The sequence below is a fragment of the Hibiscus syriacus genome, unplaced genomic scaffold, assembly GCF_006381635.1.
Source record: "Hibiscus syriacus cultivar Baekdansim isolate YM2019G1 unplaced genomic scaffold, ASM638163v2 tig00110220_pilon, whole genome shotgun sequence".
Classification (NCBI taxonomy): Eukaryota; Viridiplantae; Streptophyta; class Magnoliopsida; order Malvales; family Malvaceae; genus Hibiscus; species Hibiscus syriacus.
In genome coordinates this window covers 628,864-915,441 of record NW_024062634.1, presented here as the reverse complement: position 1 = coordinate 915,441, position 286,578 = coordinate 628,864, and the positions used below count along the sequence as shown (strand labels likewise).

The 286,578-nt window shown below is 34.9% G+C and overlaps 29 protein-coding genes, 1 long non-coding RNA gene and 13 pseudogenes across 36 annotated transcripts; 21 read left to right on the top strand and 22 right to left on the bottom strand.

The window, feature by feature from the left end:
* Window positions 1–1,713: 1,713 nt before the first annotated feature.
* LOC120114097 lies at window positions 1,714–3,600 on the bottom strand (annotated as a pseudogene).
* A 1,197-nt stretch (window positions 3,601–4,797) lies between these two features.
* On the bottom strand, window positions 4,798–7,031 carry LOC120114096 (annotated as a pseudogene).
* A 10,065-nt stretch (window positions 7,032–17,096) lies between these two features.
* Window positions 17,097–22,007, top strand: LOC120114095 (COP1-interacting protein 7-like). Its single transcript, XM_039135104.1, is given in 10 exon segments — window positions 17,097–17,487; window positions 17,564–17,740; window positions 17,917–18,044; window positions 18,130–18,161; window positions 18,256–18,308; window positions 18,394–18,425; window positions 18,428–18,545; window positions 18,625–18,899; window positions 19,005–20,602; window positions 20,722–22,007. Coding segments are annotated over 10 exon segments (3,492 nt in total). The 5' UTR covers window positions 17,097–17,428; the 3' UTR covers window positions 21,742–22,007.
* A 20,328-nt stretch (window positions 22,008–42,335) lies between these two features.
* LOC120114177 (WD repeat-containing protein 44-like) lies at window positions 42,336–47,610 on the top strand. Of its 2 annotated transcripts, none has more exons than XR_005515365.1 (7): window positions 42,336–44,369; window positions 45,580–45,670; window positions 45,978–46,135; window positions 46,214–46,265; window positions 46,360–46,442; window positions 46,575–46,827; window positions 47,008–47,149. XR_005515365.1 is itself a non-coding variant. In XM_039135169.1 (7 exons), exons 1-7 carry the CDS (start codon window positions 42,684–42,686, stop codon window positions 47,604–47,606), a joined length of 2,763 nt encoding a protein of 920 aa, XP_038991100.1. In that variant the 5' UTR covers window positions 42,456–42,683; the 3' UTR covers window positions 47,607–47,610. The 2 variants fall into 2 exon arrangements, 1 of the variants encoding a protein (XP_038991100.1); XM_039135169.1 differs by having other exon boundaries at window positions 42,456–44,369; window positions 46,575–46,668; window positions 47,008–47,610.
* Window positions 47,611–48,376: 766 nt separating this feature from the next.
* LOC120114094 lies at window positions 48,377–50,217 on the top strand (annotated as a pseudogene).
* Window positions 50,218–52,949: 2,732 nt separating this feature from the next.
* LOC120114093 lies at window positions 52,950–53,782 on the top strand (annotated as a pseudogene).
* A 9,403-nt stretch (window positions 53,783–63,185) lies between these two features.
* LOC120114092 (putative nuclear RNA export factor SDE5) lies at window positions 63,186–67,149 on the top strand. Its single transcript, XM_039135103.1, has 10 exons — window positions 63,186–63,318; window positions 63,476–64,030; window positions 64,595–64,620; window positions 64,976–65,053; window positions 65,297–65,367; window positions 65,490–65,749; window positions 65,905–66,032; window positions 66,338–66,452; window positions 66,602–66,672; window positions 67,006–67,149. The coding sequence occupies exons 1-10, from the start codon at window positions 63,186–63,188 to the stop codon at window positions 67,147–67,149; spliced, it is 1,581 nt and encodes a 526-aa protein (XP_038991034.1).
* A 250-nt stretch (window positions 67,150–67,399) lies between these two features.
* On the bottom strand, window positions 67,400–69,795 carry LOC120114107 (annotated as a pseudogene).
* A 1,727-nt stretch (window positions 69,796–71,522) lies between these two features.
* On the bottom strand, window positions 71,523–72,888 carry LOC120114105 (E3 ubiquitin-protein ligase RMA3-like). Its single transcript, XM_039135108.1, has 2 exons — window positions 72,734–72,888; window positions 71,523–72,315 (listed from the first exon to the last, which is right to left on the bottom strand). Exon 2 carries the CDS (start codon window positions 72,312–72,314, stop codon window positions 71,601–71,603), a length of 714 nt encoding a protein of 237 aa, XP_038991039.1. The 5' UTR covers window position 72,315; window positions 72,734–72,888; the 3' UTR covers window positions 71,523–71,600.
* Window positions 72,889–77,690: 4,802 nt separating this feature from the next.
* On the bottom strand, window positions 77,691–83,231 carry LOC120114176. Its single transcript, XR_005515364.1, has 8 exons — window positions 83,086–83,231; window positions 82,359–82,594; window positions 82,077–82,127; window positions 81,848–81,945; window positions 81,500–81,744; window positions 80,544–81,301; window positions 80,091–80,419; window positions 77,691–79,929 (listed from the first exon to the last, which is right to left on the bottom strand). It is a non-coding gene; the product is annotated as an uncharacterized LOC120114176 (long non-coding RNA).
* On the top strand, window positions 79,697–103,462 carry LOC120114153 (probable serine/threonine-protein kinase At1g54610). Its single transcript, XM_039135146.1, has 10 exons — window positions 79,697–79,707; window positions 82,149–82,152; window positions 98,556–99,271; window positions 99,640–99,924; window positions 100,172–100,489; window positions 100,666–100,893; window positions 101,647–101,747; window positions 102,013–102,127; window positions 102,296–102,751; window positions 102,918–103,462. The coding sequence occupies exons 3-10, from the start codon at window positions 98,861–98,863 to the stop codon at window positions 103,122–103,124; spliced, it is 2,121 nt and encodes a 706-aa protein (XP_038991077.1). The 5' UTR covers window positions 79,697–79,707; window positions 82,149–82,152; window positions 98,556–98,860; the 3' UTR covers window positions 103,125–103,462.
* LOC120114169 (putative RING-H2 finger protein ATL19) lies at window positions 84,511–85,023 on the top strand. Its single transcript, XM_039135162.1, has one exon. It carries the CDS (start codon window positions 84,511–84,513, stop codon window positions 85,021–85,023), a length of 513 nt encoding a protein of 170 aa, XP_038991093.1.
* Window positions 85,269–88,052, bottom strand: LOC120114090. Its single transcript, XM_039135102.1, has one exon. The coding sequence runs from the start codon at window positions 88,050–88,052 to the stop codon at window positions 85,269–85,271; it is 2,784 nt and encodes a 927-aa protein (XP_038991033.1).
* On the bottom strand, window positions 89,040–93,181 carry LOC120114154 (annotated as a pseudogene).
* Window positions 103,463–103,761: 299 nt separating the features above from the next.
* Window positions 103,762–105,732, bottom strand: LOC120114159 (beta-glucuronosyltransferase GlcAT14B-like). Its single transcript, XM_039135153.1, has 4 exons — window positions 105,136–105,732; window positions 104,979–105,054; window positions 104,780–104,895; window positions 103,762–104,371 (listed from the first exon to the last, which is right to left on the bottom strand). Exons 1-4 carry the CDS (start codon window positions 105,698–105,700, stop codon window positions 103,872–103,874), a joined length of 1,257 nt encoding a protein of 418 aa, XP_038991084.1. The 5' UTR covers window positions 105,701–105,732; the 3' UTR covers window positions 103,762–103,871.
* Window positions 105,733–119,057: 13,325 nt separating this feature from the next.
* Window positions 119,058–120,111, top strand: LOC120114165 (VQ motif-containing protein 19-like). The gene has a single exon (XM_039135158.1). It carries the CDS (start codon window positions 119,193–119,195, stop codon window positions 119,964–119,966), a length of 774 nt encoding a protein of 257 aa, XP_038991089.1. The 5' UTR covers window positions 119,058–119,192; the 3' UTR covers window positions 119,967–120,111.
* A 3,109-nt stretch (window positions 120,112–123,220) lies between these two features.
* Window positions 123,221–128,367, bottom strand: LOC120114156 (probable bifunctional methylthioribulose-1-phosphate dehydratase/enolase-phosphatase E1). The gene is made up of 12 exons (XM_039135149.1): window positions 128,087–128,367; window positions 127,160–127,296; window positions 126,477–126,572; window positions 126,224–126,343; window positions 125,905–125,994; window positions 125,506–125,679; window positions 125,130–125,285; window positions 124,761–124,910; window positions 124,582–124,683; window positions 124,125–124,234; window positions 123,916–124,034; window positions 123,221–123,456 (listed from the first exon to the last, which is right to left on the bottom strand). The coding sequence occupies exons 1-12, from the start codon at window positions 128,298–128,300 to the stop codon at window positions 123,365–123,367; spliced, it is 1,560 nt and encodes a 519-aa protein (XP_038991080.1). The 5' UTR covers window positions 128,301–128,367; the 3' UTR covers window positions 123,221–123,364.
* Window positions 128,368–128,838: 471 nt separating this feature from the next.
* Window positions 128,839–138,977, bottom strand: LOC120114089 (annotated as a pseudogene).
* On the top strand, window positions 135,105–137,438 carry LOC120114155 (indole-3-acetic acid-amido synthetase GH3.17-like). Its single transcript, XM_039135147.1, has 4 exons — window positions 135,105–135,544; window positions 135,638–135,739; window positions 135,878–136,671; window positions 136,789–137,438. Exons 1-4 carry the CDS (start codon window positions 135,264–135,266, stop codon window positions 137,352–137,354), a joined length of 1,743 nt encoding a protein of 580 aa, XP_038991078.1. The 5' UTR covers window positions 135,105–135,263; the 3' UTR covers window positions 137,355–137,438.
* A 180-nt stretch (window positions 138,978–139,157) lies between the features above and the next one.
* Window positions 139,158–144,715, bottom strand: LOC120114088 (protein DETOXIFICATION 18-like). The gene is made up of 7 exons (XM_039135101.1): window positions 144,434–144,715; window positions 141,411–141,955; window positions 141,183–141,269; window positions 140,843–140,899; window positions 140,529–140,767; window positions 140,330–140,448; window positions 139,158–139,296 (listed from the first exon to the last, which is right to left on the bottom strand). The coding sequence occupies exons 1-7, from the start codon at window positions 144,713–144,715 to the stop codon at window positions 139,165–139,167; spliced, it is 1,461 nt and encodes a 486-aa protein (XP_038991032.1). The 3' UTR covers window positions 139,158–139,164.
* A 6,210-nt stretch (window positions 144,716–150,925) lies between these two features.
* LOC120114087 lies at window positions 150,926–152,957 on the bottom strand (annotated as a pseudogene).
* A 4,701-nt stretch (window positions 152,958–157,658) lies between these two features.
* On the top strand, window positions 157,659–159,491 carry LOC120114172. 3 transcript variants are annotated; one of them, XM_039135165.1, is made up of 7 exons: window positions 157,659–157,758; window positions 157,871–158,038; window positions 158,269–158,393; window positions 158,511–158,640; window positions 158,843–158,967; window positions 159,060–159,242; window positions 159,316–159,491. In XM_039135165.1, exons 4-7 carry the CDS (start codon window positions 158,614–158,616, stop codon window positions 159,353–159,355), a joined length of 375 nt encoding a protein of 124 aa, XP_038991096.1. In that variant the 5' UTR covers window positions 157,659–157,758; window positions 157,871–158,038; window positions 158,269–158,393; window positions 158,511–158,613; the 3' UTR covers window positions 159,356–159,491. The 3 variants fall into 3 exon arrangements, with proteins under 3 accessions (XP_038991096.1, XP_038991097.1, XP_038991098.1); XM_039135166.1 differs by having other exon boundaries at window positions 157,667–157,758; window positions 157,836–158,038; XM_039135167.1 differs by having other exon boundaries at window positions 157,681–157,758; window positions 157,852–158,038.
* A 204-nt stretch (window positions 159,492–159,695) lies between these two features.
* On the bottom strand, window positions 159,696–162,095 carry LOC120114164 (transcriptional regulator ATRX homolog). The gene is made up of 2 exons (XM_039135157.1): window positions 161,927–162,095; window positions 159,696–161,596 (listed from the first exon to the last, which is right to left on the bottom strand). Exons 1-2 carry the CDS (start codon window positions 161,975–161,977, stop codon window positions 160,817–160,819), a joined length of 831 nt encoding a protein of 276 aa, XP_038991088.1. The 5' UTR covers window positions 161,978–162,095; the 3' UTR covers window positions 159,696–160,816.
* Window positions 162,096–162,603: 508 nt separating this feature from the next.
* Window positions 162,604–164,795, bottom strand: LOC120114171 (protein yippee-like At5g53940). The gene is made up of 5 exons (XM_039135164.1): window positions 164,591–164,795; window positions 163,403–163,446; window positions 163,077–163,185; window positions 162,893–162,948; window positions 162,604–162,802 (listed from the first exon to the last, which is right to left on the bottom strand). Exons 1-5 carry the CDS (start codon window positions 164,684–164,686, stop codon window positions 162,721–162,723), a joined length of 387 nt encoding a protein of 128 aa, XP_038991095.1. The 5' UTR covers window positions 164,687–164,795; the 3' UTR covers window positions 162,604–162,720.
* A 3,244-nt stretch (window positions 164,796–168,039) lies between these two features.
* Window positions 168,040–168,611, bottom strand: LOC120114170 (ethylene-responsive transcription factor 8-like). Its single transcript, XM_039135163.1, has one exon. It carries the CDS (start codon window positions 168,562–168,564, stop codon window positions 168,055–168,057), a length of 510 nt encoding a protein of 169 aa, XP_038991094.1. The 5' UTR covers window positions 168,565–168,611; the 3' UTR covers window positions 168,040–168,054.
* A 3,514-nt stretch (window positions 168,612–172,125) lies between these two features.
* Window positions 172,126–175,825, bottom strand: LOC120114086 (uncharacterized mitochondrial protein AtMg00810-like). The gene is made up of 6 exons (XM_039135100.1): window positions 175,438–175,825; window positions 175,107–175,389; window positions 173,189–173,381; window positions 172,440–172,507; window positions 172,282–172,294; window positions 172,126–172,224 (listed from the first exon to the last, which is right to left on the bottom strand). Exons 1-6 carry the CDS (start codon window positions 175,823–175,825, stop codon window positions 172,126–172,128), a joined length of 1,044 nt encoding a protein of 347 aa, XP_038991031.1.
* Window positions 175,826–175,853: 28 nt separating this feature from the next.
* Window positions 175,854–179,232, top strand: LOC120114085 (probable disease resistance protein RF9). The gene is made up of 5 exons (XM_039135099.1): window positions 175,854–175,865; window positions 176,138–177,116; window positions 177,315–177,919; window positions 178,048–178,296; window positions 178,498–179,232. Exons 1-5 carry the CDS (start codon window positions 175,854–175,856, stop codon window positions 179,230–179,232), a joined length of 2,580 nt encoding a protein of 859 aa, XP_038991030.1.
* Window positions 179,233–187,326: 8,094 nt separating this feature from the next.
* LOC120114168 lies at window positions 187,327–188,208 on the top strand (annotated as a pseudogene).
* A 2,960-nt stretch (window positions 188,209–191,168) lies between these two features.
* LOC120114084 lies at window positions 191,169–193,397 on the top strand (annotated as a pseudogene).
* A 298-nt stretch (window positions 193,398–193,695) lies between these two features.
* Window positions 193,696–195,177, top strand: LOC120114166. Its single transcript, XM_039135160.1, has 2 exons — window positions 193,696–194,482; window positions 194,576–195,177. The coding sequence occupies exons 1-2, from the start codon at window positions 193,946–193,948 to the stop codon at window positions 194,789–194,791; spliced, it is 753 nt and encodes a 250-aa protein (XP_038991091.1). The 5' UTR covers window positions 193,696–193,945; the 3' UTR covers window positions 194,792–195,177.
* Window positions 195,178–195,296: 119 nt separating this feature from the next.
* On the top strand, window positions 195,297–196,916 carry LOC120114163. The gene is made up of 4 exons (XM_039135156.1): window positions 195,297–195,736; window positions 195,936–196,157; window positions 196,272–196,297; window positions 196,383–196,916. The coding sequence occupies exons 1-4, from the start codon at window positions 195,362–195,364 to the stop codon at window positions 196,621–196,623; spliced, it is 864 nt and encodes a 287-aa protein (XP_038991087.1). The 5' UTR covers window positions 195,297–195,361; the 3' UTR covers window positions 196,624–196,916.
* A 2,486-nt stretch (window positions 196,917–199,402) lies between these two features.
* LOC120114174 lies at window positions 199,403–203,684 on the top strand (annotated as a pseudogene).
* Window positions 203,685–203,951: 267 nt separating this feature from the next.
* Window positions 203,952–208,576, bottom strand: LOC120114160 (reticulon-4-interacting protein 1, mitochondrial-like). The gene is made up of 8 exons (XM_039135154.1): window positions 208,169–208,576; window positions 207,444–207,671; window positions 207,118–207,191; window positions 206,474–206,633; window positions 206,235–206,354; window positions 205,869–205,977; window positions 205,255–205,437; window positions 203,952–204,357 (listed from the first exon to the last, which is right to left on the bottom strand). Exons 1-7 carry the CDS (start codon window positions 208,394–208,396, stop codon window positions 205,256–205,258), a joined length of 1,101 nt encoding a protein of 366 aa, XP_038991085.1. The 5' UTR covers window positions 208,397–208,576; the 3' UTR covers window positions 203,952–204,357; window position 205,255.
* A 386-nt stretch (window positions 208,577–208,962) lies between these two features.
* On the bottom strand, window positions 208,963–212,760 carry LOC120114161 (protein SAWADEE HOMEODOMAIN HOMOLOG 2-like). The gene is made up of 9 exons (XM_039135155.1): window positions 212,626–212,760; window positions 211,796–211,881; window positions 211,652–211,697; window positions 211,389–211,578; window positions 210,255–210,327; window positions 210,079–210,130; window positions 209,676–209,819; window positions 209,439–209,558; window positions 208,963–209,338 (listed from the first exon to the last, which is right to left on the bottom strand). Exons 1-9 carry the CDS (start codon window positions 212,674–212,676, stop codon window positions 209,090–209,092), a joined length of 1,011 nt encoding a protein of 336 aa, XP_038991086.1. The 5' UTR covers window positions 212,677–212,760; the 3' UTR covers window positions 208,963–209,089.
* Window positions 212,761–216,211: 3,451 nt separating this feature from the next.
* On the top strand, window positions 216,212–219,968 carry LOC120114157 (probable E3 ubiquitin-protein ligase ZFP1). Of its 2 annotated transcripts, XM_039135150.1 has the most exons (7): window positions 216,212–216,299; window positions 216,466–216,524; window positions 217,630–218,458; window positions 218,589–218,950; window positions 219,104–219,205; window positions 219,296–219,463; window positions 219,614–219,968. In XM_039135150.1, exons 3-7 carry the CDS (start codon window positions 217,666–217,668, stop codon window positions 219,743–219,745), a joined length of 1,557 nt encoding a protein of 518 aa, XP_038991081.1. In that variant the 5' UTR covers window positions 216,212–216,299; window positions 216,466–216,524; window positions 217,630–217,665; the 3' UTR covers window positions 219,746–219,968. The 2 variants fall into 2 exon arrangements, with proteins under 2 accessions (XP_038991081.1, XP_038991082.1); XM_039135151.1 differs by lacking the exon at window positions 216,212–216,299 and having other exon boundaries at window positions 216,453–216,524.
* A 57-nt stretch (window positions 219,969–220,025) lies between these two features.
* On the bottom strand, window positions 220,026–220,901 carry LOC120114175 (annotated as a pseudogene).
* Window positions 220,902–223,032: 2,131 nt separating this feature from the next.
* LOC120114167 (ras-related protein Rab11B) lies at window positions 223,033–224,855 on the bottom strand. The gene is made up of 2 exons (XM_039135161.1): window positions 224,538–224,855; window positions 223,033–223,554 (listed from the first exon to the last, which is right to left on the bottom strand). Exons 1-2 carry the CDS (start codon window positions 224,756–224,758, stop codon window positions 223,125–223,127), a joined length of 651 nt encoding a protein of 216 aa, XP_038991092.1. The 5' UTR covers window positions 224,759–224,855; the 3' UTR covers window positions 223,033–223,124.
* Window positions 224,856–226,688: 1,833 nt separating this feature from the next.
* Window positions 226,689–229,015, bottom strand: LOC120114158 (transcription factor TCP4-like). Its single transcript, XM_039135152.1, has one exon. It carries the CDS (start codon window positions 228,433–228,435, stop codon window positions 227,164–227,166), a length of 1,272 nt encoding a protein of 423 aa, XP_038991083.1. The 5' UTR covers window positions 228,436–229,015; the 3' UTR covers window positions 226,689–227,163.
* Window positions 229,016–248,444: 19,429 nt separating this feature from the next.
* On the top strand, window positions 248,445–251,790 carry LOC120114151 (UBP1-associated protein 2C-like). 2 transcript variants are annotated; one of them, XM_039135145.1, is made up of 3 exons: window positions 248,445–249,568; window positions 249,617–249,883; window positions 251,547–251,790. In XM_039135145.1, the coding sequence occupies exons 1-2, from the start codon at window positions 248,530–248,532 to the stop codon at window positions 249,880–249,882; spliced, it is 1,305 nt and encodes a 434-aa protein (XP_038991076.1). In that variant the 5' UTR covers window positions 248,445–248,529; the 3' UTR covers window position 249,883; window positions 251,547–251,790. The 2 variants fall into 2 exon arrangements, with proteins under 2 accessions (XP_038991076.1, XP_038991075.1); XM_039135144.1 differs by having other exon boundaries at window positions 248,445–249,883.
* Window positions 251,791–255,259: 3,469 nt separating this feature from the next.
* On the top strand, window positions 255,260–257,821 carry LOC120114150 (malate dehydrogenase, mitochondrial-like). Its single transcript, XM_039135143.1, has 7 exons — window positions 255,260–255,534; window positions 256,014–256,170; window positions 256,509–256,677; window positions 256,903–256,964; window positions 257,097–257,218; window positions 257,336–257,453; window positions 257,653–257,821. Exons 1-7 carry the CDS (start codon window positions 255,299–255,301, stop codon window positions 257,791–257,793), a joined length of 1,005 nt encoding a protein of 334 aa, XP_038991074.1. The 5' UTR covers window positions 255,260–255,298; the 3' UTR covers window positions 257,794–257,821.
* Window positions 257,822–258,715: 894 nt separating this feature from the next.
* LOC120114187 lies at window positions 258,716–261,377 on the top strand. Of its 2 annotated transcripts, none has more exons than XM_039135174.1 (5): window positions 258,716–258,835; window positions 259,225–259,598; window positions 259,741–259,980; window positions 260,103–260,150; window positions 260,244–261,376. In XM_039135174.1, exons 2-5 carry the CDS (start codon window positions 259,287–259,289, stop codon window positions 260,943–260,945), a joined length of 1,302 nt encoding a protein of 433 aa, XP_038991105.1. In that variant the 5' UTR covers window positions 258,716–258,835; window positions 259,225–259,286; the 3' UTR covers window positions 260,946–261,376. The 2 variants fall into 2 exon arrangements, with proteins under 2 accessions (XP_038991105.1, XP_038991106.1); XM_039135175.1 differs by lacking the exon at window positions 258,716–258,835 and adding an exon at window positions 258,930–259,086 and having other exon boundaries at window positions 260,244–261,377.
* A 2,776-nt stretch (window positions 261,378–264,153) lies between these two features.
* LOC120114149 (multiple organellar RNA editing factor 8, chloroplastic/mitochondrial-like) lies at window positions 264,154–266,588 on the bottom strand. The gene is made up of 4 exons (XM_039135142.1): window positions 266,060–266,588; window positions 265,199–265,296; window positions 265,035–265,100; window positions 264,154–264,946 (listed from the first exon to the last, which is right to left on the bottom strand). The coding sequence occupies exons 1-4, from the start codon at window positions 266,485–266,487 to the stop codon at window positions 264,315–264,317; spliced, it is 1,224 nt and encodes a 407-aa protein (XP_038991073.1). The 5' UTR covers window positions 266,488–266,588; the 3' UTR covers window positions 264,154–264,314.
* A 2,595-nt stretch (window positions 266,589–269,183) lies between these two features.
* LOC120114114 lies at window positions 269,184–271,012 on the top strand (annotated as a pseudogene).
* Window positions 271,013–286,578: the final 15,566 nt, after the last annotated feature.

Sequence of the window (286,578 nt, the reverse complement as noted above, 5' to 3'; positions counted from 1 at the left end):
AAAGACTAGTAGCTCCCTGAGATGCTTCTATCTTTTTCGAGCATGGCCGAGTGTCACTGGAATACATAACCATCCGACCTAGCGAACCAAGATCCTTAAACCGGGTTTTACAGCAACTTTGGATGCAATATGAGGGATGGAAGTGTTGCAAAATCCAATCTCGTATTTACTGAGAATGTAATATGATAAATCATATGGAATTGAATTTCATTGGTTTGAATAGAACAATGATACGCCGTTCTTCTGTACATGAACCACAACACATTACACAGTTGAAGAAAACAATGGAGGAGCGAAACTTGGTGTAAATCTAAATCCTTGACAGTTTTCATTGAACATAGTGGAAAATTCAGGGTAGAGATTGACTTGTATGATGAAAAGCCATGACGATCATGCCGGAACACAGAAGGATGAACTGAGATCAGGAGGCAAGATGCAAACGAGGTAAGGTCAGGCAGGACTGCAGCTTATATTCGCCTAGTCGATATCCCGTAGCTCGAGGTGAGGGGGGTGGACATAACCGGCAATGAGTGGCATGCATAGTACGGAAATAAATATCCTTGAACCTGTAATTGGAAATTAAATGGCAGTTACATACAGAGACGGATATGGTGATACGAGTGCTTTTTCGACTCGGCTACGAAGCCACCAGGAATTATCATTTAGAAGCGAAAAGGGAAACAGTTTGTAAACCTTGCTTTTTGGAGATAGAAACATGCCCCCTTTACCTGGAAGTAGCACAAACCAGAACAAGCTACATAAAATGTATTAAGAGTAGTGGGAAATTTGTAACACAGAGTAAGTTTATTTTCACAGTATACCATGAATGGTAAGATCAAAACCTCTTACGTATGATATATGCATCTATTTCAGTACATACAGTAAATTCTTAATCCAACAAGCAGTCAGTATATCATATGAAGTAAGAATTTCACATTTTCAGATGCCATACAACAAGATCTGCAGTGTTGTAAGGCATGCGCCTGGGCATGCCAGTGCCTGAAGCTTTAGGGCTAGACATATAAAACCGAGAGACAAGGTGATAGAGTCGTTTGATCATACACGATGATCACTTCAAATTTATTGTGAGCTTAAAATCGTGAATGTGGTTGAAAAACTAAGGACATGATACCTACAAGATCAGCAACACGTATGCTCACATGGAAAGGATCAGTGAAATGCAAAGCTATGGTCCTGCAAACCACGGTAGACTGTTCCGTAAAAAATTCAGATAGAGAGAGTGTGTGAATTCAAATCTAAAAAAATCAAAAATAAAAATACGAGAAATAGTACTTGTCATAGATTTGATTGTTTGATACTCCAAACTCAAGTTTCAGAGCTATTGTCCGCACGCCTTCCACAATATTTGTTACTGCAGGGCCCCTGCCATAGAGCACAACATAACATAAACGATCTAGCAGACAGATGCAGCAAACAATGGAGAGATGTGTTTTTTTGCATACAACAAACATTTATCCAAAATTAAAACCATCACAAATTCTCTAGTCTTTTTCCCGGACATGAAGATGACCCTCTTGCAAGCTTATCATCAATGTCACAAATAGGAATCCAGAGAATGGAGGTCACATCACTGGCCCAATCTGGAAACTCTATTTTACCATCGAGGAGACTTAGCTGCTCAAAGTCTTTATTATAATAATTCCTAGCATCACCGGAGTTTGATGTATCAGTGGAACTCTGAGCAGCACTTTTTTATGTTTCCATCCCAATGGAAGGTGACTCTTCAATCTTCAGATCTGGACCAGTATCAATATGCATGACAGCACCTTTCAAGGAGTAGTCTATAGGTTGCGCTATTATTCCAATCCACTTAGCTTCATTAATTAGCAAGGCAGATGATATAGCCGTTGATAGATCAACTAGAGGTCTTGGTTTGGAAACCTAAGTAAAGAGAAGGTTCTATCAGAAAACTGAAGAAGAAAAAGAAAAAAAGCATAACCAGGCTTTGTGATCATACAGTTGGGAATCTCACCATGCTATACTTTTTAACATTTAGAAAAAGTTAGCTTTATCGATATTACGAGAGACAGTACTTGAAATCTGAGAAAGAAAGATTACCTTCAAGATGGGGCGGGTCGTTTTCATAGAGAAAAAAATCATCACTATCTGCGGGACCTGCCTTGGAGAAACTATTGAGATCTAAAAGCCAATGTCCAATGTTTCCAGTAATAACCCCCAAGACTTGAGAACCAGGTTTCTGTGGTGGTAAAGGATAGGTGATTGTGTTCCTAACAGGCTTTAGTACAGTGGCACTAGAGCTTCTTAACTGAAATATGCATCAAATAACCGAGTCAATATCATGCTATGACAAAGCTTAAAACATACTATCATCATCTTGTCTTAGAAACCATACCTTACCACCTTCATCAGCATTAAATGTAGCCATCAAAGTGAGACTAAGAGAATCAAGAGTTATATGGTCAGGAAAGCCACTCCAAACGGTTACAGATAAGGTACCAGGATCCCATCACATAATTCCAAAGGAGGCCCAGAATTTCCAGAAAATGTAATTAAAGATGATACATCAAGCGGGACAGGGTGCTTCATTTCACTATGTGCAAGACTAACAACTTCTGCCTGAAAAGCTTGGCGTTCCCTAATTGAGAATATGCCTTTGTCTAGTGAAAGCAACCGCACAGAAGATGACAGGTAGCCAGCTTGGTCATTAAGTATTCTTTGACATTCAGCTAAATTAGGCAGGACTTCAGCCAATAAATCTTGCCATCCTTCACCAACATAAAGAGCACAAACGTTCTCATATGACTTTGCAGCTAGGTCAAAGTTACCACGCTTAAAGCATACTGCTGCAATTTCACCATCAAGGACAACCCCATGTCTCTTTTCCACCAAGAACAATGATAATTGTCAGCAGCACCCTTAGTAAGATCCATATATTATTGCTGCCACCCAAATAGGGATTAATGAGACAAAAGTGTAGATTAAATATTGAATATAAGTGCAACAAATCTTCTAACTAAATCCAGGAATATAAAATATATAAAGGTCTATGGTCTAAACTAGATACTTCTAACTGATAACCAAAGGAGAGTATTTTTTGTAAAAAAAATTTCTACTTTTTTAAGGACAATAATCTTCCTCCACAACCCCCCCACCCGCGCCCCCCCCCCCCCCAAAAAAAAAGGTGTAAACATGATCAGTTCACATGTGTGTAGCCTCAATTTGATACCTCAATGTCCTGTATAGATGACAAAGCTTTCTGCAGATCAGGATTTGAAATTGTTTGCTTCAAAGCATGTTCAGCAGCAATAAAATTTCAGCAAACTTCATGGGTCGATTGATCGAGCCCTCAAAATTTCCAGCAGACAAGTAAATACGAGATGTCGAAATTGCTTGTGCTCTCCTTGATGGGTGTCTTTGATGACACATCTATCACTGATCTGTCAGCACACATACATTTACTTGACATAAAAACCTTCCATTACAAACAATAGGAAAAACAATTCATAACATGAAAACTTTCAATCAGATAATATCGTGTTCAAAAATTGCTAAAGCAACATTGCGTTGTTCCTTGAGATTTCCTTACCCATCAGCAAAGCTTTGTTTGCTGTCAAACATCTAAGATTTCCAACAAAGTAAACAATGTAATAAAAATAAAATGATTAAGTTAATTCGAAAAGATTTCGCTGTTTGAAAAATTGCCATTAATTAGGACTTTCTTTGTAGATATTTATCAAGATAATATATTGGAAATAGCGTGACTATTTATCATTAATTGAAATGATGATTTAAATATAACAGTTCTTCAAATGATAAAAAATTTAATGATAAATTATATGTAATACTTAAATTATTATTTTTATTATGTTTGGTACTCAATTTTATTTTTTTGAAAATCATCCCTAATATTTAGTTTATGTTTTAATTTGGTATACATCATATAAATTAAGGGTAAATTACAAGATTGATTACTTTCTCTTTAGTTTTATACTCTCTCCATCATTACTTACTTTTGAAAAGTCAAAACTTTAACTGTTGTATATCACAAATTTTTTAACTTTGGACTATGATTATTTTAAAATTTTGAACAAATAAATTTTATAAAATATATTTGAAAATAATTTGATTTAAGTTTTTAAAATATCTTTTTCATATTTTTATCAATAATAATAAGTCAAAGTTAAACAATTTGACTAAAAAATCAACAATGACAGTTTAGTGGGACAGAGAGAGTAATTTTCCTCACTAAATTCAAAAAACATAATATTTGTCATTTTTATTTTATTTAATTAAGATGTAATCACTTTTATTTAATTTCCTCACTAACGATAGTCAAAATTTAAGCAACTAAACATTTAAAAATTGATAAGGTGACTGACGCTTCTTAATTAAATAAAAAACGAACATGACCACGTCTTAATTAAATAAAAATGAAAGTGACCAAATGTAATTTTTTTTAAATTCAGTGAGAAAAAGTGAATAAACTTAAACAAGGTGACAAATCATGTAGTTTACCCAAAAATTATCGAACTATTGACTTGACATTTTATTATTATTTTTAATTGTGACACCGTTAATTTTTAACGGTAGGAGGATACCAAAACAAAACCTAAATTAACGTTTCGTATAGTTTTGAAGCAAAAAACATAAAATTGGCACTAAAACAACAAAAATATAGTTTAGGTACAAAATATGTAATTTACCCTAAATTTAATGTTGGTTAGAATTTAACGTTTATGCATTAATCAATTTCTTCTATACTATGGTACACTCTTATTGTGGTTGAATTTAGGGTACACATTCTCTAATCCTTGTAATACAGAAGGCCACTTAATGAAAAAAAAAAAGAATAAAAAATTAATACAATCCTTGGTTGTATGAATAAAGGAAGATTAAGCTACTTCTCCAATTTTGGGGTCACCCCAATTCTCATGAGGGCCAAATAGCAATGAGCCTGTAGATTCCAAGCATTAAAACCAGGACAACAGCCGAGACGACTTGACCGTCGAGCCCAACACTGCTTATAGCCGGAAAATCTCCGACCAAGCAAACCTTTGCAGGCTCACCACAGGGTAAGTGTCACCCGCCTGGTATGAGACCCAACAAGAGCTTATAGGTGTAATGGCTAAGCGAAATGTATTTGATCCACGATATGAAACCCGGAATATGTTGAATGTAGTAGCCGCGGGAGTAAGAACATAAGCATGATGACTGAACCGAGAACGGCCGCGTCTTTTGGTTCATCACCAAGGCACCAATGGCGAGCCCCATGCCTTGTGAGGCAAGGACATAAAAGAGTACGGATAAGGTGTAGAGGAAATTGCCTGCTGTAGGTTTAAGCCCTGCCATCCAATATGATATGTGATGAAAACTGTGGGAAGAATAAGCTCCATGGGGAGATCGGATGCGATTCTCGACATGAAGTACGAAGATAGCCGATACATTCCCGAGGACCGTTCTTTCTCGAGCATTAAACGTTCTTGAGGGAAGGTGAAAATCGCTTGGTACAGAGGGAACATACCCCAGAATCCTGATAAAGAAAGAGAGGAACCCAATCTGGTCTTGCAAGTGAGCAATACCGGATTGCCACCATAAAGTCCTAATAGGACAGCTACGGCAAGGGCCTCGGCAGTGTTGAATATCGAAAATGATCATGTTTCCTTTCCTTAAGTCCCCTTTGAAGTAATACGGTGAACTGTTGCCACCAAGTCGTCGGCCACCGTTCGAACTTCTTGTGCTCGGTTCGATTGTGATGGCGATCACAGTTCTCGTTAAGCTCTTCCCTTAATTTCTCAGCAATGTTGCTCTTGTATGCCGAAACCAGTGTTCTTCACCAAGTTTTGCTCCTTTAGTGACTCATTCGATGATATAACACCTATAAGCATTACAAGATTGAATAATGCAAAATTTACCCCATACAAGATCAATATGCACAATTGAGATTAAAGCTTACCATTTGAAAGGTCCAATAGAAAATCCGAAGGGTTCATGGCGACCGACGGGGCATATCAATGCTCGAAAATAATCCATAGCAGCTGATCCTCGTCCAAAATACAGAGGCTTACCTTCTGATAGCAGCAAAACCTTATGGAACATGAAAACAGCCTACTCGATGGCTGGTGTATCGTTAACACAATCGTTCTACCACCTGAGCTTGCTTCGACAATGTCGACACGATCCGTTGCGCGGTAGTCGAATCCAGACCCGACGTAGGCTCATCCAAGAGCAACAAGCTCGGGTTTATAAGCATTTCTTGACCAATACTAACCCTTTTTCGTTCCCACCCGAAACTCCTCTCTGAAAACGAGTTACCAATGATGCAATCCTTGCAGTTATCTAGTCCAAGTTGATTGATAACAGCTTCAGGCATGATCTTCTCTTGTCTAGTAAAACTATTTGGCAATCGAAGAAGCGCGGTGAAAACGAGCGTTTCGGTCACGGTCAAGTGAGGATATAGAACATCGTCCTGTGTGACGAATCGGTGTTTCGCTTCATCGAATCTGAGAAAGGCTTGCCGTTGTAAGTTATGGCGCCGGTGAGGTGACCGCCTAGGCGACCACCTAGCGCTGTCAATAGCGTTGTTTGCCACTGCCGGATGGACCGAGCATGGCTAACATTTCTCCCGGTTGAACCATCCCACCGATCCTATTTAAGATCACTTTCTCGCCGGAACTCGATTTGTTCCGAAAACAATTTCCCCCTTTGCCGAATTTGACTGAATAAACAACATCAACAAACTGCAGAACGATAAAGCCATGAAAATTCAATCATTTAAAGCTTAAATTTCCAGCTGATTCAATGAAAGAAAACAATATTTCAAACAGTGTTCGTACCTTTAAAAGAACTGATTGATTTGTACTCTTGAAGATGGAGGTTGCTTTCGAGTTATCTTCACCTTTGTCGCACCTTCAATGTCTAAATCTTCCGCCATTGTTGCTGACCGATTTAACACAAGCAAAACCTGCAACTCTATTTAAAAGTAAACAAAAATGATTGAGAAAACGAAAGAATCTTATGTACTTTCCTCTCTTTTTCGGTTCCCAATTCATTGTATGAAGATTTTGCAATCTTGACTCAAATGTAGACCGACTTAAATATTTAGGTCAAATTCTGATATTGGTCCTTCTATTGTGTTTAAATTTGAGGTAATTTAATTCAACAATACGATTCTTTAGTCCTTTATATTAATATTCTTTCAAAGGTCAAATTGATAAAAAAAAATATAAATATAAAATCAAAAATTTTTTTGTTAAGTCTTCAATTAGCAGACAATGAAACATATATTAATAGAAGATCAAAATTTATTAAATAAAAATTACGAATTAAATTTTAGCTCGACAATGATGTTGACAATTTATTTGAGTGGCTGGAAACACTGGCAAACATCAAACAAAATTCGGACGAAGCCGCCATTCAAAAGTAGTCGTGGCGCTGCCATGATGGACCTACCATATTCATTTCACATCATACTATATTATATTATATAATGTTTTTATCAATGAATGGTAATCAAACTTTGGTAATTTTTTATTTTATTTTTTAAATTAACCATCGGTAATTTAAGTTGTTAGAATGAGATTATAATATATTAATATATTTGTTGAGGGGATAAATGGATTGTTAGGACTATATGCAGTTGATCTCTTATAGTTTAAACGAATAGTCATAGTGGATGATAAATCGATCGTTGGTCGGTGTTAAAATATTCAATCTTTATGAGATGGTAGAGAGATAAATGAGGTAAGGTGATATGAATTCCATCGTTTCTCTTTATATTGATCTAGAGATTTTATAATATTCTTAGGGTTTATGTTAGGTATAGAGTTACTATGACTAATTTTAGGCTGATTGGCCTGGTAGATCTTGTAAATTGACTATAAATTTGGTAAGGATTGGGCACGGGGCAGAACGGGCTGGTTTTTCGGCTGCCCCTACCCGAAAAATATATACTTAAAATCTAATCCCACCTCATCCCGATGAATTTTATGTTTTTTCGTCCCGATTTTTAAACTAAAACCATGACTCGATCCGAATCGACCGATATGAATATATTAATATTTTAAATAATTAAAATAATATGTTTTATAATAATATATTTATAATTATTTATTATGTTTTAAACGGCTAAATTAATATATTTTATAATAATTTTATATTTTTAATAATTAAAGAATATATTTTAATAATATAAAAATAAAAAAATCTTAAAATCTTAAATATTATACATATATAATTAATTAATATATTTTAATAATTTTATTAACATGTTTCGGTTAAATATTGCCTTTGGGCCTTAAATCCCTCCTCAAATTCGTGTTGGCCCATATTCTTTGGGCACTAAAAGAAACATTTATAGAATGTTAAAGTTTGCTTAACTTCTATGGTCTAAAGATAAGTGAAATGAATCCAACGGATGCCCGAATATATAATTTAGTTAAGAATTAATTAATTTAGGAGAGTCATTTAAGTGAGGATTATCTTTAATTTTCTATTTAAATAAATTATTGAATATACCAAATAACCATGTAATAAAGATATTCATAATTATATTAAAAAATTAATAGAGGACAATTTAATTTGTATCCCACAAATTAAGAAGGAAAACAAGTTTTATCAAGTGATTCAGATATAATGACCATTTAGGTTTTTACCCAAAAAACCATCTGGGTAAGTTGAGGATAATAAGCCAAATTAGTTTATGTATTTTATTAGGAAGGAAACCAGGTCCTATCAAGTAATGTTGGTGGTGGTTGCACTTAGGGATAGCAACTCAACCCGAACCCGACGGGTTTCGACCCGATCGGGTCGGATTTTTTTAAAAAAATCAGGTTCGGGTCGGGTCGGGTCGGATTTTTTAATGCACTGTTCGGGTCGGGTTTATGGTGGAAAAAATCCGACCCGACCCGAAAAATATATATAATTTTACCTATATATTTAGGGATAATTACAATAATACCCCTTTATATATAATTTTTTTCAATTAAGTCACTATTTTTATTGAATAAAAATATTTTTTATTATTATTTCGGGTCGGGTCGGGTCAGATTTCTAAGTCATATATTCGGATCGGGTCGGGTGAAACCTTAATTTAGTAGGGTCGGGTCGATTTACGGGTGGAGGACCCTTTCTTCTCGGGTCGGGTCGGGTGGCCCAAAAACCCGACCCAACCCATTGTCATCCCTAGTTGCACTTTCAACTCAAAATAAATTAAGGGTTAATACAAAATAAGTGCCTAAATTATATCTAAAATTGACTTTTGGTATCTATTTTTTTGTTAAAAAGTAGACGCCTAATGTTTTCTTTGTTATATTTTATGTGTCTGCCGTTAAAAATCCATTTAGTAACACGTGTCACGTTTATATATTTTTTTTTAAATTAAACATGACACGTGTCACTTAACAAGTTTTTTAAATGGTAGGCAATTAAAAGTGTAATGGAGAAAACATTAGGTACATATTTTTAACGAAAAAATTTTTAGACACCAAAAATTAATTTCAAATAAAGTTTAGGCGCTTATTTTTATATTAATACATAAATTGAAAAGTGGGGAAGTTAGGGTCAAAATAGGCAAAACAGAGTTACTATTAGTATAGGTACTTGGTCCTCATCATGGCCAAAAGTGTCCTTATAAATCCAGCTAAGGAAAGATCAAATTGTTGTTTCATGATTAGCTTCCTCATCAACCCCAAATGACACAAACCAACCCTATCATTTTTATTAATGTATTCTTCTTTTGTTAATTCACATATTGTTATGATGATTTGATTACATGATGATTTATTTGGGTACCAAGAATAAAAGCACAAAAACCCAAAATTCAAAATACAATATAAATGTAATTATTAATTAACAAATGTTTCAATGATGCAAAGTTAGAAAAAAAGTACTTTTCAAATTAGTAGGGACCCTTTTGAAATTTTTGTAAACAATGGTCCACAAATGATGGAACTTTAGTAAATAGTTGATTTCGTCCTCTTTTAAATTTTTGGGATGCACCAAAACTAATTACAAAGTACAAAATTGTAGATGAATGTCAAATTTGTCGATGGTTGCAGCTTTATAAAATAGGTTTTTGTTAGTGTGTTGTGACATGTGGTCTTGATTTTATTCAAAAAATTTACAATAATATTTCATTTATAAAAAAATAAAATTATGAGAAAAATAAGGATAAATGATATACTACAGTTTCGAGCTCCTAAAATGATAAAATTAGTTTACGTTGAGTCAAATTTTAGATCAGATAAAATTTTATAGACATAAATCAAATCAGATTTTAATAAAAAAATAATATATTTCCTGACTCGAGTTGAATTGACCAAGAACTCGACCCGGCCTATGATCATCTCTGATCACCATCCTCAAATACAAAACTATAAAACAGATATAAAAAGCAAAAAAGACAAAACTAACCATTGTTTATAAACCTGCTAATGAATTAAAGTTAGGTGGAGCTAGCATATATTCTATTAAACGAAAGCCATGTTTAAACTAACAAACAATCGTGGGGTCCTTCTTAATTGGGAATAATTATGATGGCTGTTCTTCTTTCTAAGCTCTAACTACATGGCAATGGCATAGGCTACCATTCTGTGGGGTCCTGCTTAATTGGGGAATAATTCTGTTTGTTATGATTTTTTCTTTAAAATATAAATTAACAGGTGGTAAATAATATTAAAACGAATTTATCAATATCTTGAATAATTATAAAAGATGTCACAAATAAAGGTGATTTTTTCAAAAAAATCACCGGTGATTGATATATATACCGATCTAATACCGGTCAGATTATATTTTTCAATCTAACACTCGTAACAGTAAAGCGCGCCCCCTGAATCGCGCTATATGTTGATTTGGCGTCACGTGGAGTATAGCTCTCCCCTGTATCGCGTTATACGCTGACTGGGTTACACGTGGGGTATAACGCACCCCCTGCTCCACGCTATACGCTGATTGGGTTACACGTGGGGTATAGCGCGCCCCCTGCTCCGCGCTATACGCCACGTAGGGGTATAGCGCGGATCAGTAGCCGCGCTATACGCCATACCAAAATTATATTTAACGCGGTCCTTGATCCGCGCTATATAATAATTACATATAACGCGATGCAGGTACCACACCTTATATGTTTATAAATACCTCCTGTTCTCGCATCTCTCCTCACATCTCCTCGCATCTCTCATCTCTTATAAATTAATACAACAATTCCGTCAACGAGTAATAATTCTGGCATTCTTTTTATATTTGATTTAGAAGTTCGTGTGATTTTTCATTATAAGGTAATTTTGTTATAATTTTTTAATTATACTTATTTTTTATTATCATTATTTGAAAAAATATTATACTAATTATTTTTAATTAATTTTTATGTTTGTAAAATTGAAAAGCAGGAGCATACGTCGAAATAGTTTTGCGGTGCAGGTAATAATATAAAATTATATTATTTAAATTATTTACGTTGATGTGTAAAAAAAATTTGTGTTATATTTTCATTCATATATAATTTATTTAATCAGGTTTGTTTAAGTTATTTTTTTTTTGCAGATATAATATTTCCGCACTTTTAAATTCAAAGAATGGCGCGACTTTCAGCTATTGTTTATTTTGGTGGTGAAATTCGAGAAGATGAAACCGGCGTTGTTTTCGTATCAAATGAGCATGTTAAAATATCATTAAAGAGAAACATAACTCTTGAGGAGCTGATAACGAAGATTTCGAGGAAGATTCATGTTGGATGTAACAGAAGAATGTCATCGTTGCAGTACATATTTTCAACATCATTGTTGCCATTAACTTATACAACGTTCGAACTTTTGAACAATGATGATGTTCAAATGATGGTTGAAGCTCAAAGTAATTATTCAGACGCCGCTATTGAGATGTATGCATATTTTGTTCAAGTGCGTGTTGTTCGGGGTCAATCTTTAAGCTCACACTATGGGCTGGCTGAACAAGTTGATCAAGTTGACAGACCGACTACAGTAATGTGTAATGATTTTAATGCCATAATGGGGAGACATTCATCCGCAACTCCTTACGATATGTACCGAGGTGGGTCCACGAACAATCCGTATGGCAACACCGCATCCAGTTCAAGGGGAAGGCATTCATCTGCAAATTTCTTTGACCATATGGAGATGTCATCGATGCAACCATCTGTGCAGTTTCAGGGGGAGGCATTCGACTGCGAGCTTTTTCGATCTCAATGTCGATATGTCTTCCAGTTCAAGGGGAAGACGTGCAAGTAGTAGTAGGTTCTTCGACCTAAATGTGGAGAGCATGGGGGAACCATCATCTCCACCAGAAGAACCGCTTCGTGAGCCTGGTGCGGATGGTGCTAAGACTGGACTATTCATTCACCCAGAATCACCGCAATTCAACTCCGATGATGATGAAGTTCCAGGAAATGTGGCACAAACTGACCCTCCTGCACACATGTATGAAACTGATTATGGTGCAATGTACGGGCCAGAATTTGTGGATATGCCTCATCTCGGTGACTATGGATATTACTCATCAATAAATAATGGTGAGTTATCTTTATGCATGGAGTTTTCAAGCAAAGAAGAAGCGATGATGGCTATCAAAAATTACAATATCCGTAATTCTGTTCAGTCCAGAGTCAACCGATCGACGACCAAAAAATATGTATGTTACTGTGCCCAACGCGAAAAAGGATGCAATTGGATGGTTCGCGTATCAAAAATGAAGAGGAAAAACAACATATGAGAACTAACAGTATACAACGGTCATCACACATGTTGTGCTGGAGGGGTCAACCAAGATCATCCCAACTTGGACTCTGAAGTGATATGCCAAGCCATCATGCCCATGGTAAAAGCAAGCTCTCATATAGCTGTTGCAGTGTTGATTTTAGCTATACAATCGTAGTATGGGTACACCGTCTCCTATAAAAAAGCTTGGTTGGCAAAACCAAATGCCATTGTCAAACTTAATGGCGAATGGGATGCATCTTACAACGAACTTCCAGGTTAGTTTAGGCTGGTGCGGACGTTGAATCCTGGGACAATTGTGGACTTCGAAACCTCCTATGCATACCATAATGATCGAGTTCTTCGCGATCGATGCCAAATTTACCGGGTTTTTTGGAGTTACCCACAGTGCGTTATTGCTGCCAAATACTGCAAGTCTGTGGTCCAAATCGACATGACTTTCTTGTATGGAAAATACAAGCAAGTTTTATTATTGGCAGTTGTCCAAGATGGCAATCGCAATATTCTTCCAGTTGCTTTTGCTCTTGTCGAAGGAGAAGATACAAATTCTTGGGCTTTTTTCCTCCGAAATTTACGTGCACATGTTATCACGAGGGAAAAAATCTGTGTCATTTCATATCGCGGAGCTGGGATCAAAGCAGCAATGGAGTCTTTGGGTCCAATGTGGCAACCACCTTTGTTCGTGCATACATCTTAACCTCATCCTCAGAGGCATCTGCGCTCAACTCCCGAAAATTGGCATCTAACCAATTTAACGGTATCCTACCTCCGATAAAATTTTCCGGGACACGTCCTGGACTATCCCGACACAAAGTAGTCCAAGAACCGGAAGCTATCCCCGATATCACATCTCCATCCACCGGAAGCCCCAGTTGCATAGAAACATTCTCAAGCGTGATCGTGCACTCTCCGCACGGAAGATGGAATGTGTGGGTCTCCGGCCTCCACCGCTCTACTAAGGCAGAAATCAAGTCTGGCTCTATCTTACAGTGACCCTGATATCTACCTATGTAACTGAATCCAGCCTCTACTAAATACGGCAAGACACGGCTGTGTATCACTAACTTAAGATTCCTAATAAAAGGATCTAATACACGGTCCTTCTCCTAAAAATAAATAATTACAAAAATTAATTCTTACTCTAATGATCATGCATTAAATAAATCAACTAATTATTACTAATAATTTAAATTAAATTAAAACGTTAAAATGTTATCGTATCAGCAAAGTATCAAGATATTTATTTTTTAATCTAATAATCATGCATTAAATAAATCAACTAATTATTACTAATAATTTAAATTAAATTAAAACGTTAAAATGTTACCGTATCAGCAAAGTGTCGAGATATTTAATTCTTAATCTAATAATCATGCATTAAATAAATCAACTAAATATTACTAATAATTTAAATTAAATTAAACCGTTAAAATGTTACCGTATCAACAAAGTGTAGAGATATATGATTTCCATCCGAGCGAAGTAGATTGTCTTCCACTATATAACTGCAAAAGAATTATATTAGTAAAATATTAAATAAAGTAAATACATAATAATAAAAATATTATAAAATATACCTTAAAAAGATAGAGTATTTGAGAGAAATTTAGAGAATTTGAGAGAATTTGATGTGATAGAAGTGATTGAGGATGGGGGTATTTATAAGGAGGATGTGGACGTGAAGAGATGGATATTTAGGGGTATAGCGCGCCCCCTACACCGCGCTATACCCCACGTGTCAGATACCCATGTATAACGCGGATCAGGGGGCGCGCTATACCCACGTTGCGCCAGATCACCGTATATCACGGGACAGGGGATGCGCTATACCAACGTGGCGCCAAATCAGCGTATAGAGCGGTTCAGGGGGCTCGCTTTACTGCTACGAGTGTTAGATCGGGAAATATAATCTGACCGGTATTAGATCGGTAAATATATCGATCACCGGTGATTTATTGGGAAAATTGCCACGAATAAAACAGTAAAATTTTATTTTTAGAGAAAGAAGATAAAATAAAAAAATAACATATAAATTTTATGTTAAAGAAATAGTCACGTAATTTTCATATCATTATTCTATTTATGATTTAACATTTGGTTGATCAAAATACGAGTAAATAAAAATTTAATAAATTCATTAAAAAATTAAAATTTAATGGCTAAAATAAAAGTGAGAGAAAAGTGAGTGGTAAAATTTACAATTTACTCATAAATAAAAAGAGGGTAGCTTTGAAGATTATTAATATTATGGGAGTGAAAGAAATATTTGCTTGGCGGAGTGAAAGCTGCAAATCTTTGCGGCTGGCAATGAGCAAACATGAACCAAACAACAGATCTCTCTCATTATTCTTTGCCAACTATCTCACTCCTCCTATTTACAGCAAGGCAACATTAAAAATAATAAATAAAACAAATCACCATTTAATTGTTTGATGATAGAATAAATTCGACTTATTAACTTAATTAATTTGATGTATATAAATTATTAAACTATTAGATTTAAATTAAATAATCTAATAAAAAAAGTTTAGAAATGTTGCTCATATATGATGACTAAATTGTAAATATCTTAAAAATAAATATATAATGACTAAACTAACCCCTAACATTGATAAAATGATCATTTTAACTTCTATTTTTTTGGCCCCAATATTTCATTAACTTCCTGGTTGGATGAAAATTGTTAGTCCGCTAATAGTTTCCATGATAAATATTTTTACTTTGAAAGGCAAAAAGACATAAGAGGTTCTTGTACTTTAAAAAGAATCAATGGGGTCCTCATATTATTTTCTCTGAATATGGTCTCCAACTCAAAAAATAAGCCCAATGTGTCCCTTTGACCAACGCTTTGTCGTTGATCGTTACAGTGTTGGCATGATAGTTCACGGTGTTGATGTGGCGATTCACGATGTTGATATGGTAGTCAACGGTGGTTGGTAACATGGCAGATACATGTTAGATGGGCTAAATTGGTAAATCAAACATGGTAGATGGACAGTCACATCAATATCGTGGACCGTCATGTTAGTATCGTGAACTGTCATATCAGCACCGTAACAGTTAAACAACAAAAAATGTTGGTCAAATGTCATATTAGATTTGTTTTCTAAGTTAGAGTGCTACATTGAGAGAAAAAAATAATACGATGGTTACATTGATATTTTTTTTCAAGAAGACAAGGACCTCTAGTGCCTTTTTGTATAAAATTAAATATTGAGAGTGAATCAACTTTTTTAAAAAGGGTAAATTATAAATTTGATAATTGAAATTTCATACGATTCTTATTTTACTCACCATACTTTCAAAAATTTTAATTTGCTCACTCAATTTTATAGATTGCTTTTTGGTCACTCTACCGTTAAATTTATCGCGTCGTTATGACGTGGCTTAGACAAATTAATAACTGAACTTTCATATGATTCTATTTTACTCACTCAACTTTATAGATTGATTTTTTTGGTTACTCTGCTGTTAAACTTCTCATCGCCAACGATCATCCACTACTACCCTCCATCGCTGAACCCATCTCTGATTAATGATAGCTCACACCAGTTGGATGGTGACTGTCACCACTAGTATCGATGTGAGCGCCAGGCCACCGCGACCAAAACCTTGGTGGCTGATCGTCAAGGCTCCCTGTCCTTTATCGTATAGAAACTGTCGAAGGTTCGTCGGGAAACCAAAGCTTCCCATCGATTTTCGGCCACCCCGGTCGTCCATTCGTCTCACCGCCGCCACTGCTGAACTCCTCTCCTCTTTCCGACCAAAACCCAATTGGTTTACCCTCTTATTGTCGCTGCCTAAGTCCGACGCTATTTTTCGACCACCCCACGTACGTTCATCTCCCTACGGCCAAAAACTCAATCTATAAAGTTGATTGAGCAAAATTGAAAATTTTGAAAGTACGGTGAGTAAAATAGAAATCATATGGAAATTCAGTTATCAAATTTGTAATTTACCCTTATTATTATTATTATTATGTGGAAATCTGATGTGGCATGTTTAATATTAAAATATTCTATATCAACGAGCTATTAGTGAAATAACGGTAGAGTGACCAAAAAAGTTCAATCCATAAAATTGAATGAGCAAATTGAAAATTTTGGAAGTATGGCGTGTAAAATAGGAATCATATGAAAATTCAGTTATCACATTTGTAATTTACCCCGGTTTACATTCAATAAAAGAATTTTACCCAAAGTAGAATATGAGGACCAAATTACTACAAAAGATGAGTTAAAATAATAATTTTATCAACTTTAGGTATTAATTTTATTATTAGCTCAACTAACTTTATATTACAAAAATACAAACTGAAATAATTAAATAATTTGCCAAAGAGAAATTGATGGGCACAACTGTCGGTAACTGGACCAAACGATGCAAAATAAATAAATAAATAAAAATCTTGTCTTCCACTTCTCCCTGTTATCCTCAGAACTTTCCCATGTGCTAAAGCTTCAGTTTTCATCAATTCTTCACGAGAAACTTGCACTTTTATTTTAAACTTCCATAATGTGTTTCATTCTTCCAAGCTAAACAAAAAGTACAAAAGCTCCTGCAGAAAGGAACAGCACAAGATCCAATAAAAAGCACATGTTCCTGTAAGAACACCAACAATGGATGAACTTAACTTGTTGAAGATAGAGTGTTTGCTTCTTTGTCTGTCTCAGGAATTGCTGGTGTTGGTACCTTTGTAAAGGGTTTTAAAAAAAATGGACTTCAGGACACGTTTAGATTATGCTTTGTTCCAAATTTCACCAACTAGAACCAGGTAAAGCTAAAGTTCGGTTCTTTGATTTTGCATTGAGTTCTAAAAATGGTATCTATATTGGTTTTTGGTTTTGAAGGTGTGATCTGGTTATTTTTGCTGGGAAAAATAATGAGAAATTGGCATCAGGGTTGCTTGAGCCTTTCATTTCACACCTAAGCTCTGCTAAAGATCAAATTTCAAAAGGAGGCTACTCTATTACTCTTCGTCCGGTGGGCTCAACGCCTTCCTGGTTCACAAAGGGCACTCTCCAAAGGTAAAAATTCCAACCTCGTTTTGAAAATTTGCGGAAACATTTTGCTGTTATCTGGTTTGTTTTTGGATTTACAGTGATGGGTTTAGGGACATTTTGCTATATGAGGAAACAATATTTTGTTTTTTAAGTCTTTGTCATTGACCTTTGTTAATGGTTTCTAATGTGTTTTTTAACAGGTTTGTGAGGTTTGTCAATACACCAGAACTTCTTGAAAGATTTGTGACAGTGGAGAGGGAAATTGAGCAGATCGAGGATTCGATTCAATCGTACGAAGCGAACGCTTCCGGGACGACAGACGCAGACGGTATGTTTATGTTTGGTCCAGTTGTCTGAAAATTGTCTGATTTGATCCGATTTGGAATTAACATGAACCGGTTGGATTGTTTCAGGAAATTTCCAAAAGTCATATGGTTCATCTAAGGTATGCTTTTCGCCTTCTCTATTTTGTTTGTTTCCTTTAATAGCTCACATTTTAATCTCAGAATTGTATTATGTTGCTGCATGCCTGCGTATAGTCCAAAGGTGAATCCGATGGAAACGGCGACGCTGTTCAGGAAGAAACTTCCAAGTAAATTACTTGTTCCTGCAGTTAGCTACATTAGCTTGATGTCTTTTAAAATGCATTCGTTGTTCACCCTGGTGTCGGTATGCAGGGTTCGTCTTCAACGAGTTCTAGAGACTAGGAAATGGTACTTTGTAAAGAGCAGGCAATGGCTTATGCTCGTGCTTTGGTTGCCGGATACGAACCTGATAATATAGATGATCTCGTCTCTTTCGCTGACGCTTTTGGTGCCTCTCGATTAAGGTATAGATCACCATTGTCATGATCAAAATGATGTTCGTTAGGATATGGTTGCCGATTACTAGTTTCTTTTTTCTGTCAGGGAAGCTTGCATAAATTTCATGGACTTATGTAAGAGAAAGAATGAAGATAGGCTTTGGATGGCTGAATTAGCAGCAATGCAAGCATCTAGACCAGACTTGTCTTACCTTGGAACATCCGGGATCGTACTTGCTGGGGAAGAAAATGACCCTACTCAAAATCTTACTGTAAATATCTCGACCTCGAAGAAAACCGTTCGGCGGATGTCTCTGAGATTGGGAGTGGAGATATCAACCCTGGTAAGGATTGATACCAAATTTTTCTTCTCCTTCAGATGTAGATATATATCAATGATATTTGATTTCTTGTAATTGTTTGTTTCGCCTTGTTTTTTCCGAAACTACTACTTGATGTTCCGAAATCTGTTAACATGTTCTACAGATGCTAGCTTGGCATCCATGGATGGGAAATCTCAAGTACAAATGCCATGGCCACCCCATTTTCCTCAGTACATGCAAGGATTTCCAGGTTCCGGATTTCAACAAATGCCTCCATATCAAGGGTACATTTTCCCTGGTATGCCTGGTGCCTCCCCGTATTTTCCGGGGAATATGCATTGGCCTCCGAATGTAGAGGATTCGAGTGTTGCTCGTGGTTGGGAACCAGATGATCATAGAACTCATAAATCATCTTCTAGGAGCAAGAAAAAATCTTCAAAAGGTAAGAGAGATGAATCCACTGAGTCTAGCAATTCCAACACTGAAAGTGAACCAGACAAAGAAATGCATAAGAAAAAGCACAAAAAGAAGTCATCGTCGAGAAAAGTCGTCATCCGCAACATTAATTACATTTCTTCGAAGAGAAATGGGGATAAGGGAAGTGATACAGAAGAGAGTTCCAATGAGGAAGAGTTCATTGATGGAGATTCTCTCAAACACCAAGTGGAGGAGGCTGTTGGATCTTTGGGGAAACAACATAAGTCTACATCACTTCATAATAAGAAACGTGATGGAAGCAAGCATCAAAATGTTCCATACGATGAAGATGATATGGGAACTAAAAATTCGGAGGGAGAAAAACGAAGCAATCCCTGGGATGCTTTCCAGAACCTTCTCTTGCAGGAGAAGGATTTGGATTCCGAAGTAGATAAACAGACTGCAAGGTTGCAAGAGGAATATTTTGCAAGCAAGGGAGCCGAGGGAGTAACAAAGCAGAAAACAATCTCGAGTGATCCCTTTCTGGCCTCACAGATTGATAGGGATCACGAAGGTCAAACTCGAGGCAGGAATTTTGGAAGTAATGAACTCGGTGGCTCAGTTGTTAAGAGAAGAGAGAGCACAAACGAGGAGTTTCTTGTGTTGCAAGGCAATGATTCCGTTATCAGTTCCCGAGCTAATATCTCCGATTATGCTGCGGAAGCTACATTGGCCAAAAGTCGCGGAGAAGGCGAATGGTTTATCAACAAACAAATGGATAAATCGACTAATCAGGATGAAATGATGGGCCTCAAAATGTTTAATGGAGAAAACGGTTCATCATTAGCTGGTGAAAGCAAGAAAGATGTTTTTGTCGATGACTCATTCATTATCCAAGGTCCATCAGTGGGAGACTATCAATCTGATGATCGGTTAAGGATCGGTGTAGGCATGGTTCCTGAAATTGAAGCTACTCAGCATGAACATGGCAATTCGGATACTGTATCGAAGGCTGCTTCAGTTTCGTATGAACCGGATGACCTTTACATGATGATCAGACGTGGTTCAGCTGAAGAGAATGCCATGACATCTTGGACTCCAGAGATTGACTATGAAATGAATGCACTATCTGCTGAAGTGACCGAAAGGCACGCTGATACTGAAATAACTGGTGTCGATGACAAGGGTCCTAATCCTAAAAAACCGGGGAAACTTTCGAATAAAGAAGTTCGTTCTAGAGTTTCAAATGGACCTCTCGTCAAAAGTAAATCTGACTTAACATCAAAGACCAGGAAACCACCAGCTGGAAGCAACACCGCCATACGGAAAACTAAGTCCGATCAGGTATTTACAACCCTTTGGCCTTTAGGTTTGAGTCCGTTCCTTGACCGAATGAGATAAAAGCAGACTGCAATGCTCATCTGTTTCTGATTTGTTTTACTTGCCTTTCTAATTCGATATAGGAAGAGGAAAAACGAAAGAAAATGGAGGAGTTACGGATCCAGCGTCAGAAGAGGATAGCTGAGAGGAGTGCTGGTGGCGGTCTTAATCCTGTTATTTTCCGGAGGAGCTCAACAGAAAATAAAACTTTGACAGCTTCGACAAAGAAGATCCAATTCTCGACTCAGGAGACTAAGGAATCACCAAAACCAGTCCTTAGAAGTTCAACCATAGAACGCCTTGCAACTGCAAGGAATACTTCAAAGGTCGCACCAGCTGAATCGAAATCGAGCCATCCAAAAAAGTCGACATCGAAGGAAAACAGTTCTTTAACCGCTCGGAAGACAGCTCAAGCTAAGGATAAGAAATCAAGCACAAAAAAAGTCGAAGCTTCATATATAAAACGTGGCACAAATAAAGTAGCTCCAAATGGCTCTAATGCACAAGGAAAAAAGGACTCCAAAGAGGTCACAGAAGCATTGCCAATGGAACCAGCGGCACCCGAACCAGCAGCACCCCAGACAGACATTGTCGACGATTTCAAGGACATCCAAGAGTTGCAGACTAATCCAATAGATAAAACCGAAAGAAACTCGATTTCAAAACAAAACCCATTGGAGGACCAAAACTCAAATGGAAACATGGTTACCGTAGATAAACCATTGCAAATAGATCATGTAAAAGGCGATGAAGAATTCAGTAAGGAGGCATGTAAAGTTGTTTCTGGAGATAACATTGCACCGGAAGAATTCGGTAAAGATATTCCCGAGACAACAGTTCTTCCTGTGCCACCAGTGCCTGTCAAGTCGGTTCGGTTTTCGACTGTAAATATTGAAGGGATCGATACCATGAATGAGAAATTCCAGCCCTGTAGGGTTTCTGAAATAGAGATCTCAACCCCACCTCCCAAGGATACAATGGACAAGGAACTGATGCATAGCAGGAAGAAATGGAACAATGATGAAAGCCCTCCTAAAGTGGCCAAAGGGTTTAGAAAGCTTCTTTTCTTTGGAAGAAAAAGCAAAAACTATTATACTGCTTAGTGTGTGCTCTTGCCATTCAACAATACTTCTGGTTTGGGTTTTCAATTTTTTTTCGAGTGCTTCGAGAGTTCGGGTGGAACGTAACAATAAGGCTTTTGATGTTGCTGCCATTCAAGGATTCATGAAACTGAAAATGAAAAAAAAGGAGATTCATAATGTAATTTATCTTTGACATTATCATGTTGTATGGATCAAAACACATTCTTTTTGTGTGATTGTATGCCTTTGTAATTTGTGTTTGTATACACATTTTGAGTCTTTGTATACACAAGCTATAGATTTGTTTTTTTTTTCTTCAGCTCATTGCTTTTGGTTTAGCTGTTGCAGCTGAGCAAAGCACCACCACCGTAAGTAAAACACCCTTGCTTTATTGATGTGTTTCGTTCGTACAATTTCTGGGTTTGAAGGAAAACGAAAGAAGTTCAAATCTTTTGTTTGAAAAACACCAGTAAATGTTGATTTAGCTTTCTGGGTTTTTAGTTTTCCATATGAAAGTTGCTGCTTTTGAAGGAAAGGAAGTGTGTCTTTGATGTTGGTCTTGATTCTTAGGCTGTAAGGGTAGTTTAAAAACATGTTATTTTATTAGTTACTATTTTCAATTGTCTATAAACTTACCATTCTAAGCTGAATTACCGTGAAAATGGATCGGTCTCTGTATTCGTTTTCTTAAATTGCTGTTTATACCTTACCGCTCTAGATGTGGCTGCAAGGACTCCAAAGTCTGGTATTTTGAGCTGCATTTCATGTGCTAAGGGTTCGACATAGGCTATAAGATCGGTGTTGGTGTTCCGATTCGATATTCGATATCTGTTATTTATTGCTTGAGCAGCTTACATTATCTTCAATGAAGTTGCAGTCTGAAAACTCGGTTCTCTGCTTTGTAGGAAGCCTTGCAAGAAGAAACCTCCTAGCACTAACGTAGTGTCTGATCGTATCCCGAATTCTATCTGCACGATACTTTGACAGAAGTTAACCTAACAATGTCAAATTTTACGACAAATCCGACTTACACCGGTAAACTCGTGATGGCCGAGTGAGTAACAACCCATTTGCCGATACCGCTGAAACATGTTCCATCTGTTTAAGCCATTACCAAACCTACCAGGAAAGCTTCAACCAGACATCCTTGGTTTCAATTCAAAGAGAAAACCCAGCATTGACATAACAATTGGTTGTCCAAAACTAGAGAAGCACACAATCGGTTGTTTTAGTTTTGTCAAAAATTCGGGCAATCCCTCAAATTGACATAACAGCAAAATGCAAACTAGAAAAGCTCATGGGGTCACAATGCAAATATATATTACTGTAGGAAAGAAAATGAAGAAGAAGAAAAAAAATCAAGCTGGGCTAGTTAATAATTATTTCTTGCATGTTTTACACGAGAATTCATCGCGTCGTCACATTCAACGTTGTTGATCATTGTTCGTATCTCGACTCATCGACTGTCGCTTAGGATTCTTCAGCTTAAACAATAAAAATGAAGAAAAAAAATTTGGAACATCCTTTGGTTGCATTGTGGGGTACTCTTTGGCAGACAAAAGGACATAAAAGGCTTCTGATTAGCAATAAAATCGATTACCTTCCAAAAGTGTGAAAACCCCTAAATCTCTTTACCATGTTTTGGTCCATCCTTTCTTTTCTTTTCTTTTCTTTTCTTTTTCCTTTGGCAATTAACTGTACATTTATACAGTGGCACATGCTGCCCTTAAATCAAGGACGGAAATTTTCTCTGAAAATTTGTCCCACAATCTCCTAGCTAGCTTTCAACTGCCCCTAATGAACTCCCTTTATTGCTGAAAGCTACCTACACTTCAAGGACTTTCAACTCTGGGTGCATTGTATCACGACTAGATAAATTGGACTCTTGAAAAAAAATAATTTAAATTTAAACTTTGAAGACGACATTATTGAAAGAAATAATTACGAATTCGAATATGAAAATTTCGAAATAAATTTCCTGATAAGAAAATAATAATGGAAGGCAGCAATTAGGGGTCGGAATAGGCCAGACCAGACCAGGCTTTAATAGGCCTGGGCCTGGCCTACAATGATTTTTGTAGGCATGAGCCTGGCATGTGGCCTGTCAAAGGCTTTTATTTAGGCCTGACCTGTGGCCTGTCAAAGGCTTTTATTTAGGCCTGACCTGTTTAAAAGTTTGACCTGTTTAAAAGCCTGTTTAACAATAAACATTTAATATTTTGAGTTTAGTCAATAATTTTAGAGTAAAATCTCTATTAAGTCACTCTAACTTAGTCCATTTTACAAAGTAATCACTCTAAATAGGCCGGCCTATCAGGTTTTTTAATAGGCCTAAGCCTGACCTGTTTAATTAAATAGACTTTTAAAAATGCATGATCTGGCCTTTTTATTAAATAAAAAGGCCAGGCCAGGCTTTATACAAGCCAGGCCGTAGGCCCCTGTAGCCCGGTTTGGCCTATTCCGACCCCTAGCGGCAATAAGTGAAGAGTAAACAGTATTAGGCCCAATTTTACAAAATAAGATAAAGAAAACGTATAATCATTGTACAAAATATATTATATAAATACCATATTCCAATTTTACAAAATATTATTATTAAAAAACAACGATAAATACAAAAATATATCATGTCAAAAATGTAAGAACCAAAACCTAATTTAAGGTTGAAAACGGCGAGGTAAACACAATAAAAATGTGATAAAAACATAATATTTAAGGTTGAACCGAAAATGTTAGAAGTATAACGTTTTAGGTTATGCATCGTGTCAAAAATGGAGTAGTCAAATCAATTTTTTTTAAATTTAGTGTCCAAAATATGAACCATGTCAAAATTAAGTAATCAAAATAGTGATAATATTAAAATTGTGTGATTAAATTTATATTTTATCTCTTGAAATGATATTAATTTTTACAATATTTTTTTTGGATGATGAGCTCAACTACAGCTATAGTTGAATTATTTAATAGCGTATTAAGATCATGATTTTATCATTATTAAACTAACTTAACTATGATAAAAGTCAAATTATTCAGCGTATTATTAGGAATTCAATTATGATTATAATCAATTTTATGCATTAATGACTCAATTATATATATATATAATACATAAAATGAGTCAAGTTTAATTATAAATTAGTTAAAATTTAAAAGTAAATTATTTAAAATAAAAAGTAAATTATGTCAATGACCTCCTAACTATTGATTTTTTATATTTTGACTATCATTTTTGAAATTTTGTCAATCAGATCACTCAACTATTTAAATGCATTCAATTAAGCCACTTGTCGTTAATATTTAATGAAAAACAGATGTGACAGTTAAAATATTTGATATTATTACACATTTGGTCCATGTTACTTATATAATCTATCAATTTGGTTCTAATTTTAATAAATCAAGATAAACTTAACCCTCAAATCAAATGGTGCCAAAACAACATTTATTAACTTATTTTTTTTCAATTTGTAGGAAAACAAACAAGAAAGAAAAGAAAAGATAACTTACAAAAACTTGATTTCATTTTTGAGAAATTAAAAAAAATATTTCAAACGCTTTGATTTCAAAAATACATATATAATAAGTAAAATCAAAATTTAAACTCTTAAAAATTAATCCAAAACAATTCGATTTTATTATAATGCGACGGATTAGGTAAAAGTAAAGTTAAAATACTTGAATAGTTGAGTAATAATAAATAAACATTTTTTAACAAACGGTCTAAAAGTAATTACAAAATAAAAATAAAACATCTAATTTAAACTCCTAAAATCATTGAAAGATATAGTTTAAATACATGAATTGCCACACTAATTGTCTTGCGTGTATCAATGTAAAATATAGTAATTTTAAGATACAAAAACGAAGAACATGGATAAATGCTTGCATGTTTATTTCACTTTATTATCAGAAATAATAAAAGCCGATAAAGAGAAAAGAAAATTTGCACTAGCTGACATTAAATTGGATTCATCTCCAATTAACTACTTTGGCATATTTGAGGGTTAAATTTATTTTAATTTATTAAAATTAGGGCCAAATTGATAGAACATATACGTAACAGAGATTATGTGTGTCATTATACCAATTATTTTAAATGCTACAACACCTTTTCCGTTAAATATTATCGGCAAGTGGTTTTATTGAATGCATTTAAATATTACTTGAGTGACATGATTCACAAAATTTAAAAAATGATGGTTAAAATAAAATTGTGTCATAGTTAGGTGATTATTGGTACAATTTACAGTTTACCTTTTATTTTAAATAATTTACCTTTAAATTTTTAATTAATTTATAATTATACGTTGAGTCCTTTATAATTTTTAACGTTTTATAAATTAATTTATCGATGCTCATCATTAGTGGTGCTCATCGTCGCTCGTCGAACATGAAAGAATCATATATATATATATATATATATATATATATGATTCAATTTTAATCCTATGACAAGAAATTCTAATGTCCTTTATCATATTCATTGTGTGGGCTAGAAATTCTATTTTTTCTAATCATCATCATCAACTATATTCTCACTCTTATTTTTGTCATTAAAGTTTATTTTTAATGACTTAACTTTTAAATTATTCTTAATTTAATCACTCTAAGTTTAATTTTTTTTAATTATATATTAATAAAATAATAATAAAAATGTCATGACACAAAATTTATTAATAAAATAAAATAGAGTGATTAAAATAGGAGCAATTTGAAAGTTGAGTAGTAAATTAAAAAATTTAAATTTTAGTAACAAAATAGGAGTGAGAAGATAGTTGAGTGATGAATGATGTAATTTACCCATAAAAATAAAGCGCTATTAAGTTTTTAATAGAGGTGTACTAAAATGAAACAAAAACTAAACGTTAGTTATAGTTTTAAAAAAATTGAAAGTTTAAATACTAAAACGGACTAGAACTGATAGTTTAGGTACTACACTCATAATTTGCCCTTAGTTTTTTGTATTATAATATTATAAAAATGTTAATTGCTTGGATTCTGGATAATCATTTTTAGGGTTTTTACTTTTCATAATTTTGTTGGGGTGAATTTTGTTTATTTTAACAATGTAAAAAATTTAAAAAGTTATTAATAAATATAAGATGTAATAATAAGTTATATTATATATATCGAGCAAATTTAAGTATAAATATTAAGAAGTGATCTTAATGATAAAAGAGAATATTATTATCTTTATAGTTCATGAGTTCGAGTTATTGTGTATGCAGGATGTGTGCGTTATTAATTGCTAATAAATATTCTGAACAAATATCACCTCGTAATCATCTTAAATTATTTATAAAAAAAACATAAATATTGAAAACAACCTTTTAGCAATGACAATCAAGAACTTTAAAAAATGAACTATATTAATCCTCGAACTTTACAACTTTTTATATTAGTCATTTGAATGATGTGATATTTTAAGATTATGACCTATAGCACAAAATTAGAATATCACGTCACCAAAATGAACAAAAGTCCAAATTTATGAACTAAGGTGGGCTAGAAATAATGTTCATAGACCAAATTGAGAAAAAAAATAGCAAGTTCAGGGACTGAAAAAAGTTTTATCCCCTAAAAGAGTATATACTTTGACAATAACAACTCTAATCTGGTTTGTTGGTTGTTGCCATAGGAGTGAAGGTGTTATGGTTGTCTGACAATCTCGTTATATATATATATATATATATATATATATATATATATATAAATACATTAATATAATGAAAGTCAATGATATGACTTTGGGTTTAACTTGGGCGGTGTTGTTTATTTCCTTAGCTGCAATCTCTGTCACCTTCCACCTGCCTTTGTGTTTTCCCAATATTTTATCTTTTGATTACTATTATGATATACGATTTTCATCGTCTGATTAGGATGAAATCAAGACATATAACTTGTTTTTCCTTCTCTAACTTCTTACCGTTTGGATTTGAAAGAAAATGTTTCATCGTCGATAAATCAACGGAAATGTGAAATCAAATGTTTTTTCAAAAAATAAAAAAAGAACATATTCCATGACATTTTATGACTTTTAAAAGAAAAAGTATCCAATTATAACATAGTTAGTTATTTTACGGTAGAGTAATCACGATAAGAACAAATCAAAATTCAGTCAATAAATTAAAAAAATTAAACTTTAATGACCAAAATAAAAGTAAAAATATGAAAAATTTACTTATATATTTATATATTTATTTATTGATCTCTACAATCATAAATTCACCTGTCATACTTGACTACTCTTTTGTTGTTTTGCATACGCAATTACATCATTCTTTACTAAAAAAACAGTACCAAAAACAACCAGCTTCCCATGTATGGTTTTCCTGGGATTAATTCCCAGACATTATTTTAATCATTAATTAATACATAGTTTGGTTTCAAAACATGAGGTGGATTTACCCTAAACCCATCGACTATTTTCTTTACTTTTTAGGGTTCTTCCTTCTGGCTAAATTATATTATAAAATTCTTAAACATGTGTAGACACCAATTTTCGTCCATTTTTTTTTATATATAATTCGAAATCATTTTGAAAATTATATAATATATGGTTTTTTTAAATATTTCGAAAATATATAATATATAATTTTTGAAAACATTTTTGAAAATACATATTATATTGTTTTGAAAACTTTTTTTTTAAGTATATATAATATATAGCTTTTAAAAACATTTTGAAAAACGTATATATAATTTTGAAAATTAGTTTCTAAATATATATTATATAATTTTGAAAATTAGTTTTTAAAATATATATATTATATAGTTTTGAAAATTAGTTTTTAAAAATATATTATATAGTTTTGAAAATTAGTTTTTAAAAATATATTATATAGTTTTGAAAATTATTTTTTTTAAAAGTATATATTGTATAGTTTTAAAAATGTTTTTAATTAATTTATTAATTTATCCATTTATTTATTTATTTATTTTTCTTTTTTTTTCATTTATTTATTTATTATTTGTTTCAGGTCCAGGATAGGGCCCAAGCAATCAAAGAACCGGGTTTGAACTAGCCCAATAGCATATTAGGGTTTCTTGCTTAGGGGAATTGCATAGTCAGCGCCACATAGAGCAATGGACGGTCACACATGCCGAAACGGCCGGCCGGCGTCCCGGGACTGACCCATCCCGGGATGACCGGTCATACATGCACGAAGATCTCGGAACAGTCCACCACGTCCCGTTATTCTCGGGATTACAACGGCCGATGAAGGCTTATAAATGCTTTGCAAAGCCACGGTTACGGGGAGGAGGGAGAACCATTGAAGACAGTACACCAAACATCAACAGTTCCCAATCGAGACCAAACAGGGGCCATCATCACCGAAAATAGAGAACAGTACACAGAGAGGCATCAATGAAATCGATCAATCACAAAACCACAACAGTCAAAACACGACCAAAGAACCAACATCAACATTCATGAACCACAAATAGAGCCACTCAAAAACACAACACAACCCACAAAAAAACCCACACAAGCTGAAACTAAACAAAAAAACAAGATACAAAGCAAACCATTCGCACAAGAGGAAAGGCTCCGGTCGTGGTGCTCGTCGGAAGAGGAGGAGTCACCGGAAATCCGAACGGTTTTAAGGGTAAAAACCGAAATTTCTTTTTTAGATTTGCACCGAATAAGACGTTTTTAGGGGGTTTTGGGTTCGGATTTCACCTTGCGAGGTTGAGAGGAACCGGGGACGCGTGTTTGATTTTTCCGGCGGCCGCGAATGGCGGCCGGCGGGGGCTATAGATGGTGGCCGACCTCCCATCGGTGGGAAGGCTAGAGAGAGATGAGAGAATAAAGGTCTCTCTGTGGTAGAGAGAGGAACGAAAGTGTAAAATGAGAGAGATTTGATTTTTTTCATCTCATGTGGAACTTATATAACCCCATGAAACGACGTAGTTTCGATGGGGGGTGCCTCGTAATTTTGCTCAGGGGTTTATCGCATCATGGGTCCTTCGTCCCTTGTAATGTTGCTTTCTGGCCATAGATTAAACTTTTGATTTATTTTATTTTGAACATTAAATTTCCAGTATTTATATTTTAGCCCTGATTTTTTCTGTATTGCATATTTTTGTGTTAATATTCGAATTTGACTCTTATATTCGCATATCTTCGATTCTGGTCACTAATTTGGCATGTATGTTTAGGGTTAACTATTTTTTTAGTCCTTCATGTTCTTACACATTTTATTTTACCATATTTTCCTTGCCTTTTTTTTATTTATCTTTTTAAACACATTTCATTTTTTATTATTATTTTTCTTTTATTTTTTATTATTATTATTGTTATTTTCTCCTTTTGATTTGTTTTTTTTTCCTTTTATTTCTGATTTATTTAAGTAGTTTTTTTTTATTTAACATTTTCGACCTATTTTTTAGAAATTCCAGCCAATCAAAGGTAAGCAATTCGAATCGAGTTTTATTTAAAATTTCAATTTAAATTTTTAATTTTCGCATATAAAGACAATCAATAAATTAATTGGTACCGAAAGGGCGGTTCAAGGGTGCTAATCCTTCCTTGACCGTAATCGACTCCCGAGCCCAACATATGTCTGGTGAAACGCAGATCAGGTAAGATGGTGTCCGGCCCACCTAAATTCGTTTTAAAGTGGTCGGTGGCGACTCCAATCCCTATTTTTCAAGTCGAAGCCCAATTCCGGGGCCCAACCCGAAAGACGGTTCCGACAGCTTGGCGACTCCGCTGGGGACAGATAAGTGAGTCAGGCCAGAATTAATTTTCCGTTGTCTTTTTATGCGAAAATTGTAAATTTAAATTTAAATTTATCTATTCGATTCCAATTATTTACCTTTGATTATTTTGTTTCAAATAAATAGTTGTACTGATGTTTTTTAATGATTTCAGATTTTTTTCAAAATTGTCATCTCTAAGCTCTAAACCCGAGCTCCGAACCCTTTTAAGTGGGGGTGAAAGCGACGCATTCGTGTGAATTTATTCACCGCATATGCCTAGCAAGTAGCCTTCGGGATTCATATACCTTATGTCTTCGTGTGAATTTATTCACCGTATGGGCATAAGGGAATGTGTCCTCTCGAGTTTAACTTAGTCCACACAAGCTTGTAATGAGCTTAGGACTAAGGGTCTGGCAAGCCCAAGGGGGCACCGGCAAGGAGAACTCGAGTACCTTTTTAGAACCTAAACCGGGAGACTATGGAGAATTAGAGCCCACCTCAAAACCTCACTTCAAACCCTAGGCTGTTTTATTTCATGCTTTACTTTCTGTTCAAAGCATGCGAACTAGACAAATATACGGTTAGGATTTGTTTGAAATTAGCATACGGGATAGAGATCATGTCCGGGTAGGAATTAAAGCATGTGGGATAGATATCATGTGGGGTAGGATTTTTTCATTTTTTTTTTTGATTTACCTCACTAACTCTTTTTATTTTTGTTTTCTTTTATTTTATTTTCATCATTCGCATCATTTAAAACGGGGTGTTGATCCACCAAAAATGTGTTTGTTAAACATGAATAATCAATATTAATGGACAAAGGGGTTACAATACAAAGAGATAAAAAGCTCAGAAGTCCAGCCGTGGTCAGAGAATACTCAAAGGCAAAGTTGCAGGGGCAATACGAGGAAAAGGTCACTGACCCGGTCGCTCCTTTTAAAAAACTACAAGAACAAGATGGTGAAACCCTAACTGAGCGGGATGCCATTGCTGATGAGTTCAAGAAGCAAGCTTTGGATAGTTTCTCTCGCTCCAATGGCATTTTTAGAAACAAGCTCGGCAGATAGTGAGAGCCGGAGATGCAGTCCTTCGAGACCTTTTGGGGGCAAGCATCTCATTATTTGCACATTTTAGCCAAAGGAGCCGGGATGGTTCGGCAGGATATTCAACTAGTGAAAAAGACGAATCAACCTGTCAGAAGCTGTACAGGATTCGTACCATCAAAAAGAGTTTTTTGTCTCTTCAGACGTAACACTTTTGTCACCAATAGGGGTTATTCAGAATAACAGGCACATTTTTTGGATCAATGCCTCAGACATTTCATGCATCACATATTTAGACATTTTGCATTTCTTTTTTTTTGTGCATTTTGTTTGCATTCACATTAACTAATATATACATGTCTCATCAAAAGGAGTAAATACTGGATACACCGCCTCAAGTACTGGACACACCCCATCCACATAACACTCGTTTGAAGAAGAAGAGGATGGAAGCCAGAATTACACAAATCGAGGAGAATATGTTAAAACTACAAAAGGAACTAGAAGACAAAATAAACCAGAACAGTCGAAATACTCTGGAAACAATCACAAAGAACCAAGAGTCCTTGGTTGATCAGATCGTTGCCAAGTTAGTTGGCTTACAACAGACCAGTGCGCCTGGGGCAGGTTCATCGGAAGGGGTAACTATACAACCTACCCCACAGGTGGTTATCTCACCTGAAATCTTACCAGAACTTCGAGGGGACTCATCTGCTGCAAAAGCAAAGCCCTCGTCCTCTGTATTCAACCCTAAGAACAATCCGGGTTATTACCATGTACCGGATTTGGACGAAGAGGAAAAAGCGAGGAAGATGGAGGAAAAAATCAAACAATTGGAGGACCAAATGAATTTAGTCAAAGGAGACCGTGACTACCATGAAATCGATGCAGCGGAACTTAGTCTAGTCCCGGACTTGGTTCTTCCCCCGAAATTTAAGTCCCCGGAGTTCGAGAAGTTTGACGGGAATAGTTGCCCATCCACTCACATCACCATGTTCTGCCGAAAGATGACAGGATATGGAGGAAACGACCAACTTCTGATCCACTGCTTTCAGGATAATCTGTCGGGCTCAGCCATTCGGTGGTACAACCAGCTAAGCCGATCAAATATCAAGACCTGGAAGGACCTGGCCAAGTCATTTCTGGAACAATACAAGCATAACAATGACATAAGGCCAGATCGAGTTATGCTACAAAACATGGAAAAGAAGCATAACGAGAGTTTCAGGCAGTACGCACAAAAATGGAGGGACTTGGCTGTGCAAGTTCATCCACCGTTAGATGAAAAGGAAACTCGGAAACTTTTCGTGCAGACTCTGAAGGCTCCATACTTCGGGCATCTGGTGGCGATCACATCAGGAAGCTTTTCAGACTTGGTTATGGCCGGAGAAATGATTGAGTCGGCCATAAAGCAAGGCAAGATTAAGGATGGGGAAGCCAGTAAGAAGCCTCCTATGAGGGAGAGGGATGGAGAGGTTAATAACATCAAACACTCCAGCAAAGGTGTTACAATCTCCAGCCCAAAATCAACTGCAGTTGTACCGTTAGGTACTTCTAAACAAGATTCCAGGAGGGAAAGGGAACATTTCGACCCAATTCCCATGACCTACAAAGAGCTTTACCAGCAACTTCTTGACACCCATGTGGTGTCACCATATCCAGTAGAACCCATGAAGCCCCCATACCCCAAGTGGTATGATGAGAATGCGTATTGTGAATATCACGGCGGAGTCCCAGGGCACACAATTGAGAACTGTTACGCATTCAAGAGGGTTGTACAAAAGATGCGCAACCAGAACTGGATCGACTTCAACAACTTGGGGGCATCCAAGTGAGGGATATCATTTCATCATTTGAGGCATTCTGTTTGACTTTGTTTTTCTTCCATTTTTTTCTCAAGTTTTTGTAAAGACATTTTAATCAAATTTATGTTACTTTAAAAGTTGTAAGCAATGAATCACATTTGCAAACTCACAATTCTTTGAATATCATCTGAATTAAGAAACTCTGTAAACGGTTCAAAGTTACGAATCTTTGACGAAGTAACATGATTTAAAACAAGGACTTTGACCTTATCCAGTTCTTAGAATTAACCAATTTCCCTTTCATAAGGTACGGACAACATGGGGCATCATTTGCATATGACAATTACTATGTTTGTTATTTAAGACGTTCAATGACGATGATGATCTTTACAAATGAAAGAGTCGAGTAGGTGAATCCAGTTTAGGTCATTTGCTTGAAAATTGAACTCTAAAGATGAGATTCCTTGACTTTCAAAAACACCTAGGCTATAACAGGTTCTTCTTGACAATCTTAGGAAATTAAATCCGTAAAAACTGAGCTATTCCGCTAAGGCAATTGGTTATAGAGGAAACTTGAAAGCCCTGGCCTTATGAGTAGATTACGTTCAAACCATGACATTGCTCGGACACTTGGCAATTCGGTGTTTGCTCCACTGCTCTTGTCAGGCTGAAGACTCTGTGATGAGATGAACCCTTCAGTTAACTTGATAACTGTGATTATAATATTAAGCTGTCCCTCTAAAGCAATTGGTTAAACACCCCGGCTTTATGGATTCAGCTAGTCAGGTAACGCCAAATTAAATCAAATTTATCTAAGAAATTTTCGGTAAAATGGACTAAGGGAGTTAAGGAACACATGTTATAGTCAACTACACACGAGCACTCAAGAATTTCATTTTTAGACCGATGTTTTTTGCACTGCCTTTGTTAGAGGAGCCTACAAAGCTTGAACAAATGGGAGATTTCAGAGGACCGAGATAAAAGGTCTAGTAATTGATCATGCTAGTTGCGTCATTTTGTCCGCACCCAATTAAAGTGCCAAAGCATGTTGCGATATTTCAAAAAAAAATGACATTAGAAAGGAGGCCAACCTAAAACCGACTCGTCCCTTTGAACATTTGTCAAAGATTTGTAACTCTGAAAGCATTAAAAGAGCTCTTGATTCCTTTGATATTTTTTGAACTCACATTTACAATTTGATTCAATTGCGAACAATATTTTCCAACATTTTTATCATTTCTCTCTCCGAAAACAAGAAAAATGAAAAAACGTTTTCAAACAGAACAATCTCAGATATGAAATGTCTGTAAAACCCAAGCTCAAGAAGCAAATGGGGCACGATCGATTCCAAGGACCAGATTGGCAGACAAAGCACGAGACTCCATCCAAAAAATAAATCATAATTCATTCATGATTGCATGCATCTTAGACATACCTAGGTGCATCACATCCATCATTTTAGCATGCATAATTTTGCAGCTTTCAGAGTCAAGCTTCGACTTCAGGATGAAGGCAACTCGACTTGCAGGAACCTTTAAAGAACAATGGTGTAACTCAGCAGCAAGAAGCTACACCTCAATCGACTTTACATATATACAGATCTCAGAACCAATTTCAGATGGGTTCGAGAGCCAATTCAGATCAAATTCAGTTCAGCTCAACTCAACAATGAGCAACATGTTTTCAGTTAACTCTTTCAAGCCAGATTTCAATTCCACGACGGAAGATATCCGGCTGTCAGAATTTATCAGTAGGTTTTCCCAGACCAGCTTAGGGGAGCCACCTGAAGAATCATGATCGTTTTCGACCCGTAAAGGGAAGCCATTTTTTAAACAAATCATTTACAGCATAACTCAAGGCTAGAAGGGTTATTTGTCACCAAAGACCTTTGAGTTCGACTACGCTCAAAGGCATATCATTTGCAGAATAGCTTAAGTCGAGAAGGGCTATCTGCCAAAGACCCTCGAGTTCGACTACGTTCAGCTTCGAAGGCACATCATTTGCAGTATAACTTAAGTCAAGAAGGGTTATCTGCCAACTAAAGACCCTTAATTCGATTACACTCAGCTTCAAGGGCATATCATTTACAGCATAACTCAAGGCTAGAAGGGTTATCTGTCACCAAAGACCTTTGAGTTCGACTACGCTCAGCTCCAAGGCACATCATTTGCAGAATAGCTTAAGTCAAGAAGGGCTATCTGCCAAAGACCCTCGAGTTCGACTACGTTCAGCTTCGAAGGCACATCATTTGCAGTATAACTCAAGTTAAGAAGGGTTATCTGCCAACTAAAGACCCTTAAGTTCGATTACACTCAGCTTCAAGGGCATATTATTTACAGCATAGCTCAAGGCCAGAAGGGCTATCTGCCCACCAAGACCTTCGAGTTCGACTACACTCAGCTCCAAGGCACATCATTTGCAGTATAGCTTAAGTCGAGAAGAGCTATCTGCCAAAGACCCCCAAGTTCGATTACACTCAGCTTCGAGGGCACATCATTTGCAGCATAGCTTAAGTCGAGAAGGGCTATCTGCTAAAGACCTTCGAGTTCGATTATATTCAACTTAGAGGCAAATCAAGCTTACAGAATAGCCCAAGGCAAGAAGGGCTATTTGTCAATAAAACTGTCGAGTTCGATTCCAATCAGCTCGATGACACCTCAATCACACTACTGTCCGGCTGTAATCGAGGTTTTCGAGTCCAGAAGAAGACCTGGGTTAACCGTGCCTCTGTGATAAAAGAATCGTTTTTCAGCAACATAGCTTAAGTCGAGAAAAGCTATTTGTCAACGAAGACATTTCTGAGTTCGATTCCGTTCAACTCAAGGACCTATCAACCATATGGTAGAGTCAATGAACTACTTTACAGTCGAATTTTTTAACCAAGGTCTTTAAACCGAGAAGAAGACCGAGGCTGACTACAATTGGGCAACGAGAAGCCACGTTCCAATTCAAATTCCAGACTACGGTTTCAATTCCAAATCATTTCACGATGGACTCGACTTCGCGACGGAGGAGCCATCCGCAGCTCAAATTCGGCAGGGAGTTATTCCTAATTCAAATCAATTCTCAAATCTATCGAATGAAAATTTGTGTCCCTTTTGTCTTTGCCCTATTTTTCGTTCCACGAAAAAGGACAAAGAGGGGCAGCTGTAGACACCAATTTTCGTCCATTTTTTTTTTATATATAATTCGAAATCATTTTAAAAATTATATAATATATGGTTTTTTTAAATATTTCGAAAATATATAATATATAATTTTTGAAAACATTTTTGAAAATACATATTATATTGTTTTGAAAACTTTTTTTTAAGTATATATAATATATAGCTTTTAAAAACATTTTGAAAAACGTATATATAATTTTGAAAATTAGTTTCTAAATATATATTATATAATTTTGAAAATTAGTTTTTAAAATATATATATATAGTTTTGAAAATTAGTTTTTAAAAATATATTATATAGTTTTGAAAATTAGTTTTTAAAAATATATTATAGTTTTGAAAATTATTTTTTTAAAAGTATATATTGTATAGTTTTAAAATGTTTTTAATTAATTTATTAATTTATCCATTTATTTATTTATTTATTTTTCTTTTTTTTTCATTTATTTATTTATTATTTGTTTCAGGTCCAGGATAGGGCCCAAGCAATCAAAGAACCGGGTTTGAACTAGCCCAATAGCATATTAGGGTTTCTTGCTTAGGGGAATTGCATAGTCAGCGCCACATAGAGCAATGGACGGTCACACATGCCGAAACGGCCGGCCGGCGTCCCGGGACTGACCCATCCCGGGATGACCGGTCATACATGCACGAAGATCTCGGAACAGTCCACCACGTCCCGTTATTCTCGGGATTACAACGGCCGATGAAGGCTTATAAATGCTTTGCAAAGCCACGGTTACGGGGAGGAGGGAGAACCATTGAAGACAGTACACCAAACATCAACAGTTCCCAATCGAGACCAAACAGGGGCCATCATCACCGAAAATAGAGAACAGTACACAGAGAGGCATCAATGAAATCGATCAATCACAAAACCACAACAGTCAAAACACGACCAAAGAACCAACATCAACATTCATGAACCACAAATAGAGCCACTCAAAAACACAACACAACCCACAAAAAAACCCACACAAGCTGAAACTAAACAAAAAAACAAGATACAAAGCAAACCATTCGCACAAGAGGAAAGGCTCCGGTCGTGGTGCTCGTCGGAAGAGGAGGAGTCACCGGAAATCCGAACGGTTTTAAGGGTAAAAACCGAAATTTCTTTTTTAGATTTGCACCGAATAAGACGTTTTTAGGGGGTTTTGGGTTCGGATTTCACCTTGCGAGGTTGAGAGGAACCGGGGACGCGTGTTTGATTTTTCCGGCGGCCGCGAATGGCGGCCGGCGGGGCTATAGATGGTGGCCGACCTCCCATCGGTGGGAAGGCTAGAGAGAGATGAGAGAATAAAGGTCTCTCTGTGGTAGAGAGAGGAACGAAAGTGTAAAATGAGAGATTTGATTTTTTTCATCTCATGTGGAACTATATAACCCCATGAAACGACGTAGTTTCGATGGGGGGTGCCTCGTAATTTTGCTCAGGGGTTTATCGCATCATGGGTCCTTCGTCCCTTGTAATGTTGCTTTCTGGCCATAGATTAAACTTTTGATTTATTTTATTTTGAACATTAAATTTCCAGTATTTATATTTTAGCCCTGATTTTTTCTGTATTGCATATTTTTGTGTTAATATTCGAATTTGACTCTTATATTCGCATATCTTCGATTCTGGTCACTAATTTGGCATGTATGTTTAGGGTTAACTATTTTTTTAGTCCTTCATGTTCTTACACATTTTATTTTACCATATTTTCCTTGCCTTTTTTTTATTTATCTTTTTAAACACATTTCATTTTTTATTATTATTTTTCTTTTATTTTTTATTATTATTATTGTTATTTTCTCCTTTTGATTTGTTTTTTTTTCCTTTTATTTCTGATTTATTTAAGTAGTTTTTTTTTATTTAACATTTTCGACCTATTTTTTAGAAATTCCAGCCAATCAAAGGTAAGCAATTCGAATCGAGTTTTATTTAAAATTTCAATTTAAATTTTTAATTTTCGCATATAAAGACAATCAATAAATTAATTGGTACCGAAAGGGCGGTTCAAGGGTGCTAATCCTTCCTTGACCGTAATCGACTCCCGAGCCCAACATATGTCTGGTGAAACGCAGATCAGGTAAGATGGTGTCCGGCCCACCTAAATTCGTTTTAAAGTGGTCGGTGGCGACTCCAATCCCTATTTTTCAAGTCGAAGCCCAATTCCGGGGCCCAACCCGAAAGACGGTTCCGACAACATGATGGTAGTAATTCACCTGTTCTGATCAGACAGGATGAAAAACGAACATCTCAGATAGCGTCTTTGTAAAAGTTAAGGATTATTTTCAAAAGATTAAAAATGTATTTGAATAGTGTTATAGGATCTCCACAGCTAAGGATGAAACATTTTTTAAGGTTAGATAATGGGATTTTGATAGCTACGTGGGCTAAATTATAATAATTCCTAAGCATGTTTGTATGGGTGTGTGGTTCATTTTTCAAGGTCGTATGATTCACATATAGATGCGTAGCCCTCTATTATTATTATTATTATTGTGTAAATCAATCATATATATAAATTAGCTGACCCTATTCCCATATATAGTAGGATAAGGGGAGGTAGGATAGTAGGTTGCCTCCGACGCCAGGTTGAGAGTATCTTCCGTCGGAGAACTCCGACAGTCAGAATTATGAATTGCCCACCATGGGACTCGATCTCACGGCTACAAGGTTAAGAGCCTTGCGCTCTACTACGGTGGACAATTCATAATTGCCGGAGGTCTTCCACGTAAGTTGCTCTCAACCTAGCGTTAGAAGCAACATACTACCCTACCTCCCCTTACCCCCATTACATGGACTAGGGTTAGCTAATAATCATATCTGGTTTTTCTTTTGCAAGTTGCTTATTAGGTTTCAAAAGTCACCCCATTTTTCATGGGACAGAGAAGAAAAAGATTGAAAGAAATATATATATTTTAGTGTGTATGTGCGAGGTAGGGCATGAATATGCATTTAATATATATATATATTCCCTTTTTATCTATATTTTATAATTTATATTCAAGATTTTTTTATTAATATGGGGTAAATACATTGAGTGCTAACATCCCTAATATTTTTAGTGCTCGAATTCAGAAATCTAAGGAATAAAAATAATTCCTCTACCACTAGGTCGCCCGGTTCATGCAATTTATATTGAAGATAAATGATTGTTTCTATGATAATATTGTATTTATTGTTGCATGAACTCAGCTACATCATTAGTTAAAGAAATGATTGTTATTTCTAGAACAACATTTGATTCCATTATCGTCCACCTTCTATAATGTACCTGACCACTATACTAGAGATGTAATTAAGGATGAACGTAAAAGTGTGGATAAAGGTAATTACCCTGTTAAAATTTTTAAATTTTCATATATTTTTTGTTTAATACAAAAATAAGTGTTTAAAGAATACTTCGAAAAACGTTGTGGTGCCAAAAGAATTTTTCGTTAAAAATAGGCTCCTAAAGTTTTCTCAATTACATATTTAGGTGCCCACCGTTAAAAAAACCGTTAAGTGACACGTTTCCTGTTTATATTTTTAAAAAAAATATGGACGTAACACGTGTCACTTAATGGTTTTTTAACGGTAGACACTTAAAATGTGTAACGGAGAAAACTTTAGATACTTATTTTTATATTAAGACTATATTTTTTTATTAATAATTAAAAATTTTATAAATTCATTCCTTAATATAACTACGTTGATGATGGAAAAGGTCTTCCCCTCCCCTGCTTTGGTGGCCCAATTTACTCTTTTGAATCATTAATAATTTATGAAAAATACTGTGAATTTATGAATTTGCCAATAACTCAAAGGTAAGAAGCGTGACTATAAATTTTAAAATTGACCTTATGAAATTAAACGGATAAATTAATTAAACGAAAACCGAAATTAATGTTGGATTAAGTCTACCATTGTAGGCATGGGTGACCTTGGAATGGAGACCAAAGCCAAAGGCATTTACAAGTAGTATGTGATTAAAGGCATTATATGAATGATTAAAAATCAAACACCCTAAGGGGTGTTTGGTTCAAGGATTGTGAGATTTCCATGGGATCCCACATTCCCATGTTTGATTGGTCGGGAATCTTATTTCCGGTAATGTTTTATTACCAATAGTAGATTTTTTAGGGTATATTACCGGGAATGTCATTACCTCCCTTCCCTTAGGTATTGTAACATTACCGGCATTTTGGACTAAAATACCCTTAAATTTTTTTTTCCAAAAATATCCTTCTTCTGTCATTGAATAATAAAAATTCTACGAAGGTTAAATTACAAATTTATCCTTAAATTATTTTAGATTTACAAAAAAATCTATAATTAAAATTTTATATGAAGTTCAGGGGTTAAATTTTTTTTTACCCTTTCATTAAATCTTTTTTATATTTTTTATTTTGTAAAAAAAATTATATAAATATTATGAATTTAATTTTTTAAAGAATATATATAAATATTTTACAATTTGTAATATTATACAAATATATAATAAAGACAATTTGATCAAATATACATTCCAATAATCTTTTATTCCTTTAACCAAACACGGTAATCTTAAATTCATGCTAAACCAACCAAACACAAAATACAACATTCCTAGTAATCCTATTCCCTGATAATCTTTTATTTCCACTGATAATCTTACATTCTGTGAACCAAACGCACCCTAAGACTTAGGTCTCTAAGACCAGTCCACCACCCCCTTTGGAGACCTTAAACTTTATGTACCTATCAAAACTAACATGCCCAAACTATAACAAACCTATTTCTCTTCAGCATTGCCATTCTCCTATTGGAAATTTATAGGGTAAAAAAAATAAGTACACAAGATGTCACTGAACGGGGTTATAGTAATTATATAAGTCTGATAAATTTAACGAACGTTTAAGCATAACTCGGTGACTCTAGTGTACTTTACCCTAAAATTTATTGTGAACTATGATACTGTAGAATTGTATTACGAATTTATCGCACTACAAAATGATCACTACGTTATTATAATGATCGTAAAAGTTTGATAAATTTAGAATACGTGTTGTAACCGTTCAAAAAATTCTATGATAAAGAAAGATCCACCTACATATTGAAAAAAGGAAACATCATCATCATCGTAATCTTCTTTTGCCATAAAAGTAAAAAGGGGGATTTTCGGAACCCTAAAAATGAATGAAAAAGGAAGGAAGAGGGAGGCAAAAACAATACAAAATGGTCCCCAAAAGTGGTTGAAATATTAAGCCATGGGAGGTGTCATCTTCACTTAATAGTAATGGGCTGGACACCCTGTGTGAGGATTGAAGACAAAACAGTCGGCTGTTGCTTAGGTTTAGTTGTAATCTTTCCAACAATCTTCACCGAATAGCAAATTGTTGGGTTCTCAATGGTCTTATCTTTAGGCCCAATAGATAACTCTCAGCCATTTAATATCATAAAATATACTTACACTCTTGACATTTCTGATGTTGGAATTCGGAATTTCAAAGAACAATAATAATTCTTTTACCATCAAAGTCATTTGGAACGTGCAAACATTTATGAACAAAGAATGTATAAAATGTATATGCAAAATAATGAAATTATATTTTCATTAAAGAGTGTATATATTTACAATAATAAAAAATAAACTAAAAATATTTTATTGAATAAGTTAAGGTGGCTATAAAGTAGTATATATTTTAAATATTTTTAATCTTTTGACATTGAATGCTCAATCACTATGTTGTAGTCACTGATACTCGAATCCGTAAATTTTAAAAACAACAACGAGGTAAGTTAGTTCATGCAATAAACTAAAAATATGAAAAGTATATAAAAAATTTTAGTTAAATGTGCAACGTTAGAAAAATAATTAAATCAAAGTTAATGTTTAATTTTAATAATTATCCCTGAAATTAAATACTTTCTTTAATTGTTTCCTTTTGTTTGGTTAGTGAGAATATTTTATTAGCGAGGAGAAATCATCCACCTTTCACAGTTCACATTTCAATAACCAATGCCCAAAACCCAAAACCCAAAACCAACCAAATCATATCAATTTTCCCTTCACTTCTCCCACACAAACACATCAAACCAGACCCCCTCTTTCCTCCTTCCTCACAGCCTTTTTTTTTATTTCATTCGGATCTTGTTTTCTCTCCCTTTATTTCCCTCCCTCCAAACACCCATTTTCCCTTTCCTTACTTTGATCCAATCTCGACCCAGACTTTGTTCGGTTTTTTTATGGTTCATGTGTTGGAATTGAAATGGGAATGATGCCCATAGAGGAAGCATGAGCAAAAACCCCATTGATAGCAATAACAACCAGAAAGACCAGGAATTGACCCAAGAAGAAGAGTCTAAAGAAGTAAACGAAGGTCAAGGGGAAGAAGTGGTTGAAGTAAACGAAGAAGAAGAGGAAGAGGAAGAGTATTTCTACGAATCCCTTGATCGCATTGCTTCTTCTAATTCTTGTTCATGTTCTAACTCAACTTCACCTTCTTCTGACTCGGATTCCGACCCAATTACCCGTTCCAGCAATGCCCGCCACCCATTCCCCGTCCCGAAATTCCCCATGGCCGTTTCCAAGTTTGACATCTGGATCCCCGAACCCGCCTCCGTTTCCGAAAGAAGAAGCCGGCTGCTCCGTGAAATGGGACTCAGCCGACCGGGTCTTTCCCCGATAAGACCCGACTCGGAAACGGAAGTGGGTCCGGTACAAGAATTGGGTGCTGGCGATGCTAGAGGGACAGGACCCGAGTTTGAGAGAAGATCAATTTCGTCGGATCGGTTGGTAAAAAAAGAGTTAGAGTGGCAAGATTGTAGTTCTTCTGGAATTGTACGATCGAAATCAAATGGTGATTGTAATGAGCTTTCTGTTTCTTCTTCGATTCTTTCCGTTGATTTGTCTTTTGTAAATAATAATAGTACTGAATGCGATCGTATTAATGTTGCGGCTCCTAACTTAAGAACCTGTGAAAGCAATGGATCTATATGTAATAAGCCGCCCACTGGGCAGAGTAGTAAGAGTATGAATGGGGAACTTGAGTCTAAATCATTTGATGGCGGAGATTCAACGGTGGATAATCCAAGTGAACAAGTGTGTACCATTAAGAACCTTGATAATGGGAAAAAGTTTGTGGTGAAAGAGATTAGAGAAGATGGGATGTGGAACAAGTTGAAGGAAGTTGGGACTGGGAGGCAGTTGACCATGGAGGAGTTCGAGATGTGCGTCGGGCATTCGCCCATCGTTCATGAACTGATGAGGCGGCAGAATGTGGAAGAGGGTAATGATAAGGATAGTACAGATTTGGATGCCAATGGTGGTGATGTTGCCGATGCTTCCAAGTTTAAGAAGAAAGGGGGTTGGTTTAAGAGCATAAAGAGTGTAGCTAGTAGTGTGACCGTGATGGGTCATAAGGAAAGGCGTAGTAGCGACGAGAGGGATACATCGTCGGAGAAGGGCGGCAGGAGATCAAGTTCGGCCACGGATGATAGCCAGGATGTTTCGTTTCATGGGCCGGAGCGTGTGAGGGTGAAGCAGTATGGGAAATCATGTAAAGAACTCACTGCTCTTTACAAGAGTCGAGAGATTCATGCCCACACTGGGTCTATTTGGAGCATTAAGTTTAGTTTGGATGGAAAATACCTTGCTAGCGCCGGTGAGGATCGTGAAATTCATGTGTGGAAGGTAGTTGAATCAGAGAGGAACGGGGAGTTGTCGATAGAGAAGGCGGATGATGGGAATTTGAACTTTCTGCTTGTGGCTAATGGATCTCCGGAAACAACTCTATTGTCCCCAATTTCAGATGATCATCCTGAGAAGAAGAGAAGAGGAAGGTCGTCTATAAACCGAAAGTCATTGAGCTTGGACCAGATTGTGGTGCCAGAGACTGTTTTTGGGCTTTCAGATAAACCTTTTTGTTCTTTTCGAGGACATTCTGATGATGTGCTCGACCTCTCATGGTCTAAATCTCAGGTTAGTCGTCATTCTTCAATGCTCTCGTGTATGTTGAGAAATATGTACCAATGTAGAGTGAATAGTTTGATCATTATTGAGCTTTCCTTTTAACAAGGATTTGTGTTATTGTTTCCAGCTAGCCTGAAGTAGACAAAGGAATGCATTTTTGTTTTCTTTTCTAAACTGTGCTTTGTGAGACGGTTTCTTGATCAAATTTTGGTGGCAAACTGAAATTCAGTCAGACCGTCTGTGTGCAATGCATTCAATGAAATGTTATATGTGAAAAGCCATAACTTATTTGTGTAAGTGTGACTTTCATCAAAATGTAAGAACCACTGCCATTCCTTGTGTGCTTTTCACTCCATGAGGAATAAGTGGTCAATATGTTACATGTCTCCATGCTTTTCTTGACAAAACTGTAATTTGTCATCTTGAGCCGCAAAAGATCCACAAAATACAAAAATGTAGTAGAATTTCTTCTAAATTGGTTAGCAAACAAGAAGTAGAAATTTGTGGACATGGTGAAGTTTTAAAAATGTCTAGGTCTCAAGTTCCCGAAACCAAAAACCATATTTCTTGCTGGTTATTTTTGTAGGCTGTATTTTGGCTCATGAAGGAAATGATATAACAAGTTCGCTAGGCATTTTTTTTGGCCATGTGCAACAGGAGCATTATTGGAAAGTGTACTTTCACATTGTTGATGAGAGGCTTGATCTTTCTATTGGATGTGTCTTTATCCGTTTTCTATGGTCTTGGTTATGGTCTTTGATGCGTTCTTCATTTGCCAAGGATTTTGGCCAAGGTCAAATGATGCCCTTAATGTACCTTGTATAATGCGCTCATGAATGTTACTGTTTCTAATTATATACTCATTCAGATCATCATAGGACTTTCGAGATCATTAATATTGAGTTAAAATATTAGAAATATTTAATTTTCTACCACCACAATTTTTGGTAAAACGCTTACAAATGGTAATGGCTTGTATCCATAATTGAATGCCTTAAAAGTCCTTCAAATTTTGAAGGATGCTGAAGTCATGTACTCAGTCGTTCTAGAATCTATGTTTTCCTTTTGTATTTGCAGGAAGCTTCCCGAGAGTCAAGAGGTTATTGTTAAAACTTTGTTGTGAATGTTTATTTCCAGCTTCACTGATGCTTTTAGAATCATGAACCCATAAATTGCGGGAGAATATTCTGGTAAACATGTTTCTATTTGTTCTTTTCAGCAATTGCTCTCATCTTCAATGGACAAAACAGTGAGGCTTTGGGACTTGATTAGCAAGACTTGTTTGAGAATATTTTCACACAGTGATTATGGTAAGTGAATTGTATATTTCATGTCTTTATCTTTATCCTCTCTCTTTATTTTAATAAACAGTTACCCTTCCCTCAGGAAGTGGTAAATGTTTTGAAACTTACATCCGTTTTCATGGTTGTAATAAGCTATGTATTGGTTAGAAAAATGTAAAAGACTCTTTTTAAGTTTTCTTAGTATAATCAGCAACCAATAGATTCACCATAAAAGTAATATGTTATTAATAATTAATTGTTTTCCGCCTCTTGAAATAGGTTTATGTATTGCTAATCATGCATCATTTTTTTGTGTGGATCTGCCTTGACACAGTAACTTGCATCCAGTTTAATCCAGTTGATGATAGATACTTCATTAGTGGATCACTAGATGCTAAAGTACGCATATGGAGCATTCCTGATCATCAAGTCGTCGATTGGAATGATTTGCATGAAATGGTTACTGCTGCTTGTTATACACCTGATGGCCAGGTTGGGCAATGATAAATGTCGAGTTTATTCTATGTAACATACAGTCTTTTGCTCATGGAACATCTAATTGTTTTGAAGGGTGCACTGGTTGGCTCATACAAAGGAAGCTGCTGCTTATACGATACTTCAGGTATAAGTTCACGAGTTCTATCAACTCTGTGGTCTGCGTATAGTTCATTTTCCACAGAAGTTTTCTTAAACAATTGCCTGTATGCATTTTCCAGAGAACAAGTTACAACCAAGAAGTGAAATCAATTTGCAGAATAAAAAGAAGAAATCTCATCAAAAGAAAATTACAGGTTTCCAGGTAATCCACATGGAAGGAAAGCATAAATCCTTTTCTAGTTGGATTAGATATTCTTTACTTGAATCTATTGCATATTGCTTGCTGCAATGTGTTAACTTTATTCTTCCTCAATTGGTTACTTTCTTGAAACAGTTTGCACCCGGAGGTTCATCGGAAGTACTCATCACTTCAGCAGATTCTCGAATTCGTGTTGTTGATGGGTCTGATTTAATTCACAAGTTTAAAGGTATTTCTTTATATTTGTACAATATAAATATTAAATACAAGGATGGTTGGATTTGAAAAGGATTGACCATAGATGATAGTGATTCTCGCTGAGAGCTAGGAAGTAGGGAAGACTGAAGATGACTCTTCATATTCGTACGTACTTCAACTAATAGAGATGGTATGTGCTGGTGTATCATGGTCTGCATATCAATTCTTTAGAGTTGGTTTTTCGGTTTTAGATTTGGATACAAACTTTGTTCTTTGCCCTTGAAAAAGTTTCATTGTTGTCTAGTATGTATTGATATAAAATTCTGGAATTGTGCTGATTCAGCTGAAGTTGCTGTTGATTTTGTGACAGGATTTCGGAACACAAACAGCCAAATCTCAGCTTCTGTTACGGCAAACGGAAAGTATGTTGTCTCTGCTAGCGAGGACTCTTATGTTTACTTGTGGAAACAAGAAGCAGAATCACGGCCTAGCAGAAACAAAGGAGTCACCGTAACATATTCTTATGAACATTTTCACTGTAAAGATGTATCGGTGGCCATCCCTTGGCCAGGCATGGGTGACACATGGGGACTAGGAGATTCTCAATTGAATGATCAAAATTCTTTTGACGACCATATCGATGAAGTTTCAACAGCCAATCATCCTCCTACACCCGTCGAGGAGTACAGCGGAAATGAGGGTTTGTTATCAGTAACTGGGTGCACCAATAGCCCTCTCCACGGTACCATTTCTAGCGCAACCAATAGCTACTTCTTCGACAGAATCTCGGCTACATGGCCAGAGGAGAAACTTCTTTTGGCAACTCGGGCCAGGAGCCCCAAGATCAGTGTGGACTTCTCCCCTGGTGTAAACCCAAACATCTCAGCCTGGGGTATGGTGATTGTGACTGCCGGCCTAAAAGGTGAGATCAGAACTTTCCAAAATTTTGGATTGCCGGTTCGAATCTAAAGAGCTGAAGAAAGAAAAGGGTAGGGAACATCAAGGGCCATTTGGTGAACTTGTGTACAGAGACTGAGTTATCGGTTGAGATTTGTAATATTAGCTGAGTTTCATTCCTTTCTTTGTGCCTCTGCTCAGTCGATGTGGGAGTAATGGAAAAACCACTCCATTTGAGCAATGAGGAAAGTACAGATTTGTTCAGAGAAAAAAAAAAAGGAACTACACCATGAATTTAGTTACAGATGTATTTTCTGACATCAGAAATTGTAGAGTTAAGATGATAGGGCGAAAAGCCTATTGAATTGAAAATGAAATTCTTTTACTATTCATTTTCTTCACTCAATTCTTTCTGTCTTGAACATTTAACAGTGAAAGGCCACAAACATGGAAGTCTTCTCATACAAGTAACACAGGAAAAATATGTTGAAAACAACTTGGATTTCATAAGGGAATCTTGCTTGAGATGGTTCGACCATGTCGAAAAGTAGATGAGGCATTCCTCCAAGAGTGAATACGAACAATCTCCTACATACATCTTTCCTTCTGTTATAAGTTTCTCTGGTCTACCGGACAAGAAGGAAGCAAATGCTTTGGCCCTATATAAGTATTCCGCATTGCTGGTCAATTCACTGTATCACAGGCATTCCCGGTTATACCATGATAGGTTCATACCCGCTTAAACAAACGACGCTTACACTACCTCTCCGGCATCCAATGCCGTTTGTAGAAAGTCCTTGTTTCGATTACAAAACAAAGTAACAGGGTTTCGTTGTATGTTTATGGAGCTCGCTCTGTTTTCTATTAAGCTGACAATCATGGCAACTGCAGTTGCAGCTCAAGCAAAACCTGGCTGCCAAACCCACTGCGGCAATATCACCATCCCTTACCCTTTCGGAACAGGCAGTGCCGAATGTTACATCAATGAGAGCTTTTCCATTCGTTGTAACACAAGTTTCGACCCTCCGAGAGCCTTCTTAACCACCACCGATATCAAAGTCCTCCACATCTCTGTCGATGGGTACTTGCGAATCTGATATCCTCTAGGCTAAGACTGTTATAATTCATCGGGAAGTAGCAGTTATTTCAATGCGGGGTTCACCTCGAAAAATTCTACATATCTCACATGAGAAACAAGTTCACGGCCATCGGTTGCGACACCTACGCTTACGTCGAGGTCTTCGTTGGGCGTACGTATTTGACCGGATGCATGTCGTTTTGTTACGAAGCGGCTGAAATTGTAAACGGATCTTGCTCCGGCATCGGTTGCTGCCAGATTGATATCCCTAAAGGAGTGACGGATTATAGATTAAGTTTCATAGCTATTGGAGCCATTCCAAGGTCTTGAGCTTCAATCCCTGAAGCTATGGAATTGCCGTGGAAGATGGAGTCTATGACTTCTCTCTATCACATTTTGTCGACCATAACTTCCGAAAAAAGAAGTTTCCGGTTGTTCTTGACTGGACAATTGGGAACAAAAGTTGCAGAGAAGGTTGAATGGATCCTCAAAACTATGCTTGCAAGGAAAACAGTGCTTGTATAGTTCCAGAAAATGGCGGTGGGTATCTGTGCAGGTGTCTTCATGGTTTTCAGGGTAACCCTTACCTCTCCCATGGTTGCCAAGGTAAATATACCACCTTCGACCTTTTTTCTGTGTTGATTTCGTAAAATGATTTGTTCTAAACATAGAGTTGATACTCAGAATTGATCTTAAAATTGTAGATATTAATGAATGCGAGACACTAAAGCCTTGCAGCAGAATATGTCATAATGTTGTTGGAAGCTATAATTTTGTTCATGCCCCGAGGGTTTCGACGGCGATGGCCAGAGAACGGGAACGGGCTGCACTCCTAAAGCCAAGCAGCGTTTTCCCATTGTTGCCGGTACGCTAGGTGTATGCATAAGCCTCTTAGTTTCACTCCTATGCTGCTCATGGGTGTATTTGGGGGTCACGCAGAGAAAGCTCAGCAAACTAAAACAGCACAACTTCCAACAAAATGGTGGGATTTTGCTGCAAGAACATCTTTCGGAATGTCAAGAGTATGGCGAGACGAACAACTACCGCCAAAGCCGAATCCTCGGACGAGGGGGGTCAGGGTACCGTTTACAAAGGAATATTGCCCGATGGTCGTAGCGTCGCCATAAAAAAGTCGATCATTGGAGATCAAAGCCAAGTTAAAAAATTCATTAATGAAGTCATTGTGTTATCCCAAATCAACCATAGAAATGTGGTGAAACTAATGGGATGTTGTTTGGAGACACAAGTCCCTTTGTTAGTCTACGAGTATGTAAGAAATGGAAACCTCTTTGATCGCTTGCACTGCACGGATCTTGCATCGGTTATATTATGGGGAGCTCTTTTGAAAATCACCACGGAAGCGGCGGAAGCCCTTTCCTATTTGCACTCCGCGGCGTCTCCGCCGATCATTCACCGCGACGTCAAGTTGACCAACAGACTTTTAGACGAGAACTACAATGCTAAAGTGTCCGATTTCGGCTGTTCAAGATTGGTCCTTTGAATAAAGAACATATAACAACACTTGTGCAGGGAACACTAGGCTACTTGGATCCCGAATACTTTTATACGAGTCAATTGACGGAGAAGAGTGATGTCTATATCTAATGATCTATTTATACACTATTATAATGTGGAATAAACTTTAATAATAAATATTAACCTAATGTAATTATTTAAATATATTAACATATAAAAAATATATAAGTAATTATTTAAATATATTAACATATTAATGTAATATAATTTAACAATAGTATATAAGTAGATTCATTAGATATAAAGGAAAAATATGAAGGAATACACATTTTAACTTTTATCCCACATTGTTAAGAAACATAACCTAAACGCTCCAATATGCGTATATAAGCTAATTCCATTAAGATCTTCAACTCATGAAACTAATATGTATTAAATTATGATATTACTTATATAGTTTTATTTTTTAATTTTTTTAAAGCATATTTTTTAAATGTTTTGAGGGATGATGTGAACCTTGGAAGGCATGCCCTTTGAAACGCGTCTTCTCACGTGGCGTCATGTCAACATTTCCCATGGAAAGCGCGTTTCATGATCCGTGCCTTCCGTATATGTCAGAAGTTCAGCGAAAGCGTAGATGACGATTTGCACCTTCTCTTAAGTGGCATCAACTCAGATAGAATCCCTTGAAGGCGCGGATGGTGATCTGCGCTTTATCAGAAATGGTGCTAGACCAGTAATATTATAAGAAAGGCTATCTGACAGGTATTTAATTGGTATGAAAGTGATATTTTGATAAAAACACCAATATTTTATGTTGTTTTGTATTTGATAATTATATTAGATTTCTATTAAAGTTTATATCAAATTAAGTTGGACCTTGAACTAAGATAAATTCTTGTTAATTTTTTTTTAGATTTAAAAATAATAACTTCTTTAAAAACATAGTATGTTGGATATTTTTGTTTGAATAAAATTATGAATTTGAAATTAAACTCAAAATAGTATCCTGAATGTAAACTTTGTAAAGGATATTTTTATATCACAAATAATTTAAAAGACATAATCTAGTAAATTAAAAGATTATATTGCGAACTATTCAAGTAATCTCAATGATAAAAAGAAATCTTATTCGTCTTAAAAGTTTTGGGTTCGGGCAGCTGCATTTGTAGGGTGCGTGTTACCTTGTAACCACCACTATCTATTAAAGAAAATCATATTATTAATTATATTAAAATAAAAAATATTTGTTTAATGGACAAAATGAGAAAAATGGGGTCAAATTAAGAATTAAACCTAAAAATATCACTAAGTCGAAAGTTTAAAAAAAAATTGGCTAAAAATTATTAAAATCTTTATATACATACTCAACCTATGCAGTGGGTTTTGCACGGCTTGTAACTTATTTTCTTGTGTTAATCAATGAACATATAGTACAAATTATTAAAATCTTAAACTTGGTTGTTTTAGGAATATTTAATTAAATAAAGTTATTATCAATAATTTGTTGCTAAATATAAATGAATAATTCATTTGTTTGATTAAAAATTAATAATTCATTATCCAGAGAAGTTTTAGGAATATTTAATTAAATAGAGTTGCTATCAATAATTTGTTACTAAATGCAAATGAATAATTCATTTGTCTGATTAAAAATCCCCGAAACATATACTGGGATTCCCAAAATCGTACCCATAAGTGATGGAAACGGAATGAGTAATGTAAAACTGTCCTCGACCCGTCCCGTTACCACCCCTGATCTAGTCTCATCAGTCCAACTGATAGTGTTTTCTTCTTTTATTTGGAAGAAAAAATATTATACATTTCTTAATCTACAGAAAGTGAGATAATATGAGTATCTTTAATCACACAAAGTCGAATATATATTTATTTTTAATCTTTTTACTAAAATGTCATTATATAATTTAAAAATATATATATCAATTAACTTTATGATATCATCAATTAATTTCAAATTGAATTTAAATTGTTTAAAAACGACCTTAAAAAAATTAGATAAATGAAGTTGCGAGGGAGGAAATGGTCCTACAAATTTTGCAAAAATAAAGCTTAAAATCGTCATTTCCACCCCTTCTTGAAATTGTTCTTTCTAAAAGATTTACTAAAAATAATTTTTATATAAAAATTTCACATTTGGCATTTCCATGTTTGTTTCTTAAAAATAAATAAATAAATTTCAAGCTCATTGAAATCTGTTATTTTTTCTGCTAGAAATGAGATCTGACGTAACTGTGAATGTGAGTTCTTCAAGATTCAGTTGCTTTGTCTTTTCCTTCCATTAATCATCTCTTTCTCCTCTTTCGTTATGGTAATATTAGAATTTAGAACTGCAAAAAATGGACATTTAATACAGAAGAAGAGCTCAGACTCCACACAGAGAAGAAGCTTTGTTGAATATTCGAGAGGCCAAAAACTATTCAAAAGTGTTAAACTCTTCTCTTCAAAGTTTTTGGTTTCCATGGTGGTTTAATTCTTCAGTGTGATCAGGGTTTATCATTGCATGAACGAAAAAGCTGAGGAAACCCCACCCAGATAATATTGCATGCAATTTCCCTTTTCATGCTAAAACTTGGGTTCTCTCCAAAAGGTTGAAAAGAAGGGAAAAATATCATGAATAACAAGTTTCTGGGTTCAAAGTGTTGAATATTCGAAGGATAAGAAGTTTGATGATTTGAAGATCAACTTTGTGGATATTTATGAATATTGCTAAAGTTTTTGGTTTTTTTAAGATTTAGAGGGATATGGCTTCCAAAAGTGTGTATTATTCTTGAAGTGTAATATCATGGATTGTTTAAGAGAGATGCAGCTTAAGTATTAGAGGATTTTTTGAGTGTTTGAAAATGGTGGAAAGTGTGGAAGAGGATGATAAAGAAATGAGATCAGTGGCATCAACGCCAACATGGTCTACTGCTACTGTCTTGACATTCTTTGTTACAGTTTCTTTGATCGTGGAGAGCTCGATTCACTACCTAACTAGCGTGAGTATCATGTGTTGATCGTCAAGTTTTTAACTTAATTAGATAACATCTTCTGTATTATATATATATTTGTTTCAGTGGTTAAAGAGAACCGAGAGAAAACCTCTTCTTAAAGCTTTGTACAAGATGAAAGAAGGTATATTTACTTATATTTTCAAGTCCCATACTTGTATTTACCATCACTTCATCGTGAATTTACTGCAAAATGAGACGTTAACACTGGTGGTACAAATGAAACATTAATTGAACAGTCTTTTGGACTTGTTTCTTCAGAGCTAATGCTGCTCGGATTCATGTCGCTCCTTCTAGTAGCAACATCGACAGAAATATCTAATATCTGCATTCAGTCAAGATCCTATCATGGTACCTTGGCACCATGCTCAAGATTTGAGACCGATGAAGGAGATGAAAATGATTCCTCCAAGGAGCGTCGCCTTTCGACCGCTCCCGATTTTCGCTCATTGAGGAGAATGTTTGAGAGACTTGAACACCATTAACTGCAAAGAGGCATGTAGCTGATCCGTATTCTCTCATTTCTACACGATCTTCCATTGAATTATTGTGTTCTGCAGGGTCATGAGCCATTTGTTTCACATGAAGGTCTCGACCAGCTGCATCGCTTCATCTTCGTAATGGCGATCACACATATCGCTTACAGTTGCTTAAAAAATAGTATGTTGGATATTTTTGTTTGAATAAAATTATGAATTTGAAATTAAACTCAAAATAGTATCCTGAATGTAGACTTTGTAAAGGATATTTTTATATCACAAATAATTTAAAAGACAAAATCTAGTAAATTAAAAGATTATATTGCGAACTATTCAAGTAATCTCAATGATAAAAAGTAATTTTATTCGTCTTAAAAGTTTTGAGTTCGGGCAGCTGCATTTGTAGGGTGCGTGTTACCTTGTAACCACCACTATCTATTAAAGAAAATCATATTATTAATTATATTAAAATAAAAAATATTTGTTTAATGGACAAAATGAGAAAAATGGGGTCAAATTAAGAATTAAACCTAAAAATATCACTAAGTCGAAAGTTTAAAAAAAATTGGCTAAACATTATTAAAATCTTTATATACATACTCAACCTATGCACTGTTTTTGCACGGCTTGTATCTTATTTTCTTGTGTTAATCAATGAACATATAGTACAAATTATTAAAATCTTAAACTTGGTTGTTTTAGGAATATTTAATTAAATAGAGTTATTATCAATAATCTGTTACTAAATATAAATGAATAATTCGTTTGTTTGATTAAAAAATGAATAATTCATTATCCAGAAAAGTTCTAGGAATATTTAATTAAATAGAGTTATTATCAATAATTTGTAATTAAATACAAATGAATAATTCATTTGTTTGATTAAAAATACCCGAAACATATAATGGGATTCCCCAAAATCATACCCGTAAGTGATGAGGACGGAATGAGTAATGCCAAACCGCCCTCACCCTATCCCGTTACCACCCCTAATCTAGTCTCATCAGTCCAACTGATAGTGTTTTCTTCTTTTATTTGGACGAACAAAATATTATACATTTCTTAATCTACGTAAAGTGAGATAATATGAGTATCTTTAATCACACAAGGTCGAATGTGTTGGAAATAAAAAACTCATACAAACAACTTTTATTGAAACTCAAACAAATATTACAAGAGCACTCTCACTCAAAAACAAGAACTACAACTCACTCTTATAAGACTTTGCTTCTTCACTCACTTAGAAGCTATTAATTTTTCTTGATCTTAAACTACAATGGGGAGGGGTATTTATACTACTTAAGAACAATCCTACACCACACAAATAAACTAATTTAAATCATTTCAAATTCAACAAATACTTAACTCTCACCTAACTAAATTGATGTAAGCAATGACATCATTACTTAAATGATGCAAGCAATGACATTTTTACTTAAATGATATAAGCAATGATATCAATTTAGTTTGGGTTTGGGTTTAGGCTCCCATAATGGATCAAGTTTATGATCCAACACTCCCCTTAAACTTGATCTTGTGACCCCTAGTAAGTTCCTTAATCTTATGAAGTCTTCACTTTTCAGTTGCTTGGTAAAAATATTCTGCAACTTGATCTTGTGACTTCACGTATTCAACTTCCACATCGTTTCTTGCAACACACTCCCTTATAAAGTGGTAGCGAATGTCGATGTGCTTGCTTCGATCATGGAATACTGGATTCTTTGCTAAGGCAATGGCTGACTTGTTGTCCACACAAACCTTGGTAGGCTCTTCTTATATCAAACCTATCTCCTTCAATAGATTTCTAAGCCAAATTACATGAAAAATGCATGAGGTAGCAGCAACATATTCCGCTTCACAAGTGGATAATGTGACAATCGGTTGTTTCTTTAACATCCATGTGAAAGTAGTATCTCCCATGAAAAATACGAATCCAGTAGTGCTCCTTCGATTATCTATGTGTCCACCCAATCACTGTCGTTATATCCAATAAGCTTGTAATCATTAGAAACTGAATAGAACAAGCCGAAGTCAATTGTACCTTTCAGATAGCGAAGAATTCTTTTTACCGCTTTAAAATGGGTGGTTGTTGGAGATTCCATGTAGCGACTAACCAATCCAACTGCTTGAAGAATATTGGGCCTCGTGCAAGTTAGATAGTGTAGACTTCCCACCAAACTTTTGAAGAATATTGGATCTACACTTTCGCCTTCTTCATGTTTGTACATCTTGATCTCGTATTCTGTCGGTGTACTTATTTGCTTACAGTTCTCCATCTTGAACTTCTTCAGTATCTCCTTTGCATAGCTTTCCTGTGAAATAAAAATTTCATCCTTTTGTTGCTTAACTTCAATGCCAAGGTAGTACGCCATGAGTCTCATGTCTGTCATCTCGAATTCCTTCATCATCACATCCTTGAATTCTTTAAACATGTTTGGGTTGCTTCCGGTGAAGATCAAATCATCCACGTAGAGGCACACGATCAAAATATCTCCATCTTTGATCTTGATATATAGAGCGTGCTCGTAGGGACATTTATTGAAGCCATTCTCTTGGAAGTACTTGTCGATTCGACTATTCCATGCTCTTGGTGCTTGTTTTAGCCCGTAAAGAGCCTTCTTCAACTTCAACACCTTGTCTTCGTGCCCTTTGACTTCGTAGCCTGATGGTTGCTGAATGTAAACTTCCTCTTCAAGAACTCTATTTAAGAAGGCAAACTTTACATCCATCTGTTGTATCTTCCACTTGTTTTGAGCTGCCAAAGAAATGATTAGTCTGATAGTCTCCAATCGAGCAACAGGAGCAAATACCTCATCATAGTCAATTCCAGCCTTTTGACTATAGGCTTTAGCAACTAGCCTCGCCTTGTGCCTTTCAATCTCTCATTTGGTGTTTTGCTTTATTTTGTACACCCATTTGACACCTATCGCCTTATGTCCCTTGGGAAGTGAGGTAAGTTCTCATGTGTCATTCTTCTCGATGGCCTTGATAATTTACCTTCTGTTGATATCTTTGCAGTGTCAGTTTGGCTACAATTCATGTTTCCTCAGTAACCATACGCTTGTTTACATGCGCATTATTTTGGGGTACGTATAAAGTTTTTCTAGTCTCGATTTAATCGTAAAATTTTCGTCGACATCAGTCCTAGAGTTACCGTTCGTACCTCGTAGGTTTGCCGGGCAGTTTATGTGTAGCTACATCACTCTGCCACTCTATGCTCTGGTCACTCAGGTACCATAATTGTTCATGGACAAAAACATTAACAGTTGATTATGTGCACTTAATCTCACTCACAACTCTGGTTTCAGATGGGGACGAACTTTAAGGCGACGCTAATTCCGCAAGGCGTAAGGGAGGCGATCCACGGATGGGGTAAGGAGGCTAGCAAAAGAAGCAGAAAAAGAAGGCGAATGCACGCGTGTTTCGCCGATGATTCGGCCATCCAAACATAAATCATCCAAACATCAGTCGACGAAAATCTTCATCGACTGATCGATGTTCACGCATCCCGTGTTAGTACATTGAGTGAGATCGAGATGCAACCGGCGGCTAGGGTCACACCCAGATGGACCTTCGGAAGTTTCTAGTGGAGCTCCTAGTAGGGTTGCTCAAAATTTTCATTTCATTGTGCTGTGTCCAAGATTCACAGACTTCTTCTGGCACGAAGAAGAACAGATTCAAAGGTTCACAGATTGTAACATATACATTGTAGCAGGAATTTGTAAAACAAAGAAAGCATTTCATGTAGTTTTCTATTTTCAAGTAGAAAATCCATCACCAATCTTAGATATTCATCCACTAAAACTCAACAAGAATCAAGAAACAAGTTGTTACCGTTTACTACGGGTAGGGATGGAATGGATCTTGGACCCGTCCCGAATCCATAGATCCAGATCCGTTTTATAAGATATGGATCTTAAAATTTTAGACCCGACGGATCCATACCGGATATGAATCCTCTGATTAAAGTACGGATCCTAGTCCGGATTTAACACTTAGATATCATATCTCGATCTGTTTATAGAAAAACTCACATTTAGTTTAAAATTTTATATAAATGAGATAATATGTTTTAAAATATATATAAATATTTTTATAGGGTTGAATTTTTATAGGTTTTAAATTCGGTATGCGACAATAGAATGTTCATTGATATACATTTTTTAATGTTTGTATTATTCAAAAGACATTTTGTAAATGTATTGGAGTTTTTTTTAGATTTTAGTTTATCATTTTTTATTCTATTACTAGTTGTATTGAAATTAATATTTCGAGATATGATGTGAAATTAGTCAATTACAGTTTTATTAGTTTAAAAAAATGATTTTTTAATGAATCCATTTTGGACCCGGATCCATGAGATCCGTTGGATCTAGATCTGAGTCTCAATTTTTTAGACCCACGGATCCGGGTGAGTCTGGATCCAAGAAGTGAATATGGGTCTGGATCTGGGTCTAGCAGGATCAGATCCAGATCCGGCCCGTTGACATCCCTAACTAGGGGTGTTCATAATTAGGTTAAAACCGAATTAATCGACCGAATTAAAATTTCAATCTGTTAATTTTGGGTTCGATCTGTCAATGATTAATTTCGTTGAAAGAAAAAAGCTTGGTGGCCGTCTACCCCCGGGGCGTTAGAAGGAAGCATCTCAAAGACCACCTGCTTGACCTCATCGTCCAAAGACTGGAGCTTCCAACAATCTTGCGTCATTCTCATTTAAACCCGAAAAATTCCTGTGGATTTCATAATTGCTATAGTCAGATCATCCACTAGTAGATTCTGCAGGGTAACGACATCCAAGCATCAAACACCATTATCGAGACGCAAGGCAGTAATTGAATTTGACCTCCTCCGACCAAGCATGGAAGAATCTTGTGTTTCTATCCCCACTTTGAAACCATTCACACCTCGATTCTTCCTCAAGACCATTTTCAAAAATGAAGTCGTTGAAACCCCTACTCACACCATCTCTGCTCCGAGCACTCCCAGTTCTCTCCTCGGAACTCAATGGTGCATTAAAATCCCCACCAATAAGCCACGGCACCAACCCGCCAGGATTAAGATTATACAACTGAGGCCACAAAGTATTACGAATAATAGCCTGGGGACTAGCATAAACAATAGTAAGGAACACCGGAACCACAAGCCTCGGGGACTTCACTAAAACATGGATAAATATTTCCAAAGGAGCCAAAGACCGCCACTGAACCCATGAACTTCAATGCGGAACGAGTTTGAAAACCTCAATCGATGAATTACCTCATCTGCTCTTCTACCACTCACTCTTGTTTCAAAGAGGCCCACCACCGAAGGACTGAATTCTTTAGCAAAACATCTTAAATACCAACGGAAAGAAGGGCTTGCAGTCCTCAGACAATTCCAAAACATGCAACTAATCATAATACCGAAACCAAGAGGAAAAGAGTTAAGCAATCTCACCCGAGGAAAGATGTGAACTCTCCCCATCGGTAGTCCTAGATTCATCTGCCTCCCTCGACAATGCCTCATCCATACCAACATTCATTCCATGAACAGACGTGACTTCCTCAAGCAACTTCGAAGCCGAGGTAACCGATTCACTCAACAAAGGATGCCCATGAGCTTTATGGGTAAGTTGTTTCTTCACCTTTAAACTTTTCTTATTCAAAATCTTTGCAATCGACAAAAAACCCTGCTTTGGCGAAGCCCCCTTCCCCCTTTTATCTGAGCGAGTATTAAGTAATCCATCTTCAATGGATACCGCTAAATGATTTCCTCCCGTAGCTTTCCGCGACTGAATTTTAATTGTATGATTCTCGCTAGCAGACAATGGAGCGAATTGCACCATGCTGTTCCCCCACTTAAGTTCGGCAATGCTATAGTTGGATTCAATACGGTAGGCTCACATCTCTCACACAGAGGTTTTCTTGCTGCAGCTTCTTTAATGACCACCTCTACTCCGTTCAATGAGCGTCCCGTTCCACCATTTTTTTGTCCGACGACAAAGCCACCACTTTCCCTTTATTCTGATTGCTTTCAACCGACCTCATCTCAGTGTTCGCCTGCACTCCACGATTCGCAGTTTTCAGATCCGCATTGTCAACATTTGGTACTGGCTCGTCTTGGGCAAGGATCCTAAACCTAGAAGAAGTTTTGACCCTCGAAGTGTCAGTTTCTCCGTCAACTTTCTCCTTGGCTTGTCGCGGCCTCCGTTTACGATTTGTAGCCACCATTCAATGACCAAAAAGGTCCTGACTTCGTTTTGTTAACTCAGGCGGCTGTGCCGTGGCTTCATGGACAGTGTCTGCAATGTTAGAAACACCCTTCTGTCGCTTGTCACACATCTCCTTCGAGTGCCCATACCTTCCACAGTGAAAACAGATCTGCGGTAGCGCCTTATATTCCAATCTTTGAACGAACCCATTTTCCCCAACATTCGTGTTGTAGTCTATTTTGATGACCTTCCCAATTTTCGAAGCGATCATACAAAATAATGACTTAGAATAGTATCTATATGAGAGGCCAGGAAGGCGAACCCATACAATAACTTGGGATAGATAATCATCAGTGTTGAAATTTCGACTCCACGACTGCATGGTCAAATAACTCCCGATGATCATTCACGACCCTTCTATCAACGCTTTCTTGTAATCATATTCCTTCTCAAACCGAACGAGATAATAATCATTCTCAAGGTCTACTAATTGAACCCTACCCTGCGGTTCAAAAGTGACATGATCTTATTCCAAAGGACTATATAGCCAATCTTCCTCCCCAAAAGCCGAACTATTAACGTTTTCTTCATATTCCAATCGATGGCATCATTTACTCGATCAGAAAAGTTGGGCAACTTTGTTCCTTATCAGCCACTCCAGCATCAGTATCTCTAATATCCACCATCATTACTTCCTTCGCCGTCCACAGATTGTCTCCCACACCCAATCGTGCATTCGCGAAACATCCCCAGCATATTCGACTTCCCCTTCGTTTCGGATATTCTTATTAGGCCTAGGGCTCTCCATCGGAATCGGGGATCCCGACCTCTCAAGGACCACCGGAGATAGGCCGACGACACGTCAAAATTCATGCAGAAACCCTAGGCGATAATGAAACCCTAGTTCCTAGAAAATCAGAATTCCCACTTCACAAAAGTATTAGTATTATTTTAATAATCATTTTAAAAAAAATTAGGGATTATTTAGAAAAAGAAAAGTTTTGATGAATAATTAGCACTCCTTATTTTTCTCTAAAAATATTTTACAGATTATATCGAGTATCTCTCTAAGCTTCTCAAACTTCAATTTACTCAAAATTTTCGTAGATATATCTACAACTTACTCATCAATTTTTCTTGACACAATTTTGATCTCTCATTTAAGAATCTTCTCAAGAATATAACGATAATGCATTTCTATATTTGTTGTCCTTTTAAGAAAGATCAGATTCTCCGCTAGATGTTGATAAATTATCACATAGGTGTACGAGTAAGTAAAACTCGATTCAATTCGAAAAATTATCGAGTTGATTTTTAAGTTCGAGTCGAATTAGAATTTGAAAATTTTGGTTCACTTTTAAAAAGCTGAAAATTTTGATAGTTTTGCAATTTAGTCTCTAATTTTTTTTATTCTTCAATTCCCCCTTCATTTAATTTTTTTATACAAAATTTGAACTACATGCTCTTAAATCATTTCGAAATATCTATGTATCTTCAATTCTTCTTTTTGATAATAATTTTTCTATTTTTCTTAATTTAATCCCTCAACTTTGTATGATTTCATTATTCTTTCAATTTCTCGTTTATTTTAAGTTTATTTTTATCAAATTTAAACCACATGCTCCTAAACCATTTTTACCTATTTCAATTTCTATTTTTGATAGAATAAGTTTTAATCTTTCAATTTAATCCCTAACAGTTTTAATTTTTCAATTTAATCCCTCAAATTTGCATGATTTCTTTATTTCTTCAATTATTTGTTCATTTTAAATCTATTTTTTTATTAAATTTGAATCAAATGCTACTAAACCATTTTAAAATAATTATGTACGTACCTTCATTTTTTATTATAATATTTTTATTTTTAAATTTAATCCTTTAACTTTACATGATTTTCTCTTTTCTTCATTTAATCCTTCATTTTAAGTTCATTTTTAATCAAATTTGAAGCACATGCTCTTATACCATTATACAATACCTATTAACTTTACTCTTTTTTTTTTTTCAGTTTAATCTATTAACTTTGTGTTTTTGTTTAATTTGGTCTTTTGACTCTTCTTTTAGGACATCCTCTTCAAAAGATAATATTATAAATATATTTTATAATTTTAGATTGTATTTGACTTATTAAATAATATTACAACGTGAAAATAATATGAAAACACACATATATATATATATATATATATATGTGTGTATATCTTATATGATTAGAGAAAGTCGATAAATCGAAATAAGTTCATACCCTAATATTATAAATAATTGCAAATAAATTTTTATATAATTCGAACAACTCAATTCGGCTCGAAAAAATTTCAAAAGTTTAAGTTATAAAATCAGACTGATCAACGAGAGTAATGTAAATCTTTTCGACTCAACTCGATCAAATATTCACTCCTCATAATCTAGTGAGAATAATTCATGATATAATTTCTATTGAGAGCATTATCAGGCTATTTAACAATTAGCCCTTTGATTTTTACCCTTTTCGTCTGATTTTAACTCCTTGAAGACGCTGAGCTTAACCTAAGAAGTGAAAACAAAGAATGCGAAATTTACTTCAGGTAACCTCATTCATGCATTTATTTAATCTTTACTATTAATCCTCTTTGTAAAATTGGGACTCTGGCCTTGTCACTTCTTCATGCAAATTATATTTTCTGATGTCATTTTTATGTTTATGTTTGAGTTTCATGATGTCAATTCTTCCAGAAATACAATGCGACTCATCACTACGTTCAACATGTATAGCTGATAGAAAAACGAAAATCTTTTGATGGTTTTTTTTTTTTTTTTTACATTTTCATTTCTGCAGAAGTGGATTTGTTGATCATTTCTACTGCATTATACTTGGATTTGTTGGACATTCATCTGTTTGGTTATTGAGGAATGAAAAAAAACACAGATAGAGAGAAAAAGATAAGTAATCCGATTGCTTTCTTTTGTGTGTTGTCCAGTTTTTTTTATCAGAATTCTGTAAAATAAGTGTTTCTTTATTAACTAAAGTACATTTCTTTTTTCTTTTCTTATTCGAATTACTGCATTTTTGGATTTTACATGTTTAAAACATGTTTAGTTGATAAAACAGAAAAAAAGGGTAAAAGAAACTGTAGAACAATTTGGCACTGCATTGGGAAAACGGTTCTGCATTGCTTCTAGGTTTTGAATTCTGCATTTACTAGTACAATCACATCTGCCACCAGAAAGAATGATCCTAAATCATACTTGTTTTTTTCTTGATTACTTGATTGTTATTTGAATGTTTTCATTTGAATATCTCTAAGTAGGGCCATCAAGAAATTAGTCTTTTGAATGTTGATATAATTTATAATTCAATTACCTTATTTGCTAGATTGCCTTTCAAACTGCGTCGTGGATCATGTGACCACAGTAGTGTTTCTCATGTGATCCTGAATGCGGACTGAGATGAACTGCCGTTTCGACCTCGTAAGTCGTAAGGTACGAGTTGTCCGTTACATTGTTGTTAATGATTTCAATACAACAAAACAGATTAGGTGGTATCGAGATAGAATTGCAAATCTGGCAAGTCTATCATCACTTTTATAAAGTTTAGCTGGCCTGCTAAATTAGTCGTTCTCTGCTCGGTTTTTTAGTATTTCTTTCCCAACCATATTTGTTTTCTTCCAATATCATATCTGTTTATCAAAATTTTGATATCTTTTCCTTTTCCTCTCTTTGTGAAGGATATATCAGAATGAAAGGAATTGCCCGTGCTTCAGTTTATGAAGATGAAGCTCTCAAAGAGCTGCTTGATGCTTTTGGTGAGACGTTTTCTCTTGAGGACATTGCTTCTGCTTATTACGAAGCAAAAGGGAATGTCAATGTTACTGGCGACATTCTCTATGCAAGAAACCATGGAAGTACTACAAGAGAAACAACCAATGCGCATGAAAATAAGTCTGTTGGTGCCAGTACAACATCTTCAGAAAATACATCTATCAATCTCAATATCGGAGCATATAAGTCAAAACGATGTTCTGTATCAACAGGAAGTGTTGCTGGTGTGATAGGAAAAAACTACGTTAAACCAAGGTCATCAAGAACAGACTGTTCTGATACTACCAAACCGGTGGAAATAGATTCAAAGAAATTGCCCGAATCTGTGATATGGAGTGAAGAAGATCCATCAAATAGGACAACTAGAAATGGAACCACAAATGGTGATCTTGAGAAATTTTTGTTTCAGATGCTAGGAGATGGATTTCAACTTGACAAATCCGTAATTCAAGAAGTACTTGGTAAATCCATTACCTCATTTAGTCTTCGAGTTGTTTACTGTTCTCATCATGCAAATTGCTATCTTTAAATGGAGGCATAGGTTCATTTCTGACCGTATTGGATCTTATAAGACTTTGCTTTCTTATAACTGCATTGACATTATAAATGGATTGAATGTAGGCAGAGGACAGTATCTGATTTTGTTTTAAACTTCCTTTTGCTCCAAGCTTTTTTCCCTTCTAGTCTGATCATCATTTTTGTGATCCTTGACTTGGAATTTTGTGATTCCAAGATTTTGTTATACATGAGTTTCTTCTTCATTCTTTATATGCTTATATATCAGTAATTTGTTCATTTTATTACATCTTTGATTGTGTGAGTTTATCCTAGGCCTTTTCTACCTCCTTTGGTTTCTTTATGTTTTCCATCTTGGAAGTGATAGTTTTTAGCCTAAAAAACAATGCTGTCAGTTTAAGATTCTCTCTCTTTAGTAGGATACAAGATTGTAACTAATATATATTATGTCTATTGTTGCTACTATTTGAGTTCATAATATGCTTAATCGCCATTCGTTTGTTTTGCAGATTGTTGCGGGTTTGATGTGGACAAGGTGAAGTGCTTATGCCCTTTGAGCTTGAATTTTGAACGCGTTTAATGAATTTTTTGTTCAGTTTCAGTTCTATCAGATAACATATATTTTTTTTAACTTACAAGCATTTAGATTATCTGTTCATAGCATGTACTTTTTCTTTTCTTTTCTTTCTTTTTTCCTGAGAGATCAGATTTTGTGATGATCATAACTTAAACTCTCGATGTTGGTTGGTCATTTGAAGAGAAAGAACATTAAACGTTTTCCTATTACAGCCTCTATGTTGCATTCATTTTAACATCTTCCTGTTGATCTATAATCAATTTATCATCCCAACCTCAGTTGATAACTTTAATTTGTTTTATTGCTCATATAGAGCATGGACAAACTGCACGATATGTCAGCTTCAACTCTAGAGAAATCTGATGATGTTATTGGTATCACTGCCGAAAAGGTGAGGCCGAGTTTAGTCCATCTCTGTACATAATAATTTTATGGTTTCTAGCAGAAACCACTATCAACTTCTCAAAATTTAGATGATAGTACTGGATCTTTTTACAATTGAATTGCACAAGTGTTAATATTTCCAGTTATGTGTGTCATATATCATTTTAATCCCTTCAGTTTATAATATTTATTACCTGTCTGAAAGTTACATGTTTCTTTACTCATCTTTTCACCACAATTCTTTATACAGTTCACGGGGAGATGTTTGGAGAACCAATCCTTTTTAATCCAAGGCAAACCGCAATCCAAAGATTTTTCTCAAAGGTATATTTCCAATTTGATTTTGTTGTTGTTGTTGGACTTCTAAATTCTTTGAAACAACGATGTTTTCGAGGAAGGCTGCCATAGATTGTTTCTTATCTTCAATTGTGCTACTGTTATTCTTTGCACCTTACTGCATCTATGATAAGAAATCCTAAAAGATCTCCAAGAGGAAACAAAGACAAAGCCACTCAAGAGAAAGAAATCTTAGAAGCCTTGTTCACTGTTACTGAAAGATCCGAGGAAGCGACGAAAAGAAATCGTGTAGTTAGTGAGGTGAGGAGATCAAAGGCACTAGGTGAATTGGTGACTGAACCTCTCGAGGACAAAGATACAAGCCTTACAAAAAATGTTGTAGAAATGCTGAAAGTTTCAAAAGATGGTAAAGATTTTTATATATGCTTTTCATATTGTGATAGTGTTGTTACTCTCGTGGCTGCATGATAGACATTCACACACTTCAATCCACTGAACATTGCAGACTAATTTTATGATTTTCTTTCATTTCTGCTATTCCTATAACGACTTTTCTGATCATCATAACCTTCTTGTTTTTGGTTTCTTCTACAGTGGAAGATCGACACAACGACAATGAGAATAGCTACGATGACTTACGTCAAGCTGTGAAGGAGTATTGGGTGACTATGAAAGAATACTATAAAGCTGTAAGTTGTTTAATCTGAAAAAAGTTGTAAGATATAATCGATAAATATTTTTCTACAAACTTTTCATTGAACTAGTTTTAGAAATGCAAGTCTAAAGTTGGTAAATAATGATCATTAGGTTGCTTTAGTTTTAAAGATATATGGTGAGGCCATCTAATAAGTTTCACGATTCCTTTTCTTTTGAAACATCTCAAGAACTTGCTCTGCATTCAGCCTATTTTGTAGAATTACACTGTCAATGCTTCTATTGAGTGATTTTTAAAATGAAACGTGTGATTAGTGATTTTGAAAATGGTGTCACAAAGTTTGAATTCAGTTGCGCAGATGATGAAATTATGTCTCTTGATTTGCATAACTTCAAACCCAAGGAAGCTCGTAATCTTCTCCAAATCCATTTAGCTTCTGTTTCCGGCATCCCTAGTAAGCTACCACTCTCTTCTATCCTTAAATCTTTGCATTTTACTAGTAAACTACAATAACTTTTATTTACTCATCTTGAGGTCATGACACAGTACTTTGTATTTCACTAGTAAACTACCATAACTCCTTATTTACTCATCTTGACACAGCTATTCAGTATTTAAGGATTATAGTGGGAACCATGGAAGAAGATACTAAAACGGAAGCTCGAAGACGATTGGTACGACTGCTTGTTTCAAACTATTATTTATTGAAGTTAGAATATATTTTTGAACTCCAAAACAAGTGTCCCAGTCTTTCTATTAGTTTCTCAAAAGAAGGCTTAACTTGTATGATTGTGTTAAGCATCTCAACTGAACTCTTGACATGGTTAAGCAATTTCTGAAATCTTATGCATTGCAAGCTAACTTGAGTTTAATAATCATATAGATAATGCAAATGATTTATTTGTTTTATAAGTTAAACGCTTAAAAATGTTCTTTCATAGATTATGAAAGCAATTTTCTATATATATTTTTTATGAGTTAATGCTTGAAAAATGTTATTTTTGCAGATTATGAAACAGCTAGAGAAGGAATCGATTAAATGGAACGAAGAAGAGAATGACAGAATAATATCGATTCGAGTTGATGTAATCGACCCAAAAAAACTGAGTTTCGCAAAGGAAAATAAGAAAATGGGGGATCCTTCCAACTAAAAAGGTTAAATAATTTAGAGCACTACAGCCATAACCTAGTGCAGATGCTGGTTTTGCACATAATATGGTTATATATATTGCTCACACCAAAACCTTGTGGTAATGGCTATCAAATTTATACAACGTTTTAAAAGATTTATCCATGGAGAAACCAGATGTTGAAATGATAATGAGAACCATATGTAATAATTTATTAATCATTGACTTTATAATTTAATTTAAAACATGTAAAAGAGTAGGAATTTTACCTAGCAAGATGGAGGGAAGGAATAATCAGTCATCCATGAGCACAAATCGGGCTACACGATCTCTGTACATGACTCATTTCCATGCTATGCTAGAGATTATATTCCATGAGAGTTCGCTCTAACAGATCATCCGGCTCTATTCCGTCTATGACCATTTGTTCGCATAACAACTTGGCCTCAACTAATCTACCCACTTTGCAATAACCACGGATCAGAATCGAATATGCAACAACGTCAGGCAGTAAATGTCTATCTAGAGCACATCGGAATGCGAATGATGCTTCCAACATTAATCCTTGCTTGCAAAGGCCATCAATGAGTATGCTATAACTAACATTATTCAGAGAGATTTTGTTTTCGAGCATCTCTTCGTGAAGCTCAGAGGCAGTCCTCATGTCCTGTGATTTGAAGTTGCCGTCAATTAGACAACCGTATGTTACCACATTGGGTTCAGGACCCTTCTCCGACATTTTGGAAAACATCAGCATAGCTTCATCCATTCTACCCTCCTTGCAGAAAGCAATCAATCAATATAGTAAAAGTAATTGAATTGGGTCTTAGTGAGGGAGAGGTCAGCTGTTTAAAAAGGCTAACAGCGGTATCCAATCTTCGCAATGAGAAGTAACCACATATCATCGTGTTGTATGTTATAATATCGGGTTTTGGCCCTTTCTTAAAAGTTGCTAGAACAGCGGTGACGCCTCTGCCAAATAACATTCCTTGAGAAGCATATTGAGGAGAACATTATATACAGCAATATCAGCTGCTACTCCATTCCTTTGCATCACTATAAATATCTGCAATCCAGTAGTTGGAATTTTATATTTGCAGAATCCATCCATGAGGTTACAGTACATTGTAGCGTCTCCAAGAAAACCCCTCTTCAGCATTTGGAAAAAAATTAACCGACCATCATCCAATTTTCCTTGCTTAGTAGCACCTCTAACAAGCAAAGTGTAGGTCACTATATCTGGTTGTATGCTATACATTCCCATTAACATGTATACCTTCAGGGAATTCCTTAACTGTTTCAACCTACAAGAACCATCCATCAAGGAATTAAAAATGAAGATATTCAGTTTTAGACCCCTGCTTACATGGTTAAAGAAGAACATGAGAGCAGTTCTAATCATCCCTTCTTTGCAGAGGCCATCTAACAACACATTATAAACGACATCCGGTTGATGGACCTTCTCCACCATATCATCAAATAGATGAAAACCATCCTTCAAATTTCCCATCTTGCAAAAGCCATCGATGAGGCTTGTATAGGTTATGAGAGATGGCTCAAAGCCCCTCTTGATAATTTGACCGAAAATGCCACAAGCTTTGAGAATCCTACCATTTCCACACAATCCACTTATGAGGATGCTGTAACTCACCATGTTAGGTGATAAACCTTCCTCCAACATTCTCTTATAAAGCTGAACCACTCTTTCCAAGTTCCCTACCTCCCCAAACGCGTCCATAACCAAGCTGAAAACAACTACATCCAAATTGACACCTCGATCTAAAGCGTCGGAGAGAAGCTTCTCCCCCTCATCCAATCTCCCTTCCTTGAAATAACCATCAATAAGGAAGAATACAGAATTAAATCTGGTACTACATTCCTCTGTATCATAACTTTGTAAAGCTCAAATGCTGTATCATATCAAACAACTTGGTATCAGTTCCTATTTCCTTATTTGCAGCTAGACCCTTCAAAATCTTGTTACAAGCAACAATGTCAATCTCTAAACCACTCGAAACCGTCCTCAAATGAAAAGTCTAGGCCTTCCCAACCCCCTTCAAAAACCCTTCCATCACAATCCCATAAGCACAATAACCTCGTCTTCTAAGAAATCTACAAAACTCGCCATTGTTCTTAACAATTACATCGACACAATTCGCATTAAGCAAAGACTCCTACACCCTATGAACCAAATTGTTCGAGATGCAAAGACCCTCTTTAGCCATTTTCATGAACACGTGAAAAGCCATATCCACCACCACCATCTCTTTCTCACCGTAGTTTTCAAACAAAAATCGAAAAACGACATCTGGGTTCGAGCCAAAATCGCTAAAACCTTCACTAAAAACTTCAAGAACATCGATATTTGCACCAGAATGATTTACCATTTCATCGAACACCTGGGCCGCGACACCAAACACTCCATGGCGGGGCAGGAGGTGAATGAGGGCAGAGGAGGAGGGTAAGGCATGGGGAGAGTTCGAGAAACTTTGGGTCCATTTGACAAAGTTGAAAGCAGAAGTGGGTTTTAATTTGAGGATCAAAAGCACGGGTTTGATCAAAATCTTTGAAGACAACATTTGATTGGAACTTCCATCTGAGTTTTTTTTTTTTTTTTTTTTGAAAAATTATAGTTTTTGTTGCAATTATCACTTAAAGTTTGGTAGTTCAGTTGGTTGCTCTGTTTTCGCTTTAAGCTTCACGGCGTTTTGAAGGTACACTCGTCATTCCATGATTAGGTTAATCCCATAACTAAAAGGGTAAACCACCAGTTTACCCACTTAACTTTTACTGTGTTTCTTTTTCGTTCATCCAATTATAAAAAATATTATTCGGTCATTAAACTTTTAAATTATGTACATTTAAATCACTCAAACAATGAATGCATCACCAAAATGTCACGTTCTGAAATCTTTCAATCGATCTAATAATTTAATTTTTTTCATTTTCATTGGTGCACAATCCTTTTCATCATCCATCAATCATCTTTGGTTGTCATTTTTAACCTAAATGACACTGTTTTGCTTTTCAAATTAGCAAAATTCAAACTAAAGCCTTAATGTTATATATTAGTGCTCAACTTTCAACTTAAAATGCGTAGATGTTTGGTGAAAGCATCACTTCATGGGTTAAAAGGGAAGAAATTTGGGGTCAACAGATCAACTTGACAAATGACATTATCACCGGCTAAAATATTTTCACAATAGGAATCAAATCTGTAGGCTTCATGTTCATAGTCATGTTTTCACACTGATTTCAATTATATAGGGTACGTGCAAATCTTCTATTTTGACATTTGGGTAACTTTATTATAATATATTTCTCCAACTTAATATAACGATGTTTTTTAGTAGCATTTTTTTATACTCCAAAGGTCTTTTTCACGGAAATTATTCTTAATCTGGAGTTGGGGATAACTTACTATCTTACCTCCCCTTACCTCATTATATATAAGAATAAGATTTTGTTGTTGTTGTTGTTTTTATACTCCCAAAGGTGTTCCCGCGTATTTTGCTTGTGCTTAATGATTCTCGATTTTACTTAAAAACATATAAGAAATGGTTCTAAGCAGATTTATTTATGTGTTTCATCACGCCATGTGTCAGAATTTCTTGTTCTTTTTTATTATGCGCCAGTAATTTTTTATATTATTAGTGAACATAACACACATAGATATGGTAAGTCTTACTTGGGATACTCCTAATTAGGGATGGATATGGGTTGGGTCGAATTTTTTGTCTACCCGACTCGATCCGAGAATAAAAAATCCTCCACTCGAGATCCGACCCGACCAAAACAATATTCCACCCGACCCGATATGTAATTTAAAAACCCAACCCGACCCGACTCGAAATAATAAAAATATTATTTTTATTCAATAAAAACAGTGACTTAATTGAAAAAAAAATATATATAAAGGGGTATTATTGTCATTATTCCTAAAATATATAATGTAAAATTATATATTTTTTCGGGTCGGATATTTTTCACCCTAAACCCGACCCGAACCCGATTTTTTTATAAAAAAAACGACTCTACGGGTTGGGTCGGAACCCGTCGGTTCGAGTCTCATGCCCATCCCTACTCCTAATTAGGTTGAGGAATCAAACCGTTTTCTAGAAAATAAAGTCCCGAATGACACTCATCTTGCATCTTAAGCAATCCCTCTCCCTAATAAAAGATTAAACAAAAATTAAATCGAGGTAGGTCATTGCTGGTGTGTATGTAAAGGGAAACATTATTAGTAATAAATATTGTATGTCAAGTGAAATAAAGACTTTGTTTCGTGCTGAAGGGGTCAGCTCAACTGTAGGAAATGGTCTTAAATTGGATAACTCTTTTTCCACCATGGAAAATGCTATTATGCATGAAAAGATAGAACAATGGCAAGTGAATTCCTCATAAATTTTCCAATAATTTCTTCTTCTTCTTTTCATCTTTTTGCGACTATACAAGCTAAAGTTCAATCCTTCTCAAAACAATAGAAGACAAAGAATGATGCAACAAAGAAGAAACATGGATACTCTACTAAGAGATTTTTCAACCTTGACCTCTTGCCTTCTCATCCTATGACTATTGTTCCTTGGAAAATGGTAAGGAGCCTGGTTTGGATAAGCAAGCATGCTTGTGTTTGAGCTCCCGAACATTCTAGCACACACCATTTCTCCCAACATTCCGATCGTCGGATGGAACGGATTCGTCGTAGGTATACCGCCGAGGTCGGACGATGCCGAGGTCTCGTATCCTCCGTGAGGTTGAGGTAAGTATTGCTGGTGATTTAGATGCAAAGAAGTGGTCGTGATGTTCGATGTAGGAGGAGGTGGTCTTTGGGGAATGACCATATCTGGATGGGGATCCTTGGAATGCGACTGCGAAGATGTGCCGTGACTGTAGAGGGGAACCAGTGAACCGGAAGAGATGGTCGCCTTGCACACGGGACAGCTCTTCTGTTGCGGACCTGAATCGAGGGAAGAAGCTCGGACGTTAAGCCACTTGTAAATGCATGGCCAGCAGTACAAGTGACCACAGAGGGTGACTACAGGGTCTTTTGCAGACTCGAAGCAAATGCTGCAATCGAAGCAGCCCGAATCTTTTTCGAGGTCTTCTGTTGGTTCTGGTATAGAATTCCATTTGTGCTTGAGTGAAACATCTCCATAAGACTCAAAGAAGTTTGGTTCCATAGCCATTCTGGAAGATGCAAACAGATTAGAACCCATATCAAATAATAAAGACAGGATCATTTCAAATGTTTTCGAAAATTCATCGTAACACAAAATCATACTAGATACTGCATGATTTCTTATTTTAAATTCCAGAAATCAAATAGATAGCATAAAACATTCTAAGCTATAATAAACCAAATCGCTTTCCTCTCTATTCCCATTCCTTCCCTCTTCTTCTTCTTCTTCTTCCAAGAATAAATTTATCTCCAAAATATTCAATAAATTCAAGAATCAGGAACCCAAACTGGAAAGGAAGAATCCATCCTCTACCATTATGCACACAGATGAAAAATCACCCCAAACCACCAAAACAAGGTCAAACAAATCCACCCCAAAAGGGGAAAAAGGATAGAACTTGAGACATAGATAGAGATAGAACTTACCGGTAAAGAGGAAGCCGAAACAGACCGAGAAGAAAACAGGGTTTCAACTCTTTGATAAAAAAACTGAATTTCCAAGCTTGCTTTCTTGTTTCCTTCGTGTAAATTTAGGATCTTGATGAGATGATTTTAATGGGGAATTGAAGAGAAGGAAGAAAGATTAATATTTATAGAGGAGGAGAAGGAAGTACACGTGGCCTTTTCTTAACTTTTTTCAGTGGGTGAAAACTAAGAAACAGCTGCGGCCTGCGGAGTACACCATTGTTTTCTGTTGGACCTACAGAAGCAGTCATCTGTTTTCCTCTTCCTTCATTATTTATTTTATTTTTAAAAGAAAAATCAGTTAAATTAGATAATGGGTTTTATGGTAAGTGAAGATAAGGTCAGGAGTTTGAGTTGGAATTTAAGAAAAATTTTAAATTATAATAAAAGATATCAGTACAGAATTTATAATAAACAAAATTCTAAGATTTTATGTAGTAGAATAAAATATTGTTGTAACGAACATCTAGAAGAATGTGACAACCTATAAAAATAAAGAATTCGATAAAACGTTATCTAAAATATTATTTTTTCTACCGAAAATATTAATATTGAATACTTTACCAGAAATGATAAAAACGTTAATGTTTTTGGTAAAAATAATAATGTTGTAGGTAATTTTTTTACCAAAAATATTAAAAAAATAATAACATTTCTGGTAGCGTCTTTCCTTAGCCGTATATTAAGGATGTCGTATGACAGAATTACTCGAGCCCGGGGGAGTCTCACGTGCGGCAACCTAATATATGGCTAAGGAAATGTGCTACCAAATTATTTTTTTAACATTTCCTGTAAAAAATTATCTAAAACATTATTATTTTTACCGAAAATATTATTATTGGACATTTTACCAGAAATGTTTAACATATACGGTAAAACATTACCTAAAATATTATTTTTTCTACCGGAAATATTAATATTGGACACTTTACCAGAAATGTTAAAAAACATTAATGTTTTAGGTAAAAATAATAGTGTTTTAGATAATTTTTTACCCAAAATATTAAAAAAATATTAACATTTCTGATAGCACATTTTATTAGTCGTATATTAAGGTTGTCGTACGATAGAATTACCCTAATAAATTCCTTTTCTTAACCGTATATTAAGACTATCGTACGACATAATTACTAGACTTTTTTTAGCATTACATATTTATATCGGTAAATTTTATTATTTCCATAAAGCAATCTCGAGTTACAGTAAAACACATGTTTATAAATACAGAAGTAACTGAAAGCATTTCTTATTAATATAAAATAATATATATTTATATTTTTTAATTATTGATAACGTATGTCTTACGACGTAATTTAAATTTTAAAAATCAATTCGTTTTGGTTTTTGATAAGTTGAAGCAGACAAAAAACGAAGTAGATAGTTCTGCCGAACAACAACTTAATATACAGTTAAAAAAATGTGTTACCAAAAATATTATTGTTTTTTAATATTTTCGGTAAAATATTATCTAAAATATTATTTTTTTTACCGAAAATATTAATTTCGTTATCTAATTTCTGATAGAAAAACTTGTAAAAAATAATATTTTAAGTAGCGTCCAATATTAATATTTCCGGTAGAAAAAATAATGTTTTAGTTAGCACGTCACTAGAAATATTAAAAAATCAATAATATTTTCGATAACATCTTTCCTTAGCAGTATATTAGACTGTCGTACGGAATATATCCCCGAAGTTTGCCTAAGCTGTTGTGTTTCCTTCTTGCTCAGCACCTGCCTAATTAAGCCGTTGAATCTCTAGAAATTCTCAGCACCATCATTTTCAATTCTGAGGAATCTTTGAAGTTCTAGATATTTTGAAACTTCATGTTTAATTCTTGTTTTTCTTTAGGGTAAATTGCACCTTTAAACATCAGATTTCATAGCGGTTTGATGTTCAACTTTAAAACGTTTCAAGGTATGATTTTGATTTCAGGTTTAATTAAAATATTAAACAGTTGAATCGTTAACGACATAACAAAATGATCATTCATTTTATATTTTTGGACGTAAAATCATTCATTCCTTTAATTGTTGTTATCGATCAATAATCACCTATCTACGTCGTCATTCCTAATAAGATTACCAGTGGGAATGTAAGATTACCAGGGAATATGATTAATGGGAATGTTGTATTTTGTGTTTGGTTGATTTAGCAGGAATGTAAGATTACCGTATTTGGTTAAAGGAATAAAAGATTATTAGAATATTTTTTTTTAAAATGATACTTTGTATTAATGAAATTACAAAATAAATACTTCAAGGGTCTCATTAAAAAACCTCCCTAAACCTAATCGAAAGAAAAAAAAAATGCACCCTATAAGGGAATGAATACAAATAGCAGGCCGGAAAATAACACAATTAATGAATATCATGACAGTAAACACACCCCATATATCCAGCACAGACCAAGCTTAAAATGAAGATGTACTTTAGCAAAATATACTCTCTAATCAATAGCACTACTACGATACTGAGCCAAACAAAGCAGAATTACATAGCTGCCAACAAGACCCTACGCCTAGTTATAAGCAAATTATTGAAATGTATATTTAATCAAATTGTTCTTATTATAAATTTATTTTTTAACAAATTAAAAAATATTTATATATATTTTTTAAAAAATTTAAATTCATAAATTATATATATATATATATACAAAATTGAAAATATAAAAAATATTTAATTAAATGGTAAAATTTATTTTAACCCCTGAACTTTATATAAAATTTTAATTATAGATTTTTTTTTAAATTTAAAATAGTTTAAGGATAAATTTATAATTTAATCTTCGTAGAATTTTTATTATTCAATGACATAAGAATGATATTTTTTAAAGAATGATATTTTTTAAAGAAAAAAATTTAAGGACATTTTAGTCCAAAATACCGATAATCCAATAATACCTAAGGAAATGAATGTAATATACCCAAAAAAAGCTACTATTGATAATAAAATATTATCGGAAATGAGGTTCCCGACCAACCAAACATGAAAATGTGAATTTCATTCCCATAAAAATCTCACATTTCTTGATCCTAACGCCCTTAAGGGTGCGTTTGGTTCACGGAATGTAAGATTACCAGTGGGAATAAAAGATTACCAGGGAATAGGATTACTGGGAATGTTGTATTTTGTGTTTGGTTGGTTTAGCAGGAATGTAAGATTACCGTGTTTGGTCAAAGGAATAAAAGATTATTGGAATGTATATTTGACCAAATTGTCCTTATTATATATTTGTATAATATTACAAATTGTAAAATATTTATATATTTTCTTTAAAAAATTAAATTCATAATATTTATATAATTTTTTTACAAAATTAAAAATATAAAAAATGTTTAATGAAAGGGTAAAAAAAATTTAACCCCTAAACTTCATATAAAATTTTAATTATAGACTTTTTTTGTAAATCTAAAATAATTTAAGGATAAATTTGTAATTTGACCTTCGTAGAATTTTTATTATTCAATGACAGAAGAAGGATATTTTTGAAAAAAAATAAAAATTTAAGGGCATTTTAGTCCAAAACGCCGGTAATGTTACAATACCTAAGGGAAGGGAGGTAATGACATTCCCGGTAATATACCCCAAAAAATCTACTATTGGTAATAAAACATTACCGGGAATGAGATTCCCAGCCAACCAAACATGGGAATGTGGGATTCCCATCCCATGGGAATCTCACATTCCTTGAACCAAACACCCCCTAAGGGTAAGGATAAGAATCCCAGAACAAAAATGCAAAAAAAATATTTGTATAAAGTAGTATGCCGTGTCACATTGTCACCCACAAATATATGATATTACTTTGACAATTCTCTGATCTTCGAGGTGGATTGATTCTATTCTTTTAAAATATATTTAAAATTTGATTTTAATTTCTCTCCTATTAGGGAGGAGCATAGGTTAAGTTTGGGTCAAGTTTTGGTTAATTTGATCTGATCTAAAAATTTTACATCCTTCACCCGACTCGTTTCGAGTTTTTAAGATAAAATTCGAATTCGATCTGACTCGATTCGAAATAATAAAAAATATTATTTTTATTCAATAAAAACATTGATTTAATTAAAAAATAATATATATAATGGTATTATTGTAATTATTCTTAAATATATAAGGTAAAATTATATTTTTTCGGGTCAGGTTGGGTCGGGTATTTTTCACCCTAAAGCCGAATCCGACCGACCCAAACATCACCTTTAAAAAACTCGACCCGATCCGATTGGATTAGGTCGGGTTGGAACCCTTCGGGTTCGGGTCCCATGCTCATCCCTAGCTCCTACTATGTTTGAAGGAACCTACATGCATACATACATATCATTCACGAATCCATAAATTTAAGAATAGGAGTCCAAAATTTTAATTTTCTTCTTTTAAAAATAATGAGTAAGCAAATTATTTATTTATTTTTATTTTTTTCTTAGCACATTAAGTTAAAATTTTAATCATTTTCTCAAAGTAACGGAGATACACTTAACATCTACTAAGGTTTGTGCATCCGCCCCTTATACATATACACGGTGAGATAATCTGGGGGAATTTACATGCATGCATGCATACGGTGAAATGATAGGGAATTGTCCTGTCCAATGAGGGATGAATCGACGGATAGAACGGTTTTTATCTAAAAATTTAAAATTTCATGTATCTTTTATTAAAAAGTTATTTTTAACGTCTAAAATTTTATAAATTTGTCCCTTCCTCAAACTTTAAATTAAAGTTCATTACCTTAACGTGAAATTATACGTCATTCCCGAGTCCAATAATAAATTAAGATGCATGAGAAGTTTGAGCCATGGAGTACATATTGTTATTAGTTTGAGATTCAATATGTAATGTAGAAAATTCAACACTACAGCGTGATGATAACAATAATAAATATAAGAGATGAGAAAAGAGTTGCAGGATATGAAGCGGCTTCAACATAATGAACACAGACTTCATGTTCAACGCACGTGCCTTGATGTTCTGGAAGATTAAACATTCTCTGAATCTTCTCCACACGAACTTTCTTTCAAAGATAAAGACTCGAGAGAACTCTCTGGATGTAATGACCTCGACATCCCCGAAAAATTATGATCTCTTAACATAATCTCTAACAGATCCATATGACTTACTAAAACTGAATCTATTAAATCTGTTAATTTATAAGTAAACTTTCGTCGGATGTCAATGCTAAGAGTCACTATAAGTTGGTTCACTCTGCTCGTTTATGTTACGCTTCATCTCTTCCGATTTTTTATCATACAATATTCGGACCCCACATTTCTTCACCATAACTCCTTGGGAGCTGCAGATGAAAATAACATGACATATAAAAGAGTAGCAACCCTAATATGTCTTTTCGGCATTGTCACTGCTTTGTTACCCTCAGCCAACTTGAAACAGTTAACAGCACAGATAGATCCATCAACCCTTGAATCGCAATCTGTTGTTGAATCTGCAACTACATACAATGAAGCACAGCCATAACTATCCATAGTTTTATGCCTGCTGGAAGCACAGGCAATGATGTTAAGCTTTTCGCAGTTAGTACTGAACAAGTAAGCTCGGAAAGCCGACTAAGGGCTGTAGGCAAGGTGATGAAATTATTATCCGAAAGTCTAGACATTTTAATGAGGACAAGCTGCAAATGTCATTAGGAATAGACCCATAATTAAGGTTGCAGTCATTTAAATTCAGTTCTTTTAAAGTACTCAAACCCGATAAGCTTAGCAGGTAGCCTCAGAGTCATAGAGTTCGGGCTAACTCTTTCTGTTGCCCTTGATATAAAAGGCCAATATGACCGCCCTCTAGATGGTGGTCCCTTGCATCCTCGAAAAGACAACCACCCCACCACCCTTCATTTTTCATATGAAAGATTTATGGCAGTTTTACTCGAGCCAAGCCTCTCCAAAGATTTTATTAGCTGCAAATTCTCTGGCAAGTTTTGAAGTTTAGAGCAGCCACAGAGATTAAGATCTTTGAGGAATTCACACCCTCCTATGCTGCTTGGGAGACTCCTAAGACTTTTACAGTTCCTTAAATTCAGAACTTTAAGCCTCCTTAGACACTTGATTGTCGGATGAAACTTCGATATTCCAGTATCTTCCAAATCAAACTTTCAAGGTTCGGGGCCATACTAAAGTCCGGTGTATTCAATATGTTTTCAGGGCCTTCGAGGTCGACCAGTTTTAACTTATGCAGAGGCTGTTGAAGAAAACAATATAAAAACGGAGAGTTGAAATGTAATCTTGGTCCTATTTTGTTCTCTGATAACCAAGGGCAAAAGATGAATGAGTTTCACAATATTCAGAGTAATCAACTACACATACAGATATAGATCATAGATGCATGAATTTGTACCCCATATGATCCAATGCAATACCTTGAACAGCTTCAGTAGCCTGAATATCAGAGTAATCAACAAGTAATAAGAAACAAATTTTATGCGTGGATAAGGGTTACGGTTCTATCTATTTACACAGACTTGCAGTGTTTTCAGATAGAACGTAGTAAGTCTGCCATGAAGAAGCATGCAATATCTAAAAATATATCATTCTCTATTTCTTCTAACCCATCAAAACTTATCTGACGTCTGCCATGAATTTCTTGTTTGGATTCCTTTTCAAGTCTTTCTATAGCGCTTCTCCATTGAGCTACATTCGATCTGTTAATGGAAGGCCATTGGCATACTCCAAACCAAGCACGCTTTCCAATCAAACCTTGTAAGTGCTGTTTGTTATCCGCGTCATCAATAACAGCAAGAACCTTCTTATGAGATAAGGTTCGACTTATGATGTCATTCCCTTCATGAACATTAAAAAAATTGAATATTTCCTCTGGAAAAATCTGGGAAAGAAGTTGTTTCTGCTAACAAACAAGTCCTTGTTTCTCCACAACTTCACGAACATCAGCCAAAAAGATTTTGTCTTCAAGATGACTTGAAATTTGGGTATAAAAATATATTGCAATAGTTGTTTTACCTAACCCATCCATGCCAGAAACCCCTATATATAATGCGAACACAATCATCTTCATTCCTTGTGTCTATTTTGGAGTGCAACTTTTCCGAACGTGATTGAACTTCAATTATGTCATTGGGAGCACTTGCGAATGTTCGACATAATTTTGTTGATACCCTTTAACGATTTCTCGAATAAACTCTGATTCGTGTCTTCAAATTCAAAACAAAAAGAAGAAGAAAAAGGAGATGAAAGAAATAACTTAATGGAAACCAGTAAAAGTTTAATAGCACAATCCTTATTAGCCAATGGCCTAATAGGTCTACCAAATAAAAGATTTCATATTAGTCAAGTGAAAGAAGAAGATGGTTACCTGTTATTCAAGTGCCATCCCTTGATGTTAGCTACTTGAGTTAAAGCAGATCACCTTAGTAAAGGCATCTCGAACTTCTCTGGTCTGTTTTCTTAAATCAGATGGATCCACACCATAGAAAATTGGGAAGACTTATGTCCATTGTCGTTTTTCTGTTGAACAATCTCGGAAAGTTCTTTCAGGCACCAACTCGAAAAAGCAAATCCGTCCGACAAAACGATTACAGAGCACCATGACTCTCGAATTGCTTTTAAGAGCGCAGGTGCTGTGGCTTCGCCTGCAGCTAAGAGAGATTCCAGAGAAGCTCTATTCCCCTTCATTATCATCATCTTGATGGTACATTGCAAAAAATAAACAATTAAGGTTTAATAATGTGACATTAATCCTTTTTAAAAATTAATGACTTGATGGTACATTTGACAATATGAAAGTGTTAAAGATTGTTCCCCTAACCTTGGTAATTCTTGACTACTACAATAAAGTGGCCTCAGCAACATGCTAAGAACAATGGGACTACTGTAATGAAAATAAACCCATCCATGTCCCAGAAGAAATGGTAGTCAATAGTAGCTTATCTCAGAACCTTGTATGATAGAACTAAGAAATTGACCTGAACATTGGCACAAATAGACCACCGTTTAAAGCCACGGTTGATTCTCGAATGATTGAAGCAGAAAACCAAAGGCACGGGGGCATTAGAATACGTTTATTCTAGCGACTCCAGAACGAACCACTGGGATGACGACCAAAACCATTGGAATCATTATGTTTATCCTTATGTCTAAAACTTTTCTTCCTAGAATCTTCTCTTTCTTTGTGATTGTTTCTTCATCCCATAACTTTCTTAGATCACCATTTTCTTTTACTTTCTTCTTTCGGTGTCTTTCTTTGGAAGAGGACTTTCTTTTCCTCCCAGAGGATTGAGCACTAACATCTCCAGTGTTTCCATCGCCTCGAGGCAGTGGTTCTTCATCGTCTAATTGCCAATTGCATAAAATTTCCTGCTGCTCTCCGTGAATTGTTTTTAAAGGCTCTCCGGCACCAGGAAGCAAGCTATTAAAAGTGACATCCCCACTAGGTCCTCCTTTGCGCTCAAGTAAAACTGGATCCGGTCTAATTATGGTACCAAGAATGCTTCTATTCGGGCCCAGAGACAAAATGGTCTTCGGATTAGTAAGGGTAGAAGGGGCCATACCGAAAGCCGACTTAATCTGCAAGACAATACACAACATTCTCACTACGAGTATGCCAGTAGGAGCCAAAACTTCAACTCATCTTCGATAGAAGGTAAAATGAAGCCGTCTAAGTTATACCACCAGACAAATACTTGTTTATCACGTAAAAACGGAATATTAATTATGCATTTGGATAAAAGGGGAAGAGGACAGACATGGCTGTAAGGTTTCAACCTTAAAACACAGTGAACTAGAAAGATAAAAATTGTTAAACTGGATATAGTTGAATGAGTTCTTCCCGATGTCATCGTCTGGTGTCTGTTTGTCATAAGGAATAAATTAATAAAAAAAATTAAACAAAAACACACAAACAAGCATAGCTTGGCAGTCAAAGGAAGCATGAATAAAAAGTAGCCAAAATCAAGCCCCCCTGTGGGTCTTCAATGGAGATGAGAAATGGTCGTCCTTCTTTTGAAAACCTAAAGGAGAGTAAAACCAAAAAGCAGGATACACCATTTTAGTCGCCAGTACTTGAGGATGGAAAGTAATAAATTCAGTATGAAGGAAGATTTTTCATTTTACCCTCTTCTATTCTTTAAAAAGAAAGTGCCTCTATCTTTGCAAGACAGACCAACATCCACAGTGTTCAATTTTTGACCATAAAAATCAAAGAAATGTACCTGATTTCGAAAAGAAAAACATTTATAAGAGTTTCCCGTCAACTTGTCTTTTTTGTTCTCTTTTATCACAAAAGGCTCAGAATAAAAGGAGGAGAATAAAGGTTTAGTTTCTCTGCACACATTACACATACCAAGAGCATCCCCAAGTTATGTTCCAGATAAGCTTGAGTTTCACGCAGATTCTGAAGCACAAAAAGGCATAGATAGGTTAGACAACACAAATAAAACAGGAGCAAAAAAGGGTGCTGGAATCCAAGGCCTTATCAAAATCTGAAAATTTTCGCTGCATGTATTTTGTTATTCTAGTAAAATTCTTAAAGCACATGGAATGATTTCATGGGTTCCAGGCAGAAGCAAATGTACATCTTCTAGTTGGTCATACTGAAAAATTTTAACACGCGAATTTTGCTTACCTGCAACATGGCTATGATCATTGCAAGGAGGGCATATGAACCTATTCCGCCAGAATACACCTGCATAGTTTCAAAAACATTGAAAATCAAGCAGAGGAATGACTATTTTTTCCCGAAGAAAAATAACAGTGCTTTAAATAAAGACAAACTCAAACCTCATTCAGGCCTCTCTGCTGTAAAAATACTTTCAAGATCAAACACAAAGGTCGTGATTGAGGCCATTTTTGTATTGCTCCCTAAGAGAAAACACATAAGCAGAACTCTAAATTTAGAAAAATACAAAGGGAAAAAATATAGGAAAAGTCTTAAGTTATGTAACATACCAAAATTATCTAAGGCAGAGCTTTAATTAATCACAGGAAAAAAAATAAAAGTCCAAATTTAGTGGAACATGTGGTAGTCACTAGTCGGACCAAAATGATTTACATAAACTTTAATCAAAGAATCCAGAAGTAGACACAGTAAACAAAAGAAAAGTAAGCAATAATTCCCTTCAGTGAACATAAATCTAGCAGACAATCAAACCCAATACAACCTTTGAGTAAAGTTTCAGCCAAAAATGAAGCTCGACTGAAAAGAAATCCTAAAATGAAAAAGTTGATGGTCCAACATAACTGACCTCATCTGAGAAGAAAAGGGATTAAAATAACTATATCTAAAGCACCACTATAAAAAACTAACACAAATGAAACACCAGAACACAGGAAGGTCGGTAATTGCAACAAACCTTGATAAACTCAGCAGCTTTTGGTCCATTATCCACATCAAAGCTGCAATATTTAACACCCAATTAAATATTAAACTGTGAGACAACTGCCAAATAAAGCATGAAACATAGTCTTTCAATTGCCACTTCAAACCAAGATGGTGATAAAGAACGTTCTTTGGTGAACTTATCACTTATGCTAAATGTCTAGGAACCTAAACATGTCTCCACCCTCATCAAATTCCAAGTGTCCCACCGAATATTGTCAATCAAGAAAATAAGAATCCAAATCAAGTGAATTTTTTGCATGCTTACATAAAAAATGATGACAGATTTCTAGTTCTTGGTTTCTCGACAACCTCATCTTCTTCAAATAAAATAAAATAACTGTTATAGTTCCAGTAGAAAAGAGAGTTATCGAGAGAAAGGTTTCAGAGAAGAGTAAGGAATTCAGGGAATAGAGAATTCATTCATTCATTTCATAAGGAAAATGCCTCAACATACAAGTTTTATTTAGTTACAATCGTAATAAGAATCTAAGGATGCCAGGTGGTTGTCCTTTGCTAACTAACTCTATCTTTCTTCTGTAGTTATTGGGCTTCAGGATCTGGGCTGATCCAACTCTATCGGTTCAGCTGATAAGAATCACCTGCCTTTCTGATAAAATTCCCAATTCAGCTCCTTCAATCCTTAACCCTTGCCCTTCAACTCCCAATTCTTCTTCGTTTCCTCGTCTCCCTTCTTCTCCTACTGTGACAATAACGTTCGGTGAACTATTTTTCCTCAGTGATTACTAATATTCAAATACAAAGTTTTCTATGGACTCTCCAAATACACGGACCTCCCAATTTCATGGATCTCAAAAGAAAACTGTCACCGTATTAAATTGTAATCGAGGTTATGACAACGGTATTATATTTGTGGATGTTGCGGACGTTACGATATGATTTATTTTTAAAAGATAATTACGTTTTTATGCTGTAGATGCAGTTTGCGATCTCACCGTAGCCTTGAAAAATATTATGATATTGTGAAAACAAATTTGGCCTATGATATCATATGATGATTAAAGATGATAGATGATCAAGGATGGTAGATAAAAAATAATAAATAAAGAAAAGGACAATGGGAGAAAGAGAGAAACGTATCTTGTTGGGGCTGCATGCAAGGCATAGTTGAACAAGAAAGGTTAACCTTGTGGTTCATATTTATAGATAGTTCTTATCAAACACCTGTTCTGACTTTTCTCAGTTAAAAAACGTAGCAATTTCCATAATCAAATTCCTAAAATTGGAATCTCGTACAAACAATTTAACTAATGTTCTTCTGTTTTCCTTTCACTACATTCATAACTCTGCTTTTTTATTACAGCAATCTTTGTTACTGGTTTTTTTAAAAAGCAATTCTCAAGGGGGGAAAAAGGATTTATGAAGATGATTACTTGAAATGCATTCATTAAATTTACCTCTTATAATATCTTCTCTTGCGGCCCTTGGCATTGCCGTTGTTTTATTATCCTGCGTTGTTGGAGCCTGCATCATTGCTACATCGATCGTCTTCTTGTTCGATTACATCGTCTGCGAATGTCTCAGTTGGCCGATCTTCGGGAAGTTGTTTTTCGGTATGATAAGAAGAGGGATACATAGAGTCCGGACCGTGACTTACCGTGCGATAATCGTTCACTATTTGCAACCGTTGGATACGGTGGAAGGTTCACCTGAGAGAATTCATTGCAGGCAAGTGTTGAGGAAGCGGGCCTTGGAGAAGCTATTGCCTCCGACAGTTTATGGGGTCGATAAATATCCGACGGAATCCAAAGACTGCCCGATTTGCTTGGATGAATATATGGTTGGTGAACCGTGCAGGGTTTTTCCTGGCTGTAACCACATGTTTCATTCGAGGTGCATTGATCATTGGCTCAGGAATCATGTAACATGCTCTGTGTGTAGATGTATTTAATATGCATAAACATTGCATGTATTGGTCATTAATTGTTCAGAGAAATGGGAGTTTAAAACCATTTTTCTTTTTGAAATTTTTTCATATATTCGAATACATGCATCGATACGAATACCAGTTTCGGTATACATTACTGTTTATATTACATTAGGATCAGAAACTAAACAACAGACCAGTTTACGGAATTATTTCGGAAACAGAAAGCGAAACATCTCCATGGCAAGTAGTAGTAACAAATGCTGTCTCTAGGTACTATGTTTCAATGGAGCTTGCTCCTCTGAATCCACTGGAAGTTCATCATATGTGACCGATCCCCGGAACCGCTTCGGAAGGAAACAACGACAGCCGAGGCGCTGTTGTAAGTATATGATTGCAGCAAAGAACAGGCCCAACATAGGAATAATGTAGTCCCAAGCAGTTGAGTAGTAATCTGCAGTAGGATTTGCATAAATGTATGAGTCGGCCATATCAATATAGTTGTTTGCCCTGTAGAGATCATATCCATGGGGAACCAGGCGGACGAGTGTGAATCCGATATAGAAGAATCGAGAAAGAGCCGGTTCTTTCGAGTTCAGGAACATGTTGAAGACGATTTGCGGGAAAAGAAAGGCATCAAGGATCAAACCAGCATATGCTCTAGATCCTCCCAAAATGGCCTGCTCTATGTAGGACGACGAATGCTGCTGCCTTGTGGCACCGATGATTAAACCTCCAGCTATGTATACCGGAAAGCATAAGTAGAGCCCCCTTTTTTCAGCAATCCACAAGGCCTTGTTCTTTTCTTCGGAACATCTAGCGGTCCATGAGAGCATCAGAAGACGGATATGCAGCAGAAAAGCCACCATTGTCACGGCTCTAATGATCACCTCGTTCACCTCTAGCCATATTCCGCTTCTCATCCAGACTGATCGTTCGCTGTCTTGATCGAACATCGCTTCAAGATTTAGAACCAAAGGGATTAAGTATCCGAGGGCTAGAATAACAAGCATGAGAAGTGAAACCGAAGGACAAACTCCAGGGTGCCTCCTCATATGAATGATTTGAAGTACTACGAAGACAATAGCAAGAGTGTTGGATATGACAGACATGACCATCTCGAAATCCATTCTCCAAATCGATTCTGCTGCCCAACTGCTATAATAAGCTCTTCCTGAAAACTCCAAAGGTTCGAAGTGCAGATGATCGGTTTTCTCACGAGTGCTCTTGATGATTCCCTTGATTTTGCTTCCTTTCCGGTCTGAGTTCAATGGAGGAAAATGGACATCTACGACGATACCACAGTCCGTTGATTTGTTGTGTAACCCCAAATGTCTGCAGCCAACCATGCACAGATTACCTGTATCAAGATCATAAAATCCTTCAGCAGAAATACGGATCTCCAAATATCCATTTGAAGATTGGTTAAACGGATCTAGGCCGGGAAACAATTCCGAACGAGATAGGTCGATTCTCATCGCATAGCTGATATTAAGCAAGCTGACACCAGCATCAGAACTTTTAGGCCTTGAGCTTGAAGATGGTATTAGAAAGGGAAACATCTGATGAGGCTGATCCCCGACCGCAAGAGGACTCGACGAACCCCATCCAATTCTTCCTTTAGGACCTTTGATTGTCATACTAAAAGCCATGTCTGCAGAATAACCATCCGGGTACTGTCTACTGCTGTTCCCATTGATACTCTTCTTTGGACATGACTTCTTCACTTGGTCAGTTTCCATGTATTCATACTTCAAACCTTGAAGCTGAATTCTCCCCCTGTTATTTTTGGTGTCACGGAACACGATACGATCGAAGAAACCGGATTCATTCCTAGCCTTCTCACTCCAAATTTCACCTACAAGAGTACTTGTGTTTCTGATAGACAAGATTGCAGGGAATCTTAAGCTCAACCTTGTGCTGCAGTCTCCAACATGAGACTTCTCCAATGAGCTGCTCGACGCATCCTCGATTCGACAAGCAACGATACAAAGACGATTCCGCTTTGAATCCCAAGATCCTTCTCCAATCAATGAAGTACTGAAATTGGAAGATCCAGAATACCTCATATAGGTATTATCATCAGGAAATTCTATCAGAAACCTCAAGCTTAGCACATCATCCGAGCACTGAATCATGCTCAAATACATCAACCGGGGCGAATATCCAAGGTCGTCACCAAGGGGACTGCAACTCTTTGATGAACCACAACCGCTCGAATACTCAAGTTCGAAAGCATTATCTTGAACGGAGAACATATCACAGACATGTCTAGTCCTTGATAAGCTGAGAGATGACTTCCCTGGGACATCAGTTCCACCAGGACAACCTTGATTAAAGTTTTTCGAAACCTTGGTGTATCTGTAGCTTCCTTGAGGAAACATCAACATCGATATTGGATCGAAATAATTTGGATTATCAGCAGGATACAAGCTATCCATGGTTCCAGTGATTAATGTATTGATATCACTTGTATTTTTAACGTTGTTCAACTTGAGAACAGCTCTAAGATGAAGCACTTCACCTTCCTTGGAGTAAATATAACCCAATCCCACCATGCAAAGCTTCCCGGTCGTTCTAGACCAGAAGCCATGGAAATCGAAGTCCAGAGTTCCACGAGCACTCGAATCACTCGAATACGAATAGGGGTATCTCCCATGATTGGAGAAACTCTGTTCGTAGTAGTACGAGCTTTGGAAGATCAGGTTTCCTTCCACCTTGAAGACATCCTTGACACGAGTCGTATAAACATGGTGAGTCTCGAAAACGAGTACTTTCGACACCGGTGGATAATAATACCGATCAGAGCTACGATTCAGGACATTATCGCCGCCGCTGTAGTAACCGTTTTGGCGTCCAGGAAACGGTAAGGTATGAAACTCCTCATCAATTGCTTCCGAGTCAGGAACAACCGAACCACAGTGACTGCCATAACCGAACTCAGTCGCAGTGCCATGGACTATATTAAGACACATGAAAAACATGATGATAGACAGCAAGGAAGCGCGGAAAAACAAAAGCTTTGTTGAAGTAGAGAATATGGAACAATCCATAATAACAAACAAGGCTTGATTTTTTCTTTTTCAGACAAGAAGATTGTGATGAAGAAGTTACCGCAAATTGCGAAATGGGATGAAATATATATAATTCTAAGCTCCCACTTGATGTGCTGAAGGTGGTGGTCCATGCAATTGCATGAGAAACTTCCAATTACATCCTTTTCTTTGGCACCAAAAAGACTTTTGGGATCTTACATGAATCATATCCGTTAAGTGCTTACTGTGCCTAGTCTTTAGATGGATGAAACCATTGAAACATGTTGAGGTCATTAAAAATCATTGAAAAAATGATGCATTTTTGTGGACTTTGTAATGATTCTTGGTCTTTGGTAAACTAGAAAGACAAAACATAAATGGGACCTGTCCTGCCCTATCACGCGGTGAGGCAAGTTTACCCAGTCTTCCCTCTTGCCATATCTCAAACATACAATTAAATTTTAGCCCCGTCTTGGGTTTGATTTGAAGACTTATGCTGAAGTTGACTTGATTTTGGGAGGGCAGAAAATTTCGACCATGCTTTCAGTCTGTAAAAGAAACCATTATTTACTCTATATGACATCATCGTTCTACAAAAATCAACATCGATTGCTTTTGTCCCTCATTCCCGAACATATGAAGTAAAAGGAAAATGTTTACACCATCATATAAGCCATTTTAGAAAAGCAAATTCCTAAGATTCAAACCCCAAACTCACTTCAATTAATTCCATCCAAAATAGCTTTAAAGATGTAGTTTTTAAATTTAAACTTCAATTTTTATAATTTAATATCATTTTCATATAAATTATAGAACTTTAATTTTAATTAAGTTCACCTTATATGCTTTCTTCAACTGGCATGCATTGAACATCCCGGCTTAAATAAACTCGGTTCAACCGCCTAGAACGTATATATAATTCTTATATTATCAAAAATTAATATGCTAAGCTCAAACTGTAACAGATTGAAAATACTGAAAAGAACCGATACCCCCATCTATATATGCATCAATTTACAACGTCAGAGACCATGTGAGCATCCTATGAAGAAAAGTATAGGGACACTGCTCAATTCAATTCTAAATTACTTGCTAATAACTCTATTTAAACAGGCTATGCATATTTATAAATGAAACCCTTCCTAATCCAGTTTCAAAATTTTAGTTTTAAGAAGTAGCTCACAATACCGAAACCTTGTGAACTAGACTATGTGGACTTTTGGGGACAGTAAGGAATTTCTCACAATCCTTTACTCCGATTGTCGTAAATTCTTTCACGAGCATATTTACACATCCTGCAACAGACGCCTTAAACTTACTTGAGCAGCTCTTGTCACCTTCATCGACATCTTGAACACCGCCTTTTGCCAGGCAACCTACCTGAGCACCATCCATATATGCTTTACATGCTACAAGAATATCCTGTGCACGACGGTGGAAATGACCCACAACGAAATCCTCAAAATGCTGCAGCCAATCATGGATTTATTATTATCTTAAGCAAAAAGAAAATAAATAGGTAATTTATATTATACATTCCAAAACGTCCCTAAAATCTCGTGGACATTAATGCCTTTATGCAAGTTTACACTACTGAAAACATTAAAAAAATTCCTTCAGCTAACCTTTGGCGGCCTCCTCATTGAATAGACCATTGTTTTCAGAGACAAAATGAATGTATCCTCATTGTATTGTCGGGACAATTGTGCACCTTGTTTTGTGCCTTTATGGCGAGCCCAACCAGGCTCGTTAAAGTATGGATCCTGATTCAAGATTAGAGCCTGAATAGATACCAGAACTTGGAGCATGGTAGACATACCAGGTATCCACTTCTCATTCTTATTACCGGACCAAGTGTTAAGAAGACTAAGGCATACTTTTCCACAAGCATACAAATTTGGATTGAGTCGAAGTCCACCAGAGTGGTAGTAAACATGCTGCAAAGCAATTCCTTCTAATCAGACCAAAAATATGATCATATATGATACAATCAAATTTATAAACAACAATTACATACTGGTGGGACTTTAGGATAGCTAGCAGGGAATAAAACATCAAAGAAGAAGAGACCATCATGGTAAGGAGTTCCCTCTGCTCCTATAATCACAGCCCTTAAGAGATCCATCCTTTGATTCATACACCCTAACAAAAATAGTATCTGTTGAAACAGTAATTAAGCAACAATATTATTTATACATTCCATCAGTAAAAGGGTAATTGTCACACGTAAAGTGGAAGATCTCAGCTGTTATCAACTTAATGCGCACTTTGAGTCATAATTCAATCTTGCAGTATTCCACTAAACGATGGTATTTATTTAGAAGGGGCGACAAAAGAAAGAACAAGTTATGTAAATAAAAACTCCCTCAGAGAAGAATAAAACACTTAAAACTCACCTGGTAAATCCTTCTCAAGAATTCTCCACTCCTCCTGAATCTTCTTTGCCCAGTTCTTTGGTGGCTGCCACAAAGAGAAGTGACAAAAACAAAGTTTACTGGTTGAAAACATAAGAACATAACTATAAAATAGGGAAGACCATGATAAATCTTTGAAAGCTACTCACCTGCTTTGTTGAAGATCCACTGGAAGCATAGTGATGGTCCACAAAATCTTCAACAGTATCAAACTGTTTAAAAAGTTGGAACTTACTGAAGATTTCTTCTTCATTTACATTTCTCTGGTTTTTTATACGTTCCACTTCTTGAGGGGTAATGTAAGCACCATCTACAGGGTCATGAAAACTTGAATAGATATTATGCTTACTGGGATTATATTTTGGTTTCATTTGGGGCAGCCACCAAGACTTGGATGGTTCCGCAATCATATTGTGATTTAATGCCTCTATAGGTGGAGGAACATTTGGAAACATCAAACTACTCGTACTAATTTGATTCTTTATAGACGAACTAAAGTGATCCCAGTAAGTTTGGATTTACTGCATGAGGGAGCATCAATGGATCAGTGTGGCTCCCATTACTACCGCTAGTTGAACTACTGACCTGGTAAGACTGGAATGAATTCCAAACTGGAAGATTTTGATTACTCAATTTCTGTTGTGAAGTAGCTGACTTCTTACTTTGTGAACCTTGCGAAGCTGAAAAGGTTGAAGGAACACCTGCTCCAGGAGAATGACTTGAAGGATCCGGTAGGGTCAGGAAACTTGAACTACCAACTGAAGCTGGCTTCTTGTTCATATGAGCGGACTCTGACAACCAAGATGAATGAGATTGGTCATTCCCGGTAAGACTTGATTGAGTGTTTGCATGAGAAATATTATTTTTACTCTGTGAAAAGTCTGGAAACCAAGGGACGGATGCCTCTACTCCAGCAGGAATATCAAAATTATCAAAATGTGCTTGCAACATGGCATACTCGTCAACATCCATATGATCACCAAGGTAATAGTTCTCAAAGTAATCATCATCATAGGCCAAATCACAATCTAGGTTATATACATTGTGTGATCCTTGGGTAGAATTCTTAGAAGGTTCAACATTGTTTATTGAACAAGGAGGTTTGGCCACAAAATCCTGTAGAGAAATAGGGAAACAGTAAACAACAAAATAATAGGTACAAACCCATGTTATAATTGATGTTATGCATAGTCAACAGTAACTATGGCAATAAAATCCAATCTCTCATATACCTCAGCTTGAATAGCACTATAGACACCAGGGCTACCTTTTACTGCCTTCCCTTTGTTCCTTACATCAACCATGTCATCAAGGATCACTATATCACTTGAATCTTCATCCTTATCGACATCAATTATTTCATGAATAACAACCTAGCAAGACATGAAACAGAAATTTTCTAGTAAACCATAATGAAGATTTTTCTAAAAAGTAGCAAGATTGATTGAGCAACCAGTTAAAACACATAACTTGATGAAGAATGAAAGGCTTCACTAAACATGCACTTGTCTCTATTTCTATAAAGGAAGCTAGTATGATATACAAGATGTTTCTCGGTAGAGTTCTTTTCCAGCATTCTATCCAATCTATGGCAATGATCAAATAAAAAATGACTGCCTGGTGTGCTCACTTCCACACTTCAATAGAACACAGATCATGTCATGTCATTAAACTGTTACCAAGCTATTAACAAACATTTTCAGTTTTAGAAATGAGCAATTACAGATTTTAGCACCTATTTAATTGCTTTAGTACTATCTTCTACTAAACATGAAATGAAGCCATTTTTATACCCCACCAACAAACAGCAATTCTCTATTAATTGCATAACATGGCTATAAAACACCACAATCCACACCAAAAGGAAGACGAATATTCAATGCCCCCATTTGACACTATTAGTAGTTAATCTACCAAAGGGTCTGATAAACGGTACCCAAAAAAGGGTTGGAGTGCATGGATAAACAAGAGTTCAACTGAGAACATATGCTCGTTAATCATCATCTACTTTACCGAGAACTATTACAAGGTCAAAGTCTGCTTATTTAAAATCCCTGACAGACTGATAGCGTAAAAGAAAGAACCCATCGTCCTCCCAAACTGTCCATTCCGGCCCCATGCCAGCAATGGCGCCATAAAAAATAAGGCGAGGACATCTAACAGCCACAACAATTGCCACAACTCCTATTATTATCCCCAAGACCACAGCTTCAGCACTAACAAAATTTGGTAACTTTAAACTGTTATGATGGGGAAAACGCAGTCCCAAGCCCCAGTAAGTGAAACCATACGCTTTCGTTGTAGAAATTCAAAGTTCACTCCTTTAAACCCTAAAAAGAATCAATACTAAATAATCCCGAAAATCCACAATAAACCGATCATTCAAAATTACATTAACAAAAGTGACAACCAAACGTTCACTGTATTTAATCTAATTCATAACACCCAAAAAAATAATTTTTTCAGGAAAACGATCAAAACAAGCGACAAGAACCATTTTTAAAAGAAGAAAGAAGAAAATTTCGACCTGTTTTTTCTTGTTAGACCTAAAAGAGCTAGGAACCGGAGGGGGGATCTCGATCACTTCGGGGTCCATTAAGAAAATGGAATTCGGAGTCGTAGAAGCCAATCGTTTCCTATTTGGGCAGTGAGAAAGTGGGGAGAGAGAGAGAGAGAGAGAGAGAGCAAGAAAAGTCATCAAAGAAAACCGCAAAAGACACTCAAATTCTATTTCCTTTTAATCTTAAAAACTACAATAAAAATTAATATTTTAAAAGTACTTGGGATTTCGCGTGCTAAAAGAGTCTCGCCGAGTCGAAGACGACTGTGGCAGCGGCTCCATAGACGACTTTAGTGGAGAGAACAAAAGAGATCGGTTCGTCTGGCTCTATGGCTTAGCGCCGAGACTTGTGAGTAAATTACATATATAATCAACTCCTTTTTATTAGAATTACTATTTTGCCATATTTGGTTTAAAAGGGTTTTTCGCTTACGTGGCAGGAATTGTAACGACAGTAGGAAGTTTCAGTGTGTAATTGGATATAGAAGATCAAAGGCCAGAGCTACCCAGTGTAAGACAGTGTAAGAGTTTGACTGAAACCTTGACTATATATTTGATTTTCAATCGTTCGATAAGGTTTGCCCTGACTCATGTGCGGATAAGATTCCGACAAGTGTACTTAATTTTGGAGGTACACGTGGAGATGAATAATGGAGATTAATATAATAATATCTTTTCGGCCGAATAAGAATAACTCTTTCGATCCGGGCCGGGTTTTATGCAACTCATTCTATCCTTTAATGGTTTATTTATAATTAGGGGTGTTCAAATAATCGAACTACTTCGGTTAACTAATCGAACCGAATTAGTTCGGTTAATTTGGTTCGGTTATCGAATTAGTTCGGTCGATTAACGGTTAAGAAAATTTTTAGAATTCGATTAACGGTTAATTCGGTTCAAAATCGGTTAATTAATCGAAATTAAATTTTAAATATTAAATATAATATATATAACATATGGGCTTAGTCCAAACCATTTAAAACTCAATTAATAATTTAAGATCCAATAACTTTTAAACCTAAATCAATATTAATTAATTAAAATTTTATATAAAATTTTTATTTTATAATTATATATTATTTAAATTAATTGTAAACTGTTTTTTTAATTAAAAAATATTAAATATATTATATATATAACATATAGGCTCAGCCCAAACCATTTAAAACCTAATTAATAATTTAAGATCAATAACTTTTAAACCTAAATCAATATTAATTAATTAAAAAATTTATCTGAAATTTTTATTTTATAATTATATATTATTTAAATTAATTATAAATTTTCTTTTAATTAAAAACATTTAATTTTTATATAAATTAAAAAAATTTAAAAAATTTCGGTTAATTCGAAAAGTAATCGAATTAACCGAAATTTATTCGGTCCGGTTAATATTTTCGAAAAAAAAAAAGTTCGGTTCAATTAACGGTTAAAGAAAAAAACCCGGTTATGGTTAATTCGGTTTGGTTCGGTTTTAAACGAATGAACAACCCTATTTATAATTAAAATTGTACATTAAATTTAATTTTATCTTAAATCATTTTTTAAAAATAATTTACTATTTATTTGTATTATCTTTAATAATGTTATCCAATGTTGGAATAAAATTCATAATTATGGGTATATATTTATAATGCATATTATTATCATAATACATGACATAAATTAAGTGATCAATTGTGTTATAAAGTCATAAGGTATCAGAAGTGTCATGGAAATAAAAGTGTAAATACTATTAAAATTGGTTATAAGTACAAACAATTAATGATTCTTAAATCAGCCATATAAAGGGTTATGATCCCCAATAAATAAATTATCTCGTATTTTATCCTACCCATCAGAGAGTTTATACCGAAGATGATTATCTTCTTGGAAGATCACAATCGAAGAAAGATTTTAGGGTTTCAACCTATCAATTAATTTAGATACACTTATTCAATTAATTCATGTACGCTTTCGCATATAATATTTATTTTTATGATTTAACATGATTAAATCCTAAATAATTTTTCATTTTTATTATGGTTTGGTTCTAATATGTGATAAACAGATAATGTTCTCAAAATTAACTTTGGATTTGTAGTTATATACCGTCTAATTCCATATTTATATATATAATTTTTTACAGAGAATTTAAATAAAATTATCATGTTGAACTATACATGTTTTACTTTTAATAATTTTAGAAAACATATATATATATCATTATAATTTACTTTTTTTAATAGATATAGTTAGAATTTTAAATATAAATACAAAATGATTTAATATATTTTAATAATTTTAAAATTTTAGGATAATTTCACATTAAAAAATAAAATAAAAATCGAGAGAAAGATTAATACTATAAGCAAGCATATGAATAATCTACCTTTTGGAAAAAAAAAGGAGAAATGATATGGGCACGAGCGGACGATAGCAGGCAAACCCGAAAGCCCGTCCACCTTTATCAAACGATTCCTTCCCACTCCGGCCCCGATTTTTCTCGAGAGGCGTGTTCTTCTTTGGAACACGCACTCTTCGATGTATAAATTCGTTCTCTAACATAAAGTCGTATAAAATCGTAAGTCGATCCGTATTCAGGTCTACATAAACCAATCACAGCACCATTGCCCTTTGCTCTCCTCGTCTATAAATGCAATCCATGCTCATGCTGCAGAAGCATAACAATCTAGCCAACACCTTTAGTCTCTAAAAAACCATCAACCAAACACTCTCAAATCAACCATGTCGGACAAGTGCGGCAACTGCGACCGCGCTGACAAGAGCCAGTGCGTGTAAGTAATCGAACAATCATCGATCCGATCCATAAACTTGCCATCATTTATCATTGAAATTAAAGGGGTTTTTTATGGCTTTTTTGTGCGTACAGGAAGCAAGGAAGGTTCATACTGGGTTAGCTTCGTGTGGGGGTGTGATCCGAGACCATGAGGGAGGGAGTGTGGAGAATGGGATTTAAGAAATTTCTTGGGATCTGCTCGATTCTAGAAGCAGAACAGTGGGGAGTCTATGTGGGTCTCTATTGCGCTTGGAATAGCGAAAGGTGCAGGACCGAACAATGTTGAAACTCAATTGTGTCGTTATCCTCCTGCTGACATTCTTTGAATGTTGCACGAGGACATGGGTTAAATGGTTTGCTGTTTTGGTTATGGCTAGCCGGTTTTGCTCGGCTTTGGGGACTTGTGTCTTTGTGTTTTGTTGTTGCCTCGTATTATTACCTCGTGTACTCTTTTTCTCGAATTAGGTTTAGGAAATTTTTTAACGAGGTCATGATAATTAAACCCCTTTTATTATAAAAAAAATGGAGACATGGTAATACAGATGCCAAGACAGTGGACCAATCTCAAGCAGTCCTTTGAGTTCCAAAATGGGCCCCAAGTGTTTGCTCATTTGTCTCAAATCTCAATGGAAGAACACATGGTCTTAAATTTTCCATATGCATGGCCATATAAATAATATATTTAGATTATGTTTAGTTTGTACTTGAATTGAATTTAATTTAGGGTAAATTACTTGTTTAGTATTTAAACTATTAGTTTTAATATTTAAGTTTTTTAATTTTTTAAAATCATATCTATCGTTTAGTTTTTGTTTCATTTTAGTACAATGTCGTTAAAAACTTAACGGACGGATTCATCAACTGTCGCAACTACAATCGTAGGCAGTCGCATCTATCGGCCGATGAAGCCCAAACTTTTCAGCCTACACATTTTCAACCCCTAAACGTGATTACAGCCTCCATTTCACCCAAAAATATCTTAATCTCCCAAGATCGACGATAAACTTTTCGACTTCTTCATCCTTTGATCTCTGTCATTAATCATCTGATGGGCTTGAAACTGAACTATGTTAGTCGACTCGTCATTCTCTCGTGGTCCACCATTCGAATTTATCGTCCGTCTACTGGAGCTATGCCCTATCAACCCATCCGTTAAGTTTTTAACGAGTGATACTAAAATAAAAAAATTAAATGTTAAGTATGATTTTAAAAAATTGAAAGTTTATGTATTAAAATATACAAAAACTGATAGTTGAGATACTAAATGCGTAATTTTTTAAAATAAATCACTGTATGAGCACATGACTTTGCATTGGATCCAACCTGAGTGATCCTATCAACGAATTTTTTTATATGATATTTTTGTTAATTTCTTCACCATCGATTGATTAATTGAATAACTTAAATTAAATTCCATAAAATATATATTATAATCATAAATTTTTTAATCAATTTTTTTATTTAATCTATATTATTTATTTACAAGACTTGTTATCTTATTAGATCAATTGATAATTTAGTATATATGAATAAATATTTTCATTCGAATTATTATTAGTTTTTTTTTTTGGTAAATTGAACTCCAAAAGTCCACCTAAAATTAGGTTAAGATGAGGGAAACGATACACAAATGTCAATTTCAAGTGTGATTATGTGATTAAAAAAGTAATTATTGACAAAATAATGATATAATTAGAAATTGATTAGGAAAAGTGGGACCCAAAAAATTGAGATTTGTAAGGGTACAAGTCAAATTAGATGGTAATGTGTCTCACCTAAGACCAAACAGTAGTTATTTATGAAGTAAGCTGATAAAACTAACGAAAAGCCAAAGCCACCTTTCTTGTCTCAACTGTTATTTGTTGCTGTCTTAGTCTGAAGTAGTTTCAACGTTTCCCCACTCCCACTTAGGGCGAGTGAAACGTACCCTTAGCCTTTTGTCTTGTTTAGCGTTTTAAATTATTAGTGCAGACAAGTTATACTTCTTGAGGTGGCAATAAAAAAGGTTGAGTCAATGTGTATGAGATTGTTTTGAAAAAGTAATTATGTTCCTGTAGAGAGAATCCGTGTTAGTTGATAGCAGGTGTGCTCAATAGAGGTCGAGGGAGGCCAGGAGTCGAGAACTTGCTATGCAGGAACGGGACTTGCAGTTGTCTTCTTATCAAAAACATACTGACGGTGACGGAAGAGGGATCTCTTTGAAGCGCGTGGAGTCGTAAAACACATCAAGAGTTGTCTTTTTACACTGGGTTCACAAACCCTAATCCATTAAAAATGAAAGTGAAAGAAAATAAATACTAAAATAGATGTAGTTAAATTATTGTTATTCTCGATAAATTATTGATCTCCAGTTCCAGCTCAAATATCATTGATTTCTCCTTCCGTACAATCGACCAAAAAGAAGAAGAAGAAGAAAAAAAAAACATTTCTATCTCATAATATGTAAAAAAAAAAGCTTTACTTTTCTTGCTACCTTTAGATCCATTTCTCTCTCTCTCCATTTTTTTCTTGCAAACCCTGGATCACTTAACTCTCTCTAGGGTTTTCTCAGTTTCAAACTCTTTTGGTTGCAAAGGTGATTTTTATCTTCTTCTTAAAGGTACTTGGAAAAGGTGAGAACTTAGCTTTTAGGTAGTTTAAAATTGTGGGTTTTGAAAATTTCATTGGATAAGGAGAGTTAGAAGAAAATTTGACTGTATTAAGAGGTGTCATTTTCTAGGGTGGTATTTGGGTTTGCATTAGTTAGAAGAAAATTTGAGTGTATTAAGTATGTATATAATATTTGGTTTTTAGTGAAGCCTAGCTTTATTGGTTTCTATTTCTAGAAGCACAGATTCTTGATTATTTCCCTTTGGTAGAATGCTGGTGCAGAAATGGAATTTTTTTAAAAAACATTTGAATTTGGATGGAATATTGGGATTTCTGTTTTTAGTTGAGTTTCTAAGCTTTTTGAATGTGATGGGAATGGATGAGGGGGATAATGCTTCGAAAATGATAAGATTTTTGAAGAACTGAAGGATATTTAGTGACTGTAAGAACTGAAGAAGGTTTCGTTGAAGGGTGGATTTGGTGTATGATGGGTTGCATATGTTGCAAACCTTCTGCAATTGAAGATAGCAAGGAGAGTCCTAGAGAGAGGCCTTCGAGTAAAGCCTCCTCAGAAGTTAGGGCACCAAGGGCCACTTCTTCTAGGAGGGAGGGAGCTTATAGAGCAAAGGATCGGTCTGATAACAATGAAGTGCGGACAATGTTAATTGATAAACAAGTGAATGGTTCGGTACAGTTGCATGGTGAGAATTTGGACCGGAAGAGGGAGAAGAAGGAGTATGTTGTTACTCAACACCCCGGGATGGGTAGTCTCCCGAAAGCTACAGAAGGTGAGCAGCTGGCAGCAGGGTGGCCTGCTTGGTTGGCTTCTGTGGCAGGAGAAGCAATCAGAGGATGGGTGCCACGACGTGCTGACTCATTTGAGAAGCTGGATAAAGTAATTATGCTCTTACTTAAACTTATCTCTTTGTTTGGGGTGCTGTTCATTATGTATGCTTGGTCCATATGCAGCAAATATGATTGATAATTTCCTTGTTTAACCAATCAGTTAAAGTAGTTCCTTTTTAATCTTCACGTTGCTTGCCAATATTCACCTTTGTACTATTATAGCTCCCTTTAAGTCCTGTGATATACCTTTATTCAACATGAAGGCATCTTAATATTTCATTCATCTCCACTGACATACCCTTTCTATCGGTGACTTCTGGATGTGTTGTTTTGATGATGAAACTTTAGGTAGGATTTTGTAATTCATTCTGTTTTCTTGATTCGCATCTGTTACGCGGACTTATATTTTCTATGCAGATTGGCCAGGGGACTTATAGTAATGTTTATAGGGCTCGGGATTTAGATCAGAAAAAACTTGTTGCTCTGAAGAAAGTAAGATTCGATAACCTTGAACCGGAGAGTGTTCGGTTTATGGCAAGGGAAATTCACATGCTACGTAGACTTGACCATCCAAATGTTATAAAGCTGGAAGGTCTGGTTACCTCAAGGATATCTTGCAGCTTGTACCTTGTTTTTGAATATATGGAACATGATTTGGCTGGTCTTGCTTCACATCCGGGTCTGAAGTTTTCAGAGCCACAGGTGTGTCAGATTGTTTTTCCCTTTGTATTTTTCTCACCTGCAATTTGATATCTTCCAAAATTTACTTGTTTGTAAGTAATAACTGTGGTCTAGACTAATGATGTTTCCTATAAGAGATCTTCCATACATTGTGGTCCGGTGATTTTCCCCCTTTAAATTGCATTCTTAAGAAGTTGAGAATTTTCTGCAAACTAGAAATTTATACTTGGCATCTATGGGGTATTCTTATGTTCTATTTATTGAACAGGTTAAGTGCTACATGCACCAACTTTTGCGTGGTCTTGAACATTGTCACAGCCATGGTGTCCTACACCGTGACATAAAAGGTTCGAATCTTCTAATTGACAACAATGGCACCTTGAAGATTGCAGATTTTGGTCTGGCAAGTTTTTATGATCCCCATCAAAGTCAGCCCCTGACAAGCCGTGTTGTAACTCTTTGGTATAGACCACCAGAGCTTCTACTTGGTGCCACTTACTATGGTACTGCCGTGGATTTATGGAGTACAGGTTGCATACTTGCTGAGTTATACGCTGGCAAGCCTATTATGCCTGGAAGAACTGAGGTGTGCTGTTGTTATTCAATGAGAGTTTTCCTGATAAGTACTAAGTGTTTTAAGAAGAAAGTTTAGTGTAATGGTAGATGCATAACAATTGTTTTAGTGATAGGATGTGTCGTATGTTGTCTTTAGAGCTTCAGAATTAAATGAATGAGTGAGGTCCATGTCTTTCTGCTTTATAGGTGGAACAGTTGCATAAAATTTTCAAACTTTGTGGCTCACCTTCTGAAGACTATTGGAGAAAATCAAAGTTGCCTCATGCTACAATTTTTAAGCCTCAACAGCCTTATAGACGCTGTGTTGCTGAATCATTTAAGGAATTTCCTGCACCGGCATTAGCGCTCATGGAAACCTTACTTTCCATTGATCCTGCTGATCGCGAATCTGCAGCTTCTGCTCTCAAGAGTGAGGTATGTTTTTGAGAAAATATGTTCTATTATATTTCAGGCAACTATAATCCATGCATGTCTGCAAGCGTCTTCCTCTCCTTTCAAGGGGATGGTACCACAGAGTGAATATTAATAATGAAGGATTTTTTTTTCCATATGACTTGTTAGCAAGATGACATGATATCAACACTTATATTTAGCTCCTTTTCCTTTTCCTTTTCGATTCTCTATTTTCTATTAAGAAAATTTTCACTGCTGCTAAAAGTAGGAAACACGATTTTTGGAGGCTAGGCCGCTAGGCTACATTCTAATACCTAAAGACAAGTTGCTCATATTATTAGTTTGACAATTGGACCAAAACATTTTTCTAATCCATTTCATTCCTTTAGGATAAATTATAGTGATGCTTATGGGCATACTTGCAATATGCCAAGCATTTTGTCATGGTCATTAAAGAATTTATGCCCGAGTTTAGATATGGACCTTGAATGCTAAAACTATTGGTTCATGTCATCATCTGGCTCATGTTCAAGCCCCTGCTGTCTTAAGAGCAAGAACAGCGCTTTATTACTATTTCATTTTCGTCACTATGACTCCAGAAAGTTTAATCTGGAAAGCATTCTTTAGAATGGTAGTCTTGTGCACGCAAATTTGTGAAGTTAGTACATGCTTCTTTTTGTCCTCAATCATTTTGTTTTACTTGTCATAATTTTTAAAAATTTATATATATACAGCATCCAATTTCCTCGACTTGTTTTTACTTGTGGTTTTCAGTTCTTTACCACGAATCCACTTCCCTGTGATCCTTCAAGCTTGCCCAAGTATCCTCCTAGCAAGGAGTTAGATGCAAAAATGAGGGATGAGGAAGCAAGAAGGTGAATATTCTATAAGTACAATAAGAACTTGACCTTATTTATTTTAGAAATTTCCGAGATGCTTGTGCAATATGGAAAATCCCATGCTTCCGAAGGAAAAAACTTGTGATTGCATTTTATTCCAGCAAGCAAAAACTTGATATCTGTTTTTACAGGATGAGCTGCTCGTATCTTCTTGTTCTGCCACTGCTGTCTTAATGGCCTGAAATCTTTAGTGCTTGGAATAGGTGCTAAACTGATAATAAAATACTTTTTCTATTGTCAGACAAGGAGCAGCAGGAACCCAAGGTCAGAGACCCGACCATTACAGTAGAGCAACAAGAGAGTCTCGAGCCATGCCAGCACCTGATGCCAATGCTGAACTAGTCTTGTCAATGCAGGTAACTTAAGATTTGGTTAATAGTTGCCATTTCATCTCTTTTTGCTCTAACATGTTTGGTGATGGCTTAGGTAGGGTACGCATCAAAGATTTCTACTTATAATTTAATATATAGCGGAAAACATGTTTGCGATTTCATCTCTTTAGAAATATTACTTTGACATTCCAGAAAAGGCAAGGTCAACCCAATTCTAAGAGTCGGAGTGAGAAGTTTAATCCTCATCCCGAAGAAGTTGCCTCAGGTTTTCCTATAGATCCACCTCGACCATCACAAGCAGTAGAATCAAATGCAGATGTACAGGGGAATCGTCACAAGAGAGCCTCCCATTCGGGGCCACTGGCTCACCGAGCTTCATGGGAAAAGTATGGAAAAAACCTCGATGATGCTCAAAAATCTTCTACAGGGGCTGACTTGTCAATGATGCCAGGCTTAGTGGCTGCAAGAAGTAATCTTATATCTGAAGACCCCAGAGAGAGAACCAGTTCTTCGCAACCAGAAGCTCCAAAAGTATTTGCAAGATTTCCTGGTTCCTTTAAGGAGGCATCAGAAGCCTTCCAACAGGATCCTAAACATAATATGCAACAGAAAGAAGATGGAAGAAATAACATCAAAGATCCAGTTCTGGTAAGCAGTGAACCTGTTTTTTGCTGACGATTGTTTCTTACTGTCAAAACTGTGTAAAAACTAGCCTTGTTGATTTTTTGGGGGTCAAGTATGGTTTTCTGTTGGTTGGTATAACTCATTCATTTCAAGTATCTAATGCATTCTTCTCAATGATGTTTGTTTCCAGATTGGTTATGGCTCAAAAGGTCACAAAATTCACTATTCTGGTCCATTATTAGTTCCATCAGGTAACATGGATCAGATGCTCAAGGACCATGATCGTCAAATTCAAGAAGCTGTTCGACGAGCACGCCTGGATAAGGCAAAGATGAAAAAGGTTCCGTTAGAAGGCAATCAAATATCAACCAATTCATTATTCGTTTCTGGTCTTTGAGCTAAACTTCATGAACATCAAATCAGGATGAACATTGTCAAGATGATGGCAGGAAATAATTTGGCTGCCGATTTGCTTCTGAAATATGAACCAAAGTCTTCTTTTCTTTCTTGTATAGCTCAATCCTTATAGGAAGATTGCTAGTGAGGCATATGTAGTTAAGCTTATAGCTGACTTAGAGATCTTTTTCTGTGATTAAACATGCGCATTTCTTTACCACTCTACAACTGTAATCTGCTAAGATATAACCCATTCCTGTAGATCTGCCAAAGGTTAAATGCAGTGATCTTTAGATTATTTAATGTAATGAAACAAGCATAATCTAGCTTGTTTATCAAGTTACCTTGCTCCTTCCCTGCAACTCTTATACATTACGCACACACATTTATATGCATGCATTCATGTATATATGTATATATGTATATGAATAAGTATTTTTATTTTGGTACACTTCGATTTACATGATGTGAACATCTATCCAGTAGGAAATGTAAATCAGAAGAAACTTGAACATCAAGGGTTTTCCATGTCTGAGAACAACAATATATCAAGCTAATTATATTATTGCTCAATGGAAGAAGATACAATGAGAAGAACAGTTATGAGATATGAAAGTATAATTCCTTTTTGGGGGCTTGCGGGTTCAAATTGAGTACCATTTTTCACAGCTATGGAGCAATGCCGTTATTCAAATTCTCCATTTTTCACAGCTTGGTCTTGCCTCATTGAACATCCCCATCATGTTAGCTATCTACATTGATCTTGACCAAGATAAGCTTTCATAGCTAATCTATCTAAGAGACGGCGAAGCCTTCGAGCTCCGGGAGTTGGCTTAAGCTTGTCAATGTCCCCAACTTCTGAACACTGCAGTTTCCCGGAGCACCAACCACCGGGAGTGAAGCTCACGTTAACGCGGCCAAGCAAATCAACATCGATCTTATCCAATACACGATCATTTTGTTCGAACTTGCGAGCGAATGCAGCGTTGCTCCGGATCATCCTGCCTAAATCGTTAAGGGAAAGTACATGCGGGTGCTGTTTAGGAGGATTGTCCCATTTAATATAATGCATATCATGATTGACGACAGTCTTGGCAAATTCCGGATTATTGCACACGGCTGTCTGAAAGTAGCCTTCAGGGGAAGAGATGAAGTTTGTGTAGTACATGAGAAGAATTCTGGGTAGATTTTCCCATCCCATAATAATGTACTCGATGAACGGACGCGACATAATCGTCCATGCTGAACCTGCAACCATTGACAAGATGTTGTAAAAGAAAAACAAATTTACCACCTCCATGGAAGTGGAAACTAGACTTCCAAGTTTCAGTTCCTAACATATTAGAAGAACTGCAATATGCCAATATGAAGTATTTATCTGCAGGAAATGTAAAATGCAGTTATCCATATCTGCATCACATTTTTTTAAACAAATGCATATACATATATGTATAGATATTATCATAAACTTTGACACACCCCATAGCTTAAAAAGATTCACTTTTCGATCGAAAAACAGACGGTAACATATGAGAAGGGCTGCAATATGCTAATCTGAACTATTTCTTTGCAGGCAGGTAATATGCAGTCCATCCATATCTGCATCAAATCATTAAACAAATGCACATATCTTTATGTGTATGACAGAACGCTAACCTGTATATAATTTAAATGCTGTAGGCAGTTTTCTTCTCTGTGTAGCCCAATATACTTCAGACTTGGTTGACATATAGAGTCCCGGATCTATAATCAAAGGCATCGCTCTCTTTTCCCTGAAAAACCACAGACAAAACATGTCGACATTCAACATTTATGACGGTTTTCGGTGGCGAGGTAAAGTGGGATGTGAACTTACCGTTTCCAATCAAGCTCGCTCGTGTGTTCGATGAAATTAAGGTTCCGGTTTAAAGGCGAAAACGCATAAAGAAGATCTGCAAATCCGGAAATCGATCAAGACAGCAGTTTGTAAACAAGTGAGACTGAAATAAGGCACATGACATATGAGGACTAACCATCTTGAGTCACAAGAGGATAATCTGATGCACTGAGATTTATAAACCAATCCCAATCTTTGTTTCTCTTGAGAAGAATGGCAGCAGCATGGAGGGTATTAGCCACCATTGTTGGACCTCTATAAGTAACCATATTAGCCTTGGTGACCATAAAAACGTTCCCGATTTTCGAGAAAACCGTCTGGTTTCGAATCCATGAATTCAACGTCAGCCTTTCCTCTGCAGGTGACTCAAGGTCCAAATGAACCACATATTGATTCCTTGGATGATACAACGCATGGAGAGTCCTCCATAGCTTTTCGTGATCACCCTTTGATCCCGAAATCAAATAAGCGAATCGAGGTATGGGCGGACCGGCCGGCGGCGGAGGCGGATTGAGCTCGGCCTCCGACTCGACGTACCCCGGCTTTCTTTGATTCATCGGGAAAATGGAGAAGATTGAATTGATGTTATAAACTGATGAAACGATCCCCATGTTGAAGGACGAGACGAGGAAGAAGATGCATACAAGGGAAGATATCACAAAAGGGAATATCCACTTCTTCTCCATGATCACAAACACCATTGCCAAAGCTTAATTATCATAGGATCCTTCCAATAAATACTAATCTTCAAAACAAAACTGTGTTCAATCACCAAAGAATATATATATATATATATATATAAACAACTGGATTTTATTTCAGAAAATTAAAAGGAAGATAAAACAAAACACCCTTTAATTTTCTATGTATTCCAAAGATATAATATTTTTGCTGTTAAACTAAACATCACTGATTTATTCTTGTTTCTGCCGATTCCATTTCCCAGAACATACAGAAAAGTACAAATGATAAAATGCAAAGGACAAAAATAAACAATTAGTTAAGTAATTGAGAAAATCAGAAAAGACCAAACCTTTTGACAAAAGCAACAAAAACATATAATCATAAACCTATTAATGGAAACATAATCTAAAAATATATTTTTATGAAAGCAGAGAGAAAATATGTTCAAAAATGAAATAATGAATTTTAATAAATTAAACTGATTCAGCTAAGTTGCATCCAAACTTAAGAGCTATAAATAATTTTATTTTTATAGAAATTTAACAATAACATTATAAATATTTATTTACGTTGATGTTTATCTTTATCTATGTTTTGAGGAATTAGGGTTCAAGTTTTGTCGATGTGCTAAGTGCGGAATTGTTACTCCACTATGTAAATATTGATGTGTTACACTCTTTTTTCTTCGTTTAGGTATAAGAAAGTTTTTTAACGAGGTACATGTCAATATACTCAAATTGTATGATCGTTGCTATATTATAAATCGTACTTCTTAAAATTATATATTTATTAGTTTCAGAGTTATATAATACATCAACTAATTATGATTATAATTATAAAAATTGAAAGAGTCTTTCTACACAAACACAACAACTCTCTTTCTTTATTCTCATATTTCTTCTTCTTCGTTTCGTTCTTTCATATTTCACAATACTTACCGCACTAATCATTTGTTAAAACATTTTTTATATACAATAATCATTTTGTTAAAATATTTTTGTAAATGTATAATTTTATATAAAATATTTTCATTCACCCTTATTATAGCTATTATAAAGATTAATTTTAATTTAATTTTAATTCAATTATATTTTATAATAATTGTTTTTTGGCATTGATTTGCAACCTCAATTGATTCTTTTCATGAGGATACATTCAATTCAAACAACAATGAAAATAGTTGAACAATATATTACAAGGAGATAAACTTGAAGAAAAAAAAGCAAGATAAGATATTTACTTGTATACATAGGCAAGACAATATCGTGACTCGGGCTCCATTCAAAAGAGGGGAAAAAAGAAATAGAGAGAGAGAGAGAGAGAATTCTCCCTCAATGATAAATACTTGAACATGAGGATCGTACCTCAATTGATTCTTTTCATGAGGATCGTACCTTCAATTCAAGTAATATTGAAAATAGTGAATTCAGGGACAATATATTACAAGGAGATAAACTTGAAGAAAAAGTAAGATAAGATATTTACTTGTATACATGGGCAAGACAATATCGTAACTCGGGCTCCCTTCAAAAGAGGGGAAAAAAGAAATAGGGAGAGAGAATTCTCCCTCAATGATAAATACTTGAACCTGTGACATTCAAACGAGAACTCATCTTTTGTCATAACAAATTAAAAATATTTTATTTGATAATTACGACACTTGTCGCATGGTGTGCTTTTTGTAATAAATGTTTTAAATTTAAGTCTGTGAGCGTGTAGTAATGATTATGATGCTTTATCTTTATGTCGATGCAATCGGATCGAGCAGAGTTGCTTGCTCAAGTAAGAGCCTTGAATGTTGATTTTGACCAATTCAAGGATATTTTAGGTGAGAAAAAGAAGGAAATAGAGCCGCTGCAGCATGCTTTAGGCAAGCTTCGCACTAATAACAATGCTTTTGGTTGCCTAAGCTCATCCGAGGAAGAGCTCAATGCCGTCGCATGTTGCTCCTAACTGTTTCGAGAATTCGCCAATTGTTTTCTGCCACAGTCACTTAATGGAATCGAAGAACTACAGATCCAATGCTTGTAATATTGCATTCAGAACGAAAGCATCCCATCGGTCGAGGAAAACAACTTCTTAGAGAAGTAAAACGACTAGAGGGAACCAGGGAAACAATTATCACTAATGAGGCAATGAGAGCAAAGATTGAGGATTCATCCTATATTAATAAGACCTTCAACTTTATATTATTTGTTTTATTGTAGCTTCCGGGAGTTGATTTGAATGGAGAAAGGAAGCAGCAGCATGCTGTCCAGTCCAAGAAGAAACTAATTGTAAGGTATGGCTCATAAATATACCAGTAAAAGATTTAGGTGCTGCAAAGAAAATTATTGGAATGGAAATTTGCAGGGACAGAGACTCAAGGAGACTGTGGCTATCTCAACGGGGTTATGTTAAAAAAATGCTAGAAAGGTTTGCGATGAGCAGCGTAAAACCAGTTAGCACTCCATTGGCGAACCACTTTAAGCTCTCATCAGAACAGTGCCCTAAGACAGATAAGGAAGCTGAAGATATGGCAAAGGTTTCGTATTCTAATGTTGTTGGCTGCTTGATGTATGCAATAGTATGTACTCGTCCTGATTTAGCCCATGCTGTTAGTCAAGTTTGTAAGTACATGTCTAAACCTGGTAAGCAACATTGGGAAGCAGTCAAGTGGATCTTTCGATACTTAAAGGGTACTGTGGGACATGGAATTGTTTTTGGTAGTCAACGAGATAATCCTTTGGTTGTAGGATATGTGGATTCAGACTATGCAGGTGACTTGGATAATAGAAGATCTACGACAGGGTATGTTTTTACTCTTGGTGGAGGACCTATTATTGGAAGTCTACTGTTCAATCTGTAGTGACACTATCTACAACTGAAGCTGAGTACATGGCAGCGGCTGAAGCAGCAAAAGAAGCTTTATGGCTCACTGGTTTAGTGAAGGAGTTGGGTGTTCAGCAAGGTGGAGTTCAGCTGCTTTGCGACAATCAAAGTGCTATTCACTTAGCTAAGAATCAGGTATATCGTGCTAGAACTAAGCACATTGATGTACGTTTTCACAAGATCAGAGAGTTGATTGCATCTGAAGAGATTTTGTTTCAGAAGGTACACACTGATGAGAATGCCGCTGATATGTTCACCAAGCCAGTTACGACAGACAAGTTCAAGCATTGCTTGGACTTGTTGAATGTTTCAAGTTGTTAAAGAACTAAGGTAACCTAAACCTATGTGAATTGAATAAAATTTTCTAGCGCCGCCTAGGCACCGAGGACGTAAGCACATTGCCGAACCTCGTTAAAATTCTTGTGTTCTTTCGTTTACTTTGCCCGATTTATCAACACTAATTAAAGATAAACTGAATACAATCGATAAGAGGATCGACTATTTATAGGATGAGCTGAAAGATGTGACCGAGAAGAGGGACAAAGCTTATGAAGAAGTACGTTGTTTCTTTGCTTAAAACTAAAAACTTTGTTTCATGCATACACATGACCATATCCGGAACATTCATTTATACTTGAAGAGCTACTGTCACTACATGGAGGATTGACATGCATTATAGTCGAATTTCGAGCTTCATTATACGAGCTATTACTAGGGACTTGTTTTGATTACGATTATCTTTCGATTTTTCAGAATGTCTATTTTTTCCAGAGCTGTTCGCTCATAAACAAGCCCAAAATCGTGGCTGCCAAGAAAGATATAAAGGCACTTGAGGAGCTTGCAGCTGTCGAGGTACGTTGAGATTCATGTCCTTCGTATTCGGTTGGTTTCTCATCTCCTATACTGGTTTCAGATTGAGAGGTTTATGGCTGTCTGGAACGGGAACAAGGCCTTCAGGGATGACTATTTCTGTCATCCTTGGATAGTCGACAATTGAGCCGGGACGATCAGATAAGGAGTCCTGATGAGAAACCACTGGTTACACCAGAGGCACTTACAACTTTACAAACCAAAATAATTCCGAAAACCGAGTTCGAGACTACCAAAGGAATAAGCCAAATCCTCTTTTGAATGTGCAGCACAACATTTCGCACGTATACGCACAACAGAAATCTTGCTTAAATGAATTCAGAAATGTTGCTCGAGCACTCTCATGAACACCAAATCATACAATAGTTGTAAGAAGTGTTCATTAATTTTAGGCTTAAATGCATATTTCCCCATAACTATACCATTTTTACCTAGTTGTCCCTTAAAGTATTTTTCTGGACGTTTTGCCCCCTCAACTAAAAATCGATACCCCGTTTGTCCCAAATCATTAACACCGCTAAAAATAGAAAGAGAGAAGAAGAAACCGTGCAATTAAATTAGGTGACAAAATGGGGAAAACTTATATTTAGTGATTATTTTGAAAGGAAAATAATTAAGTGATAAAAACTTAAATTTAATGTTGTTAACGATTTAAAGTAAACAGAATAACGGTTTTTAGTTGAGGGATAAATTATCCCGAAAAATACTTTAAGATATAACTCGATAAAAATGATATAATTCAGGGAAAAAATATGCATTTAAACTTGAATATGTTCTCGCTTTAGATGGATTGTAATGCTTGATTATTCAAAAACAAATATTTTGGCTTTTGAGATTGGTGAAATCATCAATGCCGTTCTCTCTCATCGATCATCGTTATCCTTTTGTCCATCTGTCTAACACTCCACTTCTTTTTACCCCAAAGGGGGGATGCTGCTGGGGGCTGCCCATCGGGATCCGTCAGGCTCAAATTTCAACGGTTAATTAAAAAGAAAAGGAAATTTGAAACAAAAATTAAAGAAACTGTAAAGCGTAGCCCACTTACAATGGAATTTCAAACAATATGATGTCTTAAATGGTACCAATCATGATGATGATGAATATTTTTTTTACTTTATTTTAAAGTTCCGTCTTAATTAATTTATATCGTATATTTATTTTTTATGAACGAATCTCTTATTATAAATTTTTTATATATACAAATACTTAAATTTAATATCTATTTAAGTAATATCAAGTTGTTTACCACTTAAACGTTAATAATATTTGTTTTTATCTATAAGTTTTCAAATTATTTAATTAAATTTTCATTATTTCTTGTATGTTTTTGTTTTGTCCTCTTTTTATTAACCTGAGATAAGTATAAGATAATATTTATTCAAATATAACTCTAAATCATTTGACAATAAACGCACACATCCTATGCATTCCTACTTAAACGATTTTATAAAAATAATTGATTGAGCATGAATCGGAATTGTTGTTATTGTTGAGGACCCAGATTCGAACACCATAGATGTCAGGGGTGTGAGCGTTCAATATTGAAAGATTGAGAGTTATCTTCGAACTGATATTATCTTGTACTCGTAAATAATAATAATAATTATTATTATAACATAATATTTAAAATAATATTACTAAAATAGTCATTTAACTTAATTGATTAAACTAGCTCTTATTATAATGATTGAACTTTTGAACATTGAAAATAAGAAATAATAATAATAATAATAATTAATAAAAAAAAAGACAGCTATAGTGTCAGTAATGTTTAAAACTATTAATGAACCTTGTTTTGTCTTTCTTAACATGAATTAGAAGTGGTCCCTCTTCCCTTCCTCTCTTTTGTCTCCAATGTCCCTATTGGAGGAGACCTAGTCCTACATTATTAATTTTTAAATTTGATACTTAATTTTTTTTAATTGTCTAACCAGATTATTAAATGTGCTATAATTTCAAATATAAATGTATTCAGTTTATTGGTTAACACTAAAAGGTCGTTCGTATTTATTATACACTTTTCATCACTCAATTTTTATTGTTTTACTATTTTGGTCCTTTAACTTTAAAAAAGTAATTTTACAATTAGATTTTTCGATGTTAGAACATCTTCTTTCAAATCTCAAAGGTGAAAAGATGGAGGAGGAGGAGGAGATGTATAATATATAATGATTTCACGTTAATCAAACAATAAATACTGTAGATCAGAGTCGTTTTTCTCTTAGTTTTGAGTTGAATTTTGTTAGTTTTAAAGAGATTTTGAAAGAGAAATCTAAATTGATAGAGTGGTAGTTAATGATGAGATGAGTTCTTCAGTATTTCGAGTGTCGAAGAATATGTCAAAGAACGATGATTTTGATAACGACGTCACATAAGGGTGAAACTGTTAAAGGTTTTATGTGGAAATGATGAAATGGAAATAAATAAATAAAAAGGAAAAAATATATGGACTGCAATGGCTCCCATGTCAATATAATCAATCCACCTTACTCTGTTTTTTCAATTTAACGTCTGAGTGACTAAAATAAGAACAATTCAAAAATTTAAAATAAATTTTAAAATTTTAAAATAAAGTAACCAAAATGAAAATATGGTCAAAGTTAAGTGATGAAATCCACACTTTACCCATTTATTAAACAAGTACTATATCAAACGAAACATGAATATAATAATATTTAGTATATTTAAAATGTGACAATATATTAATTTCAATTTTATCTATAAACATTATTTTAATTAGCACCATTAGACACTAATTTTTTTTAAATATGCCTTTTTCATTATATATGTGTGTGTGGATTAATGCTTTGATTTCTGAAGATGGCTAAACAATTTTTTAAAAGGTAGTTTTGATCTAAATTTTGACTTTATAAAATATATGTTTTTTTTTGTTATATAAAGTTTAGGTCAAGGATGACTCCCTCAGTCCAGGTTCAGGACATACCTAAAACCCAATTATGATTTATATTAGAATTTACAGATTGTCCGGCAAAAGTGACGGTGGTAGAATTCGAACTTAACCTTAGAAGCTCGAATTCCTGAATCCCAACCCCTTGTGCCAACCCTCGTTGGCTAAAAAAGAATCTCATATCAACAATATTATTTTTAATCAATTATAAATTAGCCTAATGGGATAAGATATTATATCTCTTAACCAATTTTTTTATAAATAAAGTTTGGAGTCAACTCCATAATAAATTTCTACAGTACACGATCCGAATTATACGAGAAAACTACATACGATATTGTATTAATGGATTTCCTCTTCAACCTTGTTATATGATTAGTGCAAATTACGTCAACAAGAGTAAGTTGAAAGATTAAATGGAACTCCATCAAGGTAGTTCAATGGGAACAATTGACAATATTTGATTGGCTTGTTTCTTCAAACTTTCTTTCCACCAATTTCATTTGACCAACCCATAAATCAATTCTTGGTTTTCCTTGGTAAATATAGAGATTTGGAGGGCATTTCATAATTTGGAGGTCTCCTACGGAAGTTCCTCTCAATTTAGTGTTGGGGGAGAGCAGCCTACTATCTTATCTCCCCTTACCTCATTACATATGAGAACAAGTGACAACCATTTATAACATGAAAGGCCCGTACATTTAATGAATATAAACAAATAAATAAATAAATAAAATTGTGGTTAATATTTGCTTCATATTACATAATATACAACAACAATAAAATGGGGTAAGGAGGAGGTAAGATAATAGGTTATTCTCAACGCATGATTGATAACAGCTTCCGTAGAAGAACTCCAATCCTTATATTACATAATATAGTGGATGGTAATCCATTATTATCATTGTTGAGAGTGAATTAAAGAAAGCAAAACATTGTAGGGCCATGTAGCTTTGACTTACAATCATGTGATGTAAGTAATGGACAAATTCTCTTTATCAAAATTATCATTACTACTATTAATCTAACAAGGAAAAGGACATGAAAGTCAAGGTCTTCAATCAAAGTGTTCCATTTATTTATTCTTCTAGATCCCACCAAAACACCCCCACACACCAAGAATTTTTCCTCCCTTTGTTTCCCATGTAACCTTATTTCAAGCCCCATAATTTTAATTATCAAAGTCCTAATTGAAAAATTAAATTGAAAAATTAAATTAAAAATAGATTTAAATTTATTTAAATAATCACTTTTGAAATACAACATATATTAGATTTTGAGTTTAAATTTCAATACCCACGGTCCTTTTCCAGACAACATCCTTGTTAAAAGGGTAAATTATAACATTCGTCGCTCAACTTGCTTCTCTCTCTTAGTTTGGTCATTGACATTTAAAAATTTTCATTTTAATAACTAAGCTTTCAAATTACTCATATTTTGATCGCTCTCCTATGACATGAATTAGTTTAATATTATTTTTGTTATAATATTGCATATTTTATTAATTGTTAATGTAAATGTATTTTTAAAATAAAAAATATAATTATTTCAAACACCAAATTATACCCCTAATCACAAACCCTAATTCATACTTATTCAAATCACTAGTTCATCTCTAAGACCCGACGATAGAGTGGGTGTGAGGATCGTGATTTGGGGTTTGCATTTTAGGGGTTGGGTGTTGTGATTTTAGAGTTTATAAATGCCAATTTAGGATTCAGGTGATACAGTATGTGGTTTGGATGTTAGGATTTAGAGTATAGAGGTTGTAATTTGATGTTTAATGCAAATTAGGGTCTTGTGTTGTGATTTGAAGTTAATGGGTTACAATTTTGGGGGGGTTTTTGTTGTTATTTGGGATTAGGATTATAATTCAGGGTTTAGGGTTTGTGTATAGGGTTTAAGTTTGATTTGAGAGTTTTAATTTATTTTTTTTTCTATTCTAATCTTATATAATAATAATAATAATAATAATAATAATATATCAAATCACAAAACATTAATAAAATAAATCATAATGATCAAGATAGGAGTAATTTAAAATTTAATTAAATAACAAAAATAAGAATAAAAAATAATTAAGTGATGAATGATGTAGCATGTGGAAAATATGTTTCAAATTTCAATTCAACCCGTTTGGAATGGAAAATAGTTATAAATTAACAATATTTCTATACATAGAGATGTGATTCATTTATATAATATGAAACTTATTAATTTTATATTAAAATATAATTATTCGATAAAAATGAGGTAAATTATGTATTTAGTACCTAAATCATCAATTTTGATATATTTTAGTACTTAAACTTTCAATTTTGTTCAAAACATACCTAACGTTTAATTTTCGTTTCATTTTAGTACCCCCACCGTTAAAAATTTAACACGTTTAGTACCTAAACTATTAGTTTATGTCCGTTTTAGTATCTAAATTAACTTTCAATTTTTTCAAAACTTAACATTAAATTTTGAACAATATACTCAAATGAAATAAAAACTAAAGTTTTTAACGTTGAGGTACTAAAATGAAACAAAAATAAAAAATTTTAAGTCTAATTTTGAAATAAGAAATAAAAAATTAAGTACTAAAATAAATAAAAAATTATAGTTTACGTACGAAACCAAAAAAAAAATTTAGGGTAGAATCCTATCCCAACACATTTATAGGGATTTGGAATTGAAGAGGCCGGTTTCGTAGCCAAAAATTTGGGTATACTTTTGGGTGCGACGGTGCCTATAGGGGTGTGCAAAATTACTCGACTCGGATCTAAAAAAATCGGATAATTCTCTAAAAAAAATTATTCTGCCGGGTCGGGTACCCGGCCCGACATTTCCCAAGTTGGGCCCGGGTCACAAAATCTAATTTTTTTGGGTACCCGGTTACCCGAGTACCCGGTTAGTTTTTATTTTTTTTTATTTTATATATATAATTATATAAAATATAATGAATTATTTATATTATCGATAATTATATTTTGTATTTTGAACTTTTAAATTTTATGTTCGGATATTAGAGTATGTAATTCGAAGTTTCAAACATTTAAAATTATGTATATATATTTTTAAATTAATAATTTAAAAATAAAAAATTAAAAATCGGGTATCGGGTACCCGATTACCAGATATCCGTAACATCCGGATCGAGACACGGGTCAAAAAATCGTCGACCCGGAAGTTCCGGGTACCCGGATTTGCACACCCCTAGGTGCCAAGACAAAAAAGAAGACCGTGTTTTGCGGTCCCAACAAAGAGCCCTAAGCAAATATTAAATCAAAAGTAGGATTCCAAATAAATAAATAAGTTGGTACCATTCCAACATGAGGAAAAAAAAATCACCTAATTGATACCAAATTTTCAAAAAAAAAAAAAAACTTTAGTCGAGCCGGCCAAGCCCCTACGATTTTTTAACGATAATACGAATATTTCTATGCTTAATTTTTAATTTTTTTTATATTAATAAATATAATTATCATGATCATCCTCGTGAAATTGTTTGTGGTGGCATAATTGGGGTATGTTAGGCACTCCCCAATGTAGGAGTATAAAGATTTTGGTTTTGAAAAAGGAAAGGAAGAAGAAGAGGAATTGGATGCCCTTTTCACCAAGAAGCATGCTGTGTATTGTAATGGAACTTTGGTCCCCTACCCTTCATTTCCCACATGGTATACTTACACTTATTTTATCTACCCCATTATAATCCGAATTTGATTCTTTCCTTTTGTTTTAGGGTTTAAATCTATTTTTTTTATATGAATATAACTTTATACGTCCACCGTTAAGTTTTAAAATCAATCGTAAAATTAAAGATTTGAGGATGGTATCAAATCAATTAAGAAAATAAGTACGTTTTTACTTTATAATTGAAGTTCTTAACAGTCGAAATCAACTTTGATAAAGTCGTCAGCAGCTATCGTGGACTTTGCTTCAATTTTTTATTATACATATAGAGGATAAAATTGAAATAAAATTAAAAGTAAAAAGCTAAAATGAAATTTTATAAAGAACGACTATAATAAAATGATGAGAAAATAACCTCAGTGACTGAAAATGCCTTATAATATACGTGTTTGACCAATTTTTTTCGATTTGCCAAAATGACCAACAAAATCGCAATGCGATCTCTAAATCGCAACGCGATCTCCAGTATCGCAAATCAGTTTCCAGATTCGCGTTGCGATTTACATATTCGCATTGTGATTTTCCAAATTCGCGTTGCGATTTTAGAAAATTGCAATGCGAATATGTAAATCGCAACGCGATCTCCAGTATCGCAAATAAGTTTCCAGATTCGCAACGCGATTTTGACTATCGCAATGCGAATATGTAAATCGCAACGCGATTCTGACTATCGCAACGCGATAATACAAAATCGCAACGAGATTCTGACTATCGCAACGCGATAATACAAAATCGCAACGCGATAATACAGAATCGCAACGCGATTCTGACTATCGCAACTCGATAATACAAAATCGCAACGCGATTCTGACTATCGCAACGCGTTAATACAAAATCGCAACGACCACGAACCGACCCGACCCGAGACGGGACGGGACGGCGGTGCGCGAGAGTCCCCCTTGTTCTCTTCCACTCAACAAGGAAGTGAGAAAGTCAAGCCTTAAATACCCATTCCCAATAGTGTTTCCAATACTATGTGGGATTGAGCATTGCAAACACTTGTGAATCTTTTACATTATCGCAACACATTCTTTATTGTTTTAAACTAAGATCTTACAAATGGCTTGAGATTCTTTTACACTATCGCAACACATTCTTTATTGTTTCAAACTCCACGTGAATTTTGAATAGCTAAAATGTAAATTTATTTTGGATTTTTCACTATCGCAACACTTTTTCACTATCGCAACAACACGTTTTTCAAAATCTCTCAACACATTTTAATTATCGTAACACATTTTTCAAAATCGCATTGCGAATCTGAATATTCGCGTTGCGAATTTGGAAACTGAGTTGAAAAATTAGAGTCCGCGTTACGAATTTAAGATCGCATTGCGATTTTGTTAATCATTTTGACAAATCCAAAAAAAATTGGTCAAAATCGTATATTATAAGGCATTTTCAGTCGGTGTGATTATTTTTTCTAAAATGAATTGGCGAGTTCATGAAAGGCTCCTAACTTCTTTTAAGTTCATCTATAAATATTATTATTTTAGTTATTATTTTTATTTTTTATTTACAATTTTGATATTAAAATACATCAATAGTAATAATAATAATAATAACCCAATAATAGCGTCGGTAACTTGCGATGGTTTTGTTAAAATTATCTTTATCTATCGACGACTTTATCCAAATCTATTTTAGTCGATACGAATTATTAATATATTAAAATTTAAATACATAAATGCTTAATATGATAAAATAAATAAACAATTAAATAACATCTCAAAATATATGGTTGTGATTGATTCATTTTTTTCTAGAAAATATTTTTATATATCTTACTGTTAATTCCAACCTTCTATTTTTTACTCATCAAACATTCTAGATCTGTGTAAAACTAAAAGAGTTTTATGTTGTGTAACATGATCCTATCTAAGGATGGGCATGAGACCCGTACCCGACCCACCCCGATTGGGTCAGTCATGTTTTTTTCAATTTGATATTCGGTATGGTTCGGGTCGAATCTCGAGTGGATGAGTCATTGTTCTCGGATCGGGTCGGATGGACCAAAAAATCCGACCCGACCCAACCCAACCCAACCCATGCCCATCCCTAATCCTATCACTATATAAATTTTTAGATTTATTATTTAGAGTATTAAGATATATAAAGGAACAATCAATCTTCTTCCCTCACCCGGTGTAAAATTCCATCTGTTTCTTATTTTGTGATGTTGATTTATAACAAAAATCCATTGACATTCTTCCTATACTTTTGAAATAAAACAGATTCCACCTCCATTTTACAGTGAATATATTCTTATTTTTCACTGTTAATATCTGTCTTTGATTTCTCTCATATAATAATCCTAAAAATATGTAAAACTGAAAGAGTTTTACACATTGTAATTGGATCCTACCCATATACGCGTGTGTGTCTAATAATAATAAAATTATTAACTCACATTTAAATAGTTCGATAGAATTAACGTAAAAGAGCTTTCGAACTGAAAATACACACAGTAAAAATATAAAAGATAAAAAGTATAAAATTACGTTGATGAAATATTAACTTAAATGGTATTGTTTCTGTTATGTTGTTTACAAAGATGTGAATTCAAATGTGTTTAAATTTAGAGTTTTGAAGAGTTTAGATAAGTAGACGCTAAATAAAAATAAAATTAGAATACAAAACCTAAATCTGTAAGAAACATATAGTGAGAGGACCTTCTATACAATTTAGCCATTACAATTTACTAAAATTAAAAAAAAGGAAAGTTCTCATCATCTCCAATCCCATCAAGACAAGATTTAGTCATGGCTCTGAAGTCAATAATGCCCAATTCACATATATATTAATTTTTTTATTTATATCTCAAATAAATAAATATATTATTTCATAGAAATTCCATATTCTACCAATAACCCTTATCTTTTAAATAATCCCAAAACCCAATATCCGTTTTATTATTTAATAATAAATTAATTTTTCAAATTTAATAAAAAATAATAAAAATATATTTTTTGAAAATAATTCTAATGACATTGTCACAGCACAAGAAAACAAAAAATACATATAAACAAGCAAAGCAACCTTTCTGATATTCAACAGCAATCAATCCTTGTTTTTCACTTTTTTTTTTCTTTCTTTTCTCTTCAACCAAACAAACCCCAAGAAAATTTTCTCTTTAAGGGTGTTGGGGGAGAGAGAGAGAGAGAGAGAGATCACCCCCATCAATGGAGAATTCAACAAGGTTAGTTCAAGGGAATAACAAGAGCTTGAACTTCCCATCATCATCGTCTTCTTCATCTCCTTTGAACTCTCCGCATAGCAATGGAACCAACAACAACAGCAACAGCAATGGGGTTGTCCAAATTCACACCCCGCCTTTAACTCCGATCCCCATCTCCAGATCTGAGACAAACCCTTACCCAACAACCTTTGTGCAAGCTGACACAACTACTTTCAAACAGGTTGTCCAAATGCTCACCGGTTCATCGGAGACTCCTAAACAAGCTTCGTCGAAGCCTCCAACACAGCAGCATCAACATCATCATCATCATCAAGATCAAGGAATACCACCATCAAGATCATCTTTTCCCTTACCTCCCATGAAAACAAACTCACCCAAGAAACAAAATTTCAAGCTTTACGAGAGGAGGAACAGTAACCTGAAGAACAACCTCATGATGATCAACACTTTCCAGCCTTCTAGTGTTGCAAACAACGGCGGCGGCGGCGGTGCTTATTATTCGCCGAGGAATGCCGAGATCTTGTCTCCGAGCTTGCTTGATTTCCCAAAGCTAGCTCTTAGCCCGGTTACACCATTAAATGAAGATACTTTCAACAAATCTTCACCTTCATTAGGGAATTCATACGAGGAAGACAAAGCTATAGCCGAGAAAGGCTTTTATTTGCATCCATCGCCCATGTCGACTCCTAGAGACACCGAGCCTCAGCTCTTGCCACTCTTCCCGGTTACTTCTCCCAGAGTTTCAGGCTCTTCTTAAGGATTCAAAGAAGAAGAAGAAGAAAAATGATTATGTTAGTTTGAGAGTGATTTGTCAAGAAAATAAATATTAAGTTATAAGGATCTCTCTTCAATTGTATGATTTGATCTCCCTTTGTTTATGGTAATGCTCTTCCTTTTCACCATCTTCTTTCTCCATTTATTCTTGAATTTCCACCTGCTACTTCAAAACCACAACAATTACTACTAATCCTTTGTGTTTTGCATGTAATGAACATGACATTTTCCTTTAGTTTTGTTCTGATTTGTGGTTGTGGTATTGTGTTCCAGGCTTTAATGTAATCTTTTCAGCTGATACCATGAGCCCAAGTAAAACTTTTACATACTTGGGGTTATTACAGACATTATAGTTGTAAGAACACTGTCGTTTAAGAATAATGTTCAATCTCTTTCGGTGATAATTGAGTTTTATATATAGCAAAAGATCAGAAAGATGAGATATTTTTCTGCTGTTCAGAAGAAAAAAAAGTGACTGAGGTGTGAGCTGCAGAATGAAGACTTTTCTGGCAGGGTTTAATAATGGACATCATAGTGTGTTACAAGGACGTCTGTTTACGAGTCCAATTCATTGGTAAAAAATTGAAGTTTGGGTGCACTTTGTTTTTCAAAATGGCTGTCTCTGTAATGGGGTAAGGGAGCCCCCAGATTGAGAATAACTTTCGTAATATATTTCCGAATTATGAAATGCGACTCGATTGCGTGTACTGTGTAAGAGTGTGATTTGTCTTTGTAAAAACTCTGTTCATTTTCATTGGCCAAAAACTTTGCAGTTGTTAATCAGCAACAATATGACAGACAAGCTTTTCTATCATTAAAAATGGCCCACCACAACAAAGGAGAAAAAAAAGGATCAAACAAGATGTGACAATATTGGATCCTCTAATCTTACGTAGAAGGCAAGTAAATATATATATATATATATATACACATTGGAACTGAAATTATTACAAAGGTAATGTATTGCTGCTTTTGTGTTTTGTTTACCCTTTTTATTGGTCTTGCTGTCTACCACAATTCCTTAACTACAGACCCTTTTTCTTGGATTGCCTTTTTCTCAACTGCCCTAACCGGTTTTGGTCTGGTTTGATCCGTTTTAGCAGTAATGAAAAGAGCAGTTGAAGTTTGATAGTGGAGCATTTGTTTTTGGGTATCAAAGACACGAGGCAAAGGCTTTGTAAGAAACTGTGATGATTAAATGACCCACATGTCTTTAGCTTCTTTGAATATGGAAGGGCAGTCCTTTTCATTTAAATCCTATTTAGTATGCAATCATGAATGTTTGGGGTTCTCAATTTTCATCCTCCCCCCCCCCCTCCCCTCTTTCACTCCACACACACACACACATATCTATTAATGCAATCCTTTTCTTGCCTTGGATACATCAGTTAGCAGAGTTCTTAAGAAATGGGAACATACTCAGCATGCTAAAGTGGAAAAATTCAAACTTTTCTTATGATTATGATTGAAATTGAACAGAAAATGTGTAGCGTTTTTACCTTTTTCCCTTCTAAAAGTTTATTTACTTTGTCATTGCTCGGAATGAGGAGTGAGAGCCGAATATATATATATATGTTTACTTTTTTTAAAAAACTATTTGTTCTATTTGAATATGCATTAAATACGAATATTTTAAAATAATAATAAAATAAAGAATTGAAATAATATAATTTGTAATCCCAACAGGTTTTTAGTCGGGCTAATTTCGGGTTATAGGCCTGTAAACGAACCGAACGCACACGAACAGAGGTATGTTTATGTACGTTCATTTAATAAATAAACGAACACGGACATAAACAAACAAACACAAATTTGTTCATGTTTTCATTAAGGAATATAGTTTGTTCATGTTCGTCCATTTAAATGATAAACGAACACAAACGAACGAACATAAACAAACACAAACGAACAAACATAAACGAACATAATAAATGAACATAAACAAACACAATAAACGTACATAAACGAACAACACAAACATAAAAAAAATAAACTTATTCGAACAAACAAATGAATGTAAAAAACAAAAGTAAACAACAAGAATAACAACTTAAAATTCATTAATATAACCCGGAACTTTAGAGTTAATTTGTTCGAATACGACAAAAACATACATAAATCATAAATAAGCTATATGAACATAATAATGTCTTAAAGTTAATTTGTTCAACAAAACAATCTTCTTGAAATCCAAATAACTTCAATAATCATCGAAACATATTCAACTTGCCATCTGTTCGAACATAAATGAACGTACATAAACGAACATATAATCGAACGTAAATGAACGAACGAGCCCTTTGTTCATGTTCGTTCATTTAATTAAACAAACGCAAAAATCTTGTTCATGTTCATTCATTTAATAAATAAACGAACATAAACGAACTTCCCACCACACGGTTCATGAACAGTTCGCTGAACGTTCAATTCATTTACAGGTCTATCTGATTAGCTATTTCTAGGCTAGTTTCTATACTTTTAGCTTTTGCTCTCTGAAAGCTAATTTTTCCTTGAAATGGCCTTTGAGTAAGGAAAAAAAAGTACGCAAAAATCAAACAAAATATTTATTAATTTTTGGTTGCCCTCCGGATTTCAAAGATTCGCCTTAACTAATCAAGATCGACCCGCGTCACACACCTAATTTTGGTGGGTGAGTTTCCCAACAGAGATTTTCTACATACACAAGAACTCGAATTTGAAACATTGCTTAAACGATATTAAACTGCTTATTCACCTGTTGGTAAACAAATTATTTATTTGATAAAGGACATATGCAAAAAAAAAAACAGACATGTAAAGATATTTCCTCCTTAAGTTTGTACAGAAAATAACATTTATAAAAATGGTAATGAAAACTGTTTTGTCCACTGAACTTCATTATATATGTGTGCATGCATGCAATTTCAACCACCTCATTAGTCATTGGTTTCCTGCTTTTTATTGCAAAGCCGAACCAAATGTTCAAAAGCTGCGTTCGATGCTGGTTTATCTGTCGAAAGATTTTTGTGTTGTCATCAAATCATCAGTCGACGCTTAGTCTCGGATTCGAACATCTCCCGACATAGTAAATTCACTATTTTTTTAACATTCATGAGATCATGTGTTTCACAGCAGACACCTAGGGTTCATCATCTGGGAATGTGAAACAAATCCTCTCTGTTTGAGACAATATTGTACCAGCAAACTTATTATGGCATAAAATGTACACTTGAATGTCTGAAAACATTAGTCGTCTTTCCCAGGATCGATATTATTCCCATTACTCAGAATGAAAGCACAGACAGAAACTTGCAGAAAACCAAGATTTATTGCACTTGAAAGTGATTTATTGCGTGTTCGAACTGCAACAGTTGATATTATTGCAGAAGTACGAAAGTTCTACTAGATCTCAAAGAAAGAGTTGATGGTCTTGAACTCATGGTTATCGGGAAGAGGACCATTCCCCGGCCGGATAGAAATTATAGCCTCCAAACCTACGACATGGATAATCATTAATATATTAATAAACAACGAATAAATTGCCTTCATTTTATAGTTTAACACTGAGATCGGAAACTGATCTACAGAACAACCAAACTTTCAAGGTACATGTTCCGTCGACATCTTATGCAAGGAAGTGCAGAGAAATTTACTATATTTTTGTTATGGTAAGTGGTCGTGTATCGAATTGGAATGGTTCGGATTCTCTTCTAATAGTGTGGCATATTTAAGAGGAAATAAAAACAAACAGACAAACCAACAACAAAGAAAGGAACATGGAAAATAGTTTCATTTATTTTGGAGTAAAAGTTTATAAACTGAACCAGGAAGCAAACAGGGTCTCAGAATATGGCCATAGAGAAAAACAAGAAATGAAGTGGAACCCATGATTTTTGTAATCTGGCATTCACTGTTGAAAAGAAAAAAAGAAAAAAAAAAGAGCAGTACAATACCTGCAGCTTTTGCAGCAATGGCTTCTTGATAGATATCGGTCAGAAATAGTATCTCAGATGGCTTGTCAACACCCAAGGTCTCGGTTATTTCAAAGTAACTGCGTATTTCTCTCTTGTTTCTGCAAGCAAGGGAAGGCAAAATAAAGTGTTACCTTGAATTAGAATTGAGTGATAAGAACAGAAGCAACTACGAAAAGTTGTGAATTTACCCGACTGCGGTGTCGAAATATCCAGATAAATACTTTCTCAAATCGCCAAATTTTGTATTTCCAAAGAGAAGCCTCTGAGCCAATCTGCTACCACTGGAATATATGTATACCTGTGGTGAAAAGTGGAAGCAATGATTAACATTGATATTGAACTTCATGTAAATATTCAAGATGTAAGGCACATTGCACTCCCAATGAGAGAACCCAAGCTCGAATCTTGGAGACGACATTGTTGGGAGGGGCAAACATGAACCCTCAGCATGGACTGTAAAACAGATATGAAAGATACCAAAAAAGAAACTTGCACTTGGGTCTAGATCAGGTCCAAAGGTCCAAATGGACATCTATCAACTAAGAAAATAGTATTTACAAGCGGCATAATGAGTAGGCTTTACAAATATGGAATCTGGAACTTCATTCAGAAAATTAACTCAAGTAAATGAAATATGCAAGATACCTTCACACCCGAAGCATGCCACTTTTCAAGAGCTTCTGGTACATCATCGAAAACTATGCCTTTGAGTTCATTGTTCTCGAATCCAGTTCGCCATATATGGCCCTATTTTGCTTTATATATTAGCTCTATCCCAAGAGTAAGATTTTAAAATGTATTTTCTTTGAATTCATTTTTCTTACTTGCAATTGCTTCAAGGCAGTGATTTTTCGATCAGCTTTTATCATTGCTTCCACATTAGCAACCAAAGCTGCAATCACCTCCTCTTTTCCTGAATCCTCTGAGGGGATAGGTACAGCGCCAATAACACCTTGCTTCAAGTCATCTTCAACCTGCACAAACCCCATTATGTATTCAATATAGACATCTAATTTAGGACTCAATATCAAGTTCTTTGGTCGCCCTAATATCCATGGCAGCTTAGCTCTTAAATTCGGTTCTTTCCTATAAAATGTTAAGAATAATTTCTTCAAGAAAGCAAAGCTGAAAGATTGTATCATGATGACAGCATAATATTATAAGAGGTTCTAAGGTCAAAAGAAAAATCTTACCTGAGAACGTAATAACTTGATATCCTCTTGGGTTTCAGCACTAGCATAAGTTGCGGATAAATGTCTCCCGACATTGTTTTGGGCATAAGGAAAGAGAACGTCCGTTACAAATGAAATAGGAGTAGTTGTTCCTTCAATGTCAAGGACAATGCAACGCTGCAACAGAACAAACCGTAAACGAGTGTGTATTTCTGACGAATGAATGTAACAATCTTCTTGTTCAGCAATGAAAAAATCAGAGTATACCAGTACGTCGTTCATCCATTCAAGTTAAAAGACACGGTTCCTCATATGAAAATTTTTACGAGAGGGGACATGCTATCATGAAAAAATCCAGAATTTAACAAACTGAAGGGAAAATATGTAAAATTCTTACTGGCAATGACTTCAAGTTACAATTTGAATCCATCGTCCTAGCCTTTTTGGAAACATTACAATCGACACCTGGAACTCTATCACTCCGAATGGGGCCATGATCTGGAGTAGACCAGTCAAAGCCTAGTTGATGTAATTTAATAGCAGCATCAAATAGGTAGTGGTAACATTCAGCCTGAAATAGTAAGAAACAAAATATGACCGATGCAACATGTAAGAATCTCTATCTTACAAGGGAGGAGCATCAACTTTTAATGGAGGTTTTACTTTTAATTCATATTCATACGAAAACACTTTTGACATTTTTTAGCAGCAGTAAAGCCCATGAGAGAGAGGCTCTAGATACACTTTCCGAAATTTCCCCAGTTGGAGCTCAAATATATACATAAGTTTAATGAACCTGAGTTTTAGCGCTGATCCACGAGTCTCCCCATACATATATGCCTTGATTGCGCACAAGCACAGCTGTTGTTTTAGGATAGGCTTCAATCTGAAAAAAATGAAGCAGACTTCAATTGAGTGAAAGCAATGTTATGCATGGATAAATTTGATTGAAATAAACTGCAATGAAGCGTAGACAATATGTTCACATTAGCCAAACGGTCCTCGTTGATATAGAATATTTGATAATCTCGTTCAGCTACATGAACATTTTATGATCATCACAAAACCCGTCTCATAATCTATCTATTAACAAGATTAATGCAAACGAAACGTACAGCTTTGGCGAGCGAATCCGTTAGCTCGTTTTCATAGGCTGTGTTCTCGATTATTGGGATCACAAGTTCATCATAGTAACCATGTCCTTGGATTCCTTTTATCATTTCCATATGAGTGATCTGCAAACATCCAAAAGAGAAAAAGTAAATCAATCACTAAAAGAACACAGATGTCTAGCAGTAAAAATGGAAAAGGTGAGAGAAATAGCACGAAACACACTCTAGAATAATATTACAGGCAACAATAACTTACACGAAATTCTTTCGAATGTGGATCAATCATTGTTGCAAGACAGGATTCTATTCCATGACTGTGGATAACAGCCCCGGCATTACGCATATGATATGCCTGAATTATGAGGCAGAAAGAAAATTAAATATAAATACAGAACTCAAAACATAAAAAGTGAGGCGGCATGCTGTTAAATGCTGATTCAGTTACATCTGTCATAGATAATTCATCAACATAATCCTCACAAATTAAACATTTATAACATGGTGACAAATTGCGGTACTACTTTGACTCCTTAACTAAACCAAGTAATCAGAGGCTAACCTTTGGTAAAAGAATAAATAAAACTATGTAGTTAACCAGCTTTAGAATGCATCGGATGAAGTAACAAAGAGGATTCGCATTTACAAATGTAAACTTTAAAAAATTTAGCTGCAACAAGTGCCAGAATACACATCAATTGATCATAATTGGGTACAAGTTTCGTGTGCATAACTTAACTTTACACCCTCCACTAATTGTAAGTATGATAGGATCAAGGGCGTCTAAACTAGATAAGAACCAAATCTTCCGGTTATTGATTTGCAACAGGGATCTTTAATCAATTTTTGCACAAAAGCAAACAACACATGGCTATGTTACGATTTCAATCCAACAGTAATTTCTTTCGTATGGTTTTCAACAAAAACACAGATGATAATTACCTTCATAAAAAGAGGAGCACAATCGGAACACTTAGGAGGCTTATGAGGGTACGGCTTTGGAGAAGGTGAAGATATTATAGCCCCATCCCCTGATAATACATACATGTCCTCCGGTTCCATCCTCTCCTTTTGGACACCTATCAAAGCACCAAGTCACAAATCCATAATTAAGCTATATCGTAGGAGAGAATACGAACAGTAACTTTTAAACAACAATATTCCAGTAATCAGAAGAATGCAAATATGCAATTGGAGATGAATGATACTATAAGGAGAACAGATTGTAAATGAAAGACAAGTTCTATCTATAAGATATCAGACTGTAAATTCTTACTGGAAAAACAAAGATTTTGGAAGATAACTAGACTCGTATGGACTAAAATCAATATTCAGACTCATTTAGGCATGAAAAGCAAACACCAAGTAGCCAAAAAGGCCATAAAAAAGTGGAAGTTTGAGGTAGATTTACCATATCCCAAATATCAGAGTCAGTCATGCTTGAATAATTAATTTCCAAAAGCGTGTAAAGAAAACAAATAAGTGGGCTAATCAGCAAACAGCTAGATTATTAAACCCTATTGATTACCAATAAAAAGCACAAATTTTGAGCTAAAATAACAAAACCAGAAATTAAAAATTTAAAAATAGTTAATTCAGCTACAATAACATGAACAAAAGATCAAGCTGCCCAAATTAACCATTAAAAAGACAGAGCTTTAAGCTTTCAAAACAAATACTCAGGACCGAGAACAAAGAAAATCTTGTAAAGAAACTAATACTTAAGCTACAAAAACATTGATCCAGCTATCTAAGACCCCAAACTAATTAAAATGTTTAAAACACAGATTTGAGTTTCAATACCAAATATTCAGAAATCAAAAGAACATCCAAAAAAAGATGATTGATTGATGATTAAGGAATAGTTACCAGAAGGGGACATGAGGATGAGTTGCTGAGGCTTAGCGATAGAACTATCGTGGACCTTCATGGTGATGCTGCCACCTGTTCCGGATACCCATCCAAGGGTATAAAACTGGCGGCAAAGCTCAGATATCAAAGATCTCGCCTCCTTCATTGCTTGGCTATCTAAATAAGCTTGTGAAACACTCCCCATTTCAGAGCCTACGTTTACTACAGCCATCGCAAAAACAAGGGAGAGAAAAACCCTCTTTGCGTCTGTACATATAACAAGAAAAAAGGCAAGAGTTTTGCGGGTGCTTTAAATTATGCCCTCTAAAGAACAAAACTTCGGGTGTAATTTCTTTCCCACTCGATCTCTGTTCAGAAGTGGGGCATGACAGTTACTGTTGGACATGTTTTGGTTTGATTCGTTTAAGGTAAGAGTGAATATAAGAAATTTCACATACACAATTTATAAGATCGCCTAATAGAATTAACGATGCTTTGATAATTTGAACATAAACATCCGAATTGTACTAATAATGATATACTTAATTATATTATTCGAAACAAAACAATACAAGAATTTATCGATAGGAATTTATTCAAATGATAAACAGTTTGATATTATTTAATTAAAGTTTTGAGTTTGAATCATTATATATACAGAAAATTATCGCTAAAAACTTATCTAGGTATACGAGGAGGACAAAAAAAATAGAAGTGTAAATTTTTTGGTGGAGGGATTAGCACCACCTTAAAATTACAACTTTTTTTTATTAAGTAAAATTATAACTTAATATATTGGTTTTTTTTGGGCTGAAAAACCTTCAAATTACTCTTGAGTCCAAAATTTTAAGGGCATGTTCAGATTTAATGCAACTAGGTCCCTTGTTCAAAGCAGCTCCTTGGGATACATAGTAATCCATTAATGCTTCAAAGCTTCCTTGTTTCACCACCATAATCTCTAATGATGCAATTGAATCCTCCCTCCTATAGGTTTTATATATTAAGCCTAGGGACTCTTCTATTTTACAGCAGCATTCCGTCGTTGTCATTTGTTAGATTACTGTCAACGTTGCACGTGTGCATGAGGAGGCGGTTAGCTTGTTAGATTGGTTATGCCAAGGTGGTTAGTTTGTTAGATGGTTAATAGAGCTGATGAGAGCCTAACCTACTTGTATAAATACAATGTACCAGCTGATATGCAAAGTCAAGTTGATTTACTGTGTATATTCTCGTTTACACTCACTTTCCAATATGGTATCTTTCACCGAGTATTCTGGGGATCATTGGTAAGCTTTCGCTGCTGCGCGTTCTCGACAATGGCCATGGAGTCGTCCAAGAATTTTGCACAAAAGAAAGTAAGCATTATCCTCGATGAAATGAATTTTCTGCTGTGGAAACAGCATATCTTACTCGCGGTTAGAAGCCACCGTCTCGAACGGTTATTGACCGGTGCCTTGAAACCACCACCGGAGATAGTTCTTGACAACAATGGCGAACCGACCGTCAATGATGCCTTTGAAGAATTCGTAGCACAGGACAATGCGTTGGCGTCGTGGCTTCTTTCCACCATCAGTCCTCACCTTCTACCACAATTCGTTGGAGAAGATTCAACTGCCACAGTATGGAGCACAGTACAACAGTTGTTTGCCAGCAGATCTACTACTGCTGCCATGGGATTGCACTGTAAGCTGCAGTCGTTAAAAAAAGGGAATGATATTATGCGGACCTATCTTACCCGAGTTAAGGAGGTATGTGATTCACTCGCCTCTTGTGGAAGTGTCGTATCATATGTTGGTCATATAGCTAGTGTGCTGAAAGGATTACCCAGGGAGTATCAATCGTTCATGGCGGTTATCACTACGTTGAAAGAAACCCTCTCGCTGGAGGAGTTGCATACTATGCTTCTCGATGTTGAAGCCCAGCTAGTTGGTTTTGATGAGCCTTTGGACTCATTACCTATGAGTGCCAATGTTGCTCAGCATGAGGTGAAATTTTCTGATGACAGTTGTGGTTCCAGGCCCTCTCAACCGTCCTCAGGCAATCGATCTACTGGTCGTGGCCAAGGAAGAACCAGAGTGCAATGTCAACTGTACGACAAGCTTGGTCATATCGTTGACCGCTGTTGGCATAATTTCAAAGAAGATTTCATGTGCGTTACTGCTGAGTCTCGACCTCACAAAAATTAATCTGCCAATGTCAATTATTCAACTGCTGAAACATCCAGTTCGGGGTGTGACTACTGCAATGGTCGATCTCAAACAAGAGCACGAACACCACATGTTAATGTGGCTTCTAAACCAGCAGATCTCTGGATAGTGGATTCGGGTGAGACTCACCACGTTACCCCTGACCTTAATAACATTCTAAGCTCCACTGAGTTTAGAGGTCTAGGTAAATTAACTGTGGGAAATGGGGTTTCTCTTGACATTCACAATATTGGTAATTTAGTTATGGACTCTTCAAGAGCTTTATTTTTGAATGACTTATTGCATGTGCCCCGTATAACATAAAATTTACTTTCGGTCTCTAAGCTTGCTAGGGATAATGCAATTTATGTTGAGTTTCATGCTGGAAAATGTTATGTTCGAGATGAATCAACTAGGGATGTTCTGTTGCAAGGTGAAGAAAAGGATGGCATGTACACCTTTGCCTTTGATTGTTTAAATAGAGTAGAACCTGGTGTTGTTGCTCATGTCGTGACTGCGATGTTACTCGAGTTCAATCCGAACTACGGCACTGACGCCTAGGACATCTAGCTCAATATGCTTTAGATAAAGTAGCTAAAGAAGTCAATGTAAAGCTTGATTCTGAGATTAATAAAACGTGTGTGGCTTGTCTTATAGGCAAAAGCCACAAGCTTCTTTTTGATTCCTCTAAAACTCTTTATAAAAGTCCATTTGAACTTGTTTTCTTAGATTTGTGGGGACCCCCACACGTTGCATCTAATGGGTTTCGATACTACATCTCGTTTGTAGATACATATACTCGGTTTACATGTGTATATTTTCTAAAAGACAAGGCTCAAGCCTTATCTGCCTTCGAGCTTTTCCACAAGCTTGTATTGAATCAGTTTGGTGCATCGGTTAAGGCAGTTCAAACAGAATGGGGAGGAGAATATCGCCCTTTCTCTATGATGCTATCCCAAGCAGGCATAGTGCATCGACTGTCTTGCCCTCACACATCAGAGCAGAACGGTGTTGTCGAGCGCAAACATCGTCACATAGTCGAGCTTGGACTGGTCTTGCTGGCTCAGGCGTCCTTACCTATTCAGTACTGGTCTTATGCTATGACAGCAGCCGTGCACCTCATTAATCGGCTACCAACCAAGGTACTTGAAGGGCTATCACCATTTGAAAAGTTGTTCAACAAGAAACCCGAATATACTGCTCTAAAAGTCTTCGGGTGCCAGTGCTTTCCTCACCTAAGGCCATTTCAAAACTATAAGTTGTCCTTTCGCTCATAACCTTGCACATACTTGGGGTTCAGTCCTCGGCATAAGGGTTACCAATGCCTTGCAGGTGATGGAAGGGTTTATATTTCGCGACACGTGGTGTTTAATGAAATGGTGTTTCCATTTACAGGTAAAGAGGAAGTCAACTCTCAGCACAAAGCTACTATTTTTCGGTCACAAAATATTCCAGTTGTTACCAATATGAAAAGGTGGCAAAATGTGGATTGTACTTCTCGTGATGAAGATGGTGTGGCTGAAAAAGTTGTTTTAGACCAAGCACAACAAACCAAGGTTGTTGCTGAAGCTACAACCCCGCTAGAGCCAACCAATGAGGTTATTGTTGCTTTGGATGCAACCACGACCTCTACTCCGATTACAGGTCCCAATGTAGCTGACTCAGACGTGCATGCTAATGCAGGAGCAACTACACGTCATAATGCCTCGAATGAGGCTGGTGATATAGATTTGGTGAGGCGAAACTGCCATCCAATGCTTACTCGCAACAAGTGTGGGGTGTTCAAACCCAAGTCTTACTCTGCTTGTTTTGAGAACAATATACCTGCCTCAATTCATGAGGCGCTACAATCTGTCAACTGGAGTGAGGCAGTTCGAGACGAGATGGAGGCACTTCAGAGAAACAACACATGGCCGTTAGTGAAGCTACCAACAGGTCATACACCCGTAGGCTGCAAATGGTTATTTAAACTCAAACGGAACCCAGATGGCACTGTTCATCGATATAAAGCCAGATTAGTTGCGAAAGGCTACTCCCAGGTGCTAGGGTGTGACTTCACTGACACCTTTAGTCTAGTTGTAAAATTTCACACCTTCAATGTTGTGTTAACTCTGGCTGTGACAAACGGATGGGAATTGTGGCATGTGGACATCAACAACGCATTCCTCAACGGGGACTTAGGAGAAGATATTTTTATGAAGCAACTACCAGGCTTCGAGCAAGTGGTTGCAGATGGTTCTCCTCTCGTCTACAAGTTACAAAAGGCTCTTTATGGCCTTAGACAAGCACCCCGAAACTGGCACTCTAAGCTTAAAACCAGTCTTGTGGAAATGGGATTTGTCTCGTCTCGTGCAGACTCTTCCTTATTTGTCAATAGGAATCATGGCAATGATGTCTATGTACTAGTATACGTTGATGATATTGTCATCACTGGACAATCTATTGCTCGGATACGAGAGGTGGTGCAATCGCTCAGTCAAAAATTCTCGCTCAAGGACTTGGTCCTACTCAGCTATTTTTTAGGTATTGAGGTGCATCGGTCATGAGACACTATTGTACTGAGCCAAAAGAAGTTCATACTAGAGCTGCTGGAAAAATCTGGTATGGCAAGAGCAGCTAGTTGTGGAACACCGATGACTTTGTCTTCCAAATTGTTAGCAAATGAGGGGTAATTGCTTTCTAATGCAACCGAATATCGTAGTATAGTAGGATATTTATTGTATGTGTGTCACACGCGTCTAGACCTGGCATATAGCGTTGGGAAAGTGGAACAATTTATGCACGCTCCGAGAGAAACTCACATGGTTGTTGTCAAAAGAATATTGCGGTATCTAACTAGATCGGTTAATTATGGACTGATGTTTCAACCTAGAGATGATTGTCTGTCAGTTACTGCTTTTGCTGATGCAGACTGAGAAGCAAATATTGATGATCGATAATCGAATTCTGGCTATGGTGTCTTTGCTGGAAAGTGTCTTGTTGTCTGGAGCTCGAAGAAGCAGAAAACGGTGTCAATATCGACAATGAAAGCCTAGTACAAGTGTGTAGCAGACACTGCTGCTGAGGTAACCTGGGTAGGTGCCTTGTTTAATGATCTCGGGCTGTCGCAACGCCAGGAACCGGTGATCTGGTGCGACAATACAGGGGTTGTCGCGATGAGCGCAAACGCCATCTACCACTCCCAGTCTAAGCACATTGATATGGATGTGCATTTTGTACGGGAAAAAGTTGCAACCGGACAATTGTTAGTAAACTACATACCAGCAGCGCACCATGTTGCAGATGGCTTCACCAAGGCTTTGTCGAAGACGACTTTTGAAGAGTTTCGGAGAAATGTGTGTGTCGTGCCTGTTGTATAAGTAGAGTTCATAAAAAAAAGGGGAGAAAAGAAATAGTAGGGGGAATGTTAGATTACTGTCAAAGTTGCACGTGTGCATGAGGAGGCGGTTAGTTTGTTAGATTGGTTATGCCAAGGTGGTTAGCTTATTAGATGGTTAATGGAGCTGATGAGAGCCTAACCTACTTGTATAAATACAATGTACCAGCTGATATGCAAAGTCAAGTTGATTTCCTGTGTATATTCTCGTTTACACTCACTTTCCAATATCATTGGATGGAGCTCTTTGGTATCATCGTCACCTTCTTTTTCCATAAGTTCCCAAAATATGACATAATGACCCGGTATGGAAGATGTATCTCTATAGCTAGTGTACCATCTCAGGATGAACCCGAACGGTTCAACAAGAGTCTTTGCTTCTGTCGCTGCCTTTATGAGATCTGATACACTTGTTATATCTGTATCCACACTTGGAATTATGTTTTGCCTCTCTACAAATTGAAATTGACGCTCGTTATTGTGGAAACCAGTGACCTTAAGAATATCTCCACCTTTGTATCTATATAATCCTGAAACGAAAATCAATGGTACAGTTAGCATAGTATTAATTTACAGCCGCAACTCATTGTAACGGCCACTTCTTAACAGTTTTCAAGCTCATCGGAACACCGTAACCTCATACTAAGATTGTTATAGTGAAACTTTATCTGCAGAAGTTGGGACAAGTAACTCATAATATTGAGTTATTAACCAAGCCTCAGATTTACAAGATCCACAGGTTCACCAGCAAGCTGAATCTGTTCGGACATCGTTGTGCCGCAGTTCTTCACTGGAAGGAATTTGAAGTAAGCCATGTTGGGGAGAAACGTGTAAGAGACATCAAAAGGTTTGCTTAGAGGCTCTAAATTGATACCACAACCGGCTTCCGAGCAAATATAAACAGTCAACACTATAGGGAACCCTCCGCCGTAGAATTCGAGTGTTTCAACGTATTGGCTCATAGAACCTGTGGTAATGGCATCAATAAGCTTGGCTTTCAGCCAAAGTTTTTTGAGTATTCCTCCCATTACAACTACATATGTTTCGGATCGAATCCGCCAGTTCCGAATTAGGCTTCAGGACCAAGGAGACCGCATTTCGGCAGCCGGAATCGGTGATCCAATAGCTAAGTCGACCTGTTTTTAACTTATTATTCTTCGTTGTCTAGATACTTGTGCGGGAAGAGTCAAACCGTCTGTCAAAATTTTAGTGTGGCCAAATGATATCAGATCAGTTGGTTTAATGCGCCATATTATCATTTTGTTACTTTAACGACAACTCTTAACAAAAATGATCGATTTATTATAAATAAAAACTATCAGTGACCAAATTATAACTTTTAAAACATTATTGGATAAAAGAAAAACTTATTTAAACATTAATGATTATTTATGAAATTTACCCTATTTAAATTGCTTCTCCTCCACATACTGTAAATTGCTTGAACTTATCCTCTATTTCCATTTACTGTAAATTGCTTGAACTTATCCTCTATTTCCATTTATTCATTCAAATTATATTATTCAGCTCTAAACCGGATCTGATCTGTCATTGATCGGATCATTTCATCTGTTCTAAAGTTGCAAACAGCGAGGTGTTAAAATTTCAGACAAGAAACTGCAGTTTGGTTTTAATGGCAAGTACAAATGACAACAAAGATGGGTTGAAGATGATAGAGGAACTAACCACCAATGCTCAGCAGATCCAAGAACAAGTGTTGCAGCAAATACTGGAGACGAATGGTGGGACTGAGTATCTAAGTCGATTCATCAATGGCCAAACTGACAAGCAATGCTTCAAAACCAAAGTTCCCATTGTCACTTATGAAGACGTTAAGCCCTACATCGATCGGATTGCCAACGGCGAGACATCGAACATCCTTGTAACCGAACCGGTCGTCGAGTTCTATACGAGGTGCAAATTTATTGTCTCTTTGTTTTATTATTTAAATGTTCTTGCCATATTTCCTAGTTCGTACTAAGTTCATCGCTGTTTGATTGTTTGCAGCACTGGAACTTCAGGAGGGTTGCCCAAGTTGATACCTGTGACGGCTCAGGTCTACAATCAAAGGGTTCTTTACTTTCTCCTCTCGAATTGTCTGATGAACAAGTAAGACTAATTTTTTATAGCTTGGCTGTTAGCTTATAATTTTAGGTGAAAGAAAGTGAAGAAAAATATGTCAAAATGATCCGTTTCACTGTCATAGTTCAGCAGAATCCAAAAACTGACTGGTCCATGTTTATTCAGACAATTGGGTGACTTAGACAAACCCGGTAAAAGAATGCAAGTTTTGTTTGCCAAACCGGAGACTGAAACCGCTGGCGGCTTCAAGGCAAGAACTGTTCTAACAAGTCTGTTGAAGGATAGCTGGTTTATAACAAACGTTTCCAAGCTTTGCACAAGCCCCATTGAGACATTGTTTTGTTCAGACAACAACCAGAGCATGTTCTGTCAATTACTAAGTGGTTTAATACAGCGAGACGAGGTGGTTTCAGTTGGCTCGACTTTTGCTACCGTTGTGCTAAGAGCTATCAAGTTTTTAGAAGATCACTATGAAGAGTTATGCTCCAACATAAAAACAGGTCGACTTAGCGATTGGATCACTGATTCCGGCTGCAGAAATGCAGTATCCTTGATCCTGAAGCCTAATCCGGAACTGTCCGATTCGATCCGAAACATATGTAGTTGTGAATCATGGGAAGGAATACTAAAAAAGCTTTGGCCTAAAGCCGAGTATATTAGAGGCATTACAACAGGTTCTATGAGCCAATACGTTGAAACACTTGAATTCTACGGCGGAGGGCTCCCTCTAGTGTCGAGTATTTATATGTGCTCAGAAGCCATTTGTGGTCTCAATTTAGAGCCTCTGGCCAAACCTTCTGATGTCTCTTACACGTTTCTCCCCAACATGGCTTACTTCGAATTCCTCCCCGTCAACAAAGACGGCGCAACGATGTCCGAACAGATTCAGAGTGAACCTGTGGATCTTGTAAATGTGAGGCTTGGTCAATATTATGAGTTACTTGTCACAACTTTTGCAGGTAAAGTTCGACTATTGCTAACTGTGACCTTAAAAATCTCGTTATGGTGAGTCTATTACGCTGTGTTGCGGCCATAAGTTAGTACTATACTAACTGTAACATTGATTTTCCTTTCAGGGTTATATAGATACAAAGTTGGAGATATTCTTAAGGTGACCGGTTTCCATAATAACGCGCCTCAATTCCAATTTGTGGAGACGCAAAATGTAATTCTGAGTGTGGAGTCGGATAAAACGAGCGAATCGGATCTCTTAAAGGCGGTAACGGAAGCAAAGACTCTTCTTGATCCTCTTGGATTCATCCTGAGATGGTACACCAGCTATGTTGATACATCTTCGATACCGGGTCACTATGTCATATTTTGGGAGCTTATGACAAAAGAAGGCGACGACAATACCAAAGAGCTCGATCCGATGATAATGGAGGAATGTTGCTATAAAATGGAAGAGTCGTTGGGTTTTATATACAAAATGTATAGGAAGGAGAATGCAATTGCAGCATTGGAGATTAGGGTGGTAAAACAAGCAAGTTTCGAAGCATTAATGGATTATTACGTGACCCAAGGAGCTTCTGTGAGTCAATACAAAGGACCTGCTTGCATTAAATCTAAAGATGCTCTTAAAATTTTAGACTCGAGAGTGATCGCAAGGTTTTCTAGCCCAAGAAAACCGAAGTTGTTGTAATTTCCTTTCCCTAAATAAGTATGTTTTGTGTGCTAAACGATTAAAAGATGGTATAACCAAATTTATATTTGGTGTAGGGTGAAATGGTCGTTATTTTAGTATGGTAAAAGTTTGTTTCCTAAACCTGTGAGGCTATTTTTCAAGCTAGTTGAGAAGTAGCCATTTGCTTCAAACATACACCTTGTAGAATATGTTCTCTTAATTTTTATAACCTCTAACAACAGATGAAACAGCTTCACAACAAAATAATTACAACGGTTGCAAAGGTCGAGCCAACTGAAACGACCTGGTCTCGCTGTATTAAACCAATTAGTAATGGACAGAACATGCTCTGCTTGTTGTCCGAACAGAACATTGTTTCAATGGGACTGGTGTAAAGCTTGGAAAGCGTTGGTTAGAAGCCAGCTATCCTTCAACAGACTCGTTAGAACAGTTCTTGCCTTGACGACGCCCGTAGTTTCGGTCTCCGATTTGGCAAACAAAACTTGCATTCTTTTTCCGGGTTTGTCTAAGTCACCAAATTGTCTGAATAAACATGAACCAGTCAGTTTTTAAGTTTGTGCTGAACTATGACAGTGACATGGATCATATTGGCATATTTAGATTCTTACTTGTTCATCGGACATGCCAAGAGGAGAAAGTAAAGAACCCTTTGATCATAAACTTGAACCGTCGCAGGGATCAACTTGGGCAACCCTCCTGAAGTTCCAGTGCTGCAAATAATCAAAACTTAGTACAGGAACCATAGCAAGAACATTTAAATGATAAATAAATTTGCACCTCGTATAGAACTCGACGACCGGTTCAGTTGAAAGGATGTCGGATGTGTCCCCGTCGGTACTCCGATCGATGTAAGGCTTAACATCTTCATAAGTGACAATGGGAACATTGGCTTTGAAGCATTGTTTGTCAGTTTGGCCATTGACGGATCCACTTTGATACTCAGTCCCACCATTCGTCTCCGGTATTTGCTGCAACACTAGTTCTTGGATTTGCTCAGCACTACGGGTAATGTCCTATATCATCGTCAATCCATCTTGTACTCATCTGTAGTTGCCATTAAAACCAACCTCCAGTTTCTTGTCTGGAAATCTTAACACCTCGCTGTTCGCGACTTCAGAAAGTCTTTTCAGATATACAGGTGGGTGTATACGTATTTTAACTAATACACTACAAAAGAAAATTAAATTACCGAGAATAAATTTCTGAAGATTTTAAAATATGTTGTAATTTATCGATGAAAATACAATATTTCATCACAAAATTTTAATTGAAGTTGTAATTTTTATCGGGTTTTTGTCGTTATTTTAATAAAAAATATCAATTTAATTTATGATGAAACGTTAGTTAAATAAAATAAAAAGATAATAAAACTACCATGGGGAGAAACTAAAATAAGCTCATAAAAGATATTGATAGATTTGATATACTTATTTTTAATAAGTGTAAAAGAGTAGGAAATATAATAAAAAAATATATAAATATTATTTATTGATTTTTCTAATAATACACTTTGAATGAGTCAATTTTTTAAAAAAAGGAACTAATTTAGTTAGACAGAAAAATAATTAATATAATATATTTAGTTATCAAATTTTTATGTTGGTTTTGTATATTACCCATAGGCCATAAACTATAACATTAAATTACGGTTGTAATAAAATAAAATAACTGTATAGTAATATTTTTTTTAAAATTATTATCACACCATAATCACATCTACAATTTAAAAATATAACTATTTTAAAAAATAAATCAGGTTGTAAAGTTTAACATTTAGAACTATAACAATACATTCACAGCTGGTTAATTAAACAATAATTTTAGTTTGCCTATCACTTTCTTCTGAAATTTCAATTTTAATCCATTTTCTACACATAGTGATTAATAGGAGGACACCTGCTTGGCAGGAGAGACCGCATATTAAGCCTATCCACAAACCCTGGAAAGAAAATAAATCACAAAATTAGAGTAAATTAATACTCAATTATGGAGATAAAACCCTCAAGTCAAAGTGACACCAAACTGCTATTATGCATCGCACATCAATCAGATATGAGGTTGATTCTATTTTGATCATTTAAGCAAAAATTTATCAGTTAAGACACTAAACTTCCAAATTAATTTAAATTAAGCCATTGATCGTTAATTGTTAGTGGAATTACCGACATCTAACAGTTTGTATAGTAATACATTTGATCGTCATCAGTTACACATTCTATCAGTTTGATCCTAATGAGGATGATAACACATCTAATGAATGCGTAGGTAATGAGGACCAAACTGATAGAAGACATAAGTAATGAGAACCAAATGTGTTATTATACAAATTTATGCTAACATACCGGTGTCTTGATTGAAACTCACTTAAAAGTTTAATGATCAGAATAGAATCAACCCCATAGACTAAATTTATACTTCAAAGCTATTCAAAGGGGTTTGTTATTCTATACTTCTTTTCGAGAGCGGATCAAGGAGCGTTTGATTATTGAAAGTGACAGCAAGGTGGCAGTGGATTGGGTTAGGGAGGTTGAATTATGTCCTGATATTTATGCTTATATTATTAAAGACATTGTTCATAGACTTAATGTATTTGAAGGTGTTATTAGATGGGTTAATAGGACAGCCAATCTAGAGGTTGATGCCTTAGCTAAAGAAGGAATAGGCTGAATTTATGTTGTTGTTTCTGGTTGTTTAGGTTCATTTTCTGTTCTTAGGGTTCTGTTTGAGGTTTTCTAGATGTATCTTATGTAACTCCTTTTGTTGAATAAAATCCTAAGGCGTTCTTTTCCTCCTTCCGCTGATTAAGGAGCTTGTGATTAAGGAGCTTCACTACAAGCTCCATTAATCATGAAGGGGATTTTTAACAAGGCCTGAATTCCTTATCAAAAAAAAAAAGAATCAACCCCATAGTTTAGTGAGACCAATAGGATAATTTACCCTTAAATATATATGTATATGTAGTAGTGTATTACCTTAGCATAAAGCTTGAATTTAAATGCAAGAAGGCCTGCAATTGGCATTCCAATGAAATAAAAAGTCCCCATATTAACCCATGCTGCCAATAGCTGCCAACCACTTCCTCTGGCCACCCCTGCAACATTTATGAACTTCCATCTTCAATAATCATATTTTCTAAACTTTGCTTTTAGTTCACCATTAATAATAACATACCCGATAGGACGCCTTGAAAAGAATCGATGGTTATGGAGATCAAAAGAAGGGGTGTCATTGAAGCGAATTGGTTGATGATTAAAGAACTGTTGCTAAAGGAAGCAGCCCAGATATCATGACCAAATGCCAGAGCAAGCACAATCACAAGTGCAAGGAGGACCGAGAGCTTGAGGGTGACAGCCATGGCGTTCTTGGCCCGAGTTGGATGCCCAGCTCCTAGCTCATTCGAAACCCTTGTGCTGTGTCATATAATTTATAAATCTTGGGCAAAATGGAGGAATATTAATAACTCAAAAGATAATAATTTAACTTACCTTGCAGCAGCACTGAGGCCATAAGTTGTCATGTAGGCAATTGCTTCTGTATTCACACTTTGGAATAAAAAAAACAAAAGCTTTAAACTAGATGAAGCCAATTGCATCAAAATCAACAATGCTATATCTTTTTCTAAGTTCACCAATTTGGTCCTCAAACTTTGTAAATTACATCGATATTTATAAAGAATAATGTTAGAGAGTTTGAGAACTAAATCGATAGAAATTAAAAACGATGAACCCATCACTAAACCTTAATAATATCGAAAATTAAAACCCATCTGCTTCGTCAACCCGTCATTAAAATCCACTGGCAATTAACATTGAATGTTTTGCTTACCACATTGCAATCAATGAAGTATTTAATTCTGAATTAGGCATCAGCCCTGCACACAGCACAAGAAGCTCGAAAGCCCAGTATTCCAAACTGGGGAAAATAGAAAGATCAACTTTTAGTAAGGTTTCAAGCTGTAATAATTTAATCAAAATTTCGGAACTAAAAACCCGTTTAATTACGAATCTCATCCTAATACTTTATGAAAATTGAGAAACCAGTCCTTCAACTTACCAAACCATTGCGGCTGAAGGGAGGGACAACTTCAAGTTCGTGATAACGTGCCTAAACGATTCCAACGAAAACCCTTCCCAGGTCTTCTCAAATTCCTTAGCGAAGAACACGTAAACCGACAACGAGAGAAACGAAATCCACAGCGAAATCGAAGCCGCCAACGGAGCTCCCGCGAAACCCAGATCAGTACAATTCACCAAAGCGTAAGCAACGCCTAAATGAATGCCCATCGGAATGACCGAAAACCAAACCAGCGGCAGCAAAATGCTTTGCGTCTGAAGAAATCTGAGTACGTTTTGAACGAAGCCGTAGGCAAATAAGCCCGGGGTCAGGTACTTGATGTAGAGAGCAGCGGTTTTTGAAATCTGGGCATCTTGTTGGAGCAAGATGAGGATGGGCTCGGTGTAGAACCATAAGATGGATATGATGATGGAGAAAAAGCATGAGATTATGCACGATGATTGGAGGTAAATCCCCAGCATCCGGTAAAGTTTTGCACCGAATCCTTGGCCGCATAGTGTTTCTAAAGATCCACTTAATCCTGTCTACAACCATAACGGGAGAAGATGAATTTGTACTGTAACATTGAGGCGTTGAAGACTTGACAAGTGACTTAAAAGAATAAAATTTTAATGATCATATTGAAAAAAATTAAAATTAAATAACCAAAATAAAATTAAAAACAAAAATACATTAAAAATTGACAAAAACTTAATTATATAAATATTAGGGTAAAGTATAGTAATGGTCACTGACCTTTTCTGAAGCTTTCATTTAGGTCCCTCAACTTTTAAAATTTGCAATACAACCCCCAACATTTAGTTCGTTTATAATATAGTCTCCGACGTCACACTGCCGTTATAAGATGCTGAAGTGGCAGCGAGATCACCGTTTGCAGCTATGAAAATTAGGGTAAATTATATAAATGGTCACAGGACTTTTCAAGATCTTACATTTAGGTCCTATAACTTTTAAAACTTGTAAAATAGTCCTCAATTTCATTCTAAACCTCAAATTCAAAAATAATTCAATTACATTCTAAACCCCAAATTCCAAAATAATCAAAATAATATTGAGTTAACCAAGATTTCATGTTAACCAAGATTTATATAAAATTTTGTTGATTTTTTTTAATGTTTTGATTGAGTTGCATTCAGTGAAAATTGATTGTTACTGTTCGATTGAGTTCATGTGCAATTGAATGATGGGGTATGCATGTGTAAATGATGTCAAGTTCATATCAAAATTAATTGTTACTATTCTAAAAATTTATAGATTTAAGTTCATGAAAACAAATGTTTCACATTTAAGTCCCAACAACCAATATTTAAATAGCATCAATGTTTACAATATTTTATTCAAACTCAGTACCCAATACACATGCAACACAATCTGAAAAAACAATAAGAAATTAGAACTCAATATCCAACACCATCAAACGTCATTTACACATGCATACTCCACCATGCAATTGCACATGAACTCAATCTAACAGTAACAATCAATTTTCACGGAATACAACTCAATCAAAACATAAAAAAATAAAAAAAAAATTATATAAATCTTGGTTAACATGAAATCTTGGTTAACTCAATATTATTTTGAAGTATTTTAGAATTTGGGGTTTAGAATGTAATTGAATTATTTTGGAATTTGGGGTTTAGAATGAAATTTAGGACTATTTTGCAAGTTTTAAAAGTTGGGGGACCTAAATGTAAGTTCTTGAAAAGTTTAGTGATATTTATATAATTTACTCTAATTTTCATAGTTGCAAACGGTGATCTCACTGCCACGTCAGCGTCTTCTAACGGGACCATATTGCAAACGGATTAAATATTGAGGATTGTATTGTAAGTTTTAAAAGTTTGAAGACCTAAATGAAAGCTTCAGAAAAGTTTAGTGACCATTACTATACTTTACCCTAAATATTAATATAAAATAACTTTTATAAAGTAAATGAAATTTTCAAGCTGACATATTTTGTTTCTTTCCTCTTATTTTCTTTTAGGTTCGAAAAATAAAATACAAAAAAAGTAGGCTTGAGTTTTTATTAAAAATTTATATATTATGTAAAAATTAAATTAGTTACGTGTAAAATTAAAAGAATTTTAGATAATAAAAATGAATTGAATGGATTTAAAATTTTAATATATATATATATATATATATATATATATATATTAGAAGTCCATTCATTTGATTATAAAAAATTATAATTGGTTTAATCTATTTAGTATAGATGAATAAAGAGATATTAGATATACGACTATATCCCGTTAAAATTTGAAGATCTTATATAATTTAATTATATTTTTAAATATTTTATTAATATTTATTTGGATGAAGTACACAAATGGTCCATCAACTATAGAGTATTACTTTAATGGGTAATTCGACTATTAAAAGTTACAAAATAGTCCCCTAATTATAGAACGTTGCTTTTTTAAGTCCCCGACTATTGAAAGTTGTAAAATGATCACCCGACTATTTATTGTATTCCAAACTAGTCTTTTTTTAGTTAAAAATTGATGGTAGTTTGAGTTAGCCATTAACCTACTGATTAATAAATGATAGTCGTTTGAGATTCTGAGTTTATATTATATCATATCTCAGTCAGTAGGTTAACTTTTAACAAAAAAGAATGTGTTTGGAACACAATGAATAGTCGTGTGACTATTTTGTAACTTTTAATAGTCAAGGGACTTAAAAAGGAAATGTCTTATAGTCAATGGAGCATTTTTAACCTTTAATATTCGGAAGATTCAATAAAGTAATATCTTATTATTTTTATCATTCTAAAAGTTTATATTTTCGTACATTTAAATATCTAATATAACTTCTTAAGTTTGTAAAATTCTTTTGACTTCTACGAAACTGAGTTTTTACATCATAATTATCTTGATTGAACCAGCTACACTACGTACTATAAGTTTATGTTTATATATAAAGATAAGGATTTTATTGGAAAAAATAACAAAATTAAGAAAATAATTTCATAGAAAATCGAGAGATGAAGTGCTAACCATGAAAGCGAAGCCAGTGACGGTAGCCCAAGAATTAGCAAGCGTTGCACCGGCGAGTTGGAGCTCCCCGAGGTGACCGGCAAACATGAGGGACACCAAAGTTATCGACAAAAACGAAACGTTAGAGGCAATCATAGGGAGTGAGAACAACACTTGTCTCCTCGCCTCCTCCTTGTCCCAAACTTTCCTCCACCACCGTCGATCTTTGTCGTCGGGGTGGTGGTGATCGACAACCGATAACAGAGTCTCGGTTGCCTCCGAATAACTTTTCTCTCGGGACATCTCTATGCTCTTCTTTACTCTTCTAGGGCACTAGTCGTTGCTCAAGGAAGGTTAAAAGAGGAGGAGAACGTAAATGCTATTAATTTTGATACCTACGCTTATTAATAACATTCTCAACCTGTTATTAGGGTAAATTACATTGGTGGTCACCGAATGTTTAAGATATTTTTGGATTGGTTTGAACTCAAATTATGTTAATCCCTAATGTCAAACGGAACCTTCCCACGTTTAGGATTGATCGATGACCATTCTGTTCGTTAAAAACTCACCAAAAACGTTGTGTAATTTGTTTGTTTTTCTTTACTTTTTTTTTTGTTTGCTTTTGTTGTTGTTTATTATTTGTGCTATTGGTAGTTATAGACGGTGATCGAAATAACACTAATAAAAATAATAATTAAAGTAGGTGCGACAACTCCTAATTTAAAATAAAAAACCTTAGGTTTTGTTAGGATTTTATTTAACGATACGACGACTCCTAATAACGACTAAAGGAAGTGCGATGATTCCTAATTAATGCATCATGTCAACTTTTTAACCGTAGTTAATAATAACGATCGTATTAAAAATAATTAAAAGTTTAATGATTTTATTGTAGGTATGTAATATATCCTATGAAAAAGGGTTGAAGGAGTCAAAAAATCGGTGCTTTGCATCAAGTGATTTTGCAACAAATTAAAGAAGATAAAACATATGATATTGTTGTTTTTAAGGAACGACGTGGCATGGTTATTTAGGTGTTAGTAATTACGTGTGTATAAAGTAATAAATTAATGGTGGTTTTGCCCTCCAGCTGCCCGCCTCTACTCTACGGGTAGCATGGTGTAAAATTAATGCATGCTACAAATGGATCCACCCAACACATCCCATATGAATCCATAACTGCACAACCGTTTTCATGTCAAACACTATGTTAGATGATGTTTGGTTGGATGAAATTTTTTAAAATTGGTAGAAATTGAAATTTTATTCTACTACGTTTTTTTTAAGGGAATTGAATTCCATTGGAATCCCTGATGGAATTCAATTCCATCAAATGAGGGAAAGTGAATTCCATAAAAAAATGGATAGAATTCAATTCTCTTGTTGGAGGGAATTGAAATTTGATTATACTACCCTCATCAATCATTTGGTAATTTATTCATATATTGAACAAAAATATTTTATTATTATATCAGGTCGGGTTTCTAATTCATATATCCGGGTCAGGTGAAACTTTATTTTGGTCGGGTTGGATCGAGTTTTTTTAAGTGTGATATTCGGGTCGGGTTAGGTTCGGGTTTAGGGTGAAAAAAACCGGACCGACCTGAAAATATATATAATTCGGGTCGGGTCGGATTAAGTCACTGTTTTTATTAAATAAAAATAATTTTTTATTATTTCAGGTCGGGTCGGGTCGGATTTCTAGTTCATATATTCGGGTCGGGTCGGATAAAACCTTATTTTGTTCGGGTCGGGTTTTTTAAGTGTGATATTCGGGTCGGGTCGGGTTTTTTTTAGTGTGATATTCGGGTCGGGTCGGGTCGGGTTCGGGTTTAGGGTGAAAAAATCGGACCGACCTGAAAATATATAATTCGGGTCGGGTCGGATTAAGTCACTGTTTTTATTAAATAAAAATATTTTTTTTATTATTTCGGGTCGGGTCTGGTCGGATGAAACTTTATTTTGTTCGGGTCGGGTCGGGTTTTTTAAGTGTGATATTCGGGTCGAGTCGGGTCGGGTTCGGGTTTAGGGTGAAAAAAATCGGACCGACCCGAAATCAAAATATAATTTTACCTTATATATTTAGGAATAATTACAATAATACCCCTATATATAATTTTTTTCAATTAAGTCAATATTTTTATTGAATAAAAATAATTTTATTATTATTTTGAGTCGTATCGGGTCGAGTTTCTAATTCATATATTGAATAAAAATAGTTTTTGGTATATTTTTTGGTAACTAATTAACATACTCCGATTGGAATGTATCGAAATATTGCTTTATCTTTTGGTAACTTAATAACATATTTTGATTGCGATGATTTTAACTTATGTTGTTTATTAGCATGATTTTTATAATTTATTGAAATGAACAATCAATCAATAAAATGAAATTTTAATATTTTTTAATTTTTTATAATATATTACTACATGTAAGTTGTAAAATAAACTAAAATAAAGCAAAAAATAAGAAGGGCAATTCTGTCATTTTACATTACTGAAATCAAATTCATCTGACATGTCTGCGAACCAAACAGAATATGAAATTGGATTCCAATTCCATTTCCTGCCAACCAAACAGAATATGGAATTTGATTCCAATTCCTACAGATTTCAATTCCTTCACAAATTTCAATTTCCTCATAAACATTCCAGCGAACCAAACGCCACCTTAGAGATATGAGCGTTTAATATTAAATTGTTAAATGTTACATATAAATAGATATTGTTTTGTATTTACCTCATATTAATCAAACAAAATTTAATGTTTTAAAAATGATAGAAGAGCGACGAGTGAAATAAAGTAAACTTACAGACTACTTCATAAATAGACCGAATACATGATCAACAAGCAAACATAAAAGGGAATCTAATCGTTAAAAGACACTCGACAATTACAAATCATATATGAGTAACGTGAGAATCTCTACACGATCACATATCTACTACAGAGGTAGTCAATTAAATGTCATAAGATAGAAAAAAACATATCACAATAACAAAGTAAAACATGCCACAAGAGCGGAACTAAAACATACAAAAAGAAGAAGAAGAAGAAAAAGACAGCACATATAAATATGTGAAAAGTGACGGGTCAAACAAAATATATTTTATTAAAAATTAAAATAAAATAGCAAATCAAAGCGTAATATAAAAAAATAATGATAAAAATAAATATAAGCGGTCGACGATCAACATCGAGATTGATTATGAGATCCACAAAATTAAAAGGAAAAAAAACTTACGATCGATAGAGAAAAAATTATCGAATTATTAAAGTAATGAAAATTATTGGATTAAATGAGTTAAGATATTTTGCCATTGGTAAAGGAATACAGAAGTTGAGATTCTAACCAAGTTGGAAAAAAAATTAAGCTCGAGGGATAAAATGGTAATTTTTTCAGATAAGACTAAATTTTAACCAATAAAAGGTTGATTCTCCTACAAATATTAGTTACGAAAGATGTTAATTTTGTACCAAGTGATTTAATTATGAAAAGATGAAGTGTTGAAATTGTATATTTATTTTGTTTTTTTAAAATTAATCATTGATATCCGATCAATTGATCGACTAATTTAAATCGGGTACTACAGAGACGAGGTCCAGTTTGCTCCATTTGTAAATACTAAGGCTCGAACCCCTGACCTTATTTAAAGGATCTAATATCTCATCTCACTAGACCAATCGGTTGTTGGTTTTATTTTGTTTTATTTGATTTGGCTTTTAGTATAAAGGTATAAGAATCATCTTTTTCTTCATTTCTTAAGCTTTCATAAAAAAAAATAGAAGAAGGAAATAAAAATTAAAGACTTACTTAAGATTTTCCATCAAGCCGAGAAAAGGATCTTCCACTTTATGAATTATTTATTTATTTACTCAAATAGTTTTCAAATCATGTGTTGTTTAGTACATTTTGGATAAATTACGCGTTTAGTACTTAAACTATCAGTTTTGACTTATTTTAGTATATATATTTTAATTTTTTTGAAATCATACCTAAAATATAGTTTTTGTTTTATTTTAATACCCCGCCAGTAAAAACTTTAGTTTTTGTTTCATTTTAATACCCGTTCAAAATTTAACGTTAAGTTTGAAAAGATTAAAAGTTTAGGTACTAAAAACGTTAGGTTTTTAATGTCGGGATACTAAAATGAAATGAAAACTAAACGTTAGGCATGGTTTTGAAAAAAATTAAAATTTTAGATAATAAAACGGATCGAAACTGATGGTTTAGATACTAAATGAGTATTTTACACTAAATTAAAAAATAATTAAAGTTTTAAAATTTAATGAATTCATCTTTAAATTAATATATTGGGTGGTACGTTCCGTTTTAATCCTAAATTGCAATTATATTTAAAAATAATAATACTTTTCCAGTTTTTTAATAAACAGAAGATGGCAAAATTTTCAAGTTTTCATCACCCATTTCCCAATTTGTTGTTTTACAATTTTATTTCACTTTATTTTTCTATTTATTTAGTAAAAAATGCTATTAAAATATATTATATTCTCTGATCTAAACAACCTTTTTTTTAAATAAATATATAATTAAAATCTGTACTTGATGAACTGACAGGAAGAATCAACCATAAAATATCACCTGTTAATTTTTTTTTTTTACTCGTTCATATATAATTTATTGACTAATTAATTTAGATTAGATTCTATATATAAGCTTATTATTGTGACAATCTTTGCAACTCAGTTTACTTCATACACATACATGTTATAATTTTTTTGATTAATCTGGAGTAAATACAAGGTAGTATCTGTTTAAAGATAACTTCAAACCATTTAATATTGAACGCTTACACTCATGGTATTCATGATACTCGAGCCTAAGACCTCAAAGAATAAATAACAATTTCTTTATTACGAAGGTCGATTGGTTCGTGCAGCTGTTAAGAAAATTTAATTAGTCTCTATTTGTAATAAGTAAATAGATTTGCATACAAATTGAAACATACATCATAACTTATTTTGAGCATGATTAAAAATCCTAAGACTTTATCACATGGTGGGATTAGGTATACCTACTGATTAATTTCATTATATACAATAACCCACAAGAAATCAACACAATGTATACTACAGAACAAAAATGAATAAAGTAAATAAGAAATAAATTATTTATTTATTATAATATTTAAATAGAAAAAAAAACATCAGTAATTTTGTGAACATATTATTTTTTTTCCTCTCAATGTAATCCTCTAACTCAGAAAACAGACTTTATATAACCCTTTGACCAACGTTTTTCGTCATTTGATTATTACGGTGCTGACGTGACAGTTCACATGACAGATAACATAACAGTTGAGTTAAATTAGTAACTCAAATATAACAGATCGACTACCACGTCAGTATCATAGACCCAACACTATAAACTGACACGTCAGCACCATAATAGTCAAACGACAAACAACGTTGGTGAGTTTGTTTTCTGAATTGAAAGACTACATTAAGAAGAAAAAAATAATATAAAAACTATATAATGTTTTTTTAAGTATAATTATATTTAAGGTATTTATAATCTCTTAAACCGTTCTATCATGGATATTATACCTTCAAACATATTTAAACTTTGAACCCAAACTATAATATCCCTAATGCTGTTAAAATTTAAACCATGTCAATGGTAAATTTCAAATGAACCGACAATCTCACCCTCGAACTTTAAAAATTTACAACTAAACCATGGCTACAAATCGAGAAGTACTAAAGTTTGGTTGTGTGGGTCAGACTGACATATTAGTGCATTGTCTATTTGTCCCTTCCTTCACATGCTTGTGTCTTTTTCTTCTTGGTTACAATTCTTGAGCCTACTTTGGAGCATGAAATGAAACTACCAAATTTCACACTTCATGCTCCAATAATTTATTCATTTCAAATTAATTTTGAATCTTAAAAATAATATTTAATCGAATTAAGTTTGAAGCTTAAAAATGATATTTAATCGAATTCGATCCATGCTTCAAGTGTCCGATTTTAAGTCGTTCGTTCCGAACAAACTGGAACGAAAATGTCGGCATACAAGCAGATCTGGCCTTTTTAGTGACATCCGGTACAATAAAAAACAAAACATAATCATCGTTCATCCTTACGGTATAGATCAACAAGATGAGCAACATGTGCAGGACGAAAGATCGAATCAGACTACAGAGATAAAAACATAATCGAAATGCCAGTTTCTATCATCAGTACAACGCAATAACAATGAGAAAGCAACATTTTCATGCAAACTCGGGACTTAAATCTATGAAAAGTTATTACATACAGTTTACTTGAGTAGCAGCAGCAGAGAAGAAGATGAAGATGAATGTAAGGAGAGAAACATAATTCACTCTGCTTTATCAGCCTTCACCTCCTTCTCTTTCTCCACCTTCGGAGGATCCTTCGCCTTCGGAGGATCCTTCGCCTTCGGAGCATCCTTCGCCTTCGGTTTCCGTTGCTTCGGCTTCATGAAGCAGAAACAAGAACAGCAAGGACACTGGAACAAGAACTTCATGGCCGTTTTGTTTTCGGTTTGGAAATATGTCTTGAAAGTCCTTTTTTATGGGGTGTGCAATAATGAACCCTTGTTGGATTCCGATTCAATCACTTTCAATAAAGTAAAGATGATGCCTAATAATGCCAACTTTAGGGTTAGGGAAACAACGGATGAAAATCATAGTCTCTGGTAGGCTCTGGGGTTCCTCCTTGTGGGTCACCTTGGACATCATCTGTGAAGAAAAAGGGAGGCTTTTTCTTTAATGTTACTTGCCATATACTAAAGGTTTCTGAGCTGGCAAGCAATATAGGGGACACATGCATATGCAATTTGCATTATTACCTTTGAATAAGATAAATCCAGAGCCGAGGAGATGGTTTACGGTGGTTGTATACCCCGATACCGCATTTTCTCCCAACACGACCGGCACCGACATACTGCACTAGAAGAGGACAAGGGGCATTTTTTACTCACCTAGACCAGTATGTAGAACTTTAATTATCGAGTCCTATGAAATCTGCTAGCTCCAAGGAACTCATGGGATGGTGTGTCCCTAACTTCATTCCTGTATCAATATCTTCCTTGGTGGCCACCCCAGTATTGTGTGAAGAATGCTTCATTTATCATTGGCATGAGGATTCGAATCGCTATAAAGGCAGGACAGTCCTGAGAACATATTACCGTCTTACGAAACCTGCAAATCCTTGCTCTAGTTAAAATGGCAGTTAAATACTGGAATTTGCAACTTGGAACAGAGGAGACAATGCTAGGTAGCTAACACATGCAAAAGGCAATAATGCCATAGTTGAAAGAAGCTATTATTGTTTCTTTTTCACTAGCGTTCTTTAATAAGACGTTACCTCGCCGCCAATGCTTTCGTCACATGAAATGTTTCATCTGATGTGTCTGCACCTCGAGCAATCTCAACCAACTTCATTATCGGAGGAGGATTCATGAAATGCATTCCAATGACCATCATATGTCCGCTTCAATCTCAACTACGAGATGTGATTTTGCATGTGATAGTCAATCGTACCAAAATATCCAAAACATGGCTCCAAATCAAACCTGGTGTGGTCTGCTGGAGATTGAACTCGTATTAGATGCTAAAATGGCCAAACTCTTTGCGATCATATCCAGTTCAAAACAACTTCAATGAATACCAGCGACTCAAGCCTTCCATCAACTACTAGCACTACAAATTTCTCAAATTTTCAACCCAAAGCCCAAACACAAGCTCTAACCAAGATCAACCCTTGTTATCTATTTTGCTAACTTTTGAACCTGTTTTAACTCAAACCCAATCTAGGTTTTCAATCGCATAAAAGTTGTGATCATCAACATAGATGTGTCTGCACCTCGGCAATCTCAACCAACTCATTATCGGAGGAGGATTCATGAAATGCATTCCAATGACCATATGTCCGCTTCAATCTCAACTACGAGATGTGATTTGCATGTGATAGTCAAATCGTACCAAATATCCAAAACATGGCTCCAAATCAAACCTGGTGTGGTCTGCTGGAGATTGAACTCGTATTAGATGCTAAAATGGCCAAACTCTTTGCGATCATATCCAGTTCAAAACAACTTCAATGAATACCAGCGACTCAAGCCTTCCATCAACTACTAGCACTACAAATTTCTCAAATTTTCAACCCAAAGCCCAAACACAAGCTCTAACCAAGATCAACCCTTGTTATCTATTTTGCTAACTTTTGAACCTGTTTTAACTCAAACCCAATCTAGGTTTTCAATCGCATAAAAGTTTTGATCATCAACATATGCACACACACATATGTATATAACTTGAAAAACCCCATACAAGAAAGATGAAACAAAGAAGCAAGCTTTTTTTACCTGGGAGATTTAGCCTTTGGAAACGAAACGTTGAAGGGAAGAAGAGATGGATTTGGTGGCGCGGAAAAGAGCAGCAGGGTCGGTATCAAGGAGCCAAGCATGGAGACCATGCACGGCACCGAGCTGAACTATGCCTGAACCCATTGCCCTACAGCCCACCACATCCAAACTCTTTGTTTCAGCCATTTTTTGGGTCGGGGAATGATAGTTCAAGAGACAATGGAATTGTCTTATTCACAAAAGAAATGTGAATGTCTCCAATGATCCTATATAATAGGAAATTGAATATCTATATGGTATAGATTGGTAGGTCCATTTGGTCCCATTCTTATTTTATCATGCACTCTGATACTCTAAAAAGCTTTTTCCAACACAAACAGCCACACACAATTGGTTGCCTTACCAGTATTCATTTGAATGACCCTTTTCTTGATATGTCTCTCAAGAGTCTGTCACCAACATGATCATCCAAATTTTGGACCAGATGAGTTTTTAAATGGAGGATGACGAAGAAGGGAAAAAGAAGAAGAGGGTACTGTAGGTTACCATGGTTTCCCTGATGATTAGAAGAAGAAAGCTTCAGAAAGGAGAGGGTCCGGTTGCAGCTGCGGCGGATGCTAAGGCGCCGGTTGTGGTTGTTTCAGGAATCAATCAACGTTTCTATCAGCAATGCAGCATATTTTGGACTTTGTTTATCATTTGATATTTTGATTGTTTCTATGATTCTCTTGACACTTGAAATGCTAATTACTTCACCTACAAGTTAACCAATTATGAACATTTCTGTTGTCATGGTATATTTTCACATAATCACAGGTTCCACGGAGCTATCAAAGTTTGATGAGGCGAAAAGGAGCTGTCGGGGTAGGTTGGCTGGACACAACGAAAGTGTCAGGATTTATGAAGCTCGAGTTCGTTGATATGATGAACCATGGAAGACCCCACTCCCATCCCTGAACCGGACTGCAGAACTGAGATGGCTTCTTTACAATATCAGTTTCCACCATGATCCGCCATAAACCCAGGTCCCAAGCCAACTGCGTGCCTTCGAACAAACCCCATAGCTCCGCCTCCCAAGCTGAACACAGCCAATGGATTTGGTATAACCAACAAGTATTTGTAAAACTTTGACGAAAGCCCTAACGAGTTCCATTAAGAATTTATATAGATTCATATAATTAGAAGATTGATATTTTATATTATATTATATTATATTTTCAAGATATATACTCTTAAAGAGTTATTGGTATTTAATCATTAATAGTTTAATTTAAATCAAATATTATGAAAGTTTATTATGAATATAATTTTTAAATTTTTATTTATTTATATTTTATTTTACTAACGTCTTATCATTCCAGACTGATTGATTAATCATTAATTTATTTTTGTAAAAGAACGTATTATCACGTGATTTCGTGCATAAAAGGATCTTCCCGTATACTAAATGTATTAAAAAACACATATTTACTATGTGGTCAATAAAGTGGGCTTAGGCCGGAAAATCATTATGGACCATAAAAAATGTTTTGCCCTAGTTTATATTAGGGTAAATTACATGTTTAGTACCTAAAGTATCATTTTTGTTCTTTTTTGGTACCTAAACTTTCAATTTTTTTCAAAATCATACCTAACGTTTACTTTTTATTTCATTTTAGTACCCCATGTTTACTTTTTGTTTCATTTTAGTACCTAAATTTTTAATGGTGGGATACTAAAATGGAACAAAAAGTAAATTTTAGGTATGGCTTTGAAAAATTGAAAGTTTAGGTACTAAAACAGAATAAAAGTGATAGTTTAGATACTAAACATATAGTTTACCCTTTGTATTAACAAAAAGCATCATACAATATCAATGGTACTTCTTTCAATTCAATCCCACCTAGACACGTTGTGTTTGTTTCTTCATGTCAATATTATATTTGAAGCATTATATATCTACATAGTTAATTGCATTAAACGCATTTAAATAGTGATTTAAGTTTTAAATTAGTTTTTTTAATTTTAAAATATGACTTAAGTGCTACTTTTATCCATATAGCATACCTAATTTATCGTTTTCGTCCTATGATATTTTTCATATCAATCTAACCCCGAAGTTGTTTAATCGTATCATCTTAAACCCTAAATATATGACTTAAAATCTTAAACCTTAACTTTAAATCATAGACCCTAACTCAAACCCTAAACAATAATAACTATTTTAAATATCAATGTGATTAAATAACTTTGATGACTAAATTGATACGAAAATAACATAGGGACGAAAATAATGAGATAAGTCTACTACAAGGATAAAAGTAACCCTTAAGCCTTAAAATATTCAAATTAAGATTTTAAACTATTAATATTGTCTCGATATTTTATTAATCTAGTCATTAATGTGGACATCTATTTTTTACATTTCATATTCAAACTGTTCATGCAGCATGTACAAATTTAATTATTATATTCGTATCGTATAAATATAATAATATATTTTTTTAAATGTTTGAATCTAACAGCACCATACATAGTTATGTTATGTAATATGTAATGACCCAATACTTCATTGAGACAATTAAACTCAATTAAATACCAACTACCATGAATTGTTGGGGTTTTGTTAATAGCATATTGTAATAGAGATGGGCAGGGACCCAAATTGGATAAATTCTGATCGATTCGATTTGATCGGGTTGGATTTAAAAAAAATTCAAGTTGGGTTGAATTTTTTAGGTTATGTTCAGGTCGGATTGGGTTCGGCTTTAAGATGAAAAATATCTGACACTACTCGACCCGAAAAAATTATGATTTTACCTTATATGTTTAGGGAAAATTGCAATAATATCCCTCTATATATTATTTTCTTTCGATTAAATCACTATTTTTAGTGAATAAAAATAATATTTTTTTAATAAATATATTATTTCGGGTTAGATCGGATGAAGTTTTATATCAAAAATATTGGGTTGGATTTGAGATGGGTAGAAAATGTATATTTTTCAGGCCGAGTTCGAATCGTATGAATGATTTATAATTTTCGGGTCAAGTTGAGTCGAATGAACTAAAAAATCTGACGCGATCTGATCCATGCCCGTCCCCATATTTTAAACATTGAGATAGAGAAACGTTTACAACTTTGTATGTGGAAAATTTTAATGCCAACTTATTAACACAACCACTCAATTGATTTCGTATATTTATTATGCTATGATTTAGGGCAACAGAGATAGATGATAACCAATAATTAAGGGTAAAATATATTTTAGGTCACTTAATTATTAGTTAAACTATAAACAAGTAATATAAATTCAAAAAATTTATAATTGAATCATTCAATTAAAATTTTGTTACAATTCCGTCACCTCTCTTTCAAAAATAAAAAAAGTTTAGGTACCAAATTTCACTTTAAAGACATTCATGTACCAAAATATATATTTTCCCTAGAAATTAAGCCATTGGATATCGTGAAGCCACGTCATTGATCTAAATGGGCCGTCTGACTAGGCCCATTTTAGTGTAAAAAAAGAGACAAGAACAAATAAGAGCTGACAAAAAGATACGGCCTCGTTTCATTAAAACGAGGACGTTTTATGTAAAAGAAAAAAGAAAAGAAAAAATCGTTTTGATTCATCAGGCAAAAAACTGAAGGGTAAACTACATAAGTCATTATTGTTTGAGTAAGTTTTTATTTTATCCACTGAAATTTAAAAAGGAACAAATGGGTCACTAAAATTAACGATTTATAACAAAATGATTATTAACGTTATCAATTTGAAACAAAATATCACTCTATCATCATCCCTTAAATTAATGATGTGATAATGTTAACAAAGAGGTTAATATTTTATTTTATCCCTAAACTACTGCTAAAATATTAAATAGGTTATTGAACAAAGAATTTATATCTAATTTAACCTAAAAGTTTTCTAATTTTCATTTTTCAAACACCCCAACACCTCTATTATATTCGAATCACATTACTTACAAAATGAAAAAATCTCTTAAACAATTTGGAGTAATTGCCTTGGTACTTGCTTCGACCACACTTAAACAAAACATTTATATTTAGACAATAAATTGCCTTCTTTTTTGTTGTAAAAAAGAGTGAACCATTGAGTTATTTCTTTATGTTTCATTATATATTTCAAACAACTAGTACTCTACGAACCAAAAATCCAATGCTAAAGAGTGAATAGAGCACACCAGTAAGTACTTTACTCTAACGCAACGTTGTAAGATAGGAATAAAAATATTGAGTTTTGAAGATCGATATTGCAACTGAAGATAGTTTTAGACTTTTAAGTTTTGTTGAAGTTTGGTTGAAACAAATATTAAGGAAAATGCTCCTAATTGTTCAAGTGTGATTTTTATTTTGTAAGGAATGTGGTTCAAATATAATGAAGATAATGGAGTGTTTGGAAAAAAAAATAAAAATTAGAATTTTTTGAAGTAAATATTAATCTTTTTGTTAACGTTGTCATGTCATCAATTTTTATTTTATTACAAATTGATATAGTTAATGACTGATTTATTATTTTTGAAATTTTAGTGGGGAATACGAAAATTTACTCAAACCTTATTGACCACTGGGTGTAGTATAACCAAAACTAGATTTACATGTGACATTCACTACACAAAGGAGGTACACTAAGAGAATGTTTTTTCGATCTATTTCATAACTCTGAAAATTCTTCATACAGGTACAGTGACAAACCTTTTTTCCCTGTGTGATGATAATTGGGGATAGAAATTAAATTTACTCAGCTGGATTTACCAATCATCTCTATTAAGCTAGAGCCAGCCAGTTTCGTATAGTCCATGTTTTTATGTCTCGTCTCGTACACTTATCAATATGTTCCTTTTATGCTCTGCTCTTGTCACATTGTTTTATTATTTGCTTTGCTTTCAGGATGAAATGTCTTTCAGTGGGTCAAGAACTGTTGTAGTAAGGTCTCCTAGAGGATCTCAATCACCTGCATTGTTTCGCAACCCAAGTGCTCTTGTAAGCTTCCTTCACTTCCTTTGCGATTTACCCACAATTTTTTAAGTAAATAAAGTCTCTGTTCCCTTGTGTCCCAGCCATTGATTGTATTAGATTTCAATGTGCTGTGTAGTCTAGCAGCGCATATGCTTCTAATGAAGATGCTTCTACCTTTGGAACTGTTGTTTTGTGTGGCCAACATGATGAATCCGATTCTCCTCGAACTCCAAGATCCAGGCTAGGAAGTCAAGAGAGAACTTAAAGTGCATCAGTTGAAGATAGCGCATCAAATCTTGCAGAGGTGGTATTTTTCATTTATCTTTCTTGACCCGTTTTGTTATGCTGTAACCCTTTTTAGCTATTTCTTGTTTGGATGTGAATTTCAATCAAATGGTCTATAGAATGTATGTTTCATTCACTATATTGATATGTTCTATCATATTCATATACCCAAATTCGTCCCATAGAAATATAAGTTTGACATGGCCGTGGTTTCTGTTGAAAAGCTCATCTTTTAATATGTCAATTCAGGCAAAAGCTGCAATTCAGACAGGGTTGAGGAAAGGAAATGCGAGGGATAGGTCTGGACTGGGCAAGATAAATACCGGGCAGGAAAATAGAAGTCATCCAATTAACAATAGTTCTGATTCTTCCAGGTAAGCCTGATAAAGAGATAACTTTCCATGTCTCTGATGCTGAAAATTTTTATATAGATTTGGTTATATATTTTGGCTGTGTTACTATCACCGAGTATTATTATTTTTCTCCAGAAGTTCCCTTGACTATTTGGATGTACAAAGATTATTTCCAAGGATACGTCAAGCTAGTGATGATGAAGAAAATGCCAAGATAATATCATCATCTGTCCCACTATCCATGTTGCTTATCCCATCCCTAAAAGAGGTGCGCACTACTCGACATTTACTTTAGGTTTCCCTGCCAGTTAGCTTGATGAAATATTCATGTTTAAGTAGGTTGAAGTTATTTACTGTGATGTTTACTTGCATTTCCTCTTTTACCATATTGGCTTCCGATATTTTTTAGTCTGCATCCGTTTTGTTAACATCTTAATATCTTAAGAGTTTGTCAATGCATAAAAATATAGGTCCTTGCTGATGATTCAGAAGGGTCAGTTGTACGTGGAGTTGCTAATTCTTTCATAAACATGGAGGGTGCAAAGCCCGGATCTTGTGAAGCTCTCGTTCGCAGGTTGCTCGAGCGATTGGCAAGGTTAACATCTTTTGTATCTCACATTATTATCCCTTTTGAAAGTAAGCCATCTTGGTTTCTTTGAAATTATGAACTCAGCTAAAATTTTGCAGCTCGAAGGAATCTTCAATGAGAGATATGCAGGAGCTAGCGGCTCGCTTGTTCAAAAAGGGCAAGCTGACCCCTGAAGATGCGCAAAATCCGAACTCCGAAGTCGACAGTAGAGGAAAACAGCAGCATAAAGAACTTAATTCAACTTCCAACTTGAGCCCTCTTGCGAGATTTCTGCTTTCCAGGTTTGTTGAGCTACTGCTCCATTAACACATGATCTTAACCCGAATCGTTCTGAAATCCTCATATGTAACACAGGTGGCAAGGCCAAACATCGCTTGATCTTAACTCGAACTGAAGAGGAAAAAACAGATGGATTTTCTCTCTTGTTTTTGTGGTGTGTTTTACGGTTCTGCATTTTCTTATGATTTTGATGTACATAACATTCCAAGAAATTGTGTAATTTTCATCCATTATGATCAAAATTTTGTGTTGCAGGGATGACATTGATGTATAATTTAAACTTTGCTATCATCACATTAGGAGATGTAATCTCACAAACATTAATCATTCATTAAAACAATAATCTCTTTGTACAATGTTGCAGTCTGCTTACACTTTACAGTTTTTTAAAGCACCTTGCCTTGCACTTGTAAACTCGATTAACTCGAATTTTTTCTACTCGATTCTTGTTTGAATACTCCAATAACATTTGCTTTCTTGTATTATATCTAAAATGATCAAATCCGTGCATGCCAAGGAAAAAAAATATATAAAAGGCAGATCTAATAATTTAAGCAAGTGATCTAAAAGAATGCTACCAAAATGCACTGCGATCAATTAGTTCTCTACTGCTGCTGCTGCTAAAAGCTGCATCCTTTTAATCAAAATCCATCACATTAACAAAAGGGCTCAGCGCTTGAGATATCTACTAGCCAAAGCAGGGGCTCTCTTAGGAATATAAACGTGGTAACTCACCTGCACAAAATAAGACAAAAGGAACACCACAAATACGGACATCGTCTTTTGCACCATTTCCCCACCATCATTACGGACATCGTCTTTTGCTGAAACTGTGAACCATCCTTTGTCACATCTTCTTGTTTATCCGAGCTAACGTTTCCAGAAGGGGATGTCTTAATGCAAGTAGAACCGCAGGTATTGTTATCTTTATTACCGACTGGGTTACCACACTCATCGGGACTCACAGTTTGGGCAGTTGTTAAATCACAAACCGAACTTGAAACACCTAATGCTCGCAATACAGTCGTTGATTCTGTTTCTAAACCACCCTCGTCTGCACTAGTCTTGGTTACCAACCTGGCCTGAGAAGGTTCTTGAGTAACAGCTTCTTGTTTCTGAGTATTGCGAGCATTAGGAGCTTCAAGTCCGGTTCGTGAGATAACCAGCTTCGGTTTATTAGAAACAGAATCAATAACTGTATTAACCACTTTTCTAGGAATTCCAGCGGGAACCAACCGAGCAGGTAGGGAAGCAACATCACACTCCAGAGTCTTGGAATAGTTTCCATCATCACTCGTATTTGTGGTGTTCCTTTCGTCCTCAGGGAGAGTGGATGAGTCCCTTCTAACCTGAGGCTGTCTAATCTGTCGGCTCGCTTGGCTTGCTACCACCACTCTGCCATCATCTTCTATAGGGGCTTTAATCTGAAACAAGTCCATCTTTACATAGGATAGCGATTGAACAACATCGACACTTATCAATTGGAGTTGTTGGAGGATTAATGTTTTTCTGGATCCCACCACAAAACTTTTTTAAGTTTTCCAGTGCATGCTGTCTAAAAATCGATTCAATATCATCACCGTCTATCAGTAGCACTACAAACATTAATTTCTTCAGCATTGCTAGTTCTGACGTTAGAGACTTCTACTTGCTCATCATCTGGGGGCTTTATCATCTCGGACACAGTATGGGTATGTTGCCATAACTCCTCACCACAGCCATCGTTACTGTCATTGCTTCTGCAGGATGGATAATCATCATGATCATATACATCTTCTTTAGGCTCATTGGCAAACAGTTCTCTGAAGCTTCCGTTTACTTGTTCAACAACAGTAATAAATGATTTCAGCCTTCTCGAATTGCCATCCTCCATTACTCTCTCCTCGATCAAATAATCAGATCCTTCACTATATCTACTGCAAGAAGAACTCCTTGATTGGCCCTTACTCCTCTTGTTTCCTCTTTTAACAGTCTCCGATCTTCCATATTTCTCCTTCTTTTCTGATCTGCCCCTTCTCTTCTCATATTCAATCTTGTCACTGTCAACCTGACTACTCGAAGAATTCACACTCCCACCTCGCGTAGACTTCTTCCTCTTTCTGGTTCTCTTCCTACCACCTCTCCCCGATCCCCTACGTTTCTTCACATAAGGAGAATCCTCACAAGTTTCCCTACTGGACCTCTTCTTTCTGCTCTTCCTGTAACAGGACCGGGACCTTTGACTTCTACAATCATCCTCGGAACTATAGGATGAAACAGGCTCATTATCACTTGAATAAGAAACAGAATCATCTTGTGGACGACCGAGCTTCTTGGACTTGCTTTCCTTGCTTAACCTTCGCTTCATCGTTGGTGACTAAAACGAATAATGCACATACATACATACATACATAGGGAGAGATTAAATTCACCAAACTTTCATTCAAACATGAAATGATACTTTTAGTTACTAAAAAGGGTTCACCTATACCTAATTAAATCACCAAAATAAGTACAAACTAAGCCAAATGAAGAACAAAATACCAAACAAAGAGAGCGTAAAGATCACTTTCATCTTCCTACGATTCCTAGACATCCAAACAAAGGGTAAATCTTTAAACCACTAGACTACAGATTGCAGGCAATGATTGACCAAAAGTTTTACCCAAAAAAATCAAATTTAAAAATGGGAAAGAAAAGAAGTTACCAGAGATGAATCTTTGGAACGTTTTTTCTTCAAAGAAGAAGACTTTCCCATCTTTGGTTCTTTTTGCTTTGCCTCTACCGTTCATTTGCACGGAGAAAACAAACCCCAAAGCAAAAGTAGAAGAGAAATTAAAGAGAAAAAGGATTGTTCATGAAATATTAAACGGAAAATAAAAGAAAAGATCGAAGAACGAGAAGATGAAAAAGAACAGTTTTTAAAAAAAATCGTATTTTCGGCAGATTTTGCCTCAACTTCTTTGTAGGGATAAGCGGCCGAACCCGAACTCGACGGTTCCGACTCGACACGGTTAGATCTGATTGGATTTTTTTTAAATAATGTTAGGTTTGGATTGGATCGGATTGTTTAGAGGTTATGTTTGGGTCCGATCAGATTAGGTTTAAAATAAAAATAATCGACCATATCCAACCTGAGAAATTTTAATTTTACCTTATTTGATAGTAATTACAATAATATTATTCTATATATTATTTTTTTTTCAGTTGAATTCATATTTTTATTAAATAAAAATAATATTTTATAATAAATATATTATTTTAGATCCAGTTCGAATTTTATCTCAAAAAAACGAGCGGATGAAAGATATATATTTTTCGGATTGTGTTCATATTGTGTGAAATATATAGATGAAATGTTTAAAAAAAATAACAACTCAAAACGGTACACCAAAACTAGCAGCATGGCATTGACTACTTTGGTACTAAATGTCAATTATCACATGAGCATTCCACCTGCTATATTTGTACATCTACTTCAGAAACAGTGTGGTTTACATCCTAGTTTTCGCCGTCGCTCGTACTAGGACGGGTGTCGATGAATACTTCCGGTGAGATGTCGATTCCGTCGACGACCCTTCCCCTGTACCATGCAAAAAAGGAAACGATTAACCTACACGATGTTTCATTGACAAGTGTAAATGATGAAAGCAATGGGAAAAAAACGTTTTACCTCTCAAGGACAACTTTTCCTTCTTTGTACTTTTGATCCTTCTCGCGTGCCGTCTCCTGCCCGGCAAAGATCGAACAATCATGCGAAAGCAAAAGCAAAGTTCGGGAAAGTTAGTGAGACTCGGTTATGATTAGTGTCTCGGGCACTAGATTTGAAATCGATATCGAATCATTCGGGAAATTACATATTTCCAGCCAACAATTTGCCCACAACAGCAGCAAAATACATCTGCCACAGTATGCATTCCGGATAGCATCTGCCTCTCTTCTAAGGCTCCAACTGTTATGTTCACCCTGGAACATGAAATACTAAACAATAAGCAACTCGAAGCTTCAATCATCACTTACGAGATTTTCGAAGGTTCACGGCTTTTGTAAAGATCATTGTGGTGTAATATGAAATTTTAAAGCAGCTTTAGGTGGTTGAATAACAAGTATAAGATCAGAATGACAGAATCAAATGGCAAAAGAAATTAGTCAACCAATCATTGAAAGAACTACGAGATCTTACACATTATTGAAAAGGTAAGCATTCCCCCGGCGACAATGGAAAGACTGAGGAAATAGAGAAAACCGAAACAAGTCGTTAGCACTTAGCAATCTAGCATGGGGTTCAACTGTGTATGTTGTTTAATATCAGAATTTTCAGAACCGAGGCATGCATTGAGAGGAACCTAAGTGCACATTCAACTATACATCAACAATCTCCACCCCCGCACACACAGAGCTCAAAAGACAACAGAAATATGAACATGAGAGAAACAATGAAACCGACACTTGTGGATTGAATACATCAGTTTAGGGGAACAATCTTTGTAATTTTTGGATTATCCTATTCCGAAAGGTCGTTTCTTACACTATTATATATAATGTGTGTATATGTAACTACGTATGTATGTACTGATTGAGCTCTAAGGTATATCACAAACGGGTTTGGGAGGCAGATCAAACAAAGAGTTTCGACTTTCGACACAGAAGGTCTTTAACATTCCATACAGCATAAAGCAATGCTTACAAATCATAAACAATATCCTGAGAAAGCAAAGCCTCAACAGGAGGCAGATCAAAAAACTTCAGTTCACATTTTGCAGCAGATGCATTAAAGAATCTAATTAAATCCATACAAAGAAGACACGAGCATAGCCGATACATCAAACCGCAGCTAACGGGGAAACCAAATAAATCATTAGATATGGTAATCTTGAGAATACAACAAGACCCTTAGGTAAGGTATAAGTGATTACATCAATTCATGAAAATTCCCCGTCTTAAAAGAAGGTGAAGCCTTTAGGTAAGGTATTTTTGGTGTAACTCTTTTTATTCAATCGATTCTCAAAAGCTCCAAATTTTATTCAAATTCAGCCCTCCAAAGAATCGCAAAATTCTCCAAAATCATAAACTTTGAGGTTCTCCTATTCAATCTCCCCTTAAATGCCAACTACATCTGATCAACAAATGTACACCATAAAACCAGTAGTACCGTTATTCATCATGTTCCTAGTGGTATGTTGATAAACACAACAGGACCCACACATCAAAAGTTATAAACTTTAAGCCTTCTTCCATCAATAATAGCTAGAAGAACCAACTTTTACAATCAAAAGAAGAATGATTAGATGACAAGTACACAACAAATGGGTGAGAAATGAAAAACCCAGAAAGACAAGGAGATCAAGGGAAGAAAATAAAAGGTGGGTACCCTGGAAACAAGCTCATCAGGGTGAGCTAAGTGAGTTCTACAAAACTTGCATCTATAAGACCTTCCTTCAAGCTCAACAGCAAATATCCTTCCCATTTTCCCTTTATATATATATATATATATATATATATATTACTTTCTGTTCTTTACACTGCCATGGCAAAACCTCTGCTTTTAGCTTCTAAGATTGGGAAAATAAAATAAAATCGAGGTTGACGAGGTGGGGATTAATTATGATAGGGAGATGATAAGATGAAGAAGATGGTGATTGTGGGAGCTATGGGGTAAAGCCCATTAATAAAGTTTCAAACTTTGGTTTAGTTTAATTGGGCTACAGTCGTGAAGTTCAATTATGGATCCATGACCAAGACTCGTATAGTGTAATTTTTCTTTTTATAGCATCTATAACTAATCTAAATAATTATTACATTTAATTTTTTTGTTAAAATAATGACGTGATTAAATGATTTCAATAGTAAAATGAAATATCGTTTTTTTCTCTAAGTCTTCGATTTAAGCAATTATGTATGTAGGGTCTGCATGAATTGTTAATGGTTAAGAAATATTTTGAGCATATACTATATTGTAATTAACTTAAACTATTCAAAAAATAATAATTTATACAAATATTAGTTAGGGGTGTAAATGAATCGAGCTGGAATAAACAAAGTTGCGTTTGTGTTCATTAGTTTATTTTTTAAGATGTTAATGCCTGATTCGTATTTGCTTAAATTTTTAGTATTATATTCGAACTCATTTATTTATTTTTAAAGTATTTATGTTCGTTCATTTAGTATTAACGAACATGTTCATTTAATGTTCACTTAGTATTCATAAACCAACACTCTCTTTTGACAATTTTATTTGCAAGCCGAAAAAAAACGGTGAAACTACGCTACTAGCCTCTGAGTTTCTCAAACTTCACTATTCGATTTCCAAACCTTGTGTTACATTTAGTCCATACTTTCAATAATATTTAAAATATAAGAAATATAAGGAAAAAGAAAACCGATAAATGAATTTATAAATAAGCCAATAAATGAGTTTATGAACGAGTCAATAAACGAGTTTGTTCGTAAGCATAAATGAATCAAATACACATTTATTTGAGTTTTTTCATTTATTAAATAAACATAATAATTTTATCATATTCGATTATTTAATTTAATAAACTAATATTATATAAACAAATTCATACACTATTCATCAAATGCACATATCGACTATCAAGTTCTTCGCACAATAATTAAAGACTAAATTATAATAATTTAGAGGTCACGAATATATTTAAAAGCTAAGCTTAGATGCTAAAATATATATTTGTCAAAAAAAATTAAAAAAATAACTTTAATATTTTTGGTAAACAACTAATAGCTGGCAATTGATTTTACTAGTTGGTTTGATCTGGCTGATTTGATTATCTGATTTGATTAACTGTTTATATAGAACTGTTTGGTAAAATTTTGCTGATAGTTGATATGGATAAAATGATAAATAAGAGTATGATATATTTAATTGTTAAGTACATATATGCTTTATAATACTTTAGTCTTTATTGAGGTGAAATTATTCGGATAAAATGCTTTTGATAAAGAATTAAAAATTCCTTAAGAAAATTGATGAATATTTTTAAAATTTTAGAATATATTTTTTAAATTTAATATTTATAAATATTAACATTGTGTGATTGATACAAACTATTAACTTATTATAAAATATAAACATTATATTTTTTTTACTTTCATGTTTTGTTATTTGAGAATTTATAACTAAAAACTAAAATAATAAAATAAAATTTCAGCTTAAATATATTAGGACGAAGACTATTTCATTATGTTATGTTCTATAGTAATAATGTTTATAAAAAAAATAAGGTCAAATATGTCATTTAACATATTATTTTTGTAATAAGTTATTTCAAGCAGTTGAATTTTTCAATATTTTCTTTTTCGGTTTATTTTACACAATAAATTATTTCAAAAAGATACTTATCAAACACTAAAAATAAAATATTTGACTACGAAACAATTATTTATGTTAAAATAAACTAAAAATTTTCCAAAAATATGTTTGCCAAACACCCGTGTTCGTTGGTACAAGACGACACGAATTATGGTTCCCACTGCTAAATCGGCCGCCGCGGGCCACCACTTTGAAATCTGTATCATGTGTGTACGATAAACCCAACCCAGTTGACCTATGTCTGTCAAGCGGCGGATTAGATTTAATGGACGGTTTTGATCATGTTAATCAAGAGATGGTTTTACTATTATTATGATTGTTTATGGTGCGGACATGGCGATTAAGGATGATAATCTAACTTGAATTCGACGGATTCCGACTCGACTCTACCTGACCCTACTCGATTTGGACAATGTTTTCAAAAAAAATGTGGGTTTAGGCCGAGTTGGGTTAGATCTTTTAAGAGGTGAGGTCAGATTTAGGTGGAGGGTGAAAAACTCTGGCTCGACCCAATTTGAGGACGATAATGTACTTTTTTATAAAAAAATTATAATTTTTAATAAATCCTTATTATATATTGGGCCGGACCGAGTCGAATTTGTACTTTAAAATATGGGTCGAGTCAGGTTGATGATATAAAATTTTCAGGTCGGGACTAGTTCGAGTGGAAGATACATATTTTCGGGTCATGTCAGGTTGACCATACTTAATGGCGGTCCATAGTACTGAAGTGGTAGTCCATCTGTCATGTTTAAGTTACCAATTTATCACATTTACCATGTCATCTGCCACATTACATTATCAATCATTATGGACAACTATGTTAGTACTGTTGACAACCGCATCAACACCGTGAACTACCACGTCAACACCTTAATGTCAACAACAAAAAATGTTGGCTAAAGGACCATAATGAGTTTATTTTTTGAATTAGAGGGCCACATTAAGAGAATAAATATTACGATGGCAAGTGCTTTTAAAGTATATGGAGTTCTTAAGAGTTTTTGCCTTTATATTATAAACTAAGTGCGTTTGCCGTGCGATGGAGGTCCCACTAGTGGTGTCGCCAAAACAAATCGACCTTCTTAACTTCCGTCGAATCAATTGCTGCCGCGTTGACTTGGTAGCCTGGGCAGCAAAATAGCAATAACATAGCAAAAGTTCAAATTATATCATTAGATCTCATATTATATTGATATAGAAATTTAATATTTATATTTTAATTTAATTAGCTTTAATATTTTTATCTAATGATAATTTCATTAAACTGGGAAAAAAATTAAAGGTTGGAGAACAATAAAATAGACCTCTATTTTTATATTAAAATATAATTACGTAGAAACAACATGGAGAAAACCTCATCATGTTGCCAAAAAATACGTCTCTAGAATTTATCTTCCTTGTACATTACATGTCAGCTTTTACCATTTGAAAAAGAGAACGAAAGCCAAAACGCAGACTCACGAAGTTAAAAACGACGTCCGGCGAAAAGAACAGAAAAATCAAAACATTTCAGCAGGCAACTGGTTAAGATCAAACACTCTCGGCCGCACCCCATGTTCAAAATCAACAACCGACGATGACGAATCGGAGTCGCTTTCGGCCCCGCCTGCGTCGGAGATGATCTTACCGGCAGAAGTAAAGACATCGAACAAAAACACCGGATTCTTCTTCGTCAAGGGAGGCGAATGAGATCCGCCGGGGAGTGTGAGGTCCAAAGGTGGCGGAGAAAATGACTCCACGGTGCTGCGGGTTGGGTCGTTATCGTTAACGGTACTGTAGATGAAATTTGTCTTGGCCTTGGCGCCACGGAATTCCCGTGCCGCCGCGTCGTAAGCGCGCGCTGCCTCCTCGGCAGTGTTGAATGTACCGAGCCAGACTCGGGCCTTTTTCCTCGGGTCACGGATCTCAGCCGCGTAACGGCCCCATGGACGCTTTCTAACACCGCGGTAACGGATCTCGTTGGTAGTCGTGTCGGGATTCGGGTTAACCTGTTTCGATTTCGGAGCCATGCTTTTTTTTTTCTCTCCCCCTTGAGCAGTAATTAAGGAAGGTGGATTTGTTTAAGGAAAGCGGAATAGAGCCCGGGTTTATATAGCGGAAGGTAAGCTAAAACGCACCGTTTCGGCACTTGTGTGGGAGTTCATCCTTTGTTGCTTGAACCACTTTGGTTCAATCTCGGTAATCATTTTGCGCCATGTGTCTCAAAATTGTAAACATTCGTTGAATTTATAATTTTATTTAAGTTATTTTTATATAATTATTTATATTTAATTCATTATTTAATTAATTTAAATTAAATATGATTTTTTAATTTATAATATTTAAATTTAAACTCTTAATATTATTTAAAAATGTTAATATCTCCCGTTCATCTATATCAATTAATAATTGACAAAATTAATTATTTAAAACATTTTAAATTATATTTTATTAAATATATAAAGTACACATAACATTTAATTAAATAATTATTTTCATCTTTATTTTTTAAAAATATTTTTGTCCATAACATTTTATTTTAGTGAAAAAACTATTATTTTAGAAAAATATTATTATAATATATGGATTAAATAATGGAGTATTATTTTATGGATGTTATTTTAATATATCTATTAAAATAATTCATTAAATCCATCTTATTAAAATAAAATTAAATGGGCTTTTCCAATACCGCGTTTTCTCATTTTTAAACAATATAATAAAATGAAGGACCCAGACGCCGCTGAGAATCACACGTTGCACATGTGAAAAGTTGGACCTCGTTCCCACAGTTAATTCTTTTTTAATGTACAATCGCTCGCATGGGATTCTACTCACTTTAGCCGTCGTAGTCTTTGACTGCAGTGCACACTATGTTATGGTGTCGCATAATAATTTTAATAGTAAAATATACTTACAGTTCCGATCATAAAATATTATTTTATTAATTATATTATTTATTAAAAGTTATAAAATAATCTTTTAACTATAAATAATTATTTTATTGAATCTATTAACTATTACAAGTTATAAAATGACCATTCAACTATTCATTACATTTTAAATTCATCTTTTTCGGTTAAAAATTAATAATTATTTGAGTTGGATGTTAACATGCTGATTAAGATATGATAGTTATTTGAGATTATGAGATTAGCTTTTTATTATATCTCAATCAGCAGGTTAACGTACAACTCATACTATTCGTCAAATTTTTAACGAAAAATTATAAGTTTGGAACATGATGAATAGTTGCATGATCATTTTGTAACTTGTAATAGTTAAGGGACTCAACAAAATAATTCTTTATAGTTAGATGATCATTTTGTAACTTTTAATAGTCAATAAACTTAATAAAATAATACCCTATAACCAAGGGATCATTTATGTAATTTACTATAATTTTAAAATGTAAATAAATTATGTTATTATAAAACAAATATTACATAGATAGTAAACGTACTTAATATTTAAATCATATCTTATAGTTTAATATTTTTTTATTTCGTGCCGGCTCTTACAATTTTCTTATAAATTTGAAATTAATATAATAAAATATATGTTCAAAGATTAATTAATTAGTATCTTAATAATAAATATTTATACTTCTAATATACATAATATTCAAATCTAAAACCTCAAAAAAATCTCTTAATCAATAAAGTTGTATGATTCATGCAGAATCTCCACATCCTAAACATTATAGAAACAAATAATTAATGAATAAACTATGCATTTAGTACCTAATCATCAATTTTGATCCCTTTCAGTACCTAAACTTTTAATTTTTTCAAAATCATACCTAATGTTTAATTTTTGTTTCATTTTAATACATCACTATTAAAACCTTAAAGCATTTAATATCTAAATTATCAGTTTTGGTCTGTTTTAATACCTAAACTTTCAGTTGTTTTTAAAACTTAATGTTAAATTTTGAACGGATACTAAAATGAAATAAAAAATAAACTATAGGTATGATTTCAAAAAAAATAAAAATTTAGACATTAAAACAGAATAAAAGTAATAGTTTAAGTACTAAACATATAATTTACCCTTAATTAGTTATTAAATAAATAAAAACTAAGTATAATAAGTCCAAAGAATCCATCTGTTGAGTAAACCCCAAAGAGTCAACGAAGGGCGGCGATGGCTAACGAGGGTTCGGCCGTTGGTTTGTTAGGTTAGTCTCCGGATTAACGGAAAAGGTTCCGAGTAGTGACGGCGAATATTTATTTAATTTAATTTGTTTATTATTTTTGGTCGGTGTTAGTACGGGAGCTGTTTCCCTCTCACCCACCTCATGCCGTGTGCGACGGATCTAACGGCTAGAAAGGTTATAACCCCTGGATACAGTGACGGATAAGGGTGTTCATTCGGTTAATTCGGTGGTCGAATCGACCGAACTACTATTTTCGAATTAATTGAACTTTTTTTTTCTTTAACCGTTAATCGAACCGAACTTTTTTTCGAAAATATTAACCGAACTGAATAAATTTCGGTTAATTCGGTTAATTTTCGAATTAACCGAAATATTTTAGAATTTTAAAATTTAATATTTTTTTAATTAAAAAAATAATTTACAATTAATTTAAATAATATCTAATTATAAACAATATCTAATTAATTTAATTTAAACATTTTGTATTTAGTTTTGATATTATTTTAATTAATTAATATTGATTTGGATTTTAAATGGATTGAGACTCTTAATATAATTATATTTAAATGTTAATTCGGTTAATTAACCGATTTCGAACCGAATTAACCGTTAACTGAATTCTAAAAAAATTCTTAACCGTTCCCCGACCGAATTAATTCGGTGGCCGACCGAATTAACCGAACTAATTCAATTCGGTCGGTTAATTCGGTTAAAACCCGAATTTTGAATACCCTTACTGACGGATATATGTACAGTTTAAGCGGGTAGGCATCCATTCTGAAATTTAAATTTTATTAGGTTAGTTGTCTATTCTATTGAAGGTGTTAATTTAAAATTTTATTTATGTTTGTTCCATATGATTTTTTTTTGTTATTGATATATACGTGTTCATCCTGAAAAATATTTCTAGATATGTCACTATCTATATACTGTAAAATTTTTTAACGATAGCACTAACAATCAACAGAGCCATAATTTATATATATATACGATAAATAAATAAAGAAAAATATCATTGTTATAATAGATGACTATAGGATAGAGAAATCATTCTACTATTTATTATTAAAGTTTCAATTAAATAAGATATACACGAGTTATTAATTAATGAAAAATATTATTTATTTTTAGTACTCCATACCCAATTTTTTTTTTTGATAAATAAATTATATTCATCCAAAAGAAAAGCAGCATATCTGCTATTGGCCTCATCAATCCTATGTATACAATTCATATACAACTTGATTTTTACAGCCTCTTTAATTCTATATACAACTGTGTCAACCGAACAAGCATGACCTCTAAAACATCTATGGTTACGCTCCTTCCAAATGTAGTATAAGAAACCAGTCCAAGCCAGCTTGAGAATTAGCACTCTGAGGGATTTACCTTTCAGGTTAACAACCAACCAACTGAGGCAGTCATCCCAACTTTACACGTCATGACGAATTCCACATGAAGCTAAAATAGTCCTCCAGACTTCCTTGGCGAAGAAACAACCTGTAAAGAGATGGTCACAGGATTCTAGATCCTATCCACACAAAACACAGTCAGTATCCGTAATCAAACCAAATCTGGTCAACCTAACCTTAGTAGGCAGCCTGTTAAGAAATACCATCCACGATATAAGGGAGAACTTGAGGATATGACCAGGGAACCAAACAATTATGTGCCAATTAACCTTCTCCCCGTGAACTCTGATGTTGTCCTAAATCCAGCTGCTTGTAATGTTGCACCAGGGATTACCAGGAGAAAACAGCCTCCTTGCCCCATCTCTTAGCCTCAGCAGCTTCCTCACAATCCAGCTGAAGTGGCTTTTACAGTCAACATCCCAGAAATTCACATTTTTAAAATCCATACCCAAAAATTATAGACAAGGGACGATGCAATACATAGAAAGTCTATTTTTTAGTATTTTCTTTACTGGTATATTTAAGTGTATTTCCTTTAATTTTTTTAAAATTTTTATAGTGAAGATAGTTGCACGTAATGACATATTACATCCATATGAATTGGGTAGAGTCAGATTTTTGGTATGTTTCGAACATAACTTAAAAGTTAAATCTCTCAACCCGTATTTAACTCGAATTTAAGAGGATTTTATTCAATGTGATGAAGATAAAACCCACATCCAATATATATATATAGCTGAAATGATAGTTTATTTCCTAAAAAGAATAGTAGAAATGATGGTAACATATTAACTAGTTTATTTCCTAAAAAGATTAGTAGAAATGATGGTAACATATTAATTATGGGGAAGGAATACTCACCGAGAAAGGAAATTATGCTTCATAATGTAAAGAATTATATACTAACAGTTAGAAATGGATTTATTATTCACTGCATTTACAAAGGCACTAGGCCATACTTATATAGGTACATCACAGCTTATACACTCCAGGCTTGTAAACGTAACCAACTCTCAACTGCTCCCAACGTTTTCAACTGCATAACAATCTATAGGTCTAACATTCTCCCTACGTTCTCCCTACTTTAGACCGAAATTGCTCAAACAATGATCTAGACAATGGCTTAGTAACCCCATCTGTAACCTGGTGACTTGCTGGAACATAGTTAACAACCACTTGTTTAGCAACAACCTTTTCTCGTACAAAATGCATATCAAGCTCCACATGTTTGGGCTTTGCATGATATATTGGATTGCTACTCATGGCCACAACATCACTGTTATCACACCAAATAACCGACACTCTTTGTAAGGTCCGGCCCTGAGGGTAGGCGAGAGGGGCGACCGCCTAGGGTCCACGTTTAGAGGGGGCCCATTCTTAAAAATATTTTTAAATTTAATAATTAAAAAAACTCAATTTTTAGACTAAATCGCAATTCCCAAATTTTTTGAGGGGCCTAAGTTTAATATAACACCATTTTTTTATTGAGCACTACTAAAACTACCCGATATTACTAAATCTATCAGATGTGGGGCCCCACTTGTCTTTATAATATGTATGCATATTATATTATAAATACTTGGGCCCCTAAAAAAATACACTTTTTATAATATAATACCGTTTTTATCCCTAAAGTCATGCATATTATAAATACTTGCCCCACTTGTCTTTATAATATAATACCGTTGGTTTATGTAATGTGGGTTTAGTAATATGCATGCATATTATAAAAAAAGTGTCTAAATATATCAATAAATATATTAAACACACTATTTTTTTTATTTTTTTAATAAAGTTTTCTTTCTTTAATAGTTAGTGGGTTTTTATTTAATGGGTAGCGGATTTTTAGTAAATGATTATTTAATAGGTAATGAGTTTTTAGGTTAGGTAATAATTAATAAAGAAATATTAATATTAATATTAATATTAATAATAAAAATAATAATAATAATAATAATATTTAAAATATTTTTTTCGGCCCGGACAAAAGCGAGTGTCTACAATTGCCCCTCTTTACACATTCTTGTGTTAACAAGGATAAGACAAAGAAGAAAAAGACAACTAATTTTTGTCCGATAAATGAAACATGTGACATAAACAAACATTCTTGTGTTAATAAAGATATGACAAAGACGAAAAAGACGAACAGTTTTTGTCCCATAAATGAAACATGTGACATAAACAAAAATATATCTGATAAAAAAATATATCCGATAAATTTTACTTTTTAATAAATAAATTAGAATGAAAGTTATTTCGATAATTAATGTTTTTGAATAAATTAGGTAAATAAAAGGGAATTAGTGTTGGGGTAGTGTTGAAGAAGATGACAAGAAGATAAGTAAGACCTGATTTCCTTCCCAATCAATTACATTCCCAATCATCGAAAATTGGGCCCACACATGATATGTTTAGTAATACTCCCCACACTTGGTATGTTTAGGCCATCTCCAGTCCTAATCCTTATTCTAGCGCATCTCTATCTCTACTCCAGACATGAAACAATAATTCATCTCCAGCGCTATCTCTACATTACCACTAACTCTACTTTATTCACAATATTTAACTATTATAATATTAATTTTACAAATATAAAAAAATCAGAAAAAATTCAAAAAAATCTGAAAAATTACAAAAAAATTAATATGATTATTTATCTAATTTAAATATATTTTTATCTATCTTATAATTTAATATATTTTAACTAAAAAAATAAAATCTAACGCGAGCTACATTACCGCGCTAGATGTGACGCGGTACTGTAGCAAATCTGCACAGTGGCGATGGAACTGGCGCAGGGCTGGAGCACGCTACAGTGGAAATATCTCTACTGTAGCACAGCTTTGGAGATGTCCTTAGTAATATGCGGTAGCTTTAGTAGTGCTCATTATAAATACTTGAGCAGATATTCATGCTCCACTATACACTAGGGGCCTAAGTTATTTTTTTAGGGGTACTTATCTTTTATTTTGCCTAGGGCCCCTAAAATGTAAGGACCGACCCTGCTCCTTGTCTCACAACTCCCATATCTGAAAGAAGTGCATCAACCCAAGCCACCTCTGCTGCTGCATCAGCTACATTGCGATACTCAGCTTCCATAGTGGATCTTGAAACTATCTTCTGCTTCTTAGAAGTCCAGGACACAAGATTATCCCCCACAAACACACAGTGCCCAGAAATAGACTTCCTATCATCAAGATTACCACCCCAATCTGCATCAGCGAACGCCACTATCTTTACATTCACTCCATAAGGAGATATCACTAAGCCATACTCAAGTGTGCCTGCAAGATACCGAAGTATTCTTTTAATAGCAACCAGGTGACCCTAACGTGGTGCATGCATGTACTGGGCTACTTGATTCACACTATAGGTGATTTCAGGTCGAGTATGACACACATACAACAATCCTCCAATGATGCTACGATACTCCCTTGCATCACACAGCAGGTCACCAACATCAGATTGCAACTTGCCCAGAACCATAGGCGTTACCACCGATTTGGCTTTATCCATGCCCGTTTTTGTTAACAACTCAAGAACGAACTTGCGTTGACTTAGCACTAACGACCCTTCACATCTTTCGATCTCAATGCCAAGAAAGTAGCCAAGCTCTCCCAAATCTTTTAACGAGAATGCAAGACTCAACTGGCGAACCACATCATCAATCTCAGTACTTGAACTGCCAGTAACCACAATATCATCCACATAAACTAGCATATACATATAAACACCATTGTTATTGCGAATGAACAACGATGTATCAGCCCTAGACTAAGCAAACCAAAGCTGAAGTAGACATTGCTTCAACCATGCTTGCCAGTTCATAGGCGCTTGTTGAAGACCATACAATGCCTTGTTCAACTTGCACACTTAAAGCATCTTCACCAAGCCATAACTCTATACATTTTGATCTAACACCCATAATTGAACTTATCAAAAACATAATTTCCAAAAGATCAATTATCTTCGGTCACTCAAAGAAAGTGTTAGCCTCATGGATTTGTCAGGTGGATCATCTTTGCTCGAAAGAATGCGCGATGTAATTGTTCGAGAAGCAATATCCTATTGGACGTGGAGGCCCAAGTTGAGAGTTTACGGACGGGGTTCAAGTTGAAGCTCAGCTTCTTAAATGAAGCCGATTCAAGAAAACTCAACGACGTGGTTCGTCAATGTGTTGCTGACATCAGAGAGCTTGCTTATGATGCCGAAGATGTGATCGAGACTTTCGCCCTCAAAGTTGCATCCAAGAAGAAACGAGGCTTCATCAAAAGATCCGCTTGTTTCATGAAGGAGGGATGGGTGCGCCATGAAACCAAGTCAGAGATCGAGAGAATCACGGCCAGGATCATTGAACTGACTCGACGATTACAGACGTACGGCATAAGAAGATTAAGGGATGGAGGAAGCTCAAGTTCTTCGACAGAGAGACGAGAAGCAATGCGGCCGTATCCTCATATCATCGACCAAGTCGTTGGGTTGGATGATTTTTTCAAGAATATGGTGTCAATCGTGGTCGATGTGACAAATGGTTCCAAGGTTGTCTCCATATGTGGCATGGGTGGTCTAGGCAAGACCACTCTTGCAATGAAAATATATCGCCACTGCCAGGTTATCCGTCATTTCGATAGCTTGGCTTGGGTTAATGTTTCCCTGTTCCAGAAAAGAGAAATTTGGGAAGACATTTTAACCGGCCTTACCTCCAATAATGAGAGAGGTAGCAAACGTAGTGATGAAGACTTAGCTGCTAAATTGTTCAGCCATTTGGAGAAAAACAAGTGTCTGGTGATTCTGGATGATATTTGGAGCATCGATGCTTGGGATCTTCTAAAGCCTGGTTTTCCAACAACAAGGGAGAGCAGGAGCAAGTTCTTGCTCACCTCTCGAAACAAACAGATTTTTTCACATGCAGATCCCAGCAGAGGCCTCCTGTATGAATTACAGTGCTTAAGTGATGAAAAAAGCTGGGAATTGTTCCGAATAATTGCATTTCCGGAGAAAGATTCTACAGGTAATTAATATATTTATCTCATTTCGTAAATATATTCTACGATATAGGAATACATGTCAAAATTACGTACAAGTTCAAGACTAGCTCTTTATGATAAGTTCTATTGTTTCCTGTATTGTAATAAACTTGTTTATAGCCTTATCGGAGAAAGATATCGATTGTGGTTACTGATGAATAGTAGTATTGCTTATTTTACAGAAAACATAGTTGATGTAGAAATGGAAAAATTAGGGAAGGAAATGGTTCATCGTTGTGCAGGGCTGCCGTTAGCCATCATTGTACTGGGAGGCATTTTGGGTAAAAGGAATTCAGTATATGAATGGAAAATGGTTTTTGAAAATGTCAAATTATATCTGCTGAGAGACGAAGACCTACACATGGAGGATGTGTTAACCCTGAGTTACTATGATTTACCATCCTATTTAAGTATTTTTCCAGATTATGAGATCGATGCAGAAAGATTGATTCAGCTATGGGTTGCAGAAGGCTTTGTTTCATCAGATGAGGTTGAAGGGAAAATGATGGAGGATGTTGCAGAAGGTTGGTTAGTTGAGCTAGTGGAACGATGCATGGTTCAAGTTGGAAAAAGACACCCCATTGGCAAGATCAAAACATGCCGCATGCATGATCTGATGAGGGATCTGTGTTTGTCTATGGCAAGGAAGGATAATTTTGCCTGCATCACTGGCGATCCCTCCTTTCCTCCTGCTCGCAGAATTGCTGCACATCAATCCATTGCCTATCGGTGCATTAAAAGTCCTCGTTTGAGATCAATGTTGTTCTTTTGTAATCCGACTGACAAGGTTGATTACGACTGCAATTGCTAGTGGAAACGATGCATGGTTCAAGTTGGAAAAAGACACCCCATTGGCAAGATCAAAACATGCCGCATGCATGATCTGATGAGGGATCTGTGTTTGTCTATGGCAAGGAAGGAATTTGCCTGCATCACTGGCGATCCCTCCTTCCTCCTGCTCGCAGAATTGCTGCACATCAATCCATTGCCTCTCGGTGCATTAAAAGTCCTCGTTTGAGATCAATGTTGTTCTTTTGTAATCCGACTGACAAGGTTGATTACGACTGCAATTCACTGCTGCGTGTTTATCTATGCTGTAAAGATGAAGGATCTTGGACATCCTTGTTGAACAATTCTAAATTGCTTAGAGTCCTGGAGTTTCAAGTATCTTATTCTGGCCGTAACGCATTCGAGTTACACGATGCTATAGGCAATCTCATCCACTTGAGATTCTTGAATTTAAGGGGCTTCTGTCGATATCATGCAAGGACTCCACCATCTCTAGGGAACTTAAAAGTGTTTGCAAACAATGGATTTCAAATCAGGTTGGGGTTATGAGATTATACTCTGGATGTGATATGGAAGTTGGAACAGTTAAGACATCTCTATCTCCCAGATGAACGTCAGATTAACAACACCACCAAGTTGAGGTTGGACACACTGAGAAACCTTCAAACACTCGTCAGCTTCATGAAATGGAATTGTTTTGCTACAGATCTTTCAAATCTAACAAATCTGAGAAAGTTGGCGATGTGTGGGGGCTTCGATATTGAAGATTTTAAGGAGTGTTCGGATAAGAATCTGCCTATCATCACAAGCAAACATCTTCAATTCTTATCCATGACTGGAGAGAAAATACATCTAAAACTAGTAGCTCACCTCCTTTCAAGCTGTGTTAATCTGTGTGAGCTGGTTTTAATCGGGTGGATGGACAAGTTACCAGAGTATCACCATTTCCCTTCAAATATCACTGTCATTCGCTTGGAAACCAGCCGCCTTAAGGAAGATCCTATGCCAACACTAGAGAAGCTGCGCAACTTAAGGATTCTTGAATTAAAACATTTTGCTTTCTTGGGGAAGAAAATGGTTTGCTCTGCCCAATATTTCCCTAAACTTGAGTCCCTAAAACTTTCTTGGCTTTTTGCCTTGGAGGAGTGGAAGGTGAAGACCCCTGTTGTGCCTTGGCATAAACTCCTATGGTTTCCTTTGCATGTTCCAAAACACGCTATTATTGTTTGGATTGCTATTCTGGACAGACTTAGCACGCGTGATAGACTTTTGAGAATGAATTCGGTGGTTGATCCTAGTTGCCTGAATTAAGGGATCACTTGTTTTTTACTTGTCCGTTATCTCATGAAGTTTGGGGGCAGTTTTTACGATTGTGTGGCCTACGGAGGGGTGTCCTTGGCTAAAAATGAAAACCCAACAAAAAAGTGGGCGAAATTGTTATAAAGTACATTTCCTTGGGCTAGAAATGAAAACCCAACAAAAAAGATGTCTTTTCTTCCATACGAGTAGTCACGAAAATACATTGCATCTTCATACTGGTCTGGTTATTTGGACAAGTCTTTCTGATCAACAAATGACAATTTTCCGACAGAAAATCAACTTAGTCTTAAGACAAAACATTTCATCAAACTGCCATCTTTCATTTTCTCTGTCTCTCTCAATCGAAACCTTGTCCAATTTGGTTCCCATTTTGTAAGGTTGGAACCCACCATTAAAGCTATTGGGACAGAAATTTATGAGACCAATTCTTACACTCTCTTCATCATGTCGGGCACGAGTGTCCAGTTCGGTCCATGCCCTCTTTTGTCCGACACATCCTCACCACATCCACATCTCCTTTTATGACTTCAGCTCCTGTTAACTTCTTTTTTCAATATTGATGGTTTAAATTATGATATTGTAAATACAATACTTAATTTAAAAAAAAATATTTTATAACGAGATTATATAGTATTCGATCTAAATTAACGGAGATCGATGAAATGAAGCAAGGAGGAGGAAATTTACTTCATTTGTGTCTCTTCTTTTGATGACAGTTGCAATGAAAATTTGCGATAGTAATATACTTAATTATTGTTCAAATACGAGATTCAAAGAAATCATCTGCATGATTACATCTAATTACTTATCAGGATTGTTTTCTTCAATCCAATAAAGGATTAGAATTGTCCCATTTTTTCTTAAAATAATTTCTCACCGGGGTACGAATCAAACGGCTCAAGTGTTAAAAGGAATTGTTGTCATTCATTTAGGTTCCGAGTTCGAGCGCTAGAAATATCAAGTTGGATATCAAGTAAAGAGTTTGAGCCGATATTAAATGAGGTTTATGTCGGGTCGGTTCAACCCGTAAATCTTTCGATCATTTTGGTTTGAACTTGTATTTGTTCAAAAAATATATAGAACTACTGATGTATTTCTTATTTAAAATCGAATATGAATATTACGTTCTAATTATATTAGAATATTAAAAAACTTAAAAAAAATCAATTTTTTCATTGACAGATAAATGTAAAAAAAAAAAAAAAGTGGGCCAAAGTGTTATAAAGTACATTGTCTTGGGCTAGAAATGAAAACCCAACAAAAAAAGATGTCTTTTCTTCCATACGAGTAGTCACGAAAATCCATTGCACCTTCCTACTGCTCTGGTTATTTGGACAAGTCTTTCTGATCAACAAATGACAATTTTCCGACAGAAAATCAACTCGGTCTCAAAACAAAACATTTCATCAAACTGCCATCTTTCATTTTCTCGGTCTCTCTCAATCAAAACAATGTCATATTCGGTTCCCATTTTGTGAGGTTGGAACCCACCATTAAAGCAATTGGGAAAGAAATTATGAAGCCGATTCTTGCACTCTCTTCTTCATGTCGGACACGAGTGTCCAGTTCGGTCCAGGCGTTCTTTTGTCCGACACATCCTCACCACATCCACATCTCCTTTTATAACTTTAGTTCCTAACTTCTTTTTAATATTGATGGTTTAAACTATGGTATTGTAAATGAAATAATTAAAGTTTAAAAAATAGTTACATTTTATAATGTATTTAGTTTTCAATCAAACTTTTAAAATTTGCTATAGTAAGTCAATTTAAGTCTTTAAAGCCGTATAATTCTTTAGTATTTAAGCAAGAAAACCCTGACACTACATCTTATAATTAAATTTTACTTTTGAATGGTTTGAGGTAATTCCAAGATAGTATGTATTTATAATTTTTTTTAGCTATTAACAATGCACACACTCGCTGCAGACGTAGCAAATCGAACACAATATCTCTAGGGAGAAGAACTTTCTTTTGTCACTATGTTGCTTAATGGATTCTATAACTATTTTTTATAACCGACACACGAGTATTTTCTTCTAAATGCGAACAATAAGAAGATTGAGAAGGAAACAAATAATATATCTCGATTTCATGATGATTAGATGGTGAAAATTATAGAACGGACCAAGATAAGATGAAATCTTAATTTGAGTTTTTTGATTTCAAGTAAAACCAAATTGAGAAGAGATGATGATGATGTTATCTCGAAAGCTATTGTGAAGCATATCGAGCATATATGTATGCACTTTTTTTTTGGATGGGCACGGACTCTTCTGCGTCTGGGGCTAGGATGAGTTGAAGCCATGTGTGGTCCCTTCGATCGGAAGGTGGGTTAGGACTCAAGGACCTAGCTGGATGGAATCAAGCTTGCATGCTGCAATCACTCCGAAAGCTCCTTGCAAACGAGGGCTCTTTGTGGGTGACTTGGGTTAGGTCGTATGTGACCAAAAGGGTTGATTTATGGCGGTTTGAACCCAAGAGCTGTAGTTGAAGTTTGAAGAAAGTTTTTTTCCCTTCAAAAGGTGGCCAGAACTTTGGTTTTGCTGGCTCGAGTCGTAGCTCGACCAGAACGATCTGGTTTAATCCGCGGGATGCGAAGGCCAATGTTCCCTGGTAAAAACTGGTGTGGTTTCCATTGCATATGCCTCGACACATTATTATTTCCTGGTTGGTTATGTTGGACCGACTAGCTATTAAGGATAGATTGCTTCGATTCGGAGTTGTGGTTGATGGACATCTTCTTTGAATGTCCTTTTTGAAAGGCTATGTTATCTAAGTGTGGTGTTCAACGTTGTGTGGATCAGGATCTCAAAACACGTCCGAAAACATGATTTCGTCCGCGAAATAGCGGTTTCGCCGCCGTCGAGTTACCGCTACACATTTAATTATGATGATATCATTAATAATAGTATCAAAACATTAAATACAATTAAACTTTAATATCAATTGGGAACAAATATTTTTTAATTATGAAATTAAAAATGATTTTTTTAAGTATAAATTTATAAAAAAAAAATCTAATTCATGTATTAAATATATTTTTAAAAAATTAATATATATATTTAAAAAACCAACCTTCTTGTTACTCGATCAAAATAATCAATATTTTTGTCAATTTTCAATGTTCATATATCAAGTTGGAGGGCAATGGAAGTAGATGGGAAGCTATCAACCAAAACCATTGAATACAGATATTGAAAGCGTTGAAATATTCACCTAAAGCTTTAACAAGACAAAAAGGTTAAGTTCAATAAGACCTCAAATTATAACCTAAATTTTAAATTGATCTTAAAAAATATACGGAGAACATCATTAAAATATAAGGGCTATTTTCTGAAAAAACATGTTTTTCCATGTTAAATCAACATCTAAGCTAATTTAATCCTTCCGATGGAAGAACTTTCGAAGATTTAACTAAAATAATACAAAGTTTAGGGATTAATTTAGAATCGATATCAAAATCGAGAGACACCCGACGGAATTAATCCAAAAAAATGGTCTTAGATGCTTCAAGGTAAACATCAGAGATTACAGGTGCATGAACAGAGCCTTCAACCACAAAATCACCCAAAACGTAAATGTGGGGAACCCTGTCGTCCTCCAAAACAACACATTTTCTAGTTTGATTTAACCCGAGCAATGGCTTTTTTGTTGTCTTCGGTTTTATAGTCGTATATGGATCGGATATGTGGTAAAATTATGCTAGAGAGACTCGATATCCATCACATATCTCATTTTTCTTTCAATTTTATTTCTTCACTAAACAGATCGTATCATAAATCGTTTAAATCGAACGAAGCTTAGATCATAAACTCTAACAACAAAGTTGAACAAGTTATAAATCAATTATTATTTTTTTGGATAAATCAAATTTTATTATCCAGAAGAGCAGAGTTCTGCTACAAAAACAATCAACCAATCAGAAACAAAACTAACAACAACCTACTATAAAAGACAATGATTGGTTTAAGTAATACCCCAATTAATACAAAGGTTAGAGTTTATTATATCAGCTCTATTAATATTTTTACCCTTTAGTTGAATTCGCACAGCTTCAGTAATAACCTTGAGCAAATCATCAGGTGATCTGTGACGACCTTGGAAGATTCTACGATTTCTTTCCTCCCACAATGTGTAGATATAGGCAGTCCAAGCAATCTTCAGGATTGTGGTGAGCAATGATTTCCCTTTCCATGATGAAGAAGCCCGAGTAACCATTTCTTCCCATGAAGATGAACATTCTTCAAGCCATTAAGCGAAAGGACAGAGTTCCAAAGGCGAACAACAAGAGCGCATTGACAGAAAAGATGATTTCTTGTCTCCTGATCGTTACTGCAGTTAACACAGGTCCCTTCAGTGAAAATTCCCATTTTGAGAAACCGGTCTCTAGTAGGTAATCTGTTTAACAAAGACATCCAAGCAATCAAACTGAATTTAGGAATGTGCATGGGAAACCATATCAGATTCTCAGGGAACTTTCTCCCTTTTGACTCGAATAGATTCCCAAATGTCATTAAGCCTAAGATAACCAGAAGAAGATAATACTGTGAGAGCAATAGAGCGCAATTTTAAAATTCTAGTAACAGTCCAACTCGCATTAGAACCTGCAACAAAATTCCAGAAATCTTGATCTTTGAAAACATAAGATTTTACCATGTCTAGTTTGGAGAAAAAAAAAGAAACCTATTAATCTTGTCTTTTTAAGGTGACCAAAAGACCAAATTCATGCACATAAACTTCTATAATGTTTGGTCCCATAGAAAACCCAAAAAAAAAGTTGAGCTTTAGGGATACAACAGTTTTCTGCAGTGTTTGATTGAAAATGTTTCACTGTTTATTGAAATTAATGTTGCCATGTTCATGCATTTAGTCCTATGACATCTATATATGTGTGATCCTCATCCAAAAAAAAAAACCAAGTAAAAGGTGACAAAAATTGTTGGAAAACATCTTTTGGTACGAAGAAGCTTTCAGAACATGTTATGTCGGCTGTTGCTGAACTTATAATATATTTTCGTAGGGGTCTATGAAACCTTGAGTTAAAATTGATGAGGTTTTACGATTTGAATTATTTGCGTTAAAGTTATATAAAAACGTAGGTTTGATTTGCGTTAAAGTTATATAAATATTTTTTTTATCAGTTTCGAGACGATTAAGAAAAAACTCACTTAAAATAGATGTTAAAATAAAATTTAACCTATATTATATATACATATATATGCCCCAATTATAAATTTTAATATAACACAACTGCTCTCGCCCGCTTTCCATCAGTGCATCTATGCATCTAATGGTTTTAGTTAGGGATGGGCATGGGTCGGGTCAGGTTTTTAGTCCACCTGATCCCACCCGAGAATAAGGGAGCCTCCACTCGAGACCTGATCCGACCAAAACATTGTTTCACCCGACCTGAATATATAACTTAGAAATCCGACTCGGCCCGAAATAATAAAAAAATTATTTTTATTCAATAAAAAAATTATTTTTATTAAATAAAAATAGTGACTTAATTGAAAAAAAAATTATTATATATAGAGGGGTATTATTGTAATTATTCCTAAATTTATAAGGTAAAATTATATATTGTTCGAGTCGGATATTTTTCACCTTAAATCAGAAACCGACCCGACCTGAATAGTACACATAAAAAAACCTGACCCAAACCCAATTTTTTTTAAAAAAAAATCCAACCCGATCAGATCGGGTCAGAACCCGTCGGGTTCGGGTTGAGTGTCTATCCCTAGTTTTAGTACATTCGATTCCTTTGAAATTGAAAAAAAAATATTAGCTGACCCTTATTACCATATGTAATGGAGTAAGAAGAAGGTAGGATAGTAGGCTGCCCCCAACGCCAGGTTGAGAGCAGCTTCCGTGAGAGACTCCAAATTATGAAATATCCTTCGTAGAACTCGATCCCACGACCTCAAAATTAAGAACCTTGCTCTCTATCAACTGAGCTGGATGGACATAAATATATATTATTTTATATGTTGCAAAGTTGGCCGCCGGCTCTGATCAGATTGAGAGAATCTGACAGTCAAATATACACTACATATATATATGTTGAAGCAGACGGTCAACTGTTAACAGCTACGATTGCCACTGCTCTCATCTGTTTCTTTCAAACTTGGATATATATTATTATTATACTTTCTAAATGACGCAAGTGGATCCCTATGACTTTTACTATATTTTATTTATTTATTTATTTACAAATGGACATGGGTACAAATTAAGTGGTCTATGTGATTAGTAACTGTTATAGTTATTGATGATTTAGATTCGAGCACCATAGATATCAGGAGTGTAAACGATCAATATCGAAAGGTTGAAAGACTATCTTTAAACATATACTATCTTGTATTTACATAGATTAATTAAAAAAATTGACGTGGTCAATGGTAACACTGGAGTTTGAAACCATTGCTTTATGCATAGCTTTCGTTTGTAATGATGAGATGAGATTACATGGGTTTCATTCACTCACCATTTTTTTCTATAACTTAGTTTATCGAGATAAGAAAATTAAATTAATTTTCTTATAGAAGTAATTAATTTTATTTAAAATATAAAATATCTAAATTATAATAAAAGATTTACAATCACAATCATAAATTAAAGACATAATTAAGAAAATTTTATATAATTATTGAAACAAAACTAACAACTTAAAATCACATAAGGATCATACAAGAAAAGATTAAATATAACCAAGAAACTCGAACAAAGTTATATACAAACATATCTGATTGAACCGACAAACGAACCACAAAATTGGATCAAGCTATTGAAATACCACTGACAAACTGCAAATTAAACTCGAACGATGTGAAAAGCTATACACGAACGCAAATCAGGTATCCAAATCTAATCCGATAGTCCAAAGTAGGGAATATCAACAAGATAACATATAAGCGTCTTCTTGATCAGTCGTGGCGATGTCAAATCAACCCTCAGAAAAAAATATATATGAAAAAAACGACCAAAAAATCAAAAAACATACCAAAAAAACATAAGAAAAGTGTTATAAAAACAGATGAAAGCGTGCAACACAAATATACTCATTGAAAATAAAATAAAAAGAAAATAAAGATACGATATAGAGAAGAAAAAAGCAATAAATAATATCGGCGTTCAGCAACTAATATTAAAATTGGTGTCGCAATCGAACAACAAAGACGAAAAAGAAAAGAGACGAGAGGCACACCAACGAGAGAAAATTAGGTTTTTGAGATATTCTCAATTAGGTTGTTAATAAAATTAAAATGTTAAATTTTCATGCTATAAATAAAATAAATTATATTAAGATTGATATATTTTTATATTTATTAATTTAAATTAATTGATGATTAGATCAAATATCAATAATTACGAGAAAAATAAAACATTGACAAGGATTTGATAATACAAAAATATTCAATTACTTTAATCAATAAAATCATTCCATGATCTTATCAAGAATCCATTAAGACGATGTTTCAAGAATCCAGATTGGTTATGTATATTTTTATCTATTCCCCCACTTCTTTAAAAAATGAAATATCAAAGTTAAGAGTATATATTTGCATGAGTAGGGCCAATGCACGTGAAGACCATCCCTATGCATGACTTGAATGATATATAGGGATGGCAACGGGCCGGGTTTGAGACGGGTATTGGTTCCTGTTCCCGTCCTTATTTAAAAAATTTGTATCTATCCTTGTTTAAAAAATCGCGGGGATTTAAACAGGGATCCCCATCGAATAATTAGGGAAAACCGTGGGAAAACGGGTATTCCCGTTTGGCATAAACAGTTATTTAAACGGATATTGGGTCGGGTATATATATTTAAATTAAATATAAATATTATATGTATATTAATTTAATTTAAATTTATTAATATATAATATATATATATTTTTAATATTTATCGGGCCGGGTAATCGGGGTGGGGATTACCAAACCCATTTCTGTTCCCGTTTAGCATAAACGGTTTTTATCCGTCCCCGTTTATCATCCCGAACCCGACCCGTTTAATTCGATTTTCGATTTCCCGTTTGGATTCTAGTTTTTTAACCATCCCTAATGCTATATGCAAGCCGCCTAGTTAGCGACTCTCTCTTCTTCTGTTTCTTCTTCACACATCCTCTTCATTTTTTCAGTAGGACCCCTTCTTCAATGGCTTAATCAAAACTTCATATATATATGTCAATCCACTAGAAAATTCCCAAACCAAATTAACCTTTCTTTGCTCTCAAAACCATGGATTTCCAAAGCCAAAAGTTATATTCCCCAAAGTTCAATAAAAAGAGGCTAAACCAAGAGCAAGTGAGGTTGCTCGAGAGGAGTTTCATAGCCAACAAGAAGCTTGAGCCTGAGCTCAAGCTTCAGCTCGCCAACCAGCTCGGCGTTCTGCCGAGACAGGTGGCGATCTGGTACCAAAACAAGCGAGCCCGATGGAAGACACAGAGCTTGGAGCTCGACTACAACACACTCCAAGTGAAACTAGACAACGCATTGTCCGAGAAAAGGAGGCTCGAGAAAGATGTCAAGTATCTCCAAGAAGAGTTGAGGAAAGCTCAAGAGATGATGTTTGCCATGAACAGTACTCAAAGAGATTATATATCATCATCACCAACAACAACAAAATCATCAGCAGCTTAACTTTGTTTCCTGCAAATCGACGGGGTCTAGTGAAGAAGGGGGAAGCTCGAGCTTCCATGAAGATCATGAAGAGTTGCAAATTGATGAACTTTATGCTTGTTTGATTGGTGCAGATGAGTCAACTTGGAGCTAACCAGGGTTTTATGGGAAATTTGATCTTCTTCTTCTTTTTACTGTATTGACGGTGCAGGAACATGTTCCTTTATGGGTGTCTAAAATTTGTAAGAAAATAGTTGTGACTTCTTAGGGTGTGTTTGGTCAGAAGGAAAAGCCAAAAGGATCAACCAAATATATATATATATAATACAATGGCTAAGTTATATAGTGATTCGAAGCTGTTGGGTTTAAATTTTTTTTATAACCACCGTATTCGGTCTATTGATCGACTAATTCAAATTGGACACTGTAGAAATAAGGCAAACCTCCTAACTCAATTTGATTCATTCACAATTGTCAGAATTTAAACTACTTAAGAGATCTAATGTCTCATCATACTAGACCAACTGATTATTAATTTTATAGCACTCATATCATGGAAATGCTCATGTCTTGCATATCGGGAAAGTTACCCTAAATTTATATTGAGATGGACATAAACTTTTATATTAAAGGTAAATTTATGAAATTTTAAAGATAAATTTATAAAATTTTAAAAAAATGAAAATATATTATTAATAAAAGGATAAATAAATCTAATTCTTATAAAAAATTTTTAAAAAAAAATCATAAATATGAACACCCAACTAAACTCCCTCGATCCATTTTTGTTCTCGGGATGATGATAAATTTGTCCTGCATATTGGCAAAGTGATTGACCCCTCTTTTGACCTATATAGATTGCTTTGTTCCCATGAACTTTAATGCTTAATGCAAGTGGCATCTTGACATTATCACTTAGACATTCATGCATCGCTCTTTTCGTAATCAATCATTTTCCTATCTTATTACATCGATAAAATTCTAATTAAAGATAAATACGAATAAATCTGATTATATCGATAAACAAATCATAACAAGTTACCAAACAATTAAAGGTCATCGACAATCACAAATCAAAGTCGAGCATTATGAAAAGATTATCTCTTAACGTAAATTATGTATTCAAATCTAATATAAAGGTTCAAAGTAAGGGAGATCAATAGGATAACAAATAAGAGCCGTCTTGATCAGTCGAGACGATCACATAAATACATCTACATATCCAAAGTAAGACAAATAGCAATTAATTGAGGTTAAGCAAGTTGTTATTTTTTAAAGTAAAAAAAACTACTTCAACTATTATTTATTAATGGATCATTAAATTCAGTCAAAATTATTATATCTTTTGTCAAAGAATACAACCACTAACCAACAATCAGTTGGTCTATGGAATGATGTATTAAGTCCCTTAAATAAGGTCAGGAATTCGAATCTTAACGTTTGCGAATGGAGTAAACTAGATTAGGAGGGTTGTGAATGCAGCTAAAGTATGGGGAACATAAACTATTAAACTTTATTTTAAATGAATATGGGCAAAGCTTTATTTATGTTTATGAATACATTTATTTATTATTTGATTATTGTATGATTAGTAATAGTTATTATTTGTATGCTTATTTTATTTAAAATATAATTATTAATATTTATATTTGATTGTTTTATATAAAAAAGGATAATAAATTTTTAAATAATCAAACATATTAGGTGGATATGATCATGAATAAGTTTATGATTCAAAAGTCAAAACATGGGTCAGTAAACCGTTGACTATGATTTTGGAATAAACAGATATTTTAGGATATGTTCATGAACCTAAAGGCTAAAACTATCAAGTTGTTCTCCCCTCAAATTGGTCCTATACGAATGGGGTTTTGGATAAAATCTTTTAAACACGTACTTTCTTTTTAATAATTCGAGTTAAATACAAATCAATATTTGTTAAAAAATGACTTTTTATTATTTAACATTAAACGTTCACATCGTTGATATTTTTTATGCTCGAATATAAAACATCAAAGAATAACAATAATTCATTTATTACTGAGAATATATATATATTTGTTTATAATTATTTTTCAATCACATCTTGAATGTAACAAAATCTAATGTTTATTAAACTTGTGCATACGTGTGCTATTAAATTATAGGTTCATATATTGATAAATTAAAATTGGATAAAATGCATAGATAATTTCTAAATTTTTAGAATATTTATAATTTGATCATTAAACTTTTAAAACTTACATTATGATCACTAAATTTTTAATTCGTTACCATTATGATTACTGCCTAAAGTCGTCATTAAAAACATATCGACACGACACGTTAAATTTTATTGAATTTTTTGCTAAGAAATTGTAAATTGATAAGACTTAATTATAAAATAAGTGCTCAAATTATACCATTTTTATGAATAGGTGCATAAACTATTTTTTATGACTCAGGTGTCTAACATTACAAACGTTATCACTTTAGGTGTCCAAGCCTTAACTGACATTAGTTTTTTCCGTTAAGCGACAAATGTCACATTTAAGTAATTTTAAAATGTATTTATTTTTAAAAAAAATAAAAATATTATTATTTAAAAAACCCTAATTTCTCTTAACTTAAAAAAAACCCTACAAATCCTAAATCCCTTATCCTAACCTGTCGCAACCTTTTACAGCCACGACTACCGCCGCCTATGTACTCCGTGCCATCCTCCTAATCATACGCCATCGTAGTTGTTGCCGTTGGCCATCGGAATCGCATGGGATAAAGATTTTCATCCTAGAGTTCGCAAGGTACAAATCGTCAATTGGTTGTCGATTGGTCACAGTTTCATAAGGGTATTGATCGTCGGGGGAGATGAGGTCGAGTGGAGCTTCATCAATAAAAAAGGACAAAGGCCGGAGTGAGTTTAGGGGTTGAGTTGAAATGAAGGTTTTCAAAGTTTTGAAAATTATTTTTTTAAATATAATTTTAGTTTTTTAATTTTAAATATTTTTTTAAAAAATTACCAGAATGTGACATGTGTTAGTTAAAGAAGTAAATTAACAGTGTTTACTGCTCAAACACCTAAAGTGGTAACGTTTGTAACGTTAGACACCAAAATCATTCAAAAAATAATTTAGGCATAAATTCGTGAAAAGCGCTATAGTGGGCACTTATTTTATAGTTAAGCCGATAGATAATGTTAAAGAGCACGACACAAATTTTCAAATATTAGTGTCAAAAACACAAATATGTACAAACATAAATGAGCTTTTGTGTAGTTTACGCTAAAAATAAAGAACTCAACATTGCGTTTATTGGCAAAGAAAATACAGCGTTTTGCTTTCTAGAATTATATTATATTCGACTTCCCTCTCTTTTTTCCCTCCACTCCAAATCAGTTACTAAAAACCTCTCAGTGCCGTTAACCCGCAGTTCACTCCGGCCCGATTCATAACCCCAAAATGACATCGACGTCGGAACTTCAGTCCGACGGACTTAATGACAGTCTCAGACGCGTGGCTGCCGATCTTTACACCGATAATCAAGCGTTTGTGGCTGTAGGTTATTTTCCTCTTTCTTTCCATTTAAGTAAAAAATGTTCTGTTTTTTCAAGGTTAAATTTGTTCTTTTCAGGAGTTAAGGAAAACCTTGAATTTGATGAAGGATGTCGCTGTGGTCTTGGAGAGAAAGAATCAATCTGACGTGGTATTATTATATTAACTTCATTTTGTGTGATAATATTTTCTCTCTAAATTATACATTTATCTTTCCCCCCCTTTTAGATACTGGAGACATGTAAAAGATTACTCGAGGTATTATTTTTAGTTTGTTTCTGTCCTTTTTGTTGTTCTTGTTGGTTTCTTGCTGCTTGATTAACCTAGTTTGATGTGTTAAGAGAAGTGGGGAAATGTAGGATTCAAATAGGTTTAATCTTGCTCCATCACCCATAAATCTAAAACCATTGTACTTGTTATGTAAGAAGGAAGTATTGAATATTTGAAAAGAAAATAAAGAATTAAACTTTTTCTCTAGTGAAGCCTGAAAGATGCTCCGGATGATTAAAATTATTACATAAGTTTTCTTTTTATCAAATGTCTGGTTTGTTTGTTGTGATATCAGTTGTTACTACAGATTCTTGATTGCAGAGGATAATAAAAGTAACATTGAAGAATGAAATGAAATATGCTAAAAGAATATCCAATGCTTCAGAGAAATGCGACTTGAAAACCATAAGTTCAAAGATAATCAGAATTCAAAGTGTTTTCTGATACAGTATGGTATTGGGAATTCGTTTTGTAGGCGAAGAAGATAGAAATTGCTTTCGCTAAGATGGTAGAAACTCGTGAAATCTGTCTATGTCGTTCATCAGCCATTCGATCCATTGGAGAAGCATACCAACCAGGAGTTGAGGTGCACATTTAATAATATTTCCAATGGTTTAGTACTGTTCTATGTAGATGTGAATTTACTGAATTTATGCCATTTGTTGTTTGCATGTTTTAAACTACAGTTAACTGATATTGAGAAGTCGATCGAGACGGCGCTTGAAAAGATCAAGGCTAGTTCATCTTCATGTCCACAGAATCATCCCCTGATGCATCAGTTTCAGCAAGCTGTCTGGGTATGTTTTTTGAACTCATCAAGTCACTTTTAAATTATTTAGCATCAATCTGAACAGAGGTAGCTAGATCAGAATATAGACCACTTCATGAAGGAGGTGCTAATACCATGTCAAGAACCACTGAACTAAAAGCCAGACGCCGGTGTTATTAGATATTATGTGCCACTCCATATACCAATGTTTATCTTTAAGCCTTTTTAGTTTTAGTGGTAATATGATAATAGATAAAACTGTTGTATATCATCATTCAAGTGAGGCTTCTTACATATACAGTGTTGTTGAATCTTCTGCAGAATGTTCATCATGCTGGACAGCCAATGCCAGGTGAAGAGTAGGAGGATATTGTTATGACCAATATGGAGAACAATATTAAAAATCTTAAATGCCCGATCACCAGAAAGCATATTGCAGAAATAACAGATCCAGTTCGCAGGTATTGTGAAGTTAATTTAAAAAGAGATTGCCGGCGAAAAATCATATTTCTTTTATGTTCAAGTGATGTATTTTTCTCTTAGGGGGTTTCGAGTTTAGAAACCTGAGCATGCATCATGATGTATATTTCTGTGTCCATTCTTTTGTTTCAACCTACAACCAGTTTGTTTATCTTTGTGATGCAGCTTGGACTGCAAGCACATTTACGACAGGAATGCTATTCTGAACTTCATAGAATCCAACCATGGCAATGTCAAATGCCCCGAATCAGGTATACACTACTGATTCATACCGGAATTATTGATTCTTTACAGCATTCTCATTCCTGACAGTTTCGTCTTCTATCAGCTTGCCCTAAGATGCTGCAGGCAAAAGGAGTCGTTTGCGATCCTTTGTTACTCTTTGAGATAGACGAGCTGCACACATTGAGTAAACAGCCTGCAAGAACTGATGTGATATAAGATTTCACAGAAACGGAGCCTCAAGATGAAGAGAATCCATGATGAATGCCCTCTCCTGGCTGATTAGAGTCCCTCCTTTATATGGCCTTGATGCATATAATTGAAAGTGTAAAAGTATGCATATGATCGCTTCCAATGTAGTTAAAGATAAAACCAAAGAGACAAAAATCACGCCCATGATTGAAGGAAATATCTGCACGAAAAACCGACAACTCCAACCATCGTTGAACTTCCAAATCAACAACCGAAGAAAAAAAAACCAACAAAAATCTTCAGTTTCAACACGCAATGAGTTGTTTTCCAGTTTGTCTTATATGAAAAACAAGCCATTATTTTCTCTTATTTATTCCTCGTAATCCATGACCAAAAACACCCATCACATGGCAAATGAGCTGTGCTGTCAAAAATGACAGCAAAATCATAGCCTGTATATGAATATAACACATAATGCTCAGCTCAGCTCATCTACCAATCCCAATATAAAATCTGGGTTTCTTAGCTGTGATCTCGAAAAGCACATGGCTACCTTGCCCACATGGCTTTTCTTAATCAAATTCCTCCAATAGATGACATGATAAAACGACGGTAAAATGCAAAAGTATCCCCTTTGTCTGTCTTTTCTTGCTTATGATACTCAGTTTGCAGTGACGGAGAAAGTTGAAGCTCTCGATCTTTTAGAGGAGTCCAGGTTTTTCGAGAACTTATTCGATAGGAGAAGAAGGATGTTAAGATTTTATTCGGATCCTTGTACTTCACCGAATTTCAGCCAGGATGTTTTGACTAAAGATTCATGTGAACAAACCGGCAATGGTTTGGTTCATGCACCATCAGTACCGCCCTGCATAGGTAGGGAAGAAGAGGTTCAAGAAAGGAAGGACAATAGTGGGAAGATCAAATTGAATAGGCAGTTATCAGTTCAGATATCGGAAATGATGTGTTCGGATCGTAAGATACATGAGATTGAATCGAGCGGACGTAACTTACTAAGAACACCTTCTTTGCCTTCTCCAAGGGGGACTAATGAGTTAACTCCGGATAATGACAATGATCTTAGAATGAGCAAATTGATCCGACAAGAAGTGGGTAACTCACCAAATATATTGCCCCCAAGGCACAGTCATAGCAAGGTACTCATCTGATCCTATATATATATATATATAATCTTTTTGCAGTTTGGCAATGTGGATTTTATTTTAATCTTATGCCATATGAATTTGCAGGCAATGAACTTGCAAAGGTCTAGTAGACCACCAAGAAACCAAGAAGTGGAAGCCATTAACAACGCGACCGAGGCCTCGGTCATGAGAGGACAGCATTTGAATCCAAACCGGATGCTGCGAAAAAGCCGTGGCGATCTTGCATTCCAAGAACTGCAAGGGTTCAAGGACTTAGGATTCACATTCGACGACGAAGATTTGAGCCCCCGATGTGGTTAGTATACTCCCAGGCTTTCAGGGAACTAAGATAGATGAGTTGGAGCAAGGGAAAGTGAGGAAGCCATATTTGTCCCGAGGCATGGCTCGTACAAGGCCCTGCACCTCCTCTTCCAGCTTGTGTAACTAAGAACTCAGTAGAGGATATGAAGGCACAAATCAGGTTTTGGGCCAGAGCTGTTGCAACTAATGTTCGACAAGAATGCTGAGAATTCATTACAAAACTTGACATTACTATTTCTAATCTAATTTTTCCAGTTTCCCAGATTTTATTTTGTTATCATTTAGGACTGATAATATATTATTTCCCCAGTGTTCATGTTCCAAAGGTAGCCAATAGGAGAAAAGTTCTTGTCCGATACCAAGACAGATATTTGTAAATATTTTGTTTAGATAAATATTTTTAAAATAAAATTTGACAGATTGACATTGTTATAATTCGAGTTGAAGATAAAATCATAAAACATATATTTTTCAGAATACAATGCTTCAAATCTAGATCCATAAATGATTTTGATAAGAAACAAATTTCTCTAAAGCTAAAACCTTTAAAAGGAAAACCCTCTGCTACAAATGCTTCTATCTCTCCATTTCCTGTCATCTTCTTCCCCTTCTCTCCTCTCCCTCCCTCCCCTCCTCAATCCATCTTCTTCCCCACTCTTCCTTCTCCAAAAACCCTGTTTTTTCTCTCCTTTCTCTCCCCACTCCAAAGTGCACCTTGGGTCTTCATTAGTTCAAGCTCAAGGATCCGTGACCACCATAGCAGAAGCAGAAGAGGAAGAAGATGGACCTTTTGAGCTACCACCATCTTCCTCTTCTACTTCAGTCTTTGCAACAAACGATGACCCCACTCCCCTCCAAACCGCCACCAGTGTCTTGCTTACCGGTGCCATCGGGGTCTTCCTGTTTCGCTCCCTTAGACGCCGTGCTAAGCGTGCCAAAGAGTTGGTGAGTATCCACTTTGTTGAAAACAAAATTTTCCTAGCCTGTTTTGGTTGATTCTGTCAAATTTCTTAGTTTTAAGAATTGGGTTTTCCTTATCTGGTAATTTGAATTGGAATTTCAAGTTTAAACTCTCAATTTCCGATTAAAGGTTGAAAATTTGAATAGGGCTGGATATTAAAGAGAGTAGTTTTCTTGTCTCTAGAAATTTAGGTCATCAGGGGCACAGAAATCGTTGAAGGAAGAGGCACTAGACAACTTGAAAGCAATGGCTTCAACTTCAATTGATACCAAGTCATCCACACCCTCAGCAGTTCAAGCATTGTTGGGAAGCATAGCTGCTGGTGTCATTGCTCTTTTTCTTTACAAATTCACCACAACCATTGAGGCAACTCTTAATCGTCAATCGATTTCCGATAATTTCTCGGTTTGTAGTTGCCTAACTCTTTGAGTTTGTGAGCAGTTTATCTATGAATTTACCTTATACTTCTTACAGTATTTGCCATTTTTCTTTACAATTTTTCATCTTTTTGCTTTGCAGGTTCGCCAGATATCAATAACAGTCAGGTAGATTTCAACTAGTCCTCCATTTATTATGCTCCTACCTGTTAATATCTGTAGTTTTCAACCTTTATATGCTTCTGATTTGCAGGACTATTGTGAATGGATTGTGCTACCTTGCGACATTTGTTTTTGGTATCAATTCTCTAGGCTTATTCCTTTATTCTGGTCAGCTTGCGATAAATTCGATCAAGGGAGGTGCCACAAATAATGAAAACAAGAGAAAAGGTGAGGAGAATGTAGGCTCACCGAGTTCAGTGAAAGAAAATGTTGCAGACGGTATCGAATCGACCAGCGGGAGGGAGGATCAAAGTCCGGGTGACGAACAATGATGACAAGTTATGTCCGACTTTTCATTTTTGTAAAAAAGTATGTGCTTGAAAGATATCGGAACATTGATACGATCTTCCAAATGCAAAATCTGAAACTGATATCCGAGTTCGAGTAACATCGATCCATGCAGCCGATGCCTGATAGTGGAAAATTTTGTTTGTGGTTTTTGCTTAAGTGCTACTGCAGATAGCTGTTTGCTGAATATACACAATATTCAGGTTTATCAATCTCCATTCAAGGTTGAATATGCACAACTCAATCCCAGTTTCATCCTTTATAGACCCTCCAATATGCCAATAAACCATGCAAACACGAACAATTAACCATTTACATAATGATTCATGTATTTCACATATTGATTTTATAAAATAGTAAGTTGAACTTGTTAGTGTCACTCTCATCCATTAAGCTTCTCAACAAGCTCACATTGCTGCAAAAATATTGTACCGTGTAATCACTGTATTATAAGTAATTTCTTTTGGATTGTTGTAATCTCGAAAGTAGATGTTTGACATAGTATTTCAGATTTCATACACTCGAAATAGGAAAACGAAACTCGGAATAGTGATGCTATTTTCCCAACAAGAAAAAGAAAACGAGATTTTTAACCAGCGTAACTACTATCAGAAAAAGAGAGGTGCAAGAATGATGTAAAACAAAATTGATGAGTTATGACTAGCTTTGTTAAGGTGCAATGTAATGTCAGTCATGGAATTTCGTTCGAGCATATTGTCACGGGCCGTGATATTTGGGTCCGGAACATTAGCGTAAGTGTCTGCTAAAGAGGTTCTATGCAGAGTGTGGGCTTGCCAAGACCACCAGACTTGACCCGTCATTTGAAGAATGTTGTGGAGCCCGTTCACATTGGCCGTGCAGAAAAAGAAACTGACATTATGTCCGAAGATGATCACAGGAGCTCGGTAATTATGGCAAGAGACAACAAATCAATAGAGATTATGGAGGATTCTTACCACATCCAGTGTGAACGCTTATCAAAGGAAATAATTCTACTAATTGATGTAATTAGATATGATGGGATTGAGTTTCCATAGTTAAGATAAGATCTTGTAGATAAAAAATAATAATTTGGGGAATTTAAGAGATTGTATTCAATCTGGGCCGCTGATGTAAATCGATCATAGCCATTAGTTGAGAGGGAGCTCAACTATAAATAGAGAGTTTCTCCTCATTTGTATCCATTCATCCATTTATTCATTTATTCATCCATTCTCTTGGGAGAGAGTAATAAAACTCTGAGACAGTTACTCTAGTTCTTGTGTTCTTTGTTCCTAAATCTCTGTGTTGTTGCCTCTCTTGGTGGCTAGGAGTAGTCACGCTTGTGTTTGCACTTCCACACCATAGTCTCGCCATAGTCCAACCTTGGCAGCTTGAAGTAGCAATGTTGGTGTTAAAGCTTCTGCATCCTAGAAGCCTTGAGGGCTTGGTTCCAACCTTGGTGAGTTTGTATGCTCACTAGGCTTGAGTAAAGCTTACTCTGTTGCAGAGAAGACAAGAAGTGTCAAGAAGCGTCTAAAGTTGCACGTCCCATCAAACTTTAACTCTGATATTGCGATAGATTGGGTTTAAAAGTCATGAGGGAGTGACAATATTCACAAACAGGTTTAAGCAGATGGCCGGTTCAAACTCATGAGTTGAAGCATATACAAAATCAGTAGAAGCATATTCGTTGAAAGTAACAAACCTTAAGCAAGACTGGAGTTATATGCAGTGGCATCAACTGAGTGCCTTACGCATCCAAGAAAACAACCAAAATAAAAAGATGATACATATATATATATATAGCTTAATTATAAAATAAGTGCTCAAATTATACCATTTTTCATTAATATGTGCCTAAAGTATTTTTTTACTCATCTCGGTACCTAGCGTTACAAACGTTATCATTTTAGGTCCCTGAAATCCTTAAGTCCTAACCTTAACTCGTCGTCGTAGCACTTTCTGGCCACGATTATTGTCGTTGATGTAGCTCTTATCATCCTCCTAGTCATACGCCGACGTAATTATCGTTGATTGGTCGTTGGAATCATTATTTTCATTCTAGGGTTAAACCGTCGATTTTTCGTTGATCGATCGACGATCGGTCACGAGACTTTTGGTCGTCGGTGGAGGTGAGGTCAGGTAGAGCTTCTTCGACTGCAAAGTGCGGCTGTCGGTGAGGGTTTAAGGGTTGAAATGAAGGTTTTTAAAATTTTGGAGTTATTTCAATTGTGTTTTTTAAAATATATATATATAATTTTATTTTTTAATTTTAAATAAAATTTTTAAAATTATCAAATTGTGACACGTGTCATTTTACAGAGGAAATTAATGTCATTGACGGCTCGGACACCTAAAATAGTAACGTTTATAACGTTTGACACTGTGATGAGTAAAAAATACTTTAGATACCTATTCGTGAAAAGCGGTATAATTTGGACACTTAATATATATATATATATATATATAATTTTTTAATTTTTTATGTTTAAAATTTCAATATTTAAATTCAAGTCTATAATATAAAATCGTGCCTCTGTTCCTATAATATAGGATGATGATCGACTCAAGTTAGCTTGTAATAAATGATTGGAAGGACTCAAATTTAATAATTGTATTATAAGTTTTTAAATTTTAATGATTAAAATACATTTTTTTCCAAAATATCGGTGATTAGTTGTGTAATTTACCCTAAAAAAGAAAACAAACTCCCCACAAAAAGCTAACGGGGGGGAGCCCTAGTTAAATCCTCCTTTCTTGTTTCTTCTTTAGTAGCTCACTTCACTCCGAGCAGCAGCACCATTTCCGACACGGACTAAGCAGAACAGAGAAGAACCCAAAGATGAGCTGCTGCGAAACCTTCACTTCTTCTTCTTCAACTCACCATTTCTCTTCTTTATCCATATCCATCCTTCCCAAATCCTTTAACTTTCATCCATTTTCCTTCATTTCCAACCCCAACCGCAGCTCTTTCCATCTCCGTTCATGGCCGCTGCAACGCCGCCTGTATCCCACGCCAGCCAAACGTGTCCTCGCCCAAGCGAGTCTCACAGCCTCCGCGGAAGAAAAGGGTCTCAAACTAGGCAAAAGGACGGATTTGAAAAAGATCACGATCCTTGGAGCCGGTCCCATCGTCATCGGGCAAGCTTGTGAGTTCGATTAATCGGGCACCCAAGCATGCAAAGCGTTGAGGGAGGAAGGGTATGATGTCGTTTTGATCAACTCGAATCCGGCTACCATCATGACCGACCCGGATTTGGCTAGCCAGACTTACATAACTCCCATGACACCGGAATTAGTCGAACAAGTGCTTGAGAAAGAACGTCCCGATGCGCTTTTACCGACAATGGGTGGCCAAACCGCCTTGAACCTCGCCGTGGCTTTGTCAGAATCCGGGTCCTGGAGAAATACGACGTGGAGTTAATAGGAGCGAAGCTTGACGCCATCAAAAAAGCTGAGGACCGTGACTTGTTCAAGCAAGCTATGAAAAATATAGGTATAAAAACTCCACCTTCAGGGATAGGGAACACTTTAGATGAATGTTTCCAAATAGCTAGTGAAATCGGAGAGTTCCCATTGATCATTAGGCCAGCGTTTACTTTAGGAGGAACCGGGGGTGGGATAGCTTATAATAAGGAAGAATTCGAGGCTATTTGTAAGTCGGGTTTAGCTGCTAGTTTGACATCCCAGATTTTGGTTGAGAAATCGTTGCTGGGATGGAAAGAATATGAGTTGGAAGTCATGAGGGACTTGGCTGATAATGTTGTGATAAATTGTTCAACTGAAAATATTGATCCGATGGGAGTGCATACTGGGGATTCGATCACAGTGGCGCTGGCCCAGACCTTGACTGATAAGGAGTATCAGAGGCTGAGGGACTATAGCGTTAAAAGTATTAGGAGATTAGTGTGGAGTGTGGAGGTTAAAATGTGCAATTTGCGGTTAATTCCGTTGATGGTGAAGTTATGGTCATTGACATGAATCCGAGGGTTTCAAGTAGTTCTGCCTTGGCTTCAAAAGCTACAGGGTTTCCTATCGCGAAAATGGCTGCTAAGTTGTCGATTGGGTATACTTTGGATCAAATTCCTAATGATATTACCAAGAAGACTCCAGCAAGTTTTGAGCCTCTATTGATTATGCGGTGACTAAGGTGAGGAACTTGTTACTTTGCCTCTTTGGATGCTTTTGTGGGTTTACAATGTAGATAAGAATGCACTGGTTTATTTTGCAACAATAAAAACTCAAGAGAATTGTAGTTTCCATATTTAATGCTTAAGACCATTCATCTACACCATCATGATGCATCTCATTGAAGGAACAATAGATTAGAATATTCATTTTGTGCCGAGATTGAATTAGCATTCATTTTTTTAGTTTACTTGCATGTGATTTTATATAACTTAAGGGTTCCTTTTGTTTTCCTAAAACCTTTCATCTACAGTAATGATGCAGATCCCACGGTTTGCATTCGAGAAGTTCCCTGGTTCCCCACCAATATTGACAACTCGGATGAAATCCGTTGATGAATCCATGGCCCTAGGCTGCACATTTCTGGAATCCTTTCAGAAGGCAGTCCGATAACTGGAATGTAGCTACTCTGGATGGGGATGTGTTGAAATTAAAGAACTTGACTGGGATTTGGATCAGTTGAAGTATAGTCTGAGAGTCCCCAGCCCAGAACGAATCAATGCTATATATGCTGCAATGAAGAAAGGGATGAAGGTAGATGAAATAATGAGTTGAGTTTCATTGACAAATGGTTTCTCACTCAGTTTAAAGAATTAGTAGATGTAGAGCAATATCTATTGTCCCGAAGTTTGTCTGATCTGACAAAGGATGAATTTTATGAAGTAAAAAAGAGAGGCTTTAGTGATAAGCAGATAGCGTTTGCTACCAAGAACTCAGAGGAAGAAGTTCGGAAAAGACAATTATCGTTGGGAGTTGTTCCAGCATATAAGAGGGTAGAGACTTGTGCTGCAGAGTTTGAGGCCAATACTCATTATATGTATTCATCTTATGATTTCGAGTGTGAATCTGATCCTACTGGAAAGAAGAAGGTTTTGATCTTGGGTGGAGGGCCAAATTGTATTGGTCAGGGGATTGAGTTTGACTACTGCTGATGCCATACATCATTTGCACTTCAGGTTTGCATCCCCTGTTTCCTGTTTATGCTTCAACACATTCAATAATCTGAAGCCGCTTATGTCAATTTTAGTGTTTTCATCAATTTGCTGATTTCTTGTTTTTTCTGGCCAATCTCATTTTTGTGATTTTCCTCTTTGCAGGTAGCTGGTTTTGAGACAATTATGATGAACTCAAATCCTGAAACTGTATCCACAGACTATGATACCAATGATCGTCTTTACTTTGAACCCCTGACAGTTGAAGATGTTCTAAATGTTATTGATTTAGAAAAACCCGATGGCATCATTGTGCAGTTTGGAGGTCCAAAACCGCTTAAGCTCGCTCAACCCATCCAGCATTACTTAGATAAGCATCGGCCTTTAGCTGCCAGCAGAGCTGGGCCTGTTCGGATATGGGGTACATCACCAGATTACATTGATGCAGCTGAGGACAGAGAAAGGTTCAATGCAATCCTTAAGGAGTTAAAGATTGAGCAGCCAAAAGGAGGGATCACGAAGAGTGAAGATGATGCTCTTGCCATTGCAAAAGATATAGGTTACCCAGTAGTTGTTCGGCCTTCTTATGTATTGGGTGGCCGAGCAATGGAGATTGTATATAATGATGACAAGCTAGTGACATATCTAGAGAACGCTGTTGAGGTGGACCCAGAACGGCCTGTACTGGTAGACAAGTATTTATCTGATGCAATTGAGATTGACGTCGATGCAGTTGCTGATTCACATGGTAATGTGGTGATTGGAGGGATAATGGAGCATATTGAGCAAGCTGGGGTCCATTCTGGTGACTCTGCCTGCTCAATTCCCACGCAAACAATCGCATCTTCTTGCTTAAACACTATAAGGTCATGGACTACAGACCTGGCTAAGAAGCTAAATGTCTGTGGGCTCATGAACTGTCAGTATCACAGCTTCTGGTTAGTTTTCTTACGTGATGCAAATCCCCGTGCATCACGCACCGTACCATTTTTTTCCAAGGCAATTGGGCACCCACTGGCTAAATATGCTGCTCTTGTTATGTCGGGAAAGTCACTTTGTGATCTAGATTTCATTAAAGAGGTGATTCCAAAACATGTTTCAGTTAAGGAAGTTGTTCTTCCATTTGAGGAGTTCCAAGGTTGTGATGTTTTGCTAGGTCCTGAAATGAAAAGTACTGGTGAGGTGATGGGCATTGACTTCGAGTTTGCAATAGCTTTTGCAAAAGCTCAGATTGCTGCTGGGCAGAGGCTGCCACTCTCTGGCACGGTTTTCCTCAGCTTAAATGACTTGACAAAGCCCTATCTTGAAAGAATCGAAAATGCTTTCTTGGGGTTGGGATTCCATATTGTTTCAACATCCGGGACAGCTCACTTTCTTGAACTAAAAGGTATCCTCGTGGAACGAACTCTGAAAATGCACGAGGGGCGGCCACATGCTGGTGATATGGTTGCTAATGGAAAAATCCAGTTGATGGTTATCACGAGCTCGTTCAATGCACTTGATCAGATTGATGGTCGGCAGTTGATGAGAATGGCCCTCGCTTACAAGGTTCCTATAATAACAACCGTTGATGGAGCTTTGGCAAGTGCCGAAGCAATCAGAAGCTTGAAGTTGAGCACCATTAACATGATTGCACTTCAGGACTTCTTTGATACCGAGACGGAGGAAGGGCAGAGCAAAAATTTGTTGTCTACTACATCTCTATAGATTGGCTAGGCATTTCGGGGTAAGGCACTCCCCTCTTTTTTCTCCTCGATGCTTCCTTTAATATGATTTCAGTCTTTGCTTGGGATAGAATTTCTTGCTGTCTAATCTCTTATTCTGTCTAATAATCCGCTTCTGATGACGACGAATTTGAAGAATATAAGGTAGGGAGTACCTGTGGACTGCAAAATATATGTATAATAAGATGATGCAGTTTTTCAGGTGCTTGTATCTGTGTATTATCTTATACACATGTATGTAGAACCAAGAGATGGTTGAAAACTCTGAACTATAGCTGATTAATGAGTTATGATCAATATGATGCTACATCAAACCAATCTTACCGCTCAAGATTGATCTCTGATGGACCCTTTGCCTGTCCATAGGTAATATGCTTTCTTTTTAAAGACAAATTCATCCACAGTAATCAAAATCAAAAGACACTTTTTTTTATTTACTGTAACCCAAAGTGAAGAAACAGAGCAAATGCTGTTGTGCAAAAAACAAAGAAAAAGTAACCCCAGAGGCTAATTTTATTAACTGATTTACTCACAAAACTTCAAACTTTAGCACAAAGATATAAGCTTTTGAGAAAAAAGAAGTCTTTACTGCTTTCCAGTAAAGCTGGCTCATCAAAAGCCAATTCCGACCGACCAACTCCGAGTGCAGCCAGATTTAATCGGGTGCAAGCTTAGCTGGTGACCTCCTTGGTTTTGACTTGCAGCATCTTAGAACAAACAACTCGTGCCCTTTACCCGTCCACCACCACCACCAGCCACCTCGTACAAACAGCCCCACCGGACCCTCTTGCATTCTCTGTCTTCTTGAACAACTGTAGCTGCTTCTTGCCGTTCGTTGGGAACATCAGTGAAGCTTTGGCCACCTTTCATCCTACCGTTGGTTCTGAATCTCCTGGTAAGCGATGAAGAAAGAGAACTGTCAAGGTTCCCTTGCACGACCGGGACAAAATCGTTTTATTATCATTATTTATATATCATTGCATGATGTACCAATTTCAACATAAAAAAATTAAGATTTAATATTGATTTTCTAAAACATCTTATATATAAACGAATCATTCATTTAAGATAAATCAAGAGCCTAGTTTTTTTTTTCATATCATTGAGATAAATAACATATGTTATCAATTTTGTCTGCACTATTGAAAATCTAATAATTAACCATGCATGTCATTGAAGGACCATATTATCAAATGCACCCACTATACATATACATTATATATTAGTTAGAATGAGATTTGCGATTGTCTCTCACAATAATATCATCGAATTTATTTATTTTCTTTTAAAAATATATAATATTCTTATCATTATAACTAACACTTATTAATGACTAAACAGCCCCACCCCCCACCCCCAACACATATATATACAATTCTTACGAAAAGATCATAAAACTTGTTCATGTTCCCCCAATGTCCCATTCCCTAACATGCTGTGTTCCACATAAATAGAAATTGCAAGTTTATTTATCACATCAATTAAGACCAAAATTATTACCATTTAAAAAAAATCATGTATTTATATTGGTTCAACAAAGACCCCCATAAATTCTATCAAGTACCAGCATTTTTAGATGGTTGGACGAAGATCCATATTCCAAATGAACTGTTCAACTATTAAATTTCAGTAAAAATGAAGGGGACAAATAATTAAAAAAGAAGTTATGCTCGAGTATTTACATATTCCGACATCATATACAATAACTTTAGAGCATTTCCAAACAATTTTATGTTGAAAGGAACATTTAGAAGAAAAGGAATTCTCAAGTTATTTGTAATAAACTTACTTTAGTCAAGTTCCAGCACTACTTTACCAAGGATCAGTTTCTTGTCTTTAGCTTCATGAGCCTCTCTTACTCGAGTTATCGGAAATGTTTTTTCGACAGGTACAGTCAGCTTCCCGGCTTCTGACAATCTGCGTATCTCAAGTAAGCCTTCCGAGTCTGCCCTCATGTATATCCATGAATATTCTGCAAAACACCAAGTGATTGAAAGATTCGGCAGCTGATCATTAATGTCATGGGATACGAATCCATGTTTCGGAAATGCACGATTTCATGGTATACATTTATTGAAAGCTTTGAACTCTTAAACACACGAGATCAAAACATTGAATAAAGAACAAATCTTAGAATAATAGTCTTTTACCAGCATTCATCATTAGAATGGCAAAATAAGCATGGATGATGTACAAGATGACACACGTGTTAATGTCTTTGTAGAGTGATATTTCTGTTACGGACGACGCAAACATGATATACTGGCAAAATCAACAGAAAGGGAAATCATTAACAAGATTATATCTTCTCAGATGCTTTCTTATACAGATTTTAAATAAGCTCTGTTCATTTCTGAAAACTGTTAAGTTTATCGAGTGTAAGATGACAAATAAACCATGTACCTATTCCGTGAGAATATTTGTACTGAATCCTTTTCTTCCATAAAACAGCTGTAGCCACAGGAAGCCCAATCGGTAGTCCATACCTGTCGCTCAGCGCCGCTGCCTCTCCCTACAATGACAGGATCATATACGATCATATAAAACTAAACATCCGATAATTACATCGCAGCATTCACAAAACTCCCCTAACAGAAGTTCCCAGCTTGCAGCGCTGGTATAAGTTCTTAAAAGGTTTGTGCAAAGGCCATGATAAAATTCCAGGAGAAGTCCAAGGATTCAAAGAGTTGTAACGAACGAGAAAGGTATTTGAGGAAAAGAGAAGTGCCCTTCTAAGAACAACAATCATTACAAGGTTCCATCTCTCACCTGAAGTGTCATATAGTGCCCACCTCTATTCAAAAGATTGGTGCCCATTCTTTCTGTCTCGGGCACACCAATAGTGTCCAGGACAGCATCGAATTTTCCCTTAATTACTGATTCAATATCCTGAAAATAAGCATCTCATTAAACTCAAATCAGTAATCAATATACGGCAGAGCCAATTAGTAAGCACTCCAAGCAACCATCAATAACAAAATAACAAATCGCAATTATCACTTCACCACCTCGGAAGTATAATCAACAGCCTGCTCGGCACCTGCTGCCATTAGACGATTTATAGTTTGGTTTCCACAAGTAGTTGTAACAGGGCACCCTGCAGCAACTGCAATCTGAATAGCAGAAAAACCTACTGCTCCTCCACCACCTATTACTAACAGCCTTTGCCTGTTGAATGAGAATTTGATCATGGGAGGATACATGGCAACAGTTTCCCAGAAAAATTAGTTGTAAAATTCAGTTGGCATATTGTATTGTACAGAGAAATCGAGCAATTTCAGATTGGAAAAATATCAAAAGATAAAAAATAATAATTAAAAAAGTTAAAGCCAAAGATAACGAGAATCAAAATAACTATAACAAAACTGGGATGGATTATAATTTATCAGCCAGGAGAATAATGTTCGCGGAACTAGAAATTTGAGATTGCCATTCGCCATTATAGTAGAATCCCTTTTGAATCCTCTGACCTTTAATGACAAACTATGCACCTCAAAACTGATAAAAGATTTCCATGAACAAGTGCAAACAACTTATCGATGGTAAGACACTGTTAACAAAGCAAAAATATTTGACAACAATTCAACAAGATTCAGGAAATACATGAAAAACATTGCTGAAAAGGATGAGCATCCTAGAGATAGAAACATACCCTTCAGTTATCCTTGCAGTACATTTTAAGGCACGCCATGCAGTCAATGCAGCAAAGGGGATAGCACTTGCTTCCTACAACGCCCAAAACTAATTCTCAAGTTCGTGTTACATGACTATTAGAAAGTAAAAGGAAGGAAATAAACAATATTCTGTGAATTATGAAATCAAATATATGAGCAGAGTTGATTATCATCCACCAAGAGCTAACCAGAACCAATGGAAAACAAGTACTCATAAGTCACGCAAATCTACGCTTTCTGAAAACAATCGAAAGTAACAAATTATTCTTCACTGAGAGAATAAGTAAACGATCATATAGGTTACCGCATGAGTAACTGAAGCTGGTTTCGGAGAAACCTCGTCCTCCGAAAGAATTGCATAGTCAGCATATGTACCCCTCACAGCAGTTGGATGCAAAGCACCAAAAACTTCTTGTCCTACAGTCAGTGACTTCACTTGGGCACCAACAGCTGCAACTTCGCCGCTAACATCACGACCCAAAATGAGTGGCAGAAGTGGCTCAAATATGGAACGACCATAACCCGATCGCATCTGGGAAAACAAAAATTTTCGAGAATTTAAAGCAGCATAATTTTAGTTGCATAACTTGAAACGCAATTTGAAAGATTTTCGTTATATACAAACATATTTAGTTTCAATCTTTTTGAAGTTCTTGAAATTAGTTCACCAAATCTATACAGTTTCAAGATCCCACGACTCAAACATGCACTAAGAAATTGTATAGGAAAATTGCTTTTAAATTCGTTTATTTTTTTTTTGCACATTTTCATGGCTACGAAATAATCAACTCTAGATGAACCGAGGAAATTAAATCAATTCAAACAAATTAAACAAGGAAATCAATTAAAACACCCCTTCAACATGCATCGAGGAGATTGACTCGTATAGCTAATAACTCAACGGAAACCAAAAGTAAACAAGGGACTCGTTTCATTTTCTCTCACTTCCCCAAGGACAAAACAATCCAATTCAATAAACAAATAAAAAAATTACGATTACATTATAAAAGAAAAGTTCAACCCACTTACTCTGGTATCAAGGGGATTGATAGAGACAGCTCGGGCTCGAACGAGAACTTCATTGGGCTTAAGATCAGGAACAGGCACATCGGCTCGGAGCTCCAACACCTCAGGTCCACCGAACCGAGGCAGCAACACCGCCCTGCACCTGCTGACGTAGCACCGAATCGAACCCACTTTCATTGATAACTCCGAAACGGGTCTGGGTTTTAGGCTCTGAAGTTTGAAAAAAGCCATTCCTTTTCCCCTTTTTTCTGCTCAAATTTTCTGGGTTTCCGCTGCTTTCGTCTGTTAAAGAAAAGGAGAGACGAAATAAGAGTGAAGCAAAGGAGAAACGTGGAAGTGTTCCAGTCACGCAGAGGAAGTAGCTGCTAGTAAATGCCTAAGGGAGCGTGGAAGAAGGAGATGGAAATTGCATAAACAATTTTTATTTGCTTATTTATTACATAAATAAATAAAATAAATCAAAAATTCTAACCTTATCTAATTAAATCAAGACTTTGGATTTGCAAATTGATGTTTGTTTGACATAAGTGAATATAATATTATATTCTTATAGCATGAAACATAAATCAAATTGATTAATATATATATACATACTACTTATAATAATTATTCATTTGCCATTAATGAGTGTAAATAATATTATGTTAAATAATACGTACTTAAAGTGTATTTTTTTAGTTTAATGTTTGTTACAATTAAATAAATTAATTGAAATATATGACAACATTATTTACCAAATATGTGTTATGTTCAAAACAAAAACATGAATAAAAATTTAAAAATTTCACACAAATTTGAAGGACTAAATTAGAACTTTCATGAACTTTGTCGTAATTACATGATAATATCCCAAACAGAGAACACAAAGGGTTAGAATTTCAATGAGGGGCTTAGCCCCATTTGTAAAATCAGTGTCTGAACCTACTACTTTCCTCCGTGCATGTTTTGAGAAGCGCCACCAGTAGCAATTGAAATATTAGTATGTGAAAGACCTAGTGGAGCTGTCTTCGATTCGTCGAGATTCTTCTGCTTCTGCATTGTATCGGCTGGTGCGGTGGCTGTCAAAGGATCTGTGCTGGTTTTCTGCTGATCTGTGTTACTCAAGGCATGCAGTTGCAACAGCCTGTAATCGGTTTCGGGCCGGCGACAAACCTTCCTTAGAGGTACGATTTCCTAAGGGATGGAACATGCAAGACTCGAACAATGCAATATATATGGTTTGTGTGGGGCGTGTGTTGAGTGTTAAAACAATAATTGAATCATTAACTAATACCTCGGTCTGATCATGATCGTATCGCACCAAAAATCTACAACGACAACCTCTTACATCATGCCTCCGCCTTTGCGCGTCAAGGACATCAGCATCGAAGTAAAGGGCCTGATCTTTGCCTTCCTGAAAATTTTAAGAATCCAGAAAATGAATTCTAGGAAAAGATTTGCTTGAAAGAATATGTTATCTCGAGATTACTTGAATGCCATCATCGATTGGCATTTGTAAGTGGAAATCTACCTGAAAACAAAGTACAAGGTCCCCAGGAAGAACTGCAACACACTCGGATGCTTCACATGGGAGGGACCGTTGCCTGATATGCTTGCAAACATTAACCCACTCATCCTCCTCGGGTCCAAAACCAGCAAACCGAACCTGTACTTCCTGCAAAAGACAGCAAGGCATAATTGGAATCCTCTTTCTTGGATGCCAAATTTTGGTGTTCTTCAGTTGTTCATAATCCACTGAAAAGTTATAGAATAGCACCATCAGAACATTTTATTTGAAAGTGAAATGGAAAAAGGCATAACGATGACATTTCAAAAGAAATAAGAAGAGAATAATTAGACTGCGTAATCTATCATGCAATATTTAAATAAGCACTAGCAGTTGCATATTCAGTGACAATGGGTTCAAAACCTACCAGATCACCTGTTTCCAAATATCTATGGGCCAAAAAGGTTGCAACGTCGTACCTGAAAATTGGGGATTAAGAGAATTTAGTTGATCGCCGATAAATCATTTATCAGAGAACACAATTTAAATAAGCTGAAAGGAAGCTTCCGCCTCCAAACTTTTCAATCTGAATCGCAAACTTACCATGCACCATCCCTTGAAGATTTAGCTTCAAACTCCATGTAAGATTCTGACATATGCCTTGCTGCACCAGGAACTGGCAAAGAAAATGAGGGATATTAGTCTAAAGTGAGAAGACACAAAGAGGATATTTAACACTGCAAAGTACGGAAGCCTCCAAATAGAACTGTAGCATATTTAAACACTGATTAATCAGGCTGATTAATCACTTGCATGCAATGGTACGATTGTCAATGTTTTTGGCTTTTCGCCCCCTTGTACATCATAGATGTCAGATCTAATGCTCAACCTGTTAAAGAGCATTTAGGTAATATCTCATGTGTAGGAGTTAGTTCTTAATTTTTATGCTGACAATCACCCAGGAGAATCGACATTATCCACTAAACTTTAGATCAAACATCATGTTGTTAGCAGAAATCAATCTGTTAATTTGATGCACCTAGTGGATAAGAATATCTTTTCATGTAGCCATAATGTTAATAAACTTTAGAACGAACATCATGCTTTCAGCTGTGTTCTAATGTTTTTGAATCATGCATCTGGATAACTGTAGGTTCAAAATATGTGAAATGAGTTTGGTTCTCTTCCAGCATGTACTTTCCATAAACACGAGTTTCTCAAATATAGATTAGTGGCATCCCTCCCTAAAAAGTAAAACATTAACATATAATTAAAGAAAGAAGCAAAGCTAAAAGCAGAATGCACAGAATTCTCCCTTAATGTATCATAAAAATCTAACCTACTGATTGGTAATAAACAGTTTACACCTATGACAGACAATACAAATACCAGTACTCTTACGCATTACCTTTAAACACAAGTTTCTCAAATATAGATTAGTGATATCCCTCCCTAAAAAGTAAAACATTAACATATAATTAAAAAAAGAAATACAGCTAAAAGCAGAATGCACAGAATTCTCCCTTAATGTATCATAAAAATCTAACCTACCGATTGGTAATAAACAGTTTACACATAACAGACAATACAAACACCAGTACTCTTATGAACACGGGTAAAAAATGTGCACCGATGTTCTTCGATATTTCACATGAATAACGATGTAGTGTAAAGCATTCAATTAGCAATCCAAATTTGGAAAAATATAGGAGGCCTTCAAGACTTTGAAGCCACAACCTGTAGTAGCAGGCATAGCAGCAGACTTTGGAGCATTCATAGGGGGAGGCAAGGGAGCAGAAACAGATTGAGGCACATTTCTCAGAGGATTTGTATCATCACGAGGCATAGATGACACACTTAACTTCCCAGGAACCTTACTTGATTTTGCCCTAATTGCATAGCGCCTATTTTGGAACCAATTCCATATCTACACAAAACTTTCCAGAGTGAAGAACTCTAAATATTTCCTCATTACATGAAAAATGAAATTAAGTTCTTACTTGCTTAAATTGCACAACAATCCTCCCTTTCCGTTCTGCTGATTCACTACAAAAAAAAAATATTACTTACAGCTTCAAGTGCTTATAGGGAGAAAAGAACTATACAACATGCTACACAATGCTCCAAAGGAAATTATTGCACACCTGAACTTGTCGGACAGACTTACAAGGATCTCCCGAGCAGGCATTTGATTATGGTGCTCTTGAAGAACAGTCTCCATCTCCGCAACCTGGATATTGAAATTATTTATACGAACTCCCACTTTGCGCACATGGAAGAAAATATTCTTAACAAACAACCATACTCCTTATTTCAAATACACCACGATTTCATTAATACCTTCAGAAACTGGAATAATTATACTGAAATCTATTTAGAAGAGTTTCTTTTCATATAGTAAGAAATTATCGAAGCAGGCATATTCTCGTAAGCTCGTGCATCTCATCCATGCTGCAATTAAAAGGGTATTCCAAACTCAGAAAAATCTTGCCACCGAATTCGCCCCTTTTGGTTCTATTGCCACCAGGAATACTACCTAGTTGTAATTTTTAGTTAATCCCCATTAAATATTCCAATTTTATACTACTTTCCGGTTTTGGTGATACAGTCAGCGATACCCAAAGCCTTAGCCGGGGCTAATCCCCTTCCCACGCAAATTTGAGAGCGCGAAAATTAGCACTATGGTTATTTACCACACTGAGTAAGTTCTAGCAATAGTTAACACTATCATTAAAAAGAACAGAAAAATCTAAGCTAACTATTATTAAAAAGATCCATCAGGAAAACCTAATTAATCAAAGTAATCAAAGACAAAAATAGAAAACGACTTTAAATCAAAAATCAAGAAATAAACCAAATAAATCAAGCAATCTAACTGATCCGTTTGAAATTTTGAACCAAAAAGTCCAAACACCACCGACGAACATCCATATTCAAATAAATGCAATGTAATCGATTTTATAAAAAAGGGTACCTCAGTTTGGGTAAAACGGAAGGTAGGGCCACTACTCGGGAGCCGACCCATCTATTCCGACTCTCAACTCTCACTTGCGCGGGTTTTTTCTTCTGCTTCTTCTTCTCTCTCTCTCTCTCTTTTACTGTGTTTACGAGGCAGAAGAAGGACTACATTTTGTTTTGAAACAATTACTGAGAAATTCTGATATAAATATAAGGGTATAATACACTGATAGTCACCTAACTTTTTAAAAAGTGGCACTTCAATCACTAAATTTTTAAAAATTACATTAAAATCATTGAATTTTGAAATATTTTTTCAATCCGATCATTACTGTTAAGAATATTATTTTAAAAATATGATTTAAAAAAATATTTAACAATGTATTATGCATTAAAATTCAACTATAACTATTCCATTAAAAACATCTTTTGTTTGGGTTGAAGCAAGGAATATGTTTATAACAGAAAAAAAATATATTGGTTTCATGGGTTTTCTTCCAACAATGTAGCACAAACAGAAATCTCATTGCTTCCTCAGCATCGTCGTCGTATTCATCGTTGCTGACCCTTTCACATTCATCGATCCATTCACTGTATCTGTCATCGAAAAACCGAGTCAAGAAACAACAAAGTCGAATTATAATAAGCTCAATCTCCATTAACTGTATCTATCATCGAAAAATCGAGTCAAGGAATTCCGTTCAATATTGTTCTGGTGAGTGTAGTTTAATTTATCATTTAAGTTCAATTAATGTTTGTGCTTTAATAGATAAGGTTGAAAATGGGTGTGGGACAAAGAGTTGTGATGAAATTGTGTATAAAATATATTTCTTATCGTGTGTACTAAAGAGTTGTTACTCCTCATGGCTGTTTGGTTTAAGGAACGTGGGATTCTCATGGGAATGGAATATACATTCCCATATTTGGTTGTCCGGAAATCTCATTCCCGGTAATGTTTTATTACCAATAGTAGATTTTTTAGGGTAAATTACCGAGAATGTCATTACCTCCTTTTCCTTAGGTATTGTTGGATTACCGGCGTTTTGGACTAAAATACCCTTAATTTTTTTTCAAAAATATAATTCTTCTGTCATTGAATAATAAAAATTCTATGAAGATTAAATTACAAATTCATCCTCAAATTATTTTAAATTTACAAAAAAAAATCTATAATTAAATTTTTATATGAAGTTCAGTGGTTAAAATAAAATTTTACCCATTCATTAAACCTTTTTATATTTTCAAATTTGTAAAAAAATGTATAAATTTTATGAATTTAAATTTTTTAAAGAAAATATATAAATATTTTTCAACTTATTAAAAAAACAAATATATAATAAGGACAATTCGGTCAAATATACATTCCAATAATCTTTTATTCCTTTAACCAAACACGATAATCTTACATTCATGCTAAACCAACCAAACACAAAATACAACAATCATAGTAATCCTATTCCCTGGTAATCTTACATTCTCACTGGTAACCTTACATTCCGTGAACCAAACGCACTTCAGGCCTTGGATTCGGGCATCAAGAATGCTAGGGTTTTGAGCGTTCAATGTCAAATGATTGAGACTATTTTCGAACAAATATTGATTTGTACTTACCATAAATTAATCAAAAAGAATCATTAGAAATACAATTCGAAAAAAATAAAAATAAAAATATAAAAATATGATTTTATTTTAAATTAGTCCTTAAACTTTAAAATATTCTACATCGGTCCTTAAATTATTAGTATCATTCAATTTTAATCATGCCATTAACGTTTGTTGACTCTATTTGTTAAAAAGATAATGTTATTGATGGTCTTAAGAATTGAACATGCGATATTTTAAAAAATCTCAAGACCTTTAAAAAGCTTCTTTTTTTTTAAAATCATGAATTCAATTCCCATGCTATGAACGTTAACGAATTGATAAAAAAAAAATACTCCTACTGTCTCATAAAATATATACATTGTTGACTTTTTTGGCCAAATTTTTTATTTTGACTCATTATTTTTTAAAATTTATTATTGATAAAAACATAAAAAAAAATATTTTAAAAACTTTAAACCAAGTAGTTTTCAAATATATATTTTATAAAATTTAATTGTTTAAAATATTTAAAATAATCATGATCAAAGTTAAAAAAATCACTTTTAAAAAGTTAATAATTGACACTTTTTGGGACGGAGGGAGCATATTGAGGATTAAGGATTGATATAAAAGATTTTAAAGTTTAAGGATTAATTTAGATTATGGATCATAATTTATGGAGATATAAATATTTTAAAATTTAGAGATCAGTTTAAAATGAGGGTCAATGTTTAGAGATCTACTATGTAAACTCAACACGAAGCAAGCGATCTCGGTGGTAAAAGGAATTGTTGTTATTCCATGAAGTCTCGGGTTCGAGCATCAGGAATACCAGGGGTGCGAGTGTTCGATGTCAAATGGTTTAGATCTTTAATCATATACTGCCTTGTACTTACCCCAGATTAATAAAAAAAATATTGTGTAAATTCAACTAATTATTTTAATATCAACACTAAACTTATATATATCTCTATCCCAATTGGAGCGGATACAGTGCAAAATTCACAAAATTATATTTGTTTGTCATCCTTATTCTTGGACCCTTTGGTTAATGGCATAATTGCTTGTTTACTCCCTTTAAAACTTTAATAATTCAATTTATTCAATATTAACCTTTCAATTAAATAAAAATTACATTTTGACCTTTCTTAAGAATTAATAATTCAATATCAGATGTGTGGCACAATTTTTTTTAACTTCCATCTCCTCTAAATATTTAAATTCCATCTCGAACCCTAAGATAATTATGTTATTAATTTAAACATATTAGTAATTTTATAAAAACATTAAATAAATATATATATATATATATGATATTATTTTTTTAATATTATTTATTATTATTATAACTAATCTAAAATATATATTTTAAATATCAAATCAACAATATATTAAACGTTAAAGAGTGCTTTAATTAATTTCAAAAGTTTTTTCAACTCGTGCTTTTATAAATTATAGATTTAGACAAACAAACACGAAAAACTCTTAATTTTTCAGGATCTTTACATTTCAAAAATTTAAAAGTAACTATTTATTTACTACAAAATAATCTATTGTTATTTTAAAATAAAATAATTATTTAAAAAATATATTTTTTTGATTCATAATCAATGAAAATTATAAAAAAATTATAAATTAAAATTAATAAAATTATTTCCTATATAATAAAATATTTGTAGTTAAAAATAATTTCTCAAAATATGAAAACCTCTAATTTAAATAGGAATTTCATTATTGCAATTATGTAATAAAAGAATTATCAAATAATTACTAAATATTAATTATAATTTATTATAATATAGTCATTAAATTTTATTAAATTATTACAATATATAATTATTAAATATGTCAACTTTTTATAATTTAATAATTCCGTAGATACTCCATCTTAAAATTATTATTACAAATATTTTACTTCGCTGTTAAAAACAACCTTAAAAAATTAAAAAGGAAAACAACTTTGTTTATAAAAGTAGAAATCTGTCTCTCTCAATCTTTATTTTTATTTTATTTTCTCTCTTTTTATTTGTTCTAAATAAATATTACGTTTTTCAGTTCTCTCGATCGCCCGTTGTTTCTTTCCCCCCGTAATTTTGCTTCGATTCGGTTAGTGTCTCTGTTTTTTTTTTTCCCTTTAATGTTTATTTTGACAGATTTTTGTTTATTGTACGGGAATCGTTGAATTCTTAGGGTTCCGCATTGCCTGAATTTTTATTATCACGGTTTCGATCAACAAAGCGTTAAAGTTTTATTTCCTCCCCGTTATTTCTAGGTTGCTTTAAAATAAGCAGGTGTTCTCTTTCTGGGTGTGATTTTGTTGATCATTATAAGGTACGACAAAGTCAAACTGCCCCATCGTTTCTTCCTTTAATTTTCTTTTCTTTACGTTTTGAATTTGCATGCCGTTAAAGAATCTGGGTTGATAATGTTTTCTGAATACTGGGTATTCAACAATTTGACGACTTTTTGGAAATTAATGTATGTATTTTTTAAAATTTCTCGTCTTTAATCTTTTTTTTGGGGGTGGGGGGGGTGGGCGGGTTTCTTAGAGGTTATAATCAAAGGAGAAGCTTGTTAGGATGATTTGTTGGGTTCTCTTTAGGATTGTGTATAATTGTGAACCGAAAGTTGAAAATATTTTTGTAATCTTTTTGAAAATTTTATCAATATCTTCTTTTAAATGAACAACTTCAATATATTTATACATGAGAGTAAAATGTTAGAAATTTCCCCTCAGCTTCATATGGGCAATTCTGTTGGTTGAAAGTTTTCTATGATTGGTTATTATTTTGATCATGGTTATGAATTATTTCTTTTATTGTTTTTGCTTTGTTGATGATTTGAGGAAAGAGATTTATGATAGTATGTATGGGAAAATCATATTTGGAACTCTGGGAGCTGGGGAAAGGTCAAACAACAATTTTGTTTTAAGGGAATGCTTGTTTCCATGGAATTTAATATTTTTGAATCGAAATAATACTTTTTACTTGCTTTTGGCAATCTTTTTCTAGAATATGTTAAGCTGATGGAATATGAAATAGCCAAAAGTGGATTTGTTGATATTCTTTATATGTTTTGTTATTTTCCATCGGTTGAATGGTATATGCTTTATGTTTCTGGTTAACTAGGAGCATATGTTACAAAATCCAAATAAATAGATGAGAAGGTATTATTAACAAGTAATGCTTTGCATGCATGTGTTGCATTTCAGTTCTCAAGTTGGATAAAGGAGATACTTCTCATTTTTCTGGTTTAGGTTGAATATGGCCTAAATTTTCATTTCCTTGTATTCCTTTTTTATTTTTCAAAAGTTGTAGATTTACCAGTATTTTCATGTTATGTTCTGTTTTTATGTTTTCTTTGTATATTAGTTGAATAATTATATGGTTTATCATTTGGAACCAAGCTGAGTTCTCTTCTTCTTTTCATTCTGAAGCTGCAACAAATTGCAACAACAGTTTATTAGAACAGGATGGGCGAAAGAAATATGCTATGCCCTATTGATTTAGAAATGGATCAAGATCAGGGGTATCTGCATCCTGAACCCTGCATCTTTTTGAGTGGCGTAACGAACTACCCGTCACCTAATATCCAGATGACCATCACAGCTCCAGGAAGCACAACTAACCTTGATAGGCATCCCTTATCCGAGCATTATGACAACAGTATGTTCTATGCATTCCCCCAGTACACTGGTGTTCAGCATCATCATCTTTCCCCAAATCTTGATCTTGGTATTGGAAGTGCATCCAACTATTATGTTCCATATGCGGCTACACCATCCAGTATTCCTATAAATCATGGAATCATGGATCAGATGCCATCTTCCAGCAACTATGGTCCCATTGGATTGTCTGCAGATGAATATGCAGGAAATTGCCACTTCATGGATAACGTAAGGGGCTTGTATAAGACAAAGAATTCTGAAGGAATCCCCGGAAATTTTCAGCATTTTAATGCCTCGTCAAGCTCTGGTTCCTCGATTACACCATTAAATACTAGGAATCCTGATGGGGTTGGCATGGTGGATGCTGCATCCTTCGCTATGTCTCACCATAGGGGAAACGGCCCTCCACTAATTAGAGAAGTGGGATCTCAAAGGAGTGCGAGGAACAGATTAGGGGCAACTGCAGTGGATCCTGTTTTGATGCAAAATGCCAACCATTATTTTCAAGGAAACTACTTGGGTCAACCTTTTCCTCCAACTATGACAGATGGAGGTGCCTCAGCTTGGACTCAGGCTCCTAGTGTTCCTTATATGCATGGTACTTTCTCTATCTAAATATATACTCCTATATCTTTTTTATTTTATTTAAAGCAGTGTTGATGTAATTGAGATCGTGTAGGAATATGTTTTACCTTGAAACTGATTGCCTTTTACTTGTTTCTGTACAGGTAGCAATGGTGGTGGATCTATGGAGACTAGGCATAGAAGTTCCACAAATTTCTTACATTCTCCTCTTGACCCTCGCAACCCGAACTTCCATCATCCTGCACCACCTATCGAAGGAGCAAGAGGCCACAGCATTAATGTCCATCCGCAAGTACCAGCTGCTCCTTATTGCTTTCCTGCGAGTTATGCCTCACAGAGCACCATGAACCCCTCGCAGGATGGTTTGGCAGTTGGGCGTATGCATTTCGGACCAGTTCCACCTACTGGCTTTAGGATATATCATCCTTGTCGGGAAAGTGGTGCTTTACCTGAGACATCTCTGAGACACCACAATCTCCCTCACCTGAGAGTTCTCCCACCTGATGTAAGTACCGTTTTACATTTTTGCAATGCTGTCTTTGTTCATTTTCCGTTTGTTTTCTTTTCTGAAACTAGGATAAAGAAACTCATATTCATATATGCCGACACTTTTTTAGTTATATATATATGCTGATATCTTTTATTTGACTGGTTGCAGGGTGTTGCTGTGCTCGAGTTCCCAGAATTTTATGAAGAAGTTGGGAATCTTATTGATCATCACAGAGATATGCGCTTGGATATAGAGGACATGTCTTACGAGGTATGATGAATCCCGTTAAATGTTGTCATCTTGCATATTATATGGCTTTAGTTTTACCAACCATTTCCTTGAACTTTCCAATGACCACAGGAGTTGCTCGCTCTGGGAGAACGGATTGGCATTGTTAACACTGGTTTATCAGATGAAACCATCAGATGTAAATTGAAAACAAGATCATATTCGACATTTGCAACGAATATTAACCTGGAAGAAGTGGCACCTGTTGATCAGGAACTTGAATTTTGTACTATTTGCCAGGTAGTTGAGAGATCTTGCAGCTTAGCTCACTCTATTCATCGTCGAAAAGCATGAAGCTCACATTTTCTCTTTGTTCTAGTTTGAATCACACTTTATTCATCACGGTGTCATTCACTCCTAACATATGTTCCATATCTTGTGATTATGCAGGAGGATTATAAGAATCAAGAGAAAATCGGAACTCTTGATTGTGGGCACGAGTATCACGCAAGTTGCTTAAGAAAGTGGCTCCTGGTGAAGAACGTATGCCCGATATGCAAATCAGAGGCATTAGCCTCCTAATCCAAGGATGTATAAAACATGGGGGGCGACTTTTATCCAACAAAAAGTAGTGAACTACATAAAATGGTTGATGGTCTGTTTAAACCATAAATCGATATTTGCGAGTATTTTGTAAATGAAATTGCGGATATCTAGCAGGCAATCATTTATTTGTTGGCTCTGTAATTATCAACATTTGTACAGACTTCCATTATGCAATCTCATGCTACAATATTAACTTTTACCCATACTTTTCATTACCACAACAGAACTAGGATTCTACATTGGATTTATCCATTTTGTTCTGAAACTTGAGACTATTTTTTGACAAGATCTTGCAGAGCTTGGATGAAATTGTTGATATATATTCTTCTTGAAGATCTCTGTTGGAAAGTTTCTGCCTCAGCTTAGCATGGTTTGCCCTCAACATATTGGCTGTTTCATTGTCGTCATTCATCACAAACTCGATGGCTTGACTCAGTGATTCCTTAGAGACCCGTCTGTTTTCACCTCTCTCAACTTCAACACCGATCTTGAGTTCATTCACCATCAACCTTGTGTTCAGAAATTGATCCCCAATTTCAGGAATCAACACGATTTGGCAGTAGCTGAGTAAAAACTCCCACATTGTTCCATACCCACAGTGGTTCACAAAACACCCTATGTTTGGGTGGTCCTTCTTCAATAACAAAATGGTCCTGAAAGCAAAAGCATCACTTTCTACAATAGTAGTCCTTATCCTTCCATAAAACGACAGTCCACTCCCGAAATCCTCAGCCTTAAACAGCACTATAGGAGCCTCTTCTGCTCTGAATCTCACGGCGGAAGAAGGCCAATCAGGAGGCAACTCTATTTTTGTTGGTTCATGGGGACAGCAGATGTAGATTCAGCATGTGGAGGGAGGCCATCGACATGGGGAAGAAGGAGAGGGAAGAAGTGAATCAAAGTGGGGTATTGGTTCAAGTTTTCAAGCTTGGGTTGCACACCTTTTGGCAAAAGGAATGAAATTTGATGGCCTTTTTCAGCAAGCTTGTTTGAGAGATGGATGAAGGCGATTAAGTGACCATAGGCAACCCATGGAAACATGGCAATGTGAAGCTTTGAGTACTCGGATTTGCTCATCCTTTTTCTTCTTTACAAACAAGGTTGATCTGCAACTAGAGCTGCTAGAGAATAAAGCAAGGTGTTTTTTTTTTCTACAGCTTTTTTTGCCTTGTGCTGACAGACGTTTTTGTCCGTCAAAAAAATAATGCACATACTATCTATGGGCAGTTATGCCATGTTGGAGTCTAATTTAAGGTTAATTTAGGACAGTTTTAATATAAAATATTATTATATATAACTTAAAAAAGTATACAATTTGGAAGAAAATTTTTTTGTTATAACCGAAAATGTTAAATTACGACAAGTTTGGGGACAATAAAAAAAACTATACAATTATGATAGCTTCGGTTACAACTGGAAATGTTATTGGTAAAGTAATATTTTTGGTTTCAACCTAAAATATACTATTCACTTTAAAATTTACGTTATTGGTAATATTTTTTGTTAAAATCGATTTCTGTCATTTTTTAGCCTTATATTAACTTATTATTTAAATTTTATTTATTTTTGAAATTTTATTTAAACATTTAAGTTGAATAAAATTGAATATAATTATTAATTTTAAATTAAAATATATTCCAATTAAAAATCTCTTGAAAATCTGACTAAATTTTAAGCTTGAAGTAAGAAAATTTAGTAGGATAGATTAGGTTAGATAGTTAACTTATTTAATATTTGAATCTAACAAAACTTTAATTAACTCAATAATTAATTATTATACGATTTAATTTGTTTTTGAGAATAAATTTAGAATCTTTAAGGGTATTATATAATTTTTATAAATTTATGATAAGATCATATATTTTATTTATGATAAGATCATATATTTAGATCATTATCATAAGATGGATTAATTATGATGAAATATTTCAAAATTGATTAATATTTATATCGTCGTTTTACATAAATTATTATTATACATCATAATTATTAGTTTGATAATAAATAGTAAAATTTAATTATGATCATAATCATAATCAACCACAAAATAAATCGTTTAAAAAACAGAAACAATGATTATAAATTTGATACATATTTTTTCTAATCGGAACACGTGTCAGTATCTAATTTGGCAAATTTAACTTCAAACCCTCAATAATTGCTTAATTATAATTTGGCAAAGATTTGAGTGGGGATTGTCTATTTTCCAAGCCTACATACCATGGTTTTTCAGAATCGGATCGGTCAGCGAATCGGCCGTGCTATCGGGTCACTGATTCAACTGGTTGAATCAGTCGTAAGAATCGGACGACGTCATAATTATTTAAAAAATTAAATAAAAAATAAAAAAATTTAGGTTGAACCGATTCACGGTCCAGCCCGGTTCGACCGGTTCAAACCCGGTTCGAACGGTTTCTTGCGGTTCACTAGAACCAGTTCAACCAGGGTATAATGGACCGGACCAAGCAACGGTTCCCGGTTGAACCAGTCCGGTTTTCAAAACAATGCTACCGACATTGGCGGAAACTAAATGGGACTAGTGGGCCATGACACTCCCAAAATCTAAAAATTATAATTTAGATCCTTATTTTTTTAAAATATTTAATTTTGCCCCCTTAAATTTTTAGAAATTCATGTTGAACTTCAAAATTTTTGAATGTTTTAATTAAACCCCCTCCTATAATTTTTAAAAATTCTCATTAACCCTCTCAAAATTTTAGCTTGAGCCTAATTTTTTGGAAAAAAATGTAAACTAAACCCTTCAAAAAAAAAATTAAAATTTTAATATAAACCTCTTAATTTTTAATGTTTAAGTTGACTCACAATCTCTATCACCAAATTCCACTACTGTACCGACACCACTATCTTCAACTTCCTATATCCATTTGGTTGGCATTTTCCTCCATATTCAATGATATGTATGACTTGTGTATTTTGTCATGATCTATTTAAACAACATATTAAATTAGCTGTCATATAGGATATGGTGTAACTTGTGTATTTTGTTATATCAATAATTATTGCATCTCATAATAAATAAGCTGATAGCTGATATGGTGGATATGCAAGTCATATAGGATATAACTACATTTATAGATATATAATAAATAACTAATTTACCTCAATGGTTAAAAGAATCGTTATTGTTCTTAAAAGTCACAGGTTCGAGTACTAGCGATTGTAGCAAGGTGATTGAACGTTCATTGTCAAATGATTGAGAATATTTAGAACAAATACTACTTTCTAATCACCTTAGCTTAATAAAAAAAATAATAGTACAATGAGGAGTGTTTTTTTTTTGCTCAATGAGAAGAAAGTTTGAGGAAACTTTTCGACACTCGAAATGATATAACGATTAATCCGAACAGCAGCCGAGTTTCTTGATGGCTGAAACATCTTTGGTTCCGACATTGACGGTTTGTCCCTTAGGCAATGCTGCAGGATCATCCCCTACTTCGAGTGCTTTTCGACTTACGACATGGTAGATCCGAGTCAGCACTTCGGTGAATGCATTCTCTACGTTCAGGGACTCGAGGGCAGATGTCTCCATAAAGTAGGTATTTTCTTTCTCGGCAAAGGCTTTGGCATCCTCCGTGGAAACAGAGCGCAGGTGCCGTAGGTCTGCCTTGTTACCGACAAGCATAATCACGATATTGGAATCCGTGTGATTCCGTAGTTCCTTCAACCATCTCTCAACGTTCTCAAACGTGATGTGCCGAGTGACGTCGTAGACGAGCAACGCACCAACGGCTCCTCGGTAGTATGCACTTGTAATCGCCCGGTATCTGAAAAAAATATATATATAACGAGAAAACAACTATTAAAAAGCTTATGCAACATATCAAGCTTTGAAACCTCCAGCAATGGTAACACCTCGGCCATCCGACACCCTAACATTCGACTTCAAGGAGACACAACGCAGAACGTTCATCTCATGCTCTACAAGTTCTCAATGCTGATTCCATTTAATTCGAAAAGGCCTTAGGTCTCTCAATCTATAAATCAATGACATCTAAACCTTATACAAATGAAATTTTCACGGAAGCTCACTCTGGTATATCTACTCTCCTGGGGAAATGTTACCGAGACAATAATCTGGCCAACTATTTGCAGAACATCCGAATACGCAAGACAAGCCTTCATATAGGCTCGTGCACGATGCACAGAGTTAAAGCATAAACGAAAACAGGTCCTCCGAAGACGTGTAAAGATGTTCCGATACAAATCCAAGCATCGACGTTTACAGCTAAAAGAATGTCTTAAATTTCAGACATCCAAAGGAACTTCAAGACAGCACAAGGTTAACATACGGAATTCGAGACCGACATACCATAGATTGGATATACAAATGAAATCTTCTTCAAACCGAGACATTTAGATCAATACAGGAACCCAGACAAAAAATACCTACTTTTTCATCAAATAACAATCGAAGTCCACATGCTTTAACATAAAAGGAAAATTCTGAACGCAGTTTGCTCCAACATTTTCTTAGCAACCAAGCAGCCCAAACAAAGGAAACCCTAACCCTTAAACTTCACCAAACTAATCCTGTAGTCTAAATGCTCCTCCTTTCCCTCAAATCACTAATAAAAGTTCCCCCAACAAACACTTAAACAGTCAAGAAGCAAAAATGATAAGAGCCACGTGAATCTAATTTTCCTACATTTTCCCCAGCTACTAAACAGCTCCAAAATACCAAATACTCCAACTTTATGAAATAATTGTAAAGCAAAATAATAAAAAAAACAAGTTTTAAAAGATCTACCTTTCTTGTCCAGCAGTGTCCCAAATCTGTGCCTTGATGACCTTATCATCGACCCGAATACTTCGGGTTGCAAATTCTACTCCTATTGTGGACTTCGACTCGAGGTTAAACTCGTTTCTCGCAAATCTCGACAACAAATTCGATTTCCCAACACCCGAGTCTCCTATCAATACTAGTTTGAACAAATAATCGTAGTCGTCATCTGCTCTATACGCCGCCATTTCGGGTCACAGGGTCGGTTCTTTCGGATTTTGAAAAAAAAGATCAAGAATTTATGAAGAAAAAATTATCTGGGGACAGAGATCGGCGGAGATAGATTTTAAAATTGCAAAAAGACGGGGAGAAAAAAGTGGGTAAGGGTGAGGAAAGGGCATATGTCGGCTCGGGTCGGGTCAAGAATTTGGATAGGTTGATGGACCTTGTTTCAATGATCTCAACCCAAAAACATGCACACAACATATGGGAAATAGATAGATCCGAATCTAACGGGTTTTAATTTGACGCAATTTTATAATATTATTTAAAAAAATTAAGTTCAGATCGAATTGAATTTTTTAAGAGAGTATGACTAGATTGGAGGTTTTAAGAATGTGTTCGGATTAGATCGAATTTACCACCAAAGTCACTAAGTATATACTCGCACTCTATTTATTATGATGAAAATAATTTAATTTAATTTTAATAATTAGTTATGTCTGATTGTCTATCAAACAACAACAAAATTGTTGATTTCTTTTTTATTCTTTCTTGGTTATTGTTTGCATTTAATATTATTTTAGAAGTCATTAAATAAAATTTAAAAATTTAAAATTAAAATAAAATATCAATAATTGAAATTAATCGAATTAAAAATAAAAGGGATTAAAAAAACGAAACATATATATCACTACTCCTAAGAGAGAGCAACTAATTTTAAACTCTAAACTATAATCCTTATATAAACCCTTAAACCCTGAAGTTTTATTTATTTCTCAGCTTACATATGCAATGACAGTTCAGAATTTTATGTCGAGGGATACCTCAAGGCGAATGGGTCAGGCGCTCCCCTAAAACTTTAAAATCTCCATATATTTTAGATTTTTTTATGTATTTTCTATTGAAAATATGTTTTCTTCTCTCCTTAAATTCTATAAGTCCAAGATCGTCTCCCTTGAAATTTTAAAATTTTAAGTTTGTCTTCCATAACATAAAATCGTGCATCCATCCTTATTAAGAGATGGATTTATAAAATCTTAAAGAAGCATGAATGTATAAAAGTTAGAAAAGAAAAAAAAATATTCAATAAAAAATTAAAAATATAAAAAAAGTTTTAAATAAGACGTTCATTTGATTAGAGGTGTAAACGAGTCGAGTCGAGCTCGAGTATTGCTTAGCTCGACTCGACTCGAAAACTCTGAAATGGAGCTCGACTCGTCTCGAAAACTCGCGAGCTTAAAATTTTCAAGCTCGACTCGAACTCGAAATCCTGAACTGAAGCTCGTGAGCAACTCGAAATGAAGAAAAAAAATTCTTAAACTTAACTCGATTAAAGCCTCAAACTCGAACATGAACCTTAAATACATGAAATTTTACTGTAGTTTAAAAAAATAATACATAAATATTAATATTATTATTAATTTATTTTTTAAAATAAAATCTTAATATATTATATTTTCGAGCTGCTCACGAGCTTTTCGAATCGAATATCGAGTAGCTCGTTTAAGCTCCTTAAGAACTCGAGTCGAGCTCGAGATCGAATCGATTCCTTTCGATCCGAGTATTTATCGAGCCTTGATCGAATCGATCTCGAATAACTCGCGATCTGTCTTGCCTCATTTACAACCCTACATTTGATCATTCCTCCCTCGATTTATCGCTACCAACAAAGATATAAAGATGTATAAATTTTTTTATAAAAAATATTATTTTATATGTTAAACACAATATTAATTTTTCTACTTTCTATCTTATAATTAATCCGGCACTCCCTATTAACTAATAGGGATAGACAAAATAAATTCACCAAATGAATAGAAATTACAGGGGGGGGGGGAATGAAAGACGAGGTTGAGGCTGATCAGGGGTTACCTTATTTCATGATAATTTTCGAAAGAACGAACAAATATGCTAAAATGAGTCAGTCCTAATAGAGGGAAGAATCAAATCAGATGCAAAACAAACCAGGTTCACATCTCAGTAGTAACACTAAGAAACAGTAGCAAACGTTGCAAACAATTTGATTGGCAACATGAAACACAAGTCCAACGAAACGGAAACCATTTTTAAGCTCCAAGAGCCCACACGAATGTAAATTTAAGCTACAACGCAATCAGCTGATAAAAACTAAATATAACCGGGGATCGAAAAACCTGAAATCCACCCAGATTTCTCCTTCCCACGGCAATAGGCCATTGATTCTAAGTGACCAAAATCTTCCCTCGAACCAGTCTTTGACTCGTGAATCTATCACATTATCTCCTCATTGAGTTCACAGTCAACTGTCAACGATCGAATATCCACCTGTGCGAAAGATCAATCACTTAAATAAGCAGAAAAGCTTGTAAGTGCAATATATGGTATTCAAAACTATATATGGAAATAGAAAGAAGGCTAACCAAGTAAAGACTTTGGCTTTTCTTTGATATGATCAATGGCGAGAATCAGAAGAAGCAGAGGACAGCTTATTGGCGATGCTGTCGTGCTCATCTTCTTCGCCCTGAAATCGTGCCGGAATGCGAAATCCAGAGAATACACCAGGTGTGGTGAATCCAATGCCAGATAGAGCAGCTTGATGATGGATGTTTTCTGGGATTTGATTATGGTGATGCTGTTGGTCGGTTGTGGAAATCGGCTGGTCTATCCAAGCACGAACAAAGGGCGTGTTACTGGACTGAAGGGGTCCCCTCTGAGAAAACAATTGGCTGTTTTGGCCAAAAGAAGACGGCGGCATCGGATGCGATGTAGGAGTGCCAAAGAGAAATCCTCCTACACCACCACTACCGCTGCCGCCAGCACCACCGCCAGTATCAGCAGTAGCGCCGCTATTATTCCAGGCAAACAATCTCTGGAACCTTCCAATCTCCCCCGGATGTTGGTGGTGATGCTCCCATCCAGCAGAAGATCCATCAAAACCAGCTAATGGGCTGGTTCCAGATAATAAAACGGGTTCACTGTGCTGTGCCTGAGCTGCAGCAGCAGCTTGTGCGTGGTGGTGATGCAAAAGAATCCGCTCCGGGAAAGACTGAAGTGAAAGCCGAAGATCCTGACTGTGGCTGCTGGTCCTCGACAACAAATCCGGTGGATAATTCTGAAACTGTATGGAAGAAGACTGAGTCTCAGTCGAAGATCCCAATGGAAAAAAGGACTTTATAGTATCAGCAATCTCATCAGAAACTAAAGCAGGTGGAAGAAAACCCGAATTATTATTAGGGTTATCTCCCATTTCTTGTTGCTCAAGATTTTGAACTTCATTCCTCATTATTGTCGCCGTTCTCCTCCGAGTACCCGGCCCGGCAGCAAGGTTTTCCACGAGGTTTCCACCATGGTTGATGTGAATGGCGTTTTGTTCTTCTTCGTTACTAGGTTTAGCAATTGTTGTATTGAAGCTTTCTGGTTTCCAAGGAGGTAGCTCAGCGAGCTCGTCAATGGCGGGCTTGGCCTTTTTTATAAGCCAGTCCACGGCTTTGCTAGGACGGTCGTAGGCAAGGCGGTCCTGTACGTCGTAGAACTTGATGGCGGTGTGAGCCGAGAGACGAATACGTCGGTCCCGAGGACCTTTAGCAGTGCAAACTTTGCTGTGACGGTCTTTCTTTCCGGTTGCCCGAACAATGTGACCACCTTGGACCTCGACGATCTCCCCTCCGGCGTGCCTTATCCCCAATCTTGACGATGTTGCAGCTTGGTGGTGGCTGTCCCCCATTTTCCTTGCATGTTGGGTCGACGGCAAGTACGAGCGCTTCTTCAATGGCGGCGGGCACTCTCGAGTTTCCAGGCTTGCATACAACTGTTGCCCCTCTTGTTGCTGATGATGCCTTTGTGGATCCAGGCTCAACTCCTTGTGCTTTCCCTGTTCCAGCTTTTAATGGAGGACACACCACCAGCTCCCTCCACCAAGCCTCGCCAGAAACACTCTTAAAAACACCAGCCTTTTATATTTCCAGCCTAACCCATCTTCCAAAACTCGGCTTTTGGCAAATTGGGTCTTCTCTTTTATCTGTACTATTCTATTCAGCAACCAAATTACAGAAATGGGTTAGCCACCAACTTAACCAGGACAACCCAACAACAAAAACAAAGCTCTTTTCTTTCTCAACAAATATTTTCTCGGGAAAATACACTACCAGAACAAAAAGAGAGAAAAATAAGAGATTTTGTTAAGTGTTTAGGGGTGGGGCTTATAGCTAATAACTAGTATAGGGAGTAGTAATTTCACTTCTTTTCTTGGCCTGTACAAACCCTTGATGTTGATGATGATGCCACTGGTAAAGAAGTGGCAGAGTGTTTGGATGCTTTGTTCTGGGTATATCAGATTGAATGAATAGATCCTTTCTTTTTATATGCCACAATCAGTCTCCATTTTAAGACTTTGTTTTGATTAATTTATATCAATTTATATCATATATTTAATTTTAGTAAATAAATTTTTTAATATAAATTTTTTGTATGCATGATAATTCAAACTCGAAATTTTACTTAAGAGACATCAACCTGCTTACCATTTAAACCAACTATTATAGATCGTGATTTTATTATTTATTATTATTTAGATAAACTACACTTATGTTCACATAATTATATGATATTCTAATATTACCATTAAATTTTTAATTTTATCAATCATGACCACCTGCTTAAGTGATTCTTATCAAACCACCTTTCATTAATATTTAATGCAAAAATTAATGTGACAATTAATAATTAAATTAAAACTAAAATTAGAATCAAAACTATAATAATATCAATTATTGAAGGTAAAAATCTCATTTTTCCTGAATAAATTTTTTAAAACTCCATTTCCCTATTCTACTAAGAAGCAATATTCATTAATTTAACTGAACTCGCGAAGTTAAATATTCACTTTATTAATATATTTTAATATACATTATTATTGACAACATTATTTTTTAATAATTTCTTAATCAACTCAAGACAATGGCATTTTTGTCGCGTGTATGGCACTTATCTTTAGACTTTAATATCTTATGGTGTGTTTGGTTCACGGAATGTAAAATTATCAGTGAGAATGTAAGATTATCAAGGAATAAGATTACTGAGAATGTTGTATTTTGTGTTTGGTTGGTTTAGCAGGAATGTAAGATTATCGTGTTTGGTTAAATGAATAAAAGATTATTGGAATGTATATTTGACCAAATTGTCCTTATTATATATTTTTATAATATTACAAGTTGAAAAATATTTATATTTTTTTCTTTAAAAATTTAAATTCATAATATTTATATAATTTTTTTACAAAATTAAAAATGTAAAAAAATGTTTAATGAAAGGGTAAAATTTTATTTTAACCCCTGAACTTTATATAAAGTTTTAATTATAGATTTTTTTTTGTAAATCTAAAATAATTTAAGGATAAATTTATAATTTAACATTCGTAGAATTTTTATTATTCAATGACATAAGAATGATATTTTTGAAAAAAAATTAAGGGAATTTTAGTCCAAAACACCAGTAATCCAACAATATCTAAGGAAAGGGAAGTAATGACATTCTCGGTAATATACCCCCAAAATTCACTATTTGATAATCTTACATTACCGAAAATGAGATTTCCGAACTAACCAAACGAGGGAATGTCGATTCCATTTCCCCAATCCAAACACCCTCTTATAGTTAATTATTACATAATTAAATTTAAAAATTATTTTAAAAATTTTATAAAAAAAACAGTTGAAATTGCCATGGGGTATAGGTGTAGTCCCTTTCACTTATTCGCCGGCCATTCATCTTTTACGAATGAAAGCGACTACACCGTATCAATTTATCTGTATTTTTTACTGTATTCTTCTTATTTGTTTATTTATATTTCAAATTACTTATATTAACATATATTATTAATATATAAAATAGGCTAAATTTTAGAATCAGTACATCGGCTATCACTTGTGTTCTGTTTGGCCGTTCAACTATTTTGTTTTCCAAAATCATACATAAAATTTAGTTTTGATTTCATTTTAGCTACTAGTCGTTAATGGTGACGTTGATGTGTCATCGTAAAATAATATCACATCATCATCGGAAAAAGTAAACAATATCGCACCAGTAATTTTGTTAATTTTTTAACGGTATGTTACAAAAAATGAAATTAAAATTTAACATTACGTGTGATTTTAAAAAATAGTTGAGTGATTAAAACGGAATAAAAGTGAGAAATGAAGTATTGAACATATAACTTACCCATAAAATATGTGACATTTTAGTTCTCAAATAATTAACAAGTGAAAAATAATGCACATTATTTTTGACCAAAAAACCCCAATAGATCGAATCAAATAACAATTCAATAAATTTTAATTTCAAATATATTTTGATTGTTTGTACTTTATAGTGATGAATTTCAATCATAATTATATGGATTTCTCAAATAATGCATTTGAAAAAAAATTGTTGGAATAGGGCATTCTCGAAATTATTTCGTGAAATAGAGTGAAAGTTACAATAAATCCGAAGACGTCCAAGCGACTTACTGGGGGGACACATGTATGTAAATGTACAAAGGGTAAATTACACAATTAATCATTCATATTTTTATGTTAGTAGTGTAAATATATATATAAACTTTATATCTACTAAATATTCTATTTAAATTGGCATTACGAATATATTTGACATTAATTTAATTATAAAACTATTTTTATTTAAAATACACGAGATATTATCATAATGATACTATTTTGGACAACAATTTCAATTAGAAAATATGTAAGCACGATGTTGGTTTCTTTAGTACACGGACTCCAAAAAAAAATTACCCTTTGTACATTTATGAAAAAGTGAAAAAATTACCCTTTCGTATACAAGTTGAGTGATTAAATTGAATAAATTAAAAAAATAATGAGTGAATTTGGAAAGAGAGTAAAATTGAATGATTAATTGTGTAGTTTACCCTTTGAAAATATGGGAGATGCATTGCACTCCATGCGTCTCCCATATTTTTTAGACTAAATTACATAATTAATCATTCAACTTTACTCTCTCTCCAAATTCACTCACTATACTTTTAATTTTTTCAATTTAATCACTCAACTTTTGTTTTACTCCTATTTTGATCACTCATCGACCATTGTTCAAGTTGTTATATAGAAGCCAATTTGATCCATCAACTCTAGCATTGAATTTGTGTACTAAAGAAACCAACATCGTGCTTACATAATTTCTAATTGAAATTGTTGTCCAAAACAATACAGTTGTATTTAATTAATTTGGAGAGAGAATAAAATTAATGATTAATTGTGTAATTTACCCTTTGTACATTTACATAAGAATGAAATTGATGAAAAATATGGGAGACGCATTGCACTCCATGCGTCTCCCCCAAATTTATGTATAAGTCGCTTGGACTCCATTGCGTCTTCGGGTTTACTGTAGCATTCACTATATTTCATAAAATAATTTCTAGAGTGCCTTATTCGAACAATTTTTTTTTCAACTGTATTATTTGAGAAATTCACCTGATAAAGGTAATTTAGAGATGGATCAAAAGAGTGGATGGGAGAAGTCGTAGTCCCAAAAAATTAAAATTTATTATATATATATTTTAGATTTTTTTTGTGTTTTCGATTAAAAAATTATTTTCACCCCCATGAATTTTTATAAGTTCGTCTTTTTTAAAATTTTTAGAAATTCACCTCTACCATAATTATATTTATAATTAAGCCTAAAAATCGAAATGCCAAACATTAGGAATAAAAGAAACAAATAATTAAGCCTAATTGAAACAATTAAAAGTTTTGGCCTTTTGGGAGGTGGGGTTAAGTTGATCATTAATAAAAAAGAGTTGAAGAAACTTTAATTTATGTGAATCACTCCGCTGTAGTCACTAGTGCTCGAATCCGTAACCTTTAGGAACAACAATAATTCCTTTAACTACTAAGGTGAGTTAATTCGTGCAAAACTTAAGCATGTTTCATTTAAGTACAAGTACACGTTTATTTTTACATTGTATAATGAATTAATTTTTAAAGTGTGCTATTTAAATTTTTTTAAAATATTTATTTTGTTTTAAATATCTTTCAAAATTAATAGAGGTGCAAATTAATCAGACTCGAACAAAAAAATTATATTAATGTTCGTTTATTTATATTTAAAAGTGTTAAAGCATGGTTCGATTTCATTCAAACTTTTGATTTCATATTTTTGTTTGTTTTTTATTTTTATTTTTGAAGGTTATAGAGTTTGTTTCATTTAGCGTTTGTGAACATGTTTATTTAATGCCAACAAGTTCTCATATATGTTTGTCAACATGTTTGTTTGTATTTAGGGATGGTCAAAATACCTAAACTTGACGAGTCACGATCCGACCCAACCCGATCGGAACGATTTTTTTTTGAATTTTCGGGGCTCGGGCTGGGTTGGGCCTGGGTTTAAGGTGAAAAATCTACGACCCGACCTAACCCGGTTATTATTATTATATTATAAATAATATTTTAAGATTTTTTTTATATTATTAAAATATATTATTTAATTATTAAAAATATAAATTATATTAATTTAACCTTTTAAATATAATAAATAATTTATAAATATAGTATGATAAATATATTATTTTAATTATTTTAAAATATTAATATATTTGAGTTAGGTTTTTAGTCTAAAAATCAGGACGAGTTCGAGGCAGAGAAAGCATAAAATTTCTCGGACGAGACCGGGTTTTACATATATACTTTAAGGTGGGGTTCGGGGCGGCCAAAAGCTTGGCTCAGCCCGCCCCGTGCACATCCCTACTTTTATTAGCAAGCCAAAAACTAGTTAAATTACACCACTAGTCTTTAAACGCTTTAAATTTCACAATTTAAACTTCAAAGTTCATATTGTGATCAATTTAATCCAGATATGGACCAATATTTAAAATATAGAATAAATAAAAGAAAAATGAGATTCGGGTAAATGAGTTGATGATCGAACTTATAAACAAGCCACAAACAAACTTTTGAATGAGTTTTTCGTGAATATAAACAAATTGAACAAATATATATTCATATTCGTCCGTTTATAATATAAACAAAAAAATTTAATCATACTTATTTTTATTTAATAAACAAACGTTATATGAACGATTCACAAATAAATAGTCGAACATTATTTTTATTTATTTAGATATTAAATATTACTATTTTTATTTTTACTATAACAACAACATGTCCGTGCAAGACGGCAAAGTAAAACAAAGTCTGAAACAGATTGAAGAAATGGTAAAGTGAATGAGTCTGTATAAACGTATTAATTGTGCCCTCGACCAGACATTTCAGGCAGACATATACATTGAATTTTATGACATTCATTCATTTATGCTACCGAAAAATAATAAGGGTAAATTACGCTCTTAGTACCTAAATAATCACTTTTAATCTATTTTAGTATCTAAACTTTTATTTTTTTTTCAAAATTATACTTAAAGTTTAGGTTTTGTTTCATTTTAATATCCCGTTCGAAACTAAACGTTAAGTTTTTGAAGAAAACTGAAAGTTTAGGTACTAATACAGATTAAAGCTAATATTTAGATACTAAACGTGTTAAGTTTTTAACAACGAGTACTAAAATGAAACCCAAATTATATGTTACATATGATTTTTAAAATAAATTAAAAGTTTAAATACTAAACTGAACCAAAACGGATAATTTAAATATTAAATACGTAGTTTTCAGTCTAAAAAATCATAAATTTTAACCATTGGATTTATTTGTTGTATTTTCTGGGCTGGTCGTTGAAATATAATAGATAGATAATGTGTTTGAGTTTAAACTTTATGAATAATTTTAAAAAAAAAAATATTTATATTCTTATAGTTAATACTGCAAATTATATTTGTGCAGTGAGCTTGAAAAGTAGCTCTCGCTGCAATGAAGCCATGTAAGCTGAAAGGAAAGTGTCCTTTCTTCTCAGATTACCGTGCAGGCTCGTGACCTGAGACTAAAATATCAATATTTAGAATACTATATTTTTAACAGATAAATTTATCATCTCAATTTTATTTTCACTCTTATTTTGATCATTGATATTTAAATTATTTAATTTACTCATGAAACTTTCGATTTGTTTGTATTTCGGCCTCGGGTGTTACATTATAAATAGAACAATGACACAACAGTCGTATTTGCTCATGTAGACTACTTTTTTACCGACATGGAATCAATGTCTCATGCATGTCGTTTTCTCTTTTCTTTCCTTCTTTCTTTTATTTTATCTTCTTCCTCCTAGTATGAAAGTTACATGATTTAATCTCTATGTCATGCGCCTGCTGCAATTATCATTCGTTTATGTCCTATTCGACCAATCAAGATATCAATGAACTTGTGTCATTATCTCTCTCTTTTTCCTTCATTGTAGCCGTTCAGATTTTTACCTAGACCACTTTAAAATCCATAAGTATTCAACCCTAAATTCAAAACTCATAAAACCTCAAGTCACTTTAATCTATAATATCAATCATCGGACCAATGTAGAATCAGCTTTATTCTTCTCCACCACTGTATCATGGGGATTTAGAGGAAGATATTTCATCGTCAATAAATACAAAAAAAATGAAACTATGAGTTTTTCAACAATAAAAAAATGAAAAAAATTGCCCTACCAACCCTCTCGATACATATTATTGCTTAATTTCAGTAGTTATTTATTTTATGCCCATCTTCAAGAGCTTTTAACCAATGGCGGATGTACATTAGTGCTAGGGTGAGCACATACTCGCCCTGAAATTTTATGATACTCACCTTAAAATTTGATCGTATAAAAAAATTTATATTATTAATATATATATATGTCCCGAATTATGGCCAATATTCTAAATCGGTCTTGAATCTTCAAAACATTATAACTAAGCTTTCGTTGTATTAATATTAGGGTCTATCATAGCAGATACCACTGAAATTTAGTCGTCGTATCGTTTATACATATGAGCTTTCGATTTTGCCAATTATAGCTCTGAACTTTGATTTTTATTTCAATTATACCACTGGGCTGTTAAATTGTTAACAACCATATCAAAACGATGTTGTTTTGGTGAGGTGTCTACATCGACAGCCGTCATCCACTTCATCGTTTCGTTAACAATTTAACAGTTCAGTGGTATAGTTGAAACGGAAATCAAAGTTTAGTGTTATAATTGACAAAATTAAAAGTTCAATAATATAAACAACTCGAGGCCTAAAGTTTGGTGGTATCTAATGTAATTTACCCTTAATATTACATCAATCTGATACTTCTATCAACGTAGTGTTCAAGGATTGTAAGGAATTAGGATGAGAAATTTTTTACTGTGTAGTTTAATCATTCAATTTTATCGTGTTTTTTCATCCTCACTCATTCAGTCACTTTCTTCGTACTCGGGCGTAGCTCTTGATTGAGTGAAAAATTAAACAATAGAAGACGGGAATGGGAAAAACATGTCATCAAACTATAAATTTATCAATTTCTAACATGTCATGTCATCAAAACTAAAGATGATTAACAATTCGATGATCAAAATGTAATAAATTGATAATGCAAATGATCAAAATATAACGATCAAAATAAGATAAACACCATGTGTGCTTGTGTTGGAATTTAGGGCTCAAATATTAACCCTCTTTATTAACCTAATACCCTCTTGGAGTTTGTAACTTAAATTTTGTATTGATCTGATCCGAAAAGTATATAATGAGAATTATTTGATTAAAAAAATAAAAGTTTCTATTATAAATTTCATTCTCAATTAAAATTTTTAATTATATGTTTAATGTTTAATTATAAATTTAATATTAAATTTTAAAAAATAATACATGTGTAATTTTTTTAATATTTTTTATAATAAATATAATATTTTTATTAAATTTAAACTTTGTTTAAATTGATTTATTATTTAAAACAACTTTCACCGCTTGAATTAAATTAAATTTCGTTTATATATATATATATTATTTGAGATATGTGTTTCATGTTAATTTGTGTTTGTAAAAAAATGATTTTTTTTTCTTTTAAAGTTAATTATAATATACCATCTAAGTGGTGAAAATTAAAGTTTATCATATAAAATAAAATGTTGGGTAGTAATTTAATTTTATAATCATTTATATCAAATAATTTTAGTTTTTTAAATTATCGGATCAAATATGGAGATAATCTTTTAAACGAGAGAAAATAATATTAAACTATTAAATTATTATCAAACGTGACACTGATGGTCATTAAACTATTATCAAAGGTGGTGAAAAATAAGGGTGTTTAAAAATAGTCAACCCGGTTGATTCGGCCTGTTGACCCGACGACCAGAACTAAAAAAATCAAATAATTATCTATAAAAAATTACTCGACCCGACATTTTTGGGTCAGGCCTGATTCACAAAATTACATTTTTTTGGGTACCCGGTTACATCCTCTGTCTTTCCAAATTGTTTATGTAGAAATGAAGATATTTTCTACAAGAACTGCAATTCTTTTGATTATGCTTTTCTCTTGTATTTGATTCTAGTAAAGTTCTTAGTTTGGAATTCTGGGTTGTTTTTATCTTTTTAGTTGTTGGTTTTGTTTGTTTCCTCGATTTATCTTTTGCCTGCTCGGGTCGTTGCCTTGGCTGCTTTCTCTTCCTTGAACTTGAATATTTATGAGACTCGACCAGTTTAAGCTTATAATAGGTGATGATCGAGGGTTTGGCAAGTCCAAGAGGACACCACAAAAAATAATTCGAGGATCCTGTTAGTAATATCGAAACTTTGTCCGTTTCATACTGAATTACCCAGAGGTTATTTGTTAAAATCCATGAGGAGAAAAATAATTTTTCTCGGAATTCTAATTTTTCAATTGCAGCAGCAAATTTCTACAGCTTTGAAGATACAATTTTTTTGCTTGCTTAATGTCTACTACTATGCCTTTTCTTTTTTGGGTGACGTTTGTGTTTTAAATTCAGTGCCCATGGAGTGTTAGATTCTACAGGCAGATTAGTAGCACTGAAAGTGAATTTTTATGTTAGGAATCGGGTACCCGATTATCTGAACTACGAGTGCCCATAAAATTCGGGTACTCGAACACCATGTACACGTAACACATGAGTCGGGAAATGGGCCGACCAATCAACTATTCAAATACTTGGGTCTCTAGAATTTCGGGTACCCGAAGTTCATGTACCTGAATTAGAACACCCCTAATGGAAACTAGTAATATAATGCAAAAATAGAATAAAATATACATCATTTTACTATTCATCATATTGTTAACAAATATATAATAACAATAAATCATTAAGTCACTTTTACTCATTTATCGGGTTAAAAATTAGGTCAATGTTCGATTCGGGTTATTTTACGGTTCGAAATACTCTTGGGTCGGGTTAATTTCAATTTAGATTAAAGTCGGTTCTGTTTGCTTTCAGTTTAGGTTATTTTCGATTTAGTTTACTTTCGATTCATGTTTATTTCGATTCGACTTGTTTTATGTTTAAATCAAATTAGATATAAAGTATTGGTCCGACTAAAATTTGAATCGATTTTGGTTTAAGTTTTAGCTCAACTTTAATTATCATATTTAGGTATATATTGAATATCGAATCAAGTAAATTGATTTAAATAATCAGATTTGGTTCAAATTCGCCGGCTCTAAATATAACTTAATTAATATTTCGAATTCGGATAAACATTGGTATTTTTAAGAAGTGTCAGAGTGGTGATCATATGCTAAGCACTAAATGATGTAAATTAATTAAATAAATTGAAGGGGTGACGTGGAAGTGAAATGAAGCAATATCCACATCATCCAAGCACACGGCGACGTATTAGCATCGATGAACTGCGACGGCCGTGACGTGGCAGTCCAGTGATTGGCCGGTCGTGCCACCATCTCCGATTTCCACGTCCCCCTTTTAATGGGCCAACATCTAAGGCAGCAAATGCGATAATATGCTTTATTAATTACTTCGGTTTTCAAAAATTAGATTAAAAAATAATAAAAGAAATATAATTTTATATGAAATTAGATATGAGGAAAAGAACGGTATAATTTATATTTGTTTAGTTTTTTTTAATAAACGAATCATATAATAAAATTTTCAGACAAAATTACGCATTTTAATAATATAAACTAAAAATATATAAAAGCTAACTTTATCTCCTTTCTATTTAAGCTATATAAGAAAAGATTTTTTTTATAAAAATTACTAATTTTATTTAAAATAAGAAGTATTATAATTACAATGAAGTTTTATAATTATAATCATAGGTTAAGTATATGATTAAGATATTTTCTTATAATAATTGAAACGAAATTAGTAACTCAAGATCACATAAGGACCATGCAAAGAAAGATTAAAACCTAAACAATAAACTCGAACAGAGATAGATACAAACAGATCTGATCGCGTTGACAAACGAATCATAAAAGAGAATCAAACTATTGAAAGATCATCGATAAACCGCAAATCAAACTCGAGCAACATGAAAACTATTTGCGAATGTATAAACAAATATCCAAATCCAATCCGATGGTCTAAAGTAGGGAGGATCAATAATATAATAGATAAGCGTTATCTTAATCAGTCGTGACGATGTCAAATCAACTGTTAGAGAAAAGATAAATTAAAAATAACGACCAAACGATCGAAAAACATGTCAAGAGACAGAAGAAGACGTGTCGTAAAGATAGATGAAAACATGTCATTAAGACATACTTGTAGTAGTCCATTAAACAATTTATAAAATCACACTTTCTTTTTGCAGAGCTCTACTTAGTTAATCAATGAAAATAAACAAATAATTTAAAATAGTTACACACATTAGTTGTATCCACCATCAAAGCTCTTCAAACCAACATTTAATTGCATCATTTAAACAAAAAAAAAAACAGATTAAATTATTTTTTAATCAAATCGATGTACACTTGATTAATATTTTATATCTAACATTTAACTTTTTACTTTATTTTAATATTTTATCATTAAAAATTATATCTAACATTTAACTTTTTACTTTATTTTAATATTTTATCATTAAAAATTTAATACGTTTAATACTTAAAATATCAATTTTATTTTATTTTAGTACATAAACTTTCAAACTTTTCAAAATACTTTCAAAACTTAACCGTACTGCCTTTCCAACAAATCCTGATGCAAAATGCCAAGGCTACTGACATGGAACACTTGGGATTAGTGGGGCATTACTTTGATCATCAACAAGTCGGTAAAAAAGAAAGTGTCTTTGGCAACTACGTCGGTTAATGTTCATCTTCTTTATATGTACTTTCTTGGACTCACATTAATCATCCCCAGGTGTTGGTTTAAGAATAAGTCAATGCCATGAGCACTGGAAATTTGCCTCCAAACCAAAGAAATAAAAAGATTATCTTCCCATCGAAATGGTGCTCCTTTGACCATGCTTAAAATATTCTGGGAAAAAGAAGAAGAAGATGGCCATGAAGTCTATATATAGCTTGTTCATGCACCCCCAAGAAATGCAGCTATCAACCCTGATTTTGATCTCATCTATACTCCCAATGGCTAGCATCAAAGTTCTCTTCTGCCTTGCCCTGCATGTTCTGCTCTTGGTTTCGAGTTCCGGGACTCGGCTGTTCCATCCGTTAACGGTTGCCGATCCGAAAACAGAACCGGAATCACAGTATAAGGGTATGGAGCAGCTAGCATTGGCAGATGTTGCAGCAGGTAAAGAGCAGCCTAAAGCAGACATCGTCGAATCCAAGCGTGCATTGATCGAACAAGCCGTGGAAGCCATTGAAGCTAGCATTCGGAGAAACGGAGGGACATCGTTCGAGTCGAAACGATTAAGTCCGGGCGGACCGGATCCTCATCATCATTAAGAATCATACATTCCGTTACCAACCGCCTGATTTACACCATAAGAAGAGAAAAGCGTCAGAAATTTCATTTTCCACACCCTTTTTTTGCTTGCTTGCAGTGTAGATCATTTGGTTCATTTGCACCATTGATGTATCATACATGGAACTTCAATAAATCTATACATCTTTGCATCAAATTCTCTGCAATTTTACCTTTTTTTCATGCATGATTTTTTGTCAGTGGTGCTCTATTGGGTATGGATGTATCATACTATGGGCATGTATGTTTGCATGTAGCATTCTACATATTATGTCTTAATCAGTAGTCGTTTCACATATGGATAAGATATGATGATATAGCTGCATTGTCCGAATTCCATCCAATATATTGTTGATCTTTTGACTGAAAACAATTATTCTGACAAGAGAAGACTCTCAAATAAAAAGAGGTCTAAAAAATGATGAAAACTTCTGACTTATCTTGACATGATTATTGGTAGGTCTACGTGATCTGTCAGAATCAATTTTATTGTCAGACAGTCATAACTGTTCAACATGTCAAACTACTAATAGTTGTCATAATCCTAACCTGACAACAACATCAAAATTGTGAGAGAGTTGAAACTTTTCTCTTTGAGCTCTCCCATCTAAATTTTAATAACTAATATGTAAATTCACCATTAATCACCTATTCATATTTTTCATCCAAATTTAAAAAAAGAAGATAAATTATCTATAATTATCACAATACACATATTATTATCGATGTAATCAAAAACAATATTTGATATTAATATCTAAAAATTATAAATTCAAATAATAATTTTTTTCACGAAACACTTTACAAACTTCTTCCGCTACCAATTATATACACTTTGTAATTCAAAATACTATGCCATCACGAATCAAATAATTATTGTGGTTAAAGGAATAGTTGTTATTCTTAGAGGTCTTAGGTTTGAGTACAAGAGACTTCCACTTCTAATCATCTCATATTAATAAAAAAAAGGGAAACTACGTATTTAATACCCAAATTATCAGTTTTAATTTGTTTTAATATCTAAATTTTTTAAAAAAATTCAAAATAATACCGAATGTTTAGTTTTTGGTCAGTTTTAATACCTAAACTTTCAAATTTTATTTTTTCAAAACATAACATTAAATTTTGAACATGGATACTAAAATGAAACAAAACAAAACTTTAGGTATGGTTTTAAAAGAAATTGAAAGTTTAGGTACTAAAATAGACCTAAATTGATATTTTAGATACTAAATGGATAATTTACCCTAAAAAAAACTATGCAAAACAATACGTGTCAATACTTTTTTTAATGGATCATGCATGCGTGCGGCTTGAAAAAGTCCAAAAACATAAAGAAGGTATATTTTTCCATATTCATGCATAAGGACAACTTGGAAAATCATTTCCCTCCACCGGAAGAAAAATAAAGTCTTTGGACAAGACAAAGTATGAGCTAAGGATTAAAGGTTTTATTGTCCTCATGTGCTTGACGAGTCAATTCAGTAATAACATTAACACAAGATAAGCACTGGACAACAAGAACGACAAGATTTCCGAGTTGCCACCCCAATAAAGTAGTGGCCCTTTCGGTTGTTTATGATTCGTTAATTAAGCAAATAAGGGCCGAACATTAAAGCATCGTGTTGTTTTTTTCGTGTCTGAAAACGTTAATGGAGGTGAGTCAGGAAAGCAGAAAATCAGCTGTGTTTTGGGGTCAAGACAAAACCATTTTCTGTTTAGTTTTATCCGATTATACGTCGATGTTCCATTACATCGATGTCTTATATGATTATTGTCGTTTCAGTCTTGTCCCATTGTTTCCCGGGTTGATCTCCTTCACTATAAAAGCTTATTGGTAAGTTTGTTGTTAATATAGCTTCGTTTCCTTCTTGTTTGAATTTTTTTCCATGGCTAATGCTTCTACTTCTGGGCTGGTGCTATTGTTCATCATCATTGCGTTGATGCTTGTGATGGTGCACTGTGAATCAAGGTCTTTTGAGTATGGCAAGCCGACTGTGACAGGAAAGATCGATAGCATGACTATGTTGGATAAACTCGGTTACGATTGATTGAAAATCGCGTATTACAGAAGAATACTGAGTTGTAGTCCGGAGAGAATCTAGCCCGGAGCCGGATCCTCAGCGTCACTTTTAAGCATCACAGCTGCTCCTTTGACCATGCTTAAAGTATTATGGGAAAAGAAGAAGAAGAAGAAGAAGAAGATGGCCATGAAGTCTATATATATAGCTTGTTCATGCACCCACAAGAAATGCAACTATCAACCCTGATTTTGATATGATCTATACTTACAATGGCTAGCTTCAAAGTTCTCTTCTGCCTTTCCCAGCATGTTCTGTTCTTGGTTTCGAGTTCCGGGACTCAGCTGTTTCGTGTCGATCCGAAAACAGAACAGGAATCACAGTACAAGCAATTTTCAGGCATGGACCAGTTACCATTGGCAGATGTTGCAGTAGGTAAAGAGCAGCCTCAAGAAGACATAGTCGAATCCAAGCGTGCATTGATCGAAGAAGCCGTGGAAGCCGTTGAAGCAAGCATTCAAAGAAACGTCGGGATACCGTTCGAGTCGAAACGATTAAGTCCAGGCGGACCGGATCCTCATCATCATTAAGAATCATACATTTTGTTACCAACCGGCTGATTTACACCATAGGAAGAGAAAAACGTCAGAAATTTCGTTTTCCAAACCTTTTTTGCTTGCTCTCAGTGTAGATCATTTGCTTCATTTGCACCATTGATGTATCAGACATGAAACTTCAATAAATCTATATATTTTTGCATCAAAATTATCTGCAATTTTAGTTTTTGTGCTCTATTGGGTATGAATGATAAAGGGGTAGGGTTGTTTTTAATTTTCTTTCTTTCCCCTTGATGAACCATTTTTGGAGATGGTGGGGCATTAGGATATACTCCCTCGGACTCACACAAATCTTTTGCCGTTTACAGTCCATCGTCATAGTTGTCCATCTTGCATACCCCATCTACTAGGACATTTGTTGAGAAATCAGAAAATCAAAGGATACCACTTATTACAAATTCACTATTTTCTTCCCAAAAGTCATATATGAAAGGATGTACACCGTTATCGCTTTTGAACTTCAGGACCTTCATTGTAGGTTCCTACGTGGGATTAATGTTTTCTACCTATCCAATGCGTGATAGTAAGCGTAAACTAAACTAGCCGATGGTAACCATATATAAACATTATCTTCAATCACTCCGATAAATATATGTTTAAAAGTACAATAATAATTAAATAATGTGAACTGAAGGGCTAAAAATAAAGTAGATTACATCTATAAATTCATCTAAACTTGGACCTTTGTTTATATTTATTCCACACAAAATTGTTTCATGTCTATCCATGTAGGTGACAATCACATTCATCAATCCAACAAGTTACTCAAGTGGGGATCCTACTAAAGAAATCAAAGATAGAACAAATCAATACCAAAGTCGGCTCGATGAAAACCAATCTTGGACCAATACAATGCTCTACTTTCCTCGGATTTCATCATTTGATATTTACAGGCGTCTATGACTCAATATGAGGCGAACACCATTGTTGAATATAGAGCATAAAGATAAAGATAAGCTGAATGACTAGAAGGGAAGGAAGAAGATAAGTGACCGATCGAAAAATATTTTCAAGGATAAACGCAAAATGTTAACGATATAAATTTTTTGTATGGAGTGTGTACAATTAGAATTTAGGATGAATACTATTAGTAAAATAGATGACTAATCGAATAAAATTCGGATTTCAAGATGTAAATCCGCCACCGAAGATGATGTCATGGAAGAAACTGTGGTCATGTGTGCATGTAACATTCTGCACTTGATGCCTTAACCAGTAGTCGGTTTCACATGTGGATAAGATATGATGATATAGTTCCACGTCTGCATTCCATCCAATATCTTGTGGACAAGTGATTCTTTACTGAAACCCTTGTTTATTTAGACCTAATTATGAAAATTCAATGGAACAATCATATCATCTTCCATCCACACCTGCAAAATTGTCACGTTAATATAACTTCACCATCAAATCTAGGTATTCTTTCTTTTTGATGCAACACTTTGCACCAGTTATTTCTTAGGTTTAGTCGATAAAGATTACCGTAAAGAATCTAATGTTTAAGGAGTTGATAAAAGATGTTTTCTTAGTAAAGGTGTTTATGAGTTTGGTTGGTGGGCTTAAAATAAATGAGTAATCAAAGAAATAAGAAAATCATGTAAAATTGAGGGATTAAATTTAAAATGGAAAGAAATTGATTTTTAAAAAGATGAATTGAAGCTACATAAATATTTACAATGGTTTAGGAGTGTGCCGTTTAAATATTATCGAAAGATAACTTAAAACGAAAGATGAATTGAAGAAACAAGAAAATTAAGGACTAAATTGCAAAACAATCAAATTTGATGACTATTAAGAAGATAAAATCCTAAATTGTTATGTCTTTTTTTGACCTCCTCTATAAATAACTCTTCCAACAATATAAGACTTCCGAATAAAAAGAGGTTTAAAAATTCTCGTATCATCCGATCCCATCACGTGATTTGTCAAAGTCAATTTTATTATCAAACATTCATATTCATTTAATGTCAGTCTACATATAGTTATCATGATCATATACTTTTTTTTATTAAGTTGATGTGATTACAAAGCAATATATGTTCTAAATACTCTTAATCATTTGGCAATAAACGCACTTTGCTGCAGCCGTTGATGCTCGAACTCTAGGAATAACAACGATTTTTTTAACCACATAGATAAGTTGGTTCGTGCATGATCCTATACCTCACAACAACACTAAAGGTCGTATAATTTTTTTAGATTAACACAATTTTTTTTTAAAAGTGTGAGACTCCAAATTTTGCGGTCCGATAACTTATTACCAGTTACACTTACTAATGGACGGCCGTATTATACATATGATTATACATCTTACACTTGGTAATTCAAATACTATATTACGTGTCAAAATAACTTTTTTAATGGATCATGCATGCGCGGGGCTTGAGAAAGTCCAAAAATATATTTTCCATATTCATGCACAAGGACAACTTCGAAAATCATTTCCCTCCATTGGAAGAAAAATAAAGTCTTTGGACAAGACAAGTATGAGCTAAGGATTAAAGGTTGTTTTGCCCTCATGAGCTTTTCGAGTCAACTCAGTAATAATATTAATACAAGATAAGCACTGGACAACAAGAGCGACAAGACTTCCGAGTTGCCACATCAATAAAGTAGTGGCCCTTTCGGCAGTTTATGATTAGCTAATTAAGCAAATAAGGGTCGAACATTAAAGCATCGTGTTGTTTTTTTTTTCTTTCTTCTGAAAACGTTAATGGAGGTGACTCAGTAAAGCAGAAAATCAGCTGTGTTTTGGGGTCAAGACAAAACCATTTTCTGTTTAGTTTTATCCGATTATACGTCGATGTTCCATTACATCGATGTCTTATATGATCACTGTCGTTTCAGTCTTGTCCCATTGTTTCCCAGGTTGATCTCCTTCACTATAAAAGCTTATTGGTAAGTTTGTTGTTAATATAGCTTCGTTTCCTTATTGTTTGAAATTTTTTTCATGGCTAATGCTTCTATTTCTGGGCTGGTGCTATTGTTCATCATCATTGCGTTGATGCTTGTGATGGTGCACTGTGAATCAAGGTCTTTTGAGTATGGCAAGCCAACTGTGACCGGAAAGATCGATAGCATGACTATGTTGGAGAAACTCGGTTACGATTTATCGAAAATCGCGTATTACAGGAGAATGCTGAGTGGTAGTCCGGAGAGAATCTCGCCCGGAGGACCGGATCCTCAGCATCACTTTTAATCATCATCAGCTGCTTTGAGGTAGATGATCAGAGAATTGCAGGGTGTTGTGCTGGTATTTTTAGTGGAAATTTTAGGTCTCTTTAACCTGTAGGACTCTAGACAGAACCGAGAGCTGTAATGATAGGCATTGTAAGAGTCCTGTTAATGCTCGAGTTTGTGATAAATGTGTAACTTTTATTTCAATAACAGTCTTTATTTTCATGAAAGTCGTGGATATGTTAAATGAAGTGTTTATCTAGTTGACAAGGCATTGCTAGAATCAGGGTAAGATCGAGCCCTCGAGGCGCCGATGTCGGGTTCATAAACACGTCGACGATGTTGTAGATTTCGTACAGCTCCGAAGTGTCCGATGCGCCTAAAACCTTTACATTTGAGCCCTGTTGCTCTGCATACCTTTTGTCCCACTGATCAGATTCTGCTACAAGCAGATATAGAACAGTTGATTAGGTTTCGAGGGATTCAGATACCATGCTTTTTCCGGGACGTTGCACCGGCTTCCGGGCACGAACTTCATCTTGTCTGTCCATGGACATTCCGGGGAGAGCTCATAGACGTTGATGTGTACCTCACCAACACCATGGTTATTTATACATACATGTTTATGCATAGATGGAGTGGAGGCGGATGGCCGAATAGTGATGGCCCTCACGGTGAAGGAAAACGCCAGCCACAGATGTTAACAAAACTAACCAAATTGGGAGAGAAAATGTAGAGAAGAAAACGCGTTCCCCCTCTCCCAAAAACTGCCACATAATTTAAAACTAGTATTTGTTCCCAGGATAATGGGTAATCTACAGGGCGTGCCCCTATAGTTTTAAGAGTCCGCACTTTAGCCTCATCAAAATTTATTTCGTATTTATTTTGATACCCATTATTCCAAAATTGATTCCTTATCTTTGCAAATATCCAAATTAATCCTCAATTAAGATCATTAATGTATAATTGAGTCATAAAGGTTCACATTTATTTCAATTAAGGCCTTACTAACATGAGTTTCACCAAACCAAATGAAATTGTCTCAAAAACACTAAACCAAAATTTCGGACGTGACAACCCTTCTCTCTTAAAGAAAATTTCAACCTCGAAATTTTATCTGACAGAAAAAGATGAAGAATATCATCCTCACTAACTCATGAATCTCTCAGATGACCTTTACACGACTACACTTACCTATCAGAAATTCAACCTTCGGTGTACTCTTACTTCTTAAAACTCAATTAGTTTAAACTGGAACCTAAATAGCCTCTACCTCAAAATCAAGTTAAAACCTATCTTCGAAACATCAGAATTCTTAACTCGAGTTGATAACAGTCAGATCAAAGGTTAATATTTGAAAAACTCTTTCTAAATTGATCAGATAAGTTTTCGATATGAGACAACGAGTATTTACTTTTAACCATCAGTTTATTTAGCTATTGATAATAGATACAATCACTCAAACCTTTATCATGGAAATTTGATATTTTCACCATCCCTACTTCTATAATACTACTTCAAATTAATTTGCTTCATGAAAGTATGCTTATCTGGGTGTGACAGGTAACTTAATAGGTTGTTTGTTTAAATATTTTAATTTTGTTGAAAAACTTGATTTAAATATTTAAAAAAAAATAAAATAACATTTTGGGTAAACTATGCATTTATTACATAAACTATCCGTTTTAGTACTTAAACTTTTAAATTTTTTTCATAATCATACTTAATGTTTAATTTTGTTTCATTTTAGTACCCTACCGTTAAGGCCTTAACGCTTTTAGTACCTAAACTATCAATTTTGATCCGTTTTAGTACCTAATCTTTCATTTTTTCCAGAACTTAAAGTTAAATTTTGAATAGGATACTAAAATGAAACAAAAATAGAACTTTAGGTATGATTCTAAAAATATTAAAAGTTTAGGTATTAAAATAAATTAAAACTAATAATATTCTGCTTGATTCTCAGCTTAGCCCAACTTTCAAAACAAAAATTTGTTGGCCCAAAACCAAACCGGCTTACAAGTTCAGACCGCGAGGTCCCCAAGTCTATATAAACAACACACACGTTCGAGTCAACCTATATCTTCAACATCAAGTCGAAAGTCGGTGCCTGTTTTCTTTTGCGAGTTTCCTAGGGTTAGGGTTTTAAAGTCACAGAATCCTCAAGATGCAATTCATGGATCCGACCAAAAAGCGAAAGCTTGATGAAAACGGTGCAGTTTCAGCCATATCGGAACCTGATCCAATCACCAAACTAACCCCACAAGATGGCCGCAAACTAATCGAGCGATTCACCCTCGACCAACTCCTCGACATCCTCCAAGAAGCCGTATGTCGCCACGTAGACGTTCTTTCAGCCGTCCGATCTATCGCCAATCAGGACCCATCTCAACGGAAGCTCTTCATCCGTGGGTTGGGTTGGGATACCACGACTGACGGCCTTCGTTCGCTCTTTTCGGTCTATGGGGAACTCGAAGAAGCGGTTGTTATCCTTGACAAGACTACCGGGAAATCGAAAGGGTATGGGTTTGTTACGTTTAAGCATGTCGATGGTGCTTTGCTTGCTCTTAAAGAACCTAGTAAGAAAATTGACGGGAGGGTTACGGTAACACAGCTGGCGGCGGCGGGTAATTCGGGGATGAATAGTAACCCGGTGGATGTTCATATGAGGAAGATTTATGTAGCCAATGTACCGTATGATGTGCCGGCGGATAAGTTGTTGGGTCATTTTGCTCAGTATGGGGAAATAGAAGAGGGGCCTTTGGGTTTCGATAAGCAGACGGGGAAATCAAGGGGATTTGCTCTTTTTGTCTATAAGACGGCAGAAGGGGCTCAGGCAACGTTAGTGGAGCCGGTGAAGAACATTGATGGGAGACAAATGAATTGTAAGCTTGCTATTGAAGGGAAAAAAGGGAAGCAAGGGCAAGATGGGATGATGCAAAGTGGAGGTGCAGCCCCGGGTAATGCAGAGATGGGAATGGGAGGACCTGGTGGAGGATATGGTGGGCCTGGCGGACCGGGTGGTTATGGTGGGTTTTCAGGTGGATTGCAAGGGCCGCCCGGTCCAATGGGTCATCCTCATCCCTTGAATTCATCAGGAGTTGGAGTGGGGGCTTTGAGTGGAAGCGGGGTTGCCGGTGGTGGTTATGGATCTGGACTTGTTGGTCCGTATGGTGGACCAGGTCCAGCTGGCTATGGTGGACCAGGTCCAGCTGGCTATGGTGGACCAGGTCCAACCGGCTATGGTGGACCAGGTTCAACCGGCTATGGTGGGTTGGGTGCTCCTGGTGCTGGCTCGGGCGCAGGGGGTGCGTTGGCTGCTGCAGCTGGAGCATCTTCATTGTATAGATTGCCGAATAGTTCTGTTGGGATGCCGACTGGTGGTTATCCAGAGGCTACTCATTATAGTTTGTCTTCCGCAGGTGCTTTCCCTAATCAGCTTCACCAAGTAGCTGGGGCATCCCCTGCTCCAAGAGTTCCACCCGGCGCTATGTATCCTAGTGGGCCACCTTTCTACTGAGGTTGCTTTCCATGGTTTAGCATTCTTTAAATTCATGTTTTGTGTTTTTAACTCAGCTGATTATTTAGATCGAGTTAATTTTGTGTTTGTGTTTGCTGATGTGCTTATTGTGGGTGTTTATTTCTTGTGTGTAATTGCTTCAAATGTTCTGGTTTTATACCTGCTTTTTCCTGTTAGAATGTGTTACTTGCGTGGTAATATGCTTGTAGAATATAATATATGTGGTCAAATTTTGTTGTGTTTTTAAATGGTTCAGTGTTGCACATTACGTTTTTATGTCCGATTTTTTTTCAAAATGATATGCCTGTATTGTACGGAAAACTTTATTTATAGGTGGCTGGTGGTTAATATCTATGCTAGAAGCTTTTGATTGTGTATTATTTTTGTCACGGGTCAGTTGATTCCTGCTGGATAGTGAAATTATCTAAAAGACTTCTGTAAACATTTAAAATGAAGAATATAGATGTCATTATATTTCCATTTTTAATGTTCCCGTGTGCAATCAATAAAATTATGCTTTCCTCAGTTACTGAACTTCTTTCATCTTCCAGCTGTTTATTACAACTTTTGTATTTATTTTTTCCTGAATAGTGGTTGTGCAAAAATTTCCTTTTTTAGTATGGCCTTGGGATTTCCTTCCTTGTGGCTTACCGAATATAGATATCTTTATTTTCCATTTGCCTTTTGTTGGAAGGCATATCATTATCTTGCGTCTAATCATGGCTAGAGAACCATTTTCAGTTTGTGGATTTTGCTACTTGTTGGAATGTACTGAATGAATTGTTTTGTTGATAAGCATTCTTCAAAGTCATTTTTAAACTGAAATTTTACCAACAAATTTTATGCATACAAGCCTTTTGGTCGCACTTTTATAACTATCCTGGTTTTATTTTACTACTACTGCCTGTTAGGGAACAGATGTTCTTCCTATAAAAAAAAAGGGGACAGATGTTCTATTGAGATTGTATGAGATTAAATCTGTGTAATCAGTTTCCCAGATATGGCGGCAGTTCTCTTTTGTGTTTGACTTTGCTGTCCCTTTTTCATGTGTTCGCAGTTTTTTTAGTGTCCTACTTGGTTGTATTATCAATATGGCCCATGATTGTGTATTTCATTTTATTGCATGCAAGGACAAAATGAGTAAATTTCAATCTCAATATGGTGCCTTGTATTTGGTCGCTATCTACGGTTCAAATTGCCTTAAACATGTCATTTTTGCATTGTAGTTCATTTTTCTTATTTGCTTCTGGTGTCTAGCATGCATTTTTGCTGCTTGTTTTAATTGTTAGATAGTCTGACTATATCTAAATATATTATCTTCAGCTTTTTTAAAAATGAAATCTAGCTTTATTTGGTTTTCAAAATTCTCTTGTGGAAAGTTTTCTAACACTGGAGTTGGATGATTCCTTTTTTTTATGTTTTGTGGTGCTAATTAGGGATATATTTGGTCGACTGATTATTGCAATGTCTGTGTTTCTGTTTACACTTTGGGTTTGACAAGGGACAAACATTTGAGGTGATCCCTTCAAGTAAGCACATTGTGCATGTGCATGTGTTTTTGTTTCCCTAATGTTTCTTTAATACATTGTTTGCAATTAGTTTTTGACCTTTCTGCTTGATGATGTAAAATGATGAATCGGATTGTTAATGGGTGTTTGATTCAGGTTTATGACAGCTTGTTGGACGGAGATGCTTTTTGTGGTTCTCGTGATTGCCTGAATGCAGACTATATATACTCTGGCTAGATGAATGCATTAGCTGGGCTCTTACAGCCACTTCTCTTGATTTGCACCTCTAAGATGTTTTTTTCTTTTCTTTTTCTTTTTTGGTTGTTGTAGTGCTTGTTGGCAGAAAATATGGTGTAGACTATTTTTCTATGTTTTGTTAGTTAACTTTGTTCCTGCGGTACCTTTTAGCCATTAGTATAATTTTTTAATAATAAAAGTAATGACTGCTTTTTCCCATGGTTGTTATTGAATCTCCTTCTATTTAGAATTTTATATTTTTCTTGGTTGATATTGCTCTTCATGTTGAGTTTTCTATTGCTTACTCTGATGGACTATACTAATAACATATATTCAGCTTATTTTTATTGAAATTGAATGTAGTTCTTTATTTTTCTATATAAATTAATTGGTTGTACATAAATGTCCCCGGAGAGGTGTTACAGCACCCTTGTTTTCTTTTGGGTGTGGACTAAGATACCACACCATTTTCTGATGTAAACTTTTGTATCCTTGTTACAATTTCTTCTGTACTTGGTATAATTTTATGTTAGGAATGTCACCCAAAGATGACTTCAAAATTATTGTGTCATCTGTTTATCATATAGTTGAGAGTTTCAGTGATCTTTGACTCTTCATCTGATACTTGCCTGGAATACCTTTTTTTCCAAGGTTTCTCTGGTTTGTTCAATGTGAAAATTTTGTAGAATGCCCCAATATCATGGACTTTCTGAGTGGGTTCTTGTTTCAATGATGATCCTAATGATGTGAGAACAAGTATTTCGTTAAGTATACCAGTGATTTGTCGGTTGCTTCTTGATCTTGTGCTGCAATCTGTTGAGTGTTGGTGTACTTAACAGTTTACTTGTATAATACCAGTGGCCTTTTTCCGGTGGTGTTGAACTTGTAAAGGTGCTCTTGCTTGTACCAATGCATTGCCGACCTGAACTTTCTGCCATGTACTTCAACCGTCTTTGGTCTGGTTTGTTCAATGTGAAAATTTTGTAGAATGCCCCAATATCATGGACTTTCTGAGTGGGTTCTTGTTTCAATGATGATCCTAATGATGTGAGAACAAGTATTTTGTTAAGTATACCAGTGATTTGTCGGTTGCTTCTTGATCTTGTGCTGCAATTTGTTGAGTGTTGGTGTACTTAACAGTTTACTTGTATAATACCAGTGGCCTTTTTCCGGTGGTGTTGAACTTGTAAAGGTGCTCTTGCTTGTACCAATTCATTGCCGACCTGAACTTTCTGCCATGTACTTCAACCGTCTTTGGTGTCTGTATTCTTTGTCGATCGACATATTCTTTTTTAATCCAGTGGACCGTCCTTGTTAAGTATCTTGATAGGTTTGCGGGAGACCTGTTGAAATGCCAGCTTTTTTTCTCTTTTGTTTGGCTGGGGCTGTCCCTGCAACTAACAACCAGATTTCTGTAAATGATGAAAACTTTAAGTTTACTTACTGAAATCAAAGTCAATAGCCTGTTGGAACACCTTCCTCGTGAGTTATGCTCGTGATAGCTGATTTTGATATCTTTACCTATTGGATTCTCTTGGCGTGTTCCTCAAATGATGTTGCGAATGAATATGTGGCTTTTCAAGTGGTTTTTATAGAAACCCTTGTGTCCTATCTGACCCGTTGCCAAAATTATGCTTTCAAATACAATTTTCCGATTTGCAGGTTGTATCTTGAGCTTTTGACCATGATTCTTTGTTGAGCTTAAATATCTTTTGTTAGATGTTTACGAAACTAGGATCTGTTTGCTTTGATTTAACTAGTTTCATTGTCATACACTTCGGATTTTCTGCTTGTATCTATATGTCGCGTTCAATAATATATGTTTTCTGCCGAGAAACCGGGGGGCATGTTACTCCTTTTAAGGACGGGGTGGGTAACAAAGTTGTATAGCTGATATGTTTTGCTGGTGCTGGGTGGGATTATGATGCTCTCTTACCATATATTTTAACTGGCATTGGTTCCTTCTTTCCTTCCGTTGCCGAGGAACACTGTGGGGTGCATAAAACCAACCTCAAAGATGAGATGGAACCTAGTCGGGGCAACCACAGGCACAGCATGCAAATGAAGCAAAGACGGGCTAGGGGAGGACACCGATCGTTAGTTCCCGGACGACATGAGATGCCACTCCCTACCCCTGATGATTTCTGAACCGTGTTAATTGTTGTAGCAATCCATGGAGGAAGAATGGGAGTGGGGTCAACATTTTTCTTCTTCAAATTCAGCCTTTGTTTTGAACCATCTAGGGATGAAAAACTCGGTATTTGACAATTCAAACGACAAGTTGGCTTGATAATGCCTTCATGGGTACCACAGACTCTCTCTGTGCCATTCCTTTTTCTTTATTTTCATCGAGATAAAAAGCTTATCGGATTGTTTGAGATGTGGGAAAAAGAAAAGATGCTAAAGACTAATGTGTAATATTCCTTAATATTATCTGGGCATCAGCTTTACTTGATGAGAAAGAATCAGGAATAAACTCGAGTTATATATTGTTTGATTCAGGTTTTTTAGAGTTAATCGCATCATACATCCTTGAACTATGATCCTTATTCTAAACTGGTACCTTAACTTTTAAACATTCCAATTTCATCTCTAGACTATAATTGTAATTCTAGATTAGTCCTCAGACTTTTGAACATTTTAGTTTCATAAACTATGATTTTCATTCTAAATTGGTCTCTAAACTTTTTGAACGTTTCAATTCATCCCAAATTACATGTATATACTAATCCCATCTCTTGTTAATGAAATTGTAAGTCCAAGTTATATTATTATATGTTTCAAGGAAATAAAATTTAGGTTAAACTATAGTTAAAACTAATTACATATTTGGATGAATTTGGGGATAAAATTGAAACATTCAAAAGTTTGGGATTAATTTATAATCTCATGGTTTGAGGATGAAATTAGAATGTTGAAAAGTTTAAGGATTTATTCAGAATGAGAGTCATAGTTTAGAAATGAAATTGAAATATTTAAAATTTAAGGATTAGTTTGAAATAAAGGTCATAATTATAACAGAAAATGTAATTTTTTAATATTTGTACACCAAAAAGTTAGAAACTTTCTTTGTTTTTGGATATGAAAGATTTAATTTTTTTTATAAATAAATAAATCAAAAAACATGAAATAACCATTTGGCATTTTACAGGGCGACGGTCTTAATATATGATTAAAGAAAGACGTTATTAATTTTGTTATTATATATTTAACAAAACTAATAAAAAAAATTATCTAAAGTATTATTATTTCTACTTAAAACATTTATATTTTTTAATATTTCTGGTAAAATGTCCAATAATAACAAAATTGATAAAAAATAACAAAATTGATAACATTTTATTATATATGTTAACAAAATCGATAAAACGTTCAATAATAACAAAATCAATATAAATAATAATGTTTATAATAAATTTTTACCAATTTTATTAAAAAAATAATAACAAAATCTTTTTCTTAAACGTATATTAAATGTTACGGCACATGACACTTTACCATTTGTGGCAGTAGCTAGTAGCCACTGTAAAACAGTGAAGAGTTGAAGTTTAGTTCACTCGACTTCACTTATAAATACAAAGCATCCCACGCATTTACTCCTGCTCGAGCCTGTTGAACGACTACTTTTTTTCCCTGTTTTTCTTACTCATCGGCTTTAATCCTCTGCAACAATGTTTCGATTCGTAGCTCGATCGGCCGGAGGTAAGCATCTCCTCCGCCGAGGGTATGCCACAGAATCCGCACCCGACCGGAAAGTTGCGGTCTTGGGCGCTGCCGGAGGGATCGGCCAGCCCTTGGCTCTCCTCATGAAGCTTAACCCTCTTGTTTCTCGACTGGCTCTCTATGATATCGCTAATACTCCCGGCGTTGCAGCTGATGTCTGCCACGTCAACACCAGATCTGAGGTCCATTTAAAAAAATAATCTTTTTTCTCGGATTTAGAAATATTTAGATTTAATTTTCTTTTTATATGTTAGAACGTAATTTTATTTTATTTCTAATATGGGTTTTGTGTTGATTTTTGTGTTTAATATTGTTTCGTCTTCTTCGTTTTTTCTCTAGATTTTATTAGATTTATTGTTTATAAAATGTGATCTTATCTGTCTATATAGCAAATGTATAGGTTGATCTGATATTTTTGTATGGGATTTGTGTCATGATTTATCTATTTGGTTCCATACAAATTTGACATTTCTATTATGTTTTCATCTTTTGATTTAGCTTTGATCACTTTTCTCTTCTTGTTTGTAAAAGATTCGAGGTTTTAGATATTTCGATTTTCGATATTGTTGCTTGTTCATTGTTGTTTATCTGATCTTGTAGATGTCAATCTCCATGAACTGATATATTCTTTTAGCAAATCATTTTGTGTAATTTGTGTTTTGCTTCAGGTTACTTGGGGCAAGCTTTGGAGGGATGCGATGTCGTCGTCATTCCCGCTGGTGTGCCAAGAAAGCCTGGTATGACCCGTGATGATCTTTTCAACATTAATGCCGGAATCGTCAAGGGTCTATGTGCTGCTATTGCCAAGTATTGCCCTAATGTGAGTTTCTGTACTTCCTTTTTCTTCTTTTGGAAAATCATTTTTCGGGATCCTTAGTGCATCGAATGACTTATTTAGATTCTATTTCTACATGACTGTGGGATCTCTGTACAAGTGATCGGAGAAGCTAAAATAGAACTGATTTATTATTTACAAATTGTGCTTCGTGAACTGATCATCATTCGATTCATATCTATATCCTTGCTGTTTAAAATGTAATAGATAATTTTGATGATCGAACGATATTGCTTAGTTCCAAAGAATTGTTTCTTTCTATTGTGAGATCGTATAAGACTTCCTTTTCCATGACTTTTTAATGAGCTGGATTTATGGTCCAGGCACTTGTTAATATGATCAGCAATCCTGTCAATTCAACTGTTCCGATTGCAGCTGAGGTTTTCAAGAAGGCAGGGACTTACGACGAGAAAAAATTATTTGGTGTAACTACCCTTGATGTGGTTAGGGCTAAGACTTTCTATGCCGGGAAGGCAAAAGTAAACGTTGCAGGTTTATTGAATTCTTGACTTATAAAAGTTATGTATACACTTCTATAGACAAAAGATGGAAGGAACTGGGTCACCTCTCCCCTAGCCTCTCTCTTGAGAACTTTTTGTTTCAAAAAATAAGCAGAAAACCGAGTCCCGGGTTTTCTGAGGGTTTCTAGGTCCCAAAATGAAGTTTTAGAAATTTTGGATTATAAGGGGAACTTGCTGATTTACTAATTTCTTGCAGATGTTAACGTCCCAGTTGTTGGTGGTCATGCTGGAATAACCATTCTCCCTCTATTTTCCCATGTACTTCCCTATATCCTTTTGTCTGATTTTATTTCATATCGAAATGTATCAAATGCTCGATATTGTTGTGCTCCGCCTTTCAGCTTTTTGTTAATCATATCCTTTGCTGAGTGGCATTTCAAATTTGATTAGGCCACACCAAAAGCGAATTTACCTGAAGATGATATCAAGGCTCTCACAAAGCGAACACAAGATGGAGGCACTGAAGTTGTGGAAGCAAAGGCAGGAAAGGGTTCGGCAACATTATCAATGGCGTAAGTATTACTCATAAACTTCTTCACTTCCAGGTTTTGATATCCTTGCAATTGTATATGAAGTTGTAAACTGGAATCATATGCTCTTAGTCTAAGTTGTCTTGTTTCTTTGTGTAGCTATGCTGGAGCCCTTTTTGCTGACGCTTGCCTTAAAGGACTGAATGGTGTTCCCGATGTGGTGGAATGTTCATTCGTCCAATCGACTGTTACTGAACTTCCTTTCTTTGCTTCTAAGGTGATGTATTCAGAAGGCCTCGACATTTCTTAAGTTTTTGTCCATCCTGAATTTGCTATCAAGTGGTACTTATGCTCCACTTTGTTAATATTTATGGATGGACAACACCAAGTTTTGAATGTACGATTTTGGCCTAAACTTGCCCCCAGCCTGAACATGAGCTATGCTCATTACGGTAACTTCCGTCTCTGACTTGCAGGTAAGGCTCGGAAAGAACGGCGTGGAGGAAGTTTTGGGGTTGGGTCCTCTCTCTGACTACGAGAAGGAAGGGTTGGAGAAACTTAAACCAGAACTTAAAGCATCTATAGAGAAAGGAATCAACTTTGCCAACAAGAGTTAAATTTTAATCATTTGAGATTTTCTTGCATTAGGGCAATGAAAATTTTTGCAGTTACTTTGGCTGCTGTTGTTTTCCCGGCTGCAAGCAGCGTCGGCTTTGGTGTTCGATTAGTCATACCATAAACTCCCACTAATAATCCTCAGTGGTATGCTACAGGGTGTGCTTCTCTAAGACCTTTGGTTTTTCAGTATAAAATTGGGATATGATTATCACATTTGATTTTCCCCTGGTTGTTCCTCTAGAATATGTCTTTGGTGAATGGCTATATGTATTTGCTCTAATGATCGACTATTCTAGATTGGATTTTGCATAGATCCATTATGAGGGCGAAAAGAACCTTCGATACCATCTCTAATAAGTTTAGATGATCTATTAGAGTTGAATTTATTATAAGATATGCCCTTCATCCCATCAATATAAAGTAGTCATCACGATTTTAGATCAGACGTTAATAGTACCTACTATCTTAAATCAATCACTTATCATAACATTATGGACTTACACTGGTAATGGCTACCACAATTCAAATATTACCATTAACAATGATCAATATTGAAGAATGTGGCACGGATGGTTAAAGAAATCGTTGTTGATCTTAAAATTTATAGATTCTAGTATCAGTGATGATTGAGCGTTTATTGTTAAAAGAGAATGACTTCTATTACAGGCAAATGTGAAATGAGAACTCAAATGGTGAGTTAAAAAGACAGGAAATGAACAGTACAGTCAACGACCGAGCGACAACGCGCGAATGCAAAAACATATCGCAAGGGTGGCGGCGGCTATGGCATTTCACAAACAGCTATTTCACCACGTGCCATTATCTAAACAGGGTCCACATCATTTGTACTCGATATATCATCCTACGGTTCAGCAACAAACCTTAACCATTAATCTTTGAATTTAAACAAAAAAAAAAGAAGAAAAAAAGATCTGATATTCCAGTTATCTTGCTACTTAAAATGAAACTTGATTGAGGCTATGGAGCTGGGAAAAGAACTACTTGGAAAGTGATCCCTTTAAAGCTAAAAGCTTCAACTGGGTAAGCAAAGCATGGATCTATCTTGTTTTAGTTTAAAATTGATACTTTACAGAGAACAAAGTTTTTGATTTTGTTCTCTTCTTTCCCTTATTGATTTATCAGTGATAGTGAGAGATGATTCTTCTCTTGATTGTATTACTTTTTTTCAAGTATTGAAGTTACTTTGCAGTCATCCAGGTGTCTCTAGATTATGTTGCAGATCCATCAATCTGCATCCATGGATCATGGAGGGTCCTTGATGTTAAGTTCAAGTTCTGTTGTTTCTTCTTCCCTTTTTTGTTATGTTTGTGTTGAGACTGAGTCATCTGCAACATGAGAATTTCACTTTGTTAACGATCTTTTGATCTGTTGAAAGTTTTTATTGAAATTCCCTGTGCATATCTTTGCAGTTGTTACTTGATCTCGGGCTGCAACCGGTCAATCTGCAAGCCAAATTCGGCATCCACTGAACATGGACGATACGACATCGGTATCTACCGGTCCTTATTCAGCCTCAGGGATGGAGTATTCAGATACCGGTCCTTATTCAGCCTCAGGGATGGAGTATTCGTCGATTCATAATCAATCCCACAATACTTGTCAATGGCACTTGCAACCAGAAATGACTGATGGAATGACGCGTTCTCAAGCAACACAAGGCCATTCTCTAGAAGTAGAAGCTTCGCAACAACCGAGACCGGGAGGTCAGAGACCTAGAATGAGTATAGATGAGAGAAAAGCACGCAAAAGGCAGATTGATGCCAAACATAGGCGGCGGAAGAAGGTAATGAAGGAGATTGTGGAGGGATTGGATAGAATTGTCAACTGAAGTGCTGAATTAGTATGAAAGAAACGTATTTCCTACAAGACATAAGGTTTTGGCTTGTATTCCTCTTTTGTTTAAACTTTGGCTTTCATTTGTGCAGGCTATATTCGACGAAATGACTGCCCAGAACCAATTCTTGCAAGACGAAGTCCAGAGGTTAAAAGAGGTAATCGGACGGTTGAGTTCCGGTAACACACACTTAAAAGAGAAAACTGGACAGCCGAGCTTCGAGAACAGACACCTTCAAGGCAAGGGACAACTTCCACAAGAAATTCTGCAGAGTCAAGACAGTTACATTTCCCAACCAACAATTCAGGTTGAGCAAAATGTTTATGTCCAGGTAGAAACTGTGTTTACAGTGTATGATCCACATTTGACTTGTCTTTACTGATCATCGTATAATATTTGAAGGCGAACATCGATTTTAATCTCATTTGCCGGTCTATTTCTTTTTACTTACAGAGCCATCATTGTTTGGAGGATATCCGCGCCGAAGGAGCTGCCGATGAGGTATGGGAATTCTTTCATGTTCCTTTAAGTGAATTTGACACCTTTCAATCATTACTATGACTTGCTGATGTTAGAATTTCTTTCTTTTTCCAGTGTGATGGTTTGGGAATAGATGAGTTACTAAATCTATTGTCTCCTGAGAATGAGATGACTCGGGATGGAAGATTTGCTTTCAAGGTGTCTGCTACCGAGCATCCAACGAGTTCTCAGAGTGGTTTGTGTCCCTCTGAGGTGGCTAAGAGCAAATTGGATAAGTTCCTTACGGAACTCGACGCAGAAGTTACGAGCTATGCAGATCCCTCGTACTTCGCAGGCTTAGAGGAGGAGGAGCTGGTAGGAGTTGAGAAATTTAGAATTCCATCATCTCTGGTTCCGACTGCCGAGATGATAAAAGATTACTATGGCGACATTTCTGCAAAAAGTCTAATAAGTCCCCGTGTTTCTGGAATAATCTATATAATGTTCTGCGCCACGATACGAGAGATGGGAAGTCTACGGCTCGACCAGGTTACCGAGAGCATAATGCTGCAATGGAGATATGTAATCAAGGATGCTTTACGCCTTGGTTTCAATGTGACATTCGCCATGGATCATTTGAAGAAAATTGCTTGTGCTTACTTTGGTCTAACATGGCGCCAAGAGCTCCAAGACAGGTATGCAAAGATCTTAACTTTAGAGGCTGAAATTATCGAACGGAAGGAAAAACGTGCTATGATATATGAGAAGTATCAGACGAGTTTTGAGGCCACTGAGAAGTTCACCGGAGTACCTGTCAGCACAGGTTTATTTCCTTAGTCTTCTACGAGATGCCGTTCTTAATACTTGTACTGCAGAAAAATACCATCACATGAAACTGTCATACCATTTTACCTGATATCTCGCTCATTCAAACACAATCTCTTTGTATTGTATTCGTAATTGTCGAAATAATGCTCGTCATTTTTTCCACTTTAAGCCTTAAATCTTGTATCGGCATCGAAACCACCTCTGCGTTTTGCATCTGTTTGATAATATGCAACTCCAAGTCTCCATTGAGCAAAGGGTTTCTCTATCAAGTACTGATGCTCAAGCTACCACCTACACATTGTTGGTAGTGGCTCAAATACTGAAGTTCTGTCCCATATTCCTTTTTAGCTTGTAGCACCTTCAGCAAAATCAATGCTCAAGCAGGGAAGAATTTTTTTTTACTTTAGAGGAACAACATGTGATCCCTACTCGAGAGAAAATCATCAATGCTTGCGGTGATATCTCCGCGGAAAGTAAGATGAACCCGAGCATTACCGAGACGGACTACGTTGTGTTTTGTGCTTGTGTATAACAGATGAATGATCCACGGCTCAAGGAAGTTGCCGAAGATAGAACATTGAAGTGGAGGATGTAATCAAGGATGCTTCATGTATCGGTTTCAAGGTGGATTTCGTCGAGGAACATTCAAAGAAAACCACTCACGCTTACATTGGACTAATGGAACGTCAAAAGACGAAGAATCTGGTTACGAAGATCTCGAGATTAGTAGATGATTTGAGCTCTGGGAAACAAGAGCTTGCAAAGATAAACCTTGATGTTGCAGATGACTTTAATGGCAAGTTTATCGGCTCGGGTATGTTTCAGAGTCTTGATACAACACAAAGTGAGCACAGATTAAGCACTTACTATATCTTTAAAACATCCAAACCTCAGATTCTCATGCTAGGACAATCAATTTCTTACAACATAGTAATTAACACGAACATGATATAAAACTTAACTATAAAAAACCTTAAATACGATAAAATACACGAACATGACACATGATTAACTCCGGAATTATCCTTTCGTCTTCGGTCCGACTTCGAAATTGGAAAAAACACATGATCAAGCAGGATCTGTTACTGTTCTCCAGGAATGAAAAGGCTTTCCTATTGTCATCTGCATTTTCAATCTCAACATTTGAGAAACAAAACAAAACCAACTTCTCTTCTGTTTTTCTTATGAGCCTTCTTTTCCGATGTCGAGCCTTCATGGACAGTGGGATCGAGCCCTGGAATCTCCGGAACGACTCTGACTTCTGGATTGGGCACGGTGACACTGTCTTTGACGTTTTTATCTTCAGTGTAACCCATGATCACTAGGCAAATTTTCAAGTTTGCTACCAAATTGGCACACCAGAGAACTGTTTAAATAGAGGCAAAGTCTAAGCAAACTATGTATGCATGTATGTAACTGTTTAAATGGAGGCAAAGTCTAAGCAAACTATGTATGCATGTACATACATACATGCATGCATGCATGCATGCATATATACATTGGTTGAAATATTGTAACATGTTCCGTCACCGTTGATATATAAAATTATTAAAACTATTCTTCTAACAAATGGTAAGTTAATAAATATATATTTACAGTCTCCATACACTTTGATGTTCATATGAAACTGAACTGCTTATGATTAGAAAAAGCATTTAATTTTTTGCATATCACTTAAATGGTAAATTTTTATTTTATTCCCTTTGAAAGATATAGTATTTAACTTAGATAATGGGAAATTTTCATTTTGGCCCCTCATAAATGATCAACTTTTAATTTAATTCCTTTAAAAACTAAAAATTATAAACTAAATAATGGTAAAATTATTAATTTAGTCCCTGGTCAAAATAAGAATTTTTGGCCCATGTATGGGTTGCTTAAGCTGGGAAAAGATTCGTTGCTATTGGACTTATATTTTTTTTAATGCACCGGTGAATAAGTTTAAATTATTTAATGCCACCTATTAGAAATGTTTATTAATTGTTAAAATGTTTAATTAATCATGATTATTTTTAGGGTAAACTATATATTTAGTAAATAAACTATCAAGTTTGGTCTATTTTAGTATCTAACTTTTAATTTTTTTTCAAAATCATACCTAATAGTTTTTGTTTTTGTTTCATTTTAGTACCCATTGAAAACTTGATGTTAAATTTTGAAGAAAAATTGAAAGCCTAGATACTAAAACAGACAAAAATTGATAGTTTAAGTACTAAACACATTAAGTTTTTAACGGCTGGATATTAAAATAAAATAAAAACTAAACGTTAGATATATTTTTGAAAAAATTAGAAGTTTAAGTACAAAAACAAACCAGGACTGATAGTTTAGATATTAAATGTATAATTTAACCTTATCTTTAAATACCATAACTGAAGGAACAAAAGAAAGGTTTAATACCAAAATAAGTGCTCAAATTATACCTTAAAACTCATATAGGTGCCTAAACTAATTTTCGTCTCATCCAGGTGCCTAACATTACAACCATTACCCGTTTAGGTGTCCGTTAAGTGACATGTGTCACAATCTAGTGAGATTTTGAATTTTTTAAATAAAATATTAAAAATAACTTTTCTCATATTATAAAACAAACTCAAAATCCCAAATCTTAACCTTAATTCGTCGTCGTCTTCGCTCTTTTCGACCTCGACCACCGCTACCGACGTAGTCCCTGCCATCATCCTACTCATACACCGTCGTATTTCTCGTCGATTGATCGTCGGAATCGCGATTTTAATCCTAGGGTTCAAGTGGTTTAAAACTTAAATTCGTTGTCGATAGGCTGTCGATCGATCACGATTTCATTAGGGTTTTGGTCGCCGGGGGAGGGGAGGTCGGGCGGACCTTCTTCGAAGGCAAAAAGCGACGTCCGGCGTGAGCTTAAGAGTTGAAATGAAAGCTTTCAAAATTTTGGTTTTATTTCAAAATGAGTTTTCTATTTTTCAAAAAAAATATTTTTAAATTTTTTAAATTTTAAATAAAATTTTTAAAATTATCAAATTGTAACGTTACCGACCCAGACACCTAAATAGATAACATTTATAACATTAAGCACTTGGATGAGACGAAAATTAATTTAGACACCTATTCGGAAAAACGATATAGTTTGGGCACTTATATTAATATTAAGCCAAAAAAAACTAAAAATAATCACTTCATCGAAATCAAATTCCCACTATAACTTGTACGCAATGAAACCGGGAGAAATCAGTTGGTAAACACACAAAAGTTCATGTGACATCAAAATATCATAATCATCAACAAGCGTACAGCAATTCTATAGTAGCCAATAACCATGTCTAGGCATTTTTTCTTTATTTACAGCATTACCTAAAAACTAAAATAGTCTCAGAATTCATCTAGGACAAAGAACTAGGATCAATAGTTCCTATCAGGATTGTTTCCTCCACCAACGTTTGGAGGATAGTTGTCCTGGTACTGAGCATTGGGATTACTTCCATAGTTAGGGCCATTTTGAAAATTCTGATTATTCCCGGGAGCATTTCCATAATTAGGACGGTTTTGGAAATTCTGAGCATTACCGGACCATCCTTGATTTGGTGGTGCATTCCCCATATTCCCCATGTTGTTTGGTGGCATCCCTCCCATGTTGTTTGGTGGTGGCATCCTTCCCATGTTGTTGTTGGGTGGCATCCCTCCCATGTTGTTGTTGGGTGGCATCCCTCCCATGTTGTTGTTGGGTGGCATCCCTCCCATGTTGTTGTTGGGTGGCATCCTTCCCATGTTGTTGTTGGGTGGCATTCTTCCCATGTTGTTTGGTGGTGGCATTCCACCTGCTGCATATTGCATGCCCTGGTTCGGAGGAGCCATCTCCCTATTGGGCTGCTGCTGCATATTCTCCCTTCTCCTCTCGTAATTTCTTGATCTATCATAATTCCGAGGTCGATCATTTCGCCTATTTCTTTCGTTCGCTCGAGCATTGTTCCTCACCCATTCCTCATGATACTTTGGATCATAAGGCACAGCTTGCCCATTGATAAAAGGTTCTCCTGAAAAACAACTTATTCCAAGTATTAATACAATAAAACAAAAAATCACTCAGAGAAGGAATACTCGAGATAAAAACTTAATATTCACCTCCATAATCCTTATTCTTCACATCTAGGTAAGAATCTGGAAGAACCCATCGAACTCCAGGAAGTTCTGGGCGAACAAATAAGAATTTATAAGAAACTCCGTAAAAAACAACTTCTCTTAAAAACAGCATTGTCTTGACAAAAAATTAGGTAAGAGGCACGCACCTTTGATCTTGTAAGAAAGCTCTTCGGACACAAGAGCTCCAAATGCATAATAGTGTCTGGTAGAAACCGAATAAATTTTCATCCTTGCTTCGTCCTCGCTGAATACACAACGCAAAGGAAAAGAACAGGAAATAGAATATGACCTCCTTTAACTGGAGTAAAAGAAAACAAGCATCTATAGAACAAAATTCTCAAAAATACTGAAATCCCGACGATTAAATGATACAAGATACAATCATCATGTCAATCAACGGAGCTTTTGCTACTATTTGTAATATAACATGCTGCATGCATACAATTCAGACCTAGAATCCCTTGTAATAAGCATTACATATTTCAAAACCAATAGTCGATGCGTAGACATTCTTCAATCCGATTTATATCATTATTCCTATTGTGCTAACATTACATCTTCATTTATTAGGAGAAATCATCAAAACTATACCAACACAACTTATGAATTAACCGAACAAGAAGCTGCAAAAAAATTGAATTCGACAAGTTATTTCTCTCTTTTTCGAATCTTTTCAAAAGATGAAACAATAACAAATCAATAAACCATGATTGACATCAAAGATACGGCCTTTAGTCGCACGCTCACAGTAGATTCATACTTGACATGGAAAAGATAACGTGAAACATAACAATCAAACCATATTTGATCTAATAAAGGCTAGAATTGATTAAAAAAGAACAAATTAAAACGAATTGTTCAATACCATATCAACATAAAATCAGTCATTCCTGAAAAAAAATTGTTATTCGATGCAATTACAAACATTAAATCACTCGGCTTGATAAAAAGTAAACAATGAAAGAGGAACCCAATATAAGTAAACAAAAATAGGCCAAAAAAGATACCTGCCCACTACTTGAGCTAGAGTTTTGATATAGGAATCAATAATGTCATCCCGAGTGGCATCCTCTTTAGGCGGCTCCATCACAACGAGCCAATGCTCAAAATCACATCCGTCGAGCAAAATCGTTTCTTTTGGGGGCCTGTTCGAGTAGTTAGGGTTGGGGTCATTGAGGGAGGACCTGGATGCGTGAGTGGAGAACGATTTGAAGGATGGGAAAAGTGAATCGCGAAGGAGTGGCGAGTAGAAAGGCGGGGCACGGATGCGACGAAGGAAGGAGAGGGAAGCGGGTGGCGATGGGGCGATAAGAGTTTTGGTGAAGGAAGCGGCAGCAGTGGAGGAAGAGGAGAAAGAGCGGCACGAAGGGAAGAGGAAAGAAGAAATGGGTTTGGGCTTTGAGAGGAGAGCGCGACAGAGGGTTTGCGTCGCCATTTTTGGAGGCTCAGATATGACCGAGAGTGCGAGGAACAGAACGATAAGATGACAAAGGTTTTGGAAAGGTTTCTTTATGGACGATTAACGGAGGAGAAAACGGAAATTTTCTTATAACCTTTGGGGTTTTAGGTAAAATTGCCATTATAAATATTCTAGGATAAATTACACATATGGTCCCCCAACTATATGACACTAATTTGTTGAGTCTCTCGACTATTAAAAGTCATAAAATAATCTATTGATTATAGGATGTTGTTTTATTGAGTCATTTGACTATTAAAAATTACAAAATGATCACATGACTATTCATTATATTCCAAATTTGTCTTTTTTCGTTAAAAAGTTAACGATAGTCTAAGCTGAATATTAATACGTTGTCTAATATATGATAGTCTTTTGATATTTTAGGATCAAATTTTTATCATATCTCATACAATATATTAATATCCAACTCAGATTGATGTTAATTTTTTTAACAAAAGAGGATGAATTTGGAACGTAATGAATAGTCAGATGACCATTTTGTAACTTTTAATTGTCAGGGACTCAACAAAGTAACATCTTATATTCAGGGGATCATTTTGTAACTTCTAATAGTAAGGGGCTTAACGAAGCAACTCCCTATCATCAAGGGACCATTTGTTTACTTTACCCTTAAATTAAACTACAATTGACATAAATTTTTTAAGATAAATAATAATAAATTTCATGGGATCACGCTTGAATCTTGATTAGTCAAGTTTTAATTTTTGCTTCAAAGTCATTTTGTAACTTTTAATGATTGAGGGACTCAACAAAGCAACTCTCAATACTCAGATGGTCATTTTGTAATTTTTAATAGTCAAGGGACCTAATAAAATGGTATCCTATAGTCGGGGATCATATGAGTACTTCACCCTTATATTTTTAAAAAATGGTTGTCCATTGTTCCCATATATAATGGGGTAAGGGGGGTAAGATAGTAGGCTGCTCCCAACACTAGGCAACTTCCGTAGGAGACCTCCAAATTATGAAATGCCCTCCATGAGACTCGATCACACGATCTCAAGGTTAAGATAAAAGTATAGTTTAAATATTAAAACGAAAAAAAAAATTGAAGTATCAAAGTGTTATTTGAACGTTTCGTAAGTACTTGAATTGTTGCTAATTTCCATGTTTTTATCAAATTAAATATATACAATTTTTTGACATCCTTGTATTAGTGAACGAAATAGGAATAAAGTATAATCAATTAATTTGTATTCATGAACAATATTGTTTATATTCATTTAAAGATTGTTTAATAAATAAACCCATCTAGTGATTTCAGAGATTAAAGGTAGTTTTTTTCCTTTGAGGTTCTAGGTTCAAACAATTGCGTTTGTGGGTGTGTTGTCAACCGAGATAATTTTGATCGAAGATCGATTAATAATTTTTATTTTTTAATTGAGAAAACATAACATTTGGTATGATTTTGGAAGAAAAAAATTAGTGACCAAAACGGAACAAAAGTGATAGTTGGGTACTAAACGTATAGTTTATCTTATAAAATAATAAATAATTAGGTAAATTACACGTTTACTAGCTAAACTATCAGCTTTGGTCCATTTTAGTACCTAAACTTTAAAAAAATTCAAAATTATACCTAAAGTTCTTGTTTCATTTTAGTATTTCGTCGTTAAAAACTTTAGTTTTTGTTTCATTTTAGTACTCTCATTCAAAATTTAACATTAAGTTTTGATTTTTTTTGAAAGTTTAGGTACTAAAACGGGTCAAAACTGATAGTTTATGTACTAAATGCATTAAATTTTTAATGGTAAGGTACTAAAATGAAATGAAAAGTTAGGTATGATTTTAAAAAAATTAAAAGTTTAGATACTAAAATAAACTAAAAATGATAGTTTAAATACTAAATGTGTAGTTTACTCTAATTATCTCTTCCACACACACACACACATATATATATATATATATATATTTACAAGTTAAGATCTTTGTGGCACTTAAACCTACCACGAGCGACTTCGATGGTAAATAAATTTTTATTATTTCTTGATGTCCCGGATTCAAGCATTAAAAATATCAGAGGTCTTAATGTTCAATGTCAAATGATTAAGAGATATCTTTAAATATATATTACCTTATAAAAAAATAGAGTAGGATTTCAAAACCAAAATAGTTAAGAATCTATTTCTTTCAAGTCATAAACTATGAAAAGACAGCTAGGAAACGTTTCATGAACATAGCGAGCCCTAATTTCATGGTTCAAATTCTAATTGGGACTAATAATTTGATTGATTAAGCTAAAATCCGATGACCCAACTTGGGATTAATTATGTTGGTCCATTATGACATTACCCTAATTGGGAATTTACAAGGGTACCTTACCTTAACCAATGAGTTTAGCTTCCCCCCAACTACCTTATTTTCAGCTGTCAAAGTGGGGAAGATAGGTAAGGCAACCAACATTAACCCCTTTACCAGTCAATATTAGCTCACCTGAAAACACAAAAACCTTTTCAACATTAGCCAATGACTTGTTTAATTTTGGCTTTATTCACTATATAGTCCTTGGATGATATTTATTTTCTCAATTTGGTACCTTCATTTTCACATTAATAAATAAACTACCGAGGATCTCCTTTTATGTTCTTTCTTCACATAACTTAAGGCATCCCAGTTTCCCTCTCAAGTTTCACCTTTCCTTCTCCCAAATGGAATTGCTCGTGAAGTCATCGGTTCCCGGTGGCCGGAAACCTCCATATAGATTAGAGACTAGAAATTTGTCTTTCAAGTTGAGCACCCCATTTGAAGACTACTTCCGGTGGATTTTCTGCGGTGGTCGGAATCGATATAGACCTGCGAAGTTCATCTTGAAGGGTGTGGATTGTGAAGCTAGGCCCGGACAGATTACAGCGATAGCCGGACTGAGTGGCGCAGGCAAAACTACGTTGCTAGAGATTCTTGCCGGGAAGATACCGCCTTGTGAAGTGTCATCAGGGGAAGTTCTCGTCAACGGCAAGCCTATCGACGTCAAACATTTCCGGCGAGTTTCGGGATACGTCACGCAAGACGATGCGTTGTTTCCACTGCTTACGGTCGAAGAAACGCTCATGTATAGTGCGCTTTTGAGGCTACCAGGAGGGAGGAAGGAAGCTGGTTCTAGAGTGAAAGGGCTGTTAAAGGAGCTTGGATTGGAGCATGTGGCCGGTTCGAGAATCGGTTACGGATCGAGCAATGGTATATCGGGTGGTGAAAGGTGGCGAGTATCGATCGGAGTCGATTTGGTTCACGACCCTGTGGTTATCTTGATCGATGAACCAACTTCGGGATTGGATTCGGCGTCGGCTCTTCATGCCGTGACACTACTGAAATCCATGGCACTCAATCAAGGTAAGACTATAGTTTTAACCATACACCAACCTGGTTTCCGGATCCTCGAGCTGTTCGATCGCATCGTGTTGCTTTCGAATGGATTCGTTGTTCATAACGGAGAGCTCAATCTTCTCGAAGGCCGACTAAAGTTAGCCGAGCACTGAATCCCTCGGCATGTAAACGTCCTCGAATTCGCCATCGATGTCGTTGAAACTCTAACCGTATTGAATCCAGGCACACTAATCAACATAAACCATGTAGTCATTCGAATAAGGAGCCTGATCGTTCTCGAACGAAGGCTTATCGTTTACCCCAATTCCCGATTCGACGAAGTCCTGATATTAGGCCAAAGATTCTGCAGCAACATCTTCAGAACCAAGCAACTCTTCGCAACAAGAGTTATACAAGCCTTGGTAGCCGGATTTGTACTCGGAACCATATACTTCAACGTCGAAAACGATAAAGGAACCAACGCTTTACAAACTCAGACCGGCTTCTTCGCCTTCACGCTCACTTTCCTACTATCTTCCACCACCGAGGGACTACCAATTTTCTTACAAGAACGAAGAATCCTAATGCGAGAGACATCAAGAGGAGCCTACAGAGTTTCCTCCTACGTCTTAGCCAACACCATCGTTTTCCTTCCATTTCTTTTACTGGTCGGGCTCCTCTTCACTTTGCCGGTCTATGGCTCGTCTTCCTGCGTCGAGACTCCGTCGACGGGTTCCTTTACTTCTCCCTGGTGGTCTGGATGGTTCTTTTGATGTCCAATTCATTCGTGGCGTGTTTCAGTGCACTGGTGCCCAACTTCATCATTGGGAACTCTGTGATTGCTGGTTTAATGGGGTCTTTCTTCCTGTTTTCCGGGTATTTTATAGCCAAAGACAAGATCCCCGATTACTGGGTTTTCATGCACTATTTGAGCTTGTTTAAGTACCCATTTGAGTGCTTCATGGTCAATGAATTTGGAGGGGAACAAGGGGAGAAGAAGTGCATTGAAGTTGAGAATGGTGAATGTAGTTTGTTTGGGAGTTGGTTCCTGAGCCAACAAGACCTCAAAGATTCACAGAAATGGACCAATTTGGCTGTGATGTTGGGCTTCATTGTTGGGTACAGAGTGCTTTGTTTATTGATTTTGTGGTATAGATGTTACAGAGCAAGAAACTAGATATATAAATATCTTTATTTTCTTTTTCTTTTTTCATTATTATTGTTGTAAAACTCTTTTAGTTTTATACCCTTTTAGTACCATTGGATTGAGAGAAATTAAAGACCAAAATTAAACTTTTTATTTTTTTTCCAGTGAATATCTTCTCATTTTTTACTATTAATATCGACCTTTAATTTCTCTCATCCAATAGTCCTAAAAAAGTGTAAAACTCTTTGAGTTTTACATAGCATAACTGAATCTATCCATATATATATATACAAGTTGGTCATTGAATTCATTGTTTCCTGACATTTCCCATTTTCAGGAGACTATACATTGTTCAAAACTAATAACCTTAATGTTATTTGAGGTATTTAGTAGTATTTTAAAATTTTTGCTATTATTTGAGGAGGGTTCAGACATTATAGATGTGTTTGATTTATAGAATGGAATATTATTTTTAATACTCCTATAAAGTTTTTAGAATGTAATATCATCTAATATTATGGATTTGTGAGTTTGTGTGGTATAAACGCTTCTATCTCGAAATTTTACGTAGGAAGTTTCTGTCGGTCATATAGCGGGGTACACCGGCTGATCCACGGATATACAAGATTGTAGATGATATGGACCTACTTGATCATCATTGATGGAAATTTTCGAATCCTTTAAGCTGGAAATGGTTGCACCGTAGAACAATGGCGTCGGAAGCTATATATAAGTTGTGTTCTAAAGTTACTCTTGTTTCGTAGGACAATGTAATCCGGAAGAACAGCTATTGGAACTCCATCAACAAGAAATCTGCTCAAATAGTTCGATTTTGCCATCAGACGATAAATAGCTTCCCTTGTTCTAAATTGAAACAAAATTTTCCGATGTCGACGAGGTGTATCAGGGAACTGCTTACTCTGCTAAGTTGATATTGCTGCCATTTTTCTCTTCTACGGAAGGTTAACACGACGATGTGAGTAGCTGATACAGTTTTACATTACCATTCTTTTTACCATTTTTAAAGGTTAACACGAGAATTAAATTCACAATGTTCCATTGCCTACTGTAAAATGTACTCTGCTACAAAAAGTGATTGAAATTTCCCACATTTCGCATCAAACTTTGCTATTTGATTAAATTTTGTTTTTGTAATGCATGCTAGGGATGCAATGGTGTATGTCAGGGCACCATTTGCACCACTTTGTTCAACTCGAAATATAATTTTATCACTAGAGCTAAGACGTTTATCTCGAACATGTTTTCGAACATATAGTACCCAAAGTTCTCCTGAACTTTGCAGGAAGCATCATGGACCGGAAAAGTTATCGTCCGAACTCTTCGTAGTCCGGTAGATGCTTGACGAAGTTGTAATCACCATTTTTACCTCTCCATTCCAGCAGCTTCACGTTGCATTTCCAGCAATTTCCAGCAGCTGCAGCTGCCCCTCCACGTTGCAGCTACAAACAGCCTCCAGCAAGCCGGGACAGCAGCCCCTCCACGTCCCAGTTCCAGTGGCTTCCATCACCTCCTTTGGTCAGTGACTCACCGGATTATCCTCCTTTAACCGGTCCAAAGGGTGTACGAAAAAGCCTATAAAAAGCCTCTATCAATGAAGCAAAGGAGGGGACAGAGCAATCAAACAGAAAAAAAATAATAAAATAGAGTGAAGATACCGAGCAACTTACCTTCGTCGGAGCATCCAAATCACCGGAAAACCACCAAAAAAAACCGAAGGTACAAATTTAGATCTACGGAGTTTGGGGTTTTTTTAGAACAAGAGGAAGCCGAAATCGGATTTAGAAATAAAAGAGGATTTTTTGGGTAATTTTATAAAATTCCGGCCACCGTCCACGGTGGCCGGCGACGGTGACCGGCCGATCACCGGTATTCCTCCGGTGAGGGAGCTCTAGACTTCTCTCTCTAAGAGAGAGAAGCAAATGGAGAGAAATGATAATTTAGGCCTATTTTGGCCTATTTATACCCTTACCAAAACGACGTAGTTTTGATGAGGGCCTCTGTGTAATTTCCCGCATGGGAAAACCATACGCATTATCCTCCTGATTTTATAGACTTATATTTTAGTCACTAAATTAAGTTTTCGAGCATTTTAATTTTGTTCCTGAATTTTATTTTATTATATTTTAGTCATTTCCCGTAATTATGTAATTTAGGGTAAATAATATATTTAGCCCCTGTAACTTTATTAATTTTTAATTCAATCCCGAATAATTAATATAAGATAAATCATATTGTTAATACTTAGTTTTTATAATATTTTAAATTAGAGCTTTTAGTTTTAATATGTTATAATTTAGTCCTTAATTTTAATACTTTCATTTATTTTACAAGTTTTATTACCGTTTATATTTTACTAATATAATTTTATTTTAGTCATTATTTATTTTTATATGTTTATATATTTAATTATTATTGATTATTATTATGTATCATATAAATATATATAATAAATAAATAATATATATTTGCTTATTTTTATATTTTATATATATATTAAATAAAAATCCTATTTAAAATTTTAATTTTATATAAATTACTTTTAAGAAAAATAATCATATTTTAATATTTATTTATTTTTTAATATTAAGAAATGGGCTGTCTTAAAGCACCTAGAAGTCCTTTTCTGATATTCTTAAATAAATAAATATCATATTTTTATAAATTATATATATATATATTAATTTATTTAATTATTTTTAGAAAGATGTTATTTTAATATTTATTTATTTTTTAATATTAAGAAAAGAACTGTCTTAAAGCACCTAGAAGTCCTTTTCTGATATTTCTAAATAAATAAATATTTTATTTATAAATATATTTAAATTAATATATTTCTTCATAATCATAATTTTGAAATAATAGGATTATAAATTAAATATATTTTGAATTTTTAAATTTCTAATAATAGAGACAATTTATAATTAAAAAGTACCAATTTTGGGCGTTGTAGGGGTGCTAATCATTCCCTAAACGTAACCGACCACGAATCCCTTTTTATTATTAAAAAGAACGAATTTTTGGTTAAAACGCAGATCAGTTTATCTTTTAATTGATGTTTTCTTAAAAACTCTTTTAAAAGATATTTTTTAGGTATTCGACCTACCTGACCCAAAAGGCCGATGGCAACTCCCAAATTATTTTCAAAACCATTTATTCACATCACTTTTCCCGCCAAATAAATATTTCGTGCTCGGACGAAAACCAGTTACGACAGCTTGGCGACTCCACTGTGGATTTAGTCAAACTTTAAAATCAATTGTAAATTGTCTCTATCAGTTAGAAATTAAAAATTCATATATTTAATTTTTAATTCTTTTCTTTCAAATTTTTTATTACTTATTATTTTTTTATATATTATTTTTTTTTATTTTATTTATTTATTATATTCAAGAATTAATTATTTTATTTGTTTGTTAGAGGTTTTAACATTTCTTCTCACACACAACACTTGCATAACATAAAGCTCTATAATTGAGTTTGTCCCTTTTAAGTGGGAGTGAAAGCGACGTCTTCGTGAGAATTTATTCTCCGTGTTAGACCTAGCAAGTAACTTTTGGGGTTCATATGCTCTATGTCTTCGTGAGAATTTATTCTCCGTGTTAGTCATAGAGAAATGTATCCCCTCGAATTGAACTCGATCCGTTTAAGTCTGTAATGGACTATGATCGAGGGTTTGATAGCCCAAGGGGGCATCAACAAGGACAGTTCGAGTACCTATACTCCTAGAACTGAAAACCTGCATATAATAAACCCTAGAAACTCTCCCGATCTGAAACTATGCCGAAATTTTGTCAGTAGGTATACACAAAGGAGAAATAAGCTCTAGCTTTTAATTTATTTTATTTCCTTTTCTTTTTCCTGAATAAATGCATGTGAACTAGAAATCGTGCGGTTAAGTTAAATTTTCCAAACAAAGCATGGAACTAGAAAGCATGAGGTTAAGATTTATACATTGATATATAGTTTTTTTTAGTTGGTACTAACTATTCTATTTTTTTTTCATTTTTTTTCATGTATATTACATTGCTCTAATCCGTTCATATTGATTTCTTTTGTTTGCATTACATGATCATGGCATAACCAAAAGGTGTTGACTTAAAAGACTGTTCATCATATTGGAAAGAAATCGTAAATGGACAAAAAGTTTTATGATCAAACAAAATATGATGCGGCCAAAGAAAGACATCCTGAAGAAACTACGAGGATCGAGGGAAGTTTTGTACATAGAGAACCGGTTATATTAATACCAAAAGTATTAGACAAAGATCCTACCAGATTGATACCAAAAGCAATCTATGGTAAGAGCATCAGTCAGGGCATTCAGAGTAGTGGAGATTTTTATGAAGCTCAAGCATATTATTTGAAGGACTTGAACGACCAAAACAAGAAATTGAGCACAGAAATGAAAACCATGCATGAAGATTTTCAGAAGATCAGTCAAGCCTTTCAAAATGCTGGCCTAGGAAATACCCCAGAAGAATGGATAACAGGGGTCACCAAGCTGAAAAAGAGCTGCAACATATATGAAGATCTTGTTCAAGAACTTCTTAGACAGAAAAGTTCTCTTACAAGGGAAAATGAGCATCTCCGAGAAGTGACACAAAAGATGAAGGAGAATGTCATGGAAGAAGTTGCAGTCCAGACAAACAATATGTCCCTTAAGCTGATAAACTAATTTGGCTTTGGAGAAATTAGGAATAAAATATATCCCTATATGTAAAGTTTTGTTTGATGTACCGAAACTTTTTTGTTCAATGAAATCTGTTCTAAGATGATCACTCTTGAGTAACACCTTTTCATGCATACATTTGCATTTTACATCCTTGCATTTTTCATTTTGCATTTATACTGTTATGTTTGCTTTTGTATTGCACGATTTGTATTCTTATTATTACATTCACATATTTACATTTGCATTTGGCATCTTTGCATTTTTTAATACATTAAAACATTCATTCATTAAAATAAGGATTTCAAACGAAGTGATCTTGGTTTTTCCTTGAAGCAAGAACGCTCAGCACGACACAAGAAAAATGTCTAAAGAAACTGAAGATAGGCTAGCCAAATTTGAGATAAAGCAGAAAGAAATACAAGAGGAATTGAGGAGCAAGTTGGCACAAATCGAAGCTAATTCTCAGATCGATCTACTGAACAATATGAAAGAAATGATTGATAAACATTTGACTGCTAGAAAGAGTCTTGTTGAAAACTCCACAAATCCTTTGGGTATTACACCTGTTCATATTCCTGAGTTCACCTCTGTACCCCAGGAAATTCAATCACCGATTTACTTTGCTGTTAAGAACTCACCATATCAAGCTGGAGCATCATTCCCCACTGATTGTCCTACTACTTCTGAGTTGAAGCCTGATGAATTTTGTAATAAGGTCCTTGACCTAAACAAATCGGTTGAGAAGGAAAAATTCACTCAACGACTGGAAAATATAGAATAGGTGATAAAATCTATAGAGACAGTTGAGTCATTTTATGAGTTTGATGCCAAAGAACTAAGTTTGGTCCCTGGCCTAGTTATTCCACCAAAGTTCAAGGTTCCAGATTTTGAGAAGTATAATGGGACCACATGCCATTCATATCATATCACTATGTATTGTCGTCGTATGACTGGCTATATAGAGAATGAAAAGTTGTTGATCCACTGTTTCCAAGACAGCTTATCTGGGTATGCATCCAGATGGTATAATCAGCTAAAACGTACTCAAATACGTTCTTGGAGGGATTTAGCTCAAGCTTTTTTGGGTCAATACAAGCACATGACTGATAAGGCCCCTGATCGAACAATGTTGCAAAGCATGAATATAAAGTGCAATGAAAGCTTTCGACAATATTCACAACGATGGAAAGACGTTGCTTCTCAAGTACATCCACCATTGACTGAAAAAGAGTTCACTACTTTGTTCATCAGCACATTAAAATTTCCTTATGTTAATCACATGATAGGGGTTGTCCCTAATAATTTCTCTGACATCATCATAAGTGGAGAAATCATCGAAATGGCTATCAAGAATGGCAAGATAAAAGGCTCTGACAATACTAAAGTCAAGAAAGAAGCTGGGGTTAATACAATGAGGTCTTATTCAGTTAAACATGGTGCCAAACCTTATAGAGTGATCAAGAAGAAAAATAATGTGCAGGGATTTCAATTTCCTCCCTTCCACTGTTCGAGTGAAAAGTTGCATCCAAAAATGCTCTCAGCCAGATCAATTACTCCACAACTTGATCAATCACAGTGGCATCCAAATGAGAATTGGACCTATAAGGAAGTTCCTTGGATAAATCAGGCTGGAATTCCAAATTGTTTTGCTAAGGTTCCTGGTAACCTTAAGGGAAATTTCCAAGACCCTTTAGAGCAAGCAATTCAAAAATGCAAGATAAAAGAAGGGGTTAAGGTTCAATGTTCAGAAACCATTGTTGCAACAAAAACTAATGTAACCAAATCCTACGAAGAATATCGGACACAAGAAAATGGGAAAATAAATCAAAAGGCTCCCAAGGATGTAATTCGAGATTGGCCCATAGGTCTAAAAAAGAATGAGGCAGATATAACCCAGAAGACACCTCAGATACATGTATCAGATTTTCTGAAAACCAGTAAGGCAAAGGACAACTTAAGAAATCTGGTTAATATTACCCCAGTTATAGCTGAAATGAGCATTCAGAACCCCCTCGATAACATGAGAGCATTCATTCGTTCAGAACGATCAAAGAAAGTGATAGCCTCACGAGCGAGAAAAACTCTGAAGGTTTTTCAAGAATCTATCTCAGACCTGTACCCTCATTTGGTTAAAGGTCAATATATTTCACCAAGATCGGTGAAGGTGTCACCAAAGCCTTATGCCCATTGATATGATCAAAATAGCTTATGTAATTTTCACTTGGGAGTATCTGGACATTCAACAAGGAATTGTTGGTCACTGTTAAAGGAAATAGAGACGCTCGTTGACAAGGGAGTCTTGACACAAGAAACGATCAAGAAATGGGGGGCAAATAAGGATAAAAATCCTGGGCCAAGTACACACCCAATAATAGAGGAGTAATGATGCATAAACAAGTGGAAGTGTTATATACCACTGTAGTACTTTCTATTTTCAGCATCTTGTTTGAATATGTTTTTTGTTCCTTTCTCCGCCTTTTGTGCAATAAATAAATATGTGTTTCTTTTATGGTTATGAGCAAGGAGTCAAATTTTAATCTTGAGATTATTGAGTATCAAGTAGATTAAATATTCTTTTAATTTTTCAAGAGTTATAGATCTATTGGCAAGTGGTAAAATTATATTTTCCATATCCCATCCAATGCCAATTACTTGACCTTTACCAAAACCAAATCCTGACACTACATTTATCTGAGACTCTGAAGAAGTGTCTCTACCTGTTTTTGAGACACCAACTCTAGATGTTTATTTTTTCGGGTAGAGTTGATCGATTCATGATACTACCTTCTACCATATACATGACTTTAAAAGTCACACGTTTATCCTTCCAAATACAAAACCATCCAAGCCAAAAAAAATCTCAAAAGAACCAAACTTTCAATTATCCGTGAATCTTACTGCAAGAAGAGACGAGATGAGGTATCATGGACCAACTCATTGAAGATAATTTCGAGTGATTAGGGCATACTTAAAGAAGAAGGGAAAATGATTGATTAAAATAAATATATCATGCATTAATTAAATTTTTCATGTAAGTAAAATTGATCTTGAATATTCATCCCCCTGGAGATATCTCTTTTTACAAGGACTTCTATGAGATGACTGAACTTCGCGCACAGATCAAGTACGCCAACTCAGTGACATATCGCCCAAAGATGAATGGGGCATTTGCAGGAGCAAATAAGAACCTTAAGAGGATCATTACAAAGACCACTAAAGCTTACAAGGTTTGGCACGAGAAGCCACCTTTTGCCTTATATGCATATTGAATTACTGTGCGAACATCTATTGGGGCAACACCTTATTGTTTAGTCTATGGGATGGTAGCAGTATTACCAATTGAAGTTAAGATCCCATTATTTTGTATCCTCAAGGAGGAAAAATTGGAGAATACTGAATGTATCCAATTTCGATTTGATCAAGAACGAATTGAAAGCTATCTGACATGGGCAGATGTATCAGAAATAGACGATGAAAGGTCACGAACAGAAATCCGAGAGAGTTCCAAAAGGGTGATCTAATGCTGAAAATGATCTTGCTTGTACATAAAGATTTCCATGGGAAATGAATGCCTAATTGGGAAGGGACCTATCCAGTAAAAAAAAACAAAAGACCTTTTCCGGAGAAGTGTTGATCTTGGCAAAAATGAATGGGAAAGTTCTGAAAACCCAAATAAACTCAGATTCTGTCAAGAGATATTATGTTTAAGAGAAAAATGACAAAAGGAAAAGGAGACGTCCAAAGCAATTGAAGTATTAGACTCATCCAGCAAAAAAAAACTGAAAAAAATTGAATCAAGATGGGTGACTCATGGAGCCTCAAGTTACAAGATTGATCAAGTGTAATCAATTCAAAGATTCATATTCAACAAGAAGAGCAAGAAATGGTGAAGATATGAGAAAATGAATTTTGAACCCAAAATTTGGCAGTCTAGAGGGATCCAGAGATGAAAAATCCCCAGCAAGACAGATCCAAGTCAAGCAAAGCAAGATTGAAGGCATATAAAGAGAGTATCTTCAGAATTCATTCCGCCTCTCAAGATTGATTTTTATTTGCAAAAATTGGTTTTTAAAATCTTTAATGCATGATATGAAAAAAATAAAGGGGGGTTCAAGATGTAAATTTTTAAATAACATATTGAAACCAAAGGAGGATTCGAGTTGAAAACCTAAAAAAAAAAGGGCGGCTCGAATAATGAATGGTGCAACAATGACATAAGAGACGATATTAAACTCTTAATGAGGCACCGCAAATCCCGAAGACGTTCCTGAGAGTCGGGTAACAAGAAGCATCTCTACAAGATGGGCATAACAACCATTTCTTCAAGTTAGTGGAAGCTCGAAGAAGACAACATGCTTGATTAACCTGAGAGACCCTACTTTACCAAAATCAACCTACACCTCAAATCAGTCAATAATTTTGACACTTGCCATAGGACTATGATTTTTGAATGATTTAAAAGTGTAGTTGATTTATTTGATATTCATTAAACTCATTGTTTATGATTTGATTCTATTGTGAACCTGAGAAGGGCATTACTTTGCAAAATTCTTTCATTCTTCGATAAAGAAAGGAGAAAAAAACATTTTCAAACAGGACAGTCTCAAATGAGGAAGGTCCTTGAAGCAATTGTTGCTTATTCTACCTCTGTTATAGAAAAAGAATGAACGAGGCCAGAATGATGAAGTATTTCACTTTCTTGAAAGCAAGTGGTCCAAGAAGCTAGAAAGTCTGGAGAATTGAACTTATGATGCTCTCCTATGACATTATCAGCAACTTATCAAGAATTATTACCTTGTTCTAAAGGGAGATACTGAAAGACAATCACTTTAGCAGCCATTGCAAGAAAAGGTTGTTACATGGATGCCACCGACAATAAGGTCGAAATTGCCAAATCTACTCATCAATTGCTCCAACCGATCATAATTCAGTTCTTACACATTTGACTGGTAATTGGGGTCATTGCTTCCTATCTTCTACTGAAAGAAGTATGTCAGCAGCCTTAGCCATTTGAGCAGCACATATAAAATCTGTCAACTCTGTAATTGATAAATCCAGACCATATTTCTCCATGACTATTGAAGCCTCAGCCTATGAGAATCTCATTTTTGTCAAGTATAACAGTTTACTCTCCTCATCAGAATCAGAATTCAGAATTTCCTCGGTATCAGAAAGAACTATCAATATCTGTGAAATCATCCTGAAAGATCACTTCATAATCAGATGAGTTGTTATCAGAATCAACATGTTGCATGGGTGTGGATTTTTCAAGAGCCTGTACCACTGTATATGTAGTCTTGCTATTGCACCAAATTATTGTTCACATAAATTGGTTTCTCTCCCACAGAAAAGTATATTTCAGAGATGGCCTTCACTGAAAGATGATAAGCCACTGTGTCAGTCTGGAACGGATTACCAAGCTATTTTTACTACTCTGTCTGATTAAATCCCTCTATATACAGAAAATGGTCACTTCATTCAAAAGAGGCACATATCTCAGACGTTTCTGTCAAAATGATTGATTGTTTCTTAAGTCTGTGACAACGTGAAGAGGATTCCTCCAGTTACTTGATAACACTGCTGTTTAGTGACACCATAATGAGAGCATTCAAGATAAACAAATTTGGGGCACGAATAAATCCACAAGTACCTACAACAGTGCATTGTCAAAATTGGACCTTGTTCAGATAATGATATTCAAATCAAACAGACATTGAGAGTGAATCGGAAGCAGAATATTGGGGCATCTCGAAAGCCCATTTCAGACAGAAATGTTTCATGTGGGACATCTTGAGGGCCCATTTCAACCAGAAATAGAATATTGGGGCATTTTGAAGGCTCACAACAATATGAATATTTGGGCATTCTTGGAGGTTCATCTCAACAAGAAGTAACATTGAGCATACTTTTAGCATCTGTATCAGCAAATGTTGAGGCATTTTAAAGGTTCCTTCAGACAGATCCATGTGGGGCATTTTGAAGGCTCAGATTAACAAGAGGCAAATGTTGGAGCATGCTGAAAGCCCATTTCAATCGGAATCAGGAATGTTGATGCATTCTGCATGCTTGTATTAGCAAATGTTGGGGTATGTTGAAGGCCCATATCATCATGTGTCAAGATCATTGACTTGAACAAATATTTCCAATGAGACATAAATATATGAAGAATGAAAATGGTGAAACAGTGACAGTCTAGCTGACTATACATAATTGCTTCGTTCATCAGGCAGTTACATTATGATCATGTTGTTGAACAAATGTTTACTCAGCAAGTATGTTTTCAAATACCTAATCTTCTTAACCGTATGTCACATGACAGTATGTTCTTTGTTAAGCTACATTACGGTTGCATGAATAAAGATGGTCCCCAGGTAGACTACTCGTTCCAAGGTTCAGTTCCTCAAGATCTCAGCTTTAAATTTGGCCTTTTATGTGTCAGTGATAATTAAAAATATTTCTTTGAGGTTCCTGGCAGTTAGTTTCAACCATACTGTTGGGATTATGAAGTTGTTTTCACATCAGTTTTACTTGCTTGATGACATTCTTCTGAGACTTGACTCACTTACATTACTGTTATTCCCGTTGTTACTGGGGTCATTATTGCTAGCCAGGCAGAACTGAGTTTTTATCTATTTTGGGTTATCATGTGCGTTTTATCCCCAGCAGCAAGAATTTCATGAACCTCTTTCTGTACATGAATCCTATAGCGGATGTGTTTCTACTTCCTACAATTCTCATTATGAAAGAAAGCGTGATCAGTATCACATTTGTCTTTGCCCGAGATGATATCAAGATCAGTTAGTGTCTCCTATTCAATTCAACACTAGCATATCTTGTGAATTTGACCAACTTTTTGGTCATACCAACATTACACTTGAATCCCCATTGAGTTTTGTTCTCAAGTGGTCTTATGACATCATACAAAAACTTTGAACACCATGAAAAGAGCTTCAATGATTGAGAAATCTTAGCAGAAACCACAAGAAAGAATGAATGTGTTGTCAAATATTTTACATCCAAGCAGAAGCCACATGAGATGATGATGTGTTATCAAATGTTTTACGACCCAGTGATTATGATGTTGAACCAATGTTGTGATCATATGGTTTCCATTTTTGATCCAAGATGAAGTTTGTCTTTTTCAACTTCAAGATTATAAGATGAGATATGATGAAGATTTCTTTCCGCAGATGGAGAGCTGAAATTTTAACCACAAGAAACTAGTTAAACGACAAGTTGTTGTTAAGCATCTCGACATGATATGGTCCAAGTTGCTTTATTCGAGATCTGATTATATGTGGAGACATGAAAAAAATTTGGAATAAATCTTCCTTGTGATGTGTTTCAAGAGTCAAATCAGAACAGACTCTACTCTCCTAATTAATCCTTGCTGAGTCAGGCATATCTACATCTACACTCTTCAAAGATGGTAGATTCCCTTTTTAAAGATGACAGATTCTCTTTTCAAAGATGAAAGCTTTATCGGATTTCTGCACAACTCCAAGCAAAGAAAGTTGGTTTTATCCAAGACAAAATGGGGCATCAAGGTCATAGTTCTGACTACGACAAGAGTTCCACAAATGAAACAATTCTTCTGAGACTTTCATGAAGCAAAGAAGACATAAAGATACAAGTTGATCAGATGGTTCTTTAGAAATGCAAGCTTGATAGCATAAGTTGCTACACTGATATCCAGAGGTGACCCTGGCAATAAATGATGAAGTGGAGGAAAACCGAGTTCACCATTTTGAAGTTAAACGAAGATTGCATCAACATTCATGCATCATATTTAGACATTTGCAAAATAGGAGCATTTTCATTCATTTTATCCATGTTGAATATTTGACAGGAATTTCAAAGATTTTAGCAAAGTTCAAATCCATCATTCAATGGATCAACATTCCAGGTCGAGTTCATAATGAGAAGAACTCATCTGAAGAAGGAAGAAGAAATTCATAATGAGAAGAATTTGTTCAACCTTTTGCTCAAATCCATCATTCGATGGATCAGCATTTCCAGAGAAAGTTCATAATGAGAAGAACTCATCTGAAGAAGGAAGAAGAAGTTCATAATGAGAAGAACTTGTTCAACTTTTTGCTTAAATTCATCATTTGATGGATCATCATTACCAGTTAGAGTTCATAATGAGAAGAACTCATTTGAAGAAGAAGAAGAAGTTCATAATGAGAAGAACTTGTTCAACTTTTTACTTAAATTCATCACCCGGTGGATCAGCAGTGCCAGTTAGAGTTCATAATGAGAAGAACTCATCTGAAGAGGAAGAATAAATTCATAATGAGAAGAATTTGTTCAACCTTTTCCCTAAATTCATCACTTGATGAATTATTTTTTCCAGAGAAAGTTCATAATGAGAAGAACTTATCTGAAGAGGAAGAAGAAGTTCATAATGAGAAGAACTTATCTGAAGAGGAAGAAGAAGTTCATAATGAGAAGAACTTGTTTAACCTTTTGCTCGAATTCATCACTTGATGGATTAACATTTCCAGAGAAAGTTCATAATGAGAAGAACTTATCTGAAGAGGAAGAAGAAATTCATAATGAGAAGAATTTGTTTAACCTTTTGCCTGAATTCATCACTTGATGGATTAACTTTTCCAGAGAAAGTTCATAATGAGAAGAACTCATATGAAGAAGGAAGAAGAAGTTCATAATGAGAAGAGCTTATTCAACCTTTGTTTGATGCTATCACAGAAGGAAATAGATCAGTGTCAGCATTTCCAGAAGAAGTTCATAATGAGAAGAGCTTGTTAAACCTTTTGCTCAAATCCACCTCTTTTAAGGATCAACATTTCCAGAAGAAGTTCATAATGAGAAGAACTCATCTGAAGAAGAAGAAGTGCATAATGGGAAGAACTTATTTAACCTTTTGTTCGACTCGTCATAGAGAGAAATATATCAACATCAACATTGTTTAACCTTTTGTCAAATCCATCACAGAAGGAGGTGGATCGTCATTCTCAGCAAAAAGTTCATAATGAGAAGAACTTATAGCTCAGAAGTTTAAACATTTCAAGCTAAAAATGGTGTTTTTATGTCTTTGCTCCATTCCTGTTCCACAGCAACGAGCAAAGAGGGGCAGCTGTAATCACCATTTTTACCTCTCCATTCCAGCAGCTCCACGTTGCATTTCCAGCAATTTCCAGCAGCTGCAACTGCCCCTCCACGTTGCAGCTACAAACAGCCTCCAGCAAGCCGGGACAGCAGCCCCTCCACGTCCCAGTTCCAGTGGCTTCCATCACCTCCTTTGGTCAGTGACTCACCGGATTATCCTCCTTTAACCGGTCCAAAGGGTGTACGAAAAAGCCTATAAAAAGCCCCCATCAATCAAGCAAAGGAGGGGACAGAGCAATCAAACAGAAAAAAAATAAAATAAAATAGAGTAAAGATACCGAGCAACTTACCTTCGTCGGAGCATCCAAATCACCGGAAAACCACCAAAAAAAACCGAAGGTAAAAATTTAGATCTACGGAGTTTGGGGTTTTTTTAGAACAAGAGGAAGCCGGAATCGGATTTAGAAATAAAAGAGGATTTTTTGGGTAATTTTATAAAATTCCGGCCACCGTGGACGGTGGCCGGCGACGGTGACCGGCCGATCACCGGTATTCCTCCGGTGAGGGAGCTCTAGACTTCTCTCTCTAAGAGAGAGAAGCAAATGGAGAGAAATGATAATTTAGGCCTATTTTGGCCTATTTATACCCTTACCAAAACGACGTAGTTTTGATGAGGGCCTCTGTGTAATTTCCCGCATGGGAAAACCATACGCATTATCCTCCTGATTTTATAGACTTATATTTTAGTCACTAAATTAAGTTTTTGAGCATTTTAATTTTGTTCCTGAATTTTATTTTATTATATTTTAGTCCTTTCTCGTAATTATGTAATTTAGGGTAAATAATATATTTAGCCCCTGTAACTTTATTAATTTTTAATTCAATCCCGAATAATTAATATAAGATAAATCATACTGTTAATACTTAGTTTTTATAATATTTTAAATTAGAGCTTTTAGTTTTAATATGTTATAATTTAGTCCTTAATTTTAATACTTTCATTTATTTTACAAGTTTTATTACCGTTTATATTTTACTAATATAATTTTATTTTAGTCATTATTTATTTTTATATGTTTATATATTTAATTATTATTGATTATTATTATGTATCATATAAATATATATAATAAATAATATTTATTTGCTTATTTTATATTTTATATATATTAAATAAAAATCCTATTTAAAATTTTAATTTTATAAATTACTTTTAAGAAAAAAATCATATTTTAATATTTATTTATTTTTTAATATTAAGAAATGTGCTGTCTTAAAGCACCTAGAAGTCCTTTTCTGATATTCTTAAATAAATAAATATCATATTTTTATAAATTATATATATATATATATATATTAATTTATTTAATTATTTTTAGAAAGATGTTATTTTAATATTTATTTATTTTTTAATATTAAGAAAAGAACTGTCTTAAAGCACCTAGAAGTCCTTTTCTGATATTTCTAAATAAATAAATATTTTATTTATAAATATATTTAAATTAATATATTTCTTCATAATCATAATTTTGAAATAATAGGATTATAAATTAAATATATTTTGAATTTTTAAATTTCTAATAATAGAGACAATTTATAATTAAAAAGTATCAATTTTGGGCGTTGTAGGGGTGCTAATCATTCCCTAAACGTAACCGACTACGAATCCCTTTTTATTATTAAAAAGAACGAATTTTTGGTTAAAACGCAGATCAGTTTATCTTTTAATTGATGTTTTCTTAAAAACTCTTTTAAAAGATATTTTTAGGTATTCGACCTACCTGACCCAAAAGGCCGATGGCAACTCCCAAATTATTTTCAAAACCATTTA

Coding starts and splice junctions, on each gene's coding strand:
- LOC120114156 (XM_039135149.1), bottom strand. CDS start 128,300: ATGGCTGTAGTAAACGTAGGCTCTGAAATGGGGAGTGTTTCACAAGCT. Junction 127,297..128,086: donor CATCCTCATGTCCCCTTCTG/GTAACTATTCCT, acceptor GTGCTTTGATAG/GTGTCCAAAAGGAGAGGATG. Junction 124,035..124,124: donor TATTTCGACACCGCAGTCGG/GTAAATTCACAA, acceptor CCTTGCTTGCAG/AAACAAGAGAGAAATACGCA.
- LOC120114151 (XM_039135144.1), top strand. CDS start 248,530: ATGCAATTCATGGATCCGACCAAAAAGCGAAAGCTTGATGAAAACGGT.
- LOC120114088 (XM_039135101.1), bottom strand. CDS start 144,715: ATGTCCCGAGAGAAAAGTTATTCGGAGGCAACCGAGACTCTGTTATCG. Junction 141,956..144,433: donor TCACTGGCTTCGCTTTCATG/GTTAGCACTTCA, acceptor TTATGGTTGTAG/ACAGGATTAAGTGGATCTTT. Junction 139,297..140,329: donor AATTCAAGCTTTATGCTAAG/GTAATACACTAC, acceptor TTTTCTTTCCAG/GGTTTGTGGATAGGCTTAAT.
- LOC120114150 (XM_039135143.1), top strand. CDS start 255,299: ATGTTTCGATTCGTAGCTCGATCGGCCGGAGGTAAGCATCTCCTCCGC. Junction 256,171..256,508: donor TTGCCAAGTATTGCCCTAAT/GTGAGTTTCTGT, acceptor TTTATGGTCCAG/GCACTTGTTAATATGATCAG. Junction 256,965..257,096: donor TTCTCCCTCTATTTTCCCAT/GTACTTCCCTAT, acceptor AAATTTGATTAG/GCCACACCAAAAGCGAATTT.
- LOC120114170 (XM_039135163.1), bottom strand. CDS start 168,564: ATGGCTCCGAAATCGAAACAGGTTAACCCGAATCCCGACACGACTACC.
- LOC120114166 (XM_039135160.1), top strand. CDS start 193,946: ATGCAAAAGTATCCCCTTTGTCTGTCTTTTCTTGCTTATGATACTCAG. Junction 194,483..194,575: donor CAAGGCACAGTCATAGCAAG/GTACTCATCTGA, acceptor ATGAATTTGCAG/GCAATGAACTTGCAAAGGTC.
- LOC120114164 (XM_039135157.1), bottom strand. CDS start 161,977: ATGGGAAAGTCTTCTTCTTTGAAGAAAAAACGTTCCAAAGATTCATCT. Junction 161,597..161,926: donor GTTCCAAAGATTCATCTCTG/GTAACTTCTTTT, acceptor TATTCGTTTTAG/TCACCAACGATGAAGCGAAG.
- LOC120114172 (XM_039135165.1), top strand. CDS start 158,614: ATGTTGCTTATCCCATCCCTAAAAGAG. Junction 158,641..158,842: donor TTATCCCATCCCTAAAAGAG/GTGCGCACTACT, acceptor ATAAAAATATAG/GTCCTTGCTGATGATTCAGA. Junction 158,968..159,059: donor TTGCTCGAGCGATTGGCAAG/GTTAACATCTTT, acceptor AAAATTTTGCAG/CTCGAAGGAATCTTCAATGA.
- LOC120114090 (XM_039135102.1), bottom strand. CDS start 88,052: ATGGATTGTTCCATATTCTCTACTTCAACAAAGCTTTTGTTTTTCCGC.
- LOC120114187 (XM_039135175.1), top strand. CDS start 259,287: ATGGACGATACGACATCGGTATCTACCGGTCCTTATTCAGCCTCAGGG. Junction 259,599..259,740: donor AACATAGGCGGCGGAAGAAG/GTAATGAAGGAG, acceptor TCATTTGTGCAG/GCTATATTCGACGAAATGAC. Junction 260,151..260,243: donor CCGAAGGAGCTGCCGATGAG/GTATGGGAATTC, acceptor TTCTTTTTCCAG/TGTGATGGTTTGGGAATAGA.
- LOC120114177 (XM_039135169.1), top strand. CDS start 42,684: ATGAGCAAAAACCCCATTGATAGCAATAACAACCAGAAAGACCAGGAA. Junction 44,370..45,579: donor TCTCATGGTCTAAATCTCAG/GTTAGTCGTCAT, acceptor TGTTCTTTTCAG/CAATTGCTCTCATCTTCAAT. Junction 45,671..45,977: donor ATTTTCACACAGTGATTATG/GTAAGTGAATTG, acceptor GCCTTGACACAG/TAACTTGCATCCAGTTTAAT.
- LOC120114092 (XM_039135103.1), top strand. CDS start 63,186: ATGCGGACTGAGATGAACTGCCGTTTCGACCTCGTAAGTCGTAAGGTA. Junction 63,319..63,475: donor TAGAATTGCAAATCTGGCAA/GTCTATCATCAC, acceptor CTCTTTGTGAAG/GATATATCAGAATGAAAGGA. Junction 66,673..67,005: donor CGGAAGCTCGAAGACGATTG/GTACGACTGCTT, acceptor TTATTTTTGCAG/ATTATGAAACAGCTAGAGAA.
- LOC120114159 (XM_039135153.1), bottom strand. CDS start 105,700: ATGGTGTTTGTGATCATGGAGAAGAAGTGGATATTCCCTTTTGTGATA. Junction 105,055..105,135: donor TCCTCTTGTGACTCAAGATG/GTTAGTCCTCAT, acceptor CCGGATTTGCAG/ATCTTCTTTATGCGTTTTCG. Junction 104,896..104,978: donor AGCGAGCTTGATTGGAAACG/GTAAGTTCACAT, acceptor GTGGTTTTTCAG/GGAAAAGAGAGCGATGCCTT.
- LOC120114167 (XM_039135161.1), bottom strand. CDS start 224,758: ATGGCGGCGTATAGAGCAGATGACGACTACGATTATTTGTTCAAACTA. Junction 223,555..224,537: donor GACACTGCTGGACAAGAAAG/GTAGATCTTTTA, acceptor TATTTTTTTCAG/ATACCGGGCGATTACAAGTG.
- LOC120114085 (XM_039135099.1), top strand. Junction 177,117..177,314: donor TCCGGAGAAAGATTCTACAG/GTAATTAATATA, acceptor CTTATTTTACAG/AAAACATAGTTGATGTAGAA. Junction 177,920..178,047: donor TTTGTAATCCGACTGACAAG/GTTGATTACGAC, acceptor GTCTATGGCAAG/GAAGGAATTTGCCTGCATCA.
- LOC120114161 (XM_039135155.1), bottom strand. CDS start 212,676: ATGGGTCGGCTCCCGAGTAGTGGCCCTACCTTCCGTTTTACCCAAACT. Junction 211,579..211,651: donor TTGTTGTGCAATTTAAGCAA/GTAAGAACTTAA, acceptor AGTTTTGTGTAG/ATATGGAATTGGTTCCAAAA. Junction 210,131..210,254: donor TCTTCAAGGGATGGTGCATG/GTAAGTTTGCGA, acceptor CCCAATTTTCAG/GTACGACGTTGCAACCTTTT.
- LOC120114160 (XM_039135154.1), bottom strand. CDS start 208,396: ATGGCTTTTTTCAAACTTCAGAGCCTAAAACCCAGACCCGTTTCGGAG. Junction 205,978..206,234: donor GGCACTATATGACACTTCAG/GTGAGAGATGGA, acceptor CTGTCATTGTAG/GGAGAGGCAGCGGCGCTGAG. Junction 205,438..205,868: donor CAAATATTCTCACGGAATAG/GTACATGGTTTA, acceptor GGTGTTTTGCAG/AATATTCATGGATATACATG.
- LOC120114086 (XM_039135100.1), bottom strand. CDS start 175,825: ATGCTAGTTTATGTGGATGATATTGTGGTTACTGGCAGTTCAAGTACT. Junction 175,390..175,437: donor CCAGTACATGCATGCACCAC/GTTAGGGTCACC, acceptor GGTATCTTGCAG/GCACACTTGAGTATGGCTTA. Junction 172,508..173,188: donor TTGAGCAATTTCGGTCTAAA/GTAGGGAGAACG, acceptor TGACTGTAAAAG/CCACTTCAGCTGGATTGTGA.
- LOC120114165 (XM_039135158.1), top strand. CDS start 119,193: ATGGAGAATTCAACAAGGTTAGTTCAAGGGAATAACAAGAGCTTGAAC.
- LOC120114155 (XM_039135147.1), top strand. CDS start 135,264: ATGGCAAGTACAAATGACAACAAAGATGGGTTGAAGATGATAGAGGAA. Junction 135,740..135,877: donor TCGAATTGTCTGATGAACAA/GTAAGACTAATT, acceptor ATGTTTATTCAG/ACAATTGGGTGACTTAGACA. Junction 136,672..136,788: donor ACTTGTCACAACTTTTGCAG/GTAAAGTTCGAC, acceptor TTTTCCTTTCAG/GGTTATATAGATACAAAGTT.
- LOC120114153 (XM_039135146.1), top strand. CDS start 98,861: ATGATGGGTTGCATATGTTGCAAACCTTCTGCAATTGAAGATAGCAAG. Junction 100,490..100,665: donor TTATGCCTGGAAGAACTGAG/GTGTGCTGTTGT, acceptor TCTGCTTTATAG/GTGGAACAGTTGCATAAAAT. Junction 100,894..101,646: donor CTTCTGCTCTCAAGAGTGAG/GTATGTTTTTGA, acceptor TGTGGTTTTCAG/TTCTTTACCACGAATCCACT.
- LOC120114169 (XM_039135162.1), top strand. CDS start 84,511: ATGCATTCATTAAATTTACCTCTTATAATATCTTCTCTTGCGGCCCTT.
- LOC120114105 (XM_039135108.1), bottom strand. CDS start 72,314: ATGGCTATGGAACCAAACTTCTTTGAGTCTTATGGAGATGTTTCACTC.
- LOC120114157 (XM_039135150.1), top strand. CDS start 217,666: ATGGGCGAAAGAAATATGCTATGCCCTATTGATTTAGAAATGGATCAA. Junction 219,206..219,295: donor TAGAGGACATGTCTTACGAG/GTATGATGAATC, acceptor CAATGACCACAG/GAGTTGCTCGCTCTGGGAGA. Junction 219,464..219,613: donor AATTTTGTACTATTTGCCAG/GTAGTTGAGAGA, acceptor GTGATTATGCAG/GAGGATTATAAGAATCAAGA.
- LOC120114163 (XM_039135156.1), top strand. CDS start 195,362: ATGCTTCTATCTCTCCATTTCCTGTCATCTTCTTCCCCTTCTCTCCTC. Junction 196,158..196,271: donor CGATTTCCGATAATTTCTCG/GTTTGTAGTTGC, acceptor TTTGCTTTGCAG/GTTCGCCAGATATCAATAAC. Junction 196,298..196,382: donor CAGATATCAATAACAGTCAG/GTAGATTTCAAC, acceptor TCTGATTTGCAG/GACTATTGTGAATGGATTGT.
- LOC120114158 (XM_039135152.1), bottom strand. CDS start 228,435: ATGGGGGACAGCCACCACCAAGCTGCAACATCGTCAAGATTGGGGATA.
- LOC120114149 (XM_039135142.1), bottom strand. CDS start 266,487: ATGGCGACGCAAACCCTCTGTCGCGCTCTCCTCTCAAAGCCCAAACCC. Junction 265,101..265,198: donor GCTTTCTTACAAGATCAAAG/GTGCGTGCCTCT, acceptor TTGTTCGCCCAG/AACTTCCTGGAGTTCGATGG. Junction 264,947..265,034: donor GAAGAATAAGGATTATGGAG/GTGAATATTAAG, acceptor GTTGTTTTTCAG/GAGAACCTTTTATCAATGGG.
- LOC120114171 (XM_039135164.1), bottom strand. CDS start 164,686: ATGGGAAGGATATTTGCTGTTGAGCTTGAAGGAAGGTCTTATAGATGC. Junction 163,447..164,590: donor CTGATGAGCTTGTTTCCAGG/GTACCCACCTTT, acceptor CTATTTCCTCAG/TCTTTCCATTGTCGCCGGGG. Junction 163,186..163,402: donor GCTTACCTTTTCAATAATGT/GTAAGATCTCGT, acceptor TTCATGTTCCAG/GGTGAACATAACAGTTGGAG.